Genomic DNA, 288358 nt, shown 5'->3' on the forward strand with positions numbered 1-288358 from the left:
CGAAGAATTGTTAAATATGTTATGTTATGTTATGTTATATTTAATTTGTAAAGCGCATGGCTACTTGGAAGTGTCCCGGCGCTCGCTTTCGAAAGAAAGACATGCCCGCTCAGCTGATTAAAAAAAGCAACGTTTTGAGTTTCTTCTTGAACAGCAATGAGTCTTGAATGCTCCGCAGGGCTAAGGGCAACAGATTCCAGGCCAAACCGGCCCTGCGCACAATGGAATTGCCACCCAGACGCTGGCGCTTGAACTTCGAGGTCTGCATCAGCAATTGAGCAGAGGACCAAAGCTGTCTCCCTGGCACATAGAAGGCGAATCTCTTTTGCAGATAGATAGGGCCGATGCCATACATGGCCCGATGAGCAATTGTCAGCATTTTAAATTTTAGGCGGGATTCAACCGGGAGCTAGTGCAGGGCACGCAAATATGTCCGTACACTGTCCCTGGGAGACAAACCCACGAGAAGTCTAGCCACAGAGTTTTGCACCACTTGCAATTTTTTTTACAAGGAACCCTGGATAGCCGACCAAGAGGGCATTGGCGTAGTCCAAGCGAGACAGAATTAACGCACGGACCACTGTCTCTCTAGAAGTACTAGGCAAAAAGGGGAGAAGCTTCCTCAAGGTCTTAAGCATGCCAAAGCAGGTGCCGGACAATTTCTTCACTTGCGTCACAAAGTTCAGATTTTCATCGAACCAGACGCCAAGGTTTTTTACGGCTCCAATTCTTTCAGAGGGACGGGGGAAACCCGGAGGCCAAAACCTCTCTCTAAAATCAGATGGAAAGGAGCCAAACAGCAGCACCTCCGACTTCCCTTCATTAAATTTCAGCTGAGCATTGGCCAACCCGTGGAAGACTGAGTATAAGCAGTGTTGGGCTATCCCAACGGAGTCTTCCACCTTGGGCCATGTAAACAACAGCTGGGTATCAACTGCGTATGCCATAGCATTAGTCCCCAGTGTCTCCGCAAGATACACCAGCGGAGTCACATAGATGTTAAACAGAAGGGGGAGTGATGATCCCTGTGGTACCCCTGTAGTCACAGACATGGACGCAGAGGCACTCAGGGGGAGCCAGACCTGCTGCTGCCGGTCCTCCAGGAAGGAGCTAATCCATTGAAGAGCCTTGTCAGAGATGCCTTTATCAGATAGGCGATTGAGGAGCAAGGCATGAGGGACGGTGTTGAATGCCCCCGAGAGATCAAGCATAACCAATGCTGCTCTCCCGCAGGCATCCAAACACTCCCGAATTGCCTCAGTGACCTCCAGCAATTCGGATTCCGTGCTAATATTAAATATTAGACCTCTGTCGGGCTGGACAAGTTCAACCAATATAGTACTGATTGGGTCTATATTCATGTATGTACCTGTATCCCTATTTCTCCAGGGACTACTGTAGTTTAAAATCATTTCAATTTCAGCACAACAATATTTTGCATAACACAGAATCTCATTGACAGACTTGTTCTGCCATCAGATTAAATGCTGCTGTATCATCATTCTAATCTCAGGTCTCATTTCAGTCACAAATCTAGATACAAATTGCCAATGTCTTTGGGATCAAGGGTATCCATCCCCATTTATATTGTTTAAAAGCCTACAGCAATCTCTTGTAAATGGCATGAATCGTCTCTTTAGGCTCTTGGGCCGTTCTATCAATTTTCATCCAATTTATATCCTGTGGTGGCACTTTAGATTTCAACCAAGTAATCACCTGTTCGTATTTTTTCATTACTATAGGTGACGGACCATGTGTCACTGGGTCTCTATCATGTTCACCTTCAGGCCTTTCCGTAGCTATTTTACATGCTGAACGCAAATCATTCGGGACCACAATTTCAAACTGCGTGTTTAGGTCTGTCCACAACACCAGCAAAATCTTCACAAACTGATCAACCTGTTTGTACCACTCTACAGGCTTCTTTTTCAATCTCAGGAAATAATTTTTAAATGCAGCAAGAGCACCTCTGCTCTGAGGTACATACACTTAGCCTCTATTCGGTACTTGTAAAAGGAAAACAATGACACCCATTCCCTTTTCCCCTGAAGGGGGAGGTTCTCCTGCTGCTCTTTCATAACACTTCTTTTTTTCCCATCTTTCTTCTTATTTGACCAAAGTTCCCCAAATTCAAATGCTCAAAATGAATTCTCAAATGTGTGTTTTCAATCCTGCCAAACTCAAATTCTCTTTGTCTTGCTTTCTAAAGGCAAGCCTGTGGTTCTTCTGTAAAGCCTTGATTCTCTGTATGTCTGCGTCATATCTCTTATGTGCTTGTCACACTCTCCTAGTGACATCTTGGCTCATAAATGGTAGTTCACTTTGTTGATAAGTGTGCATCCTATTAAGTTCTAGACTTCCACCTATCATTTCATCCCATTCAGTCTTTAATTTGACTACATTAGTCAAGTCCACTTTTATTGCAGGTTTCATAGTGCCATGACTCGTTTCGGTATTCTGGGTTTCATTCAAATTGTTACTGTGCTCTTTCAGCCATTGTTCCAAATCTTGGCCGTCTAACAAGTGTTGGCCTTCAGTAGCTTTTTTCTGCGTATCAGCTTTTTTGCGGGGTACTATTTCTTGCATTTGGGAGAGTTTCCGTTACAGGAGAATCTATTCCTGCCAATCCTTAAAACGGCCTTATGAGTCTAAATCCATTCTGTACCGCTGAAGGGTCTGCACTTGTGACACATGGTGAGCTCACATTCTTTGAAAGTAATGGATCAAATGATTCCCTCTGACTTTCCGCAACCCTTATTTATGTAGAAGCAGGCATTCCCTGACCTCCATTTTCAAGAGAGCTAGGAACGTACATAGGGACTATTGAGTCAATAGTTACCAGCAGTGTAAGAACATCTGGAAGTTAGGAAGTCAAATTAGTATTACAATTTCCAGTCAAACCTGGAGCATCTGTATCCTTTTCCTCTCCTGCTGTATTCTAAATCGTGCCAGTCGATATGGCCTCCACAACACCGGAGTTAGAGGAAATCGGTGCGGAAGCAATCCCAGAGCTATCAGTCCCACTCATATTTCCCTCACCTCCAAGGTGCGCTGGGGGGCGCTCTAGGATAGGGAATAAGTATAATTTACTATCCAACACCTTCCCTAGGGTCCACGGGGACTGAAGTTAGAATAGTAAATTATACTTACCACTATCCAGCACCTCAAAGCGCTATGCGTTGTAATGGTATGCGTTGTAATGGTCGCGTTGTAACGGTAGGTAGTTGTAATAGTATGCGTTGTAACATGGTACATCCGTCTGATTGTATAGTGATTGATGTTCAGCTAACAATCCATCCCAAAGGCAATCACTTGCATCAATATCACTGTTCTCCAACTCATTTCCCCTATCTTTATTATCATTTCTCCTTTTCTCAGTATCCTTTCCGTCGCTCGTTATAGCGGGGTATAAACTTGCTCACTCAGCACTGTCTATTCTCCATCTCCTTTGTTGATCATCCCATCTTGCATCTGTGTAGGTACGTATCCTTTTCTTCAACTTCTCTTGGTACCTGTCTCTTTGTTTTATATGCGCTGCGCGTTCCCTTGCATTGAGCGCCTCAAACTGTGTGGTTCTAGGTAATGGCTTCATCGCAAATAAAATTCCTCTCAGATTATCAATTATTCTCAAATTAAAAATACCATAGTGTGGGAATGTCAATGCATCCTCTTTTTCTGTGATCTTGTGCAATTTTTAAGCTAGGCAATGGTTTGGAGTCCTACATTTGTTGCCATATAATGAGCTGGCATATCTTCCAGTGCTGCCTCTTTGTCCACTCTAGTAAGAACATCTACATTTCCTCGTATCAAATCTCTTATTGCTCTAAAGCGTCTCATTTTTTAATTCTTTTCATGTAGTCAATTACAATCAATTCTAAAGTCAATAAATTCCAAATGCTGTCACAAAACAACTGACAATACCCTTTCAATACCAAATGACAATTCCAACCAATCCCAGCACGGCGTCACACCAACCAACCTATTGCAGTTTGCAAACTCTGACGTCACTCTTAGTCTTTATAGCAGTTCACCCTTCTTCACAATGTTGTCTCTATTCTCTCTTGCTCATTCACTTTGATTTCTTAAACAACAATAAGTATCTGCTCCACTAAAAAGATCAATAGAATTCATTCACTCAAAGAACACATGCATACACAATGAATCCTTGGCCAGCGGGGAAATAATTCACATCAGTACAGTTTTCCTTCTGTGCAAAGGTCCACTACACCAATTACAATTGTCTCTTTCACACAAAGGTTCCCTTTCTCAATTGGGCCATCGATGATGTCTCACGACAAACCCCACAAAACTTAGCAGACAAATACAACTCAGTGTCTTCTGCCCCAGGATCTTAGGCCTTGTCAGATCCGATACCAACTTCAACAACTTCGACAACTCAACATCACATTCACACAACACTCACAACATCTCCACCCGACACAGCACAATCAATTCTTCACTGCAATCTAAACCTGATCCTCACACAGCCTTTTAATACTCACGCCTCTGCTGTGTCAATATACGCGACTGGAACTCCGTCTATCCTCCGCATCTCAATTCCGTCCTCTGAATTTCTTTGGGACATTAGGGTTTGGTGTAGACTATTTTGGGGTAGGATTGTTCTCCCTCTACTTCATGAACTAACCATCCAACAATGCTACCAGCTGCTGTGGGTGTTGGAGCTCTGTTACCAGTTGTGAAAGCTCCGGCACATTTACCCACTTACCCAGAAGCGGTGGTCTTTTCTTAATAGCATGAAAGGTAAAAGGAGAATACTATCAATCTTCAGATTTTCCCAAATGCAGTGTAACCAATAGGGTCACACAATAATCAAGACCACAACTGAAAATGGGATTAGTGAGGGTTTACACATAAGTTCAAAAACTAGTTTATATAGACCGATCCCAGCATGCAAAACAAACAAAACATGGCCCTTTACAGAAGGAAGAATACTACCAATTCAATATTCGTCAGATAAAAAATAAGGAAAAAGAATTGGGAATTAAATTGCATCAATCGTTTTTCAAAAGAAAGCATTAGTCTTGTCTTTCCCTATACTACTCTAACGGGCACCAACTATTCTAATAAGCATTTGATTTAAGCATGTGAATAAAAGGAGAAAAGGTGTCAGCTGCCAATGTGTTCATTAGAAGCACTCTAAGCATTTGGCAGAAGTAGCATAAAGCCACAAATGCAGAGGCATAGACCTGCAACCTATGTAATCTCCAAAGGTCTCTCCTAAGAGGAGAAAAGTTGGAAGGAATGCTTTCGCTCACTAAGCAAAACATAATATTAGTTGCTTTCACTGTAAACGATCCCACATGACTCTTTCTTCCCAGTGTTTTTCCAGGTTCTCAGCGCATATTGGACACTATCACCTCCTTTCCCACATTGATCAGTTACAGTTTTGTTCATCCTTGGCCATTCTTCTCCTCCTCCATGAGAAGCCCTCTCCTCGCTTGTCACCGCAATTATCCCTGCAGACTCTGCTTTGTCCACAACTGCAGTGTAAACAAAAATCAACAAAACATTCCACAGTGAAGGTTAAACTCAATCAGAACGTGAAACTGCAATGTGAGCTTACACTGAAACATAACATTGGGCTAAAATGAAATGACATATGAAGCTAAACCAGAAAACACTTTAGGACTAAAATTAATGGCTAACTTTAGCAAGTGCATTAGGTTGCCAATACATGCACAAAATGCAAATGCATCATGAAATAAAATTGTATTACACATGAATAATGTCAAAGCTATTAAGAATAATTGATAAAACTTTACGCAAGTGAACATGGTATTGTGTTACACCTGAATCTCCTGAACATTAGTGTGCACATATTACTTCCTTAGTTTCATGATAAAACACCTTATGACTGTATATTTATCTTAATCAGCAGTAAATCAATACATTAGATTTCTCTATTTATCACAATTTTAAAAACATATTTATACGCTGCATCTGTTATAGATGAAGCACTTTATATATATGCAGTATTCCATCTTCACATATAAAAGTACATTATTCATGCAGAGCATATTTTTAGTGCTGGCTAATCATAGATATGGCGCACTCCTAGTTTATCACAAGGTGAGATCAAAAGTATGCGTCTACACTTACATACTCTGTGGCTTTACTATGCTATGGAACTCTCAGCCCTTCGGGTTGCTAGGTCCATGTGTGATATGCTTCTCCAATCCAGTTTTGTTCTTGAACTCTAGGATTTATAGTCCTGTTTATTTCAGGATTAAAGGGGACTACTAGTCTCCAATTTTAAAGGAAACAAACCTGGAGTGGAGCAGCACATCGCACATGTACCTAGGAACTTGACAGCCAGCGGCGCACTGTGTAATTATTGCACTCCGTAAATGTTAAAGTTTAATTGAGGTTGTGTCTGCGCAGAACACTCTACCTTAAATCCCATTCACAGGGGGCACTAACAACTAGGACCGGGAGTGGTGCAGTACAGATGCAGCCTTTGGTGCTCCTCGACTGGAGCTGCCACTCCTTTAAGATTAGTAGCTGGGGACAAACATTCTTATAAGTATGACAGATAAGGGCTATAGTTTCAAAGTTTTATATAAAGAATTATGTGCAGATTATAAACCATTAGTGAATTTATCTGCAAAGCATATAAATCATAGGTATAAAAAACTCAGTCCAGTTTTAAGTGAAATACGGCATAGTTTCACCTTTTAAGAGTGGGGCTGTATTGCTTTCCCACTTGCATAATCTGAACGTACGCACACCACTTACTCACACAGAAACTCCAACACTCCTCTAGAGGTAAAAATGAGATTTATTGATATTGTAGGCAAAGGTAATAAGTCACTGAAGCTAATAAATTCTTAGGCACCGAGTGAAAGGTAATAAACAATGAATACACCACACTATATATCTATAAATATGAAACTGTGAATACAGGTATATAAACAGTTAATGTACAAAGCACCTCACCAGATGTGTCCGCATCGGAGACCTCAACATCCCTGGCCAAGCACTGAACACCAAGTCGGGAACCCGTAGAGACCGGGGCTCAGGAAGTAATCTCTCCGGGCACCAAAGTTGTCCCGCGAGTGCGACAATTCCAAGACTGAGTTCCTGAGCTCCACCCCACAGACACCGCTTTTTATAGTTTAAATCAACATGTTCGAGAAGCCTCTAGCAGGCGCTCTCGCCCATCTATTCACAGGTGCTGGCCCCATCTCTGCATCAGACCCACCCAGACAGATCTGGCCAGATTCTGTTTGGGCTGTGCCAAGGCAAAAGACATTCCTTTCCCTATCTCCGGCCTTGGAGCTTTGCATGGCCATCCTCCCTCTGTCCTAGAGATAAACATAGAATGCACAAAAACCTCACGAGGCATCCTCACGAGATGCCTCGCACCAGCTTGTACTGGTTTAAGTGAAAAACATGTTTATGTTACTGCTGAAGTGTAACTACAGGGCAAGGCAGCACAAAATGGAAGTGCGATGCAACAAAATGGAAGATCCGAGCATTGCATGGAATTGAGGTCAACATGTAATTTAGCACGTGTAAAATGGCAAATGCAGTACAGGAGATATGAACCTGTTCCCCATAGGATTCTACGGCACCTTTTATAGGACTTTAGAAAAATACAGATATATATTCTACATGGGTACGCGTTTCTCAGGATATGCACCAATTGGAAACAAGCAATAAGAAACATTTTACTACAGAATACATGAGAGGATTCTCTCATGATAGCACAACATTGAATGTGCAGACATTCTTACTGTTAGTTCAGCAGTCCAATGTATACATTGAATGCCCATAGCTTGAGAGTTGAAGTGTCCCTGGTACACAGCAAAGAGGTCTCTTGGAACAGTTTTCAGTTTATTAGTGTATCTTACAGTTCTTTATTGGAATGAAAGAAACAAAACAAAAACGCATGATCTTAGTGACTTTAGTACAAGATGGAAGATATTGTAGCAGACCTGCGAAGTACCTTGCATCAGGCATTAGACTAACGCATTTTTGTGTGGTGGTGCGCATCACCTCACCAAAATGCGAAGTCATGCATTTATAGCACCTCATGAAGGTGCTGGCAAATGGAAGGGGGCACCGCTATTAGAGCTCATTGAGCAATGCACAGACGGTGCGCTGCTTCGGCAGCCCGCAGTGTGCGAAAGACTGCACTACACTGTGCAGAGCAACTGCACTGTTCTGCTGTGGCAGTGTTTAATTGTTTGTTTGAAATACATCTCATCTGTTAGGAGATGGTTCCGGTCGCTCCAGCCAGGCTGGGTTGAGATGTGCTCTCACTGACTTCAACACAGGGTACATTTAGCCCCAAGACAGAACGTAATTCATTAAGTGGGCGGCGCGAGCGGGCGGAAGTTATGTTTGTACATTTAGTTTTGAAGTCGCCACTGCTCGCACCGCCGCCTGAGCATCTGCCCTGCTGTGACTGGACAAAGCTCAGTTTGAGGAGTCATCAGTCCCAGTCACATTTGGATTTTTCTCTAGTGCTCTGCAGACAGAAAAAATTATAACAACCTTTAAATAACTTACAGCCACCTTGAATGAAAGAAAAAAGATGCATTGTGATTCTCTGGCTCAATGTAGTCACAAAGAATCAATGCTTTTTCTTGCAGCATTCTGCCCTCCTCTTGGCTATAAAGAGATGCAGCCTCCCAGGCATGTTCATGCAGCGTAGCTGCTAGCGCTGGCCTTCTAGCTGCTGTGTATCTCGGAGAAAATGGTGAGGAGAAGGTGACAGGCAATACTTCCATATCACCAGGGGCACCTGCAAAATCAGCTCTGAAACAGCCAGTCAGCATGCCTGTTTTAACACACTGCACACGTAAATCTGCAAACCCCATTCTAGCACACTGCACAGATAAAACCAGCAGATCCTCCTAACCGGCTGCTGATAGATCCAGCAAACTAGGCTTTAGCACACTGCATAGTCCAACCAGCAGTGAAATTAAATGAAAAGGGTTCTTGTAAAGCGCATGGCTACGTGGGAGTGTCCCAGTGCTGATCAATCACAAACAAAGAAACAAAAGATTAAGGGAAGAGCCAAGTCTTCAGATGCTTTCGGAAAATAAGATGGTTGGGTTTTCCATGAAGGTACAATGGAAGGGAATTCCAAAGCTTGGGAGCATTGTACGAGAAAAGCCTGCCCCCACTACTAGCTTTTCTAATTCTGGGGAATACAGCTAGGTGAAGTGAATCTGAACGAAGGTTTCTGGAGGCTTTATGCAGACAAATCAGAGCTTTAATGATGGGAGGACTATTCCCTTCTGGGGATTTATAGCAATATAGAAAGCCTTGAAGTGGACTCTTTCTTGAACCGGGAGCCTGTACAAGGCGCTAATAGCAGGTTTTGCAGAGCAGCGGTGACTGGTGCCAGTCAGCAGTTTTGCCGCCGCATTCTGGACAATCTGAAGCCTCTTAATCACCGCATTAGATGACCCCAGATAAAGAGCATTGCCAAAATCAATCCTAGAAAGGATCAAGGCCTTGACCAGTATCTTTTTTGCTGGAAACGGGAGCAGAGGAAGTACTTTCCGAATCATTTTCAGCAAACCATAACAGGAAGCCACAGTTTTTCTGGCTTGAGTTTTGAAAGAAAGGTCTTGATCTAACCATATTCCTAGACATTTTATTTCTGGTTTAGGGACTGGAGAAGGCCCCATGCAAGCTGGCCAAAGCGAGTTAATGTTAGAACTGCGATGATTACCCAGCAACATCAACTTAGTTTTGTCGCCGTTGAGCTTCAGATGGGAAAGGCTCATCCATTTGGCCACTTTCTCTAAATAGGAGTGGAGATCAGTTGGCGACTGTTAAGGTTGATTCAGTGCTACAACCAATTGCGTATTGTCGGCATATGACACAATATGAATCCCGAAAGGGGCAACAATGTCCGCTAGGGGAGACATATAAACATTGAAAAGAGTGGGGTCCGAGATGACATCATCTTCGAACACTTGATAGGATCTTCCTTCCAGAAAAGATTGCAGCCAGTTAAGTGCGCGGCCTGACATACCAACGTTCCTAAGATGTTGGATCAAGATTTGATGGTTCACCGTGTCAAAGGCCACGCTGAGGTCAAGGAGAATGATGGCAGATGTGCCTCCTTGGTCAAGGATGTTTCTTGATTCCTCCACTAACGCCATTAGAGCGGTTTCGGTTCATTGTCTAGGACGGAAACCAGTTTGAGATGGATGGAGCAGATTATGGCATTCAAGAAATGTAGAGAGGGTGCTATGAACATGTTTTTCTGCAATTTTACTTACTCCAGGAAGGAGCAAGATGGGCCGTTAATTAGTTAAATCCGTGGGATCCAAATGAGGTTTTTTAACAAGTGCTCTGACCATCGCTTTTTTCCATTCAGGGGGGACCAGACCAGAGAAGAGAGAGGCATTGATTATGGTGAGGATACCATTTTCAAAATATTAAATGGGGCCAGATCGAGAGGCGATCCACTTTTTACAGAGGCTAGGATAGGTAAGAGTGAATTCAATGTACGGGGCATACAAAACTCCAGGCGGGGGCATTCTCGGCTATGCACATCTTTTCCACCGAGGAGACGGAGGTCTTTCACAGGAAAGAGATTGAGGATATCCTGGACTTTGGAAGATAAGAATTGTGCCAGAATATTGCATCGACGTCTGGAAGAATCAGGAATCTTGGGTGGATCTGGGACTTTTAGTATTTGTTTGGCAATCTTAAAGATTTCCCTAGGGGCATTGGCTGCCCGGGAGATCTTTCTCTCAAATAATGAGGCCTGAGTTTTTTTCTTTCCGCCTTATATATGCGTAAAGAGGCTCTATATTCCATTTTTTTGGTATGAGAGAAGCATTTCCTCCATTGTCTTTCCAACTTTTTACATTTTCTTTTAAGTTGGTGAAGTTCTGGGGAAAACCATGTTGATTTATTGTATCCGTTTTTTTTCTGAGTGAGTTGTTTTGGTAACACTGAGTTGAGAGAATCTTCAATCCAGGAATTAAAGTGATCGTACGCTATCACCGGGTTGGAGTCCGAAATGGGTACAGACCTGCCAAGTTCCAGGGACCACTCCTGTAGTGGGAGTTTCAACCAGGGACAGCAGAGAGTACGTGAAATGTGAGAAGGTGGGACTCTAGAAAAAGGGGACCAAGTAAAAGGGACTAGAAAATGGTCCAACCATGGAAAGGGAATGGGAGGATCTCCAACCAATTCGTCCAGGCTTGAAAAATAGGGTCTAGAATGTGGCCTTTAATATGCATAGAGTGAAGGACCTTCTGTTGTAGATGGTAGGATAGCAGGTCTTGGTAAGCTCAGTTGCAGCCATCGCAGACGGATCGTCAAAGTGAAGATTAAGGTCGCCAAGAAGAGTAAAATTGGTGTTTGTGTTAGCTAGGTCAATAACTGATTCCAACAGTGAAGTGCAGATTTGACCTGGGGCCCCAGGAGGACGGTAGATGAGGATCCCTGAAAGTGTGAGTATCGGGGTGAATTCTATGGAGAAACGTATGTTCTCACAGTCTGAAATTGTGCTCCCAAGTAGACGGCACGTCTTATCATTTTTATAAATAATAGCCATCTGGATGGAATAGCCCGTGGGCAGGGCTCTGACTATATCGGGATCAGAGTTAGGGGTAAGCCAAGTCTCTGTCAAGAAGAGTACCTCAGGGTCAAATTCCGTTAGCAACAGAGAGATTTCAGTCGAGTGTTTTGGGAGTGATCTGCAGTTAAGTAATAGTAACTTGAAATGAGAACGCTTCTCTGCGAAAATTGGAATGGATGTGTTTATGGATGGTTTGTATTGACAGTGTACGGTCTTGTCTGAACTATCGTCTGGCGTAATAGGTTGAGTGCATTGAGGGTTTTGAATTTTATTCATTAATTCTAGTTGGATGGTAGTGTAGTTAAGAGGCACTGGGGAAAAAGATGTAGGGGCCATGGCCCCTGTGCCTGCTCGGGTGCGGACGGGCACAGACGGGCTAGCCTTAGGCGTGCCAGCGGCGCGTCCGCTGCACATTTGCGCCATCTCTCCCTTTTAATTCTCTCGCCTCGTGGAGCTGCAAAAGGACTAGACCGCTCTGTTTACAAAATGGCGGTTCTTAGTGTCCCTAGTGTAGCATCTTGCTACCCCAAAGATGACGCTAGACTACTTTATAGATTGGAGTACTTTATTATACGCCCATACTGGTCCTTGTCCCTATTCTAACTGCCCCTGGACCGTCCCTCAGCTCCTCCCATTCCTGTTCCTCCCCTGGCTCCACCCCCCAAACACTAGACTGCATCACACAATCTTACATCTCCCCCCTTGTTAACAAAGTAAGCTTAGTGTCCAACAACTTTATAGTTCCTCAGTCAGCCACACGGGTCCGCGGGCCGCCCGTTCAAACTATGGAGACGCATCTCCATTTTCGTTGTGTGGCTTTCTGTCGTCTTGACGAGAGCATCCTTTATTACAGGAGTGCATCTTTGAAATTGCGAGACTTCTCGTGTGGTCTTCTTGTGCTCAGGTTCGTGGTGGTTTCCAATCAGCTTCTGGGTGATCCACTCATCTTCAGTTTCTGAGGTGATTGTGAAAGGCTCAGCTTGATGTCGGCAGTCTGTCTTCCTTTGTGGTGTCTTCCTTTGTGGCTCCTGTTCGATTGACGCTCGATCTCCTTCATGAGGGGATTATTATTATTATTATTAATTTAATTTTATACAGCGCAACAGCTACCCGAAGGTTTACCGGCACTAAGAACGCTAAAGATATATGAAAGGGAACAGATATAAAGTGGGGCATAGTCTATTGGTTAAAAAGCCATGTTTTAAAGTCCTTACGAAACTTCTGGTATTGTGGTTCGATACGCAGCGAGAAGGGCATTGAGTTCCAGAGTACTGGGGCCAAATAGGAAAAAGAACGTCCCCCCATTCTTGTTCTTTTAATCCTCGGAATTTGATAGTTGTGTTGATTAGCAGAACGAAGTGATCTCGAGGGGTGATATTGATGCACTAGCGCCTGAAGATAATGCGGTGCCACTCCTGCATTAATCCTATGCATGTAGCAAAGAGTTTTAAACTTAATGCGGTTCTCAATCTTCAACCAATGCAAATCACGTAGTGCAGCTGAGGCAGATGTTCTAGCTGGGAGATTACAAAGCAGTCTGGCGGCAGCATTTTGGGTTACATGTAACCTGTGTAATACTTCCTTTCCCACTCCTAAATATAGAACGTTACCGTAATCGAGCCTGGATGTAATGAGGGCTTGGACTACCGTTCTTTGAGTGGGCAAAGGGAGCATCCACAGGATTTTTTTCAGCCACTTCAATATGACAAAGCAGACAGAGGCTACCCTGCCAGCTTGTTGTCTCATAGTTAGTTGGTCATCAACTATGAAGCCAAGATTCCGGGCTGATTGTACAGGAGTCGGAGGTGGTCCCATTTGGGTGGGCCAATGTTGGGGGCCCCATAAGGTTTTATTTTTACCAAAGAGCAGGAGCTCGGTTTTATCACCATTTAATTTGAGTTTGTTATTGTGCATCCAGTCTGCAATGTTTAACAACCCAGATCTCAATGAAGAGGTGTTACTGTTTGAGTTGGTTGAGAGAGAATAAATAAGCTGGGTGTCATCGGCGTAGTAGTACACCGTGAGCCCTGCTTGTTCCGCAATGACAGCTAGAGGGCTGACATAAATATTAAAAAGCAGAGGGCTCAATATTGAGCCCTGAGGAACTCCACATTGAAACCCTCGAACCTCAGATTTAGAAGAGGCAGAGAACACCTGGAAGGTCCTATTGGTTAGAAAACTAGATAGCCATTTTAGGGCTAAGCCAGTGACACCACATGATTGAAGGGTTTTCAAGAGGATAGGGTGGGGAAAAGTGTCAAAAGGGGATGTTGTTCTGGTTCTCTTCCGAGCACCCGCATATGATTTTGCTTCTTTTTGGCTTGTCCGGTCGAGGGCAACACTGCCCTCCTGTTCAAAGTCATGTATACCAGACGGTAAGGTGCTATCTGAAGAGATCATCTTAGTTTGGTTCGGGGACTCATTCGCTGCCTCTGGTTGTCTCACCCACTCCCACTCGCGCTTGGGACTGGTGAACCCTTTGACTGTCTGGGCATGTGCATGTTTCTCTCTCATCTGATGATGATCTGTCTCTGTTAACACGTCTGGCTTTCCTTGCAGAGTGACTGGCGAAAATTGGAATAGATGTGTTTATGGATGGTTTGTATTGACAGTGTACGCACTTGTCTGAACTATCGTCTGGCGTAATAGGTTGAGTGCATTGAGGGTTTTGAATTGTATTCATTAATTTTAGTTGGATGCTAGTGTAGTTGAGAGGCACTGGGGAAAAAGATATAGGGGTCATGGCCCATGTGGCTGGTCGGGTGCGGACGGGCGCAGATGGGCTTGCCTTAGGCGCGCCAGCGGCGCGTCCTCTGCACATTTGCGCCATCTCTCCCTTTTTATTCTCTCGCCTCGTTGTGGAGCGCAAAAGGACTAGACCGCTCTGTTTACAAAATGGTGGTTCTTAGTGTCCCTAGTGTAGCATCTTGCTACCCCAAAGATGACGCTAGACTACTTTATAGATTGGAGTACTTTATTATACGTCCATACTGGTCCTTGTCCCTATTCTAACTGCCCCTGGACCGTCCCTCAGCTCCTCCCGTTCCTGTTCCTCCCCTGGCTCCACCCCCCAAACACTAGACTGCATCACACAATCTTACATTTCCCCCCTTGTTAATAAAGTAAGCTTAGTGTCCAACAAGTTTATAGTTCCTCAGTCAGCCACATGGGTCCACGGGCCACCCGTTCAAACTATGGAGACGCATCTCCATTTCCGTTGTGTGGCTTTCTGTCGCCTTGACAAGAGCATCCTTTATTACACGAGTGCATCTTTGAAATTGCAAGATGTCTCGTGTGGTCTTCTTGTGCTCAGGTTCGTGGTGGTTTCCAATCAGCTTCTGGGTGATCCACTCATCTTCAGTTTCTGAGGTGACTGTGAAAGGCTCAGCTTGATGTTGGCAGTCTGTCTTCCTTTGTGGTGTCTTCCTTTGTGGCTCCTGTTCGATTGACGCTCGATCTCCTACATGAGGGGATGTTGTTCTGGTTCTCTTCCGAGCACCCGTATATGATTTTGCTTCTTTTTGGCTTGTCCGGTTGAGGGCAACACTGCCCTCCTGTTCAAAGTCATGTATACCAGACGGTAAGGTGCTATCTGAAGAGATCATCTTAGTTTGGTTCGGGGACTCATTCGCTGCCTCTGGTTGTCTCACCCACTCCCACTCACGCTTGGGACTGGTGAACCCTTTCACTGTCTGGGCATGTGCATGTTTCTCTCTCATCTGATGATGATCTGTCTCTGTTAACACGTCTGGCTTTCCTTGCAGAGTGACTGGATAGTCCTTTCCTATCCGGTGGGTAATGTCCACTATATCTGTTTTCCTTCTGTAGGCCCATTGGGTCAGCCTTGCTGACCCCATCAGGGGTGAAGGTATATTATTTATGTCTTGATGTACCTGCGACTAACATGACAGGTTGTCTTGTGGAGTGATTGAGTATTCAGAGACATTGGTGTGAGATACGTTACTCTTGATTGGAAGAATGTCCTTTGGTTCTGGGGTGTGTTCAGGTGGTTGACGCCATGGCCGTCGTCGGGACCATGACTCAGTTGACTCGAGGGATTGAACAGACGTGCTTTCTAAATCGGAGGAGTCTTTTGTCGATTTCCTTTGATAACGTTCCTTTGAGTGTGTCTTGAATGAAGGATTTCTGAAACAGGTAGGCCGTGACGAGCTGCTCCTAGAGTCAGAGTTCTCTTTGGGATATTTCTCCAGGTACCTTTCTCGAAGTGAGTACAGTGTCATCTTACCGGAGAGGTTGTTTGATAACCACATATTTATTTCTTGTGTTCGATCCCTGGGTATTTTGTCTCTGCCTCTCTCGTGTGATGATAATGGCCTCCTCTCAGTTTCTTCATTGTCTCGGATGTCGTGGATGCGTTTGTCTTCCTCTTTCCGGTTTCTGAGTGGATCAGTCCGTCTTATGCGGTTTGCTTCTTCTTCCCGCTTGTTTTGTGCACTGACATCTGTGTTACGGATGTGATCGTGTACCGATTTCCAGTGCTGACGTGACTGGTCCAGTTTTCTATAGTTGGCCTTTCTTGCACATTTGTTGGGCAGGCTGTCATCAGGTCCATTGGTGCGATCTGTCCCACTTGACACGTCATCTGCTTCAGAATCGTTTGCAACATATGTTGAATGACTCCTTGAGGTTGAATAACTCCTTGAGGTTGTATTGGTCGCTAAAAGATATCATCAGGAAGGCCGAAGTTGGAGAGCGGTCAAAGCAAGGAAAATATTAAATAAACTGCACCCGAGTGCAAGACGCAAAGACACTAATAAAGCTCAAGAAACAAACAATACCAGAAATGGGGAGGGTGAAGGCAGACCAGAGTCAAGACAACGGGAGAGACAAAGTGACATGAAATATTCTGAGTCAACAACACAAAAGACCGAGATGATCCAGGATTGCGACAGCTTCACCATATGTAAAACTTCTTCCAGGTGGAGTATTACATCCTGGAGCGACCGCGTACCAGAGACGCCAGACCAGGAGAGGAACACGACCGTTGAAAGTAAACGGATGGTGATATAAAGACAAAACAGAACCTAACATCAACTATTGACAGTGTGATACGGTCATCAACTTCAGAAGAAATGATGCTGTAATACTCCACCTGGAAGAAGGTTTACATATGGTGCCTGGTAAAAAGGACTGATTTTTTTCCACCACGCCTAAAGAAACAAGGACTGATCCCCCATGGTCCTGAAGAGAACCCCCGGAGTAGAGGGGGTTCGAAACGCGTCGACCCTTTGTTGTTAATGGCCAATCTTTATTGTTCTGTTTTTTTACGAAAATTGCAATATTGTTACAATTTGGTGGATGGCCTGTGTTTTGAAGACTAATTGTACAATTGTGCGAAATAATTTTTCAATTAACAATACCCCAATTCTTACCAGCATCCCAGCCCCCGCATCTAGGTGGGATACCCCAATCATTCTTTTCACTCTCTTCATCTTTTTGTTTTTCACTTCATGTGTGGATGTATGATTGAATACTACATAAGTATGGTATGAAAGACTCACAGAGCGAATGTTGTAAGACGACTATGTGCTGAACACTTGACACACACCGCTGCAATTCTTTTTGGCTTTCTTTAGTCCAATATCCCTTCTTCCGAGTCCCTTGGGAAGGTTGCAAAATAAACTATGTAATCGTGCCCTCTCCTTAATTCCCCCATATATTTATTGCTCTCTAAATAGTTCAAAGTAACTTTTGAGTACGAAATTAAAATATAAAAAAATTAAAAGATTTATTCAGTCAAAATTTGGTTTTGTTGTGCCACAATTGTTTCATTTCATTGTGCACGTAAATTTGTGAAAGTTTGACGCAGAATTGGCAGTCTTGTTTGTTGATACTACGTATGGCGTGGCCTTGCTGTGCTTTTGCCAAACCCCTTTGTTCCCTGAGCTGTGACGGAGGGCGGGGAAGGACAGGGTAAGGGATAGTAAACTCTGGATTATGGCCTAACGGAGGTAAGTATACAAATAAATACATAAAACGAATTTCATTGCGCTCGCTGCATCACATTTGGCGATGCAGTGCTCGCAAGAAATGTGTTTTATTTATTTATTTGTATATTTACCTCCGTTCTGCCATAATCCAGAGTTTACTACCCCTACCCTGCTCCTCCCCTGCCCTGCGTCATCGCCCAGCAGCACTCCCTCAAGGAGCCGCTACTGGATCGAGCAAACTCCGGCTCTTACACACTGCAAAGCTCTGTTGCTCAAATGTGTGTAATTGCTCATATTTATGTGTTTCCCTCCTCTTCATTGCTTGATTTTGCTCGCAAGAAAGTGTCACTCAAAGTCGTTGAAATGTCACTCATAATTACACAAAAATGTTGAAAATGTCACACATAGCAATCTGAAACCCTGGCAGCTATGTTGTAAACACAACTCGAGTTAGCATTAGCCCAAATTGCGATGCATTTTTGGTAAAAGCTCCCACAGTTGTACAGATCAGTTAGTAGCCACGTGAGCCACCTCTTCTGCATGGTTGGCATTCTTGAGCACTTTCAAATCATGTTTAAACTTCTCAGTCTCAGAATGTTGCCTCTTGGGGAAAAAAGGCAGCGCTGACTCAATGATGCCTCTAATGTCATGCTTGACGAGCAAGGCTTTGATATGTGATGCAGGAAAGGAAAGTGGAGGCCAGTGAGTGAGTTCAGGATTCTTCTAAACAACATCTCTCACAATGTAATCTAATATTTTTGCTTCGTATGTTTCTGCCTTATCACTGTTACTCTGATACACCTACTTGAGGCATTATAAGGTAGTATAAACGAAGTATAAATTAGTACCCGAAGATCTAGGTCTTCACTTATTTTCTTGCAACCAGTAAGTAACATAGATCTTTATGGGTCCGGTAGGTGTCTGATTTTCCCTGTCGCTGGAGCAAACGTTTGACAACGGTTTCTGCACCATTTCAATATGGCCGCCTCTTTTGCGTTGTCTCTAAGCTTCTATGCTTGCCAGAGAGAGACTTAGCGTGGGACCGCGGCAGCTGTCCGTGTTGCACGCTCAGAGTTTGCACTGTACGTGTGTTGTCACGTGAGTAGAATGAAGCAGGAAGCGGGGCGGGGAAATTAGGCAGCTGTTACTTGGGTATGGCAGGGATGCTGCAGCTATTGGAAAAGCTTCCGGCCAGCCAGAGCCCACAGGTGAAATTGCCTTGGGAGGGAGGGAGAAAGGGAAAGGACAACTGAATCCTGTGTGTAGTGTTCTGTTTGCCACTCTGGCAAACTAACTGTTCTATGAAATTGCATGACTTTTTCAGCTTGAGAAAGATAACTTCGTGCCATTTAAAAAAAAAAAATCAATTACTCTCCCTCTTAAATCGTAAGAATCTCATGGCAGTTGTTAGTATTGGATGCATGTGCAATCGGCAGAGAGTTCGCTGCCACTCTATTAGATTAAATTGTGTAAATTGCATTTATATAGCGCTTACTACCCCCTAGGTCAGTGGGGGAAATACAACATCTCGATTTTTTTTTAATATCCCGCTTTTTAAAATGCTGGCATGTATGCTCTAATTTCTTTGTGGTACATTATTGACATAGATGTGATGAATCGAGTGGACTATGTGAGAAGTAATTGCTTGCTTGAATTGATAGATATTGTTTTGGTTCCCAAAAATCCTATTTAATGTAGGCAGTTTTTTTGAGCGACAGCTTATCACCTGTGCGGGTATCCAGGCGCTGATTAGGTGTGGCCAGGGCTTTAAATGGGATGAAAAAAATTGGGGGTCTCTCAAAGGGGCGCGGCTAATGTAAATAGGGGCGTGGCTTACAAACTTACACTAACAATCTGTGCTTAGCATAGTATGCCGCCTGACTTGTACTTTGCTGTTTTCAGGGATCGAGTCGGGGGACCACGCGGGTGGACGGCGTCCCCCCACTTATTTTACAGGGGGTACGCTGTCCCCCTGCTCAAAAGCTGGACCATTTCACTCCTTAGAGCCCCTGCATCTGCATACCTAGCAACTCTTTGAAGCTCCGTTTTGAGGAAAGAATGGAACCGGAAAAACCCAAACAGCGATGTAGACGACTTTCTCTGATCGCACAGATGCACAAGGTGACGCTTAAATAAACAGGTGATAAACTGCCAGCGCGTGCAGGAAATCTATCATTTCCCGGAGCAGTCACCTTGGGGGAACTGAAAAAGGGTGCTTTCTGTTTGCTCTGCAGACCCTCGGCACCACAATAAAACCTTTGAAAGTATTCCGATTTCATATGAAGAGATTTAGGCCTGAAGTAGAGGGTGTGATCCTGGGTAGAGCCACCACAGAGGGAGCTGATGAATAGAAAGCAAGGAATCTGTGGCAGGAGCGGGGCTGGGGGGAGAAATACAACGGCGAGGGAAATAAAAAGAGGAGGGAAATAAAGAGGAGGAAAATTAATCGAGAAGGTAGGTGTAGTCATGAGATTTATGGAGCGAGAAATAAAAAACTGTGGGGCAGATTTACAAGCCCTTGCGCCACTTTTGCGTCACTTTTAACATAGGCAAAGTGATGCAAAACTGGCGCAAAAACCTTGTAAATCTGCCCCTGAGACTAGAAATAATGCGGCTAGTGAAGTGTAGAGAGGCGAGGGAGAAAAACTGAAGAGAAATAATACAAGGTGTTGCAATTTCCCATGCTGTTCTGCTGCTGGCCTATAATTCATGAAAGACAGCACAGAGAGTCACTTAAAAGTGGGACATTTTTCCTTATTTATCTACTTTTAAAAATAAATGCAGTCTGTATTTATCTGTAAAAAATCTGTGAAAATGGGGAGCCTTAGACATAAGCATCCTGAAAACTTGGCATGCCATGTTTTAGTATGCCTCTCTTGCAGCACTTAATGGCTTAACTAATGTAGTTGTACGCCAAACTTCATCCAAATTTGGCCTCTAAATTCCCCCATACAGGGACCTTAAGTCACAGGCCTAAATACTGAGCAGCTTCAATTGTTAAATCTTGCAATACATGCAAATGATAGATCTGCTGCACATGTGATGTCACTTCCTGCTGTGATGTCACTTCCTGCTGTGATGTCACTTCCTGTGACACCACCTAACTTGGAGTGTCCCCCCCACTTCATTTTTATAGGACTTGAGCCCTGGCTGTTTCTGTCATTGCATCCAGATAACTGATATGTAACATCATACCAACAACAAGCCAGGACTATTGGCTTTGTCAATGGTTGTTAGTTACATAAGATAAATATGCAGCAACTATGGCTTGTTATATATATAGAATAGAAACAGCTTCCCCTTAAAGCCCTGGTGACAGAAGGACAATGTTGCTGCTCCTGAGTTTCAGAAAGACAAGGGAATGCAAGAGAGAAAATTACTCTCTTTAAAGGATTTCCCATCCCCTACAAAGCTCATGTAGTGCCCTAACTTCTCCACTAGTGAGAAGTGAGCAGTGTGAGCGTGCGCACATTGATGTGCATGCTGTCACTGCAGTTCGGAAAAAACAATGACCGCCTGTGCCAGGGCACAACATAGAGCCGGTTAGAGACCCGTTTCGAGGCCTCCTTAAAAAAACTGCCGGTGCTCAGACCCGGTGCGACCCGGCCCACTTAAAGCCCTGGGTGTGGCGATCCTGGGAATAACTCTAAATAGCCAAGAGATTAAGACAGATAGGTGTGCGATTTAGAGTAGTTTATGTACAGTAGGACCCCCGTAGAAGGGAATCGGAGATGCATTAAAAAAATATAAGGATTGAAAGTAAGTAAAAGTTTCATTAAAGGTCGTTTTTTCATGCAAGATTTTAAGGAATATATCTAGGTTAAGATTTTTGGCATTGAATTTTTGTCTGTAAACCTGCTGAAAGAAAGTTTCAAATTCTGCTCCTAAGGAATGTAGCGTACATAATGCTTCTAGTGGCTCTTAAGAGGTGACATAGCTACTTCCATTGGTAAAGCAAGCCCTGTGCTTGTTGAGAACCCTTTACTTCAAGCAGTGTGACAAATAAACACATATTGTTACCCACAATCAAATTTTGAGTACAACCCAGAGAGACCACTTTTATATACCTACTACAGCAGTATATTTGATTCTACGAAGTATCATTACATGTTATGCAAATGATATGCACCATACATAAACTGCACATATAATATAAAGCTGCACATATAATATAAAGCATGTAAACGCCCATCGATTTAAAAATATAGCAAGGCAATTGATAAAAACATTGCAGCAATCCGTATATTCAGTGTTTGTTTGTGACCCATTCAATACCAGGCCCGGAAGGTGCTGTTCCCTGCGTCCATTTAAAGAGCACCCCCACGGAACAGACACTGAGTCGAGTAGAATAGATGTGTTTAAGGTCACCTTCACCTTCCCTCATCCACTTATGCCTCTCTATGGGTAATCTCCTTCCTTCACATGTACAGGACACTATTACAGCTCAAGTTTCCAAGCTGTATGCGTGAGTTGTTCTTGCAGGGGAGGCCCGTGCAGGTAGGGGTGGTGAGGCGGGGTGGTGGGGGCGCAACATATATTATTTCATTTTGCCTCTTTGTCATCTGATAAGTCACCCCCCTCCCCACCCACCACCCCTCTTACCTGCACTGGCCACTATTCTAGTGCTTGAAATTCTGACTCAAAGAAAAATGGAGCTACAAATCAATGAATGTATTGCAAAAACCTAGACTGGTTTATGAACTCTCACATCGACCAGGGAAAACTGAGGTCCCTACAGCCCCCTTCTAGTCACAAAATAGGGTTTGACTACCTAAATGCGTTCTGAGAATTGTATTATTGCTTTGCTTTTATTTTGCCTAATGAACAGTGCACCTGATAATATTGAATTGTACCACAAAATCTCACGGCAGGGAACATGATATAGAGCTACCATGAAGCAAACTGGCACACTTTTACCATAGATGTGTACGGATTACCTGCATGCATCAGAGACTAATAAAGGATGTAGGCTTATGTGTATGTATAGCTCGGTTACTTACCTGTAATCTTCATTACTTAAGTCCAAATCTTCCTCAGTACACTCATAATTAATTGAGCAATAGCTCCTATAGACAGAACCTTTCAAGCAGGAATAAACACTCTAGTTGTGTCCATCCCTCCCTAAGAAGACTCGTTACATTATTTCCTCTATACTAATACCAAAAGAAGCCCCACTCTTTCATTCTCCTGTCCCTTAACATGCCTCAAAACAAATGAAGTTGAAAAAGAATGGACAGTGAGGGATGGGAAAGTTTGACATGGTGAGGAAAACTTGAGTCTGAAGTAATGGAGATTACTGGTAAGTAACCAGGGCATTACCTTTTCGTCCGTTTTCCTCTCTGCAGGCATAACTAATTAAGCTGATACCAAACCAAAAATTGGCTTTATGGCCATATACATATTTTACACAAGATTGTGAGTTGTAAATGCCATGCAACTAAAGCCTTTAATCATTAACAGACTGTGCTATCTAAGCAGTTCATTTGTTAAACTCACATAGTACTGGTTAATACTTGCGTTCAACACAGTAGAAGCATATTCAATATATGTATTGCCCCCCCAACACCAGAACTCTTCTTGAACTTGGCCACCCAACTAGGCCCCTGACGCTTCATTAGCTTCAAGAATAGTTTCCTGATCCATCTACTCAAAGTCAAATTGAATGGTTGTAGGCCATTACCTATGGAACTATATGTGACAAATATACTTTCAACCTTCCTGAAATCCTCACTTCTTTCTAGTTAAGGCATAACAGCCCTCTTTACACCTAACAAGTGTAAGGATGATTCTTCCTCAGACTGGGCATTCGGAAAACAATTGGAAGAATTACCTTTCTCGATCTACACGAGGCACAAGGGATCTTAGGTAAGAACCTCCGGTTCAGTTTCATCCCAGTTTTGTCCTGAAAGACCTTTAGAAAAGGGTCTGACTTCAAAAATACCCCAAATGTCTCTATTGTTTTAGCTAAGGGAGTGGCCACCAGTGACCCACCCATTAGTGTCAAAAACTTGATAGCCACCTTCCCCAAAGGTTCAAAATGTGGGAGCTGGAGAGGTCTCAATACTACAAGTAGATCTCAAGATGGAGAAGGATAGAACCACATCGGTCTGTTTAGAAAACACCTTTCAAAAGTCTAGATCCAGATGATGCAACTGAGGATTTATGAAAGCTCTTACTGCTGTCCACTGGGCATGAAAAAGTAACCGGGGCAAGGCCCAACGTGAAACCGTCTGGCTAAAAATCTAATATCTTTACAAGCTGTACAGCTACTCTTCCGTAACCTCTATCCTTGCTCCATTTCACAAAGGATTTCCATTGCCTGGAATAAGCCTTAAATGTAGATGGGCATCTGGAGTTCTGGAGTCATTCTACCACCTTGGAAGAACATCCCATACCTGATAGATTTATCCTGTCAAGAGCCAAGCCTGAAGTTGTAACTTCTGTAACATCGAGAGAGAGGGGAGTACCCACTAGAGGGTACTGCTGAACCAGATTCACCCAATGGGGTTTACCCCCATCTCCAACAATCGGGGATACCAAGGACATCCCTCCTACCCTGGGACTATTACAAGGACTAAAGCTCTGTCCTCCCTGAACTTTTATAGTACCCTGGGAACATCGGAATGGGAATGAATAGACCACATTCAATGGCCACTTGAATGACACAGAGTCTAACTTCTACGCCTCTACACATGGGTAATTGTGCAGATGCATGGCATGGCCAGCAACATGGCCGACTGAGACGTGTCTCTGCAGAGCTCCAGCCGGAGCAATAAATCCATCCCAAATCCTGCATTAACACGACGAGGACAACGCTGGAGTTGAAAACATACCCCCGGCTCGACCCAGGACGGAGAGAAACCGAAGACTGGGGTAGGGCCCAAGAGACGGCAGATCCCTGTGGTCTGAATGAGGAGCGACGTGGCTGGAGGAAATCATCACCAACTCTCTGCCCAATGTAAGGAGGAAAGAAAAAATTTACTAGCGGTACATGTTACTCCGAGCGCGGTACCTGGAGGGACGAGCGACTCCTCGCCATTGTACGACGGTGAGTGAGGGGCACTGCGCAGAGATGTAGAGGAAGCCGCAATCGCAGAGGCCACGTTGGGCCTCAGCGGCGAAGACAAAGGGTCTGGGCTAGCATTGCCCGAGTGTACAGGAGGAACGAGTGACCACACCAGTGTAGGGGACAGTGAGTCGAGGACTGCGCACCGGTGCAAGGGGGAGAGTATGATTACGGGGCCCCCGCCAGGCCTCGAGGGTGCACACAAAAAGACTGGGCCTGCACATCCCGCCCTTGTCAGTGAGACAGCGGGAAGGTAGTCTAACGCAACTGGCAGACAGACCAGTCTCTCCCTGCCCGCGCTCCCACCCCCTCACATATAACAACGAGAAAATAATAACTCTGGGCTACCAGGGAGGGGCAGTAACGAGCCTCACTTGTGTAAATATGGGGACTGGGCCTGAGTATACAGGTCACTACACGAGGGCGGCACAGAAGGGGCCCTGGGGCCTGGGGGGCCTGGATACCCTGAACCCCCCCCCCCCCCCCCAACCCCCTCCCAGGTTAGCAAGGGACATAAACATCAAAAGCAACCTGGGCCCAGTGGGGGTGGGAGCAGGAAAAAAGCAACAAAAGGCGCACGCAAGGCCCCAGCACAGCCTGGTGACATCCCTCACCTCCCCCCTCCACGGTCGGCTGTGGGCCTAGGAAATAGCAGAGATCAAGCCACACACCACTGAGGTAGCAGAAGGAGGGAAGACAAGATACAGAAGTGCACCCAAAGGAGGAAGACCTTGTTGAACGTGGACTCGAAGGAGGACAAAAGGACAAGAAGAAAGTGGCAAAATAAACACGATGTCTGGGTATAGGCCGGTTTCAGATCACCACGAGCCTCCAAAGCTCCCCAAAACACACACCACCAAAGCAGAGTGGAGAGAAAGCTAGTATACCACAGCACCATCCAAGGGGGCACCATCCCCACTCCCCACGCATGCAACCAGAGATGGGGAGAATAAAGAACCCAAACCCACGCGACAGGGAAAAATGGATCGCTATACAAAGCCTGTCACCCCCCCTGAAATGGAGCAACCCCCGCTGTCAGACATGGCCATGCTTCTCCAGGCCATACAAGCCTCCAGAGAGATATTGGAAACTAAAATAGGGGAGTTGGGCTCCGAAGTATCGCTATTGTGCCAAGACCTGAGAAATGTATCTAAAAAAGTAGGCACAGCCTTAAAACGCATTTCGGAAACTGAAGTGGTGCTGAAGGAGATGCGAACAGGAACGGCAGAACTCCGGGAGGCCAGCACAAACGCACTCTGGCACATCGATGATGCAGAAAATAGGGCCCGGAGGAACAATCTTATATTTGTGGGCTTTCCTAAAGGGATCGAACAGGCAAGTGCGGCAAACTTCCTGTCCACATGGCTGAAAAGTATTATTACATTAAAAGAATTCTCCACCTGTTTTGTGATGGAAAGGGCTCCCAGGTTACTGAGCGCACAACCCCCACCTGGTGCACCCCTAAGACCAATAATAGCGAGGTTTTTAAACCTCCGAGATAGAGATAGGATCCTAAGGGAAGCAGAAGACTGGGAGGATCCTGAGGGAAGCAGAAGACTAGGAGAAGTACGCCATGACAATTCAAAAATAATGATTTCCCGGACTATAGTCGAGAAATACATCAAAGGCGGACCTTCGACGCAGTAAAGGCCAAACTTAGAACCCACAACATAGAATATATGTTAATGTTTCCTACAAAACCTAGTTCTCTTTATGGGCAAGACGTACTTTTTCCTATCTCCGGAAGAGGCATGGAAGTGGGTGGAGGAAAGGACAGTCTTCGACCCACAGAGTGAAAAACAAACGGAGTCACGTCCACCAAATGCAACGCATGCCAAAACACCTATGAAAGATGCCACGCAAAGAAGTCAGGCCAAAGGGGGCACCCCATATCCGTCAGGAAGAGTAACAAGAACTGGCAGCGATCCCCTAAAAAGAGAGACACCTCACACATTAAAAGCAACCAAAGAGACAGATAACTCCGGCATAAGCGAATCCATGTCTGAATTTGAACACCAAGACGTATCCTCAGACAATGAAACCACACACTCCTTGGTTGCTGAGATCAGAAATATGGAACAAAACTTGGATCTGGAAGAATCAGGGATACGGGAAAGAAATACGGACCCGCTAAAGTCAGGAGAATGAGCGACACGTTTGCTCCGGCAGAAAAAGCTGAAGAAGTACATTATGAGACACTGTGTCTACAGGCCCCCATAGGACACAGACGCCTCAAATCCCAAGAGGCAACGAACAGACATTTAACAAAAGATTTTGTTTCAGTTCTAGGCTGTGAGAGTTTGAACTGGAAGCAAACAAGTTAATATTCGGGAGAGGGTGACAGACCTCTTCTTCCGCTCTTACATAGAAGTACTTGATGGTTGGGGGGGTCAAGCAATGTGAGAGGGTCGTGGGGTGAGGACGGGGTTTAGTTGGAAGGGATAAAGACCGAATGTCCCACAAGTTTGTAAGAAGTTTTCTGCACAGTCCTAGTGAGACACTGGTACAGATATCAAAAGAAACGTTCTCAGTACATGACACATATACGAATAGGGAAAACAAAAGATAAACAACACCTATGTCGGCCGCCATAGATAGCCCAACCCTCACATGCCTGACATGGAATGTGAAGGTCTTGGGGACAGAATCAAAAGGGGACTGGTGCTAATACAAACTAAACGCCTCCATCCAAATTTGGTGATGCTCCAGGAGACTCGCCTACAAGACACCAGATGCAGATTCCTAGGGAGAGGAGCATGCAGAGTTTTGGCACCCGCAGGCTACACCATAGGATCACTGGGGGTGGTGATAGCGATAATAAAGATACAAATTTTTGACACAATCGCGTATGGACAGACTCTGGCGGAACATATGCCGGGGTGACGGGTACTTGGGGCAGGCAGAGAAGAACCATGATCTGTGTTTATGCCCCTCCGCGATTACAGACACGCACACTGCACAAAATTATAGAAATCCCTGTGGAAGCCCCAGCCTCATTACATATAACAGGAGGGGAGTGATGTGATGGATATGTCCCTAGACCACACCAGAGACAGACCGCAGCAGACTCTACCTACAGCACTAGCATAATTCACAAGCACACTGGGGTTGGTAGATGTATGGCGGATGTAAAACCGCTGACCAAAACATACTCATTTTTTTCCGGGGCCCGCGAGGTGTACTCGAAGTTAGACTAAATTCGTATCCCAAAAGCGGAAATAGGGGAGGTTCAAGAAGCAGAATACCTAGCCAGAGGGCTGTCTGACCACTCACCACAGGGGAGGCTCACTACTTGGGACCTTAAAAACAAGTCCATTATTCACGGTCTAAGGGCCAACACTGTGCTCTTCTTTAAAGGAAACTAAGGAACCGTTGAATCGGGGGCACACTTTGGGAAGCATACAAAACGGTGCTAAGAGATAGGGTGCAAAACAGCATAGCATGGGAACGAAGAAAAGAAGTGGAACGGATAGAGGACATAGAACACCAACTCCTAATGCTAGAAGAGCAGATAATCACAAGACAATACCCATAGTTTACCCGTCAACTGGAGTCACTTAGGAGAATAGAATGTGGTATACTTCATACCTGTGCCCTGATATAGGTCCAGGAAACATTGTACACTTTCCCTACATCATCTCCCCATCATTTCATATGAATGAGCCTTATAAGGGCATTACTCCAAATAAGGACAGACTGCTTTGTATGGACATAACGCCTTATAAGGACTGTAGCCTTTTATGGACTAACCTTTCACCTACTTCCATGCCGACGGTGTGTTTTTCCCAATCAATATTGCTTAAACATCATCCTTTGCACATATGAATAATTTATGAATACACTCTGCAGGAGGTCCACTTCACCCATCTTCTCCCATCGATGCACAAGGTTTAATCCCCAGTGTCATCCTCATACTAAACAATGGGTAACATACGCACATAGACTGTATAAATACAGCACCTCTTGCTATCAGTAAGCAGGTGGGAACCGAGACTTCAAGGACGACACACTGACCAGAGACGCTGCAGCTCCGACATGCTATCGCTCCAACTGACAGTGGTCTGACGATCCCTTGTGGGGTGACCAGCTCAAGTCCAGGACAAACACTATTCAGGTTTGGGGGTTCGACTAAATCCTTGTACGATTCTTAGGCTTAGGCACTTAGACTTAAGCTCTTTCGCACCTACGCACATGCTAGGTACACTTAGGTACATCTAGACAGGCATCTTAGGAGTACGCACTTTATTTTATAAATGCATTTCATATTCATGAATGTGCTCATGACTATTGCAAAATGGTAGAGCAATACTATTTCTATCTATTCACTGTACTGCTGGTTCTATATCTCTGCTACTGTATTGCAGTTGTAGCAGCACACTTATTTTACATGAGAACAACGGTACAATAATTTCTTATTGTAAACACTCTCAACTGTTTCTTCTGTGTATCTCTCTGAGAGCACAACAAGCAAGCAGGAGTGACTGGGTGAAAAGTAGTATATTGTTTCCACGAGTCTGAGGTTATTATGTTCTGAAGTTGCACAAACTAATCTCTCTGATAACAGGAGATTGTAGTCGCACTGCGAGCTAGCTAATGCGAAAACAGAGGCGGACATATTCAGTGGGGGTGTACCGACTCAGTTTGCCACCAAGCCCACAGTATATGTGATCCGTACACAGCGTAGGTCCTGCATGAAAGGGTACTATCGGAACTACACTACATGGCACCCAACGTGGTCTAATGGCACCCAACATGTCAAACATGGTTTGCCCAATGAGGTAAAATACCTGCGCACTTACTCAACAGTAGAATCTGAGTAGCTCAGTCCTGCTTATTCTCAGAGACCCTACTTACAAAACCCAGAGACGTCTGGAGTAGGTGGGAAAAACTCTGCTACAGCTGAGTAGGCGAAAAAACCTATTTATTGGCTGTTGGTTAATCAAGCTTGAAGGAATATTCCCAAAATTGTGCATAAAACCTTGACAGTTTTTCCGTGTCCTGAACACGATGTCTGTCGAGAACGGAGAGCTAAACCCACTAGAGCAACCACTTCCAGATGATGAGGGAGATACAGATGCAATACATATTGCACCCAAATTAAGATGAACTTGATGTAAAGAAGACGCGTGAGGTAGCAGGTAAGGAAAGTGCGACTTTATTGTCAGTCATCCACTCTCTGTATAAGTTGCTTACAGGCAAAATTCTAAAGCAAACTCCAGGAACCTTCTCACTGGGAGGGGAGGAGGGAATGTACCAAGGGGTAGAAGGAAAGAAGGAGAAACTACAACACATCTCCCTACACAGGAAAGGGGTAAGGAAAGGCAAGAGCACTGGAAAGAAGGAGAGAGAGAGAAAGAGAGAGAGAAAGAAGGAAGGCAAGGAATGAGGCTAAAAGGGAAAGGAAAGGAAGGGAAGGTACCAAAGCTGTGAACTGTACTTGTGTAGGCATACATGTATTAATTGATATCAGCTTTTACAATACTATCCCCACTCCAGACTTAACCGTTATCAAGTTGGACCACATTTTTCTTAAACTTAGTCAATTGGTGTGTGGGGTAGAACTTGCTGTGGTTTATCTTTTCTCTAGTCGGTATCTTAACTCTTACAAAATCGCCAACCTTCCAATCCTGTTCCTTGACACCATGTTTAGAGTCATACCAACATTTATACTTGAGCTGGTGTTTATTTCTTCTTTCACTGATGAGGGGTGCATTTGTGTGAACTTGCCTCCCTCCACCCAACCATATGGGGTTCATCTTGGTGCAAGGCTCTCTACCCCTGAGGGATACAAAAGGGGAGATTTCAGTTACTAGGTTGGGGAAGGTGTGGTAAGACCACATGCACTCACGTAAGGACTTGTCAACATCATGATCATTAACCATGGGTAATTGGATGTTGTCTTTAATCATGCTGTTCGTCCTTTCTACAAGGCCATTAGCCTTGGGGCAAAATAATGCAGTTTTTTCATGTGTGATTCCCAATTTGCTTAGGAATTCTTTCATCTCCCCTGACACAAATTGTACCCCATTGTCTGTGACTAAAGATTGGGGAATTCCTTCGCAGCTGAATAAGTCACTCAAAAAATCAACGAGGATTTTCGTAGTAGTGTGTTTTTACAAACTTATATCTTATCTAATGGGAGGTGTAGTCGATGAGTACCATCATGAATCTCTTCTGCTGCTCTAGATTCTCCATAGGACCAATTATGTCCATTGCCAATTTGCTCCATGGCACACAAGGTACTTCGACCGGGGACAATGGTACTTTATACACAATCTTTGTCATCAATTTTTGCACAGCTCGTGCACTCTTTTACTTTTTTGCTTTACCCAAGAGTCCATGTTCGGGAACCAAAAACTGTTCCTCACTCTGTTCTTTGTTATACTCCTGCCCAAACGCCCTTCATGAGCTAAGTCTATGATTTTTCCTCTCAATTTGGTAGGCAGTATAGCCTTGTCATTTCTGTATATCCTCCCATCAAACATGGATAGTTCATGTCTGACCTCCCAGAAGTTTTGCAGCTCTTCACTCACATATTTGCACTTCTCAGGCCAGCTTTTGATTAGTAATTCTTTGAACAAACCTAATGTTTTGTCATTACCCATCTCTTCATTCCATTCACGTTCTGTTATGGCTTGTAATTGTGTGGCAAAGACCGGCATGTGCAGGGGTTCAACCTGCTCTTCCCCTTCTAGCGGTGATCTAGAGAGGTACTCTGCTATTACGTTGTCACCTCCAGGTAAGTAATCGATCCTGAAACAATAACCTTCGAAGCCTAATCTCCATTTTGATATGCGGGGGAGATCCGCAAATTGGTTTTCTTGGCTGAAAACTTAAATGTGAGCGGTTTGTGGTCGGTTAGGATGGGGAATTTTATGCCCCAAAGATAGAATTGGAAATGTAATGCCGCCCATGAGACTGCGAGGGCATCCCTTTCTACCACTGAGTAATTGCGTTCTGCAGAGGTTAGGCATCGGGAAGCATACGCAATAATGGTCTCACCCTGTTCTCCTTTTTGTTATAAAGTGGCTCCCAATCCCTTCTTTGATGCATCAGTTGCTAAGTATGTTATTCTTATGGGGTCGAATGACCCCAAAGCAAGTGACCTTGTTATCTCATCTTTTATATGGTCTTTTGTGGTGCTGTGTTTTGTTTCCCAAATAAAATCATTGTCTTTCCAGACTGGTATCGTAGCGCTGCGCTGGACTAGTACATTGATTGCTTTCAAATTTTGCCAGATTTATATCGTAGCACTGCACTGGACTGCTTCATTCATGGGCTGCATTTTAATTGTGCCACATCGTAGCGCTATATGATAGTGCTATACCGCATTGCCTGATTGTGATTGATTCGCCTGGTTTCGCTTTTGTTTCTGCCATTTTGTTGTTGTTTGCCTCCCAGCCCGTCCCTCCACTCCGGCCTCCCAGCTGCTCCTCCCTCGCCCCACCCCCCTCCACTGTCCACTTATGACAGATGCTTTTACGCGCAGCATTCACGCGCAACGGTCGCGCCCTATGCGCGCCGAAGGTGCGCCAAAGGTAGGCCAGTCTACGCCCGTCCGCGCCTGGATCGCGCCCAGCGCTAGACCCGCTGGCCCTCGCAAAACCGACTCCACCCGCATAACATACGACGCCACAACCCTCTCAGCACTCAATCCCGGCCGACTCCCGGACTGCAACCAAGCCGCCCCAGGTCAAACCCATGGACCCTTCACTTGCCACTCCTGCAAGTTCGACTGCACCAGGACCCACACCAAATCCACAAACTCCAAACAGAGCTCCAACACTAACCACCTGGAGTGCATCCTGCTCAACACCGGCTCGGTCCACAGACACGCCATTGAACTGTGGAACCTACTCGACACCATATTGCCGGACGTCGCCTTTCTTACTGAAACATGGATGAACGCCTCATCATCGCCCGACATCGCCATAGCCATCCCGGAAGGCTACAAGATCATCCGAAAGGACCGCATCAACCAAACAGGAGGAGGCTTAGCCATCGTCCACTAGAACACTATCCGCATCACGACCAGTTCCGATGACAACCTCACATCCGCCGAACACCTTCACTTCCAGATCCACACCGACCTCAAGACCACACTCAGAGGCACCCTCATCTACAGGCCACCAGGACCCCGTACACAATTCAGCGAAGACATCACTGACTTCATCAGCTCACACGCCCTCCCCTCCGAGGACTACATTCTACTGGGAGACTTCAACTTCCACCTGGAAAAGAAAAACAACAGCAACACCACCATCCTTCTAGACAACCTCGCCAATCTCGGACTCAAACAACTCGTTGACACTCCCACCCACTATGCCGGGCACACGCTCAACCCAATCTTCACCTCCAGCAAGCACATCTCCTTCAATCACACCACAGCTCTCCATTGGACGGACCACAGCTGCGTTCACTTGAACTACAAAAAGACCACGAACCACAACCTCCCACAACCAATTCCCCGAAGAAACTGGAACAAAATTACCACCGACCAGCTCTTCACATCGCTTCACCACAACCCTCCCGCCAAATCATCGGACCCAAACCAAGCAGCCACCAACCTCACACAATGGATCACCCACAGCGCTGACGAACTTGCACCCTCGAAAAAACATCAAATCAAGCAAGGTAGCAAAAAAGCCCCCTGGTTCAACGATGACCTTAAGAAATCCAAGAAGCTCTGTCGCACCCTTGAGAAAGCCTGGAGAAAAAAGCCAACCACTAACAACCTGGCCACCTTCAAGAACGCCACTCGCAAACACCACCAACTGATCCGATCCACCAAGAAATCAGAATTCAAGGATCGACTTGACAACAACGACCACAACAGCAAGGAACTTTTCAACATCGTCAAAGAATTTACCAACCCCACCGCCGGCACCAACGACCTCACTCCCTCTCAAGACCTCTGCGACTCCCTAGCCTCATTCTTCCACAACAAAATCGCCGACATACATAACCGCTTTGAAAACCAGTCCGGAGACCAGTCCACTCCACCCACCTCCGAACCAAAACCCCCTTCTAACAACCTTTGTGCCTGGAACCCAATCACCACCGAAGACACCATCCACCTGATGAACTCCATCCACTCAGGGTCGCCAACCGACCCATGTCCCCACCACATTTTCAACAAAGCAGACTCCATTATCGCACCCCATCTCCGAGACGTCATCAACTGTTCCCTCAACTCCGCCACCTTCCCGGAAAGCTGGAAACATGCCAAACTCAGCGCCCTCCTGAAGAAACCTACAGCAGACCCCACTGAACTTAAGAACTACCGCCCCATCTCGCTCCTCCCATTCCCTGCCAAAGTCATTGAGAAAGCCGTCAACAATCAGCTTGCCGCCTTCCTCGAATCCAACAAATCCCTCGACCCCTCACAATCCGGCTTCCGAGCCAAACACAGCACCGAAACCGCCCTCATTGCAGCAACAGACGACATTCGAACACTACTGGACAATGGAGAAACAGTTGCCCTCATCCTACTTGACCTCTCCGCAGCCTTCGACACAGTCTGTCATAACACCCTCATACAACGCCTCAGCAACGTCGAAATACAAGGAAAAGCATTGGACGGGATCATCTCGTTCCTCGCCGGAAGAACCCAGAGAGTTCGCCTCCCCCCTTTTAGATCAGAGGCCACCGATGTCATCTGCGGCGTACCACAAGGATCTTCACTCAGTCCCACCCTCTTCAACGTATACATGAGTCCCCTCGCATCCATCGCTCGTCAACACAACCTCAACATCATCTCCTACGCAGACGACACCCAGCTGATCCTCTCCCTCTCCAAAGACCCAAACACCGTAAAAACCAACCTACACGAAGGGATGAAAGAAGTAGCCGAATGGATGAAGAACAGCCGTTTAAAACTGAACTCTGACAAAACGGAAGTCCTCATCTTAGGATCATCCCCCTCTGCCTGGGACGACGCTTCGTGGCCATCAGCCCTGGGAACCGCTCCCATACCCAAGGACCACGCACGTAACCTTGGCTTCATCCTGGACTCCTCCCTCTCGATGAGACAGCGTTGACTTGTCTGGTCATCATCATGCTTCAACATCCTACGCATGCTCAAGAAAATCTTCCGTTGGATCCCCACCGAAACAAGAAAGACGGTAACCCACGCACTGGTCACAAGCCGACTGGACTACGGAAACACCCTGTACGCCGGAACCACAGCCAAACTACAGAAAAAACTCCAACGCATCCAAAACGCCTCAGCCAGACTCATGCTAGACATCCCCCGCCAAGCTCACATTTCCGATCACCAGAAAGACCTCCACTGGCTCCCCGTTAACAAGAGAACTACGTTCCGTCTCCTCACCCACGCACACGTCCTTCTACACCCCCACCCGCCAACTACGATTGTCCAATCAAGCCCTCGCCTTAATTCCGCGCTTCCATAGGTCCACCATGGGGGGAAGATCCTTCTCCTACTGAGCGGCCAAAACCTGGAACTCTCTCCCCACCCACCTCCGCCTTACACAGAACCACCTCTCCTTCAGAAAGCAACTAAAAACTTGGATATTCGATAAGTAAAGTACCCCCTCCCTCAAGCGCCTTGAGACCCTCTGGGTGAGTAGTGCGCTATACAAATTTTTGAACTTGAACTATATTTGTTTAACCCTAGGAAGGATTTGAGTTCTTATTTGTTTTTTTTTCATAGGGGGCATCCTTAACTGATTGAACAAGGCTGTACTTAGGTATGAACCCTTCTTGCAATATGGTGTGACCCAGGTGGTCTACGGAACTGACTTTGATTTTACACTTGTTCTGTTTCACTGTCAACCCAGCTTCAATCAATTTCCTGAACACAGTTCGCAAGGTTCGATCATGCTCTTCTACAGAGGTACCATATACTAAGATGTCATCTTGCAAGCAGAATGTTTTTTCTATGCCACTTAAGATTCTGTGCATTATTTTTTGAAAAACTGCAGCGGCTGATGCTAAGCCAAACCGCATTATCTTGAACATGTAAGCCCCAAAAAGAGTGGTGAATGCAGTGAGGGGTCTAGACTGTGGGTGTAACTCCACTTGATGGTATGCCATGGAAAAGTCAATCACTGAAAATATATTGGCATCACCCATGGTGCTTAGCATATCGAACGTCTGGAAGGGGAAACCTCTCAACCCATATGTTGTTAAGCCTGTGCAGAAGCACACACAAACGGATCGCTATCACCACTGGCTTTGGTCGCTAGGACAATGGGAGCCAACCATTCTGAAGCTTCTGTAGTTTTGATTACTCCAAATTCACATAGTTTGTCCAACTCCTTTTTTTTAGTGGCTCTCTCAGCATAAAGGGAACTGGACAGGGTTTATGCACCACTGCCCTAGCACCTTGTTTCACCTTTATCTTGTGCTGGAAATCCTTTGGTAACCTCAGTTTGTCTGAAAATAAACTCTGGAAACCCTTGCAGATCTCATTAGCTCCTTACTCCCTCTCACCAAGGAGAACTTGTTCCTTATTGTTGGGATCCAGAATGATTAGATCTTTCTGATGGCGCCATCCTAACAGGTTGGATCCTTCTTTTGCCACATACACTTTTCCGTAGGTGGACCTGCCTTTGAAATCTATAGGCATTTTTACCATTCCTACCAAAGGTATGGGTTCCTTAGCGTACCTTCCTGGTGATATGTCTGGTTCTGAGATGTCTAGTTTGAGTACGAAGAAAGGACTTGTTGAAAAGGGATTGTTAGCCAGATGGTTGTTACAGCCACATCTGAAACATTACAGTACTTCGGTTACCCTGTTTTGTCTGGTTATCGTCTGTTCCTTTGTTTTAACTTTCATTAACTTTCATTACTTCACTCACCTTATCATTACTTTGAGGATCACCATGATTCTGGATACTAGCAACAACTTCACTTGGGGCTCTCATCTCTATTACGCACTTAGATGTATGCTCTATGGACTGGACTATACTAATTACCTCCTTTAGAGTAGGATTTTTAGCCAACAGTTTTTCTTATATGTGACTTTTATTTGTGAACCTTACTAATTGGTCCCTGATGAAAGAATCATTGTTACACATTGGGGGGGGGGAGGGGGGATCATTATATTTACCACTCTTTTAAAAATACCTTGGATTGCTTCGATCACGCCCCGGTCCGCCGCAGCTGTGTGCTGTCTGTGCGGAGGGCACATTGATCGTGTAGACAGTTTCCGACGGCCAGAGCCGGGTTAGGAATTCCTACTTCCGGTGGTGTGCGGTCTAGGTTCTCCGCCACCACCATACTTAAACGCACATGGAAAGGACGCGCAGCGGACGCGCGCCAAAGGCAAGCCCGTCTGCGCCTGGAGCGAGCCTAGGGCCATACCTCTTGGCCCCTTAGGTACCAATGCTGTGCAATACTCTAGTATAGAGATGCACACTTTCAATAAGTTTGACCGAAACCAAGGCTGCACCAGATGTATATTGAACAAGGGACCTAGGCCGCACCAGTTCACTTTTCCTTGTGGTTTTTTAGGTCGAGCTAGAGTGCGCATGCAAAGCATGCCTCTAGCTCTACAACTATTGTTGTCAGTCTCCTGGGAATCTGAGACAGGGTTCGGGCACGCGCCGATTGCACCACGTGGGCGCACTCGCCCAGGCTGGCGCCGTGCACATATCCTATCTCAGATTCCCAGGAAGTCATCCACGCCTCCATGCCTCTCTGTCGCGCACACATACACACAGCCACACACACACTCACACACACACGCACTGCATACTCACACACGCGCACCCCCCCTCTTTACCTCACCAGGCTCTTGTCGCTGCGCTGGTGTTATCTCTGCACTCCAGCTTCTCTGCCAGCACGACGCGGGGCTCTCCCCTTAGGCATGGGAGCCTGCTGTGCTATCTGCTGGTCTTCACCCGGGCCCCCTCCTGGGACCCGGGACTTCGGCTCCCGCACTTCGCTTTGGCTCCTGACGCGCATGCGCGGGCAGCCCACGCCCCCCCAGGTTTCCTCGAATGTCTTGTTAACTTCATGTCGGCCGTGTCAATATTAACCGACACAGATAAAGGACTATCAGAAGCACCAGACTGTTACAGAGGGACAGCATCCTGCAAAAACGTGCGACAGACCAGGCAGGTTGAGAGTACCAGGGAAGGATTTGGTTCCGTGGGGAGGGCTGCAACCGACCCGGAGTGCGTGGCCTGTTGACAGTACATGCATGATGCAGACGAGTCACATTGGACAATAGCTAACGAGGCTTGAATCAATGACTGAGTTGTTTAAGGATGGGTTCTGTTTAGCAGCTGGTGGTTTTCACGCCTCGTGTCAGCACAGTCAGTGCAGGGATAAACCAAGGCTTAGGAAACATGAGACCGGATCCCTGTTAGTCCTGCTCGGACGGCGAACAAAAGCACAGCACTGCACACCCTGCGCACTTCCCATGCAGGGGTGCAGAGCAGCCTGCCCACTGCCGAGGTTCACACGGGTCTTAGAAGGCGCACATCTGTCCACTGCCAGGCGCTAAGAGTTCCCGCGAGGTGCTTTAGGTATCCTGGTGCCACACTAGTATTGTGCACCATTTAGGCATCTCGGGCCCTTGTTCAAAACTCATTAAAGTGACAACTAAGGGGGGCGCCCTCCACAACCCCCAGGCACACGTGGCACTTTCTGCGTGTACCAGAAAACAGTGAGTCGCCGAGAGGTGACGACAGATGAGCCCCACACAACAGCCAAAGACTAAAGGGGGCATCATTTTCACGAGCCTGGCAAGGGCACGCTTATTCTTGCCCACCAACACAAAAAAACACACAAGGAGGAAACCTAACAGGTGATCCGAACTGTTTACACTCCAAGAGACTTTTCAATTGTGCAAAAGACTGAACGCATGAGATACATATAGAGGAAAAACTCCCAAAAAAAAAACTTGCCACTTCTCTTACGGTTGACTTCGCTGTCAACCGTAAAAGAATGCGAACTGAGTTCGAATCCCGGCTTCTTATTGCTTCAAGTCATGTGACCTTAGACAATTTGAGTTATCTTTCTATGCCTCATTTCCCTAAAACCAGGAAGAACGAAGAAAAAATAAATAACACCAATAGGAAGTGTTATTTGATATGGTCATTTTAAATTCATCCAACAGGAGGTACAGAACAATCTTCCACTTCTGCATAGGAATGTATGACCCCAGTAAATGCAGGGTTTCTGGCTTCTCTGCATTAGGAGCCCTGTCTCTCTCCCACATTGGCACCAGCAGTAACAGGCTCAACCCACCCGAGCGGCAGGTGCCTAGTGCTCCTGGGCACAGGGTGGAGATGCGCGAGTGCGCACACCGGGCACCTACCTGTAGCTGGCTGCAGCATCCGTACTTGATAAGGGGCGTGAAGGTGGTGAGCTGCAGCTCGGCGTCCGTATGGAGCTCGTGCCCCACCAGGTTGGGCATCTTGGTCACGTTGTAGTCCAGGTGGGAATGTACACTTCCCTGGCAAAAAAAAGAAACAATCACACCCCCTCGCCACTGATACCGATGGCCTCACAGGAAATGGCAACTTTGACACCTAGTGGTATGTAATTTTACTTTTTTAAACTATCTTTATTGAGAAATGCACCCAACATCATGTTCGGAGTGGTTTATAGTAGGCCCGGGCAAGCAGCGACTTAAGCCAGGTAGAGTTACACCTTCTTGTAAAGATCAGAGGTCAGGTCACCTCAACTGCTCGAGCCTTCCTCTGGCTGTTTCCACCGCAGGCGGGGCAGTGTCATGTTACTAAAAGGATATACGTTAAAAAAAGAGCCCCCCACTCTGTGCATGGAGCATACACTCCAAACAATACCACTCAGTGCCACATAATTACACACCACACAAATACACTCTCCTGAATACAACATACACTCCACACAATACCACTCAGTGCCACATAATTATATGCTACATAATTACACTGCGCTTAACGCAACATACACTCCAAATACCACTCTGTGCCACATAGTTACACACCACATAATTACACTCTACTGAATGCAACACACACTCCACACAATACCACTCAGTGCCACATAATTACATGCTACATAATTACACTTCACTCAATGCAACATACACTCCAAATACCACTCAGTGGCACATTATTATATGCTACATATTTACACTGCGCTCAGCGCAACATACACTCCAAATACCACTCAGTGCCACAGAATTACAGGCCACATAATTACTCTATCTATCTATCGCCCACATACTATCTATCGCCCTCACTCTATCCATCGCCATCACTCTATCTATCTATCTATCGCCCTCACTCTATCAATCTATCTATCTATCGCCCTCACTCTATCTATTGCCCTCACTCTATCTATCGCCGCAAAAGTTTAAGCTATTGCCATTATAAATTACAATAACTTTTATTTAAGTATTAATTATTAAAAAAATTAAAAGTAATTGTTATTTGTAATATCAATACATCTAAGTCACGTAAATACAACACATATTGCATTACAAATGCTATTTTTTTTTTTTTTTGTATTTTGAAAGTTTTATATAGCGCGAACAAGATCTTTGCAGATAACAGAGCGCTTTACAAAGGCAGGGGGTAAGTGATAGGTAGGGTGGTTAAAAGAGGGAGCATGGTTAGGGAGGTAGGTCATCAATGCAAGTAGTACAAATAAGAGGGGGCATGAATCAATCAGGTAGGTCGATAGTACAGGTAAAACACATGTGCAAAGGGATCAAACAGGTAGTACAAATCGACGCAGAGTCTTAAAAGAAGATAAAAAGTATCAGTTCAAGTGTATTTAGCCATGAGGATAGCTTTAACTTCTTTCTTAAAGAGAAGAGTGGAGGAGATGAGCCTGGTTTCAGGAGGGAGTGAGTTCCAGATCCTAGGCGCCATTCCTGAGAAGGAGCGTTTGTAAGTTTTTTCCTTCCGGAATCTTCGAGGCTTCAGCAGAAGATTGTTTGTGCTTCTTGTGGTTCTGGAGCCGCCGTAAATTGTCAGCTTCTGAGTGAGGTAGCCGGGTGAGTTCAGGTGTTTAGCCTTGTGCGTCATGCAGGCAATTTCCAAATGTATTCTGGCTTCAAAAGGCAGCCAGTTCAGGGATTTAAAGTCAGGGGAGATATGAGAGTGTTTTTTAGATCCAGTGATGAGTCTCGCTGCTGCGTTTAGTGAAGCTCTTAGGGGTGCAGTTGTAGTTAGGGGGAGACCGCAGAGGGCGATGCTGCCGTAGTCTATGCAAGGGATGACTAGTGCTTGTACTGCATTTTGGAAGTCTTTGGCTGGGAGGAAGGTTTTAATTTTCCTCAAGGTATTTATTTGGAAGTTCGCTCCCTTAGTTGCCTTACTGATATGCTGCTGCATGTTGAGATTGGTGTCAAGTGTTATGCCTAAGGATTTTGCTGAATCCACGATGGTCGGTTGGACATTGAGTGCAGTTAGGTGTTTAAGCCAGGTTTGAGTGTTAGAGATTTTCGCGGGGGTGAGATCAGAAGGAACTTAGTTTTCATAGCATTGAGTTTGAGGTGGTTATCGGCCAGCCAGGATTGGGTTTTTCTGATCGTTGAGTTCAGACGCATAATGTCATTGGGGGATTGTAGTTTGAGATATAGCTGAGTGTCATCGGCATACATGTGAAAGTTTATATTGGATGCTTGTAGCAAGGTGGTGAGAGGTTCCATAACTAGGTTGAACAAAGTTGTGGGTAGGCAGAATCCTTGGGGGACACCTAACGATACAGGTACTGGAGAGGACATCAAGTTGTTGCTCTTGAATTTCTGAGATCTGTTGTGTAGAAAGGAGGTGAACCACTGAAGGACAGTCCCAGAAAGACCCATTCTTGTCTTTAAGAGTTCGAGTAGGTTCTCATGTTTCACAGTTTCGAATGCTGAAGAGAGATCAAGAAGGATGAGGAGGCAGGTATCATTTTGATCTAAAATTTGGAGGGCATCGTCAGTTATGTGAATCATAGCTGTTTCGGTACTGTGCCTTACTCGGAAGCCTGATTGATGAGGGTTGAGGAGATCAAACTGTTCTATGTGCTTTGTCAATTGCAGTTGTACGCATTTTTCCAACAGTTTGGAGAGAGTGGGAATGTTGGTAATAGGACGGTAGTTGTTTAGATCAGTGGGGTTGGCTGTTGGTTTCTTTAGTAAAGGAGTAACTTGTCCAACTTTGAGGGAGTCAGGGATGGTTCCTTGTTGAAATGAGCTATTGATAATTTTAGTCCAGAGTGGGAGGAGCAAAGTGGTGAAGTCTTTTACAGCGTTAGCAGGAAGAGGGTCAGTATGGTGATTGGATGGTTTCAGGGTGCTGAGTAGTCTGTCAATTTCTTCTTCAGAGTAAGTGCCAAAGGATGACCATGTTGCATTGTTTTTTGGCTCATTGGGCGTTATGTAGTGGGGTTTGGAGTAAAGGTTTGCATCTATGAGGAGATCGTTTCTTATGTTGTCAGTTTTTTGGATAAAGAAAGCGGAGAAGTCTTCACAGGAAGGTGCATTGTCCATAATGTCGACTGCTTGGGGTTGTTCCTTGGATTGTGATCGGATTAGCTCGAACAGTTTTCTTGGACGGTTTTTTGCTTGGTCGAGCTGGAGTCTGAGGAAACCTGATTTTGAGCGTTTTATTTTCCTGAAGTATGCGTTTCTCTTTTTCTTCAGAATTTTTAGGTGCAGTGCAGAGGGAACAGATCTCCAGGTGCGCTCTGCCATTCGCATGGCCCGTCTGTCTTCATTGAGACTCCTGTCGTACCAAGGGTTGGAGGTCTTGGTGGAGACTCTTTTCAGTTGCATCGGTGCAGCCTCATTGATTATTGAGGTCATAGCGTTGAGATAGTGGTCAGTTAAGTACTGAACGTCAGTAACGCCGGTAGGGGGGAGTAGGAGATTGCAGCTGTTAGGGGGTAAAGAGTTTGGATTGAGATTCTTCAGGTTTCTTTTCCAGACTTTGGGCTTGGAGGATTGGACCGGGTTGCGTTTAACTTTTTCATTGATGAAGAATGTGACAATATGGTGATCTGACCAGTCACAGGGTTGGATAGAATCAAGTTGAATAGTGCCTTCTTTGGAGATGATAAGGTGGAGGATGGAGCCTTTGTCATGGGTCGGGCTGTTGCAGATTTGGGTGAGGTCAGAAGCGTTAAGGAAATTTTTGAGGCTATTAACCACTGCGTCACTGCAATCATTCCAGTGAAGATTGTAATCGCCAAGGTAAATTTGTGTATTTTGCCGTCCTGAGTTGATTGAGATTGTGTCCATTAGTTGTTGAGAGAAGGTGAGGTTGTCCCTAGGTGGGTGGTAGAGGATGTGTAGTGAACATACAGGTTTGTTTTCACTGATGACATCAAGGCAGATGTATTCGCAGGAGGTAAGAGAGGGGGCGGTAACTTTATTAATTGATAGGTTGCTCTTGTAAATGCATGCGATTCCACCGCCTGTCTTGCTGGGCCTGTCAAGTCTAATGATGCAGTAGTTGGGGGTGGGGGGGACTAGGATATCCATGATAGGAGTAGAGGATTCAGTTAACCATGTTTCAGTTAGGATGGCTAGGTCAAGGTTCAGAGAGATGATGAGATCAGCGACCTCCGAGGAGTGTCTTTGGGCCGATCTACAGTTGAGAAGTGTGCATTTGAGTCTGGGGGTGAAGAGGGAGGAAGAGGGATCTAGGGTGAGGGGGACTTTTGTGAGGTTGTTGGGGACAGAGCCTCTGTTATGCGTGGGGTGTCTGAGAGGGTTGGAGAGAATCGTAGGAATGGACAGGTGAGTGGTGGCTAAGAGGTTTTGGCGATCCGGGACATATGTGCGGAGTAGGGTGTATAAGTCGATGTCAGAAAGAGTCTTGATAGTGCGTCGGGGGCGGTTGGAGGTATTGCGAGAGGGGATAGAGGTCCAATGTAGGGGGTGAGTAGGATGTGAGGGGGATATGTTGTAAGGTTGAGAAGTGGTGGTGGGGGGTGTCTGGGGTGTGTGAGGAGTAACTCTTTGAGGGTGTGGAGTTCTTCTCTCATTTGGAGGAGGGTGGACATGATCATGTCCAACGTGGTGTTGGGTAAGGGGTTAGGGGTGGGTACTGAAGGAGAGCATGTGTCTAGGTTACTGGAGTGGGGGAGGAGAGGGGTGGGGGTGTTAGTGAAGTGGTTGGCGTTGGAGTTGGCGGTGTTAGTGCTTGTGTTGATGTTCGGGTAGGCAGGGATGTTGGGGGGAGTGAAAGGATTAGTGGTGGTGTTGGTGTTATTGGACAGGGAGTCACTGATAGGGTGGGTGAGGCAGTTGCGGGACATGCGGAGGCGTGGCGTTGCGGGGGTGGCAGTGTGGTAGAAGGGAGTGAGAGTGGGGGGGAGAGGTTGAAGGAGGAGTGAGGACTAGGAGTGGCGGGAGTGCAAAGAGTGGGGGGGGAGATGTTGAGGGGAGAGTGAGGGCTAGGAGTGGCTGGTGTGCAACCAGTGGTGGGGGAGATGTGTTGGGAGAGAGTCATGTTGTGTGGGGTGCAGTCAGGTGAGGTGGGTTGTTCTGAGAAGCTAGTCGGAAGAGTGGGGTTCTCGTTAAGTGGGGGTGGGGGTGTAGGTGGCGGAGGGGAGATCCGCATCTGGGATAGAGGATTGTGAGGTGTTTGTAGCCGGGGGGTGATAGAGTAGAGTACTGGGGGAAGGGAGGAGGTGCGTGTTAGTGGTAGGGGGTGCTGTGAGGTCGAGGATGTTGGGATTAGAGGCCGGAAGTTGTGGGAACTGAGCGTTGGAGATGTATTCTTTGAAAGTGGGGAACAGGTTGTCAAATACGTCAAGGTTTCTGTCTGTGGATTGAATTAAGATAGTACCGTTATTGTAGATAGTAATGGATGCTCTAGCTGGGTAGAGTTGGGATGGTGTGGTGGAAAGTGTTATTCCATGGGCACCTTTCCTGGTGGTCGAGATGGTGGGTAGGGTGAGGAATGCTTTTCTCCATTGTGCTCTGCGTATAGTGTAAAGAATGATGTCGGTGCTCTTGGCTCCATTGGAGAGGGAGAAGTAGGTGTCTAAAAAGGGGGTTTCAGGGTGGGACTTTAAAAAGTTGTGTTTAAAAAGTTTAGCGTTTTTTTTTGGAGAGCTCTGGGTGTAATTAATTTTATATGTGTGTTTGCCCGCGGGTTCCATGTTGGACGAAGGGGAAGAGGGTGCTGTGAGGGTCGCTGTATGAAAAGAGCTATGGCTTTTGCGAGGGAGGTGAGGGAGAAAAGTTAAGTTGTGTGTATGGAGGGGTAGAAAAATTGACTAGCTTAAGATGGCCGCTTCGTTAGGTATGATGAAGAGATGAGGATTGACTAGTCTAAGATGGCCGCCAAGGAAGAGAGGTAGCAAAGAGTATAGTAGTCCTATGTTTGTTATTCTGTCCTGAGATCCGGGATGCAGACTAATTTCGAGGAAGTCCTTTTTCTATCTTACTGGGAGGGTAGAGGTGAGTCCTTTTTAGATTAGCTTTGTGGGGTCTCATTTTGGGTGAAAGATCTGTTTTCTGGGGAAGTCGGGGAAATGGAGTTGAGTAAATACTACAATTTTATGGCCCCAGCCATTTTGGGCAGAAGGATCAGAAGAGTAAAGTCATGTAAATCCGCTTGAAAAGTGGTGTAAAAATAAAAACTGAGAAAGAGGCACGATACCTTGTCATAATCCTGGGATCGTTTTTAGTACGAGATGCTTGATCTGCTGGCTTCAACACGCCCTTTTTCACGTTTTCGGTGTGTATATTCCTCTTTACCAGTTGAAGGTTCCATAGAAATAAAGAAGTCCAATAACAAATGATAGCCGCTGGTAGTGCTGTCAGCGTTGTTTTGTTTTATTTAGTGCAATTCCTGGGGGGGCGGGGCTATGAGGCGTCTTCTCTCCGTGTGCGTGTGTAGTCGCAGCGCGGTCCTCCCGGGGGCCGCCAAGCCGCGACCCAGCCGACCTGCCGCCCAGCTCCCCCGAGCAGCACCGCAGCCTAGCCGCCACTGACCAGGGGCTCCTCCGCCACAGCTCCCGGCAAGAGGGGAGGGGCCAGAGGCACCTCCGCCGCGAGCCGTGCGATCCAGGGTCTGGCGATCCAGCAGCAGGGAACAAACCTCCAGGGCCTTCGCAGCGCTTGCCGTCTCCACGTGGGTACTCCGTAGGGGAGGGTCGGTCTCGCCGATTCACCCAGCCCAGCGTGTTCAAAGTGACGACTGGTGACCGCAGCAGTCTGGGGTGTGTATCCATCCACGGCAGGCAGTCATGGCAGGCTCCAACCCACCGTCAAGGGCACCGACGAAGATCTGATGCTCCGCGGGCTAGAAGTGACCACCCGTGACCGGCGATCGCTGCAGCCACGGCAGGCAGGTTCCAGCCAGCCCACCTTCAGGGGTAACGCCGAATATCCGATGAGGGTGTCGGGGCCCCAGACGACAATGCTTCTCTGCCGCCTCCCGGTCGACCACGGATCACTGACCGCGACCAGCCTCCTCGGCGACCGCAACAGCCACAGCAAGTTCTCACCTTCTGTCTTGTGCTCCGCCGATGATCCGGTGAAAGTGGCAGGGGTCCCAGCCGTCAGTGCCCAGGTATGTGTGTTACACCATTCAATCCAGTTACTTTCAGGTTGCAATCCAGTTACTTGTGTTCCTCGCTTAAGATGAGTGCTACAGGGATAATTCCAAGAAAGGGATCCCAAGCACTAGGAGCTCCGGACTAGAGCTCCTACCAGGCGGCCATCTTGTGCTATAGGTGTCACGTTTGCAAAAGTTATAACTATTGGCATTGTAAATGACAAAGCTATTAATTTCGCTATTTTCAAAACCAACACATAAATAAAAAAATGTGTCATTTACAATACCAATAGCTCAAACTTTCCTAATGCGAGATCTATTGCATTGCAAATACTTGTCTTTTCCTGATTTCTATCAGACTGAGCTCGGTTTGATAGCTGCCCCAAAACTAAAGCCTATACAGACACTTAGACAGATAGAGTCACTGTGGTCTGATTTAACGTAAGGTCACTCGTGAAACACAAAGAAGAAATTGCAGACACCATCTTGCAATATAACTTGGATATGCTATTTCTCACAGAAACATGGACCGATCCATTATCCGACCCCGATTTTTTGGTCCCTGTGCCTGAGGGCTTTGTTTTATCAAGATTTGACAGACCCTTAAAAAGAGGGGCCGGTCTTGCCGTCATTTACCGCAAACATTTTAGAGCTACTTTATCTCCAGTGTTTAACCTTCTTTATGAAAGACTGAAGTTCTCGATAGAATTAAATTAAAAAAATACCTTTAGGGGAATTCTGGTGTACCGCCCCCCGGGGTCAAGGTCTAATTTTGTTACTAATCTAGACTCACTGCTGGAACCCCATTTTACGACAAAAAGGTTTACTATCCTGGGGGATTTTAATATAACACTTGATTTGTAGTCAGATAAGGACACATCAATGCTCCCTGAATCCATGGATACGATGGGGCTCACTCAGCTGGTTCATAAACCCACACACCAGGCAGGGCACACTCTGGATGGTATTTTTACCTCAGTTACTGGTGTGATAGTAAAAAATACACTTCCTATGGCCTGGTCAGATCATTCTTTGGTCTAATTTGACTACCCCGCCCAAACATACCAGAAGCCTGTTCTATTAAGGATCAGGGAAATATTTTCAAAGCATGGACTAAAATAGATATTAATCTGCTTGAACTCCAACTTAATCAGACTTGTCTGAGACTGAGTCAACAGGTAGATCAAGCAGTGGAGAATTACAACGACTGGCTGAACAATGCCTTTGCGTTGTCAGTGCCAAATGGCAAAAGCACTGGGAATCGCGGCCAACCCTCGGCTCCCTGGTTCACGGAGGCTCTGCGTCTAGAGAAACAAAGATGTCGTAGATTGGAAAGGCGCTGGAGAGTGAACTATGAAGCCGAGAAAAAAGAGAGGTATAAACATGCTTTAGCTAATTATAAAAATCTTTTAGCTACGGAGAAAAAGACTTACTTCACTAAACAGATAGTCTGCTAAAAGTTCAGTAAAACAACTGTTTCAGGTTGCGAAGAAGCTTACAACTCCTCTTAATAGCCCACTATCAAAGAGCAGTCAATCCTTATGTGATAATATAGCTAGTGCTTTCAGGAATAAAGTCAACAATATATACAGTACCTTTACCACCACCTCCAATAAGGCAACTAAGTAGTACTCCTCTGTTGTGTCCCACAGAAAAAATGAGCTGCTGACTTTCTCACAGGTATCCACTGAGCTTGTGGAAAAACTTATTCAGGACACCAAACCGGGATCCCCTTCAGATCCATGCCCCCTTACAGTTCTTAAAAGCATCGCAGGGGAGGTAAGCCCAATTTTAACCAACACTTTTAATAACATGTTTTTGTCAGGCACTTTTCCTGCAGTCTGGAAAGATGCAATAATTCTCCCTCTGCTAAAGAAAGCTAATCTAGACCCTTCCACAACTACCGCCCGATTGCAAGGCTCCCTTTCCCCGCTAAGATGGTTGAGAAAATTATGAACAGCCAACTCACTCAATTCATCCAGGAGAATGAATTACTCGACCCTTCCCAGTTCGGTTTCCGTTCTGGGTATAGCACGGAGACAGCTCTCATCAAGGCCTCTGAGGAGATCAGAGCAGTAATGGTTAAGGTTGGTGCCGCTGTTCTGATTCTCCTCGATTTATCAGTGGCCTTCGATACTTTGCACCACGACACACTCCTCTTACGCCTTGAACATTTAGGTATTAGGGACCTCCCCCTTGCACTACTATCATCCTTTCTGAAGAATAGAAGGCAGATAGTTTCCCTTGATTAGTATCGGGCAACCCCCTATGTACTACCATGTGGGGTCCCTCAGGGCTCGTCATTAAGCCCCACATTGTTCAATGTTTATGTCTCTGAACTTGCACCTTTAATACAGCTTCAATTTGACATCTTATGCCGACGATACACAGATCGTCGTTGCAGCGTATAAAAACACCTTATCCCCAGCATTGTAGTTTCAACACTGCATGAGGGAAATCAGTCTCTGGATGGGAAGACACTGTTTAAAACTCAACCCCGATAAAACCGAAGTGGTTACCTTCGGCAATCTACAGCCAAAATGGGATGGGCTATGGTGGCCGGCTGAATTAGGACAGACTCCTGAACCAGTGAAGACAGCAAAAAAACCTCGGAGTTCTGATAGATAACAGTCTCACTTATGCGTATCAAATTAATGCTATAGTTTCAGCCTCTTTCTATCTGCTGAAGAAGCTCAAAAAGGTCCTACCATTTATTCCTCAGGATCTTAGAAAAACAGTGGTCACCACCTTGGTGCTGCCTAAGCTGGACTACTGTAACGGCTTATACCTTGGGTTACAGAAACAACATCTAAAGAAGCTCCAGATGGTACAGAACGCTGCAGCCAGGCTTCTACTGAAAATACCTAAGTACCAATTTATTAATGAAGAGATACGGAAGCTCCACTGGTTGCCTGTGATGCAACGTTCTAAGTTTAAGGCACTTTGCCTTGCCCATAAAACTTTAAATGGGGCAGGACAGGTACCTTTGAAACATCTCTTCTCATGGTACCACCCAGGCAGGCAGTTAAGATCGACAAATGCCAGATTAATGCTGGTTCCTAAGATCCGAACTGCTAGCTGGGGAGGTCGGAGCACAGCCTACTGTGCAGCAACACTATGGAATGCTCTTCCTGTTACCTTGAGAGAGCTGAATTCCCTCTCTTGCTTCAGAAAACAATAAAAAACTTCGCTATTTTCAAACTAGTCGCTTTGTTTCCTTCCTCGTCATCAGGTCCTACTCTAATTCAGCGCCAAGACACCCCAGGGTATACGTGCACTTTAAAAGTTCCATTAACATTAACATTTAGTTCACCAAACTCGCACAACATAGTAAGTCCCCTTAGAGCTGCCACAAAGTTTGTGACTGATTCTTGCTTCCCTTGTATGCGATTGAAAAGTTTGTGTCTCTCTTGTACTACATTCACTTTGTCCCCAAAATGTAATTGTAATTTTAACAATGTGACATTGAATACATCTTTCTCATCATCCTCTTCTCCCTCAAGTTCCGGTAATGTCTTGTAGATTTTCCTGCCGTGGACACCTGTGTTGTGCAATAGTATGTGTTGTTTCGTACAGCTGAAAAACGCTCACCCCCCATGGCAATAAGATAGGACTCAAATTGCTTTACCAAGTCCTTCCATTGGATTTCGGGTTCACCAATTTCATTGAGGAAAGTGAGTGGCTGGCTTAATGCTGGTACTACCATGGTTTGTGCAAGCAGGAGGTACCTCTGTAAGATTAACCACCGGAAACAAATTGAGGAGTGCTTTAGATGATGGCAGCGTTCTCCAAGCATCCACTTATTTACTTGCTGAAGTGCTGATAACTTGGAGGTGTGCGTGTCACCGTGTAGGGCATGTACCAGCACAGTATCTAGAAAGGCGCAGACAACCTGGGCAGGCTTCACTGTGTGGAAAAGAATTCAAAGGTGTCATTGCATGTAACATGCACACCCAATATTGACTCCAATAAACTACTTGTGGGGTCCCTGATTGTTATTCTGCAAAGTGTTATCCCACCAGGCGTAGCAGGGCAGCCTCCACCTGATGAGGTTAAAGAATTTCAATACCTGGCAGTGGCTCCTTGTCAGTTCCGAGGCATGGCAGAGCCAGCTGACTGGACACTAACTTGCGGTTCCTCTTCTTAGAGGAAAGAAGTGAGGAGGCGGAAGTTCTTCGGCATGCGCATGCTCCAAAGACACCCGCTGCTCCAGTGAGGAAGTGCTCCTCTGACGGGAATCTCAGGTGTCTTCACATAAAGGATCAAAACACAGCGAGCTCCTCTCTCCTTATCCACCTAACGACAGCAGAGAAGGGGAGTTCCACCTCTGGTGACCTTCACTCGATGAATTCCTGCATATCGTGCTCACTACTGGGCTTTGGAGCAGCACAACCAGAAGTCTGGGAGGGAAACGTTCACGTTTCCAGTTCCACCCCTTGCAGCTGCTGCTGGGGTCCGGGCTTCACTTTTCTTGTCATGTGTACACCGCACACCAAAGCTCACCCTCAGACTGTGATACAGCATCAGCTCTTGGCAACACTCCCACTTCCTATGGACAACACTTATACCGTTTTAAAATTGCAGCAGTGTCGCCTGTCCCTTTATGCTGAGGGTCAATACTCCTTTTCTTTGCCATAGGTATCACCGCGTTTCGCTGATACCTCTCTCCTATGTTGTCAAGTTTTTAAACAGGATCCTCTAATTTTTTATCGTAATCTTAATTCTCCCCAAAATTAATCCGGACACAGGACAGCCGTTCCCTTCTCCGACCTTGATGATGCAAAATTCACTCCTCTTGAGAGCAATGAAAGGGGAGATGACTCTTAGGCCCCCTTCACCTGTTCGCCGCCAGAGGACTAGGATTGGATAAGATAACAGTAGGTCAAGAAGAGTGGTAAACTATCTAGAACTATGTGCTGATTATAGGGTACAGTCACGAAGTCCATATGAAAATGATACGTGGTGACAATCAATGATTCCCATCAGATACCCATCCTGTGCCGCCCTACATCATTTGGGATCCTTCACCCGAAGGAAGTGATGTACAACCACCATGGATTAGGTGAACTGTAACCTAATCAAGTGGAAAAGAACTCAAATGTGGTAGCTTAGTTTGTGTGGCATAAGGAGGGTAAAACTGACTAGCAGTGCAAAAAGTAACCGTGCTTAATCTAAAAAGTGAGTGGTTTAAGATTGGGTTGTGGAAGTGGAAAAAAATGTTTTAATAGTATCCTATCCACACCCAACAATAAAAACAGTGCAAGGTAGTGTTATACAAATAACTACTCAGATGGATTAAAGGTCGACATGTTTCTGCGGTGGACACGGAGTCTCGAGATCTCCTCCTGCTTCATCAGGACCTTATAGTAATGCTACTGCGTAATGTGAACAAATAAGACAAAGTGAAAATGGTATCACCTGAAATTCGCCTGTTCGGAAGATCCCAAGGGTCACAACGTGACAGGGGACGAACAAACAAAAAAGAAACAAGGAAACACATAGTTATTGTCAACAGTTTACAAAGCACATATTGTAGGTGTTAGTTACATTTAGCCAATCGTATTATTGGTCAGGGGGTCCCATTTAGTAGACCATATATGTACTTGTCATCTTATTTGAGACCAGTTTAAAGGATATATTGATATCCACTCACCCAATTTGCGGGGAATATACGCCCCACCTCACCTGGCTACAGCGCAGGTAGAAACGGAGCACCGCTCTGAGGGAGGAAAGGAAGAAGGAAATAATAAAGGAGGGATACAATAACCGTACTGATAGCATCTACAATGGTAACAGTGTGGCCACGAGATTGTTCATACATGGCCAAAAGATCATGTGTATATAAAATGTATAGTACGTGATCACATGGTCGCCTGGCTTTACCTCGATCAAATACAGCCATATTAGATTAGGTATCGCTCTATATGTATTTATGGTTTCTATACGCTTCGACAGTTTGTAGTATTAAACGTTAGATCAAGCTGCCCAGTAGTGTCTCATTCTCAGCGAGCACACGTCTTGTGGGGAGCGTAAGAAACACTTGAGGTAAGCAAAGTCCGCTGGCATTCATAACCAGCCAGCCCCGCCACTTCAAGCCGTAGGATAAAACGTACATACAGAATACTCGTTTGTAAACATTGTTTATAAATTACACACATGATCTGGTCGGTGTGCAGAAAATACCATGGTCATGCAGTTAAAGATACCATCTCCCCCAGACTTCTATTTTAATACATAATACAGGCGCTCATGTGACAATCCACGTAAGCTCTTTTTAAGCGCAAGGAGTCTTTTTTTCTGACACGTACCGCAATCATATGCGGGAACTACATTTCCCAGCATACCTAGACGTCATCACGCATCACCACGTGACGCCGTCATCATAGCGTGACTTTGCATCACGTAAACAGGATGATTAAGTACTCGCTTCCTGTCCATCCTGGTACCTCCCTCCATGACAGCCTAGACGGATGTCCGGAGTACCGACGGACAGGTAAGCGGGCCGGGAAGCAAGGCTTTGCTTTTCTACAATCCTTCTTACATGCACTCCTAGGGGTAGACGCATGACAGCGTGCTACGTTTTATCCTATGGCTTGAAGTGGCGGGGCTGGCTGGATATGAATGCCAGCGGACTTTGCTTACCTCAAGTGTTTCTTACGCTCCCCACAAGACGTGTGCTCGCTGAGAATGAGACACCACTGGGCAGCTAGATCTAACGTTTAATACTACAAACTGTCGAAGCGTATAGAAACCATAAATACATATAGAGCGATACCTAATCTAATATGGCTGTATTTGATCGAGGTAATGCCAGGCGACCATGTGATCACGTACTATACATTTTATATACACATGATCATTTGGCCATGTATGAACAATCTCGTGGCCACACTGTTACCATTGTAGATGCTATCAGTACGGTTATTGTATCCCTCCTTTATTATTTCCTTCTTCCTTTCCTCCCTCAGAGCGGTGCTCCGTTTCTACCTGCGCTGTAGCCAGGTGAGGTGGGGTGTATATTCCCCGCAAATTGGGTGAGTGGATATCAATATATCCTTTAAACTGGTCTCAAATAAGATGACAATTACATATATGGTCTACTAAATGGGACCCCCTGACCAATAATACGATTGGCTAAATGTAACTAACACATACAATATGTGCTTTGTAAACTGTCGACAATAACTGTGTTTCCTTGTTTCTTTTTTGTTTGTTCGTCCCCTGTCACGTTGTGACCCTTGGGATCTTCCGAACAGGCGAATTTCAGGTGATACCATTTTCACTTTGTCTTATTTGTTCACATTACGCAGTAGCATTACTATAAGGTCTTGATGAAGCAGGAGGAGATCTCGAGACTCCGTGTCCACCGCAGAAACATGTCGACCTTTAATCCATCTGAGTAGTTATTTGTATAACACTACCTTGCACTGTTTTTATTGTTGGGTGTGGATAGGATACTATTAAAACATTTTTTCCACTTCCACAAACCAATCTTAAACCACTCACTTTTTAGATTAAGCACTGTTACTTTATCGCACTTTTTGCACTGCTAGTCAGTTTTACCCTCCTTATGCCACACAAACTAAGCTACCACATTTGAGTTCTTTTCCACTTGATTAGGTTACAGTTCACCTAATCCATGGTGGTTGTACATCACTTCCTTCGGGTGAAGGATCCCAAATGATGCAGGGCGGCACAGGATGGGTATCTGATGGGAATCATTGATTGTCACCACGTATCATTTTCATATGGACTTCGTGACTGTACCCTATAATCAACACATAGTTCTAGATAGTTTACCACTCTTCTTGACCTACTGTTATCTTTGTTAGTATTACGTAATAGGGGACGATATCATTGTATGGTCAATAAATATTCCCCTCTGACCCTCCTCATTGTTATTTGTCTAGGATTGGATAACCCATTTAAAGTCGTCAGAAGAAAGGAAAGGTTTGAGTTTTTTAAGATGCCGGAGAGTACAGAGAGCTCCTTTTGCCGCATTCTTAATGTAGCAAAACCAAAGGGGATGATGGACGGAGTGTTGAACATTTCAAGCACTCACCCCCCAGTCAACTGATCTGGGTTTAATTCATCATCATTATTTAGCTCACTCCGCCACCCCAGTTAAGACATGGCCATATGCAAATCAGTCTCACCCTGTGCCTCATGGGTACAGTCCAGCCTGAACTGTCAAGCCATGTCATCCCTGGACCAGAAACAAGCATCCTGGGACCGGTTTCTGGCTAATCAGCAGTCATCAGCCAGGCTAGCTTGAATCCAGTGGCAAAGTGAGCAAGGTACCCACGTCTTGCAATACCCTGCCAAATTAGGGCGAACAAAGCAAAACCAAAGGGGATTTTCTCCTTTTGCTGCATTCTTAATGTGGTTGCTAAGAGTGAGTTTATTGTCGATATTGAAGCCAGGTGATTTTGCTGAGTTAGATAAGGAGAGCGAGCAGTTCAGGGCATTGAGGTCAGAGAGCCAGCCTTGGATGAGGAGTTTGTTGTTTTTGGGTGAGAAGAGAATGATTTCGGTTTTATTAGGGTTAAGTTTGAGGTGATTGTAGAAGAACCAGGATTCGATCATACTCTGGGCATTAAGGTGGAAAATATTGGAGTGGGATTTGATTTTGTAGTACAGTTGGATGTTATCCGTGTAGAGATGGTAGTTAATTCCTGATTGTTTCTGAATGAGGGTAAGGGGTTCCATAAAGCGGTTGAAGAGGGAGGGAGAGAGGCTGGAGCCCTGGGGTACGCCTAGGGAGACCGGCGTGGGGTTGGAGAGGCAGTCCTTGATTTTGATTTGTTGTGTTCTCTGTTGTAGAAAGGAGGAGAACCATTTGAGGGCTAGACCGTTGATGCCAAAACGGGTTTTGAGTGAGTTAAGTAGCAAGGCTTTGTTAACTGTATCCAAGGCAGCGGAGAGGTCAAGGAGAATGAGAAGGCAGGACTCCCCATTGTCAAGGAACCGGTGGAGGTTGTCGACAATCTTGATATCTCAAATGGATTTTCTGCCAAAATATAGCTCCTGAAAGCAGGTATCTGACTGCATTCAACGCATTGGGGTCTTACCGACAATTCTGTCGTGTAGCACAAGGGTATAAAAACAGCCCGGGTGTATTTTCAGCAAGAGTAACAGAGTGACTTCTAAAATTTGATGAAGAAGCGTTGTCCTATGTGGATATTTATGTGACAGATGCCTTAGAAAGGCACTTGCCAGTGGAAGCACCATTATTATGGGATTTGCACAAGGGTATAAAAACAGCCCGGGTGTATTTTCAGCAAGAGTAACAGAGTGACTTCTAAAATTTGATGAAGAAGCGTTGTCCTATGTGGATATTTATGTGACAGATGCCTTAGAAAGGCACTTGCCAGTGGAAGCACCATTATTATGGGATTTGCCGGAAAGGGCAATGAATTCAACTTTAAAAAATCAAAAATAGCCCACCTTAATGTCCTATTTTTGGGATAGGAGCAGTCAAGTAAAGGCAAAAGTCTGGCAGCTAACTTTTTGGAAAAGTGTGTGAAGCTCCAGCCTTCAAAATCTTTAAAAATGTTACAATCAATACTAGGATTCCTAAATGTTGGCAGGACATACTTTTTAGATTACACACAAAGGGCAAAACCTTCTATGACTTCATAAAACCTGACTTTTCAGCCAAAGATTGGACACAAGAACATACTAATATTCTTTGTTCACTCCATTGCTTCTAAACACTTCTACACACGCGTAAACGTACGCCACTTAGTGATAAAATAATCGCGGGTCAATGCAGGTACACTTATTTGACCTTCAATGAAGGAGAAACTGTACCAATCGCTTACAAATCACACCTGTACGCAAATGCAGAAATGCATTTCACTTCAACAGAAAAAATCCTGACGGCAGTTCAGACCGCTGTAGCAAGAGAAAGAGCTTTGGCTCGAGGGAAACGCATTATTGTAGTAACTCCGGTACCGGCTTTAGAAGCTGTTACAAAGGTCAGCATCCCAAATGCGAAAGCGTTACATCCAAGATGGATACAATGAGCTAATTCTCTTACTTCCACAGATGTTGAATACAGATTTGATCCAAGTTTAAAAACTCAGGCATTCCTGCAATATGAACAAGAATATCCTCTACCAAATGAAATCTTGCCTCTAGATCAGTATGAATATATTATTTATACTGACGGATCTGTGCAACCGGCTCTAGGAAGTAAGCAACAATATTTTTCCGCTTGTGCTATTGTTAAAGGTCACATGCGTAATGGCAAGTTCCATCCTGGCTGCACAAAAACGCAATCTCTAGGAGACTGCACTGCTCAGTTGGCAGAATTAAAAGCACTTATACTGGCACTGATAAATACAGATCGAGAATTTCCCACACTAATCGTGTGTGATGCTTTTTACTGTGTCAAGTCATACAATGAATACTTACAGCTTTGGGAAGAAAATGGGTTTAAAGACGCAAAAGGTGGTACAATTAAACACAAAATGTTATGGTAACAGGTAGTGGAATTGAAATCCAAACTACCGAGGACTCAAGTGATCCATACACTGAGTCATCAACGTGATGGCGTTCATGTTGAAGGAGTTCATTGGCTGATGAAGTCGCAAAGGGGGCTGTTCGCACTGCTTCCGTAGCTGCGCTGACTCATTCAAAAACGAGGATAGTCAGAGAAATAATGGTAGCTGTCATCGCATCACACAAAGGCAGCACAGCAGTACCTAAATAAATTCCACTCAAATACTCCTACAAATTAGATGCACAAAACATGCCATATGCTCAGATTCCTGGAGTGGGGGATTTATACCAAATATGGATCGTAGGCAAGGTTTTTAATATTAGCTGCACACGAGGGTTTGGGCTCTGCTCACGCAGGCGTTACAGCAACTATTTACTTACTAAAACAGCGCTATTGGTGGGCAGGGTTAACTAGGCAAACTAAAGACTGTCTTGAAATGCGACATCTGCCAGCAGATGAAAGGCTTCACCATTGCACGCCCAGCACAGACGCCGTTACTGAAGTCAGACAAACCACTTGCATGTGTGTACCTGGACCACTGCAGCCCCTTACAAACGGATGGACCTTATAGGTATATCATGGTAGCGGTGGATTCATGCTCAAGATTCCTATGGGTATGACCTCTGCGTTCTGCTGACGCTCGAACCGTTATAAAAGATTTGCGAATCTTTATCGGTACATACACAGTTAGCACGTTACACTCTGACAGCGACCCTGCATTTAGCTCTCGGGCTTACAAAGAGGCGTAGCATTGCACAGCATTGCGGTTCTCATCTCTCTACCATCCCGACGGTAATTCGATTGTGGAGAGAAAAAAACAGGACTTAAAGTAATCTTTAACAGCTAGGGTATTAGGCAAGGGGGTCACACACCTTTTATGGGGTACAACAGGCATTAAACAACCAGCCAAGAAGCTCCCTAGGGGGTGTCACTCCATATGAGGTCCTCTTTGGGACACTAATGTGAGTACCTGATCTTGATTGTGAAGGCGCAGTGGCGGATGAAACACCATTTGATATCCATGATCGTTTGGCTGTTTTACAGGATCTAAATGAATCCAGGACAAAACAAAGCTATATCCATCTGAAACAGACCACCACTGAGGAAGTCAAGGTAGTCACGGCAAGACCTGTCTGGATCCCAAAAGTCTGGGATCTGGTCAGAGAGAAAATTGCAGATAAAAAGGAATTTGAACCTTCTTGCAGAAAACCTGTACCAGTCCTTGCAGTACACGGAACAAGAACTGTGCTGCTCTTGCCGGAAAAAAGGAGAGAAGATTTGTCTCGATCGACTTAATCAAACCACACTATGTGGCCGATACTAAACAGTAGACCTAGTAGACTCCGCTGAGTACAAACAAAAAGACTCATCACGTTTGAAGAGCCACCTGTAAGGAATGAAGGACTAAGCAACCAGCTATGGAACTTGTAACACTTGAAACAGACATTCAAATCCAAAATGAAAATCAGAATATTTCACAAGTTGCAATCAGACCAAATTCAGACGTCTACATCAACATGCCTCGTCGAGAAGAAAATAACATTTAATTAACTTTGAAATCCAGTTGGATCCAAGCGAGCCGGAAACGACGCCAGCCAAAACACCATTCAAGCAAGAATTAAGAAACCTTTTTCTCTTTCTTCAAAAGACATACCTGGATTGAATTCTGGGTAATTTCAGGGGTATTGTTTTTTCTTTTCTGGCTAAGAATAGTATTGAATTTTAGTATGCTTATCAATGGACACTTTCTTCATCAAGGTTACACAGCGCAAAAGGTCAACATCCTACTGAAGCTACATCCATCATCACATCGTGAACAAAGAGACTTGTCATCAGTGTACATTACAGCTGTTCCTATATCCGATGGTATAGTATGGGACAAGGTTGATTTCACCATATTCGGACCGACCGAACATTTAAAAATCAATCCTATATTTAAAATTTAATTAAGTGATTTCATTGCCTCCAGTATATTTTCTGATGATTGGGACACTGAAACATTAAATACCATGTTGTCTGACTTAGACAAAACTGCTGCATTTTCTAATAATGAAATGTTAGAGGGTTCTTCAGACTATGACAAATTGTAGTGTTATCAACATTTTGGTCATCGTTTCCTGTACAAATCCATTTCACCTAGGAGTGTATTTGTGTACAATCAGTGGGAACATTGCTCAACACCACCAAAAGGTAGTTCATAAATGTTTGCACATAAATTTGCATACTTTTTGAGGGTTTAACACCACAGACCCAACCTCATTTTATTATAAGGTTGTACCAAAATCAGCTCTGAAAATTATGCTGAAAAACACCAAACAGATTTACTCTGCTTCCTTTATCGCCCAAATGTCTGAACAGGGTTTCAACCTATGGAAAAACGAAATTAACTCAAAATCGATTTGGGGTTCCAGAAGCTGGCAAGACCAGGGTAGAGAGGCACTATTTAGAGCATGCCTTATTCCATAGCAGATGATTTTTTAAACGATACTGTGCAACAGACATCCTGTCTTGGAATAGCCAAGATTAAGGACCTGAACACTCAAAAATGTCCAATACCATCTCAGGGGTAGCAACATTCTTCTTCAAAGGAAAGGACAACCGTTGATGACCTACTAAAGCACAATAGATCAGACCCAAATTGCAGAGAGTGGGTGGTTTGCCCTTAGACACAAACACATGCCATAAACAGTTTCTACACATCACCAAGGGACTCCAGTATGCATAGGCCAGATCCACGTTATGTACAGAGAGAACATCCAGGGGTAGTGACGTCCTATAGTGTTGGGAAGTTGTGCCTAGAATGGCTAGAAACCTCAACACTTGCAGAAGTGTAACCACACTTATCTTTACTTTCACAAGACATGGATCTAAGGAACTTATTACTGGGACCTAAGAAACAGCGTCAAAAACATTTCATATATGCAGGCATTTCTGCTGCCTATAATGAAATCAGGAAGATTTCCAAACAAGAAGCCGCAGAGAGAATATGGGAAATAGACCGTATAAATTCGGGAAAAGCTTTAGCTGTTTTGAATAATGGGTTAACAACTTTGAACTCCAGAGTATATTCATTGGGCAACATGGTATCCTCTGCTATTGACATACTGGAACAGGATTTAGCCATTTTACAACACTGCCAATCACAGTTACGTTCTATTATGTTATTGAGCTGGACGCTGCAATCTTTGCGTGCAGGCTTTGTGCCTTGGCGTTTTATAAACAGGACTTCTCTGTTTTCAGAATACAATCTAACTGATACACAGATAGAAATGGCACAAAGGGGAGCAAAGTCAGGATTCCTTAACACCTTTCAGACCATCCTCTGAGTAGTTCCTAACTTTTTTAAAACTCCGTATTCGGAAGCATTTTTGGGGTCTACCTCTGATCCTGCTTGCTATTTCTGGAATCCTGATTGTCGTGTACATGCTTCACAATGGACGGACCATCCGCCAGTGAGATTGCAAAAGCTCTCCTGGAAAGATATTACCGTGAGCGCATAGTACAACATCCGGGTGGTTCTTACCTTCGAGAACTAAGTGCTTCTTGGTTCCTGTCATTCAGACAAGTCTACGAAGACTACATTGTACCTGTTTTCCGATGCCTGTTCTGCGGAGGAGAATGCAAGTTAGACATCTGTCTGACACCTCTAACGTAGACGCTAGCGGACTTGGACTCCAGGCTGGAACCACTGTGGTCCCATGCTCGACTCTGTCCCCTGCGTATTTCCATCTTAACGCATGCATTCCTCGAGGATCCGCAGGTGCCCTAGACCGAGTTGGATTTCAGCTCCTCCCTTGGAACCGAGGTATCAAATACAGCAACGGCTGCCCCACCAGCAACTGTTGGCAGCACTGAGGAGTTTCATCTATGCACACTTGAGGTGCTGTACGAGGTACTACAATGTTTGTCCCCTACGATAGCAGGCAACAACAATATTATGTCTCCCAGCCGTGACATGTAATCAGAATCTGGCTCACTGTGTGCTGGGAACAAACTCCGTTTTTTCTTTCCCCTTCTTTTTCTCAAAAGAACTTTTTTAAGAATTAACACTTACTATACCAAAGCATGGCCTTCTAAGTACCCTTACAGTAGGTCAGCTTGTTTGATCGAACTCATTTAGAACTGTGATTTGCGGAACTTTACTACAAGTGTCATACTGTTACAGACCACATTTCTTTCCACGTTTTAACCCTTTCCCTGCTGCCGTTGGCCGTCGCGAGCACTCCTCCCCCAGTGCTGCGCACGACCAATGCCTGACGCAGCCCCGCCCACCCTTTAGAACGCCCGCACAGCAGCGGAAAAACCGCCGCAGTTAAGGCGTTAAATAGTTTTTAAATGGAATTTAAAAAAATTTGGAAACATTTTAAATGACTGCTTTCATAATTTTATGCACTGACACCGTTGTAAATGTGTATCTCAAATATATATTATCATTGTTAAGTAAAAGTTGGAGTGGGTGTTATAGTTCATATTGGTACTCCTATATAGGTCCAGGAAAAATCATACACTTTCCCTACATCTTCTCCCCATCATTTCATATGACCGAGCCTTATAAGGACAGACTACCCTGTGTGGACATAACGCCTTATAAGGACTGTAGCCTTTTATGGACTAAACCTTTCACCTAGTTCCATGCAGAGGGTGGGTTTTTCCCAATCAGTGTTGTTTAGACATCATCTTTGCACATATGAATAATATATGAATACACTCTGCAGGAGGTCCACTTCACTTCTCCCATCGATACACCAGGTTTAATGCCCAACGTCATCCAGATACGGAACTACTTAATTTCCTATCTTATGAATGACCCCCACCAAAAGTTCTAACACCTTAGTAAATAGTCTTGATGTCGAAGGAAGCTCAAATGGAAGTTCCTGGCACTGGTAATGCTGATCGTCCCCACAGAATCTGCGATAGACAGGAACGTGTAGATATGCATCCAACAGGTCCAGGGACACCAGAACATCCTGCTGGCTCAAGAACTGTAGAATCTCCGATAGTAAATACAATAAATGAATAAAACATCATTCTGAATCTTACATGGGGAATGTAAGAGTTGACATCTTTGAGGTAGATCATTGGCTTGAACTTCCCTGAGGCTTTTTTCTTTTCTTCAAAAACAATATTGAATGTATTCTAATCTCTAGTGCAGCCAACATGCACTGCTCACGGACTCTGCCATGGGCAGCAGAGGTTGAGTGAATGGTCTCTCCTGAGGCTGAGCTCTGCTCCCAAACCATCACGCAGCCAATCCACACTGCATACCAGTCCATCTACAATGAACAATCTAGAGCTACCACCTCAGCTGTGTGCAGTAGGTTGACATGCAGTAGATGTTGGCTGCTTGATAGATAGGGCAGCCCTACCTGAAACTGCCTGGAGACATTTGTGTTTTTTATAGAGCAACTTTATACAGGCTATCCATTCATATATAAATGCGTGCATTGGCCTTAATTGAGCGACCAGGGAGGCTTTCTTCATCTGTAGTAGAGAAGTCAATAATGATCGTAAAAATAGACAATAGAGATTGAAAACACTGAGAGCGCAATTATATCATTTGGTTCTTGCAACCGCAGTACTCTTCCTTCATTCATATCTGGAACATGCAAATGAAAACATTTGAAAACATATCTGTTTCCTAAGCTTTGGGATTCCTTTAGTTGAGCCATAGTGCTGAGAGGCTGACACTTCGAAGTGGGTTGCATTCATAGAGGATTCAGCATCTTCTGCTAGACTACATGTATTCTTACAGGGGCAATATTCCAATAGTGCTACACGCCTCATTGGTGTAGCTATTCTACCACTATCAATAGTGTTCTTAAGAGGGATGGAAGGCTACTGGTGTCTTAGTGCACCAAGGTAACCAATTCACAATGAAATCACCATTAGCAAAACATATAGATCTGTTTTTAACCCCTTCCGTGCGGCCGCGATTTTCCCCGTGTGCGGCCGCCGGCAGAACACGGGCGGGCCATGACGAACCCCAGCCGTCATCAGCACACGAGCACTGTAGTGCTTGACGGCTGGGGTTCGTCACCAGCATGGAAGGGGTTAATATGCTAGTGGATGTAAACAGCCGTGCACAACTGCTGTTTACATGTGTAAGCATGTTAAAAGAAGACTTGCTGTCTTTGCCTAAGTGTGTTCCTACCGTTAATATTACAAATGTTGCCAGAAGCCAGTTGCCAGAACCCACCATTGTCTGTTGTCTCAGAACATGTATTCAAGAAAATGCACAGCACCCAGGTCTTTTTTAACCTTCATGGTTTACTAACCTAACTGGCCAAACGGCTTTAAAAAACACAAGTTATTCCCAAAGCATTTTTGCAGGTCATCACCATATTTTGCTATTGTTCATGCCCCATTGTGCCTAAAAATGTACCATTCAGCTCCATTCGTCCTGAAAAATTCCATTAGGTGAACTTCAAAAGCAAAGTAAAAAGTGATTTTAATTCTTACCTGCGCAGTGTAATTAAGTCTTTCAAAATCGGCTACTTTTGGTTAAGAACAAAAAAATGTAATTAGCACAGATGGTTATTTTTGTGCAGGGACTCGAACAATGTTGGACAGTGACCAGCCAAAAACATGCTCCCAGTCAAACGCCAAATTGTACGTTTTGACTTCTGTAAAATGTTTGTGAGCACCTGTCATAAAACATTTTTTGTATATGAGTTTATTGCATCATATCTACAATCCAGTAGTTAATCTTTAGTGAAGTGTTTGCCTGCTAGTTTCCCAGGCATATTGCTGTAACTGGTGTGAGACCCGAAGATCAATAGTTTTTTACATATTGCAGTTACCCCTTGTAGAATAATCATCAAAAGTGTAAGTGACTTGGTTAATTTTATTGACATGGTTAGATGCATTCGTTCAGCAAATTCAGTTGAGCAGGTGCATAAACGCTAACAATAAACCTATGAAGCAGATTTTCTTGTGAATTGCTGTCGCTCCTATTTTGCTGAGTTTAAATTCCTCTTTCAACAGTTGGCAAGTACATATGCCAACATTGGACTGAGATGTCCTATTTTAGGCCCATTCCACAGCCTTGTCTGCGTTTTTCCAGACTCTGCTAGTTGACACTTTACATTCTGTCTGGTCTGTGCTGTGTTAAGTGTATTTGTGTAGCACATACCCATTAATTGTATGAGTTTTTCCGAATCTGACCCCATTGCATGTCTTGGGCTCTTGTTGACGAAGAGTCAAAGGTTCACGCCCACTGCGCAACATTGAGAGAGACCATATCATAGGCACTACTAGTAGTTACTACATTGCATGTACGTTTTTAATAACCGTTACAGTGCACCACTTGTCACTGTATTGAATGAGTCATTACATCTCAGGCAAGTATATGACTGTATCAAATTGAAAATATATTTTCATGTACGTACCTTTATCACTTTTTGTATGTGCATGTATGTCATATGTGTATTCCTGTTACACTGTTGGAGATATCGATTTTATAGTTACGGTTAGGCGAGCTAAAAAGGTAATTGTTATAATACTTATAACTTTCAAAAAATATCTTCTTTCAACCTTTACATCTGAGTTGTGCAAATATGTCCAGGGCCGAGGGGTAAAAAATAGCTCCAGTATGAAACCTTACTCTCTGATACTGCAAAAAAACTAATGAATGGAATTGCATCAATCTTAACGTGGACGGTAAACTTTCGTCGCATGAGTGCCATTGTTTGAAATCCATTTAGTCGTTTTTGAGAAATAAAGCACTTGAAAAAGGTGTCAGGCGGGCTTCAAAGTCTTAAATTGTAGCGAGATCTGGGCACTATTTTTTCAGTTCCCAGTATTTTTAGTACTGTTTGTCGAATTTGCACAGAATTTGGCAGATGTTTAGCATGTTTGCCTTATTCTTAGATTTTTTTAAAATATTTAGATTGGTTGACAGGTGGGCACTGATAAAGTCTGAAAAAAGTGCTAAATTGCTAATATCTGTTGCATCTTTTAATTAATTCACATGGAGTAGGGCAGACATTTTATCATGTGCACATGCTAAATTTCACGCAGATTTATGTTGGGGGGAGATATATGGGGTCGATGCAAAGTTAAATGTGGGTTACTAAAACTCAATAGTTAACCTGTATGAAATTTTGCACGCTATTACCAAGTTAAGTTGTAGGAGATAAACCAAGCCCCCCTGAACTATAATGGTTCAATTCCTAGGACAGGGAAAAACAATTATGTGTAATAAACAATTCCTAGGCAATCATAGAGGAATACATATATACATGTGCGGAGGGTATAGCAAAAATCAAAGACAATAGGGTTTCTATAAAAATATATAGTGTATTTAGTCTTCATTTATAAAAATTCAAGACAAATTAAAAACATCAAAAAAATCATTTCATAATAAATCAATATCAACAATATTTCTTACAATAAACATACGAGGTTACATCTACAGAAGGTTTCAGCCGATATGTAACTATCATTAATATAATAATAGTCAAGTTGTTATCCACGTAGTAATTTTTCGACGCGCGTTTCGGCGTATCAAACTCCTTCTTCAGGAAATGACCACAAACCTAGAAGAGTTTATTTATAAAAATATTAAAACATCTTGCCTAGCTACAGTTTCTTTTTTTTTTTTTTTTTAATTTTTTTAAAACCTTTATTTATGAATGCACAATACACAGCGTCTGCCTACAACCCCGCAGGGCCGGCCGCTATGACATATACGGATGATTAAAAGGTAAATTTGAAGACTACATTGTCGGACGGAACATAGCGCCATATCTAATAGGATAAGAAAGGTTTAATTTTATAATTTTGTCGATAAGAACAACAACACACAAACACATGGTATCATAATGGCAAGGGTCGCTAGAGGGGGGGAGAGGGGGGGAGGGCGGTAGTAAATAAGGAAACCTATATGACGAGGGGGGGCGAGCACGGGGGAGAAAGCAGAGACTATACTGGGAATTAGGAACGGAACGTCAATCATGGGGAGGAGGGGAGAGGAACCTCATAGTCAAGTGGAGGGGCGCAAATGTCTCCTCGGTACGAATTCCACTGCGCCCAGACCCTGGACCATTTCTTGGGACGCCCCCGTGCCTCATAAACAGTTTTTTCTCGGAACATGCACCAGTCCATGTTCTCTTTCCAGGCACTGAGCGATGGTAGTCTAGGAGAGCCCCAGAGCTGCGCTATATCTCTCTTTGCAACCATGTTGCCCAGAGTGACCCATAGTGTCTGGGCAGCATTACAATCGGACGGTTCCCATACATTCAGCAAGCAACGTCGTGCTTCGGGAAGGAGAGGGATCCCGGTGACACGACCCATAACATCATGCACTCTAGACCAAAAGGCTGCAATCATCGGGCATTCCCATAGAACATGAAGGAAAGTACCATCCATACCACACCCATGCCTGCACCGTCCATCCGAAGCCAAACCCATCCGCACCAGACGCATACCAGTCAGATATACTCGGTGGAGGATCTTCAACTGGACAAAGCGAAGCCGAGCCGGGATAGCCACCTCCTTCGGGGAGGATACAGCTGACTGCCAGTCCTCGTCGTCGAGCTCGAGCCCGTCAGCCGTCCAGGTAGCACGAAGTTTCTCAAGTTGGTCGGCTCTGTTGTTGACAAGCTTCTTATATATTAAGGAAATCGTGCTATCGGGGACATGGCCATCTAAAACACGATCCTCCAAGGGGGAGGACTGCGGGATATCGGCACCAGATGGAAAGACGGAGGTCAAGGCATGTCGAACCTGCATGTACCGGAAGTGCTCCCTATCGTCGAGCCGATATTCCAGTTTCAATACCTCGAAGGATTTAACAGCGCCTCGAGCCCATAGATCCTCCACCTTACTGATCCCAATCATGTCCCACTTCTCGAATCCCTTCGTCTTCCACAGATTGCCCAACCGATCCGCGTCGTACAAGGGCGTCATACGTGTCAGTTTACCACCCCAACCCGTGGCCACAGTAGCATCTCTCCATGCCCGCACAGCACATTTCGTCGGGCCTGTAAGGAGTCGAAAGGGTGCCTTTGAGTACAGGGCCCTATTGAAGTTGCCACCGGACAAAAGTAATTTGTCCAAAGCAAAGGCGGGAGCGGGTTCCGAGGCGTACGTCGCATGGTTGATAGCGCTCAGGTGTGAGGCCCAGTAATAGCGTCTAATATCCGGCAACGCAATACCACCATCATACCATGAGAGGGTGAGTTTGGACAACGCGATACGGGCACGACCATCCCAAATCAGCTGTCGCTGTAAACTCTCAACCTCTCGGAAGTAGCGAGCAGGAACAGGATCGAAAAAATTCTGCAGAGCGTAAAGAAACCGGGGGAGCGACATCATTTTAAAGAGTGCCGCTCGGCCCAATGGGGATAGAGGCAACTCACGCCACCGTCGCACGTCCTGCTTGAGTCTGCGGAGCGGAGCATACAAGTTCCGCTCATAGCGGACCGAAGAGACCATAGAGACATAGATCCCCAGATACTTGAAGCCATCAGTCGCTACCAATATGGGAAACCTGCGAGGCAGAGGCGGGAGCGCCCCGGCTATAGCGTAAACACAGGACTTGGTCCAATTGATGACTAATCCCGAATTCTTACCAAAGGATGTGAGAACGTCGAAGAGGACGTTAAGCGACTTTTGAGGGGAAGTAAGATAAAGGAGGATATCATCCGCGTACAAGGAGACACGATCCTCGAGATCCGGGGACCATCTGATCCCCTTAATGGAGGGCTCCCACCGTAGCCACGCAGTAAGGGGCTCAAGCGCCAATGCGAATAGAAGCGGGGAGAGCGGACAGCCCTGACGGGTGCCGCGGCCTAAGGGGAAAGGGTCAGAGCATCTACCATTCACCACGACCTGAGCCAATGGTCGTTCATAAAGGAGCCTGACCCATGCGATGAAATTAGGACCGAAGCCAAACTTAGCCAGAGCTGCCCAGAGATAGGGCCATTCAATAGTGTCGAAAGCCATAGTGGCGTCTAAGGAGGCCACCACTGCCGGCTCGGCGAGAATTGGAGCCCTCGCGAGAACACCGTGCAGCCTACGCAGGTTAAGGGCCGTGTTCCTATGCGGGATGAAACCGGATTGATCCGGATGGATCAAGTCGCAAATCACCTTAAGCAACCGATTGGCCAGAATCTTGGCCGGGATTTTGGGTTCCGCGTTAAGGAGAGAGATGGGGCGGTAGGAAGTGCAGCGGTCACGGGGCTTACCGTCTTTATAAATAACCACTATGGTAGCAAGGCGCTGCTCGAGGGGGAGGCTTCCAGCCTCAACCGCCTCGAGAAACATGTTGCGCAGGTGGGCAGCCATTTTGTCCGGACAAAGTTTGTAAAGTTCAATGGGCAGTCCATTCGGGCCCATCGCCTTCCCCGAGCGCAGAGATCGGATAGCAAGAGCGATCTCATCAACAGTGAAAGGGGCTTCCAAGGCTAGACCATCTTCGTCTGAAACAGTAGGCAAGGCAATATCTCGCAATAACAGCCTGGAATCAGCCTCATCCCGATCACTAACAGGCGTGTAGACCTTCCGGAAGTGGTCAACAAAGCAATCAACAATTTCACCAGGATCGGAGACACTCTCACCGGACTCACGAACAATGACAGGCACAACACGACTCGCTCTTTCAGCCTTATCCAGCCATGCCAAGAGCTTGCTAGCTTTGTCACCCACATCATACAGTCGGCCCAGTTGCTTCGCTCGCATCAATTTAGCAGCATCAGTGACACAGGCTCTATAGTCGGCTTGCTTTAGTTCCAAAGTGTGCAACAGTGCAGGCGTGTCATCTCCACCCAACTCACTTTCAAGCGCAGTGATCTCAGTTTCAAGAGCAAGAACAGGCTCCCTCTTCACCCTACGTTCAGCAGCAATGAGTGATAGAGCAGCACCTCTGATAACCGTCTTGAAGGCTTCCCAAAGAACAGTAGGGGAGGTGACTGAGCCCACATTCTCGTCAAAATAACAATCAATTGCCTTCACCAAATCTGAGCGGAGCCGGGGGCTACGAAAATGCCAGGGAGGGACAGGGGGAATTCTGTTACCAAGTAAACCACCCACAGAAATCTTAATCATCAAGGGGGAATGGTCCGAGATACCCCGGGGAAGATGTCGTACCTCCCGGACAGTGGACAGAGTGGAAGCTAACATAAAGAAATAATCGATACGCGAGAGGCTGCCATGCGCACCAGAGTGGAAAGTGTATTGCTGGAGTGCGGGGTGCAGTGAGCGCCAAACATCCACCAGGCCAAAAGTATCAGCCATCTCATTGAGCCACATTTGGGACGGCAGCAGGACTCTAGGGGGAAGTCGATCACATTCACCAGACATAACAGAATTAAAGTCCCCGCCCAAAATTAACAGTCCATCAGGAAGGCCAAGAAGAGTCCTGCCAAGATCAGCGTAGGTGGTAGCCTGCAGTCCCGGGGGAACATAGACAACAACCAGCACAATCTGTTTACCCTCCCACCTCCCAGAGACAGCAGCATACCGCCCACGGTCGTCAAGGATAACCTCGTCAATAGCCAAGGCGAGGGAGGACTTCACCATGATACCCACTCCCCGGGACCCAGAGGTGAAACCAGCATGGGCGATCAGGCGATAACCCCGGCGGTCGAGGGCCTTGCAAGCATTTCCAATTAAGTGGGTCTCCTGAAGGAACACAACATCTGGGGCATGTCGTCTCAAAAATTGCAACACAATACCCCGCTTGATCCTGTCGCCCAACCTGTTGACGTTCCAAGAAAGAACCCGCATTTCACCCCCCCCCATTGCGGCATAGGCAATCCACCCCAACCCCCCTCCACAACCCAAAGTTCGGAATATTTGCAATCAATAAAATACCATGAAAAAAGAGACCTAACAAACGAAACGAAACACCATCAAATCCCCAGAAACCAACCCCCCAACAGAAACCCAGTTCAACACCCCCCTCCCTGCACCCCTGCTGACTAAAAAGCCACCCCCAACTGCAGTGTGCCTGTCGCCCCATCTTATCTACACAAAGAACCCCCCGAGGAGGAAGGGAGAAATCACCCGTTCCCGCACCGCCACGGGCATAACCATAGAGCACACAGTTAATTTACTCTGTACAGTACGTAGTCTCAATCTGGACCTCCGGGGGCCCATGTTACTCCTGGGCCGTTGCACCACCTTCCGCACCACCAGGGCCTCCGCTCTCAGAGTCCTCCGTCGGCAACGAGTCCAACCAGTCGGCAACACGCTCCGGCTGATCAAAAAAATAGGCACGTTCTCTAAACTCTATCCGCAGTCGGGCTGGAAACAACATGGCGTACTTCAGTCCCCGGTCTCACAGGCGACGCTTCACACGAGGAACCCAGATCGTTGTCGCTGCACTTGGGGAGTGAAGTCAGAATAGATGGAGATCGAGTTATTGTCATATTTCAACGGGCCGTGTTTACGGGCGGCCTGGAGGATAGCATCCCTATCTCGATAGTGAAATAGCCTTGCGATGATAGGCCTCGGCGGGCCTCCTGGTTTCACCCGTCCTCCTGGAAAACGATAGGCGCGCTCTACGGCAAAGAACTTACTTAGTCCAACCGGAGCAAGTTTAGCAACGATTAGTTCCTCGACCAGTAAATCGATCGAGGCAGCACCATCACTTTCCGGTACTCCAACCAGGTGTATGTTGTTCCGCCTGGCCCTGTTGTCGTATTCCTCCATACGTTTAAGCAGCAGATCTTGCGAGGCACGCAGATTCCCAATCTCAGACTGCGCCTCCGCCATGTCCGTTACCAGGCTCGACGCCTTCAGGTCTAGTGCCTTCACCCTTTCGTTAGTTTTGGCAAGATCGGCCCGAATAAGAGTAACGTCCACAGCCACCGTGTCTATCTTGGACACGATGGCTTCGTACTGCTGACTCATGTCGGCCTTAAGTCCAGAGATGGCCGCCAACAGGTCTTGGAGCGATACTTCAGATGAAGACGACATGTCTGTCTGAGGTCCTTCAGCGCCCACGCTTGTGACACCGGGGGATCCTCTCGGCTGGGTGTAGCGTTTGATCATATTAGACTGGACCGAACCCCCCCCCGGGTTACAGTGTTTCTGCGTTTTCCGGCCTCAGGTTTTGTCGCCATGTTGCAGTCGATGGCGGTCAAGAACCCAAGATTGGCAGTGGAACGGGAAAAAGTTCAGAAATTCCGCAGCGCAGGTCGAGGAGGGAATATGGCAGGCCTCCTTGCCAGTCCAATAATGGAAAGCGCTCACTGTGAGGGCAGCAGGCGAAGACAAAGTAGGAGGAGACAGGGACGATGAGGCCGGAAACCGAAAGTGAAAGTGGTACACCACCGGTGGGCCAGATGCCAGGCAGCCGTTGTTGTTGCGTTACAGCTCGGCCATAATAGGCAGCCGAGTCCCCGGCCACGTCCGTGGGCAGGCCAAAAAGTTGGAGACGACAGAAAAATGGTCCCCGAGGTTCGAATTTCGACCAAAAAAGGATCGTCAGCATCAGTAAGAGTAGCACTTCAAAAGCCCGTCGAATTGATCAGGATAGATGCAGGATAGACAAAGAAGGGCGGCGCGGGTCTCGGGAGCTCTCTGCTCACGCGACCATCTTGGATGCCCGCGTAGCTCCTCCCCGAGCTACAGTTTCTTAAGAATAGTTTTAAACCAAGATTATCTTAGTCTATGATAATCCACTGGGTGACTCCTTGTACCTATATACATTATTTTAAATGCCAAGTACAAGTAATTCTTGTATACACATCACCCTATGAAGTATTTTGTACATATACCACTCCATTAATTATAAACGAGACACTGTCTATGTTGCTTTTCTTGGCCATATCCATTTTTAGAACACTCATTCTATAAAGTGGAACAAACAAAGGATAATTTACTCTAAACAATGAAATATGAGGCTCAAGTCAGGAGTAAGGAGAGATAATTACGGACCTATACATAATTAATATAGGTTTTGTAAATCTACTTACTTCATGTATTACAGGACATGAACAAAGACTTTAAATGTTGTCATTTGATTCCTTGTTAATGTTAGTTCTTTGGATAATAGTTTCTGCAATATAGAAATAGATGGACATATGTACTATGATAATTAAATTTCCGATGCCAGATTTATTTTTACTAAAGATAAAGTGTATGGCACTTACTTAAAAAATCCCACTGTGAAGATATGAGGATTATAGAGTCATATGTGACGTTTAAAAATTGTCCAGTTTTCCATCCAGAAACTTCCTTTTATCTAAAGATAGGAGATTTAATTATAAAGGTGATAAACCTATCTGTCTTTTTTGCTATACCTTCCGCACATTTATATATGTATTCATCTATGATTGCCTCTGAATTTTTTATTACACATAATTACCAAGTTAAGCCCAGTGCTGGAATTTCTTGTATTCGTGAGATCTGATTGGGAGGGGGGGGTTGGCGGGGGGGGTTGGGGTAGAGGGTCTAAAAGTAAGGGACGAGAAAAAGCTTTCATTTGCTTATAACATTGGTGCAGTTTCAAAGATGTGCATGAAAGGTGACAGACTTTGACATGTTCAACATCTTATATTTTGATTTTCATGCAGATTCAACAAGGAGCCCGTGGTTGGGGAGGCATAAAGTGTTGTGTCTAACAACTTTGGTGCCCTTTGATAAAACCACATAAAGTTAATCAGGAATTGTTATTTAGAAAAGTGTGAGAAAGCTGGGTGGTAGGAATGGCTTGTTTTTGTAAAGTTATAAGGGCTTTGTGGGTAAGAAAAAGAAGGGGCTTCCACGCAAGGTTTACTATCCAGAACTTCCTTGTGTGTCTAGGTTTCAGAAATGTCTGTGTTTGTGGGTTATCCTGGGTGGTGGTTGTGTTAGGGCCTGAATTCTGCAGCTAACCACATTGTAAAAAAAAAAAAACTGTGTGGCTTGTGCTCTGCGAAATGTGATGGCTCCAGGTCACGTTTTGGAAAACTTTGTGTCACAGGCGTTAGGCCCAGTCATGAGGTATTTTGTCAAGAGACATATGGGAACACAGAAGTAGTTGAACGTTTGTTATTACCAATTTGATTTCTCTGCATTTTTGGCTGCAAAATGTAAGCTAGTGTCCAAGAAAGAAGATATTTGACAAACCCCCTGTGAATCACATGATGGTATGGGTAACCCCAAATTCAGAGGTGTACAAATTACCACTGTTTCTAAATTCAGTATCTTGTGCACATTTGAAAAATGCATAGATTTCCTTCATACCCATTTTTCTTTCATTTACTCTTTTAATTGCTGAACCAATGGAAACAAATCATTGTAAGCTTTAGCTCAGATGCTGGCTCTAGTATTATGGTATTGAATGATTTTAGAACTTACAAACCCCATATATCCCTGCAACCAGAGGGGTCTATCAGATCTATCAGTTTATTGATTTTGTAAACTGGCAATTGTGACAGATCTTTTACGGATGAAAACCTCACCCAATTTTTCTACTAATTTCCATTATTTTTTATATCGACCATTAGTTATTGGGCCAGACCTTGTGGGGTTCACATACATGATTTCTTGTTGAATACAGAATGTTGCCAAATTTAAGTATAGCTTTCTGGTATCGCCTATGGGTTTCACACCTGTTTCCACCACAAACTGCAAGTAGGCTGAAGCCATAGAAATTAGGAAAAATGACTACCACATAGAAAAATGCAAAACTGTGATAAAAAACTACTTTTAGAAACAACTCTGCTTGTTCCCTAAAGTTGGGATGATGGCGATCCTAACACAGTAAAACTTTTGCTGCTGTCATTTTTAGAAAAAAAAATCTGCTTCATGCATTGCCCTTTTTCCCATTTTTTTTGCAAAAATGGGTCATGTTTTGGCTAGTTTCTCTGTTGCCTCTAGGGGAATTTTTAAACCATGGGGCCTTTAGTATCCACAAAATGTCTGAAAAAAGGTTGCAAATTTGACTAGGATACCTTTTGTGGAAAAGAGTTATAAAAGCCTGAGCAGGGATGTATCAAAGATCAAAAGAGGCTCAGCAGTGGAGTGGTGAAGTCCCAGGAGCCAAGGGGTTAATCCTGTGTGGGGAGGAGCGAGGGGGGGGTGGCTAAACATCATGGCTGTATAAATCCGTGATTCTATAAATATCTGATACAAAGAAACAGTTTTAATTTTGTGTTTCCACAATTATTGTGTTTCTCTAACCAAATCTAGTGTTTGCAAGCTTTATGACGATATTTTTACATTCAATATGTTTTTTCAGTTTTTTCACAAGATTATTGATGGTATATGTGGTCGTGCACATCCCAGATTCCAGGATTATGGCACTGTTTGGACATTGGCAGAATGGCTTGGGGTTCTAGAAGAAACAACCCGTTTCTTGGAGTCTGCTGTTGGTAAAAATGTTTCTGAAGAAGAGGTAAGCCTTTGTGTATTTATTTACCAGGTGTATTGTTTCTGGACCTGATTAGGAAGGATAAACTGCTGCCTCTAACTAAAATCTGCATTACAAAGCTGAATGACTTTGAGACAAACACAGTGCACTTTTGAGATATACATGTATATACACATATATATTTGTTATGATATCCACTGAAAATAAATGTCAACAATATATATTATTTTTTTCCAGTGAACTAACTTAGCCTTAATTCAAATTTTTGTTACTGTAGTGCAGACCTCTGATACTATGGTATTGCCACAGCATAGCTTTACTAACTGCTGCCTCTCAAAATGCATTTTTCAATGATTTTATAAAGGAAATCCACCTCAATGATGCTCACATAGCCTAGTCACTGTGATTTTATTTCTTTGTGCAAGGGTTTAACCTTGAGGTAGTCAAAAACAGGCCCAAACGAAGCCTTGTACTTTGCACCTGCAAGATTTGGTGGACTTTCAGTCAGCCATTTTGGAGTGATGAGAACATGGCGATTGGGAAAAATTATAGGATTCGAAATCCCCCTTATAATTTTTGATCACTTCCACCAATGTACCCCTCATGAAGCTATCTTTTAGACATACCTTTGTAAGCCACTTACCCACAGTGTAGTGCAAATTAGTCCTGAGGGGCAACAGTTCATAAAAGTGTCAAGCTTTAATACAGTGGCCCGATAGTGCCTTTATAATGTGCGTACATATATTATTTATTCAGTCATATGGCTGTTTTATATAGCATGACCAGACCTTAATTTCAAGTAGAGGGGGTTACTGAGTGAAAGTAGCATTTATAATATGTCTCTCAGAACATGATTAAACGGAGAATAGACGATTACTAGTTTCTGCTTGAAGAGTAAAATATGATTCCGCAGTGAAAAAGAAATACATAGTCAAAAGGAAATCGGTAATATATCTTCACTTGCACACTTTGTGAGTTTTTTTCGGGTTCAGGTCTGCATCTTCAGCCCTTGAAAATGATTTCATAGCAGGTCAAAGTTTAATGTGCTGTCTAAAAAGCAGGCATCTAAGTTATTTTATAAAACAAAAAAGGGGGTTGTCTCCATAACAGGAAGGATGAACTCCAAATTTGAGGCGCTATGTCTGAGAATGACTAGTTTAAAGTTTTACATTTTCTAAATAACACGGTTTCCTTTTCAAGAATATAAGCACTTCTCAGATGAGTGAGCTAACACATTAACAGGAAACTCATGCAATGGCAAGCCTTTAAAATTTCAGAGATGTGAGTCATTAAACAGGTTTTATAATTAGGATATAAAAACCTGTCTTCAGAATTTTAAGAAAGTGTATTTAACAAGCTAAAACATTTCATCTTGGTATATCATAATATATCTTTGCACTGAGAGGTATTTATAAAAAAAAGTGATCCTTTGTGAACATGAATTTGGAAACATTCCTGCCCCTGCCCACATGACAGTGTGTTAGACCTGACATCCTTGGTGTGGTCTTCCCCAAGCATTTTGCTCTTTCTTCTCTTCTGAATTTTCTTTTGTTGGCATTAGGACTCTGTGCACTTTACCACTGCAGACCAGTGCTAAAGTGCTTGTGCTCACACCCATTTAAATATGGTAAAATTGGCCTACACCTGATTGACTCATTTGCTTTACTTATAAGTCCCTAATGTATGATACTGTCAATTGTCAATTCAATCTTTATTTCGTTGCATTGCAACATAAAAGATACAATAAAATATACAATACATTATAAGACATACAACTGTAAAATCTTCATCATAAGGGCACCCTAGTATTACATTCATTCTACAATTCAACAATCTAGCACATTAGCAAGTATTTCATCAATAGAGCACATAATATATAACTCAGTTTGGCACAGTATCAATAAATATTAAAATAATTTAAAAAGAGTAGAAAAGTTAAAAAAACATTAAATTGAGTTTGCACCAAAATTTAAAATGCTATACATTGGCATTATTCATGATTCCGAGGAGACTAGTTTAAAATGGAAGAGATAGTTTCCTTCTAACAAAGTAGGTGGACAATAGGAATTTACTAATGCCGAACACAATTACTTGGCTGGTGTCCATAGTTAGGATTCTACCCGCTTCCCTATGGGAGGATGTACCAAGATTACGGCACAGGGGGACTATCCATTTTTTCCTAGCTTTGTCATAACTAGGGCAAAAAAACAATATGTGGAAGATGTCCTCCCTTTGGTTATCGGTGCACAAAGTACAATGCTCTTTGTCAGACTTCCCCCATCTTTTCTCAGTTACTTTTAACCTCAATGTTCCATACCTGAATTTTAGATATAGGGTTTTTGCCAATGGGGGTTGAATTTCATCTAGAAATTGTTCGAATAGAACCTCATTTTTTGCCAGTAGAAATTTATCAGTAAGGGGGCCATGGGTTCTCGAATACACAGAATTATAGTGCACATATGACCAGAAGCTTAGTTTAACAGTTTTCTTGGAGTTTGGATTTAGCGTTTCCGGCTCGTTCCAAAAATGTGCTAATCCGAGCTTGGTAAGCCAGTTTTTCACGTGCTTAAACCAAAAGATCTTATTGTCTCTATCCAGCTCTAAAACTTCCTTCAGGCCATTTCTGTAGTCAGATAGTTCTACAGTTGACCATAATCTGATCCACATCAGCAATGGTCTCAATATAGCATGCTGATCTGTGTGTTTGATGTCAAGATCTAGATATAGGGGTATCAGGGGGGTGTTAGTTGGAATTTTTAGTAGTCCCCTGACGAATTTGTTTTCCAATACTTCAAAGGATTTTTTACATATTGGACCCCAGATTTCTGCCCCATACAAGGAGGCGGATTGTACCTTGTATCTAAAAAGCTCTATCGCAGGAGTAACTGCTTTGTTTACACTTTTGTTATATCTCTGTGTGATTGGGAAGCAATTTTGTCTGAATACCAATTTAGATTTTTCCAATTGTGGGCCCCAGCCCATTGCGGAGTCCATCAGTACCCCCAGGTAGATAAAACTGTGCTCGTAGTCCAGTCTTTGCCCATTCAACATTAGATTCTTTTTAAAGGTTTTGTGCGGGTTCAAAGCCATATATTTTGTTTTTTTATGTTAATTTCTAATCCTTTATTGATACAGTACTGTTGGAACCTGTCTAAAAGGGTCTGTAGGCCATGAGGCGTTTGCGATATTAGGATTGTATCGTCCGCGAAGAGGAGGGACGCGACGCGTTCCCCTCCCAGTCGAGGAGAATCATTATCGCAATCTTGCATATAGGTTGCAATGTCATTTACATAGAGGGAGAATAGGGTAGGCGCCAGGACGCAGCCCTGCCGCACTCCCCTTTTTATTGAAATTGGGTGTGTGAGCTCCCCATTTGGGCCCCATCTAACCTTAGCGTAATTCTCCCGGTGCAATCCTATTACTAGTTTTAAAAGGTCGCCAGGCAGCCCTTGCCTATTCAGGGTTTCCCAAAGTAGATCTCGTGGGATGAGATCAAATGCTGCTCGTAGGTCAACAAAGGTCACATACAAGTGACCTTTGCGCATGATGACATACTTCCAATACAATTTACAAAAGGGGGTGGTGATGAACAGAGTGTCTGAGTTGAGCAGACCACTCTTACCCAGTCCAAAGATCAGGGCTTGATCCATCACCGTTATTTATCTCACTGCCCCATCCCAGCTCAGAACCTGGCTATATGCAAATCAGTCTGTCCCTGGCCCAGTGCATCATGGGAACAGGGCAGACTAAACTACCAAGCCCCTTGCTCATTGCACCATCAGGATTCAAGCAAACCGGGCCGAAGACGGCTGTAATGCCAGAAACCGGTCCCCGGGAGCTTGTTTCCTTCCCAGTGTAAGAATTGGCTTCTGTAGTTTGGTTTGTCCTGTTCCCATCATGCACTGGGACAGGAACAGACTAATTTGCATACAGTCAGGTTCTGAAACTGGGATGGTGCAGTGAGCTAAAAAACGGTGTTGGATCTAGCCCTGATCTTTTGACTGGGTGAGAGCTTTCTGTTTAATTCAGAGACTCTGTCCCTCACCACCCCTTTTTGTAAATATTTTTGTCCACCCTAAGCGTGGAAGGGTATTCTCAGATGTGAGACCCTTGCTCATTGCACCATCAGGATTCAAGCAAACCGGGCCGAAGACGGCTGTAATGCCAGAAACCGGTCCCCGGGAGCTTGTTTCCTTCCCAGTGTAAGAATTGGCTTCTGTAGTTTGGTTTGTCCTGTTCCCATCATGCACTGGGACAGGAACAGACTAATTTGCATACAGTCAGGTTCTGAAACTGGGATGGTGCAGTGAGCTAAAAAACGGTGTTGGATCTAGCCCTGATCTTTTGACTGGGTGAGAGCTTTCTGTTTAATTCAGAGACTCTGTCCCTCACCACCCCTTTTTGTAAATATTTTTGTCCACCCTAAGCGTGGAAGGGTATTCTCAGATGTGAGACCCTTGCTCATTGCACCATCAGGATTCAAGCAAACCGGGCCGAAGACGGCTGTAATGCCAGAAACCGGTCCCCGGGAGCTTGTTTCCTTCCCAGTGTAAGAATTGGCTTCTGTAGTTTGGTTTGTCCTGTTCCCATCATGCACTGGGACAGGAACAGACTAATTTGCATACAGTCAGGTTCTGAAACTGGGATGGTGCAGTGAGCTAAAAAACGGTGTTGGATCTAGCCCTGATCTTTTGACTGGGTGAGAGCTTTCTGTTTAATTCAGAGACTCTGTCCCTCACCACCCCTTTTTGTAAATATACTTCCAATACAAGCAGCATAGCCTGAATACTTGGTCTATAGTACTAGTTTTGCTTCGGATTCCCGCCTGATATTTTGATAAAAATGACTCCTCTTCCAACCATGAATTTATTCTATTAAGAATATGCCTAGCATATCTTTTTTGCGTGATATCTAAAAGACTAATGGGGCGGTAATTTGCTGGATCACCACGATCCCCTTTTTTAAAAATGGTGATGATTTCTGCGCCATTCTAAGTATCTGGGATGTGCTCACTGGCTGTAATCATGTTAAATAAATGATTTAGATAGGGTGCCCAGACTTCGATGCTATAAAGGTACAGGTCACCAGGGATTCTATCGAGCCCTGGCGCCTTCCCTTTCTTGATTGAAATGATTGCTGCCTCTGTTTCTTGTAAGGTGAACACTACCTGCTGAGTGTTAGCTGGTATTTTAGGGGGGGGTACATCGTTAGCTGCCTCGGTCGAGGTTTTGGCTGCATATAATGCCGAAAAGTGCTTAACCCAAGTGTCTTCATCTAAGAAGACCTCCCTGGAACCTTTCTCTCGTTTATTTTCTTTAGCTGCCAATTCCCAAAATTGTTTCTGATCCTTTGTTTTAGCGGCTATTAACATATTGAGCCACACTTCCTCATCCCATGTGGATTTAGCTTTCAATATTATTTTGTTATAGACCTTTCTTTGCTCTCTAACTATAGATGGGCTTTCCCCTTTAACAGCATTAATCAGTGCAGTTTTGGCAAGGCGGCATTCCTTGTTGTACCAAGGTTTGCCTAAGGGTTTTGCACTGGTCCTACCTGCACCTCTTTTTGGTTTCTTAGTAAGCATTTCTAATAGTTTGCTGAAAAGGGATTTGTGCAGATCAATAAATTCTTTAGGGGAGCAGCTAAAGGGGCAATATTGGTCCAGGGTATCTACAAAAGCACTATAAATGTTAGTCAGTAGGTCCTCTTTTTCTAACACAAATGCCCATTTAACCGCCCTGCGATTGTTGCTAAGGACAATATTGTCGGTAGTGGTTAAGGTTGCTATACTCTGATCTCCCTCCCTGTTATCAGGCTCCATAACCAAGCTTAGTAGAAAACTCATTTCTAAGGGGTAGTGATCACTTTCGTATCTTTCTTTGACTTTTAGATCCACTGTAAAAGGCCAGAGGTCAAAGGAGACAATAACATAGTCTATTTTACTCCCATAATTACCTCTCTTAAATGTAGTGGCTTTTGGGCTATCTGAAGGCATACGTCCATTACATGCTCTCAGACCATGTGAGGTCAGGAAGCGTGTAATCTGTAAGGCCAGTGCTGTACCAGCAACCATACAACTCTCGCTCAGGGCAGGTATTGCATTGGCAATGTCCTCCTCCTTAAACAGTTCGGCTATCCCTGTGATAGGTTCAAAGTTGCAGTTCAAGTCTCCACATAAAATAACACCAGACTCTGATTTTAGTAAATCCACAAGCGATTCCAACTTCCCTATGCATGTGGATTCCTTGTGGGAAGATTGGGGACTGTTGTAAACATTAAATAAATGAAATGTCCTATTATCCGCTGTTCTTATTTCCAGACAGAGAATGTCTGGAGAGTCGGTGTTAATCATATTGATAGTTAGCTTTATGGAAACATTAACCCACACTAAGAGGCCTCCAGAAGCACGACCTCTCGGGGAAGGGACAGCCTCTATTTGGTAGGTTTTATAGCCAACCCTGTGCAGTTGTGTTGTAGCCCACGTTTCCTGCAACACACATATGTCGAAAGTATTTATATATGCATTCCAATCTGGATCGTTCAATTTTGCACGCACCCCCGCAATGTTCCATGACACCAGTGAGAACAGGGGAATTCCCCTATTCGTGTCATGGAGCACTGCAGGAGCAACTGGTATTGAACTCCTATTCACTTTATCTGGGGCTGTAACAACAGCAGAACATGTGACCTCCATAATACTACTATCACCTTCTATACGGTGGTCATGACCCAAGGTACACAGTGCATTTACAACCCCTCCAGCGTCTCTTCTTTCTAAGCACAAAGCAGACAGAAATGGGCCCTCATTTGTCTCTGGAGACACTATAGGTAATGCAACAGTCGATCTTTTTTTGTTTATATCATCACAAATACCAGTAATGTTTGGGCCAGACTTCAAGCAACCTAATCCTTTTTCCACTGTACACCCCCGGGTACATAGGATACTTTCAATACCACTATTATCTTCCTTGCTCTTTAAACATCAATCGCACTCTTCCAAACCACTGAATGCCTCAAACCTATTTGTCAATTCCAAGGGAGTAAATGGGATAAGATTGGACATATTACCATTTCCTCCTATGTTGTGGTTAGTTGGTACAGTGTTCCACCCATGGAACACGGGGGGTGGGACAAACTGTTGGAAGTGAACAGGGTTCCTAGATGTTTCTGCATTCAAATATTGCATGTTAAATGGAATGAGTCTAGATGTGTGTTGAGGAGGGAATACAGTTGCTCTAGGGTAGAAGTAGGTTAATGGGCGTGGCACTACACAGTTGTTTTCATTGCCATATGGCCAATTCAGTATATATTGGACCGCCTTCCTGTCCCTAAAATTCACCACTACAATGTCGCCCCCAATATCCTTTGTTCTGCTACCCAGCCAGGACAAACGGCGTACATGAACAATTTCGCCATTTACATGGTTAACTTTCGGTCTGTACAATGATAACCAATGCATGATCTTGTTTTTTAACTGAAAGTAACCTTCCCGCTTGCCACTTGTCAGCTCGGGAACCCCAGTAAGCACCACTACATATGGTAGTGCTTCCGGTGGGAGTTCCGTAGGTGGTATCCTTCCCTGACCCCCTCTTACATGACCAACCTCTTTCTCTTCAACACTAGGTAACCAGTTAGAAAAACTGGTTGAATCCCTAGGTTGAGTATTGGCCAGGGTATCCGTAATACTTGGTATTGTGGTAGGTTTACTCTTAACAGGTTGTTGAATTTTTAGGTCAGTTTTTTTAGGAGGTTGACTGACAAGGTGAGTACCTTTAGTTGGATGGTTAGGGGCAGCTGCATTAACTACTACCATGTTGTTATCGTTTGTTAAATTAGTAGCTTTTACAGCTTCTCTTACGGTAGAGGGGGTGCAGGGTGTGCAGACTGTGTGTGTGGCTTTTTGGGTCTGTATTACATTCTGTGGTCTTAGTGGCCTTTCCAATTGCCCAAGAGCTGTCAGATCCAGCTCAATCCTCCCCAACCTTGTTTCCACACCCTTTAATCTGTCCGATAGAGCTAGCATATAGGTCCGTACAATCAGTTCAATGTTGTCCAGTAGATCCTTCGGAAAGATTGTCTGGGGACCTTCTTCCATCGGGGTGGGAGTAGTATCTGGCAATGTGGTTAGTGGTGGGGGTGGTGTTATGGAATTTGACGGGGTTAAGGCAGTTGCCGTTGTTTGCTTGCCAACTGACTTCCCCACTGTCATAGTAGATGCAATGCTGGTCTTCTTGCCAAACTCGGAATGGCTTAGCTTGGACTTACTTGTGTCCATTTTTGTTCGTCTCCTTTTAGGGGGTGGGGGCCCATGTGCTTTATTAGCCAGTGACCTCTGTTGTTTCCCTCTTACTACTTTTCCCGGCCTAATAGTAGGGGAAATCAGAGTTGCTGCAGGGTTGGGTGTACTGGGGAGATCTTGGCCCTCAATTTGTGAAACAATCCCAGTTTGCGTTGGAGAAATAGCAGGTGCCAAACATTCCTTGAGCAATAAAGGCACACTAGCAGTTGGGGATGGGTTGTCTGTCGAAGTGTTATAAGTGTCATTATCAAGGGTTACAGAATAAATGGGCTCGGACAGAGTCCTATTTTTAATACGTTCAATTGAGCGACGTCTGTCTGCCCGCTTTTCTGCAAGAGATAATTCTTTGCTACCCTCTGGAGCAGCCTTGGAAAAATAGTCATCCAGTGTTCTGTTTAGTGCACTCCCGGATTTATCCAGCCCAGTATTGGCAGCGCTTACAGTGGCAGTAGCCATATAGCAATTTAATGACAATCGTGGGTATGTATTTACTTACTCGGGATTTTGTCCAGGGCCTCGGGCCCAGCCCAGCCTCCTTCAGCCTCTGAGGGCCTAAGAGGGCCCGCCCTTTGCCCGGGCTTAGCCCCGTGCGAGCCCCGCGCGCGTCCCGCTGCGCGTTGCACCGGTGCCGATTTTGAAGGTCCCAGGGGGCGGGGCTTCCGGCCGTCACCTCACGCGAGACCGCACAGCCTGCTGGATGTTGTAGGCAGGCAGCGCGCGGTCCGCGGGGGTCTCCAGGCACGGGTGATCTTTGGCAGCAACAATCCCCCAGCAGGGTGCAGGCAGCAGCCGCGTTTCTATTCTCACGGCGCGGCCCGCAAGCAACAACACTCACCCAGCTCTCCCCTAGCAGGGAACAGGCAGCGGCGTTTCTCCTCCTCTCGAAGCGGCTTGTAAACGGGTTAGTAGCGCGTCCCGCTGCGCGTTGCACCGGTGCCGATTTTCAAGGTCCCAGGGGGCGGGGCTTCCGGCCGTCACCTCACGCGAGACCGCACAGCCTGCTGGATGTTGTAGGCAGGCAGCGCGCGGTCCGCGGGGGTCTCCAGGCACGGGTGATCTTTGGCAGCAACAATCCCCCAGCAGGGTGCAGGCAGCAGCCGCGTTTCTATTCTCACGGCGCGGCCCGCAAGCAACAACACTCCCCCAGCTCTCCCCTAGCAGGGAACAGGCAGCGGCGTTTCTCCTCCTCTCGAAGCGGCTTGTAAACGGGTTAGTAGCGCGTCCCTCAGTACTCAGTAAGACGGCATGGTGCTTCTCAGCTCGGCTGCGTCGCTTTTAAATTGAACGAAGCCAGAAATGATGAAGGTGGGCGCTTTCGGGTAATGCAATGTATGATACTGCATTTTCCCTGGACTGGTTAATTAATGTTACTAGTAGGCCTGCATCACTCATTGTGACGCCCACTAAAGAAGTCCTTTAAAACATATCTCAGGCCGGCCATTCCTGCCTGTAGTGCAGTTTAAAACTGCCATTTTGACCTCACAAAATAAACTTTTAGCCTGGCCTACATCCTCCTTTTCAATACTTAAAGTCACCCCTAAAGTACGTGCTAAACAGCCAATAGGGCAGGGTGCCTTGTATTTAAAAAGTAGGACATGTGGGTTTAAGTTTTACTTGTCCTATTAATGAAAAACTCGTAAATTCTTTGTTGACTACTCTATGGCCTATCTCTCCCATCGGATTTCCGCATGACATTAATAAGTGTTAACTTTTGATTGGGGAGAGGTAGAAAGGTAGAAACGGCATGTTTGGACTCAAATTAATTGTAATTTAAAATCTTCTTTAATGGTAAAGTCTGATTTTATATAACCATTTAGAAAATGCCAGTTTTAGAAAATTATTTACAAAAGGGGGTGGTGATGAACAGAGTGTCTGAGTTAAACAGACCACTCTTACCCAGTCCAAAGATCAGGGCTTGATCCATCACCGTTATTTATCTCACTGCCCCATCCCAGCTAAGAACCTGGCTATATGCAAATCAGTCTGTCCCTGGCCCAGTGCATCATGGGAACAGGGCAGACTAAACTACCAAGCCAATTCTTCACCAGAAAGGAGACAAGCTACCGGGGACCGGTTTCTGGCATTTCAGCCTTCTTCGGCCCGGCTTGCTTGAATCCTGATGGAGCAGTGAGAAAGGGACTCATGTCTGAGTATACCCTGCCACACCTATAGTGGCCAAAAACGATTTACAAAAGGGGTGGTGATGAACAGAGTGTCTGAGTTAAACAGACCACTCTTACCCAGTCCAAAGATCAGGGCTTGATCCATCACCGTTATTTATCTCACTGCCCCATCCCAGCTAAGAACCTGGCTATATGCAAATCAGTCTGTCCCTGGCCCAGTGCATCATGGGAACAGGGCAGACTAAACTACCAAGCCAATTCTTCACCAGAAAGGAGACAAGCTACCGGGGACCGGTTTCTGGCATTTCAGCCTTCTTCGGCCCGGCTTGCTTGAATCCTGATGGAGCAGTGAGAAAGGGACTCATGTCTGAGTATACCCTGCCACACCTATAGTGGCCAAAAACGATTTACAAAAGGGGGTGGTGATGAACAGAGTGTCTGAGTTAAACAGACCACTCTTACCCAGTCCAAAGATCAGGGCTTGATCCATCACCGTTATTTATCTCACTGCCCCATCCCAGCTAAGAACCTGGCTATATGCAAATCAGTCTGTCCCTGGCCCAGTGCATCATGGGAACAGGGCAGACTAAACTACCAAGCCAATTCTTCACCAGAAAGGAGACAAGCTACCGGGGACCGGTTTCTGGCATTTCAGCCTTCTTCGGCCCGGCTTGCTTGAATCCTGATGGAGCAGTGAGAAAGGGACTCATGTCTGAGTATACCCTGCCACACCTATAGTGGCCAAAAACGATTTACAAAAGGGGGGTGGTGATGAACAGAGTGTCTGAGTTAAACAGACCACTCTTACCCAGTCCAAAGATCAGGGCTTGATCCATCACCGTTATTTATCTCACTGCCCCATCCCAGCTAAGAACCTGGCTATATGCAAATCAGTCTGTCCCTGGCCCAGTGCATCATGGGAACAGGGCAGACTAAACTACCAAGCCAATTCTTCACCAGAAAGGAGACAAGCTACCGGGGACCGGTTTCTGGCATTTCAGCCTTCTTCGGCCCGGCTTGCTTGAATCCTGATGGAGCAGTGAGAAAGGGACTCATGTCTGAGTATACCCTGCCACACCTATAGTGGCCAAAAACGATTTACAAAAGGGGGTGGTGATGAACAGAGTGTCTGAGTTAAACAGACCACTCTTACCCAGTCCAAAGATCAGGGCTTGATCCATCACCGTTATTTATCTCACTGCCCCATCCCAGCTAAGAACCTGGCTATATGCAAATCAGTCTGTCCCTGGCCCAGTGCATCATGGGAACAGGGCAGACTAAACTACCAAGCCAATTCTTCACCAGAAAGGAGACAAGCTACCGGGGACCGGTTTCTGGCATTTCAGCCTTCTTCGGCCCGGCTTGCTTGAATCCTGATGGAGCAGTGAGAAAGGGACTCATGTCTGAGTATACCCTGCCACACCTATAGTGGCCAAAAACGATTTACAGAGACTCTGTTCCTCACCACCCCTTGTTGTAAATATTTTTGTCCACCCTAAGCGTGGAAGGGTATTCTCAGATGTGAGACCCTTGCTCATTGCACCATCAGGATTCAAGCAAACCGGGCCGAAGACGGCTGTAATGCCAGAAACCGGCCCCCGGGAGCTTGTTTCCTTCCCAGTGTAAGAATTGGCTTTTGTAGTTTGGTTTGCCCTGTTCCCATCATGCACTGGGACAGGAACAGACTAATTTGCATACAGCCAGGTTCTGAAACTGGGATGGTGCAGTGAGCTAAAAAACGGTGTTGGATCTAGCCCTGATCTCTTGACTGGGTGAGAGCTTTCTGCTTAATTCAGAGACTCTGTTCCTCACCACCCCTTGTTGTAAATATTTTTGTCCACCCTAAGCGTGGAAGGGTATTCTCAGATGTGAGACCCTTGCTCATTGCACCATCAGGATTCAAGCAAACCGGGCCGAAGACGGCTGTAATGCCAGAAACCGGTCCCCGGGAGCTTGTTTCCTTCCCAGTGTAAGAATTGGCTTTTGTAGTTTGGTTTGCCCTGTTCCCATCATGCACTGGGACAGGAACAGACTAATTTGCATACAGCCAGGTTCTGAAACTGGGATGGTGCAGTGAGCTAAAAAACGGTGTTGGATCTAGCCCTGATCTCTTGACTGGGTGAGAGCTTTCTGCTTAATTCAGAGACTCTGTTCCTCACCACCCCTTGTTGTAAATAGTTTTAGAAAATTGGCATTGTCCGGCCCCAAAACGTCTAAGGCCTTCTTGAAGTTCCCATCTGCCTGGCCTGTTAATGGCTCCACCATTTAGAATGTGTATTGGGTTCCAGCACACACAAAGAAGCATAACACTAGTCTTTTGTGGCCTAGGCTACTTTGAACCTCGGCAGGGGAGGGAAGAACTTTCCAGAACCAGATGTGGGGGTAGTCTAGAAAATGTCCCCATTTCGAAGGATGGCACCAGGTATAAATATTTGACTTCCTGAGCCACTCTTCACTAAACTCCTGGACCCGTGGACTGTTGTGTTCGCTAGAGAACTGCGCTACTGCTTAAGGCCCTGCTTGCTCCCCAGAGGACTGCCCAGCTGCTTGAAGCCTGCCTTGTTCCCCTGAGGACTGTCCTGCTGCTTGTGGCCTGCCTTGTTCCTCAGATGACTTTCCTGATGTCTTAAGCTCAGCTCTGCTCTCTGCCAAGGAAGACTGGGCCTGCTTTCTTCATCCCAGGCTATAGGAGTTTCTCAAAGGGTCAGTTGTCCAACCTCCTGCTCAGAGTTAAAGGGACACAACAAGCTCCTGAGGCCTCCATGTAACTGCCCAGCTGACCTGCTGTAACGGGAACTGCCTAAGCCTTGCTGGTCTCTGGTAGAGTGAGTCCCTTATCCCCAAGAGTTGCCTCCCCAGGCCATGGACCCTTGGCTACCATCAGAGTGTACTCCTCTACAAAAAAAGGAGAAACCCTGAAGTTCTGGACTCTTCGTAATGGACTTTGTGGAGGTGACTTTTTCTGAGGGCCTAACCTGGCCCCTGTATCTGGCCTGCACTCCATCGCGCTCAGCCTAAACTTGTGACTTTCACCTGATCTAGCATGACCAGATGACTGTGATTGACACTTTGTGCTTTTAGGTGCTATACCTATCTGTAACTTTACAACTACATATCTTGAGTTCTACTGATTATAATTGTGTTTTAGTCTCATTCTGTTTATTACATTTATCACAATTGTTCTAAATGTATTTGGGATTTTTCTTGTGTTGTATTCTCACTTTATTACTGTTTGCGTGCTGCGTAAATACTTAGCACAGTTCCTTTAACCGCATGCGCGCTAGCGGTTTTCCCGCTGAGTGCTGCGATTTTAAAAATCCCGCGTTACGTGACAAGGTCAACTCGTCACATGCACAGCGCAGGTAACGCCCATGGCGAGCTGACCTTGTCACACGCATCGAAGGGGTTAAGTTAAGCCTGACTGCTTTTGTTCCAAGCTGCCAGATGGTTAAGCACAGGTTAACTTGGTGACTTTTGTGGTTCACCTTGACAAGTATTGTGGTTGTTTTCTGAGTGGGGCTTCCACCCCCCATAACCAGTAAACCCTCTTAACCAATAACCCATTTCTTCCACAGTGCTATCAGTAAACTAATAGGCAAGTCAGTTGCCATGTGCACGCTATGTGTGTCCTAGATTCTTATTCTAGATGGAACATTATAGGGTAGCAGATTAAACACGTACTCCCTGCACTCACATATTTGAAGGTGCTCTCATATGTAATAATGACCAAAAAAGAGGGTTGGTGAAATAAAGTATTTCCCTAGGATTACACAAGCCAGAATTGATCTTGGGCTTTCTGTTTTTGCTCTGTGCAATTCAGCCACTAGATTAGTATCTGTTTCTCACATCAAAAGTTATTGCTTTGTTTTTAATTGTTGGAAGATGAGATTATATCGTCGGTGACAGGCAGAATCAAGATTACATTTTTGCCCGTTTTACATAGTGCAAACTTTGCCTAAGGACGTAAACATCACAACAGATAGCCTATACTACAACTTTTTTGGGGCACAGGGGGATTTACCTAGATTCACAGGATGCTGAGCTGAAGCAGACTCAAACCTGGTTCCCCATGTTGCATGGTTGACAGCTGTGGCTGCTAGTCCACTAGTACACATCACTTTGTGTGATAGCTTAGCTCTCTGTCGGCTCTAGGCTTGCAAGAATAACTCAAGCTGACCCAGAACCAGACTTCTGACTCAAGCTTTCAGTGGCTTGCCCACCTCAACTAGATAGTTTGTAGCACCAACGTGGATAATTTTATGTACTACATAGGCTGTTTTGATTAGACTCCTAGTTTCAGTAGAAATCAGTCTGAAAGTGAACAGGGCTGCTGTAATGTGTTTGGATCTTAGGGTTCCTGATCGTAGCCGGGCAGCGACATGGAGTGCTGAAGAGTAGGTTCAGTTTCGGCTAAGCCAATAAATAGGGAATTGCACCGATCAAGATTCGATAGCAATGAAGATTGACCCACTTATTTGAAGTACTCTATTGAATTTAGGTATTTTACTCCAACATGCCTGATTTGAGATTGCACTTCTCTAGCTAAAATGTTTGTTTAAATATTTGTGATGTGATGCTCACCTATTTTATCGCAATTGTGTACATATTGAGCTGGTCTGTGTGAAACTGACTTGTTTCAACCACTGTGCATATTCTGGGTTTTACACACCCTGTGGTCTAGTATTTGAAGCATTCATATTAAGCTTGAATACTAACTGCTTTATCTGTACAGTACATTTTGCATTTCAGCTTTAATTTTTATAAATTTCATCATTACAATTTTTGAAAGTACTTGGGGCCTGATTATGACTTTGTCGGCGCGGGAGCAAGGCAAAACGACAATGCCTCGCTCCTGCACTGCCAAAGTTGACCGTCGGCTACCCGCCGATTTACAAATTGTAATCTGGGTGGGCGTCCTGCGACCGCTGGCCCTTGGTGCTACCTTTCCAAAGGCTCAAAGGAGATCCTTAGAAAGGCAGTTCCGTGGGTCACCCACAGCACGTTCCAGCATGGCATGGAGTGTAAAGTCTATTCCGTATTGTAACAGGGGGGTGCATGCAAACATAGGGCACACCATGTGCCCCCCTGCATGCATCCCAAAGGCAACGGACTATCCACCACCCTTTTCACTGGGGTCTTACTGCCATGAAAAGGGTGGCTGACAGCCAACTCTTAATATGCTTGGCAGTGCAGCAGAGGCACCACCAAGCATATGTCGGCTTCAGACCACCGCACCAGGGATTGCGGACACTTGGCGGTTGCGGAAGTCCTAATGCAGTCTGACCACCGTAGTAGTAAAACGGCGGACGGACCACTTGTGCGGCGGTCCCCAACGGCCACTTCACCTCCACCGCAAGTTTGTCGGTCCTATGGTCCTCCAAACTTATCATTTGGTCATTATACCTCTTATGTCATGGATTTTTCTAGATCATCATATGTTAGCTGTAATTCATCTGAAAAAAATGTCAATAGGAATTTTCCCAGATTCATGGTAGCTGTAGTGGATCTTTTTAGGATGCCAATGATGTACATGTGGTTACCAGGAAAGCTCAAGTGATTTCTAATATCTTCCGGTTTGTGTCTCCATTTTTTACTCTCTTTCCCTCTCCGTTAGCTTTTGCCTCAATTTTCATGTGAACCCCTCTTCCTGTCCCTGTCACTAAGTTTAATACTTTCATTTTGTTATTCCATGGTTCACCAGGCAATCACCTCTCCCTCCTGGTAAATTCACAAAATAATGTTAAATATTGATATTCACGTGTTCACCTGCCTGAATTCTTCACTATGCCCAATGTTGACCATCTGTACATTGGAGCAATGCTTAAGTATCAATTGTTTTTATCAATAATGCTCATCCTCCACTTTTGCACAACACTTCACTCATCATGTATTGTACTCCACACAAGAACACATACACTGAACTCATGCTTTCATTACGAACATACTGCACAGGACTACATCTCTCATGTAAGTTATTCCTTCCACTCATACATACTCCCAGTACACCACTCACTCGAATGACCCATTGACCAAGGAACACCTCCATTTCCAGATCCAGACCACCCCAACACCACTTTCAGTAGCACCCTCATCTACATACCTCCCGGGCCCGCCCGCCCTTCATCGACGCCATTGTGGACTTCATTGTACCCCAGGCTTTTGCATCCACTGATTACATCCTATTCAGCGACCTCCACTTCCACCTGGACAACCCCAGTGACCAGAACACCGCCCCCCTTCTGAAGAACCTCGCCAACATCAAACTTCAGCAGTTAGTCATCTCCCTGACCCACACAGTCAGACACGCGCTCAAACCGTTTTTTTGCGCCAGCGGGAACATCACCTACAGCCATACAACGGAACTCCTCTGGAGCGACCACCACTTCATACACTTCGCCACCTCCACGGTTCACCACTGCCCTCACCTTCCCCCTCATGGTAGCTGGAACAAGGCCACTGAAGAACATCTTGTTGCCTTTCTCAGGACCACCACACCGCTAACCGGAACAGAGGCCAACAACTCAGCATGCAACCTCCACCAATGGATCGACAACTGCGCTGACACTCTGACACCCCTCAAGAAGACACCAGACAAGCAAGCCAGTTGGATCACTCCCGCCCTCGACGAGTCCAGATGCACCTGCAGGCGATTTGAGAAGAGATGGAAGAACAATAAAACCCCAGAAAACCACACGACCCTCAATGCATACCACCTTCTCCTCAAAACAAAAAAAAAGGCCCTCCAAGACCTTGCCACAACGTCTGTCACCGCCACACGCAACCCTGCCGTACCCTAACAGACTCTGCACAACTGGACTCCGCTTACCACAGGCGACAAACTCAAGACCATGAAGAGCATTCACTCTGGAGCCTCACCTGACCCATTCCCGTATCACATCTTCCACCTCCATTGCCCCAGAGCTGCGCTGCACCATCAACTGCTCCATCGAAGCCGCAGGACAACTGGAAGCATGCCAAGAACAACCCCCTGCTGAAGAAGCCACCCGCCGACCCAACAGACCTCAAGAACTTCAGACCCATTTCCCTCCTCCCATCCCAGCCAAGGTCATCGAGAAGGCCAGAAATGTCCAACTCTTGAGTTAATCAAAGAGAACCACGTCCTGGACATCTTTCAATCTGGCTTTCGAAGTAACCACAGCACTGAGACCACACTTCTCGCCGCCACCGACAACAACCGCTCCCTCCTCGACCAGGGTGAAACTGCAGCCCTCATCCTACTCGAGCTCTCAGCCGCCTTCGGTACCGTTTCCTTCTGCGCCCTAATCACCAAACTCTGACGCGGGCATCTGCAACAAGGCCCTGAACTGGATCCACTCCTTCCTTACAGGCTGAACACAGAAAGTCAGACTACCTCTATTCCTCTCAGAACCAACAGAGATCAGCTGCGGAGTGCCCCAGGGCTCCTCCCTGAGCCCCACCCTCTTCAATGTATACATGGAACCCCTCGCAGCCATCAACTGTAACCATAGACTCAACATTGTATCCTATGCCGATGACACCCAGCTGATCCTCTCCCTCACCAACAAACTTACAGCCGCCAGAATCCACGTTCACAGCGGGATGAAGGACATGCCACCTGGATGGAAGATAGCTGCCTCAAGCTCAACTGGGACATTCAGATTAATCCCCACAGAAACCAAAAAGACAGTCACCCGTACACTCATCACCATCAGCTTCGACTATGGCAGCGCACTCTAGGCCGTCGTCACCCGGAAACAGTTCAGGAAACTACAGAACGGTCAGAACGCTGAAGCCAGACTGGTTCTCGACATCCCCTGTCTCAGCCATATAACTCAACACCTCTGACAACTCCACTGGCTCCCAGTCAACAAAAGAATCACCTTCAAGCTCCTCACTACAAATCTCTCCACGACGCAGGACCAGCATAAAAGAACCTCCACCTCTCATTCCTCACACCTGCCAGACAACTCCGCTCTGCCCAACTTGCCCTGGCTACCGTCCCACAGATTCACAAGACCAGAACTGAAAGCCGCCAAGTAATAAAGATGGCGTTCCAGAGGACCCAGTTCTCCTCCAAGTTCATAAGTTAATTTTCTAAATCTTCATTTTAATTCTGGGATGTTTATTGTCCCAAATAAAACTAGAGAAAAGTCCTTCAACTCTAGAAAACAAGTACTAGATAAAAAACAGGGATTGGAATGAAAAAAGAAATAATGGGCGTAACGTAACCTCCATTACGAATTATTGACCTATAATTGAAAGCAGCAATTTAAAAAACATATTTATTGTCTTACTAACTAAGAAAAAGTAGTTCAGGTAGAATAGAGCTTTGGAGTCTTCATTGTATTTAGCCCCAAATAGTGTTTGGTTGTGTATTGCAGTGAGAGCACTGACTTGGTTGTATTATTTCTTTAAAAACATTAAAAAGTAAGAATTTAGTTTTACTTGATGACCTCCCAAACTCAAGTCTTACCTGGTTTCATGGCGGAAGTTACAGTATTTAACCATGCTTAAGATATAAGGCAGTGTCATCAGCATTAAGCTTGATTACTGGGACAACCTGAAGTAGGGCTGAAGCTGAAGTCTAGAGATCGGATAAATGCTACCAGGGGTTCATTTAAAAAAATTAATGAATGGGAGATGGAGGGCAGCCTTGACCGTTTCCTTTTTTTGTATGTGTCCACCCCACATTGAAATTATTTAAGTAGAGAAAATCTTTTATAAGGATACAATCAACCTTGTGATACAGGATCGAAAATATTAAACCCTGTAAATCAAAAAACAGAAATTCTCAGCTTACGAGGTACATGCTGTTTTAAATTATCATTAAGTAAAATTACTACAGCTGGACCTTTTTGTTATTTTGTCCTGCCAAAAAGTGGGTATTGGCTGATAATTTTCTACCAAGTAGTAATCCATGCTGATCATTGTGAATTGGTGGATTCTACAGAAAATAGATTATTATTTAAAATGTAGGCAGAAACGTATAATTGGTATTTAACAGTGTACTAAGCTGGTATGAACTGATTCTCATGGGGTATTTCTGTTTCAAAAAGCTCATTCAAACTTCTTTACCAGAGGAAGGTAGATTGATGTTGTTTTTTTACTAAATGTGAATTATACAATTTTGGAAAGCGGTGAAGTTATATTATTGATAGAAAAGTTTATAATATCTCAGCCAAATCAGTCTTACTCTTCAGTATATGAACATTGGATTAATAGTTGGGCTCAAGAGGCTGGCAAAAGAGAAGGCTATTGTAAATTAGTTTAAAGAGTTCATCATTAACTTAAGGAGGGTTGCCTTCATATAGAATTGCATTAATATTTTGGTATTTTCATTAGTAATTTGAGTGATTGAGATCTCTAATAGATGTCATAAGGTAGCATTTGGCCCATTCTCTTGCCAGCCATGCTAAGAATTGGTCAATCTTTTCTGCTTTCTCATAAACTTGTTTTCATCTGTCCTGACATTAGTGCTTTCTTTTTTAACATAAAACTTCCTATTAGCTAATTTGGATTGTTCCATGCTTCAAATGGGGTCTATAAATACTCCTGTAGGTGCCTAAATTTAGCTTACTGTAGTGTTACTGTTCGTAATATTTTATTGAATTTTTAGTTCACAGATAAACAATACAAAAAATAATACAATAAAGTACCTAATATGAATATTATACAATTATCAGCACCAATAAGATATAATAGGTACAATATAATATAATATCCTATTATATTAATACAGAAAACTATAAAGAGAGGGAGAAAGAACAATTATACATATGATATTAATAATCATTAAAATAGAACTACTAATAAATAGAATCTATGCAAAAATATTGATGAATATGTAACTTATAGAAAAAATGCATTTTAAGAAGATAAATGGATAGCAATAGCTTTCCAGAAGTGAAAAGAATTATAATTATGAATAACACCTTTCAAGGATAAATGGGCTCCTCTTCTAGTAAAAATAACCCATGATCACAACCCATGGACAGATAATAATGAAACCTCTTTCCAACAGGAGGTGATGGATTTTAACGCTGCTGATTACAGGAAATTAAAACGTTTAACTTCTAAGTCAATTAATTTATGAGAAAGAACGACTGATTTACAAATTAGCAAATTAAATTATACATCATCTTGAAGATTAAGTATCTTTTTTATAACATCACAAACTTTAGTCCAAAATTAAAAAATAAAAGGACATTCAAAAAGCATATGTTTTAACGAACCAGTATGTAAATGACAGTGCCAACATTTTGAAGTCAGGAGGAGTTTAGGTTAAAACAATTCGCAGTGGAGACCATAGGCAATTATATAACATATAGAGTTTGTTTGATAAAGTGAAAAAGGTAACCATCCTGAAATTCTATTCAGCCAAATAGTTTTCCATTTTTCATAAGATAAAGATAAAGAAAGTTCAATATTCCAAAATATCAAAAGCATATTAATACTGTCACCCTTAAATGTAGTCATCTTTTTATACAATACTAGCAGCCCGTCCCGACCTTGTCCTGGAGCATTCAGGCTTCTCCTACCCCCGCCTGCCCCGACATTGCCCAGCAGCCCGTGCCCCCGCCCGCCCCCCGCCTGCCCCGACCCCCGGCTGTCCCCGGAGGCTTACCTGATCCGCCGCTCCTCAGTTTACCACTCCTCGCCTCTCTGCTCCTCACCGCGGCCCGACACCCGCCTGCCCCGACATTGTCCCCGGAGGCTTACCTGATCCGCCGCTCCTCAGTTTACCGCTCCTCGCCTCTCTGCTCCTCACCGCCTGTCCGCCGCCGCTCCCCCCGCGCCATGTCCGCCTCTCCGCTGCGCCCACCGCCGCTGGCCTCACGTCACCGCTCCTCCCTCACGCCATGTCCGCCTCTCCTCGGACGCCTCTCCTCCCCGTGGTGACGTGAGCACGCACGTCGCGGCCGGCGCTACTTTGGGGGGACTACTTTTAAAAAATATATAAATATTGTAAATAACATTTTATTTTGACATTTATATAGCCTATAACCATCTACACACCCTGACGATTTCAACGGTGTATTGGGTGTGTAGATTGGCGCAGTGGTTCCCGAGTTCATCTGCCGCAAAGCCTGAAAGTTCTTACTTTATTATAGTAGTATAGATTGAAACACCATGAGGCAAAGTAGAAAGAGTTCGACTATAAAATGATAAATCTGACTAAGCATTAGGAGGTATAAAATGAGGAAATTCATCTAAAATAGAATTGCATAAAGTTTCTCCTTTAGATCATCAAGAGATAAAAACATTATTATGATACATATCTTTAAGGCAAAAAATACAGATATATTGGACATAGTTAACAAAGAAGGTAAAGGAAATGGTTCAATTAAACTTTTTTCTATAGATAGCCATGTAGGAGGATTATTCAAATGAGAATGATTAAACCACATAGAACTTTGTTTTAATATAAAAGCTTTGTGATAACACAAAATATCCATTACCTTTAGGTAATTCTAATTTTTTATAACTAATAAGAAGTGCCTTATTGCTCCAAAGAAATTTAGTAAGAAGCCGATCTATATCTTTGTAAAACTTAATAAGAAATTGGAGCTTGATGTAGTGTTGAATGCAATCTCTGCAATGAAGAAACCTGAAATTCGAAAGCCTCAATTTGGAGCTTTCTAGACCGGTAAGAGATTGAATGGAAAGAATATCTATCACGGCATATATAGTTATAGTATTAGACTGTGAAGTAAACTGTGTTTTATCTCATTTCCTTCTATATGGGTTCGGGCTAGTCTGACTTTCTGACTGCAATCACAGAGCCACCAAAGATTGGTTCGAGAAGCATGTAAAATGCTAACGATATATAGGCTGCAAACGTTGCTGGGGAAAAAAAATCAGTCCTGGAAGCAAAGTTAAATCTATTTAAAATAAAGCACTATTATTTTGCATTAGGATAGTCTTGTTGCCAAAGGTCAGTTAAGCTTAGAATTATACAGATATTGTGAAAGACTATTATACTGTTTTTTATTATTCTTAAATCATCTAGGGTTAGAGGAATCAAACAGATGACTTACAAAAGTAAAATGGGCCTGATCATAAGCCTGACATAAGCTTAACTGCTAAGTAAGCTCTTGCAGGGAAGTAGCATAGTTATGAATAGGGCCAAAGAAAGAGGACACATTAATTAATAATGTTCTGCTGTGCATAGGAACTATTATCCATTGGCTGTGGGCATCGGTCACCAGAGAACCTGAGTTTATCCAATATTGTCTATTTATCAGCATTACAACCCTTCTATGAGCTGTGAATAAAAAGGGCAAAACTTCTTGTTCAATCAAGTACATATTATTTTGCATTGAGTGCCTTTGACTATTTGAGTTTTCTATATAGAAATCACTGAGGTGTTCTTAGACTTGTGACATTCCTGAGCCGCCTCCCTTTTTCATTTGTTGTGTGGTAAATATAAATTACCTATACTTAATTTATGCGGTAAAGTTCAATAAGAATAACTCAGTCAAAAATAAGAGGCAGAATCCGTGGTATTTGAGGTTTTAAAAGGGGGTTTTATTCCTTAAAAAGGAATTGGTTATATGGTTCGAACCATGGCAAATCGCATTCCATCGCCACGAAGGCTCAGGAAGGGATAGACAATACTTTATTGACAGGTTATCATATATATAGTCAATGCATTACAGTAAAGGCAGATGCAGGAGGCGTAACAGCTGAGAGGAGAGATAAGAATACACGTACGTAATGAAAGAGGCGTTACAATAGGCGTGCATGAGGGCAAGTACTAGAAACGTACTAGAAACGTCATTATGAGATGTCACAGGTGGGTGGATCCATAAGAGAATCCTGCAGTGTCAGCAGAAATATATGGCAGAGATGCGCGCGCAGCAGTATGACGTGTAATTGACGTGTAACTGGAGGGTGAAGGGGACTTGACATTTAGCCTTACATGAGGAGACAGAAGTCTGGGGTGTCAGAACAACCTAATCCCAAATCGTATCTAATATCTTGTGCTTAAGGAACTGTATTATCTGGAAGGAAAGGTCTCTCGGGCAAAAGGCTATTCTATACTGACTGCTAGTGCGTGCATATGTGTCTACGTGTCTACATGAGATGCGAAGGGGCATGGGCCTACCATGGTAACAGGAGCTATGAATTACTTGCATGGAGACAGTGAGGCCGGGCCCTTTGCTCTGCAGCTGGAAGGATGTTTTCCTAAACTACTAGACAGGAATGTATTTTCGAGGAGCAAAGCAGATAACTTGAAGGCAAAATACAGTCTTGGCAGGCAACAGGCTGAGCCAGGCACCGTTAGCCGCGCCGGGAGTAAGACAAAGGTCATGGATACAGATGCTCATCCAGGCTGGAGCATTCAGAGGCAGAAAGCAGGAAAGGACTCGATGACAGAAATCAGGTCCTAACTCGCCTGAGCCAGGGAAAACGTGAAAAGTGCACCATGGAAAGACGTTGGCAAGGCACACTTAGGAACGGAATATCCGACCCATTCATGGTGGATCAGAAAGAGGACATATTAACGTTGGACGCAAATGTATTTGCGTCTTCATAGCTGGCACAGAAGGGAAGTTACATGCACTTTAAGCTCGTACATGGAGAAGGTGGGGTACACGTTAGGGAACATTTCTGACCATAAAAATTTATATTTCCTCATTCCCTCCTTGTTCCCTACGGACTCTTCATGAAATATCGATACTCATAAATCTATCAATCTGTTCACGTAGTATCATTTGCTCTTCTTTCTTCTTATGTCGTTTTGAATGAGAACTCGAATGAGGAATACATGATGTGGCGCACAAGCCGCAAATCGCTGGCCCACATTGTAGACATAGGCAACAACTGAATACTATGAGAAGGGCAATACCTAGGAAGGATAGGACCTTCCATCCCCAGACTAACAACGTGGTCCAGAACCAACTGGACCAAGTCCAGGTGCCTGGATTCTGGTGTATCGAACTTGCAATTTTGTGAAGGCGAGTAATGGCTCTATATACTGATGGCGCGTTTTCTGGAATGAAAACACAGCAACTCGATCCGATGACTCTACAGGCTCCGCCCCTATCGGCCAGGATGACGTCAAGGACGAGACGATTTTGAAGAACAACAATCCGCATCGCAGACTGCTCCTCTGTTAAGTTGCCTAGGGCAGAAGTAGTCTCATTCACTACTGCTTCGAGGGTTCTAGTTAACTTGCGTATCAGTTTACTATTAAAGATAGCACCTAAGTAGGGAAAGAAACCTTTATTGAAATCAGTGTATTGCTCCCATGCCGTTTCAGTATAGTCGACAATCGGGAGATCTCTCTGGGGTCTATTGTGCACTAGATGGGTATTCCTATGATAATCAGGAGGGGCTAGGAAAACAGGTGGCAGAAGGAATGCAATGTAACAGGTACCATCCCAATCTAGAGGTAAACGTATATATGCGGTATGACCACAAATGAAGTAGGAATGTCGTGAAGCTTTAAACGCAGACTTGCCCTTATCACTGAATTCGATCACAGTAGTACATTTACTATGACCCAGGTGTACTGAACCATTCTTTCTAACACATAATTCACCTTTGACTGGTAATACTGACATAGCAGGCAAGACTGACTCGGATTCGGATTCAACATTCAAAATCATGAGATTAAGTGTAAAGTTACCTAATCCATATACTTCATTTTCTAGATCAGTCCCTGTCCTTTTAGGGAGTCCCTCCTTGTCAGGGAAACATACTTTATGCAGAACTGTGTTCAGGTTTCCCCAAACCCAGTTGCCCTGGTAAACTACTGTATTTGAATCCAAAGAATTAATCAAACTAAACCATGCGCCACAGGAACCATTATGTGTGAACGGGTACGGGAAGAGGGGCAGAACTCCCTTGTATTTCTGGTAGGGAGGGAGTCGGCCACATATCCAACAATTTGTAGCGTTGCTGGTCTGATGAGAGTGATGTAACATACTAATGAAGGTGTTGTTGCGCAGCGCAAGTCTGTAGGACAACTCATGCGGGGGTAATTCACTAAAAGAATGTTCGGAAGTGACGTTGAAAGTAGAATGTGCACTCTTGAAAATAGGGTAATAGATGTGCAATAGTATACTTGCAGCAATAATCAAAAGACTTAATCAATAGTGTCACTATACAGTGACTACGAAGTGATTTACAATATTCATGTTTCTTGAGCTGTTTCTGTCTATCTCTCTCTCTATTTCGGTCTAGGGGATACATGTCAGAGACTAATTTAACCGATTCACCTAGGGGAGGACTTAAACAATTAAACTGTCTGACTTGCTAGACCTTAGTTTTAGCTTATATTCTTGGAAAGCGGTTTTCTCAACCAGGGGGAGTTTTGAGTCAGTCTGTGGAGGAGGGCAGGGCTGAGAATTCAAATCAGAAGGCAGTCCGTGAAATTTCTTGATGTGGCTCGAGTGCAGCCACCCCTTCCGGCCCTCAATCTTCACTGCTGTCCTCGTTGTCAAAAGTACCAATTTCGGCGTTTGCCAGCGGGGCTCCAGCGGGCTCCGTCGGTCGAAGTTTCTTATAAACACATAATTCCCAGGAACCACTTCATGAGGCTTCACGTCGGTGTTGTCGGGAAAGGCTGCAGCTACCTGTGAACGACAAGATTGTAGTGCAGACATCAAGGAGGCAAGGTAATCTGTCAGCATATTACAATCAACATCAGTTATTTTACGAGGTATAGGCGTCCCCCACATATTTGGTGGCCTACCGAAGACCACCTCATACGGGGATAGCCCTGATCGAGAATGCGCTATCATTCTCATGTAGAAGAGCGCAACTGGCAAAGCTACTATCCAGTCAACGCCTTTCTCTCTGCAGATTTTAGCAAGTCGAATTTTCAGAGTCTGATTATGGCGCTCCACGAGACCTGCTGCCTCGGGATGCCGGACACAGTGGAATCTCCACTGATAGCCTAACAGGAGTGTAACTTGTTTTACAAGCTCGGATGAGAATGGCTGGCCGTTATCTGAGTATACGATACGAGGCAAACCATAACGTGGGAAGAATTCACGAACCAGCTGCTTGGCAGTGGTCGGAGCAGTGTAATCTGGGACTGGATATGCTTCTGTCCATCGGGAGAGTGCACATACAACTACGAGGACATATTTGAATCCTCGACAACGTTCCATCTGGATATAATCCATCTGGAGGACTTCAAAAGGGTGATCGGGAGGATGAAATCCACCTTGCTCTACAGGAATGCTTTGACCTGGGTTGAACTGACAACAAATCATGCAAGTACGCACTTTCTGTTTGGCTGCTGCTCGTAAGTGTTTGTTGAACCAGATGTTTTGAATACTGTCTAGCATAGCTTTTTCTCCTAGATGTGCAGGACTGTGTACTGTGTTGATGATGACTTGAACCATAGAGTCGGGGAGAAACCATGTGGAATTTCCCTTCGTCATCCATCCCTGATCTGTTTGGATCCCTCCTAGTTCAGTCCATTTCTTTATTTCTTCTGGTGTAGCATGTGTCTGTATGTCAATTACATCATGGGCGGGATCCCTAACTGTCATGCAGTGTGTCGGTGTCGGAACTATTGTCTTTGTCAAGTCAGTTGCGTGAGTCTGAGCTGTGTGCTTGGCTGTTCGGTCTGCCAGGTCGTTACCCTGGGAAACGATATCAGTGATTTTTGTATGTGCCTTGCACTTCATGATGGATATAGCAGTAGGCAGATGTATTGCATCTAACAGAGCTTGAATGAGGGGACCGTGTTGAATGTTGGCACCGTGAGAAGTTAAGTAACCTCTCTCTCGCCATAATACGCCGAAGTCGTGCACAACTCCGAAAGCATAACGGGAATCTGTGTATATGTTAACTCTCTTGTTCTTGGCTTGGATACAGGCTTGTGTCAGAGCGATAAGCTCTGCTGCTTGAGCTGACAGGGTGTCAATACAATTTGTTTCTATGACTTCAGTGTCTGTCGTGACTGCGTAGGCGGCCACTAACTCTCCTGTACTTGTTCTCATGCATGAACCATCCACATAAAGTGTCAGATCTGGATCTGGTAATGGAGTGTCTGTCAAGTCTTGTCTAGGCTTCGTCGTAATAGTAATGACTTCAATACAATCATGTGTCAATGGGTCTGTTCCACTTAACGGCAAAAGTGTGGCGGGGTTTAATGTACTACAGCGTCTGATCTCTGTGTGGCTGAAACAATGTCAATTCATAACCTGTCAGTCGTGCTATAGTCAAGTGCTGGGTTTGTGTTCGATTCAAAAGAACTTCCACGGAGTGTGGAACTTGTACTGTCAACTGATGTCCTAACACTATAGAATCACTTTGTCTGATTGCTAGAGCTGTCGCTGCTACTGATTTCAAGCACGCAGGCAGAGCCTGGGCTACTGGATCTAATGTGCTAGAAAAGTAAGCACACGGTTTGTGTGAACCTGCTTGTTCCTGGGTGAGTACTGACAAAGCAGTACCTTCGCGTTCTGTAACAAAAAGTGTAAAAGGCTTATTGTAACATGGTGTTGCTAAAACAGGTGCTTGACATAAGGCTTTCTTTAAGTCTTCAAAAGCTTGTGTATGTTCCTGAGTCCAAGGGAGGACAGTCGAAGACGCTGCCTCCTGGGTTGTCAACTGGATGAGTGGCTTTGCTAGAAATGCATATTGAGGAATCCATTGTCTGCAGTAAGAAGTGAGGCCTATGAAGGCCCGTACCTCCTTTTGTGTCTTGGGTCGTGACATATTTACAATTAACTGGATGCGATCAGGTGTGAGCTGTCTCCCCCCCTTTGGACAGCAAGTGCCCAAGGTAAACAACTTGCTGAACACAGAATTGCAGCTTCGAAGGGGACACCTTGTGCCCCTTGTCGGCCAGAAAATGTAAAACCGTCAGTGATGCTTTTTCACATTCAGGTTCGCTTCGGGCGGTGATCAGCAGATCATCGACATACTGAAGCAAAGCAGTGTTATCAGGCATATGAATACTGTCAAGTTGTCTTTTCAGTGCTTGGCTATAGATGCTGGGGCTTTCTGTGAATCCTTGAGGTGCGCGTGCAAATTTGAAGCTTCGTCCATTTAAACCGAATCCGAACAAGTATTGGCTTTCTGGGTCAATTGGAACACTAAAGAAAGCGTTCTTCAGGTCAATTACAGTAAAGAACGTTGCTTCTGGATCAATGGCCGTCAATAATGAAGAGATATCTGGGACCACGGGGTACTGTGGTACAATACATTTATTCAATTCGCGCAGATCAATAACTAATCGATAAACTGGTGGTGCATTGGGATCGGTGCGTTTAAGAATTGGAATGATAGGGGAATTACATACATTGGAGTCAGTTTCCACAACCACTCCTTGTGCAATGAGCTCGTCAATGATTTGCAGTAAAGCCACTACAGCATCTGGGGGTAACTTGTATTGTCGCATTCGTGGTAATACCACTCCTTGCTTGAGTGTAACTCGATATGGCGTGATGTGCATACAACCTACATCAGTGGGGCCTTGCGCCCATAAATGTGCAGGGACATTCTGTAACCTGGGATCAATATCTCTCAATACATAGTGACCTTTAAAGTCGCGCAAAAATAGTCGTACTCCTTCCGGAGAACAACATATTACAGCTCCTAGAGCTTTCAGTGTCTTTATACCTAGCAAGTTTTCTGGGCATGATTTTGTAAGTAGTAAGTCTGTAGTACGTGTCAAAGGACCAACTGCAAGGGGAAGTGGTTGCGATACTTCATTAATAATGGGCTTTCCTGAAAATCCAAGGGAAACATTCTGTGAGCCTGAGAGGGGTGCCCCTGGAACCTCGTCGTGACTGATAGTTGTCCTGCTTGCCCCTGTATCAATTAAAAACTTTCTGTCTTTCCCTAATACTTGACTATGTACATAAGGACCCTCTTGATCTACAGGAACCTCAATAAGAGGCAAGCCAACCTCCCTCTCTAGGCTGTTTCATGTGTATCGCTGATAGTCGGGATAATCATTCTGCGCATACTGGTACATCTGTTGTGTCGTGTTTTGTGTTGCGGTGATGGGCTGTGACTGTGGCACCGCTACGGTCTGTACTGTCTGTTGTGAGGCTTGCATAGGCTGGATGTTCTGTGGTACTTGTTGTTGGACCTGGTCTTGTCTGGGTGGACGTGGTCTCTCTTTGGTTTTACCCGTAGAGATATTATGTTTCAAAACTGCACAATCATTTATATAGTGACCTGGCTGCTTACAATAGTTACATGTCCCTTTAACAGGACCTGCTGAATTATTGGACTGTGTTGTACCCTTTTTCTGACCATCAGCTGGAACTGACTGAGTGACTAGCATTTTCATTTTCGTGTCTTTCATACGTCTTTGCTCATGTTCATGTTCTTCTCTAATTCTATTCTGGTGGTACTGTAACATTTGTAACATTTGTGAAGGGGTATTAGCTTGCCAGGTGCTTTCGACTTTCAATACTCGGTTCTTAACCTGGGGCAGAGAATTCTCGACTAATTTGGATACAAAAAGATGTGGATATGACTCGCTACTTGCTTTCAGGCCACTATTAATACCAAAACATTTCTCAAATCGGGAATAAAAATCACTAGTGTCTTCATCAGGTTTCTGTTTACAGGCTGAGATTGCATCCCAGTCTTCCTTTTTCGTCGACAATAAACGTGGTAATACTTGTACTAATAATCCTGGTAATGCTTTAGTTTTGTCCCCAAGCCCTAGGCCTGGAGTACGAGTGTTTTCTTCGTTTTCCAATGCAGCCCACTCAATCTTTTGCTCTCCCACCTCCCATTCTTTTTCCTTGAGTTTCTCGTAAATACCGGCAGGCAATAATACTTTCAATATTTTCATGATATCTGGATAGGTGTAATCACCCATGAGTAACATGTCTTTTATTTCGCGGTGGAACCCTGCTGGATCTTTGTCATGACTAGGCACTAGTTTCTTCATTTCTAACAATTCCAATTTTGTTAAGGGCGTGTACACAAACACACGTCTAAGGGTATTATCATCATTCATAACTGGGTGCACTTCTCGCAAGGGATTCTGTCTGTCTATGTAATACGTTTTTCTTTCCATGAAGGGAGCTGGATCAAGCCGTGGACACAGGAAGGCACTGTACCTGTGCCGATGTTCTAGAATTACTTTAATTAAATCAGTAACTAGACCTCTCCATTTCCTCATGAGTAGTTCTATCAATATATCGGGTAGGGGACCTGGATCAGAATGTTGGCTTTTATACAATATAAGAAGATGTTGTATCATGTACATACCAGCTAAACGCTGTTCGTCTGGTGAAAGATTCAAAAACGTGTGTGCTAGCGCATCATCACTATATTTATCAGAACTGTCAGCCCATTGTACTGCTGACCGGGCTAATTCTTGTTCATCCATAGAATCGAGTACATGGTACCCCATTCGTTCTCGAAGTATTTTATCAGTAGCCTGAAATAAGTGTTCAGGCGTCTTTGGATTTAACATGGCAGCTTGAAAAAGTCTCTTACTTTCTGGACGTACTGGACGCATTGAATTATTTAAGGGTCTTCCCTTACCTACATAAGCTATCATTTCTTTATCTGATTGTTGTGAAGTTTCTGCTGAATCCTCCGTTTCCTCTTCCCCTTGGGAGGAAGTCGGACCATCTAAGTCAAGATCTTCGTCGGGTGCTCGCTGAGCATGTATTTCTATTATTTCCTTACGGAGCTTTCTAACCATATGATGTACTTGCTTTTCTTTATCGTGTCTGCCCTCCGACATATTCTGGCTCCATCTAATCAATCTATCCATCTCACTTTGCGGAAAACCTGCCTGATCGTGTTCTCTTATTAGGCAATTAACCAAAAATCGCATTATCAAACCTTTAGTCTCAACCTTCTGACGTGACATGGCTTCAGCGACAGACTCCGGTCCTTCTCCTGTTCTAATAAAATCATACAGGTTGTCTAGATGTTCTGGCATTCCTGGTAGTAACATTAAATAGTCTGTAACACGTCTCAAACGTAGGGACGCTAGTAACATGGGGCCTGACGTACCAGGCACTGGGTCCTATCTGCAGTCTGTGAGCTCTCGTCTAAGTATTTCGGCCGGAACGCCTTTCGGTGTCCGCGCCTTTGCTAGATCTCTCATCGTAATTCGGTGTATCTGTGGGGGTGTTCGATAACCTCCCGTGGCACCTCCTGAACCTCCTGAACCGGAGGCCTGGGCATAACCTGACTGTGCTTGTTGTATCGGGGTTGGGTCCTGGGCCACGCCAGTCCCAAAAGGATTTAATGGATGTAGCTGTTGAATACCGGGGGTAACAAGGGGAGCAGGTGCAGGCAGTGAACCTGGGGGAATCTGCAGTTGCGGACCTGGGGGCTGATGTTGTAGCTGTTGGGAGATGTCAGCTGGAGCAGGTGGTACGGGTACATGAGCAGGTGCAGAAGTATATGAGGGAGCTACATCGTCTAGATAGGAAGAAAGGAATATATCCTTTGCTGTCTTGTGGTGTAATTTAGTCGGAAGCAATGGAGGTGGCAGATCTTTTGGTACTTCCGGGGTGGCCTTAGGTAAACCCTCGGCCATAAGAGGATACATACCATTCATAAGAGTGTTTCGTTGTCTGTCTACTTGTTCTGCTTTTACTCGTATACCTTCCCCAACTAATACGTTTTCTCGGGTTTTGTCAGACTCCTCTCTACTCTTTTCTTCTTTTCTGAGCGCTCTCTCTGTACGTCTATGCGATTCTTTACGCCATAATTCGATGGCATCTTTCTGTGACTGTCTGGCTTTCTTTTTCCATAATGCTTCCTCTACTCTCATGATGCAATCAGCATCCCATGTCCCAGCAGCGGGCCATCTCTGATTCTCTGTTAAATCTTTAGTATAATCTACCCACAAATCGAGATATAATACAGCATCTAGGCCATGTTTATGGTACATAAAGTACCCTGGAGTGTCCCTAGGTGGAATAGGAACAGCTTCCTCGAGTGCCCCTTTTCTGGTTTTTATCTGTCTTAATTTGGAGAACAGCGGCATGTTTCAGCCGTGCTGCTTGATACTTGATACTTACTCGAACTTGAACACAGTTAATACAATAAACACAGTAATGAAAATCGAACAATCACTCATACCACGACATTTAAAACTACATTAAAACATTTTCAAAACGAACAATAATAATCAGAATAAAACTAGCTAACTGCATGATACAGGATGTACTGCTAAACAGTACAGATACACCGCTAAAACAGTGCAGACCGGATATACTGCTAAACAGTACAGATACACCGCTGAAAACAGTGCATACCGGGTCTGTGTACCCAAACCCGTCTTGACCGGCACAAATTAATGCGCACGTCTAGATGCGTCCCCAGCAACGGTACTCACCGGGAAGCACTGAACAGAAGGCCTCGGAAACTCGACACTGGACTGGACTGGACTCGACTCGTGACGTGGATACTTCGGAACTTCGGAACCTGGTGGGCCTCCGTATACCTCGGATCTTGCTCTCTCAGCTATGCTCTGGTCGGGATCCTCCGCACTCCTCACCGCCTCGTCTGGGTGTTGATCGCAGCCTCAGTCACCTCCGTTGGCCTGAGGGAGATACAGGAAATCCTGCGGGTACGCGTAGTTGTCCGTCCGGCTGTGGCAGGGGACCGTGCCTGCAACGCACCTCCGGCGCGTAAGGTGGGGGAGGGGTCCCTGTTCGGGCGCCAATTATGTGGTAAATATAAATTACCTATACTTAATTTATGCGGTAAAGTTCAATAAGAATAACTCAGTCAAAAATAAGAGGCAGAATCCGTGGTATTTGAGGTTTTAAAAGGGGGTTTTATTCCTTAAAAAGGAATTGGTTATATGGTTCGAACCATGGCAAATCGCATTCCATCGCCACGAAGGCTCAGGAAGGGATAGACAATACTTTGACAGGTTATCATATATATAGTCAATGCATTACAGTAAAGGCAGATGCAGGAGGCGTAACAGCTGAGAGGAGAGATAAGAATACACATACGTAATGAAAGAGGCGTTACAATAGGCGTGCATGAGGGCAAGTACTAGAAACGTACTAGAAACGTCATTATGAGATGTCACAGGTGGGTGGATCCATAAGAGAATCCTGCAGTGTCAGCAGAAATATATGGCAGAGATGCGCGCGCAGCAGTATGACGTGTAATTGACGTGTAACTGGAGGGTGAAGGGGACTTGACATTTAGCCTTACATGAGGAGACAGAAGTCTGGGGTGTCAGAACAACCTAATCCCAAATCGTATCTAATATCTTGTGTTTAAGGAACTGTATTATCTGGAAGGAAAGGTCTCTCGGGCAAAAGGCTATTCTATACTGACTGCTAGTGCGTGCATATGTGTCTACGTGTCTACATGAGATGCGAAGGGGCATGGGCCTACCATGGTAACAGGAGCTATGAATTACTTGCATGGAGACAGTGAGGCCGGGCCCTTTGCTCTGCAGCTGGAAGGATGTTTTCCTAAACTACTAGACAGGAATGTATTTTCGAGGAGCAAAGCAGATAACTTGAAGGCAAAATACAGTCTTGGCAGGCAACAGGCTGAGCCAGGCACCGTTAGCCGCGCCGGGAGTAAGACAAAGGTCATGGATACAGATGCTCATCCAGGCTGGAGCATTCAGAGGCAGAAAGCAGGAAAGGACTCGATGACAGAAATCAGGGCCTAACTCGCCTGAGCCAGGGAAAACGTGAAAAGTGCACCATGGAAAGACGTTGGCAAGGCACACTTAGGAACGGAATATCCGACCCATTCATGGTGGATCAGAAAGAGGACATATTAACGTTGGACGCAAATGTATTTGCGTCTTCATAGCCGGCACAGAAGGGAAGTTACATGCACTTTAAGCTCGTACATGGAGAAGGCAGGGTACACGTTAGGGAACATTTCTGACCATAAAAATTTATATTTCCTCATTTGTTTAGCCCATTTGTAAAGATTTGGAATAAACCTTGTAAAGACCATTGGAATCTGTTTAAGTGCCCATGTTAGCCACACCTGCAGGTGGAATCGAGTATAGCAGATTGTGACAGCAGAACCAGTTGTATATCTATTTTCGCCTTGCCGTTTGTATGCCAGAATAGCCACCCACCTCCCCGGTTACCTCCTAACCAGGTGAACCCCAGCACCACAGTTACATGGTCCCAGGACCAATCTTGCAAATGGTACATGCCATTAGCCATATAAAAACCCAAGGGTGCCATGTTAATATACCGGAGGTCCACAGTAGTGAGCAGTGACCATATCATCAAAAGTGAGCTACCGGCTGCCTCGGAGGGGCGGGCCTTCGACCAGTAATCGACTCAAGTAAATCGATCAGAGGAGCTAAGAATGACTTAGTTGATCAAATTAGGTAGTACTCTTATTTGAGCAAGGGTAATCCTGAGCATCAGTGATTTGGCCTAATAAGAGCTGAGCAGATAGGATTGGCTGGCTCATAACACTTTGTTTTGCTGGTTATGTGATCCGAGTCTGTGCGTCAGCTTGCAGAAACTTTTCTTCTGATTGTCAGACTTTCCAAAGGGAAAGGCTGCAGTGGGTGCATGCATTTCCTTCCTGACCTGCCACTTGCCTGGAAGGTAGGACAGGACCTACATAATGCATCTGAGACCCTCTTCATTTTAGGCCAATAAAAGTGGGTAACCAGCCTGGTAGATATGTCTCAAAGCAGCATGTGTTTCCTCAAAAGATAGTGTGTACAAATATAAGGACACCAGACAGTTTAACGTTAAGAAAACAATTTGTATATATCCCATAACTATATAGTAAAAAAGAAAAAAATATGAGCACAACAAATCAGGACTAGTTTCAAGTTTTATCTGTTTGATAATTATGTTATGTTAAAAGTGCTTTTAAAGCGCACGTGTGCACCAGGCGGTTTCATGGCGCTGAGGTCAATGGAAGTAACTGCATCTTCAGCACATTAGACTTACTGATATGAGTGAGAAAATAAAAAGGTCTTTAGCAATTTCCTGAAATACTCAAAAGGGGTTTCCAGCCTCACTTCCATAGGAAGCGAGTTCCAAAATTGCGGGTCAAGGACCGCAAATCTGAGCCCTCCATGTTTTTTACTTTTAAACGAGGGGTGATCAGGAAATTTGAGTTGGAGCAGCATAAATTAAAGGAAGGAATATAGTGCTGGATCCTTAAGGAAATTAAGTCTGGGCCATTCCCGGCTTTAAAATGATACATCCTAGCTTGGAAGCACAGCGTTTGGCCACCGGGAGCCAATGTAGACTCTTGATAAGGGGTTTGACATGTTGCATAGGCTGACGGGCAATCAGCCTCGCAGACTGAATTTGCACTAACTGTAAGCGATGCAGTTGGTGAGCCGGAATACCGGCATATAGTGAGTTAACTTAGTCAATGCTTGAGATTACCAGTGCTAACACGACCAGAGTCAAGGCCTCAGTGATCAAGAATTTACTGATCTTGCGGCTTCGAAGATGATAAAAACAAGGGGAGACCACTGCTCTGATTTGGGTCTTCATGGATAAGTCGCTGCTGATCAGAACCCCCAGGCTCTTGACAGAGCTTCCGGGGAGTGGAGGACTGCCCAGCATAGAAGGCCAAAAGTTGGAATTTCATGGGTTGCAGTTCCACCTGTAAGAATAAGCTCAGTTTTATCAGGGTTTAATTTCAGGTGATTATCATTCATCCAATCACTGATAAAACTCATGATAGATTGGAAATTAAACACGGAGGAGGCGGAAGAGTCACTGTCAAACACGAACTGTAGGTAGTCAGCGTAATTAAACGTTTCAACCATTTTTCCACGCAAGGACGGAATCAGAGGTAAAAGGTACAAGTTAAACAGAAGGGGCGAAAGGGAAGACCCTTGGGGAACCCCACAAGTCAATTTCTTTTTGTGAGAAGAGAAATGAGTGAGGCGAACTGCTTGGAATCGGTCACTGAGGCAGGAAGAGATCCACTTTAGTGCCAGGCCCTGGATCCCGGCATTACTGACACGGTCGATCAGGAGACCATGATGGACTGTGTCAGACGCAGCCGATAGATCCAGGAGTACCAGAGCCTGGGTGAGGCCCTTGTCGACTCCCCCTCTGAGCTCATCCATGACTGCAAGGATGACTGACTCAGTTGAGTGAGCAGGTCTAAATCTGCCTGGCGAGAGTCAAGAAAGTGAGATTGTTCGATAAAGGAGCAGTCTGTCAAGTGGCCTTCTAAGATTTTACCTAAGTAAGGCAACAGAGAAATGGGACGATAATTGCTGAGGACCAAAGGATCCAAATTGGGTTTCTTCAAGATGGAAACAATTTCAGCAGTTTTAAGGGTGCCGGGAACAATAACCAATTTGAGGGAGGTGTTGAGAAATAATGGGGGAGGATCCGGGAAAGTAAGAAAAGCTTCACGTAGGATATGAGGCGGGCAGCAGTCAGTAGGGGAGCCAGAACTGACTCTTTTAAGTAGAGTGAAGACTCTTTCCTTAGAGATTAAGGGAATTTGATCTAGGAGAAGTTGGCTTTTGCATAGATCAGGAGATGGCAGTGTGGACATAGGAGGAGAGATGCTAGCCTTGATAGAGCAATTTTCTCAGCAGTTTTAAGGGTGCCGGGGAGAATAACCAATTTGAGGGAGGTGTTGAGAAATAATGGGGGAGGATCCGGGAAAGTAAGAAAAGCTTCACGTAGGATATGAGGCAGGCAGCAGTGAGTAGGGGAGCCAGAACTGACTCTTTTAAGTAGAGTGAAGACTCTTTCCTTCGAGATTAAGGGAATTTGGTCTAGGAGAAGTGGGCTTTTGCATAGATCAGGAGATGGCAGTGTGGACATGGGAGGAGAGATGCTAGCCTTGATAGAGGCAAGTTTCTCAATGAAATAAGAATTGAGAGAGTTACATAAGGCCTGCCTGGAACAAGTATCATAGTGACTCTATCTGGATTGGTGAGTTCGTCCACTATAGAGAAGATATCTTTGGACTTATTGGCCATATTAGTGATTTTTAAGGAGAAATAGTCTACTTTAGTCTGGAGAATGGCTTTTTTATATTCTTTTAGTTGTTATATGATGTGCTTTTTTTATCCAGAGAATAATCCTGCCTCCACCGGCGTTCGGCTTGCCGTAGTGCCAGTTTTTTTTATTTCAAATCCTTGGAAAACCAACGTTGGGCAACATGAGGTCGCTTTATTCTGATTTTCTTAAGGGGGCGAGTTGATCGCTGGCGGATTCGAGCCACATATCGATATTTTTATGAGTGTCGAGGGATTCCTGAGCCGTGGAGGCAGTGGCAGTTAATAGTGAACAGAAGTCGCTAATGTTGACGCGGTTCCAGTTTCTGAGTGATTTTTCCTGTAGATTTTTAAGAGGGAAAATACTAGATATCGTGAATGAGATAATATGGTGGTCCGACCAGGTGCACAGGGAAATTGTAGGCTTGGAAATTTCTAGGTTAGAGGACCAGGCTTCATCTAAAATATGGCCCTTTATGTGGGTGGCTACATTTGTGTTGGATGCAGTTCATTCCAGAAAGGTCAGTGAATTCTAGGGAATCAGTGCTTTCCTCTGCATCGCTGGGCCAATAATTAAAATCTCCAATTATGAGGAGTCTGGCATGGTTTATGGCTAAGTGTGAGATCATTTCATCCAACAGTTGAGGGAATGTGGGCATATGATGGGGAGGTCTATAAAATAAGCAGCAGATAAAAGTAGACTGGGATGATTCAAATGTCAGTATTAAACTATCAACTGAAGGGATTCCTGCAATCCCCAGTACAGTAAACTGAAGTTTCTGATGTATAATAGCTGCAACCCCTCCCCCAGCTTTACCCGAGGGCTTGTTTGACTGAAGAATGTAATAATTATCAGGAACTGCTGCCAAGATGTCAGGGGCAAATTCATCAGCGAGCCACGTTTCTGAGAGTAGGAGGATGTCAGGTTTGTCAGAGTTGATAAACTGAAATAATTCGAGCTGATGTTTTGCTTTGGAGGAGTTGAAGGAGGAGTGTTCAAAGGAGTGTTGAAATTGAAGGAGTGTTCAAATAGCTAATTGTGATATCCTTCGCCTCAGGAATAATAGTAACTGAAGTGGGCTTGTAGTTAGTATAAGTTTCCCCACCATAACATTGTATTTCCATGTGCTGAGATCCCGAACTCGTTAAGAGTAATCAGAGTCTTACGATCTAAAGTCCAAGTCCCCTGTAATTCTCAGTTCAGCTGCCTAGTAAGTAGTGAAACTGGCATAATGGCTGGCCCCTAGCCCCAGACGGCCGCGGACGGGCGCAGAAGGGCTTAGCTCTGGCGCGCCGGTGGCGCGTGTATGCTGCGCATCGAATAAGGCATGTAACTTATGTAGGCAGTCCCACTCCGCCCCCAGCAGCCCCCCAGCGAACAGGAAACCAGGATTTCAAAGCGCCAGCAATCTCCAGAACAAGCAGGAAAACCCTGTGGTGGACCGGAGTGCGGCGGGAAAACAACTGACCAGCTGAGGTACAAGTGCACATAGGGGAGCCACAGCACACAATTTTAAAAGCAAAAGAAACCCTAAAAGCAAGACAGAAAGCAAGGATTGTTCAAGTAGTTTTAAAAACACTCCAGAGGTAGTCAGTGTCACTGTCTGACTGGTAAATGCGCGTATCTGCTGCACTTCGACTAAGGCATGTGACTTATGTTGGCAGCCCCGCACCGCACCCAGCGAACAGGGAGCCAAGATTTCAAAGCTTCGGCACTCTCCACAACAAGCGGGCAAAACCTGTGGTGGACCGGAGTGCAGGGTGGAAACAACTGACCAGCTGAGGTACAAGTCCAAGTAGGGTAGCCACAGCACACAATTTTAAAAGCAAAAAAAAACTTAAAAGCAAGACAGAAAGCGAGAATTGTGCAAGTAGTTTTAAAAATACTCCAGAGGTAGAGTCCATGTCACTGCCTGACTGGTAAATGCGCGAGTCCACTGAATTTGTCAAAATAAATTTATATTATCACAGTCCTATAAATCCTATAAAATTACCATATTTTTATACAAAGTAATTATAAAACTTGATGATTATCTTTCACATCTTTCATATAACAAGTAAACATTAAAAACAGCATCACTAAGAATTAAATTCTAAACATTTTGAATACATTCTGATTTACTATTTAATTTAAAAGCAGCTAAAAAGACTACTTATAAAAACATTTAAGATTCACAAGTATGAGAATATTGCAAACGTCACTGATCCTGCTTTCCTCTTACTATTACACATTAAGAGCAGTCCTTTGTTTAAATCTAGCAGCTAAAAACAACCACATATAAAACACATTTAAGATCCTATATACTGAGCTGCAGATCTGAGAATATTGCCAACATCTCTGATCCTACTTTCCTCCACCTTTTGCACAATCAGCAGATTTGATGTATAAAGCTGAGACTACAGCTTACTAAAGTGCAAAGAGAGCTCGTAAGCTAAACCATATTTCAGGATCATTCGATTATCGCAAGCTGGACACCATTTAATTTACATGTATAGTGTAATGTGCAATGACATGTGCAGATGCTGTTGCAATAAGAAATACAATATAAAATGACATTATACAGACCCCCCCCCCCCAGGATATTGCAGCATATATTAGCACATTTTTCAGCATGAAATTTTGCGGCATTATCGCAGCACTTTATTTTACTCGTAATCATTCCTTTTCAGTCTTAAATCAATGCAAACTGGTTTTAGCAGAGTATTCCACTTTCAAATAGGCATATTTAAAGTGTCTGAGAGTATTGGTTTGCTATGCTAAGTCCCAGAGTCCTGTAATTGCTGGCAGCAACATTTTTCTCATGTTTCTGGCAGCTAATCAAAGCTCTTGAGGGACTCAGACTTCTACAGGAGCAAGATGGCTCAAGGGAAATAAAGATCCCAGGACCAATGATAACTCTCTACTTTTAAATTGGCACACCTGTGAGAGTCTAAAACACTCTTGCAAGCCTCAATGCACCACTGCTCGGACCCGAAACAAGAAAGGAAGGAATGCGCGATGCCCAACGCTGTTCCTCACTTCTCTTTACTCTCACACCGGAACTTGGTGCAGACACCCCTACCCTGACCAGTGGCATCAATCAACCCTTCCACTCTCCCACCACCTACCCTGCTTACAAGCCTACACCATGGTTTGCTGTAATTCATTTCTTTCCCGGGTACTGACGGCAATAGCATCATTAGACAGCCAGGTTCCGGCACTAAATAGCATGCCCAAACTTAAATCAATGAGAAAATTAGCAATTTCAAAAGTATTACAAATGGCCTGAGAGTAAATCTGCATAGTTAGCATAAGGCTCTGAAATGTATTTTAACAGAACTGTGGTCTGCACTTGCCTCTGTGCTCTGCCTTCAAGGAAGCTAAGTAAAGCATTCTAAATTCTGAGAAACCTGTGTGCTGGGAAGCACACAGGTGGCATACAACACCTTCCTTACAGAGCACTCCAGTCATTGTTCTCATTTAGCGTTGCCCTTAGAAAAATGAGGGGGTTGGAGTTGTTGCATCTCTGCAGAAAAGATGTTTGGCACAGTTGTGCTACCTGGACAAGACTGCAGAGGTGAAGAGTAAAGGCAGACTACCTTCCATCAGAAAACCGCTCCAGATTATCCAGCACCCACTCACCTAACTCTAAACAGTCCTACTCACTGACTGCTTGGTTGGCGCATGAAGCTTGTGTTGCTATGTACATGCATGTTACACAACCACTAGGTATATATGCGTGTGGGAAAATGTTTGAACCACACTCTGCTTAAAATAAAATTATTTAAAACAAACAACGGTTCCTGCCTCCAAAATAACCTAATCTTCCTTATTTTCAGTAGAGTGCCTTGACAAGTACTTGCTGGGTCATGTAAATCCAAGAGAAACTCAAAACTACAAGCCCCAGCCTGCTTAATGTTGCTGGCTGAATTCCAGATCTTTTTGCATAGATGGGCTGGAGCAGCAGAAGGTAGGTAGCTCCTCTAATTCCTGGGATCTCCATGCCTATGATAGAGCTAGCACGCCAGCAGCAGGTGCGTACAAAGATGAGCTGCTACATGTCATTGCTGAACATATGACAGAACTGCGATAACAGCGCCCTGCTCGCAACAGCTGCCCGCGTACATGGATGACTACCGCCCATTCCTTTTCCAGCTTTGGTAGGGATTTTTAACACTGCATTGCACACATGCAGTATTTGTCTTCGAATATATAAAAATGCCAGTCTCCAGGGCTCAGTGACTCTTCGTACCAGTCAAACTACTGAGTGTCAAAGGAGGGTAACATCAGGCGCCTTTGACGTGTGGGGTCGTGGATGTCAACAGAAGGCAACGATTTTTGGAGGTTGAGCAAGATTTGTAGAGCGGTAAGCCCATTAGATTTTGTGGGAAGCATTTATCATGTTGGGAGGGTAGACATAATTTCAAGGCCTGTGCCATCTTTAAAAGAGGATTAATGAATAGTCTGTAATAGAACTGTGTACCTGAGAGGCAGGAGACAGGACTGCTGCAGCTTTCTGCCGCCCAAGCCTTGATTTTGCGGGCACTTTTGTAAAAATAAACGCTGCCTTTTTACAAAAGTGCAGATTTTGTGATTATTTTGCAAATCACGAACTCCTGGAGGGTCTGATCATACAATTAACTATTAGAAATTCAATCCCTCGTAACCCAAAATTGGAAAAATAGCTTGGGCAGTTAAACAGTTAATACATAATGTGCAGCATGAAAGTAATTTATGTTAATGCCTGATATGTTTTGACATTAATCCAGAAATTTCCCAAGTTTAACACATATTCTTATAGTGTCACATTTCATTACACCTAATAGCAGTTCATCAACTTTCGTGATTTTTAACTGTCTAAAGTCAGGAGGTTAAAGTCTCCTTTCTACTAAAAAAGATGTACAAAAGACAATTCAGTCTCTAAGTAGCCTAATCAGTTTTCCAAGGGGGCAAATAGAATATTTCACCGAGCTAATTTCAACCTTTTTAGTAAGTTTGCAGTAAATATATAAAGGCACTTCAACATCAGCCTCTTAACAGTTCTGTCATTTATATCTTTTAAGTATGGTATGACAAAAATGAAATGCATTGGATAGAAATGTAATTTTGTCGCTCATGTGAACATGAGGAAAGATTGAATATGATCAGAATGTTTACAAAAAACACGTAAAATAAAAGTGGAATAATAAGAAAAATAAATATATACACAGAAACAAAGGAATAAAGTGTGTGGAATCCTCTTTTTCCTATGGAGGAGAATTAGGTGTGCCCAAAGGGATGTCTTTAATGCCCCATTAAAGACACAAATGTGGATCCATTAATCAGGCGCCCAGGGACGTTGGCCGCCACCCACGGAGCACCCAAAACGGATAAAAACAATTGTAGAAATAAAGCTGTGCACTTATCCCTTTCTTCAAATGACAAAAATGATAACATCTGAATCGGGAGAACCGAAGACATGGATGAGTTTAAATGCTAAAAAACACCAAGAAATAGCATAGCACCAATGTTAGTCATTGCATGGCCAGAACCTTTACAGAGCACAGTTTGGCTACAGCCCAGTGATTTGCTATACTCAAATGTTTTACCTTATTCAGTTTTTAGGTTGAGCCTCGACCTGTTGTATCTTATCTGTGGCCTTTGGCACACCCACCAATTGCCATTGGTTGTTATCTGTGGCATTCAGAAATGCTGGTTTATTATTGGTGCATGTGTGTAAATGTTCCTCCTTTGTGTGCTCAGCTCCCTCCTAGGCGAATTCACTAAGTGACCATTTTGGTTGGCCTTCATACTGTAGAGCGTGTGATAGCCCCTCCTCCTTTCTCCTTGCTCTCCCACTGGGCGTCTTCCGTGTCACATGACATTGTAAAAACCTATCAGCGCTGGAGGACTGTTGAGGTATGTTGTTTTATTAATATATTTTTATAATATATAATTATTAAGACAGGCTTTGCAGTGCTTGTTGCAGTATCAAACTATTGGTGTGTATGTGCTTGATTCCTCTTACCTTTCAACTGGCACTGGCAGCATAGAGGACGGACCGAGCCGAGACCCGCTATAAACGCCAGGCTTTAATTTACTGCCCGGTTGAAAAAACACTGAGCTAAAATCATTCGCTCTGAAGTGTTTATCACCTACCATTGTGTGAAAGACAGCTCATATTTTGTCTGTTGATATACCAAAGATGCACGTGCAGACTCCACAGCCAATGAACACTTCAGAATTTTGTGCAGCGCTTTAGTATTAGCAGGGGTGCCGCATTACTAGCTCCCCTAACCCCCACGGATTATTTACTGTATATGTTCAGTTATGGGAACATTAGGTTGCGTAATTAATCATCGATTGGTTACCTTATATGGCGAACCCCTCCACATGCAGATAATTACGCAAATCAATGCAGTTTTATTCCTTAGGGGAAATAGAAGTAGGAACGCATCCTTTCCATGTTGTTTAATAGCGGACCTTCTTAGGTTGTTTGAATGCAATTTAAATATAACCGTTAACTTCTATATGCGTTTAATGGGCACAATATTGTGATTTCTAATGTTCGAAAATGGAAGCTCGTTCAGTGGTTGCCTAGCTGCTCCATGGACAGATCTGATGTTGTCAAGTGATTTTGACCATTCTGTCTCTTGTAATTTCACATTGTATAGTTGTTGGTTGGCTTTGCTCAGTGCTGCCCAGGCGGTGCCGACATCTGTGTTAATACTTGTGATTATTCTACTGAAGTATATCCACGTTTTGCTGTCCATGTAGTGATCCATAGACAACGTATTAGAACCGAAACTCCTAAATGTGGTAGCATTGTTGTATTTTACTGGTAAAGGCCATATTAGCCAAATTAGAAGTGTGATCGTGTTCTCGGAACCCCTTTTAGCAAGAATATATGAGAAAAACTGTACACATCAGCAGCAATGATCTAGGGTTCTGTGAATAATTTTACAGTTTTACTGTAGCTCATATGTTTTTGTATTTTGATTTGCAGTGTTTGTGTAGCACGGATCTAGCCAAGTAAGACAGGGGAGTGTATTACACAGCACAGTGAATGTGCAATATCATGGCGGGCACAATACAAAATATCGATTGAATGTTTTTATTTGAACACTTTGTTTTTAACATTTTGATTTGCCACCATCCTGTTTAGAAGTGTTTTGTCAGCACCGCTGTCTACTAGCAGTGTAAGAGCAGTGTGTGTTTACGAGGTTGCCTTAGTTGCAACCCCACGTAACTCACGTGGCCACGTGAACGATGCAAGATGGACTTCTTTGTATTCTTCAGCTTTCTACATCTTTCTCCATTTCTTTTTATACCTGTCTGTAAAAGTCTAATTGTTTCTGCCCTTGTCTCTCCTTTCACTTGTTTTTTTATTCTGTGCGTATCTCTGTGCGTATCTCAGTCTCTCCTTTTATCTCAGTCTCTCTTAATCTCAGTGCCAGTCTCTTTCTCTCCCTCTCTTCCATTGTTTTTTCATGTTTATCTTTAGTCCTCTTGTCTTTCCCTTTCTGAGCTGTTGTCTTTTCCTTTCTTTGCCGGTCTTTTTGCCATTTTTCTCCTTCTTTGTACATTTAAGTCTCGATGCACTTTTCGGTCTACCTATTTCTCACTCTCCCTTTGTCTGCCTGTTACTACTCCCCCTCTCTTCTTACTTGCTTCTCTGCCCTAACCCTCTAATGAGCTAGCAGAATAAAGGAAATGCTTTCTAGTGACTAACAACCCCAGCAGTTTTGTCCAAGCTTTAGTTTTGGACTGGTGCCAGAGAAACGTTGCCAATAAGTAATCTATATTGTCTGAAATGCCATCGCTCAAAACATGACTCATTCACCTGCATGGCTTAATGTACGGCATGGAACTTGATTGATAGCACCTCAGGCGCTGTGCAGTTTGTTTTTTTGTGCTACCACACATGAACCAAAGGGAGTGGGAATTGGATACAATTTAAGCCTTTTCTATTATGATGATACTGTGCATTGGCTGCTTTCATTGATCTGTGAGGGGGGATTTCTTAGACATTAGAAACATATATTGGCAATCAACGCCTTTCTGCTTCATTTTACCCACATTGCTGTTTTCTGTTTCGCTTTGCTTTCATTTATTGTTTTCTTCTCCTGTTTCTATTTGTTTGTCTCTATTTCCTGCTTTTTTCAATTTGTTAATCTTTTGACATTTTTGCTTTCTTTACTTCTTTTTTTGATCATTCTATCTTTATTGTGCTTTTTCCCCTATATTTTCTTTTCTCCAGAGTTTTTCCATTTCCTCAGATTCGGTCTATCTCCGTTTTCTCCTTTTTCTAGCATCCTTTCTGTTTCCATTTTCTTTCATCTTTCACTGCTTTGGTAGATACAATACATTGTTATTTACAACACCAATAACTCTTAACTCTCACAAATGCGAGACCGATTTGCATTGCAGATACTTGTTATTTTAGTGATTTGCAAAGCTTGCATTTGCCCTTGTGGTAGGAATGTAGTATAGAATCAGATGCAATTTAATGAAAAGAAAAAAGTCCTGTTTTGAAAAGTTCCAGAAATGTGACACGATGAACCAATTTGGCATGAAGGTGAAAGACCGGTAGAGTTTCAGCACTTAGCAGTAATATGGGAAATCTTTCGGCCTTGCTACAGTTTACTGAGTTTCATGAGGGACAGTAGATTTTACTTTTCTGGTGGGAGCATCATTATATGTTCTGAAGGAATTTGAACCCTAGTCTGTTAATAGCGAGAATGACAAATTATCTAATCTTGATGATTACATGTTTCCCTGCCAGCAACCAGTGAATCTTCACCCAATGTCTTAAAACATGACACCTGCATGGAAAGTCAAGGAGAAGCTTGCAGAATTTTCGAAAAGAGAATGAAAAATGTCCTAGCTAGCGTACCAGAAAGTTTCAATTCTATTAAGGACTCGGAGGCGAGGATTATGCTTTTCTTTCTTCAACTTTATTAACTGCAGCCACTTTAAAGTCAACAGCTACTATTCCCATGAATCAAAGGGAATAAGCAACAAAAACAATAGTGTCCACATATAGAACGTCCCATCCAGAGCACCAATCAGGAGACCCCAGGGTGCTGATAGTCCTCTGTCCATGTCCATGCTTCCTCTTTCGTCGCTCAGTCAGCCAATAATTCCACATCACGAGTCCTGTTTAGTCGAATCTCCTGAAAATTAAGAGAAGGCGTAAGCGACTGGAGTGGCTAAGGATTAAGCCGAAGAAAAGAAATCGCCAAGCATGAACATGATCACAATGCTCACATGAACATTGTATTTCATTGAAATTGAACTCCTTACTTATCCCATTACGAGGGAGGGAAGTCGACAACCAAGTTGTACCCTGGGTGGGTTAACCCTTGCTTCAGAGTCCTTAATAGAATTGAAACTTTTTGTTACGCTAGCTAGGACATTTTTCATTCTATGTTAGGACCGGAGGCGAGGATTATGCTTGTTTAAAGCTGGCTCACAACAGTTGAGCCATGTCAATAATCGGTTTGAAGTAAAACCGCTTAAAGGTAGAGTCTGAAGACCAATCCGCTGCATTCAGGATGTCTTCAAGACGAACTCCCAGGGTAAAAGCTTTGGAGGCCATAGCCCCTCTGGTAGAATGAGTCCCAAAGGCTCGTAAGTCAATGCCTGCTTCCTGCATAACCCAACAAACCCAACGGGCAATAGTGGGGGAAGACACTGCCTTATGAGGTTTCTTGAGTGCTATGAGCAACTGGTGTTCCCCAGGGGGTCTCAATTCCTTGGTCATTTCTTCATAAGCTTTAAGGCAGGACACTACACACAACTTCGGAGAGTCCAGGAAAGCAGGATAAGAGACAGATGTCGTCCCACACTTGGTGCGTCGGAGTATAGTAAAAGTGACACCCTTGGGGGAAAAAATTCTTCCAGACACGTCCAGGCCCCTAACATCGGAGATCCGTCTGCAGGAGATAAGACACAGCAGCATGGCTAGTTTTGCTGATAACTCCTTTCTGGAAAGGAACCTATTTGGTTGCCAGGATTGAAAAATGTTTAAAACCCTATTGGCATCCCACAGCTGAGAGTAACGAGGTTTTGGGGGAAGTGAGAGCTGTATACCTCGAAGGAGGCGGCAAACCAAAGGATGTTCCTCAATAGGGGTACCATCGATCAAAACGTGCCCAGCAGAAATGGCAGACTTGAATGTATTGACTGTCCTATAGGCGAGACCGTCCTCAGCCAGCGAGTACCAAAAATTCAAAATGTTGGTCACATCTGTTGCCATGGGATTGAAACCCCGTCGCAGACACCAATGACACTCCCGTCTCCAAGAGGATTCATACCGTTTGAGGGTGCTGTCGGTCCATGCTTTGGACAAGAAAGTCTCAGCCGCTCCCGAAAGGCCCGGGACTGCCCATCGTGTCCTGTAATCCGCCACGCCATAGGAGCCAGGGAACCCTGCTCTATCAATGGGCGAGGATGCCTTCCGGACTGAGAAGAAGAGTCGGAAAGAGGGAGAGTGGGATTGGAAAAATCCCAAGGAAGTTCCAGAAGAACTGGAAACCAAACTTGAGACCTCCAAACCGGCGAGATGACCATCACGGTCGCTGCCTGACGACGAACCTGGTCCGACACTTATCATTGCAAACTGGGGAAAAGCGTAACCCGCTTCCATCTGCCAATTCTGGAGGAATGCATCCGTCTGCTCCGCCAGAGGGTGGCCTCCAACTGTAAAACCTGGGAAGCTGGTGATTCAGGCGAGAGGCAAAGTGGTCCACAGAAAATGGACCCCAGAGACTCCGGAGGTCCGCAAAGACTCCCGGGTGCAGCTACCAGAGGCTCAGGTCGTGAAAATGACGGGAGTGGAAATCCGCAACTTGGTTGTCTTGGCCGGGAAGATACTCCGCCGTGACAGAGATTTGATGGTCCAGGCAGTACTGCCAAAAATTTGCCGCTAGATCCGAGAGAGACCTCGATAGCGTGCCTCCCAAATGATTGATATATACCGGCTCACGGAGACATTGTCCATTTTGAGAAGAACACATGACTGCACTGAGTCCTTGGTCCAGCATTTGATCGCAAACGAACCCGCCAAAAGTTCTAAACAGTTGATGTGTAACTGTTGTTCTGAGGGAGACCACACACCCCTTAGGGGAAGGCGCCACAAGTTGCGCCCCATCCATATCTGCTTGCGTCGGATTCAATAACTATATCTGGTGCAGAACCGAAGATGGCGCGGCTATTTCACGCTTCCATGTTAGAGAGCCACCACTGAATCTCCTCCCTGGTCTCCTCTGTCTGACTCACCTTGTAGGAATGAGGGCGGCCCTTGCGAAGATGCGCCGCTTTGAGGCGCTGCAGTGCCCTGTAGTGGAGCAGGCGGGAAAAATTGCCTGAATAGAGGCCGACAGGAGGCCCACCATCCGCACCAACGGTCTGAGATAAATCTGAGCCATGGATAACGCTCTCCGGATCTCGTGGCGAATTTTCGTTGTCTTGCGTGAGGGAAGACTGAGAGTAGACTCCACGGAGTCTATTAAGAAACCCAAGAAAACTATTTTCTGGGAGGGAGTGGACTTGGACTCGTTTATCATGAACCCCAGGTTCTGAAGTAGGTCCACCGCTGTCAGTAACTGTCGCGAGAGTGTTCTGCAGATGTCGTCGAGATAAACGATAAGCTGCATGCCTGACGCTCGAAGGCGCTCCACTACTGGCCTCAAAACACTGGTGAAACACCAGGGAGTGGAGGAAAAACTGAATGGTAGAGTGGTGAACTCGTAGAGCTTTTCTCGCCAATTAAACTGAAGGAACCGGCGATGGGGAGGAAAAATCAGTATGGACAGGTAAGCGTCCTTGAGGTCGAGGCGTGCCATCCAGTCGCCCAGCCTGATAATGTCCCGTAGGAGGTGAATCACCTCCATCTTGAAGTGGCGGTACACCAGCCAGTCGTTGAACTCCCTCAAGTTTATTACGGGACGCTGGCCACCGTCCACCTTGTCCACCAGGAAGAGGTTGCTGAGGAAACCCCTGGGATGGGGCCGTGTTTCCACAATCGCCCCATGAGGAGAAGGGCCTGGACCTCCTGATCGATCAAAAAAGCCTCTGCCTTCGAAAAACAAAGTGGCCGGGGAGGAGCTACCTGCAAAGGAGAACCCAGAAACTCTATATGAAAGCCCTGTACCATCTGTAGAACCCAACGTCTCTCGTGATAGAAGTCCACATTGGGAAAAAACGCGCCAGAAGGCCCCCCACTTTTAGAAGGGAGAACACTCACCGGAGGATTCAGAACCGCATCCTCCTCTGCTACCACGGTTCTTGCCACGTCGTACACAGGTGGGATAGAAATGTCCAAAACGGGCTTGATCTTGGTATTGTCCATGATTTGGAGCCTTGCCTCTGTTCTAATTTGGCAGGACGGACGAACGGCCCCTACCTCGTCCTGCACCTTGGAATACCCGAGCCGAAACACTTTCCGAATGGAGTTCTGCGCCCTGTCCAGGGAGATAAGTGTTAACAAACCTCCCGAGCTCCTTGATAAAGGGCTCGCCAAAGAGGCCTCCTTGAGTAACCGGTACCCGCTTCGGTGTCAGCTAGATCCCCAAGCTTAGGGTCAACCTTAATGAGGAGGGATCGGCGCCTCTCAGTAGAGAGCGCACAGTTGGCGTTCCCCAGGAATATTACCACCATTTGGCCCATGAGGAGAGATGTTCAGGAGAAATCTGGGAACCCGAAACCTTCACTTTTTCCACCATATCCAAAATTTTGGTGGCAGGCCCCAAGACGTCTAACAATTTATCTTGACAGGCACGCCAGGACCTGTCAATACCCTTCTTGGGGTCCTTAACAAACTTTTGTAAAAAGGTAGCCTTCTTGGGATCAATTTCAGGGGTGGCGGCAACTTTACCTTCTACGGAGGGGCGGGGACATTCTGCCATAAGGCAATTCCGAGTGGCAGCTTCAAGAGGGCGGTGGATTCTGCTGGCCACATTGGGCGACCTTTTCGGAGGGGGCCCAGACTGAGGAGCACGGGTGGAGGACATTGTCCGGGTCCAGCATGTCCGCACATAAATTAGTGTCCCCAGCAGGTGCTGGTTTTGAAGGCAACCGTGGACGGGACTGTTCAGGAGAGACGTCCGCGTCCCCTGGATCTCTGGGGTCCCCGCCCGCAGAGGTGGAGGGCAAAGGCGATGGCGCCGGAGGGGGGGTGGACGGCGGAGCACAACTGGCCAGGAACGCCCGTTTAAGGCAAGAGAAGGTGTCTGTAGTCTTGCCAGTGTCTGTAGCCCGCTTGGGCGGAGGAGGTTGTTGGTCAGTGACTGAAGCACCGGTAGAGGTACCTGCAGAAGAATTCTGTGTGGCCCTGGCCAAGCGTTTGCACGCTTTATCTATTTTGCATGACAACAGCTTCTCAAGAGGAGTCATGGCCTGCTACGGCCTTGTGGATAGACTCATCTACAGCGTCATAGAAGTCATCCCCCAATGGAAGGGCCGCTATGGGGTCCTCATCCCATTGCGCTTCTTGATAAGTTTCATCATATGAGGCCTCCATGCTGAATCTATAGGGAAACAAGGCCCCAGAGATAGGTCACAATACAAAAGGCTGGGTGTCAGCCGGGATGTGGGTGAGCAGTGCTCACAATTAAGGCTCGAGGCATGGGACCCAACAGCCCTGGTGCTTATAAAATATAAAGGGCAACCTGCTCTGAAATGGTCCCTTAAATAAATGCCTACTGACTCTTTCCCCAGAGCGTTATTGGCCTAAGTACTACAGACCCCACAGCAGTAAATATCTGCAGCACTGCCAGACAACAGGTACAGACCATTAACTGGGCATTCAAGGGGGCATGATGGCAGTCACAAAGAACCTGCCTGGAAATGCGCGCAGACCCGATGTGGGTGTAAAAGCAGGCAAGAAAGGCTCCCGTGGCGATGCAACGCTGGGTTCCGTCTGAATCCTTGAGGCGTGGAAACCCAGATGCGCTCTCTGCGTCGGGACATAGCAGACTCCCTCTAGAGGTGTCAAGAGAACACCGCGAGCCAGCACCGAGACGGCCGCTAGGGAGTTAGAGGCTCCCACGGCACAAGCAGGTTGCTGTGTAGCGGAGCCCCGCTAATGAAAACCAAACAAAGGATTTAAAACCATCAGCCGCAATTACATGTAACATCAAAGCGAACTTCAACAAACGAAGTCGGGCGACTCGCGTCAAGAACTGGCGCGCGCGCCCGTAAGAACCGCACTGAGGAGACGGCAGTGCCGATTGTTACCTCAGCAAACTGGCGAATAAAGAATCACATTATGACATCCAGATTAAGCAAATAAACAGTAAATCACCAAATATTACCAGAAACACGTTTAGAGAGCATACTAAGTAAATAAACGGTAAATTAACATAGTTTAGAAGAGAAAAAAGGAGGTGACTTATATTAGCTGCAAGCAGCGAAGAAAGAGGAAGCATGGACGTGGACAGAGGACTAGCACCACCCTGGGGTCTCCTGATTGGTGCTCTAGATGGGACGTTCTATATGTGGACACTCTAAATTTTTTGTTGCTTATTCCCTTTGATTCATGGGAATAGTAGTTGTTGACTTTAAAGTGGTTGCTGTTAAAGTGAAGAAAGAAAAGCATAATCCTCGCCTCCGGTCCGGACATAGAATTAAGCAAGCCAGGGTATAAAGAATTATAATTGTCTATGTGGGAGCCGTTCATCGGCTACATTATAGTAAAGCGGCAGTCTAGTCCAGCATCCTTAGCTAAAACAAATATTTGGTAGTAACTTTGTTGATCTGTGAAAAACAAGTAAGGAAGCTGTCAGAGGAATGCGAGAAGATGGATGGTAATGACTGGTTGGAGAGGGACTGTTGTAGAAAATCCAGGTTCTCAGTATGAAGTTCCAGAAGTAGGTTTATTACCAAAGTAAATAAGACAGCTTAACAACCACCTGGACTGGCTACAAGCGCAGTCCAGCTTCAACTGATTCCCCATAGAAACCTCCCCCAGAGAACTGTAACTACATTCTAAGTTCTACAACTCAATTCTACAGCTTACATATGTGAATAGGAATAACACACACCTCCTTCCTTTGAAAAAAAACAAAAAAAAACCAACAAAAAACGAACAACTAACATAATCTTTCATTTTTACAGGTGGATGTATAATACGTGAACTTTTCCTTACAACATTCTCAAACAACCCTTTGTTCAGAATCACTCCTTCTGTCTTGATCATTATTAACATTTTCTACAACACAAGAATCATTTATCTCATCAGTATTGACTCTAGCGTTAACCACAACATTCTGAGTTTCCTGCAAAGCATCAAAATTATCCATAAAATGTTGAACCTCCTCCTCATCACACGCACGAGAAATCAATTTTTTAGAATTAAAAAATGACTCACAACAGAAACTTGTCTAAAATTCCAAATTTTACCTCCTTCAACTCACAGCTTTACTAAAAACCTCTGTTACTCTAATAGAATCTGACCACTTTGCCCATCTCTTAGAAGAAGAACCTCCAAATTTAACACAAACCAAATCACCAATTCTAACTTTGTGATCAGTTACCTTCCTGTTGGAATTCTTACACATTTTCTCTTGGTACCTTTTAACACGTTCCCTCACCTTGTTAATATCGAAACTAGATATGCTAGATTTCTTGGTCCAAAAGAGTTCTAAAGTTCTGGGGTCGGGCCCCAATATTTCTACCCAAAATCATTTGTTCTCTCATTTGTCTGTGCTTAGTCCAAACCAGTTTGGTCCTCTCTGCCCAACTTCCCAGCAGGAGGCAGAGACCGATTTGTCCAAGGCAGACAGGACCTATTCAGGTGCAAGGGAAATCTCCTCCCACCACTCTAAATGCAGACCAGACCTATTCAGGTGCCAGTGACAACTCCTCTCTCTACTGTGAATGCAGACCTGGTCTATTCAGCCAATCCCTGCCCATCTAGACTCTCTGGAGCCACTGCTCCTCCCCAGCCCCTGTCACTCCAAAGCCAGACAGTCAACACACATCCTAGCAGAGGCACACAGGATGGCTAAGCAAGAAAATACCTACTTTCTAAAAGTAGTATTTTTAAACCCAGAATGTAAAAATCCCCTTTACTAGAAGATGCATCTTTAGATTCGGAGTTCAGGCATACTCCACTTTATTTTCCTATCTGGTCCCCATGGGAAGTTCTATTTCAAAGATGTTATAAATAAACTCCCATGCTTTCCTACGGGCCAGATAGCCTTTCAATAGTGAAAAACAAATTCACTATCAGGACATGCCACACACACACACACCAGGGCATGTCCTACCTTTCGCATACATTGCACCCTGCCCACAGGGGTACATTTGGCCTACTGTAGGAGAGTAGGGTCTGCTTCCTATGGTCACCCCCACGTTTTGCTTTGCTTTACTGGTTTTTCAACTTTAGTGTGGCTGTGGGCCTGCTGATCAGACCCACAGCTCAGCTGTTCTCTCTCTAAATTCATACGATGTACTTTAGGTACATATCCAATTGAGAATTGGGTCACCTTTGTGAGCCCCTGTATAGTGTGCCTTAGGTACCCAGGGCATAGGTGCATTCAAGGCCTACCAGGGGCTGCAGCATGTATTATACCACCCCTAGCTGGCCATCCACATTGACACAACTGGCTGATCACTCAGCTGGGGCAAGGTTGTGTAATCACCCCTTGCTTAGGTATAGTATCCCTATACCTACCATTACATATAGACACATATATACCTATAAGTCACTCCTTTGGCAGGCCTTAACAATCCTGAAGGCAGAGTGCTTGGTTTTATGTGAGATGAGGCTCTAGCATGAGCTGAGCCTGTCTGCCGCTTTCGGAACCATGCCCTTATAGCTGTTCTATGATATAGCCATACCATATACTCTTAAATGCATTATAATCCTCGCGGTTGAATGCTAACTTTGGTTTGGCTTTATAAAAACCTGTTGTGTGAGGTGTCATACGGTTTGGAATACTACCCCCTCGCCAGTTCTGGCGGCCGGGGTAGCATTCCACCCTTCTAGAGGGAGAAGACCTGTTGTTCCTGTTGATCCCGGTTAAAGTTAACCAGAGCCTCAGCATCACAAAATGGATGCTGCTGCCACAGACACAAGTCTGTCCTCCTGCTGCTGGGAGTCCTTCCAGCGAGAGAGGCTTGGACAATAGGTTTCCTGTCTTGGGAGGTGCTAGCACCACCCCAGACAGGCCATAGTGTATTGGGGCAGGGAGGGCTGAATGAAATGAGACACTGCCTGGGGCACACAAGGTGCTCCATGCATAGTCCTGTTGAAACCAGTTGCTGGGGCACTCCAGCCCCAGCTCTGGCACGAAACTGGACAAAGGGAAAGGGGTGTAACCAACCCCTTCCCTGGTCCCACCCATAGGAGGGACCTAGCAGGTAATCCGGCCCCTTTAATCAGTATAAAGCTAGGAGCTGAGTCTAGAGACTTTAGATTATCCTGAACTGAAACTTGAAACGAAACTCTGGACCTTCGACATTCTACTGCAACTAGAAGACTGAAGAATCTCCCTTGTGGTCAAGGAGTGACCACCCTGTGCAAACAGGCACCAACAGCGACTTGCCGGTTTGCTTGTCGACTGTCCCGCCGGAGCCTGAGCACAGAGCCAGACAGGAACTGGACTTCCAGACTTCTCTGACCCGACCCACATCTCCAGCAGAGCTGAGACCTGTGGAGGCGACGAGAGACGTGGGACAGGGCATCTTGAAAAACCTGCTTATTGCCAATTGCGCAGCTTTTGATGCACCCTCGAAGTTGTGCATTGGGGATTGAGAAGCCCCAGCCCGAGCCACATTTGCACCGACGCACAGCCCTCCACACTCCATTAGTGCCGCGTGGGGCCTGCTGTTGCTTTTGAGCTCGACGCGCCTTTCCGGTCACTTGCCCGTTGGCTAGTGGCCTCTGTGAAGGCGAACCTTTGAATCTTCACCACTGACCTGGTTGCTCCAGGCCTGCTCCTGCTACCCTGAAAAAAAAGAAACGCCCCATACCTTGCTGGTCTGACTCGAAGCGAATATTCGATTCCTGTGTGGGTTGCATTTGCCAAGGCTCGTTGGGTCCAATCCGGGTCCCGACACGGCAGACATCTAGATCCATCGTGGGACAGCTCGATTCCAGCACCTGGTCGTCGTCGACGCCTCTTGGACCTCGTGGCTGTAGAGGCAAGCTTCACGACATCACCTGATTGCTTCACGACATCGCCTGGTTCCTTCCTGGTCACTGGCTAGTGTCCCCTCTGCTTTCAGGTACTCTTCATCCTCGATCCACCCTTGGATCCAACCGGACACTTTTCTCCTGGTCGCATGCAGCATCTTTTTACAGATCTCCATAGGATTCAGCGACGAAACCTGACACAACTTGACACCTATGCACCCGGCTCCTGTGGGTATTGACTACCCAAGTATCCTAGTTTTCAGTAGCTTTCTCCTAGTCCATCCGGAAGTGTCCTAAATCAACTAGTTTCTGACTCTTACGTTCCTATTGTATCCCTATGGTAACTCGCGTGTGTGTTAAGACACTGCACACGCTTCCCTTGGGCATCCTGCTTCCTAACCTTTGGTAGTTCAGTGTAGCCCCAGCGATTCCCCAGTCCTACTCCCTGTTCGTGACGTTGTTCTTTTTTTTTTTTTTTTTTTTTTTTAAATTTCTTTAACAGGAGACATGAAATTACGATAGACAGTGCAGAATATTGTCGGTACACAGTTCACATATTCATATCTGACGATCGCACTGGCAGGAGGTATACATTTTCATTTTTCGTTAGATCACTATAACACCCAAACCGAACTCCCCCCTCCCTTGCCCTCCCCCCTCAGGCACGGTCCTACTCATATTTATATCCGTTCGTGGTGCCGGACAGACTTGCACATGTACATGTTGTGTGCTACAGTATCCCTGCAACATCCGTACTAGGGGTATATGGGGTGAGACACTTTCGTGTCAATACCGTCTGTGTCTGTGTCTGTGCACCTGTAGTTGCGTGTAACGGGGTTTCCCTATTGGTGGATGCCGCATAATGGTCGGCCCATGCTTTGGAGCTGTCCCTATTCCTGGTGACCCATGGCTATGGAGTGTTCAGTGTCCGTATCATTCCCAGATTCAAAGGACCCCAGCAATGCATTCCAGTCTAGAGAGATGGGGTGTTTCCTGAGCCCTCAGCGTTCCTCACGCTGTAATGTCGCACCTTCAGCCTTTCCCCACCTCACCAACTCCGCCCTCCACATCTCAGGGTCTGGTGGCCTGGGCGACTTCCACCTCATGGTAATCGCACGCTTTGCTAAGATCATAGCTAAGTCCGTGAATCGTGTACCTACGCTCTTTTTCCGTTCCACAGGGCCCAATCCCAAGAGGGTATATTCCAGTGTGTTGTATGGTTTGGAAGGGACTAGTCTAGCCAGATCAGACTGTACTGTGGTCCAGTAGTACCCTAGGTTAGGGCAAGCCCGTAGCATGTGTACCAGTCGGGCATCCTCCCCCCCGCACCTTGGGCATGTGTTGGGAGTGTCAGGGAACATCGTGTGTAGGCGGTGTGGAGTCAGATATGCTCTGTGGAGGAGCATGAGCTGTATGAATTTGAACTGGTTCCTCAATACCTTTTTAGGATATTTCAAGACCCGGTCCCATTCCTTATCTCTGAGCGGTCTCCCAATGTCATGTTCCCACTTATCGCGCAGTGGTTGCAATGAAATGGCCCTGCCCCCTCTTATACCATGTGTTATCCACCTGGTCAGGTGGCTGCCAGCCACCATCAGGTACTGCATCGTGATTAGCGGGTTAGTGGGTGGCTCTGTCCCATCAGGGGCCCATGTCCGCGCTATGTAACTCTTCACAGCTGCGTGTAGTAAGAACGACCTTCTAGGCGTGAGGTGTGTAGTGCAAAAGACATCAGCTTGCTATCATTAAAGAAATCCCCCACCTGTGTCACTCCCAAGTCGTGCCAGTCTGTAAGCATGTGGTTCGAGAGTATTCTCAGCCCAGCTGGTATCCCTAGGAGTGGTATTGTGGGAGCGTAAGTTGATGTGGGAGATGTGTATTTCACAGCTCGCCTCCAGTGTTCAATCGCAATGCAGAGTAGGGGGGGTGCGGACCGCGGGAACCCCGCCTTCGGGAGCAATAGGGCGTGGACATTCCCCTTGTTCCATTCAGAGTCAGACAAGTTAATTTCGTGCAAATTGCGTCCTGACAGCCAGTAGGCGAGCCATTGCAGGTGGCATGCAAAGTTATACACCCGGAGGTCTGGGACCCCCATACCACCCGCAGTCGTGGGAAGCTGCAATTTCTTTAGGCTAATACGTCGCCTCCCGGAGCCCCAAACCAATTCAGTCAACAGAGTATCTAGTGTTGTGAACACCGTGGCGGGAATTCTCAGCGGCAGACCGGTAAAGTAGTACAACAGGCGGGGCAGGACCACCATCTTGGTAATAGTCACCCTGCCCGCTACAGCTAGCGGGAGCGTGGTCCAGAATCGCACCTGTGCTCTCAGCTTCGTAATTGCCCTTCCTATGTTGCCTTCTAGCAGGTCCCCATGGTCTCTATAAACTTGTATCCCTAGGTAACGGAAGGTGTGTTCTTCCACCTGGAAAGAATAGGGCGTAAAGGGAAGGTGGGTTTCCACTCTGGTTGCAGAGAAGAAAAACCCATACGATTTGGGTTCACTAATCGTAAGGCCTGACAGGGCGCTGAAGGTATTAAATATTCGTGACGTGGTTCTTATACCACTTTTTTAGTATATGGTTTGCTACGCCCCTAGGGCTCGACTGTATTTTGTGCAACTTATTGTATGCTAATTAAGTATCTTGTTATGTGCTTGTGTCTCTGACCTCATAAAGAGTTCAGAGGGGTTGTGTTAATAATAAATACATATATATTTTCTATATAACCTGTGTGGTGTCCTTTCATTTGGTATTCAAGGGGTTACATATGGTAAAACAGCTGGCTTCATATGCTCTCTGAAGTTTTAGCCTAAGACTGCTTTGTCAATGCTACCACTAGGATAGCTGATCTATAAGGTTGACTTTACAACCATCACCATAAGGGTTGTTTGGACTTATACAGGGTGCCCACTAGAATAGTGGACATCACAAATCAGGCCAACTTCTCACACCTACCTTAGGGGTGACTCACATGTAAGAACAGGGAAGGTTGGGGCCTGGCAAGTGGTTGTACTTGCCAAGTCGACATGGCAGTCCCAGACTGCACACAGGCTCTGCAATGGCAGGCCAGAGTTACATCTGTGGGTGGCACAACCAGTGCTGCAAGCCTACTAGTAGCATTTGATTTACAGGCCCTGGCACACTAATTGCACTTTACTAGGGACTGACAAGTAAATCAAATAAGCCAATCATGGAAACACCAGTCCCTAACACAATTTACACAGAGAGCATATGCACTTTAGCCCTGATCAGCAGTGGTAAACTGCCAAGAGTCCTAAAACCAACACAGACAGGTCAGGAAAAAATCGGAGGAAGAAGCTAAAAGTTTGGGTTTAACCCTGCAAAAAGGGCCATTTTCAACAGAATGACACAATTTCTACTGAAAAGATCTAGATTGTTGTACTTTATACTTCCATGGTAAAAACTTCCAAATTGGTAATATCAAAAATGTGCAGAACACACAATTGCCATTGCCCCTGACTTGCTCCATGTTTGGTGTAAGTCCGTAGAAAAGAGCAACATTTGAAGTTGGGCAGCGCTTGAAAAATAGTGTATTGAGTCACATATTTAAAGAGTCAAGATTTTCCTTACAAACAAAATAAAGGTGTAAACCTGGAAATTGTTGCAGATCATTACCTCCTACATACAAAATGATGACACCGGTTGACAAAAACTGTTCATACTTTCTAATATTGGAACTAGTGTTCTCCATCTGTTAACACATATTCTAACCAAATATTCCATCCTGCTCAGCGCAAATCTGTGGCCAGGTTATGTTGTAAAGCTATCTATTTTCTGTTGCCAGTACACCTCGGAATGTCCTGAAAGCAGTGATAACAAATGTTTTGCTGGAACCATGAATATGGTTTATTAGATTACGCCCAAAATGGTTAATCACCCAAAGGCACATATGGAAACAGTGAAAAGACAATTATGTCACCAATTAAACATATAAAAGTACTGGACATGGGGACACCCCAGATCCGAGCTATAGACTTGGGGGGGCACCGGTAGCCTGGTGCACCGATCCCTTTCGTTACCTAGGAGTCCAGGTCTACCGCGCCATGGCTGATCTTTTCGACAGCAATGCTGTCCACGCTACCAGGGCGATTCGATCTCAGATGGCGTTCTGGAAAACCCTCCCCTTTGCAATATCTGGTAGAATAGCCCTGGTTAAGATGCGGTCCTCCCCCGTCTCTTATATTATTTTCCCACTCTACCCCTCATCATCTCACCTCCTTTCTTTAAACAATGGGAAGAAATTGTGCGAGATTTTATATGGGGAGCCTCACGCCATAGAGTATCCATGGGAAAGCTTTTTCTGCCCACTGAGATGGGTGGCTTTGCGGTACCCAATTTCGAACATTATTACCTCTCCTCCCAACTGCAGTGGGTCACCAGATGGATATCCTCCCGCTATTTGCAAGACACGGCCCCTATGCAACCTTCCTTACCGTTGGCAATCCTCCTTCAGATTTTCCACCCTTGCTTTACCCTTAGGGCCCCAGATGTTTTTCTCCTCAATGTCGCACGCACATGATTCCGTAAGTGTCTTTTCCTCACTGGGTCCACCATCCCGTACGCGCCCGCCAAACCGCTCTTGGGGACTCTGCGGGGTGACACCTATAGGACGGCGGCGGAGTTACATCACTGGTCCTCGAAGGGGATACAGGATGTCGGAGACCTCTTCCAGGAGGGCGTTCTCATCCCATTCCAGGAACTCATAACCGGGGAGAATGTGCATCCTGGACAATTTCAACTACACAGAGCACTTATGGCTACAATAACAGATAGATGGGGAACGCTTGCCCAGGAACCACCCTTACATCACACACTGCAGTATCTACACGTAATGGGGAGAGGGAAACACCTCACGCGCTGGTTCGCATCTTCACTTCGACAACACACTGAAACAGATCTCACCGACTCCGAATTCGTTGGGACGGAGCGCTGGGTAGAGAGTTCACAGATAGGGAATGGTTGGCTGCCCGTGGCGGCCCGACTCTCATCCCCCGGAATCATCGATTACGACAGATACAATTTTTCATACTCCACCAGGCCTACCTCACCCCAGCCCACATTAACAGATACTTCCTCCAGGTAGATGCAGCTTGTCCCAGGTGCCGACAACTAGATGCCGACCTAATACACATGCTTTGGGAGTGTCCAGTCCTGATTGACTATTGGAACACAGTGACCATTACCCTTGTGAGCTGCACCTCCCGCACCATTCCCCAGACCTGGGAAGCCCATGTTTTTCCACCTCTTTAGTAGAAACAAGAAATACAGAGCCACCACGCGGTTTATAGATCTCCGTCTCATAACAGCCAAACGCTTGCTTACCAAGCTGTGGAAGTCTCCTCTGTCGCAGCATCCCCTTGCCTGGCGCAGTTCCTTACTCAGTTGGGTGAGGGCGGAGGGAGGACCTACTTGACATACGCATGTTCCCCCCTGGCACCCCAATGGGATGAGATGGTTTCTAGACTCTCTGGGGTTGGCACAGACACGGGATTTCCGATAACATTGCAAAGGCTCACCACTCAGGGAACCCCTCCCCCTATCATTGGTGATGTAAATGTGGAAAACCGCCGACATTCAGACAACCACCACCCCAGCGCCATACACCCCTACCACCATTGAGACTCGAAGGTCTCTGAGGCCCTATAGTGAATTTAGATATGGCGGCAGGTCTCACATGACTCTACCCTACCCTTCCTTCACTTTTGTTGTCCTCATTTTGTTGCATCCTATGCCCTTAGTTATTTTTCAACTGCACTGTTCCTAAAACTACTCGCATTCTATCTGGTGTATAGATCTAGCAGCATTCTGTTTTCCTCCTTGAGATGTTGTTACAAGATTGGTTAGGATTAACATAACCCTGTCTCTGCAAAGATTTGTTGTACTCAGTCAGTGTACCTATTCTTTTTCCGTCTGTTACATGAATGCTGCTCTGATTGTACGGTTTTACAGAATGATGTGCAAAGCAAACAAAAAACAAAAAATGGTTAGTAAAAATGATTTAAACAAAAAAAGTACTGGACATATGGCTTATCTTTTAAGGAAACTTTTTCCATTGATTACTTTCAGTTTGTTGTTTTGTGACCTAATTTAAATGTTTACGAACAGACATTGATATACAATGTTTATTATTTAAAACGTGTGCTTCATATCCTTTGCTATTGTTTGTGAACATTAAATATAAATAACAAATACAAACATAAAATAACCGGACTATAAAAAACGTTTGTTCATTTTAAGACGATCATACCAGATCTAGGTAAACGAAAGCATACAATTGTAAGTGTAAAAAAAAAAAAACGACCTCTAAAAATGTTTTCAAATTGTGCATAAACAGATTTTTACGTTAAGAAATTTTTTAAACAAAAAAGTAAAAGAAATGTCCTTAAAAACGAAAGTTAAGGGATTTAAGGATGACTAATGTGAACTTTACAAGTTAATGTGCTACTTTCAACTCGTGTCCCAACCTCACCAAACAGTCACCCTTAAATCCCACCCACATACATTCTTCTTTTTTTGCAACATAATGCATATTTTCAAACTAAAATAAACACATTACACGCCCCATAATCGTTTAAACAGTCACACCAACCACACAATATATCTCATACATCAAGAAATACGCCATAAGATTCGAAGACATTAGACTTCATATATGCATTGACACACCATCAAATCCCAGCAGAGCAGCCATCTAATTTAGCCATCTATTCATTTGCTATGTATTTGGTATTTATGTATTGCTATACTAGCCGAAACGCAGCAGAGTGCTGTACAGGGTTAATGCAAAGACAAAATCAGCATGAGATTAAAGATGTGCAACAAAAAATACTCCAATATGGCGGTGCATTGTTTAATTAAGGGGAGAGGGTGTGCGGCCCCCCCTCCTCGGGCCTTCAAAGGCCCCTGGGACCCATACTCTGGCCCAAATCCCTTTTTTAGGTCGAAGCCTGCATTGCAGGGCATGCCCTGATGCAGGCAAAGAGATATTGTGAGCAGGGTATTTCAGTATGGCGTGAAGCCACGCCCCTTTTTTCCATTGGCAGGCCTCTGGAAACGGAGGGCTGCCATTGGAAAAAGCTCCTGTTTAGCAGATTTGTCTGCTCTGGATCCCGCCTCTCGAGGACTCCATGACCTGCCTTACAGTAGCACGACAATATTTTTAGAAATATTGCCTTGGCAACCATGAGGCAGGTCAGGGAGTCCTGGAGGGGCGGGATTCCGTAGCTGTTCCCGCCCCTTTGGTTTTTTTTTTGGTCCATGCGGTTTTTCTCTCATTGTTGCCTCCTTCTCCTTGCTGGAAGGAGGCATTTGATGGACCCTCCTTGTTTAGGATCAGCCGCCCAAGGTGACGTTCAGGAAGAAGCCGCCGCCATTGCTCGCAGGAGTACAGGAGAAAAGAAGAGGAACCGTGCTTGGATATTTACGGAACTCCGCAGAGGGAAAGTACTGACCCCATTACTCGGATACCGGAAGGACTCACTTGTTTGTTCCCGCAACCCCTGTAGGACTGACAGCATTCGACCCGCTTAATACGGACGCCCGGCTCCCCAGAATGACTGAGGGTCTGAGCCCGGCTTCTCATAAAGACTCGGTACCGGCACGACCCGGAAGGGGGGTTGAAACCAGGAGGGGATCATCGCATTCCGCAAGAAACTAATATACCGAGCGACACCCAGGTTACGTTTCCAGTAAGGACCTGAGGTGCTTTGCTAGGGAGCGAGGCCCCCAAGTGGCTAACCGGCTGCCGTGAGGGCGGCAGACACCGGACTCTGACCGCGGACTTCTCAGCCCCTCTGGTGCTCGGCTTGTGTCTTTATTCCTCTCTTATTGCCTTGTGCCGGGCTCCTCCTCTAATACACGCTGTGCAGTCAGTATATTGTTTTCCGTGGTGTCCTTCGGGGGGAGTCTGCGCCCTGCTAGGCGGGCCCGGGTCCCTGTATGTGTGTGGATGGTGGGAGGTGGAGTGTGATTGTTGAAGCGGAGGAGTTGGGGTCCCGTATCTCTGGGGTGGGGGGATCAAAAAGTCTTTAACATGTCGTGTGTGCATTATAAGTTTTCCTCCAAATTGAACTATGACACGGTGACCTTCGACGGGATGCGCATCTCTTTGTACGACCTGAAGAAGCAGATCCTGGGACGGGAGAAGCTGAAGGCTGCTGACTGTGACCTCCAGATCACCAACGCGCAGACTAAGGAAGGTAAGAGCCCAGAACCGTCGAAACATTACGCCCGTTTGTGCTTTTTTTGTGTGGTAGGGTGGGGGGAATGGGGCAGTAGTACTGGAACATCTTACAAAGTTTATCTTTTGAAAACCATGGTTTGAACTGCAGAACGTAAACATCCATTTCTGTACGCGAAGATTTTTATTTTTATCGGATAGAACCACGATTTCCAAACTGCACTGTACATGGCCTACGCGTCTGTCACGTCTTGTGTACTAAAATATAATTTTCTTTGTATGTAGCGGTGATGTTTCTTTAGTGTGTGTATAATCAGAGATTCCCAAACGTTATGTGCGCGTGCATAACGGTCTAAGCATTTCGTTGTATCAGAATAGTGCTGTTTTGCTTCTTTTTCAAGTGGTTTAGTTTTCTTTTGCATCTGAATAAGTACACATTACTTGTGGCACAGTAGAGGTGCTTTTCTTTTTACATGGCTCTTGGCGTATTGAAGTAGATGGTTGGACATAACGATTTTCATTTACAGCAGCCAGTGAAGTTTTGGGGGAGGGAGCAAACTACAATTCTTGCTTTCTCGATTTGATAAAGTTTGTCCCCGTTAATCTTACAAGAATCTAATCCATTCGAGTTGAAAGGTATGTATGCTCCGGCAATCTGCTCTGGACAGTCTGTACAATTTAAGTAATGAAATGAATGAAATGAAATGAAAAAGTAACTTATATTGTGCAACTAAAACCCGAAGGCATCAAGGCGCCTATCAAAAAAAGTTCCAAAGAGGCAAAACAAAACTACAGGTAGGCTTAAGCAAATAGCCGAGTCTTCAGGGCCTTTCTGAAGGACTGCATGGTGGGAAGGGACTTAATTTCCACAGGTAGAGCGTTCCACATTTTCGGGGCTAGGCTAGAGAAAGCTCTGCCACCCCATTTGGCTCTGCGGACGCGGGGTACAGATAGCAGAGACTTATTGGTGGAACGCAGATTTCTGGAGGGGGTATAAGGAACCAAAAGGTCTCTTATCCCACCTGACCTATTTCTTGCTAAGGCCCCATAGGTCAACACATTATTTTAAAGGAAATCCTATCCTCAATCGGGAGCCAGTGTAAAGATTTCCTTGCAGAGGTGGCTGACGCACGTTTGGGTAGGTCTAACACAAACATGGCCTCCGCATTCTGGACCATTTGTAAGCGCTGAAGCAGCCCCTTGTTGAGTCCTGCATACAGAGCATTACAATAATCAAGTCGGGAGCCTATAAGTGCGACCACGACTTGCTTTCTCGCCTGCTGAGATATAGTGCTTAATCTTCCTCAAGATGTAGATTAAGCCCCAGCATGTGGAGACTGTTCTATTCACCTGCTGATGCATACTGAGGGTAGGATCGATCAAGACTCCCAGATTTTTAGCTAAGGCAGCAGGTACCGGGCATGCTCCCAATGATGCGGGCCACCAATTCGCCGACCAAATGTCCTCCTTTCCTCCAAACACCAGGATCTCCGTCTTCTCACCATTTAGCTTCAATGAATTGCAGATCATCCATTGAGCGACTGCCTCCATACAGAGTCTAAAATTGGAGGCAGCCGAGCTGACAGGCTGGGAGAGAGAGACCAAGATCTGGGTGTCGTCGGCATAAGAGACTACCTCCATCCCAAAAGATCTAATAAGTCTGGCAAGTGGGGTCACATAGATGTTAAAAAGGGTTGGACTTAGTGCCGACCCCAGCTGGACCCCACAATGCACAGGCAGGGATGGAGATAGAAACTCCCCCAGCTTTACTCTCCGTTCCCTCTGGTCAAGAAAGGAGGTCAGCAAACTAAGTGCGGACCCCTCCACCCCAATCTCCCTCAGACAAGATGTTAACACCAAGGGAGAGAGAGTATCAAATGCAGGCGTAAGATCTAGCAGGATGAGGAGGGTAGTCTGGCCCCTATCAACTCGGGTGCGGATGTTGTCCAACACTATGGTAAGGGCCGACTCGGTGCTGTGCCCCCTCCTAAATCCGTGCTGCGAATGATCCAAATGACCAGAGTTAAGTCCGCTGTGAACGCTTCCAGAAAGCTGTCTTTCAAATAGATTATGATTCAGTGGTAACTGTGTTGTCGAGTGACCAGGCCTAATGCTTTAGTGGTATAAAAGAATAATTAAGAAATTGTCAGTTCACCAAAATGGCAGTGTCAGAAGGGACTTCAACAACCCAAAAATTAGTGGATGACATCAGATGGTGCTCTCTTGATACTTGGTGCCAAGTTTACTCAGTACCCCCTTTTAGAGTAAAACCATATTTTCATTGTTGTACAACACTAGCTTTTTTTTTTGTAAGACGTTTATTATTTCTTTCAGCCATACACAGCGTCACACCCACAACACTGAGGCTGGCCGCCATTTATCGTATGTACATATCCCATTATTAATGCAGTTTTAACGACCATCTTCATCCAGCCTTAAATCTTTGACATATTGGCTTATTACAGTCTTACAGTATTATCCTCGGTCGCAGTTCGTCTTACTTTTATATTTTATAAACATAACTTGTCTCTATCAAAATTATGACCAAACCAGTCGTTATCCACATTCCGTAGGGTTATATGTTACAAGCATTTTTGATACGGGTCGTATGTGTCGCTATATTACTATTTAAACATTTCTCATCACATGCTATACAACGAGTCCTGTTTGCCATAAGTTGCGTCAACTATCATGAAATACCTATTTCTGTAATTTCATACCCCCCTGGGTGCATTCCATGATATGTATGATATACCTCCGTTCCTTTAGCATACATATTCCGAATACATTTCCTTCTGTGTTCTCAAATACAGTAAAAGTCAGTATCAAAACAAAGTTATAGTCACACCCCCACTACGGGCTAGCTTCAGGTTCCGGCAGTTCCTCCGGAGGTTCACATAAGTTACCTCGGTATTCGTTCCACTTACTCCAAATTCTCGACCATTTCTTGGGACACCCTCTATGCACATATACTGCCCTTTCTGCTACCATAGCTGAGTCCATATCATTACACCATCGTGTACATGAGGGTTTCAGTCCAGAGCCCTATCTCCTAGCAATGTTACGTTTTGCAATGGCCAGACCCAGCGTCGCCCAGGTCTGCAATCCCCTGTTCATGTCGGTAGGTGACCAAATATTCAATATACAACACTTAGGTTCGTTCTGCAATTCAATCCCCGTTGCTTCCGAAATTTCAAACAAAACCTCCTCCCAATATGATTGTATTTTGGGACAAGCCCACAGTATATGGAAGAAAGTTCCCGGGGACCCACACCCTCTCGGGCAAGTAGGTTCTGTGGTGCGCCCTAGCTTGTGCAGGAGAGTACGTGAATAGTATATTCTATGTAGTATTTTTAATTGTACAAGTTTCAGTCGTGAAGGTATGGAGGTCTCTCTTGGCGATGCCAGTGCGTGTAGCCAGTCCTCATCCGCTATATCTCCCAGATCCACCTCCCATCGACTACGTAAAACTACTGTGGGGTCAGGGAGATTGTTGATGAGCTTCCGATATGTAAGGGAGATCGCTTTCTTATCCAAATGGTCAGTGAGGAGTCTATCCTCCAGGGGGGAGGAATCGGCAAGAGTTGTACCTGTTGGGATGGCCCCCTGTAAGGCATGTTTGATTTGTGCATAGCGATAACGTTCAGTGTCTCCCATGCCATACTTCTCCTGTAGGGCTGGGAATGAAATAATCTCCCCCCTTATCCACAGGTCACCAATTGTAGAGATGCCAATTAGGTCCCATTGCCTGAAACCTTTTGAATTTGCCAGTGTGCCGAGTTTGCGTGTATCCCAGAGCGGTGTGGCTAGCGTAAGGACTCCCTCCCACCCTAGAGCCCTCTGTGCAGTGTGCCAGATCTTAATTGTATGAGCTGTAGGGCCTGTGATAGTGTGCCGACGTTTGTCAGAGTAGAGCGCCTTCATAAGTTTGTCTGGGGGAGAACGGTTCTGTCTAGGATGTAGGCTGGATCTTGTTGCGGGGCATGTATCCATTGATTCACCACCAAAAGCTGTGCGGCCCAGTAGTATAGTTTGACGTTTGGCAAGGCGATCCCCCCATCGTACCAGCTACGGGTCAATTTAGAATGTGCTATACGGGCTGGTTTACCGTCCCATAAGAGTGCAGCGCTCTCCGCATCAATCGACTTTAGGTATGTGAGAGGGACCGGGAATGGGGTGTTTTGCAATGCGTAAAGGAATCTACGAAGTGAGAGCATTTTAAAGAGCGCCGCTCTGCCCAGTAGAGTCAAAGGAAGGGAGCGCCAGTTTTTTACGTCCAATTTCAGCCTCTGTAGAGGTTTCAGGAGATTTTCTTCCATAAAGATCATGTCCTGTGGGGTGGCGTATATTCCTAGATATTTAAACACTCCGGTCACAGTTTGTAGGGTGCAATCTTGGGGTAGCGTGGGCGCTGAACCGCGTAAGACATATAAGAGCGATTTGGTCCAGTTAATTGTATACCCCGATACTTCTCTATAGGTCTTAAGTATGGCCATTAGTGCTGTTATGGATGCAGCAGGGGACATTAAATACAACAGCACGTCATCAGCGTAAAGGGAGATGCGGTCCTCCCAACCTGCTCCCCACGAGATTCCTCGGTTCTGTGGATCCATACGGATTTTCATCGCCAGTGGCTCAAGTATAAGGGCGAATAGCAGTGGGGACAGGGGGCACCCCTGCCGGGTGCCTCGACCTAATGTGATCGTACGTGACGTGTGTCCATTCGCGATGATCTGTGCCAGGGGTGCTGTATAGAGGAGTCTAACCCAACCACAGAACTTAGGGCCAAAGCCCATTTTCCTGAGTACCGCGAAAAGGAACGGCCACTCCACAAGATCGAACGCCATTGTCGCGTCTAATGAGAGAATGGCGGCATCTTCCCGCAGTGAGGGAATGCGGTGTAGTATTCCGTTAAGTCGCCTCAAATTAAGGGAGGTGTTTCGTCCAGGCATAAAGCCCGATTGGTCCGGGTGTACCAGTGTTGTGAGGTGGGGCTGTAAACGCAGAGCCAGGAGTTTCACTAACACTTTAGCATCTGCATTCATTAATGAGATCGGCCGGTATGAGGTCGTCTGGTCAGGCGGTTTACCCGGCTTATGTATAGTGACAATAGTGGCTAACCGTTGATCCGGTGAGAGAGAGCCCCGTTCCAAGCAGTCATTATACATGGGAAGCATATGTCGGGTAATTTGTTGAGTCATTGTTTTATATAGCTCGACTGCTAGGCCGTTGGGTCCCATTGCCTTGCCAGTGTTTAGGGCTGCTAGGGCCTTTCCCAATTCCTCCCCCGTTAAGTCGTTCTCTAGTATCTGTGCATCTTCCTGCGAGAGTGTGGTGAGAGGGATGTCATGTAGGAACTGTGCGCACTCCTCTTCCGTCACTCCAGCACGTGCTGTATACACAGATTCATAGTAAGAAGCCAGTTCCTCTACTATTTTAGGGGGAGAGGTTGTGCATGTACCGTCTGAGAGTGTTAAAGTGGCTATCCATCTACTCGCCCTTTCCTTTCTTTCAATCCATGCAAGCATTTTCCCAGTCTTATCTCCTAATTCATAGACCCTGTGCAACGTGTCAGTTAACCTTGTCTTTGTCATGCCTTCTGCGTATGCCCTGAATTCTTGAGATGTCAACATAAGTGTATGTGCTGTGTCCTCCGTAGGGTCAGAGGCGTGTGCCAACTCTGCGGTATGGACTGCTGTTTCGAGCGACTCTATGGTTGCCCTTTGTGCTTGTTTATGCCTAGTTATAGTGGAGATGGCTTGTCCCCTTATCACTGTTTTGTATGCCTCCCAAAGGATCGACGGTGAGTCGACCGAGTCTAAATTTTCCTCGAAGTAGTGCGTGGTAGCAGTTTTTAGTGCTTTGGCAATGGCATGATTCTTTAAGTATCCAGGATAGACCGGATAGATCCTTTGCCGTCTGGTGGGGTGTACTGTGTAGGTGAGTTGCACTGGGGAGTGGTCTGATATTCCCCGTGGTAGGTGTTCTAAGGATGTAATCTTTTCTAGGGGAACGGCTAGTGTCAGGAAGTAGTCTATCCGGGAGAGACTATGATGGACTCCCGAATGAAATGTGTAGTGGCGATCCTGTGGATGTTTTAGTCTCCACACATCCACCAGCCCCATTGCATCCATGAATTCTTTGAACAGGTGGTTGGACCTGGTAGCTTCTCGAGGAGGCTGTCGATCCATGGTTACATCCAATACTGCATTGAAGTCGCCTCCAATAATTAATTCCCCTTCCGGGAATTCAAGCAGTAATTTACCCAGGTCTTGGAAGGCCCCGTGATGCAACGCCGGGGGGATGTATACCGTTAGTATATTGTAGGGCCGGCCCTCCCATTGGCAACTGATCGCCGCAAAACGACCCTGGTCGTCAGTCCATGTGTGTTTAATAAGTAGGGGTGCATTTTTGGATACCAGGATACCTACCCCACGGGATCCTGAGGAGAATTCAGCGTGTATGACCATTTTGAACCCCCAACGGTTAAGGGCCTTACAGCAATACTATTGTCGTTGCCTTTCTTTTAAGAAATTGGAGGACCAATCCCCGTTTAATTTTATGGCCCAGCCCATTCACATTCCATGAGATGATAGTAAGTGGGGGAGACACCAGTGATTGTGAGTGGGGGTGAGGCATTAAAAGCTCTTGGTCAGCCATGTCTGCCGGCGCTCCGGTGTGTTAGTGTCTCCGAATATGGTATTCGGACCGGAGTCCGACATCATCGATTGTAGGAAGCCTCGTCCATGCCGATGCAGAGTGCCTAACCTTGTGTATAGGTACCACAGAAAGTGTCTTGTGCTCGTGTGTATATCTAACCCATTTAGGAACCTGAGACTGATACAATAGCTGAACCTAACTGATGAACAGCCATGGCTTACTGAGTGCCGGTGTGTTAGCGTCTCCGAATATGAAATTCGGACCAGGGTCCGACACCAGCGACTGTATTGAGTACCTCCCAGGGTGTTTACCAAGCCGTCCCCAGATTGAGTGGAGTGTTCTACAGAAGATGATAGGCTTACTATGAAGCCTTGTCTGTGTCGGTGTAAAATATCTATCAGTTTGCATGGGTACTCGAGATAGTGTCCTGTGCTTGTGAGTACATTTAACCCAGTAAGAACATGAGACTAAAATAATAACAATAGAACTTGGGAAACGAACCCCCCTTCCCTCCCCCCCTCCCTGCCTCCCTGCTATACGGACATAGAACCGCCCGCTTCCCCAACTTAGCAGAGTGCCTGCTTCCATTCCCTCCCAATGTACTTGCTTGCGGGGTAAGTGGGTCCGTGGTACTATCGACCCCATCGGTTTCAGTCTGCTCTCCCCCTTTTGAGGCCAGCGGCAGCATTTCCATATTTCTTGGCAACCTGTGGGTCTTGCTATGCCATCCAGGAAATCATGATTCAGGTCATTGTTCGTCGGTATCCAGTTCCGCTTCTAGCTCCTTGTCCTGATTTTCCCTGGCCGATGCTGGTGAAGCTTCAGTACTCTCGATTCGTTGGTTTCTCTGGCCTCTGCCTGTGCGTCTAGTCGCCTCCACCTGTCGCCAACCGTCCAGACATTCCCACGCCGCCTCCGGAGAGTCAAAAAATCAAGCTTTATGATTATCCACGACCCTCAGTTTCGCTGGGAACAGCATCGAGTAGGGCAGTTCCTTGGCTCGCAAGGCCTTTTTCACATCCATGAAAGTTTTGCGGCGTCGGGCTACCTCAGCCGTATAGTCGGGAAAGAAGGCCAACGCTGAGTTTTGTATTTTGATGGGCGGGGCATTCCGAGCTGTTTGAAGTATGGCATCCCTGTCCCGGAAATTAAATAGTCTGGCTAGTACTGGTCTTGGTGATGCACCCGGTTTCGGTACTCCAACTGGGACCCTATGTGCTCTCTCCACGGAGAAGAAATGCGATAGACCTTTTGGTTGCAATTTGGTCTTGATAAGGTCTTCTATATAAAGGTCCATCGCCCGCTTGCCTTCCGATTCTGGTATTCCTAGGATTCGGACGTTGTTACGTCTAGCCCGTCCTTCCTGGTCGTCCAGCCTGTCCTGCAGTTTCTTAGTGACTGCCTCCATCCGTTCCATAGCCAACTGCAGTTCAGAGGTGTCCTCAACCAGGGATTTCGCGACCACTTCTACCTGTGCCACTCTCTGTCATCTTGTGAAGGTCCGCCCTCAAGAGTCCCACATCCGAGGAGATGGTCCCCACTGTAGTCTGGACATTGGAGAGTGTCCTCATTAAGTCCTCAAGTGTCACCTTTTTGCCTCCGTCACCCTCGGGGCCTTTGCCCGTGGATGTGCGCCCTTCCGAGTTTTGCGATGAGGTCTTTTTGAACGCTTATTTTTCAAGCCTTGACTGAGCAGCGTTGTTCCTGGCTCCCTTCCCCGCCATACTCCCTCCCTTCAGGGGGGACGTTAGATGTCTCAACTCCGGCTGCAGCCGTGATAGAGTCCTGGCCCCTTGAGACTTGGGCGTGTGCTTTTGTTGATCCGTCGTGCAGGGAGGGCCCGTTCAAGCGCCAGGGGTAGGCTCTTGATATGTCACACGGTGGGGGACCCTCCTATCCCGAGGCCAGCTAAATTAGTGTCCGGATATGCCCTTCGTCGTCAAAGATGTTCAAGGGTGTTATGAGGCTAATGTCAGGTGCGCCCCTCAGCGTAGATCGTTTCGTGGCTCTCTGGCCTCTGCGCCACATCAATCTCAATGCCACCCTGATTGGTTTATGTCTTAGGGAGACTAGGGTGCCCACAGTGATTCTGTAACTTTAGTGCGCTATCCACGCTGTGGGGGAGCACCCAAGTATCTTTGGTACCCCTCCAAGCTTTAGTACAACAGCGGTGGGGGAGGGTGATTGTTCTATAGGGCCCGAAGTGTTGGAGGCCCTTGTTTAGGGTTTCTACACTCTTGTGTGCCCCCAGTTGAAGACTCGCTAGCCTGCTGCCAAAGCCTCAATGCAGTCCCTGGATGTACACTGATCAGGCGAGCACGGTGCTGCAGGAGTGGAGACAGGCCGCTGCCGGGTATTTACCATGTACGAAGTTTTGGAAGTCCCGGGTCTGCCTCGGCTCTGTGACGGATGGCGCCCCCCGCCCGCCGGTAGCACAGGGGACGGGAGGAATGGTGAGGGGCGGATCGGGTGTAGGCGCTATGCCTCCGCGGCAGTCTCACATGTCTCCGATGATGTCTGCGACGCTCCTGCCTCCGGGGCCCCACCACCGGCCCCTCCGATCTCAAACAGGCCTAGGGAGGGGGAGAGCCCCCGACCCACAACAGGAGTGTACCGTGACAGGTGCTCTAGTCCCTTCGGTGCAGGAGCGTTCCCTCGGGCGAGGGTCCAAGTCGCGATGCAGTGTATTCCGGCCAGTGTTCCCGGCAGACGTTCACTTCCGGCTGGCTAGGTCCCGAGGCCAGTCCGGTGCGGCCACGATGGCAGTAGGCCGCAGTCGGGCACTTCACCTAGAAGCTGTTGCCGGTGTTGGATCCACACCGGGGTTTTGGCGGAGGATGCCGCTTGGTCTCTTATCGCTGAGCCTATCTCCTTGGGAGCATATATGACGGATCAATAGAAGGATATGCCGATGGAGTCGCGGTGACCACGGAGCTCCTCTGCTAGGCAGCCATTTCGGTCGGCTGCTAGCCACGCCCCCAACACTAGCTTAAGTATTAAAATCGATAAGAGTTGTGGGTTATATACTTGTTCTCTGCTAGATGTAAGTTTTCTCTGGCATCTGCTCTTAAGTTACGGCTGTCAGTCGCCTTTACAGAGAGTCCCTTTGGAATCAACACTGGTTTCTAGGGAACGTTGCTTACTTGTCTTAAACTAGGAAGGTTTTTGCTTCCAGTTGTGGGTGAAAATGCACTTGGTGGTTAACGTGGCAACACAAATATTAGCAATGTATTAGGGAAGTAACACTGGCAACTCTTTGTAGTTCTTTTCTACAAAGTTGTATGCTCGAGTAAGTGAACTAAAGAAACAGCACTTTCAAAAGTATCAATGTTTGTGTAGTTCACTTAGAAGTTATATCTTTCTAAGCATGCTATTAGGCTTCTAAACGTAGCTCTAATTCAGGTGTTGCCATTGGCACCGAGCCAACATTATCGTGCTTTGTCTGCTGCTGATCAGTGTTGACTCCAGAACAACATTTACTGTAATCTCAGCATGCCAATGGCAAACTGTTGGTGAGACAAATAGATGCCCAATATATTTTGGGAAAATGAGGTTCGTTATTGTTGGGTTGCATGGATATGGCGTGAAAGAAGGGGTGGTTGTGTATGAAATGAGTTGAACGCGATTTTCAGAAAAAACATAATAAAGGAGTGAGGAATGGAACTTGGAATAGTCTGTACTTCGAGGGAAGGAATTTGGTGGACATTTGTATGGAGAGGCAGGGTAATTCAAAAGGATAAGAGGGAATAATCGAGTTTTAATTACGGCCAGAATTACAGGTGTGATTTTAGGAAACCTTTTGGTGTAGCATGTAATTCGAGAATGTAAAACTGTAAAGCAACTAAAGGTATTTTAATAGCCACTAGAATCATACAGTCTGTCCACCCCTAGGATTATTTGTTCTGACAATATGTCCTCTGCATGATTTGCGGGCTTGTATGCCTGCCTGACGTGTATGTGGTATCGTGACTTTTGTTTTGGCCCTGGTGTCTTACTAATCTAGCATGTGCGCAGAAGCCTATTCCAGTCTGACAATGCAAGGTTGAAGACCTTCCCTATGACCTGAGAGGTACACCATGCATACTCTCCTACAGTGAATTGTGGTAGCGCTCTAGTTGTTCCGTTGCCGGAACAGGAAGGGGAGCGGGAGGAAGCGGAAGGCGGCCATCTTGGTTAGAGGCGCCGACCGCGTAAAGAGAGGTCGCAATTCCCGGCGCTCCGGCAATAAAGAAGTTACTTAACAAATTACGAAGTCTTGGTGTATAACTTTTAATACCACAATGGCGACGAGGAGAAGTCAATGAACCCCGCGCTCCACCTGCTTCCTAGTGCAGCGCCACCTACAGGGGAAAACGCCGGAGCGTGGCAGAGGTCCCGACCTGACCCAGCAAAAGGGCGCGAATCGGCGCCAGCCCTCCAGACAGGCACCACAAGGCCAACAAGTAAGCGGTATCGTGCTCTGCCTACTAGGGAAAGGTCTCGGAAGAGTAATAAATGTTTTGGTGCACAAAAACACGGGGACACACCACTGAGCCCTGAGAATTGGAGCACCCCACCCTGGCATACAGCAAAGGCAGTGAGGCAGCAAGCTTAGACGGGGCAGCATAGAGGAGCGTTAAGGGGACGCCTAACCCTGTCTACAGGAGAGTCCCATCCCAGGCTACGCAGAGTTACACCCGGCAAGCTGGCGGAGCAGCAATCAGGCACGGAAGCACCTGGCTTTTCAGACCCAGACAAGAGGGGCAGTGTACAAGCCTCACTTAGCTCCACTGAAAGGGAAAGTGGGGAAGATAGCGACGGCGATCGCAGCGAGAGGGACGCAGCTGAGCAAACTACGCCAGGGAGTCCACCCAGTCGGGCGATCCCTGCTACTGCAGTCCAGAGAGGTGTTCCCAAAATGGCGGTCCAGTCCTCCTCCCTCACCCAGCTGGTGCCATTCCTAACGAACAGCGGGGAACCAGAAAGACAATGGGAAGACTGGAAAAGGTACTTCTTGAACTACCTTGACGCTCTCGAGGAAGAAGGCGGTGCCCAGTTTTCTAGCAAAAGGAGGAAGAAAATTCTGCTACACAACTTGGGCCCGGAAGGAATTAGAGTATACGACACCATAGTAAAAGAAGCGAGGGACGCCAACGACACAGACGTATTCAGCCACGCCATTGCCGACCTCGACGCACATTACCGGCCGGTAGTGTGTGTCGCCATAGACAGATACAACTTCTTTTAAAGGAAACAAAAGAGCGGTGAGTCAGTGGACGAGTATGTGGTGGCCCTCCAAAAGTTAGCCCTATCGTGTAAATTTGGCACGCTACATGACGAACTAATCGGGGACCAAATCATCATGCACACATCAAGCACTCATGTCCAAGAGAAACTGTGGGTAAATGGGGATGCACCCCTCAAAGAAATCTGGGCGATGGTGAAGAAGGCCGAATTATCCAAACGATGTGCACAAGCAGCCAAGAAAGAAACTGGAGGATCGCCAACCGTGTGCAAGATAATGACACCGGGGAAGAGTGAGCGGCCAAAGCCGAGAGATCAACAGAAGAATCCAGATGGACGTCGCCCAGCCCCAACCAATCAAGCGGACCAGAGAATGAATAAAGGAGGGCGACCAAGCTGCTATAGGTGTGGGAGCACAGCACATCTAGGGAACGACAAAGCGTGTCCGGCATTCAGAGCAAGATGCTCCTTCTGCAACGTGTTCGGACACTACGAGAAAGTGTGCCGCCGGAAGCCAAAGGGAGCAATGGTCAGGTACGTCGACAAAGAGCAACAAGAGAATGTGGACAACCAAGACGAAGAAGATGACCTAGAAGAGGTTCTCTACATTGACGTGCAAGTGTTGGAGATGGATGGCTCAGAGTCGGACAAACCCCGGCTGGACATGCACATAGGAGGGATTCCCATAGAAATTATTGCAGACAGCGGTGCTCCCATCTCCATCATACAGAGGCGAGTGTGGGAAGAAAAATTTGTCTCCAACATTGAGGAGGATCTGCACCCGATGGACCTGAGACCGGTCACATACACGGGACAGAAGATCCCCATGTTGGGATACTGCCCCCTCCTGTTCGAGTTCAGGGGTCGTCACGCACAGTGCAAGCTATACATCGCAGAGAAGGTACCCTCAGTATTAAGCTGGAAGGACCAGGGTGCGTTGGGGATACAGCTCAACCCAGGAGGCATCGAGAAAATCCTGCTAATGGATTGGGAAGAGAAAGATGATGCGGAATCATGGCACAGAGCTTACCCCAAAGTCTTCAATGGACAAATCGGAGAACTATCAAAGTACAAACACCTAATAAAACTCAAGGAAGGGGCCAAACCCGTAGTTCACAAGGTGAGGAACATCCCGTTCCGTTGTAGGGAAGCAGTACAGTTGGAACTGGACAGGCTAGAAAAAGAAGGGGTGATCAGAGCCATAGAGAACGCAGAATGGCTTTCACCACTGGTGGTAGCCCAGAAACCCAACGGTAAAGTGCGGCTATGTGTCGACCTCAGGGAATTGAACAAGAACATTGTGATCGACAAATTCCCTCTGCCCCGCATAAACGAGATGCTGGCGAAGACAAAGAACATCAAGTGGTTTTCCATAGTAGATCTATCGTCAGCCTACCACCAAGTGAAACTGCACCCATCATGTTGTCACCTCACGTCCTTCATCACGCCCTTCGGCTGCTACGAGTTTGTGAGAATGCCCTTTGGCCTGGCCTTAGCAGCGGCTGTATTTCAGAAGATGATGCACAGGATCCTAAGAAACGTTGATGATGTACAGTTCTTTCAAGACGACATCTTAGTCAGAACCAAACAGGACCACAACGAGAAGCTTCACAAAGTGCTGCGCACATTACAGGACAATGGACTTACAGCGGAATGGACCAAATGCAAGTTCGGAGTGAAATCCGTCACCTACCTGGGTCACGAGGTGAGCGAAAAAGGGATTGAGCCGAAGAAAGCCAACATGGACGCCATCCTACACGCCCCCACCCCGAGCAAGAAGGAGGATGTTCGGTCATTCCTGGGAATGGCCGAATACTACAGCAAGTTCATTCCTCACTTTGCAACGAAAACTCATCTCCTGCGCCAACTACTGAAAGAAAAGAACAAGTTTGTATGGAGTCAGGAGGAACAGACAGAATTTGGCTCCCTCAAAAGAGAAATGGGAGCCGCCATTCCACTAAAAGGTTTTAACCCAACTGCAGCGTCTATCCTCGCGACAGACGCCAGTGACCGAGGTTTGGGAGCGGTGCTGATGCAGAAATTTGATAATGGAGACATGTCTACAGTCAGCTTTGCCTCAAGATCGCTTGCGCCCAACGAAGAAAAGTTCAGCGTGGTGGAAAAAGAAATGCTGGCCGTTGTTTGGGCCATGGAAAGATTCAGGCAGTACTTGTGGGGCGTAAAATTCCTGGTGAGGACGGATCACAAACCCTTGGTCAAAGTGCTGACCTCCAGTGGCCATGCCCATGCGACACCTAGAATCGCGAAAATGACACTCAGACTTTTGGACTATGTGTATGAAGTGGAGCACATCCCAGGGCCACAAAATAAAGTGGCAGATTTCCTTAGTAGAGCGGCAGCCATGGAAGAGGCGAAGAACCCGGAGCAACATAGGTGGGAAGGATTTGTGGTGGCCACCATCCAGGAGACAGAGAACGTAATCAGTGCTCAGGAATGGGAAGAAGCCTACAAAGAGGACGACGACTTGGAAGCCATCAAGGGATATGTAATCCATGGGTGGCCGGAAAAGAGGCACCTCAGGAGATTCTGGGAAGTAAGGGAGGAACTGTCGTTGGCAGAGAACCCGATATTTCTATTGCGAGGTGACAAAGTGGTTCCACCACGAGGCATTCTGAATCATCTGATGGCCTTACTGCATGAAGGACACCAGGGCATCACAAAGACTAAGGCCCTTGCTAGACAAGCGTACTGGTGGCCGGCCATCGATGCTCAATTAGAACGATATGTGCGGCAGTGCGAATCTTGTGCCAAGGCGGACAAATCACAGAGCATGCTGCGGCCACCCTTGGGTAGGTTCCCAGTCCCGGATGGTCCTTTGGAAATGTTATCGGTGGACATTATGGGCCCGATCCTCAATATTGCAGGTACACAGAAGTACGTCATGGTTCTCATTGATAGATTTTCCAAGTGGCCAGAGGTGGAGGTGACGGAGAACGTAGACAAGGAAGCAGTAGTGAATTTCCTGCGCTCCACGTTTGTCAGGGAAGGAATTCCGAAGGTAATCACGAGCGATAATGGACCGCAATTCACCTCAGCCAAATGGGAAGCCTTCACCGCCAGGAATGGGATAGAGGTCAAACACACACCCATCTACCACCCGGCAGGTAACGGCCAGGTAGAGCGTTTCAATCGAGTGATCATGGGCACCATCCAAGCGGCGATCAATGATGGATTGGACTGGGAGAAAGAACTGGAGAAAATGATCTGGGCCTATCGAATCACCCCAGGGAGCACGGGCTACAGCCCGTTTAAAGTTCTAAGAGGAAGAGAAGCATTCACTAGAGACAACTTAGCATGGAGAAAACTAGTGGTGCAGAGCAAATGGTCACCTGCAGTGGTCAGAAGAAATCTGGAAAAGGCTCAAGAAACGTACACTACACACTTCAACAAAAAACGCAACGTACAAAGTGCAGTACTGGAGAAGGGCGATTGGGTAAGGGTAAAACTAGCCGTTCTCAAGAAGAAGGGAGAGAGCAAATTCTCACCGCCCTTGCAGGTACTGGAACCCTACGCACGTTCGGCCTTGCTCAGTGATGGGAAAGTGTGGTCACAGGACAGAATGGCAAGGTGTAGCAAGATCATCAAATGGAGTAACGAGGAAGAAGAAGGCGCAGAGTACGTAGGAGAAGAGGGCGAAGAAGGATGTGACAGAAGGCGAAATGAGGAGGTTGAAGGAATGCAGCAAGTGAAAGATAGTGAAGGTGAAGGAGGAACGAACGAGGGAACGAGGAGCTGGTGCAATGTAGAAAGCAGTGAGGAAGTGATGGAAAGAGAGGGTGAAAGTGATGGAGGAAGTCTGAACCGGAAGGAACTGGGAGAAGGTGGTATTGAAGGGGTGAGAACCAGAGCGGGAAGAACTGTAAAGGTACCGGAGAAGTTCAAGGACTTTGATATGAACTGGAAGTAAGGACATTATGTTACATTGTTTGTATTGGTTAAAAGGGGGGAGATATGTGGTAGCGCTCTAGTTGTTCCGTCGCCGGAACAGGAAGGGGAGCGGGGGGAAGCGGAAGGCGGCCATCTTGGTTAGAGACGCCGACCGCGTAAAGAGGTCGCAATTCCCGGCGCTCCGGCAATAAAGAAGTTACTTAACAAATTACGAAGTCTTGGTGTATAACTTTTAATACCACATGAATGATTAGAGGGTATGTTTTTCCTCGATACTAAATTATTGTTTTACTAGTATTTGGTAGTGTTGAGTTCCCCCTTGTTGGATGTCCCATGTCTTCTCTAACCCCAGAAGGCAATTAATGAAAGCATTGAAAGGATGCATGCTAACGCAAATCTGTTTGGTTTGGTCTGCCTAGAACTGTCAAGATAAAACCAAGTGAATTCAGATGCGTAATTTATAATTTAAATAATACAGGTGTACATAAATACATGATCTGAATTTACAAGCCAGTTGAATGCTTTTGCCGAAACGTGTAGTTTTTTTTTGATGCACGAGCACTTTGCAAAATGAGGACAAATGTGAAAAAAACAAATACGATCATGGATGAATCAATCTAAATGCCTGGGTGTATGCCATCTTGTGTGTGTGTATATAATCATTATCTTAGGATAAAAACACCCATTACAGAGGTGAGCACATGCAATAAATTAACAGTCCTAAATTTGTTAATAACACACATAATTCTCAATCACAGTGCGGACTGTAAAGTACAATTGAAGTGTTATTTGAGATGCGGACTCTAACTGCTATTTTCAGAAGGGTGTCCACACAAATTATCAGTTAAGCGTTCAGTGCGAGGAGGGTTTTGTAGGCATCTCTATAATCCAATCCTTTTTAAAAAAAATTTAAAACGAGCAGTAATGATTTAGTATATGGTTCATAGAACTTAGAGAAATTTAAATGGGTTTGGCCCGAGTGCCCATTACATGGGCAAGGAATAAAATTAAGATTTGCTTGAAAGACTAGGTGGAAGCATAGTAGATACTTGCCAGCTCCGAAGCAGAACAGGAGGGTATGCTCCCATCGCCCCATAGGTTTAGTCAGATAGCTGGGCAAATATCTACCTTTCTCAATATTCAGGTACACAGCTATGCTAGATGTACTGGACTCCGTGGCAGGTATGCAACTATGCTAGATTTACTTAGCTCCGTGGCCAGCCTGTCCTCATTGTAGCACCTATGCAGGGCTGGCTGCATCTTTTATTTTTATTTACAGTAAAAAAATAAGGAAGGTCAAATTTGGGGTTATCTAAGACGTTTCCATAACTATTCCTGTATAAACTGGATCTCACCTCCGCTAGCCATGGAATTTCCATACCTCACATCTAAGACAGTCAACTATGATATCTCTAAACTGATGTAAAAAACTTAGTCCTGGAATGTGCGGTATGGTCTATCCACAGACAATTCAGCAAAAAACAAACCCAGATAGGAACAAGCATTTACAATGCAATAGGACTCGCAACTGCGAGTTTTGGAGCTATTGGCATTGTAAATGGCAATGCCTTTTACCATTGTTATTTACAATACCAAAAGCAACACCTATTGCTTTGCATAGCGTGGTGTCTGTGAAGATGGCCCGTGCTCATTACAGTAAAAAAAAAAAGCATTGTCATAGCCAATAGGTCTTGCCTTTGGTACCTTCTAAGTGTTTAGCCACCAAGGATATTGTGCTGCATAACTAAATACTTCTAAGGTCCCAAAAGCGAGACCTATTGGCTATGCCAATGCTTGTTAAAAGAAAGTGGGCCGCAATGCTCTCACTGAACCTTTAGTGCTCCGGACACCCTATCCCCCTGGGCTGGCTCACATACTGTGTCCCAGGGATCCCACCCCCGGGACACAATTGTTTCCCTGCCCACACTACCACGGACAGGGAAACTTGTGTTTGCTACTACCTGAACAGGGCATTTTTAAATTTCCCACCAACCAAGAGCAAACACGCAAAGTCAGCTCCAAGCGGGCAGGAGATTTAAAAATGCTCTGCCAGCTGAGAGAAGACTTGTGATCTGTTTCCTTGCCTGCACTGAAGGCAGGGAAACAGATCAACAGGTTGCTCCCTCTGGGTGGTATCAATGCCGGCTCTTGCAGTATGCAGGAGGGCGACTAGTGCCACACAGGCCCTGGGGCTCCCCCCGCAGCCCCAATGTGTGTACGGTGGGTGCCATGGGTGTTAATGGAGACGTCGTCAGTGATGTGCTAAATCATGTCATAGAACATCTCATGAGTGGTGTAATATGTGAGGTCATAGGCAGTGCATGGTTGGGGGTGCAAGTTATAGTTAGCGCGGTAACTATAACAATGGATTAAACCCAGATCTTTGTGACTGGGGGTGAATGTTTTCATTGTTCAGCAGTCTGTCCATCATTTGTCCTTTTGGGAAACATCACTTACAACGCAACTTTTACAACGACATACCATTACAACGCAACTTTTACATCGCAAAAACTTTTACAACGCATGTATTTACAACAAATGTTTTTACAACGCAGGTACCTTTACAACGTAAGTATTGGTAAGTATATAATTATATTTTAAATGTTATATGTTTGGGGTAAAGGGGTATTTTTAGGGTTCAGGGTCAGTTTGGGGTTTTTGGGTAAAGGGGTATTTTTGGGGTTCAGGGTCAGTTTTTAGTTTTTGGGTAAAGGGGTATTTTTGGGGTTCAGGGTCAGTTTTTAGTTTTTGGGTAAAGGGGTATTTTTAGGGTTCAGGGTCAGTTTTTAGTTTTTGGGTAAAGGGGTATTTTTGGGGTTCAAGGTCAGTTTTTAGTTTTTGGGTAAAGGGGTATTTTTGGGGTTCAGGGTCAGTTTTTAGTTTTTGGGTAAAGGGGTATTTTTGGGGTTCAGGGTCAGTTTTTAGTTTTTGGGTAAAGGGGTATTTTTGGGGTTCAGGGTCAAGGGGTATTTTTGGGGTTCAGGGTCAGTTTGGGTAAAGGGGTATTTTTGGGGTTCAGGGTCAGTTTTTAGTTTTTGGGTAAAGGGGTATTTTTGGGGTTCAGGGTCAGTTTTGGGTTTTGGGGGTACAGGGGTACAGGGTAAAAATAAATTAAAATTAAATTTAAATTAAATTACATTAAATTATATTTTTTAAATTAATTTACGATTATAAAATTAATATATATTTACCAATACTTACGTTGTAATGGTATGCGTTGTAAAGGTACCTGCGTTGTAAAAACATTTGTTGTAAATACATGCGTTGTAAAAGTTTTTGCGTTGTAAAAAATGCGTTGTAAAAGCATGCGTTGTAATAACATGCGTTGCATCAACATAGATCCGTTCTTTTTGCTTCTAAAGTTACTTTACGGCACAAGGTATAGTTTCTTCAGATAAGTATAACTATAAGTGCTCACATAAGTATTACAATAACTGTTTAATTTCTATGATGTTGTCTGTGTAGAACGTGAACCTAACTATAACATCCCTGTAACCTTTAGTTTTGTCAGTGAATTTCTATGTTTAAAAAAATATATAAAGTAATATTGAATTAACATTCATTAATCCAACCGCCGGCGTGCGAGGCCTTTGGCTGTGCGTGGCACGGGGTGGCGGCAGGACCTGGCCTGAGGCCAACCCCCTGCATGCAGCTAACCCCTGGTTGCACACAAACTATGGACGTGCGCAGCAGTAGTTTGGTGTGCGAGTGGGTGGTTTTGGTTTGGTCTGCGGATCCTTGCAGAGTTGCGCTTGGAGTAGCACTGAATGTTGCGCTACACCCGGAGAGCCCGGAGGTGCAGCGAGGGGGGGCAGAGTCCGTAGATGCAGTTTTCGAGTCCAGCGCTGCAAGGCGAAATCGCTGGTTCACGAACGGCAGCCCCACCTGGGAGATCGTCGCGGCTCTGGAGACGGTCCTAGAGCGATGGGTGCCGCATTTGCACACCAGGAGCCCCGTGAGTGGCAAACGACATCAACATCACTGAGCGGACTGGGAGAAGCCTAGGAGAAGCTGGGGCCTGATAGTGGACGCGGGCCGGGGCCTGATAGTGGACGCGGGCCTGGAGCATTACCCAGCCATCTTGTTTGGCTGTGACGCACTGTCGCGGACCGGGGATCGCAGGTGAGAGAAAGGAGGAGTGGGCCTGGGCAGCCGCCGGAACTTTGCACCTGCGACGATGAGGCCGCACCCTTGCTACAGTGGCAGCGGGGAGTGGGTGTGTGCATAGGGACATGGCCTACCCAGCACACGACCTGAGGGGCGGGCTAGGCCCAGCTATTGGCCTTACCAGGCGTACCACGAGTCAGGCCTCACACAAGGAGGCAGCATAGACTTGACTGCAGACCATGGTGGGCACATGATGGCCTGACGCTTGGCCGTAAGCAACAGATTGGCCTGTACACAGCTGTGGGGGTGCTGGGTCGCAGACTGGAACTCCCCGGCACACGGTCTAGACCTGCGAAGACCCAGCACACATCAGGGGGCAATACGCTTGAGTCTCGAGCATGGCTGCTGCTAGAGGCGGTCACCGAGGGTGAGACCCGGTGCCTTGCGGAGGCGGCCTGGCTAGGTCCGGGTGCTGCTTGTGGGTGTGCCGTGCGGTCCCCTGCTTGACCCCCTGCGCAGCACACCACTCCGAGATGATCAACGTCCTCCCCCCTTAAGTCGGGCACCCGTGATGGACTAGCCCGGGTCACTGGACGAAAGTTGGCAGCATGCAGCATTTACATGCCAGGTGGGGGCAGCGAGGAGACCCTGGACTGCGACGGGGGTAACCCCGGAGGTGGAGGTTATATGGGGCGCTACAGCTTCCAGCAGGTTGATATACCTGTGCAGCACACAGTCAGAGCTTTGAGGTCAGACGGTGTGTCCTTACTCAGCCGCGGAGCCGTCGGCCACGGCAAAGACTCTAAACCCATAAGGGAGACCACAGATGGAAGTATCTGAATGAGACAGGCTAGGCTCTCTGCCAACCCTGTCCCACTGCCCCTCGTAGTGCTGTGGCTTCCACTGACTAGGCTGGACCTCTGGGTACCTCGAAAGGACGAGCACAGGGGGCGAACCAGGAGACAGAGAGGCCTTTTTGTGCACACCTGGACTGTCCTTTGGGTGCACTGGAGAGTTCGACGGCTTTGACTCACGCGCTAACTAACACAACTAGACATAGGCAATGACCTCCACCCGGGAAAAGAAGGACAAGACACTGAAGGAGCTCTTTGCGTGTCCCCAGGGGGAACTGCCATGGACCACCCGCCCCGGGTGACTCCTCCACGTCTCAGACGGAGGGCGCAAAGGAGGAACCGGTGACGTGGGCCTTCCTTGAATCACTGTTCATGATGCTTCATGAGGACCTACAAACGGTCAAGCAGGACCTCCCCTCTGAAACTAAGGACATCCAAAGAGATACGGACGATATTGGCGAGCGGGTAGCCTCTCTAGAAGACAAGGGCGATAACAGGAACACGGAATTGTCGTCCCTACAGCAGGACGTCATCCGCATTCATGAGCAACAGGTGGATCTACAAACACACCTTAAGTGCTTAGAGAACCGTCCTTGCAGGCACAAAATCAGGATCAGAGGGGTGCGAGCCAATGAAGAAGCCGGCGACGTATTCAACTACGCAAGGGAGCTCATTAATCACATCCTGGGCAACCCACCTAACACAGCCCTTAAAATAGACAGAATGCACAGGGTGGCCTCCCCCAGTCCGATAAAGCTCCGCCTTCTGACATCCTGGTCTCTGTCCAGGACTTCCGCACAAAAGAGGACATACTCCGCAAGGCTGGATCCATGCACGTGATCACCTTCCGAGACCAGACCCCAATGTTGCATCAGGACCTTGCTGCGCTCACCCTGCAAAAACGCAAGGTCTTTCGCCCCATCACGGCTCACCTACGCCAACGTGACATCTTATGTTCGTGGGGACACCCGTTCCATCTTATTTTTGGCAAACTGTATGAGCTCTGCTTACTCACAGAAGCCAGCCAACTGCTGGGTGTCGACATTTCCGAGGAAGAGGATGGAGGCTGCAGCCCTGGCCCAGGCACAGGAGATGTGCAGCCGAAATGGCGACAGCAGAACGCCTGCGCCGCACCAAATGCCCAGACACAGCAGAGATCACAAAAGGGTAGCAGGTGGTGTTGGAGGTCCTCCCCGAAGCCTTGGCAAAGACGCAAACCTCGTGAACACCGCAGGGGTCATCTGTTGTCTTTCTTACATCTGAGGTGGGTGGTGGGGGGGGGGGGCAGGGGAGATGCACTTGACCACATTACGGACCCATGAAGACTCCCTGCCGATCGTCCTTGGATGACGGATTGAACTTTAAACACTTAACCTTTTCCCTCAAGTTTGTTAGGTATGTTAATGCAGGGTTTTATGTTATTTGGGTCCCCCGTCCACTGCTCCCCGGCCCATTTTGATCTGGGGTTAATATATGGGCTACCCTCCACATGTACACATTAGCTCACACGGGTGTGCCTAGCTCTTGGCCTCACACAGCATGCTATGCTCCCAGACTCCTAGATGCCTCTTAACACTCTCAAAGTCCTCAAGCTTAATGTGAGAGGACTTAATAACCCCATCAAGCGCAGGGAGATCCTTTCATTTCTGGAGAGCATTGGGGCAGACCTGTGTCTCCTGCAGGAGACGCACCTGCTTTCAAAAGATTGCCACGAACTTTAGTTTTGCAAGTTTCTCACCCAATTCTTCTTGTCTGGCCCTTCCAAGACAGCAGGGGTCGCGATACTCTTGCCCAAAATCTTGTACCTTTTTTCAGACACTTCCTCTATGGCCATCTGACGGCTGGCTTAATCGGGTGCAGTCGGAGCTTTCCTTTTTTATCTGGCATGGGGCAGATACGGCACAGTCAGTTATTTCAAGACCGGGCGGTAGCGGGTACATCTCTGAGGAATATTCCCTTCCTCAAGCGGCCGCATAGACCCCCAACCTCTGATTCTCACATTACACGTACCACACTAACAACATGGGAACAGACCAACAGGAGACACGGGTTGACAACCTTTCCCTCCCCTCTCACCCCACTTATTGACAACCCAGACTTAGCCCAGGGATGGGTGAGACTTCCTTCACACATTGGCGGGCCACAGAATGCCGAGCACTGGGTCATTTCTTTGAAATGCAGGGGGTGATCCCTTTTCCTCAGGTCATGTCTGACTATGGACTTCCTGAGTCCGAACGGCTCCATTATCTGCAGCTCCGACACTCTGCGCTTCACCCTGATAATAGGTCCCACGTGCAGATACACCTTACCCCATATGAGCGATGGGTAATCACACAAGCATCTGATAGAAAACTGATCTCAGACCTTTACAAGATGCTATTTGCCCAATACTAACACACCTACAACACCAACTGTTCAAGGTGGGAGAGGGATCTGGGACGCATACTTAGCAGTAAAGAATGGGAGGGTGTATACTACAGGGCTCGGCACACAGTAAGAAATATGGGTCTCACAGAAACATTAACCAAATTAGTCACCTACTGGTATTACACCCCAGAACGCTTCCATCGCGCTGACACCACTCAAAGCGGGGATTGTTGGAGGGCTTGTTGGAAAACTGGAATGTTGGTCCACCTCCTGTGGGAATGCGAACACCTGCAATAGTACTAGTCCCAGATTCTGGACGAAATAGATAAGCATCTAGACACGGAGCTCCCCAGATTCCCTGCCTACACCCTCTTGGGAGTACCGAACTCCCTAACATACCCGCTCAAGTCGAAAAGATGCCGTTGGATAGTGATTGCGCTGGGTATGGCCACTCCAAATATTCTTCTTCACTGGAAGACCTCCTGGATTCCTACTCACACAGGCTGGCTCCAGCGCCTTTGGCATATACTGGGGTTGGGTAAAATATCCCTTACACTAGCTGGGAAGGGTTCAACATTTTGAGAGCTCTGGCAACCACTCTTGGCCATGCTAATTCAGGAGTTTCGGGAACGCACCTGCCCGGGATATCTACGCCTCCTGTGCCTCCCCACACCTGGCACTAAGTCAAGTCAAGTCAAGTCAGATAATTTATATAGCGCGCTACATACCCAGAGGCAAGGCGCTTGGAGAAGGGTGGGGAATTACTGGTCGAATATCCAAGTTTTAAGTTGCTTTCTGAATGCTAGGTGGTTCTGAGTGAGGCGAAGGTGAGTGGGAAGTGAGTTTCCAGGTTTTAGCTGCCAGGTAGGAGAAGGATCTTCCTCCCATGGTGGTTTTGTTGATGCGAGGTAAAGCAGCAAGGGCTTGGTTGGAGGAGCGTAGCTGGCGGGAGGGGGTGTAGAAGGAAAGTCGTGTGTTGAGGCATTCGGGTCCAAGTTCGTAGAGTGCTTTGTGTGCGTGGGTTAGGAGGCGGAATGTTATCCTCTTATTAACGGGGAGCCAGTGGAGGTTTTTCAGGTGACTAGAAATGTGGTCTTTACGCGGGATGTCTAGTATGAGTCTGGCTGATGCGTTCTGGATGCGTTGGAGTTTATTCTGAAGTTTTGCAGTGGTACCGGCGTAAAGGGTGTTTCCGTAGTCCAGGCGGCTCGTGACCAGTGCGTGGGTGACTGTTTTTCTAGTTTCTGTGGGAATCCAGCGAAATGTTTTTTGAGCATGCGAAAAATGTTGAAGCAAGATGATGAGACGGCGTTGACTTGTCTGTTCATCGAGAGTGAGGAGTCCAGGATGACGCCCAGGTTCCTTGCGTGGTCCGTCGAGATGGGTGCCTTTCCAAGGGCCTCTGGCCACCAAGAGTCATCCCAGGCGGAGGGGGAGGTACCTAAGATAAGTGGGTGAATAAGGGAGGCGGGGGGAGTTGTTATCTTCCGTTATCCTTTAGTTTTAGGTTTTAATTTGCTCAAATGCCAAGCCATATGCCAGGGCTCTACTTAGCCCGTGATATGCTGCTTTGCCTGCTGCGCTTTGATATTTTCACTGTCTACCCAATAAAAAGAGTTAAGCCATAAAACATAACCACATACCAATAACCACTTATCCATCAGCCCATACCCGTTTGCTTATATCTCACCCCTTTACCTTTACATCCTTATCCCATCACAACCATACACTTACCTCTAACCCGTAAACTCTTACCCTTCTATTTAACCCCTCAACCATAGTTACTGAAAATGTATCCATTTTACAGTTAATCCATTGGTAAACTGGCAAACAATGTGATCGTTTAAGATACAGTTGTAATCCATAAGGAAATAACATTACATTGAGATGGATAGAAACAAATGCATGTTTCCCTTACAAGGAAATCCCACTCACCCCTAACCAGGAAAACCAGCGTATCTAACAAGAACTAAGACACGTACCCTTCCTCCCACTTTAAAATATTGTAGCGCGGCAAAGTATGGCTGAAAAAATCCAAAAGCAGTTTGCGAACTCCCACAGATACATTCACCTGTAGTACACGCTGAATGCATATAAATTATTTCTGTATCACCCCTCCCATCAGTCTGCATTCAACTTTATTTATATCTCTTGTTTTCATTTTGTTTTTCTAACCATATCAATGCTCCTTGTACGTTCCACAGTGACCTTTCAAAACTAAGCTTCCTCTTACCTTTAACTGTTGTTATTGTGAGAAAACAGTAGGCGTTTTGGTAACTTTGTAGGTGTCTAGATGTGGTTTCTTCTGTTTTCTTTACCCATGCAAGTCCAAGCTTGTAAAACTGGGTGCAGGTCAAATATAATGTTTAAATGTACACAATCTAAAAATTGTCTATTCATGAAAGCAATTTGGGTAAATAATAGTATATTTCGTACTTATTGTATTGTAGATAATCCAACAGTTGGAGAAAGTGAACAAAAAGCATCAAGATACAATCATAAGATGTATAAAAGGTCGCAAGGAAGAAATCAGACAGGCACTAGTGGAAAGAATAACTGCAATGTCCTCTGCACAGTTGCAAGATTTTGACTGGCAGTTAAAGGTAAGTGTGTCTGTGGAACATGGGAAATGTTTTTTTATTGTAATGCAGCAAAAATGTGTTCTATATTTTCTATTTATGGAGACAACCTTTAAAGTTTCACTCACTGTTCCATAACTTACATCAGCTATTGAAGGAGCAAGGTTTCAGTTTGGTATCTTGCATTTTAAAAAGGACACCCCTAATACAGACCTTTGACCCTCCCTGTCCTCCCTGCACTGTTTATTGGCGAGAAGCCACAGTCATCATAGACAACTAATTGGACATGACCGCCCAAATCAATGCAGTGGTCTAGACATGCTTTAACACTTTTTAAGTAGGCTGAACAACATTTTCAAGTGACTACCAGATAAAACCAGGAAAATGATCACCCAAGCCCTCATCACCAGCAGAGTTGACTATGGAATCCCCGTGTACACAGGATTACCATCCAGCTCACAAGAAGAATGCAGATCGTCCACAACGCAACAGCCAGACTAGTCCTCAGCCTCCAATGCCGAGACCACATCACACCACACCTTAGGGAACTCCACGGACTCCCAAAAGACAAGTGTGCATACTTCAAACTCCTCACCCACACCTACAAAGCTCTCCACAAAACGGGCCCTGCCTACTTGAACAGCCTGAAAACCAACCTTCTAGACATCTCTGATCTGCTGGTTTCATATACACAAAAGCAGAGCTGAGAGCCACTCATTCTCGCACTTGGCCCCTAAAGCCTGACACGACCTCCCACAGCACAATTGAAGAGGAAGATCTGGCTTTTCGAGTTTGCACCCCAGGCGGGCCTCCCACACTTGCAACAGAGCACCCCAATCACTCATTGGTGATTGGGGTGCTTTACAAAACACATAATATAACGCTTCGCAATCTGCTGTCCAAGACTTTTATTAAGGAGTTCAGGCTAATTGGGTATTTGTCTATATTCTTGGAAATTAAAAAAGCTCTTAGTTTTGCTCTGTTAAAAGCAGAGCTTTGACTTTTTCTAAATGAAGCACCTAATAGAGATACCAATTCTACTTCATGAACTTTCAGGTATTAATGTTTGTATCATCCATAGTCTTCACCTCCCAAGTAGTCACAGCACATTTTTCAAAGGTCTTGCCTTATGGGCAAAGTTCTTGAGTTTACCAACAATTTAATTTGCTGCAAAATACCAATAAAGTGTCATTGCTTAACCTGTAGTTTCCAATTTGAATATTTATCTTTATATGATTTATCAAACGGGCCCCAGGCAAACCTTAAGTACAGCATAACTCCTCAACAACAGGCATGTGTCTATGGCCCATAATTGTTTGGAATCCTCTACCACCAGAAAGGAGGGAATACTAAATCAGAGGGACAGGACTAAAGGAGATCAGGGCTCAGGGTAATTACCAAAGAAGCAGTTAGAACAAGAAGTCCTCGCAGGTCGGAAGGCGAGGACGTAGAACTGCTACATCTACAAAGTTCAAACATACCAAGGGAAAATTAATTAAACAAAATATTGGTACTTCCAAACTATATTTCAAGAGGTAACTTTGACACCTTAAACAGAGGTACAATCATAAAACTGGTTAAGGAAGTACGGGTAATAGCCAATATTAATTCTTCCAACTTACTATCGATTGAATTTAAACCACATCCATCCATGGATAAGAGAGGTAACTGTAACAACTTGGTCTTCACCGGAAATTGCAGAGCATATAATGACTCAACAACAAAGGTTTAAGTCTTGGGGCATTGAACTACAAAGGATAGAGGCCCCATGCTACCCAGGTCCGCTTCTCCCCAAAAAGAAAAGTGAGGGATCTCTACTGAGAGGTGCCATAGGAGCAGTAATAAAGCACAAATCCTTCGGACCTTAATAATTACCAGGCCTCTGGCAACAGCCCAACTTGAAAGGAGTATAGATGAATTTAACACAATCAAACAAGTGATTACAGACAATAGGATGGGGGGGTCAAGAACTTCGTCTTTACTCGCAATCCTGACGAATCAAAGTACCACAAGAAAATCAAAAAGTTACCAACATTTGCTCTTGGAATACCCAACATCTAGAAAATCTTATAGGAAACCCCGGTGCAGTGGAATTCCTGCAAGCACACAATATCATCTTAGCCCAAGAAACGTGGAGCACAACTCCGAACAATATCATAGGCTTTGCCGGCCGTCATGAGCCAGCAATAAAGTCAGCAAAATTTGGACACCCAAAGGGTGGTTTGTCCTCTTATTGAATTGGGTTCTTGTATCCAAACGAACAGCACAAAAGCAATGGGTCTGTAACAACATTAATACTACTTAATGTTTACATCCATCCAAGTGAGGAGACAAAAGACGAGCACATGAATATGTTGTTAGCAATAATAAAATCACTACAGCGCTGTATTGCCAGGTACTGTTCATTATTTCCGGTGACTTTAATACTAACTTATGTATTTCCCCAGGGAATATGATAAAAAGGGAAACCACTTCAGACGACAACTTGAATCATTAGGACTGATTCACCTCAATGGAAATGCAAAAGAAGATTCACCGGCGGCAATAACCTTTTTAAGTGGGTCTAAAAGCTCAACCATCGATCATACCTTAGTGAGTGAATCTGTAGCATGCCAAACACGAAAAGTTCTAATTGTACCATGCATAGAGAGCGATCATATGCCACAATTATTGCAATTGGAACAATTCACAGCCAGGCTGACAGCAGCAAAAAATCTTTTCTCCACGACACCAGCCTACAATTTAAAAAGACTGGAATGTCGTGGAATAGGGATTGAATAGGTGATGGCAGAAGTGTACTGCCAAACGGGTACTAGTGAAGAAACTTAAGTGGAATCCGCAAGTCCAGATCCACCGCAAATCAAAGGGGGTGAAAGAGTAAGAGCCTGGGACACCCTAACAGGATCCTTAATGGAATGCTTTTCGGATAACAAGAGTCAACATTCAGCTAGGCACCAGAGGAAGCACACACAGACAAGCAGTCACCATCCCTGGTACAACCATGGACTTCGCAAGCAAAAAAGCCTAATAGTGCGCAGAATAAGAGCAATCTCAAACCAGTTAAAAACAGGGGCAAAACCTGACAGAAGCGTGCTTAAAAATATAAGAACACAGTATAAGAAACTGTTGAGTAGCTACATCTAGTTATCAGGTCACAATAATGACAAACTCCTGTTGGCTAGTAAACAACTGAATGGAAAACACTTCTGGTCCCAGATAAATTCACTGACACTTGGAAAAAACAGACATCAAAATGCAGGGATAAACGAGGAAGCATGTTCAGCTCACATAATGAGTTTGTACAAAGAACCAAAGTTTAAATTAACCCCAGGTAGTCCATCATCAAAAAAGGACAGTAGGAGGCACATAGAACAAAATACACAGAGTCTCCCTGGGGGCATAAATGTGAATAACAAACCAATCTCCCCGAAATGTAAAAGCTCCGACAAATTAACAGAAGTAAGCAAACTAATAAAATTAATCAAAAAGCTAAACTCGAAGGACGCACCAGGACCAAATGGCATCCCAAATGCCCTTTACAAGGGAGAAGCTTCATATTGGGCCCATTATTTTTGCCCACTCTTTAATGAATTGTTTGAAACAAACGGAATCCCTGAATCCTGGAGGGGGGAAGTATCATCCAGCCAATTTTTAATGGGGGAAATTCATCAATGCCGACCAACTACAGATTAATTGCTTTAATTGATGTTGAAGCAAAGTTATACGCAAGTTGCTTACTAATCCAACTTAAAAAATGGTCCGATAAAAACAACTGCATCCCAAGATCTCAAACAGGGTTTCGGGTGGGAGCAGGAACTTTAACAAACCTAATGGCATTAACATTGTTAGCCGAAAAAGCTAAATTTAAGAACATCTGCCTGTTCGCCTGTTTTGTGGACCTTAAGCAAGCTTTCGACAGTGTGCCCCGTGAAAGTCTATGGGAAAAACAGGCTAGCTGGAGCATCCCCATAAATCTGTTAAAGGCCATCACAGAATTATATTCACGTACATGGAGCCGGGTAAAGTTAGGAGATGGCCGGTGGGTAACAAAGAAAATAAACACCCAAAATGGTCTGAAACGGGGGTGCGTGCTAGCTCCCACTCTTTTTAACCTGTACATATCTGATCTTGAAGATGCCCTTGTGGAAATCAATAGTAACCCCCCATCGATAGTTAATGAGGAAATTAGGTGCCTTCAGTACGTTGACGATTTAGTATTCCTAAGTCAAACGCAAATTGGCTTACAAAGAGGAATGAGTGCCTTAGCCAAATATTTGACAGCACAAGGGCTAGAATTGAATTTATCAAAAACAAAGGTCTTACGGCTAGTAGATGCCAAAAACAAAAACAAGAAATATACATGACATATAGAGGGGAAAAAAGTTGAAACAGTTGCTTCCTACAAATATCTTGGATTTATGGTAGAACGAAAATTAACCCATAAATTACAGCTCATTTCAATTAAGGTAAAATCTCAAAACCTGATATATGGCTTCAATGTATTAAAAAAGAAATTAAGCTCTCCATCATATGGCAACCTATTAACAGTTATGCAGGCACAGTTAATGCCAGCAGTAACCTATGGCACCGAAATAATGAAAGGATGTTAAATCCTGGCCTTGAACAAAATACAAACATAAGTATATAAAAAAGTCTTCCATATCCAGCAAAGCGCATCGCCTGCTCAGGTGCGGCTAGAGTTTGGCTTATTAAACCAGGAATTTTGCAGCAAAGGAGCATTCATAAAACTGTGCTGGAGGTTGCATGCTTCTGCAATCGGAACCATAGATCACCTATGCTGAAAAGAAATAGAAAGACAAAAAGAAAAGAAAATGCAAGGATCCTGGGGTAGTTACTTAAACCAGGTGATAAAGGACCTCTCTGCCCTAGATATTTGGAAGCTTAGCATAGGAAAAAAAGCATTCAACAAACTAATCAACATCACAATCAAATGTTTGTCTCACTCAATGGATGAAAACATCCTTCTGCAAAGACGGCATGCCTGGACGGTTATTAATTCATATTGGGAAAGGCAGCCTCAGGAATATTTATCAGCCTATTTCTCACTTACTCTAAAACATCAATTTATGAGGTTGCGTCTGGGCATGTGGGAAACAAAAGACTTACTCCCAGCATGCAAGGATAACAGGGAAAATCGAGACTGCAGACTATGCGGATATAAAGACGAATCTATTCAACACATTTTTTTTGTGTATGCCCTATGATACTAAATGAATGGAAGGCACTATTGAAATCACTACTGAATAGTTTGAATATACGCTCATGCAGAGAAGCTGTAACCACCTGGTTCAGCGGGACCTCAATCTCATTAGTATGTAGAGAGGTGAGACTTTTAAATGTGTATTTAAAGGAAATCGGTTGAAACTCTATAGAGAGCAAAAAAGATTCTCTATACAAAACTAACGGTCAACCAGAAAAATTAAGAAGATTTAAAGGCTGTTTTTAATAATAATGATGTTAGAAAGACATAATTTTTTTAAACTGTTGTTTAAAAATGACATTTTAAATATTTGGTGTATAAAAGTATCTTATAGATTAATTTTGTAATATTCTACAAACGATTTTATGTGTTTATATGTAGTAGTACTATTTAAAAATTGTTATTTGGTGTAATGGTTTTTGTTTTTAAAAAATCAATCACCCAAAACAAAAAAATCTTGAAATCTTGAAAACAGGCATGTTTCAAATAATGCTGTAGCTCATCAACTAATTACAGCAGTTGTCAGTCATTAATATCTTAAGTGTTAATTACACCCTTCCTGAAATCTGCGGTTTTAAATGTCCAAAAAATTATAATTGTAAATCCTTGAATGAGTCTGGGCCGCTGTGAAGTCTCTGGGATCATTCTGTTCTATAATTTTGTAGTAATTCTTTGCTATTACAATCAAGCACCTGTCATGTGCAAAGTAGTGTTGACCCTCCCTAAAAGGACCAGTCCAGCCTGCACTAGTCGTTCACACTTATTCAAGAATTCCTATCCATCACTTTTTTCTGCTTTTATGAGTTTCCTAAACTGACTGGGGTATACCCAGACTAAAGACCGTTCGCTTATTGTGCCTTAGGACTCAAGTAGTCTATTCACATCAGGGAGCTATTTGTGATCTTCGGGTAGTTTTGTTTCTCTACAGCTCTGCATGTGATTTCTATGTTAGTCATATGTGTGAAATACAACAGTTAAAACAATAAATGATACAAAAAAGTGCATTGCTTAGACACATATTTTAGGGTTGACCGGAATAAACTGAACATACTGTGATGAATATTCCTTCTTGTATTCTTAATGAAAGCTAATGTATACCTGTATAGCTAGCCAATCTAGTCTTGACTCCCTCTCCAGAAGTTTATGGTAATTCGTTATTACAGTGTTTTAAAATTGATATACACAATTGTACTTTTTTTTAGCCTGCGGGACAGGGCAAAACTGTCTACATTTTCCATCTTGCATTTAACACCTTGGCTGCTAGGCGTTTTCCCCCTCCTGTGCTGTAAATCACTAAATCTCCTTTATTCATGACGAGCTCAGCTCGTCATCAGCACAGCTCAACTGTGCATCATGACGAGCTGAGCTCGTCATCAGCATCGAAAGGGTTAATAAAACTGTATCTGAAATACTGAAAAATCAACAAAGTTCATGAAGTCATTAAAGGAAGTAAAATATCATATGCAAACATAGACAATTTCTGCTCTAAAACATACATTTAAAAACTTTAATTTGACTGATGCAGCACATTTTTGCATGCTGGTTCTGCGAGGAGTAGAAAATAACAGCTAGGCCCTGTGCCCTCTCTTCAATAAAACAAAATCTGAAAGTGGCTCATTCATTGTATGGTGTCCTTTAGCACATGAAAGGCATAGAGAGCAAAAACAAATATCTTTTGACTCAAATTCCATAACCTTCAATAGGTTGATGCAATTCAAAGTCAAATTACAGAAACACAGCAGGTGATGTATATCTTCGGTATGTTCATTTCCTGTTCTTCAGAGGGAGAGGAAAAAAGACGAAATCTTCTGCATGTCACAGAGAGTGCTCACTCCAAGTTGTTAGTGGTATTGGGAGGATGAGTAGTAAGCCTGACATTTCCTACTTGTAACTTCAGTTTTGGATAAGGAAGTGTGTTCATCACTATATAACTACGTGTATCTGTTTGTCTAATCTTAAGAAATCAAAGCATTTGTTATTCTCATTGCTGTTTATTAATATTGCTGAGAGAAATACTATATGTATGTATATGTATATGTATATGTATATATATATATATATATATATATATATATGTATATATATATATATGTATATATATATGTATATGTATATATATCTTTATCTTGCCATCAAGGTCTGTGTTGTTAGCCGAGCTCCTTTGTATTTAATAAAGTCCCAGGCCTAAGAATTGATTGATAAATAGATGTTAGATTTTGTCTTTTTTTCCAAGTGCATTCTAGTCATTTTTCCTATTTCTTGTTTAATATGAGTAAGCACATTAAGCTTTATCCAATATTATTATGCTCATGCTGGCTTGTGACTAGCAAAATGCAAGCCTATTATCAAATCAAATCAATTTAGTCTTTATTCGATTTTGTGAAATCAGATAATCAAAGATAGGTAACAAAAGTTCAATAATACTTTACGGATAAAAATAGATAAAACACTAGTAGAAACCTCAAATTCAATCTGTGCACATCAATTCTAAAAAGAGATGTCACAATAAAAACTGCAAGGTCCATAAAGGTAATGTCCATTAGGTCAAACACTTACGCAAATAAACTGCATTCTTTAAGAAGGAACCAACTGCCATGCAAATAGAGGGTCCTCCTAGTTGTTAAAGAAAAATCAACGCAACTCTGCAACTGTTTAACATCTGCTTGTGTAGTTGTGCAAAAAACACAGTTGATGGACAGAATGCTGAACAATGTCTTACATTCACCCCAGTACAAAGATCTGGGCCTAAGTCCATCGTTTTTTTGCACTCCACACCACCCTAGGTCAGACAATTGCTATATGCAAATCAGCCTTGACCCTGTGCCTCATGGGAACAGTCAAGCCCGAACTACCAAGCCATGTCTTTCCTAGACCGGAATCAAGCATCCAAGGACAGGTTTCTGGCTATCAGCCTTCTTCAGGCTGGATAGCTTGACTCCAGTGATGTGGAGAGCCTGGGACTCACGTCTGAGCATACCCAGCCCACTCGGGGTGAAAATTGCAAAAAACACAGTTGATGGACAGAATTCAGAACAATGTCTGACATTCACCCCAGTACAAAGATCTGGGCCTAAGTCCATCGTTTTTTTGCACTCCACACCACCCTAGGTCAGACAAAGGCTATATGCAAATCAGCCTTGACCCTGTGCCTCATGGGAACAGTCCAGCCCGAACTACCAAGCCACGTCTTTCCTGGACCGGAATCAAGCATCCAAGGACCGGTTGGGCTGAAAATTGCAAAAAACACAGTTGATGGACAGAATGCAGAACAAAGTCTTACATTCACCCCAATACAAAGATCTGGGCCTAAATCCATCGTTTTTTTGCACTCCACACCACCCTAGGTCAGACAATGGCTATATACAAATGAGCCTTGACCCTGTGCCTCATGGGAACAGTCCAGCCCGAACTACCAAGCCATGTCTTTCCTAGACCGGAATCAAGCATCCAAGGACCGGTTTCTGGCTATCAGCCTTCTTCAGCCTGGATAGCTTGACTCCAGTGATGTGGAGAGCCTGGGACTCACGTCTGAGCATACCCAGCCCACTTAGGGTGAAAATTGCACAAAACTCAGTTGATGGACAGAATGCAGAACAATGTCTTACATTCACCCCAGTACAAAGATCTGGGCCTAAATCCATCGTTTTTTTGCACTCCACACCACCATAGGTCAGACAATGGCTATATGCAAATCAGCCTTGACCCTGTGGAGGACCAGGGAGGACCTGGCTTGGCAGTTCGGGCTGGACTGTTCCCATGGGGCACAGGGCCAAGACTGATTTTCATATGGCTGGGTTCAAACTGGAATGGCATGGTGAGCAAAAAACGATGGATTTAGGCCCAGATCTCTGTACTGGGGTGAATGTATGACATTGTTCTGCATTCTGTCCATCACCTGTTGTTTTTTGCATTTGTCACCCTGAGTGAGACGGATATGCTCAGACGTGAGTCCCGTACTCTCCATGCCACTGGAATCAAGCTATCCAGGCTGATGAGGGCTGAAATCCCGAAACCGGGAGGACCTGGCTTGGCAGTTCTGGCTGGACTGTTCCCATGGGGCACATGGTCAAGACTGATTTGCATATGGCTGGGTTCAAACTGGAACGGCATGGTGAGCAAAAAAACGAAGGATTTAGGCCCAGATCTCTGTACTGGGGTGAATGTATGACTTGTTCTGCATTCTGTCCATCACCTGTTGTTTTTTGCGTAGTAGTGGAAGCAAAAAACGTTTGGTGAGAGGGGCATATAGAACTTACTAAAAAATAGAAAGTTTCATTGGGTCTGTGGTGAGGACTCTTCGCAGGGGCAAATTACTATATCTGTAGAGAAAAGTTGTCCCTAGGGAAAGCACAAAAGCTGTCTGATATAGCCTGTTCTGAAGAGTGTTAGTAGCATCTGCTCCCATATGTTCTGTTCAACAGTTAAATAGGGGGCTAACGCTTCAGTAGTTTGAAAGAGACAGTAATTTCCAACTATTGGTTTCATTAGCCCCTCCTGCTGAGCCATTGTATGGTATAGAAAGCTTTCTTTAATCCACCATTTGACCTTCGCTGTAATACTTAATGCGTTTTCAAAAATATACAGCCTACCTATAGCAAGGGTTGTCTACATGATGTACCTGAGCCAGGGGATTTTAGGACAGTAATGGCACGCAAGGCAATCCGATATAATTGCACAGTTTGCATCAGCCTCATCATTTGATCAAATACAGCACCATAGTAATAATTTGGCAAGATTTACATGTTCCTCCACTTATTCCAGGCCGAGCTCCTGGTGGGCAATAAGTTGAGGGAGGAACACCCACTCTCCTCCTTCAGACTCTGTTCTCTTCCGCTTGTACCCTGCTGGTTTCCCTGTAACCCCACAGCCCTAAACCATAAGTCAAAGAAGAGAGACACTTCCTTCTATACATTGCCAAAATTGGAGTAATTGATTTGGCCCCCAGGGCAGTGGCTAATGAAAAGATTGAACTAATAGCTCACAGTTGGCGATTTATTATGCTTGCAACACATGGGGTCCAGGAGTGTGCCTCATCAGACAACAGTCCCAGATAACAAAACTGTCTCACTCTCTCAATTAGTTTACCTCCTGTGCATATTTTGCGTCTTTTTGTGGCCATATACCATTATAAAGGATATGGAGAAGTTGGTCCTCAGGTCTAGTTTATCCATGAAGCTAACAAAGCTCAGTATCAGTAACTTGAGGCCTATTGTAGTTCTATCTAACAGCCCAGTGTTGTCCGCATAGAAAGGTGCCAACATGGGCGTATTGCTAACTACGGGCACATCAACCCCACATTCACAAAAACTGATTCATGGTCGTTTATGTATGGAAAGAATAGAATTGGGGCAAGGACGCACCCCTGGCACACTCCTTGGTTGACCAAGAAGTTGGGGAAGCTCTCCCCATTTTTGCCATACTTACAGATGCCTTTAAGTCCAGTGGAGATGGCGCAATAAAGCGACAAGGCCTGCCTCCAAGCCCCTAGAAGTTAATATGCCCCACAATTTGGATAGATTAACGCAATCAAATGCGCTTGATAGGTCCATGAACGCCAGCTGGAAGGAGCTGCCCTTGGCATCCTAATACAGAGAAACTAATGGATGGAGACTTAAGCACTGTTCACAGTTATCAAGGCCTTTCCTAAAGCCAGCCTAGACCCAGGAAATGGTGTTTCTCGCTGAGTTACACTCTTAACAGGTGATCCAGTATCGTACAGCCAATTATATTTGTGTCAGAATCAAGGATAGAAAGGGGTCTGTAGCACTTGGGATCATGCATATTTCCTTTCTTGAAGACTGGGACAATAATAGATTTGCGCTAGGATGAGGGACACCAGCCTTGCACACTGATTTAAAAACCTTCACAAGCATACGTGCGGGTCCCGAATGTGCTCTAGATACCTGCCTTACCTGTGGCTTTTCTCCTCAACCATTCCCCCCCCCCCACGTTTAAATCGTAACGATACGATCACTAACATCAGGGCGGGTCTGATAAATGCCAGGTCGGCGGTGAAGCACACAGCTGAGATTTTTGAGCTTTTGGTGGACGGTCAGTTGGAGTTGCTGTTCCTCACGGAAACGTGGATGACCAGCTCCTCTGCTCCTGCTGTGGAATTGGCTGTCCCCAGGGGGTTCAAGATCGCCAGAGTTGACCGTCCCCTAGGAAGAGGAGGCGGACTTGCAGTTGTTTTTAAGGAAGGGTGGAGTCTTACCTCGGAGCCCCCGGTTGAGGGTGCAGGAGGTGAGGTCTTTCACTTCTCTATTGTGACTTCCCCCCATTTTACCCTGGGCGGTTCTTTAATTTACAGACCTCCAGGCCAGGCCACTCACTTCTTGGACTCCTTGGAAGAATACATTGTGCCGCGAGTCCTGGGTTTTCCTAAGTTTCTTTTGGTCGGCGACCTTAATATTCATATGGATACCCCTGACTCTCCTGACGCTCGCAGGCTAGGTGAAATCCTTGAGCTCGCCCAGCTAAAGCAATGGGTGTCCGCCCCGACGCATTCGGGCGGCCATCTGCTTGATCTGGTGTGTTCCAATTTCCCTATGCAATCTGTGGCCATTGAAAAAACAACCTGGTCCGACCATTCACTGGTTCGATTTATGTGGGAGATGGAAGAGCTTAGTCCTCCACCTCTTTCCTGTTATTCCCAAAAAATTAATCTATCTCTGTTTAGACAGGTATTGGAAAAAACCTGTCCAAACTCGGGGATAATTATGGACGATGTGGTTGACGGGTTTAATGAGTGGATACGGCAGGCGGCTGCTGCATCCACTAAGCAAACTTCGCTAGCCAGAGCTAGACGCGCTCCCTCTCAACCCTGGTTTTCCCCTGACCTGAGGGAAATGAAACTGGGGTGCAAAAAACTCGAACGCGTGTGGAGATGTGCATATAGCCCTGAGGCCAAATCTGCCTTACGATTTGCCCAAAAAGATTACTATGCTGCAATCAAGGTGGCTAAAGGGAACTATTATGCGGGTCGAATTGCCAAGGCAGATAACAATGGCAGGGAGATCTTTGCCATTGTTAAAAGCTTTGTTGCACCTGTCGCTGAGGCTGCTTCTCTCGTACCCTCGGCGCACTGGTGTGAAGAGCTGTCAACCTTTTTTTCTACCAAAATAGCAAGGATCCAGCAGGACCTGCTAGCTGCTCTCCCCAGCGACAGCTCCGCAATCGCCCCACTACCTTCCTATTGCCCATATTCGGGTCAGCAACTCACTAATTTCGCGCAGATTGAGGAAGATGTGGTCCTGCCCCTCCTTCAGTCCCTAAAATCTGGCTCTCCATCTGACCCATGTCCGGCCCGGGTGCTGTCGGAGGTGGCAGATTTGGTCTGTGATGAGACCACGCAGATAGTGAATCTCTCCCTGGCTTCGGGCGTTGTTCCTTCTGTTTGGAAACGGGCCAAACTTCTGCCGCTCCTAAAGAAGCCCGGACTGGATGTGGCGACTCCGGGGAATTATCGCCCGATTTCCTTGCTACCGGCACTTACCAAAATTTGTGAAAAGGTAGTATTCCAACAACTGGAGAGCTTTGTGGAAACCTCTAAAGCTCTCCATCCCGCTCAATCGGGCTTCAGGGCTGCTTACAGCACCGAGACGGCCTTGGTGGAAATGACTGAGGCTATTCGGGACTGTTTAGACGGGGGTGGCAGAGCGGTCCTAATTTTATTGGACCTCTCTGCTGCCTTCGATACTGTCCCTCATGACCTCCTCCTCTGCCGACTGTCGGCTATAGGCATTGGGGGTGTAGTCCTGGACTGGCTGTCCTCTTTTCTATCTAACAGGACCCAGCAGGTCTGGCTGCCTCCCCATGCCTCGCAGCCTAAACCTCTGTGCACAGGTGTCCCGCAGGGGTCAACTCTTAGCCCCTTACTGTTCAATATTTATATCACTCCCTTGGTTTATCTAGCGGAACAGTTTGGGGCTAAGATCATAGGGTATGCAGACGATACCCAATTGCTGTTTACCTGGCCCGATGCCGATCTGGATACATCCACGGTCCACCTGTGTCTGTCCTCTGTTTTTCGCTGGTTAACGGAGGCCCAGCTGAAGTGCAACGAGGACAAGTCAGAGGTGCTCTTTTATGGTACCTTCCCCCCTTCGTTCAGGAGCTCACTGTGGCCGTCTAACACTCCTGGCCCTAGTGAGATGGGGAGACCTGCCAAAAATCTTGGCATTTGGTTTGCGGAGGACCTGAAATTTGAGCATCACGTTAAGAAGCTGACAGGCACCTGCTTTGCCACCTTGAGAATGCTACGCAAATTCTTCCCCCTACTTCCTAGGGAGGCGAGGGAGTCGGTTGCTAGGGCGCTCATCTTGGCTAGGATGGACTATGCCAATGCACTGTTTAGTGGCATACCCGCCTACTTAGTGCAGCGTCTGCAAATTATTCAGAATGCTGCCGTCCGTCTACTTTTTAACATACCTAGATGGAAGAGCGTTCGCGTGGAGATGCGCACGCTTCATTGGCTCCCGGTCAAGCAGCGCATTATGTTTAAATCTTTGGTGCTGGCTTTCCGGGCAACCCATGATCAAGGCCCCAGCTACTTGAGAAAGAGATTTGTCAGATATGTTCCTACACGTACCCTGAGATCCTCTACTCTATTTAAATTGACTCTTCCACGTTTTAATCGGTTCAGACTTGGTGGTCAGTCGATTTCTGTGATTGTGGCCCGGGCCTGGAACGCTCTCCCTTTCCATCTGCGTTCCATGCCAACAGTGGCTGCATTCAAAAAACATCTGAAAACCCACCTCTTTAAGAGTACAAGCTGACATGCTTTTTTCACTCCCTAAAGTCTTGATGTCTGTTTCTTTTTCCCTCGTTTCGCGCCAGGATACTCCCCAGTAATTGAGCGCGTTATAAAATGGTTTAAAGTAAAGTAAAGTAAAGTTATAAAATGGTTTAAAGTAAAGCAGTGACCAGCCACTGGGTTAGCCTTAAATCTGTCCGTAGGCACCCATCCAGACCAGGAGCTCTTTTTTTGGGGGTGTTTTGCATAGCCTTGGAGAAGTACTCAACAGTAAAGTTAACACACTTGAGGTCCATATGAGAGAACCTTTGACACAATTTGAAAGTTTTGTAAGACCATATTTTGTCAGGTTAAATTATGCAGTCTAAACGAGTTGACTTCAAAGTGAATTTTTATGAAAGACAAGGTAGTAATTATTTTTAATCTTCATTCCCAAATAACTCTGCAGTGACCGAAAATAGTCATCAGTAATCTTTACATATATTTTATATAAAAGAAAAAGGATATGTTGGTTTAGTAATAAAATAGCTATCTATCCCCATTTATCCACATATGACTCTCTTTAGTTAATTGTTCAGCCTCTGCTTTGGATCTATAAGTTCCTTCTGTATGTCCCATTGAAATGCATAGATGGCACACAAACCTTGATAATTAGACTAGTCTATATTTCTGTATCATATTGTGCAATTAGAAATATTTTGATTCAATCAGCACTACTCACCCGTGAGGGTCTCAAGGCTGTGGGGTGGGGGGACGGCTCTGGAGTCAGTTGAGGAGCCAGGTCTTGAGGTCCTTCGTGAACGTGTGTTGGGGAGCGTCTGATGTTCACAGGGAGCTTGTTCCAAGTCTTGACCGCGATGTAGGAGAAAGCTCTCCTGCCGGTTCTGTGCCTGCGGATCGGGGGACCCCTGCCATGGCGAAGTCAGCGGAGCGGAGGTTCCTCTTGGCTACGTGGCAGGATATTCTCTTGTTGAAGTACTTGGGTCCGATGTTGTGTAGGGATTTGTAGGCGTGGTTGAGGAGTTTGAAGGTGACCCTCTTTTCGACGGGGAACCAGTGGAGGACTCATAGGTGTTGGGTCATGTGCTCATGGCGCAATGTCCCGAGGACGAGTCTGACTGCAACGTTCTGGATGGTCTGGAGTCTATGCAGGAGGGTTTTGTTGATTCCTGCGTAGAGGTCGTTGCCGTAGTCTAGTCTGCTGGTGATGAGTGCGTAGGTGAGGGTCCTTCTGCTGTCGGAGGGGATCCACTTGAAGTTCTTCCACAGGATGCGAAGGCAGTTGAAACTGGTGAAGGTGACGGCGTTGATCTGGCGGTTCATGGAGAGGGAGGTGTCGAGGATGATGCAGAGGTTCCGAGCGTGGTCTGTAGGGGTGGGCGGACTCCCGAAGGCGGAGGGCCACCACGTGTTGTCCCAGGCAGAGGTGCAGGGACCGAGGATGAGGACCTCCGTCTTCTCTGAGTTTAGCTTCAGGCAGCTGTCCTCCATCCAGGCTGCCACGTTCTTCGTGCCTTCTTGGAAACAGAGTCCAGTGTCTTCGGTATTCTTTGTGAGCGAGAGGATGAGCTGGGTGTCGTCCGCATAGGATACGATGTTATGCAAACGCTGTCTGACGATGGTGGCAAGTGGGGCTATTTAGATGTTGAAGAGCATGGGACTGAGTGAAGATCCCGGGGATCCTCTGCAGTTGATTTCTGTTGGTTTGTTGAGGAAGGGAGGGAGTTGGATCCTCTGGGTTCTGCTGGAGAGGAAGGATCGGATCCAGCCGAGGGCGGCTCCTTGAATTCCTGCGACAAGTAGTCTGGATGCTAGAGTGCGATGTGAAACGGTGTCGAAGGCTTTGGAGAAGTCTAGAAGGATTTGGGCTGCAGTGTGCCCCTGGTCGAGTAGCATGCGAATGTCGTCGGTGGCAGCAAGGAGAGCGTTCTCGATCCTGTGGTTGCTGCAGAATCCCGACTGGGAAGCATCCAGGATGAAGTTCTTCTATGAAGGTGGTCATCTGGGTGTTTACGAGTCTCTGTGACTTTGGCCGCAAAGGGGAGGAGAGAGATGGGCCGGTATATTTTCAGGTCCGTAGGGTCGTGTGATAGTTTCTTGAGGAGGGGTTTTACTTCAGCCAGTTTCCAGTCGTCTGGGCAGATGCCGGATCTGAGGGAGGCGTTGATGGTGTGTCCCAGTTGGGGTGCGATGGCGGCCCTGTGGAAGATGTGGGCTGGGCAGGGGTCTGTAGGGTACCAAGGACGTGATGGTCGACTTATCGGTGGTGTTCAGTAGGGTGGTGGTGTTCATTGTTGGTTCATTGAAGTTGTTGTAGAGGGCCTTTATCTTCAGGTGGAAGTAGGAGCTGAGCTTGTCGCAGAGTTCCTGGGAAGGAGTGACATCAGTGGCTTCGCAGGTGGGTTTTGCGAGCTGCTGGGTGACACTGAACAATTCTTTGGTGTTGGTCTGGACTTTGTCTTTTATGAAGGTCTGTTTGGTGTCTCTTATGCCCTGGTGGTAATCCTTCAGGGCGCTCTTGTGGTTGTTCCATGCTTCCGTAGTTTGCAGTTTTTGCCAGGTTTTCTCCAGGCTTCTGCAGGAGTGTCTGGCTTCTTGAAGTTATGTTGTGAAGTAGGCGGCTTTCGGCGGGCGTTGTTTGGCGGGGAGGTGTGAGCTTGTCGGCGCAGCAGGCGTTCCAGCGGTGGAGTTCCTTGGCTCCGGAGTTGGTGTCAGTTTTGGCACTGGTGGGGTCTTGGAGGAGGGTGGTGTTTAGGAGTTCCTTTCTGACTTTACTCCAGTTCCTTTGTGGCGGGCGTAGGGCGGGCTTGGGTGCGGTGGTGTTGAAGGTGAAGTGGACGCAGTGGTCGTCAGTCCAGGGGGGCTGGGTGGTGTGGCGGAAGCGGATGTTAGTTCCTCCTGCGAAGATGGGGTCCAAGGGTGTGGCCCGCTCTCTGGGTGGGTGTGTTGACGAGCTGTTTCAATGCTAGGTTGGCAAGCTTGTCGAGGAGAGCAGTGGAGTCGGGTTGTTGCCATCGTCGAGGTGGAAGTTCAGGTCACCGTGTAGGATGTAGTCCTTGGAGGTGATGGCGTGGGGTGCCGAGAGCTCGACAATGGTAATCGCGTGGTGGGGACGAGGTCCTGGTGGTCTGTAGATGAGGGTGCCACGTAGCGTGGTCCTGGGGCTCGTCTGGATCTGGAAGTGGAGGTGTTCAGTGTTGGAGTGGGGGGTCACTCGTGCTGGATGTGGAGAGGCAGAGGGGTGTCTTGTGTGCGATGGCGAGTCCTCCTCCTTGTCGGTGTGGCGGTCCTTTCTCTGGATCTTGTAGCCGTCCACGATGGCGAGGTCAGAACCGGATGAGTCGTTGGTCCAGGTTTCCGCGAGGAAGGCGAAGTCGGGCGAGAGGGTGTTGAGTAGTTCCTAGATCTCAATGGCGTGTCGGTGCAGGGATCGCATGTTGAGCAGGAGGCAGGTCAGGGTATTGGTGGTGTGTGCATCGGGCGTTTCTGCGGTGGTCACGTTGGCTCTGTCGATGGTGAAGGATTTGCGGCAGGGTCTGCACGAGAACTGCCCCTGTGTGGTGTTCGGTGAAGATATTGCGCAGTCGGCGTGCCTTCCGGGGTTGTGTGCGGGCTTGGAGGGTGGTAGGGTTGTAGCAGTGAGGCCTCTGCGAACCAGGGGTCCTGGTGCTGAGCGTGGTCGGGTCACGGACTGGCGCAGACAAGCTTGCCATAGGCGCAACCGCGCAGCGTCCTCTATTATGTAGGGGGAAGGGATGAGTAGCTGGGAGGCGGGAGTGGGGCGGTCAGGGGAGGGGTTAAGGGTGAACGCAGCAGCTGGAAGGGCAAAAAAACGCAAGGAAGAGGGGGAAAAGGGCAAACAGAGGCGGATCAATGTAAGTGTATCACGGGGTAAAATAGTGCCAAAATGAAGAAATGAACACATCAGGCAAAATAATGTGGTAAAAATGAAACGCAGTGAGGCAGGTTAAGCTGGGAAAAAAAAGAACACAGTGAGGCAGGTAGAGCGGGGAAAAAAATAAAACCGAGTGAGGCATAGTAAAGAGGTAAAACAGTGTTGATTAACGCAACAGGCAACAAAAGCAGTATAACTGAGACCAGAATCAGGGTGGAATCGAACCCTGCACGTAGAGGCTGGCAGGCGACACACGACACACGGCACAGAGGAACTGCCGGGGAGAGTGTGATCCTGGGACCGAGGTCGGAAGTGATTGTTAGAAATTGTGTGCATATTTAAGAGGGTGTTGTGTCTTGTTGAAAACAATGTCAGTAAGAACGAAGCCTGACTGTATACAGTGTTTTTTTTAGTAACCTAGACACTTGTTACATCAGAATGGCTAAAAATTGTAATCTAAATTCTCATTGGCTCTTTAACACAGCTTGCACTTTCCAGCGATAAAATCTCTACTCTGCAGATGCCGTTAGTGAACCTTGATTTGGATGTGCGAGAAAACAATGAAATTAAGTCTGTCTCAATTGAAATGAATAAAGAAGAGCTGCAGAGTCTAATAAGCTCACTAGAAGCAGCAAATAAGGTATGTATTTTTTGTTTTGTTTTAGTGTATAACCTTCATTCTTTTGTATAACCAAAATGCACAACATCTTAATTTAGCAGTCAGCAAATGTAAAGGTATACATAGTATGAATGCTGCTGTGACTGAGTATGTATTGACTCTGCATGATGCCAGAAAATGGTCTGTTGATTGATCGCAAAGGTTGGGACATCACATTGCTGTCTATAAGAAAGTTACAGATTAAAAGAAAGTGCAAAATCAACAGTTTTACAGACATGAAAAATTGTAACTTTTATTTTCGTTAGCTTCCAGTAAAACACATCTCTTTCTCGTGTAGGTGACTCATTTTATCTGTTAACTCCCCTCCCAATACAATGTCACCAAAACTGTAAATCCAGTGTTTTTACCATAGTTGGATTTTGGCTTCTTTAAAAAAATAATAGGATTTGTCGGCATCTTGATACTGGTGGTGTTGAATTTGCATTCCCACCTTAGAACCTAATAGATATTTAAAGTTTGCTGTTTTTCACAATCTTGGTAGTTTGGTAGTCAATGACACTGACATTGCTTTAGTGGATGTAGGCAGGTAGTTTTTAATTTTCATCCCTATTTTTTCACTCCACAGATGCCAAGGGCTTGTAATCTTATTTCTGTGGTTCAGTGTTTCCTCAAGCTGCTTTTTGTCTTGTAGCCTGAGGTTAATGTATCTTTGAACAACATTTGACATCGCAAATGTCTTATATATTTTATTGATGACACGTCAAAGGTTTTAACTACAAGTCTCCTTTCAAACTTATTGGTAGTTCTAATTTCTTTTCTTGTAATACTCGACTCTACCTTTGTTGTTTTAACCATGACCTCAACCCCCAAATCTCAACTAGGCAGCATGTTGTAGTTTGCGGTCACTTTAGTTTAAATGCTTTCAGTGGAGCACCCATGAAACTCTACCTAGTGTTGTCCTGGCTCAGAGAGATCCTCCGGGAGAAACCTTTGAAGGTCTCCTGTTTCTGTAAATCACAGAAGGGTGTTCAATATGTGTCAAGGTGTCTAAACCTTTGAACTCTTTTCCTGCATCCTTTATGACATTTATCTGTGCCATGAGGGTTTAAACAAAAGGTTAAATCTCTGTGTTGGGATAATGGTACATTCTTGAGGGTTTGCCAACTTTGGCCATTTCACTGGCATAGATTTGTGCCGATCCCTAAACTAAACTCTGGAAAGCCAAATTATATCAGAAGAAGCTTAACAAAGGGCCCCTTCAGGGTGTAGAAAAGGAAGGATGATGACCTCATTGCTATCCATTTCTTTTACGGATTGCTTACCCATCTAGTGGAGTTCCTTATTGAAAAGCTACTGTCTATGCTACATTGACTGAGCTCCTGTAGTGAATGTGCCTCCATATCTTTGTTTACCTTTCCAGGATTTTGGCTACAGTGATGAACTGTTGGGTTCTTTAGGTGTGGCAAGACCGTTTACTACTTTCTAAAAAGAAATAAGCTACTTAAATCCCTTCAAAAATAAAGGGTTCAACCTAAATGTTCCCCTGGGAGGAGATATCGTAACCCTTACAACTTTTAGTGAAAGCAGCAGCATGCTTGTTGCTGTAGAGGATTGGTATTCTAACAGTCCTTCAACCATTCTGACACATCTTTCAAGGACATGGCCCGGCACGACCACAAGCATCTGTCCTTTACTCGGGTCGTGCAAGTCAAAGTAATTGACTCCTGTTCAAGCAGAGGGAGGTTTTCTCAGCTGTGAACTTGGAAGCAATTCATTCATGCTTGTTTCTGGGGTGACTTGAGCATAGATCATAGGTGCACATTATATATATATTTTGAGTTTATTTTAATTTATTAACATAGATGGCTTAAAAAATTGTACCTTGACAGTAAAGCACTCCGTGCACTGTTTATTCTTAAACTATCAATGAATACTTAATTTTTGTATCAAATCATAATGTTACATGTTTGATAAAAGGGAGATATGTTCTCTCTTGACCACAGCCTAAAATATTATTGCACCGCAATTTGATATATCAACATCCATTATTCACAGATCCTGTGAATCTAATATTGCCTGTTATAAAATTATTCCTACAGTACCGAAATGCAACCAACTTACTTATTGAATTCTAACTTAAGATGTGTATGCACTCCTTGGAAAAAGTAACAAAACCAAGGTCCCTTTCGGGCTCAATGAAAAAAAAAATTAACCTTTTGTCATAAAGAAGAGTGGATCGGCACAAAGCAAAATTACATTTTCCTGCTTAATATACTATGGATTGTGTATACTTATTAGAATACTTTTGAGAATTCCAAACCAAATTGTGTGCATTATTCCGTGCCCTATTTGATACGCAGGCTCCCAACCACTGCAAACTGATCCCTGCAGTGGCTAATGAGTTATTTAGGTTCCAAGTAAAAATATGCTTTTGTATGAGATCAGTTGCCATAGTAATTTCGGCAGAAATCATAATATACCAGCAAATCCTTACTAAGTATGTTTATTGCTAACCAACATTGCCTGAAATTGTCTTTCTTAGTAAGATTTCTTCTCTAGTGTAGGGGAATTGGAATGTTAGGCTTTGGGAAAATATGACAGTCTGGATGCAACCTTTGAAGCAGATCCGAGCTGACTTAAACAGTCTGATAAAGCTAAACCTGATCTCTTTAGGGAATCTGTGGCTCAGCCTTGGTATCATGGTTGAAGAAGCAAGGTATTCCTCAGAGAAAATATATGTAGGTGTGCTCAAAAGGGCAGGCAATAATGCAGATTAAATATAAAGAAATCAAAGGCCCTTACCATTTAGATAGAAGATACAAATGTAATAAAACACATGTAATCCTACACTTGGAAAAATGGATAACCATTATTCCAATTAATATTGTAAACACAAACAAAACGCCTAGAGTAAAAATCTTCCAAAAACATTGCGAATTAATGTAGCATTTGAATTCAGATTAGTAGGTCAAATCACACTGTCTCACTTGGTGGAGCCAGTGTCGTGTTCACACTAATATGACTACAGGATGCAGGGTATACAACTAGGGCTTAAGTTGACAGAAATGGAACAGTTCGTTCAAAAGTGGTGAGTCGCTGTAATTCTGAAGAAACTGGAACCCCTTGAATTTGTAGTGCTTTTGATATGTTGCATGCATTTTGAGTGGCTCCTCATGCCCAGATTAATACTGAAGACAAGCTTCTCAAAATCGCAGGTTTGTGTGCACAGTATGAGCCCATGTGCAGGTGCCTCTTGCACTATCTCTTTAGTGATGACTCGACATGTAGCAATCTTCTTGGATGACAGTTCATCTGCAGCAGATCTTGTTTGATTAATGGTACAGATATTCCTAGGACAGATGCTCATTCTCCATGGCTAATTGAACTGGATCTGTGACTAGTTGGCTCAAAACTCAAGATCCCCTGTGCAGTGTCTTCCTATTTTGGACAACAAACTCTAGCAGGCAGGTTTTCATCATCTCTTCGACTCTGAGTTTTTTTGGACCAAGTTCCTCCAACATACAGGCTTTTCGTAGGAATTGGGTTCTATTTTACTGTCGGTCTTAAAGTAGGAAAACTGTGCTTCTAGTTTTGGGGAAGATCGCTGTGTGCAGAAGGTAAAAAAAGAGCTAGGGTCTACTCTAATACTAAGGAAAGCATTTGGAAATCTTGTGTACAGCAAACAGTTGTGCCTTATTTTCTTCTTTAGTTTCAGGTAGGATATTTTAATGGTTAAACCAGCCATTCAGTGGTGCTGAGGCCATAGCCAATCCAACTATATTTCTCAAGTTTCCCACTCCCAGTTTTGCAGCAAACTGAAACTATATCCTTTCTCGGTCATGCTCTGTGGTAAGAAGCTACTGCAGAGCTCCATGCACTCAAAACCCAAAATGGCAATTAACTGTCTCAGGAGTGTTGAGCTCCCCACTGTCACCCAGGTGCAACGTTGGTCCGGCCATTTCGCTACACTAGAAAGAAAACCTGTCCTTAAGCATCTCTGACCTTCTGAAGTGCCACTTTTCCGTTCAGTATAATGCCACCAATAATAGGTTTCTGTTTGTGTTGTTCACTGGGACTGATCTCAGTTTTTTTGCTTATGCTTGGAGCCTTGGGGTTGACCAAGCCTGCTCCTGCCCACAGTTCATTCCCTTTGTTCTTCATTGTAGCCATGTGCCTCATTGTGTATTACGTACTGCCACTCCTGTGAAATTGGTAGAGGTGTGCCAATTGGCTCTCCCCTGGCCAGTTAACCCAGTGCTGTCAGAAATCGCTCTGTCTAAAGGTGATGTTCAGGCTGCCTGTCGCGAAGATGGCTGTGTCTTCTATCCTACCTGTTCTCTGATGGGGTCTTGACCCTTGGTTTGAAAGTCCGGAGCTTCCATGAGCATATCTTCCCTCAGCACTCTCCTAAATTAATCTCTGTTCCTGTGCGATAGGGCAGCCATGACTCTGAAACCTCTCACCAACATTGCTCTCAGCATTGCCCCTCTATTCTCTAACTGCAGCCGAATTCCTTCTATATTGTTTCAGAGCACATCCCTGCATTAGCGGCCACTGCTGTGTCTTGGATAGAGCCAGTGCGGTCTCTGTGCCTGCTAGATCCTGAAGCCTCATTTGTGCACCTCAGCCCTTCTATGTTAACTTCGCAGACCTTAATATTGTTCTAGTGGGCGGGGAGACTGGGAAGCGGAAAAGCAAGCCTCTTGATTGCCACTTAATGCCATTTTTGACTTGGTGCAGCTCCACTAACCCTTTCCAATGTATCTTATTGTTGTAGATTCAGCATGGCTGTTGCAGTCTTTTTAAGATTCAATGTCTCTATTTGTTCAGGGCCTCATGCTTCACGTCAGCCAATGCAGCAATCTTGCTAGATGTTTGGCCACTCCCCCAAGTTTCATTTTTTTAGGCTGTGAAATCTCTTGTATTAAATATATCTTAAAAGGGGGCTCTTATCAGTTGCCACAGCCTAATTACAGTTTTCATTGACTTTTGAATGGAGCTTTTTTTTTTTAACTTCCCCTGGGTGCACACATTTACGATACTTCTAAATTTGTTCACCCTGCTTAAGCCCCTTTCACTGTCAAGATAAAATCTCTTCCTGCGGAAAAGGCAGACAGTTTTTAATAACATGCTGGAATGCTTGCTTTTTATTACTTAGTTTTGTAAGGCATATGCTTTAGCCTTAGCACAATTGTGGCATTTCCTATTTACGCATTAGTACTTTTCTTTGCTCTTTGTAGGCATTATTTGTACATATATGATTGATTTTTTCTGATCAAATTCTAAATGTTGTAATAAACATTGCGTGTTAAAAATATAGTTAATATACAAGAGCTATGCTATATTTTGCTACTAAACAGGCAGCACATGTGGAGTTACCTTGCAGACAACAGTGTCATATTTTGAATGGTGTGGAAGGTGTAGCACCAGGCCCAAAAGTTGTCAGAACTCCTCTAAACAAATAATATTGCTATATTTGACTAGTAAGCAGGCTGTTAGAATTGCAGTTGCCTTGCAGTTAAAAGGGACTTGATTAGAATGGTGCAGTAGCTTTTGGGCCAAAAGCTGTAGAGACCCCACTAAAGCCAGATCATTGCTAAACTATACTACTAAACAAGACAGTCACAAGTGCATTTATCTAGCAGGCAATAAGGTAGGGATTTAAATGGTGCAATATCCCCCTTGCAATCAATAATTTAGATATCTAATGTAGTTATTAAAATTGATTTTTTTGGGGCTACGCCATATTCAACAACAGCAGCCTTTTCTCGTGGCGGTTCCATCATTATAAATCAAGAATTTAAAGAAAGTTTTGCAATATTTGGCACCAAAAAGTTGAAGACTGAAACATTGGTCTTTAAAGAACATACTTCTAAGAAGCTGCAGTGACTCATAGAAGATACCCCACAAAAGCGAATGATATTGAGTTAAGGCTTTGACCTGACGCTAAGCCCCGAAATCCTATTTGACTGCAGACATACGTATTTTTATTCCTGTTTACGTTTTTCTTGTTTTCATCTACACCTTGTCGCCATCAGTTCTCAGTATCCAGGTTAGAAAAACATAAATCTTTTGTGCAATAGTCGGTCTCCTGATGAAGGCAGTTTTGCCGAAACACGCGTAGCTTCCATCTACCGCATTGCTACTATAAATTATTCATTGACCGTATTGTTATTTTTTTTATTGTATTTTTTAAATTTTGTTTTTCATTCACAGAATGCATAATGTACAGAGTCACTCGCCTACATCCCTTCACAGGCCGGCTTTACACACGAACATGTATGTTCCATACATCGCTGTAAAGTACATATTCCTATTTCACTTTATCTGGTTAAACATTTGTGCAAGCAGCCTCTTCTGCACAGTTTCATATCTTATGCATTGTCTCATTTTAATGTTTTCACCCCACAACTCCCCCCCTCGAACAATCTGAAATCAGACCACTAGTCTTAAGAATAGAACATAGAACAGGACAAATATAGTGTCCCTCTGTTGTTAAAGTGTAATACAGTAACCTAAATGTGTGCTGACCCTGCCCCCCCCACCCCCACCTGCCTCCCTCCCCTCTGCAACTGCCCTATCTCCGGTATGTGTGACGCACTCTACTCTAAACCTCCCATAGTGTCTAATGTCAAAGGAAGTGTGTTGCCACCTCCCGCCCTCTACTGTCTATTGCTGTGTGACAGCGCCAGGCATCCTTTGTCTCTCCTGCGAAAGCACCTGCGTATCTGATTCTGCCTTCTTTGCAACTAAGTAGGTCTGGTATAATCCCCAGAAATTCTTAGGACGGCTCCTGGGTGGGAGTAGCTCCCCATACGCTTCTGATTGCGTGTTGCAATAGAGCATATCTCGGGACCATCTTTTCAGTGTTCGCAAGGGACCCCTCATCCAGCACGCTGCCACCACTTTTCTTGCGACAAGAAGCCCCATGTCCACTAGCCTTCGTATCGCCACTGGCACTTTCTTCGAGTATCCCAGCAGGGCTAGGGCCGGATCGGCAGGTAGGTCCACCTCGACCACACCACTCAGTTCAGTAAAAACCGCATGACAAAATTTTTGTATTCTCGGGCATTCCCACGCCATGTGCATAAAGTCTGCGATTAGGGTGTGACATCTCTCACACTCTGGGGTCTGTCGTAGACCATATCTGTGGAGTCTTTCTGGAGTGTAATATACTTGTTGCAAATATTTGAAATATACCAGGCGATGTCGCCCGTTTAAGGAGATTCTCCTGGTACTCGCACAGCAGTAGGCCCACATGCCATCGTCAATTTGTATACCCAGATCGTTTTGCCACGCCAATCGTGCCCTGGTGTAATGTTGTTCGCTATGCTGATTGCTTATTTTGTACAGATTAGTGATAAGCTTTTGCTGTGAGGTGGTTTTTATCACATAAGTGAGTTCCGGGATCTCAGGGGGCTCTGCCAGATCCGGTCCCAGCAGTTCCAAGAATGCGCTGCGTACCCCGTGAAACTGAAAGCGTTCCAGCAGTGTGGGTTGTTCCCTCCCCCTCATGACTTGCTCCCAGGACTTCACGCTCCCTGCCTCAAATAAATCGCCCATGCAGCTTATGCCCAGCTTATGTAAGGCTCTTGTGACTCCCAGCTCCACCAGAGTGGGAAGCCAGCGCGCCCATTCTATTGGCATCTGTGGGGAGTAGAACAGTACGCAATCCTGTGCCCGCAGCAGAGAGTGCCAGGCGTGATTGGTGGCCATAATGGAGTCAAGGATTCCCACACTGTGGTCCATTGGGTTGCACACCGTAGCCGGTAGAAGAGTGGGGTCCGCAAACAGACGCTCCATGATCACATGTGGGATATCCGGTTTCCCCTGTATCCAGGTGTGTAAGTGAGTGGCTTGCGCAATTCGGTAATACCTCTCCAACTTTGGCGCTCCCAGGCCTCCCTGCTCATAAGGCAGCATCAATACCTCCCATTTCGTTAGTGTATTAAAAAACGATTTAGGCATCACGATAGGTATATTGTTAAAGAGGAACAAAAAGCGTGGGAGCACTACCATTTTTATTATGGCAATTCGCCTCATAAGAGATAGCGGGAGTTTGCACCATGCCTCCACATCATCAGCCAGTTTATTGTAAGCTACTCCATAGTTTTCCCTGGCAAGAATTTCTGGATCCGTGTGTAGCATGATGCCTAGATATCGTATCGGCTCTGTAGTCCATTGTAGTGGATATTCCATTTCAAAGCGCCCCGTGACCGGGGTCAAAGGGAATGCAACCGATTTTGACCAGTTCACCCTGAGCCCAGACAGTGCACCAAAGTGCACTACTTCCCTTAGGACTGAAGCGAGGTTGTTTATCGGATCTCTGACATACAGCAGTGTGTCGTCTGCGTAAGTGGATATCCCGATCTTATACGTCGGGTAGCTAATGGCTTCGTGCCTGTGATATTCTCTGAATGCGCAAGCCAATGGTTCCGCTATCAACGCATATAGGAGGGGCGAGAGTGGACAGCCCTGCCTGGTGCCTCTGCTAATGGTGAAGGAGTCCGACACTCTATCTCCCATTCTTACCCGAGCCGTGGGTCTGTGGTATAGTGCTCCTAGCATTTGCAAGTAAGGCTCCCCCACTCCCAACTTTCTCAGAACCCTCAGCATGAATGGCCATTCTACTGAATCGAACGCTTTCTCCATGTCCAGGAAGACCGCTATTGCCTGTGTGTCCTGCCGTGTATGCTGTATTGTTCCTAACACCGTGTGAATGTTATAGGTAAGGTTGCGTTCAGGGATGAATCCCGCCTGCTCTGGGGCTACCAATTCAGGGGCTACCAGTGCCAATCGCGTGGCTAGAACCTTTGCGTATATTTGGCATCTACGTTTAACAGCGCCAGAGGTCTATATGACCCGCATTTATTGGAGGGCTTACCAGGTTTAAGTATAGTGACTATTATTGCCTCCCGCATGGAGAGTGGCATAGATCCTGCCTCGCAAATGTCGTCAAATAGGGTAGAAAGGTGCGGTAGAAGATTGTCTTTAAAGGCTTTATAAAATCCAACGGTCAGGCCGTCCGCCCCAGGAGCGCTCTCTGATCTCATATTCTCTAGCGCCTCCGCTATCTCCTCCTTCTGTATGGGCTCCATCAGGAATTCCCTTTGCCAATTCTCCAGGAAAGGCATTTTTATGAAGCTCAGGTAGCTATCTATCTGCTCCTCTACGTTCGCTAGTTTTGAAGAGTACAGGCCCGAGTAAAAGTTTTTGAATTCTGCCATAATTTCCTCTTCCTCAGCTAGGAGCTCACCTGCGTCAGACTCCAGTTCGGTAAGAGGGCTGACTCGTCTACTGCCTTTCAGTATCTTGGTCAGAAGGGAGCTTGGACGCTCCCCCTCACCGTAAACGCGCGCTGTGGTATATTTGCCCATATGACATACTTCTCTGTCTGCCTCTTCATTAAATTCTCGGAGTAGTTCTTGCAGCTCTGTGGGGTCCCCCACACTTGAGCTTTCCTGTTGTTTCCTCTCTAGTTCTGAGATCCGTTGCTCTAAAAGTTTCAGTCGCTGTCTTATGGATTTTAACACACTGGAATGTTTGGCCATCGCTAGTCCCCTGATGTACACCTTGAATGCCTCCCATACTGTTTGGAAGCTGTCCACTGTCCCAATGTTGGTTAAGAAAAACATGTCTATCTCTTCCGCCATCTCCCCTCTAAATGCTTCGTCTAATAGTGAATACGGAGGGAAGCGCCACGTGAAGGGAGGAATTCGCCGCACTGGGGTGTCCAGCACCAGCAGTATCGGGGAGTGATCCGAAAGTGTGCGCGGCAAAACCGTGCAGGTCCTTACATGTCTCAATAGTGTTCGTGTTACCAACCAGTAGTCTATCCTGGTATGTATGTCGTGGAAGGCAGAGTAGTGTGTGAAACCCCCACTGCCCAGGTGGCTGTCCCTCCACGCGTCCACCAAGTCTAGGGATGCCATTTCAGCTTGCAATTGTGAGGCTGCCGCTGCCGGGGGACGGGGAGGCCCTGTCGATCTGTCCAATTCCGGATTGAACACCAGGTTAAAATCCCCCCCCCAACAACATACGAGTGCTACCAAAGGGGGGCACACAATCCAGCCAATGCAGCATAGAAGCTAGGGGAGTCATAATTTGGACCGTACACATTTACAACAATGAACTCGTGACCTTTCCCAGTGCACTTTGAGATAACATATCGCCCCTCAGGGTCCGCACACAGCTGCGAAAGCTGCAGACTGGATCTAGGATTTACCCACGTAAGTACACCCCTTGAGTGTGTAGTAAATCCTGCCTGCGTGATGTTGCCCGCCAGTCCCCTAGCAGAGAGCATTTTACTCGTGGGTGGTAGATGCGTTTCCTGAATGAGTGCCAAATCTATGTATTGTCTCTGCAGGTAATTAACTACTTTTCTAAGCTTGCGGTAGTCATTAAGACCCCTAACATTCCACGTCAGGGCCCTAAGAGACTCAACCTCCCCCCCTGTATTTCCACCCTGTGCTTCAGCCATAATCACAGGATACCAATATTATGTTGCATATAGGACCGTCTTGAGGCACGTTGCCAGCGAGCAGAATTAACACAGATGGCAGGCAGTTTCCCCTAGTGCATTTGTAGATCCTAACTTGAGTAGAAGCAGGCAAAGGTTTACACAGGGCTAGTTGGCATTTCAACATAGGGAAGCAGTGCCTCTCATAGGAAGCAGGTGCCAGTAAAGCAGTGGTCAGCATACACATGAACCCCCCCCCCCCACCAAATCTCCGACCTCCCACCGCAGACCTCCCCCAACTTGGCCCGACAGTGCCCAATTACCCCCCCCCCATCCCTCCTGAGCAACAAACTCAATCAACAATCCCCTAACTGGCCCTAGTCAGGGCCTTTAAAGCCGAAGGCTCAGGGGCAGAAGTTGCCAGTAACAAGCAGATAAACTCTAGTCCGTAGCTGCAATACTGATTCACCCCTGTACCTTGCCCCCTTAATAACATTCGGCGCGAACCTTAGACCTTTTCTGAATTTTAACACAGGTGTACTTCCCCTTACATATGCCTAGATCCAGTTCATTCCAGCGCGCGACCTTCCACACTGCCCATGTATTCCTCTGCCAAGGGCATGTCCACCCACAGTACACTGTGCGGCAAAGCACCCCAGGCCAAGCTCGGATAAACAAACCCCAAAAGGGGGAGCTTCCCCTCATCAAAATTACACATTCAACATTTGTATCATTTCCAAAAACCTATGAGCCCTTGTCCCCATCTGTGCAGCACCCCCCGAAAAGGCCAGGCATCCAGTCACTGTTTGAAATGAAAGAAAACAGAAAGTTCTCACCCAGCCGTGGCTTCTCAGAGTTCTTACGCAGCTTTTCTGGTCGCGGGCGTCCGCAGTGTCAGTCTTATACTGCGCAGCGCCCAGCCAACGGTTCCACCCACCCTCTTATGCATGCCCAGGCAGTTGGAACATATTGTGGTGCAGAGCCTCTGCAAATAACTTAGCCTTGGTCCTCCAGGTGTGAGGAGTCATTGAGCTCCTCAGTTTGGTCCTCGGGCTGTTCCTGCGCTCCTTTGACCATTCCTTCAGCGACTTCTGCAGCTCCCTCGGGTCAGTAAAGAAATGCGAGTGCCCCTGCCTGTTTATCCGGAGTTTCGCCAGATACAGCATCGCATAGTCCAGGCCGAGGTCACGTAGTTGTTTCTTGTATGGTGCGAAATGTTTCCTCTCCTCCTGTACCTTTGCCGTGAAGTCTGGGTAAAGTGAGATGTCCATCCCCTCAAATTGCAGCTTCCCTTTTTCTCTGGCTACACGCAACGCCGTATCCCTGTCCCGGTAGTTCAGTAATTTCGCTATTATTGGCCTGCAGGAGCACCCGGTTTAGGTCGTGGACCCAGCGAGCGATGAGCTCTCTCCACAATGAACATAGGGGAGAAGATGTCGTCCCCCAGGAGTATTATCAAAAGTTTCTCCAAAAAGAGCTCCATCCTGCCAGTCTGCGTTGTCTCTGCGACCCCAGTGATGCGTATGTTCGAGCGCCTCGAGCGAGCCTCCAAGTCCTCCGACTTATCCTGAATGACCTGGAGAAGTCTGCCAAATTGTTTGCTGTCTTTATCCCATTCTGTCTGTGCTTCCTCCGCTTCTGTAAGTCGTCTTTCCGCCATGTCTAGTCGCTCCGCGTGTTTGTCCACACGCTCCGACATGCGGTCCATACGGTACGTCAGAGCATCGAGCTTAGTACCTATTGTTGCCATGCTGTCTTGTAGCCCTTTCTCCATCGATACCAGCATTTCACAAATGTCTGCGCACATGGAGTTTTCTGGGGTAGCACAAAGGGGGGATGCCTCCGGTGCCGGTGCGTCGGGCCCCTTAGCCCTACTGTGTTCAAATGTTAGCTTGGATTGCGTCTTGTCCCCTTTACCCTTGGCGCTCCTGCTGGTCAGCAATGTCTTCCAATCCACCGGATCAAGGCTCGGGCAGGGTTGAGCCAGTGACTCTTAGTATTCAGGCGTGTCTCTCGAGTTCCCAGTAGTGGCCCAGGGGCCCGCTTGCCCCCGAGATTGAACGTAAGGTCCTCGGTGGCGCAATCTCCCTGTGGGTACCGGCTCCCCTGCACCGGGCCGTCTTCCTTCGTACCACACGTGATTGTATACACTTGCTTTGCACCTCTTCAGGGTGCTGCTGTTGTAGACTCTCCAGGCCACCACCAGTGTGTGCAGCCAACTACTCACTCAGTTCAAGTAGCGCAGGCCTCTCTCCGACCTCCGCAGTCCAGGCTGTCGCACACAACGGGCGCCGCGGCAGCCCTCCAATCGGGTGATGGTCTGCCCCGTCATGTCTGGGGCCGGAGTTCCTTCAGGACCGGCGCATTCGCCACTGGGCTCCCGTCCCCCTCACTCTGTAGATCTAGGGCAGCTCGGAGGAGACTCTGTCCTTAGTTTATACACTGCTTGCCCAGGTCCCGCCGCTAATGTATGGGCTAAAGTGCACACAGGTGCCCGACGTGCAGGTTCTTGTGTGGCCGGGGACACCTCCAGGCCGGTCCCCGCGTGTCCCGGTAGTTGCGCCAGCTGTCGTCTCCAAGCGGCGGCCGCTGCAGCAGTAGGCGCACCACGCTGTGAATATTGTTCAAAAAGGCGTCCTCGGGCGGAGCCGACCCTCGCTTACAAACCCCATCCAAAGAATCCACTGCAGCTCTGCTTCGATGGCGCCTCCGCTCCACTTCCCACTTGGATGGGCACTTTCTTGGCAAAGTTAGCTGGCACAGCCAACACCCCCTGTCCGCTTCGCAGGCCTGTGCCCGCCAGTTCCCCTCTGTGTCAAGTCTCGGCACTTCACTCTGCGCACTTTCTGCCTGCGCCTCTATTGTATGGTCCGGCCTTTCGAGGAGTGACCGGGTCCGTGCCACCTCCAACGCCCAATTCCGCAGTCACTGGGGCTGATTACTGTGTGCCCGGATATCGGGGGAGCTCAAGTCAGGCTCTCCGATCTAGTTTTATCTCCCGCAGCTCTAATGCAGGCTCAGGTCCGCTGTGGAGGGTGTCCGAGTATTTGACCTTGTCCCGCTCCACTCCGGGCCCCAGAGAAGTCAGCACTTACTCGGGAGGGTGGGAGTGCCAGTGCGGGGTCCCGTCCCATTTCCCGAGTCAGGCCCGTTGGGCCGGCCCGACTCCAGGCACCTCCGCCGCACGCAGAGCGACGCAGTTCAGGCAGGGCTACAGGCCAGCCCGGGGATGTCGGCCTAGTCGCCGAGAGCGCTCAGCAGATCCTTTTTCCGGAGCGAAAAGCACCTCTGTCTGCACCGGAGTGTAGTAGGGGAATTCACACCAACTTACAGCGTGGTTACATCACCTTTAAGGATATTTTGCCGGATTTTATCGGGGCCTAGGCGAGGAGCTCAGCTCTCGCACGTCTTACATGGACGCCGGCAAGCTCCGCCCCCCGACCGTATTGTTATCTGTTGTTTCAAACCCGAAATTATTAATTATATTTGAATTTGTCATATGTCCTGTCATGATGGTTAAGGTTGCATAGGGCACCTTTTTCTGTTTATATTTATTGACATTATATATTCAACTGCCTTATATGAAATAAGTTAAAACATAACAAAAATGAAACCTTTGTATACATATTTATAAAAATTAGTTATAATTATCATTAAAATCATAAATATATTTTCTCAAATATGACAGTTTGGGTTTATTTGTGGAACATTATGTGTGAGTATGTGTATTGAATTTTCACCTAGAATATTTTGGCATTTACAATAGATGCTTGCTATATATTTTCCCTCCTTTTGCAACATTGTTATTAACATTGATATTCAGTATTTTGTAGAGTTTAAGAGAATATTTAGGTGGTCCATAATTGGTATTTTTGAGTTCTGAATACACACATAATTGCAGAAATGTTGTGATTACGCCAAGTAGAAGGAATGTTGGTATTTTTATTCTAGTTGTAATCTTCCTTGTGATAGCTAATCGTTTTCAATGCCTCTATTTTTGCAATAGCAAAATCAAAAAAGTAACTTTTAAATATTTGCAGTTGGCAGCTTTTCTTTAAATTCCATAACTAAAGGTCTTAATGTAATGCTATTTGTATTTGTGTTCAATCGTGATTTTGAGGCTCAATTTGAGTATACCGTTTTATTGAAGTTTTCGTCTCATTTTTTCTAAATCATGCAGGTTGTCTTGCAGCTGAAATAACTCAAAGTTCACATTTTTTATCTCTACATGTCACGGTCCACAAGACACAGCGAAAGGAATGAAGTTGTGCAAAGAAGGAAGGATTTAAATCCAATACATAGGTGAAGCAGCTAGACGATGGAGTCACTACCTAATGAGTGTCTGCTAGTGACTGTATTGAAACTTTCGACTTATTACTGGTGCGCGTTCTGTATTGAATAGACTAAACACTTTTCCAATTTTTTTATACTTTCTTTTTATGTGGCTGTCAAATTGTTATTTTTATTGCAAACACTAGCTACTACCGTCAACACATTATTTCTGCATTTTAACTTGTAGATTTGTTAAATGCATTGTATGTGCACCAGATATGTTTGGAATTGCTTGTGAAAACAAATAAGCTCCCTTGTTTTGTCTAGGAAGTTTAATGCCATTTTATTCCATCAACAACAACATAAGAAAACTTTGTAACTAATTTTTGGCTGATTATCTCTAGTCGATTAGTTTACCCATCTTTAGTATATTGTTTTATCTGTAAGCAGGAGGTGGGTTAAAAAAATATCTGTTTGACTCGTCAGGGTTGTGTTCTAAAGTAACTGATCCAGAAAATAACTGTTGCTATGATTCAATAGCTCTCTTTATTAAAAGACACACATTTGTACAGCAGTATTCCTTTATTATTTGTTTTCAAATAACATGATTATTGAGATTTTGTAGAACATTCAGCAAGAAATCAAAGAAAAAAAGAACATCATGCGTTCACTTGATACATCACCACTCACGCTCGCAGACGTAAACCCCATTACTCAATAGTCAGCATAAGTCATTTATACAGTTCTCTCCCGGTATCGTTGCGAGATGCCCCACACTTGCTCCTGTTTTTGGGGACAACCCAAGTCTCAAACACTCATAGACCAGTTTCTCCAGTATGCAACATAAGTCTATTTTGGCACGCCACCTCCCACTATGGGGAGAAGATGAGTACTGCCACTGGCAGGCTATGTCTCTTTTACCCATCACAAAAGCTAACCTCAGTATTGTCTGCTCGGCGTGTGTGAATCCCTCATTCTCTGGAATATTGATAGGGCCATCCTCGGTTTGAGAGTGAATGAGCGATTGGGGACTGCTCCAAGTGTTACCTTGATAGAGGTCCAATGAGGACGGAGGACCCCACAGCCCGATAGTGTGGAAAACATCTCAATTTCCTCCACACATTGTAGACAAGCAGGGTCATCTCTTTTTTTCATTTGCATCTGCCGTTAATGAGTCAAATATATACAATGTAGATATTTAAATTGTATGAGGTGGAGCCTCGCAGTTATTGCTGTCTTTCTAGGGCTCATGAGAGCAGTCAACCACTCGCCCTCATCAAACTCACCCAGGTCGCTTTCCTATTTTCCCCTCAGTGTCACGAAGGAGCGTGGGGTATTAATCACCAAGGACTTGTAAGATACGAGAATCTTGGCCTTTTTCGGAAGGAGACCCATTGTTAGTTTTGCCTCAAGGGGACTGAACTCTGGGAGGTCGTCCTCACTTGCAGGTACAATTCCAAGGCGTGGTGAAGCTTGAAATATCTGTAGAATTGAGAGTTCTAGCCCAAATTCTTCTTGAAGCTTGGTAAATGACTTTATATGTGAACCAATCGGAATATGACCAAATGTAAGAATACAGAGGGAGTCCGAACTATGGAAATCCTCCAGAAGCAGAACATCGGGCATTGGGGAATGGGGTTCTGCACCACAGGGGTGTCTCTCACATCAACCTGTCCTCCAGCAGAGGTTCCTAAGTGAGGATGCCTATATTTGTAGCACTGCCTGGGTAAAAGGGGGTGTGCTGAGGTAGCTTTCCTCTGTATATGTAATGTAGCGGGGAGTGACTGCCCATGAACCACCTCTCCACCGGAGACGAAGCAGTAAGGGTTGAGGTGAATATTGTTGAGATAGAATTTGGTATGTAGTATAGATAACCCAAGTATGGATAAAGACCATGAGCTCCAGTGCTGCAGGTTCATACAAGTAAGGAGATGAGGTATTGCACCACTTGACCCACAGCCCAAGTGTTCCTCAAAAGTATCAATTTCTGTGGTTACAGGCCAGGTAGCCTGCAGAGGATTGAGATACACCAATAATCTACATAAAGGGATTCCCGATCCTCGCAAGTCTCATTTAAAGGCCTACGCGTGAGGCAGCCAGGAGAAGATGCCAGAGGGGTTCAGCACAAAATTTGAGATGATAGGGAACATCTGTCACATGTCCCTTTATAAAGAAAATGGTGTTGACAGAGCTCTCCCTAGTCCAGCCCAAGCTTGTGGTTCGCCATATAGCAATTGAACATATGACGGGTAGTGGGGGCCGAAACTTTGCTACTCGAGCAGTGTGAACATGTAGGCCTACGACACACTGATAAACGCCTTTTTAAACTCTTATCAGCAGCACAGCGAACTGCTGTCGCAGATGGTCGGCGGCCACTAGTGTGTTGTATTGCTGATGGATATTGCGTCGCCTTGACCTATGTGGCATAAAGCCACTTTGATCTTTACATATTAAGTTGGTAATAACAGTACTGATCCATGCTGCAAGAATATTGGCCAAGATTTTAGTTGCAAAATGAATTAACGAAAAATTACCTTGAGTCTTAGAGGAAACAATAGCGTGTATTGTAGCCACATACTTAATCTTTTGTTTTACTGAGTCATATGACGTCCGTTGCTTGTAGGTTTCTTTGATGTAATTTGGACAATTCATGATAGGCTGGGAGTCCTACTGAGCGGCTCCTTTCAGTCTGAGCTTGTGGAGAACAAGGTCCTGATCTTGATAATTTAGAAATCATGCAATTATGGGTCCTTGGGAGGCCTTGACTGCAGGGTATGATGAGCTTGCTTAAGCAAAGAACAAGGGGACCTTTCCTGTGCAGGGACAAAGGTATTCAAGCTAGGTGAACAGAAAGCGATCCCTCCACCACCTCCTGGAAGCTCACAAACCTCAAGTTGCTTGACTGACCTTCTGTGTCTTCCACCCACAGATAAAGTGCGCTGGACTCTGCTGCCAATCAAATCACCATGCTCTGTAGTTCCTGCACAGTGTCTTCAAGTTCGGATACTCACCCCTCCACCTCCGTGGCTCTCTCAAACGCATTACAGAGATCCTGTCGGAGCAGCGATACAGCATTGCGACTTCCCCAATTTTTGCCTCCAGCTTCGAATTGGAGTCCTGGAGGAGGATGGCAGGTGAGGTCATGTAATCTCTGGGTGCAGCCAAAGAATACGAATCCACGAATACTGGTAAATCCACTTGGGTCTGAGTCGCATGTTTGTCTGTCTTTTGCGTGGACTAGGCAGGGATCGTTGTCTCCCTTCCACACGGTTTTATGGCTAAAATATAGAAGGTCAGCGGGGTTATGCTGAAGTACGACCAATGCAGCAGTCACTGGATGTGTAGAGCCTCAGCCACTCAGCCAATCAAGTGCAGTTTCTACGTTTATTTGTCATGGTCGGCAGTGTCGCGTGTTGCTGGACGCAGCTGGAGTGAGAGGGGGAATATGCTTGCAGGAGGTTGCAGATGGCTATGAGCAGCTGTCATGCCAGCGCGCCTTCTTGAGCAGCTGCTTGATTGTCGAAAGAGCAACCAAGGCCCAACAGGTCTGCAGGTGGCAACGAGGCATGGGCCCCAAAAGGCCTTGAGGGAGAATGTCTTCCGATCTTCTAAAGCCTGGCCCAATATATCCGGGCCAGATTTCAACTCTTTCCGCTGTTTCTTGGCCTGCTTACCACTATGATGAAATAAGATGCCAGATGTCACGCGGGAGCACAAGTGGCAGGGGATGCAGGCCAGTTACCACAGTCCAGGAGGGCCACAAAGGTCACAGGAGCACACCCATGTCTCAGCACCAGTTCCCAATCCTGTTGCTTCTGAAGTCTCAAGGTGCCAGATCAATAATCTTCACTGTGGGGTAGGCAATACTGGGGACTACGACCCCCCCGAGAGACCCAAAGGGTGCTCACCGCAACTCGATACAGAGGGCACTCCTCATTCAAGGGTCTACGGCGATTGCTTACCGCTAGGGGACACTGAGTGAGAGCTCGACGGGCAGGGGTGTGTGCTGTCAATCCGTCATCGCCTAAGCCAAGTACCACCATGTCTCCGGAGGGTTCTCAGAGCCCATGGTGGAGCATGCCCAAGTCTCTGAGCCTGCCTCTTTCTCCTACCATGCCGGGTGAAATAATGCACAAGAGTTTTTCCACTGCATTACTGGTTTGGCACCGTCAAATTGGATCTTGCAGCTGATAGGAGGGGGGGGTGTCTGGGGGATGTCGCCAGGCTGCCTCAGGGCACAATGCATTATGTTGTAAGCTATCGCTGCCAGTGATTGGTGCTTTATTAGAATGCGTCCACCATGTTCGCTGCCTAATCAAGCCCCTCCATTCCTTTATTATTAATGGTGTCTGAAGTTTAGTGGGTTCATGAAGAATGAGTTTGATTCTTCCTACACCTTCAAAGGCATGAGTATACATTTTGTCAGTGTTATGATGCTATGCTGTCAACTAATTGAAACATATTTGGCAGATCAGAAATTCCTGCTATGCCTCTCATTTTACTTAATTTGCTCAAAGATCCATCTACTGATGGGTTGTGACCCTTATGGTCATTCTCCTGCTATGTACTTTTCAGGACTTCTTAAATGCTTGGCCTTACTTTGGCCTAAGGAGTAGCTATAGGGAATTGTTGGAGGGTAACTTGCCTCCCAAGTCACAGAAGTCTAGGACATTTAACCATTTGAGGATAGGATCTTTGAGTGGTTTAAGGACCCCATACCCCTCCCTCCAAGTGGTGTCTAATGACCTATTGCTGGTATCTGAAGTCTGATTTACATTGAAGACCAGCTTGTTGCATCAGGAGATAAACTTTAAGACCCAGTTGGGGGGGATGGGGGGCTCTGAAGGTCAATTCAGGGCCTGCTTCCGGCATCAGGGCATTGCTGGCTGGGTAAGTGTTAAGACATGCTAGGCCTGACTGATAGCAGGAGATGACCTCTTCAGTGCATGCTACAGATATCTGAGGGGATACCAGTGTCTCTAGGGGCCAGTGAGAAGTGTTTGAATGAATCACAATTTTCTCTAAAGCGCAACAGCTGCCTGTAGGTGTCCAGCTGCCATAGAAAACACTGACGTTTTTGAAAGTTCAATAGATAGACCTGGAGAAGAGAAATTTTAGGCTTGTTCTGAAAAGTCTAACAATTGATGAGGCAATGGATATCAAAAAGAAACTGGTGTGTGTTGGCAACACCAAGGAAGAAAAAGAGCTGTTGCCTAAGCTGGGCAAAATGATCTCGGGAACAGATGGGATCACTGGGGATGATGACCTTGAAGTGATTATGGAAGCATAAAGTTTAAGCCTACATCTAAGATAGTCAGGCCCAATGTCAAATTCAACCTTAAAAACAATTTAGTCTTGAAAAGAATGTGTGTTTAAATGGAAAGCCAGTGGAGTTTGTCTAAGTATGATATGACAAAAATGCACAAAAGAGGATCAGTAGGTGGCACGCAGCATTAGTTTAGACAAATTGGAGGTCCTCAAGGAGGCCCTAAACTGTATATATGGAAACCAAAAAGAAGCATTACCATAATCCAAATGCAAATTACTATGTTCTCGTAGCACATCTTTGTGGATCATTAGTGGTTTAGTTACTTTGTAATGACATTAGTGAATTAATCTATGGCTGGCCACGATTCTAGCCCCCTGCCCCCAATCTGGAATCTTCATTCTGTAATAATTCATATTCATGAGGGAGACTTCTAACCACAGATTTCTCACCTTTAGAATATTCCAAAGGTGGCAGACTTGGTCCAGATGCTTTTTATTAGCAGTGCTCCCATGCAGAGCTGAATATAAGAGCCACCTCTACCCACTAGCATCAGTTCCTTTCTTTTTGCACCTTCAAACGAAGATCTGCAGCTCCTTCCCAACTTTCGTTGATCTATCAATAACTCCCAAAATGAAATCCAGGGTGCAAAAGGAACGATGTCTCCTCCTAAGACTTTCGGCTTCAAACTATTTCGTGACTTCAGAAAACATATGTCGGTCATGAAGCTGCACAGGTGTTTCTTCTGATGCTTGGGTTCAGGGCACAACTCATCATTTTTCTAATCTGGGTGGATCTTTTGTCAAAGAAGCTGGGCAGAGTTTTGCTCCCAAACCTGCACAGTGTACTGACCTTTTACAAGCCAATCGGTTGGATGTGTTATTGCTTGTATTGTCTTTGGCCCTTTTGGCCTTTTTGTGTTTGCAGAACAAACCATCCTTGTTTAAATCACCAGAGGTAATACAGTTTATTAAAGGTTTAACACACATGTTCCTTCCCAATCTGTTTGTGATGCCAAAATGGGACTTTAAAGACTGTTTTCATTATTGTGATCACTTCAGCTCACTGCATAAGTTAACCCCAAGCCCTATTGGTGCAGCCGGACAGCACCATCTTTTTTCCAGGCGAAATGGTGCTGAGGACTTGGACGACCTTGTTGCCGATAGTCATGAATCCTTTCCAAGTTGAGCAATTCATCACACTCCCTGCTTTTTTTGGGCTCCGCACCCCTCTAAAGATGAGGAGAAGCTTCATTGGTTGGACCTCAAAAGAGCTTCGAGCTTTTTCAGTGATTGTGCTATAAGCAATAATTTTCTGTTCATAAAATCACATGCTATATTTGAGCTATTGGTAATACTGAACTGTGTTTATTTAATATGGATTAGATGTCATCCTATGTCATGTGATATCGTTGATTCGGCTTCTAAAATAAACTTCTAGTTTCGCACAAGTTAACAGAATGAGTTCTCAGAAATTGCTTCCTGAATTTGCTAAGTCAAGGACAAATCTTGCTCAACTAGTTCTGTTAACAGTGTAGCAGTTAAAATGTACAACTAAGACTGTGAGATTGATCGAACTATAATGTATTGGTGGCAAAATCACTGAATGTTTTCTGTGTATAAATGTTTCATTTAGACTTTCATATTTGTTTAAACTTTATGAATTATGTATTCCCACAGAATGTATGAAACCCTTGTCCAATACTCTATATGAGGGTGCATTTCTCCCACAATTGTCAAAGACCCCTACTCCCATTCTTAGAATTAGAATATATGCCATATTTCATCCTTAACTGTACTGAGTTTGTTACATATGATTTATATGACATGCTGCTAATTTACTGATGGCATATTTTGTATTTTGACTTAAGAAATTACGTAAAGCATTCAAAAAGAGCTCTTGTCAATCATTCTTATGAGAGTGGTTCAGAAGTGTTATGTGGGCCCAATTCAACTCTAAAGAGACGGTTCCAATCGCGGAGCACCAAAGTCCGGGCTGCTCGGACTATAATGCTCTGAAGATTGAACTGCTGAGCTGAATTTGTATGGCATTAGTTAGGATTCTTGCAAGGATTCCACACGCCGACATATCTTGGTAGAAGAGGATGTTTCCGATTGAAATTGACTTATGTCTCGATATTAATTGGCTGTAGAATTAGGTACGGTAAGCTCATGGTCCAGACGGTTTGCCCCAAAACTTTGATTGACCCTACAAACCTAATCCTGGTTCCTGAGAGATAAGATGTGGCTGACATAAGAACAATGACGTGAGCATCAATAGGAATTGCATGAAGCAAACAGTGCATTGCATGTTGGGAGTAGTAGTAAGCATTGTGAAAGAGGAATAATTGAGGATAAATATTGGAAGGCTTTGATTTTCGGTCTAATTGGAGTTTTTGTTCTTGTGGTTTTGATGTGTTCAAATTTTAAGACGAGAGGTACCTCAAGTTGGTAATCTTGCCTTTCAGGAGAGGCGACCTGTGAAGAGCTATCAGACACACCAAGTTAGAATTTATGTTGTGACACAGTTGTGACTTTCTCTGGATGAGAGCTGTTAGAAATGGGGGTCTCTAGTTTGCAATGGTTTGCCTTCTTTGTCCAAGTAGGGACCCTTCTTCGTTGTCAGGGTAAGGGGGATACACTTCTAAAATAACCCCTGCTCACCCCCTTGGTAGCTAGGCATGAGCAGACGACTTATCTCAGAGGCAGTGTGTAACACATTTGTGCACATATACAGTAATACAGTGAAAATACTACAAATGGACACCACACCAGCATAGAAAAATAAGAAATCTTTATCTAACCCAAACCAGTCTAAAATGACAAAAATCCTCAATACAGTAATTAAAATGTAATCCTTAGAAGGCAACAACAGTTCTGTCCATAGAAAACTATAGCTGCAACCTCTTAACACAAAGTACCTTCGATATGTCTCAATCATAAACAAAAACAGCCGCGGGGAAGGTGATGCGTCGGTTCCTTAAGCTCGCCTCTTTTCCTTGGCAGAGGTTCCTCTTGAGTCCAGAAGTATTCTGAAGTTCTAGGCCCCAATATTTATATAGCATTTTCCTTTGTTCTCTGGTGGCAGAGAACCCCTGTGCTCAGTCCAAACCAGTTCTGTCCTCTTTGGTCCAACTTCCCGGCAGGAGGTGGAGTTAGCATTGTGTAAGGCCGTCTAGGACTATTCAGGTGCAAGGAAATCTCTCCCTACTCTAAATGTAACCCAGTTCTATTCAGCCCACCCCTGACTCACATAGGAAAGGCAGGGCACACCTCAACCCCCAGTGGCTGTATGGCCATGTACAGGAGGCCAGTAACCCACTCCTTCCCCTCCCAACCCTCCCCCATCCAGGCGTCAGTCAGTCAAAGTAACTTTATTCGACTACAGAGACCATAAAAGTTTGGGAACAAACATTACAATTTAAAATTTCCATGACATATTTACACAACAGCATAGATAAAACTATTTTTTTTAAAGATTCATAAGATTCAAACATTTAAAAAAGGCTATAGTCCACAGTATAAAGTACTTAACGCAACAGGATATATCACCCATCATACTCATGACATCATGACTCTTAACGTTTCATAATAGCCATTGCCACTTTAATGTAATTAGAAACCGTGGTCCATAGAGCAGAGGCATGTCATATGTAGCAATTATCGGTCCTCTCTTGCGGAGTGTTACATGCACTGAACCCACTGGACATAGTATTGCGCTCTATCTCTCATGTTTTTGTGTGCGGGTGAGGGGGTTCCCCGTCTTCACCCTTTTCAGCTCATCTCTTTCCTTAATGGTTTATAGACTACCGTTCCTGTGCTTCTCCCTGCGGCATTCCCTTTGCTTTAGCCTCTGGATTCTTTAGCAGTTCCACCAGAACTGCCCACGCTCTAGCTCAGTCTAGTGATTTCTCACTGCCGGTTTTCTTGGCTATCCATAGCCTTACTGCTCCCTCACAGTCCACCGACTTTATAAACTCCTTCTTGCCCCTTTTACACTGGAGCTCCTCATGCTTTCCAGTGGCTTGTGATATCTCTCTTTGCCAGTAAAAGGTCCAAGTCCTGAAACTTACTTGTCGCCTTGTTTTTAGCAGTGTGGGGGAACCAATGCAATAGACAGTATCCCGTTGTTGTGGCTACTTCCCTTTCTATCACTGCAGTCAGCACTGTAGTCACCGCGGCCCAGAAGTCCCCATATTTGGACAACTCCAGAACATATGAAGAAATTCCGCACCCTCCTCATTACAGCAGGGGCATAGGAATTCTCCCTGAGGTACATCCTCTCTCTGCCTGAAGTCATTAAAGGGTAGCAAGGTTCCCTCTTCGTACAACATCCCTACAGTGGTCACTTCTGCTTCCATCCAGTTACTTAGGCTCGCCAATCTCCCCCATGTAGGAGTGCCTCACAAATAGACAGAATGATATCTGGGGCATATGGGCGCCTAGTCTTGGATATCTAAAGGCTTCTATTCCAACATTTGCGATTTACTTTGAATTCAGTAGTGATATCTCTTTCCTGGAGTTGTAGCCACAACACCACTCACAAAAGGAGACTGGCTTGGTGCAGCATCCGCTTGTTGCACCCTCCCTCTTACTCGGCAAGCCATCCTTTTTGTGAGCCTTTGCAGCTGGGCTATATAATAATATTCAAAGTCTGGCACTGCCAGTCCTCCAGCTGCTTTTGGTCTCATTAGTGTTGTGAGTGCTACTCTGCGTCTACCAGTTCCTCATAATAATGCCGTCATTAATGCTTGGAGATGCCGAAACATCCCTGCCAGGATCCAGACCGGGAGCATCCCGAAAAAATATAATAGTCTTGGCAAGGTCACAATCTTCAGCAAGGCTACCTTGCCTGCTACTGATAAGGGGAAGAGTCCCCCACTAATCAAACCATGCTTTCACTCCCCCTAATGCCCTCCCCAAATTTCCCTCTAGCAAGTTTGGCTGGTCATGATAAATCTGGACCCCCAGGTATGGCAGGCATCGATTCTCCCATAGGATTCCCTCAACAGCCAGTGGTAGTTCTCTACCTGCTGTGGTGGGGAAGAGGCACAACTTCGTTCAATTTACCCTAAATACTGCCACTCTTACCAGTGCCGCTAGCAGTTCCCTGGCTCCCTTATAGTCCTCCCGCGTGTTGCTAAGGAATGATAATAAGTCATCCGCGTACAGTGCTATGTAGTGCATTTGGCCTGATGCTTCCAGCCCATGGTAGAAGTGTCCTTTCCTAGCTCTAGCCACCAGGGGTTCCATGGGCAAGGCCAACAGCAAGGGCCAAAATGGGCACTCCTGCATGTTGCTCGTTCACCCTGTAGTGGTCCGATATGAGCTTACCCATGTTGACGCTGGCCGTAGACTCCGGGTAAAGTAAGGCAGTCCCTGCCACAAATTCAGACCCCAACCCGAACCTTTGCATCACCTGGAACAGTTATGCCCATTTGAGGCTATTGAAGGCCTTCTTTATGTCTGCTGCAAAGATGACTCCCTCTTCCTTACAGTAAGGGTCAGCTTCAAGTCAGTGCAACAGTCTCTGGACATTCATCATGGTATTCCAGAATGATATAAATCCTGCTTGGTCTTGGTGTATGAGGCCCCCCATATGCGGTATGAGACAAATGGCCCGCTTATGATTTTATAATCCAATTTGAGCATTGAGAGTGGTCTGTACGCTGTTTATCAGATGCTGGTTTCAACAGCGGGATAACCATTGCCTCCCTTGTAGAGTCTGGTAGCTTCCCAATCTTCTTTGTCTGGTAATACATCTCCACTAACTGGGGACCCGAGAGTTCAACATACACAGAGTAAAACTCAACTGTGAGCTCGTCCGTCCTAGGCATTTTGTTTTTGGCCATGGCCTTTGATGGCACTCCTCATCTCCCTCAGCTCTATGTCCCCCCCGCCTCCTAGTGCTTCCCACTCTTCCTCTAGTATTGCTGGCAATTCAATATCTCCCATGAAATCATCTATCTCAGCAGCTGTGGGGATACCCTAATTTCATGTAAACTGGCATAATACCCCAGGAATAAGTTGTTGATGTCATGTTGTCCCTGCTGATCCCTCATCTCTAGGATAAGCGATCCTCTCCTAGCCGGGCTAGCCATCCAGGCCAGCAGTACCCCTGGCCTATCCCTTTCTGTGTGAGCACGCGCCATATAGTTTGTATAGTCGAAACGGCACAACCGCTCTACATGTTCTGCTACTATTTCTTCAGCTGCTTACAATTACTCTTGCTTTCCTCTCCTTTCCGGCCTCTCCTTCTCAAGCTCCCGGTGGCGTTGCTCCGCGGATAGTGTGTCCCTCAGAAGTACCTTCCTCACCCCCAACTTCTCAGAGATGCATCTGCCCCGAATCACAACCTTGAAGGCCTCCCATTCCACCAAAGGGTTCTCGGATGACCCTGCATTCTCATAGAAGTATTGCCCAAACGCTTTGCGTATTGTTGCTTGATACACCTGGTCCTCTAGTGCCTCTGGTCTGAGGCGCCATGTCTGAATGCTCGGCCTACTCCTCGTCTAGACCAGCCCCACTAGCAGAGAATTGTGGTCCAAGATCGTCTTCACCCGATATTCACTCATCTGGACACATTTGTGTACATCTGCGGAACACAGCATGGAAACTAGCCTAACATGTAGCTCGTGTAGGTGCGAGAAAAAGGAGTAATCTCTGTCCCCGGGCGCTGTGTCTATCAGCCCCCGTTGCTGCTGCCAGTTCCTCTGTGCTTCCGCCGTTCTATGAATAGGTGAGTCTGGGAGGGGTGGGTGACATCGGTTGAGCTCCACATCCTCAATACAATTATAGTCCCCCCTGCCCCCCACCACCAATATCACTTATCCGGTCAGTATCTGCACCAGTGTTCTAGAGAGGTTTGCTAGGAACGATATTTGATCAGTGTTAGGTCCTTATATGCTATCTATCGCCACATCCTTCCAATTACCTAGGAGGACCACACATCACCCTTTAGGGTCGAGTATTTGCTTTGTGCACTGGACTGGGACACCCACTCTTACTCATATCAGGACTCCCCTAGAAAACGCAGTCGTTCGTATAGTACACCTGTCCCCGCCATCTGTGTTGTAGCACGGCCCCTTCCATATGATTCTCCTGCAGCATTGCAATTTGGGCCACCCTCGCTACTAAGTAAACGAGAAGACGGGGAAATGTCTTGTATGGGTGACTTTCCACTGGAAGGTGAGGACTCCTGGTAGAACCTGCCAAGTGGCGTTGAGTACTGCAGTAAGATGAAGAAGAGAGCACTGCGACCCTGAGGGCTGGCCAAGGGACAGTGACAACAGCTCCTAAGTACCCAATGGTTCTGTAGGTGGAGAGAAGCTAGTCCTATGGACTGAGACCAAACCCAGCCCCCAGCTGGAGACTAAAGGACATCTTATGCACGTAATTGAGTAGGGTTCAGCCATATAACATTGAATAGGAAGTACTGAGCCACTTAAGTGGTGTGGGTATGCCTGTGATGTCATCAGGCACCATCTTGGCCTGGGGTAGCCGAGGCGTTGAATAGAATTGGGATGGACCGCTCGTTAGGGTTGCCAGATTGGTCTAGTTCTCGCACAATTGGGCGATATTTTGCCCAGTTTCACGAGTTTCATGAGGGAAAAGGAAGTTGGGCAGGTAACCAAAATTTGGGATAGAATCTAACCAGAGTGAAGTGGAAGCACCGAATTCTGTGGGAAAGCTGTGCTCCAGTCCATGCCCCGCTCTTCTCCTGATTTAGGTCTGTGCCCCTGCCCACAGTAACACCAGCAGGGCCATAAATCTTTTGATGTGTTGGAAATTCCTTCCTATGAGGGTCCTGCATAACCTCGGACCTGTCCCATAACCCTACTGACCTGCCTCTTAGTTCCTTTGACCCAGTCGTGGTCATATCCATGTTCACTGCATGGGTGTCTCAACACTTCTCCTGCCCACCTAACCGTTTTGCCCTTTATTTTTGGGGGCTAACCCCATACTTCCTTCTTTTTACCTCACTGTGACCACCACCACCGGACCACCTTGATTGTCGATTCCTGTTGCGATGTGTACTCTTGGCCCCTTGACTTGCCGCCTGTCCAGCAGTCAGCTGTTCGTCACTGGTCCAGCCCCTTTCCATTCAACAGCATTTAATTGCCCCCGGGGCTCCAGCTCTCGAGTGAGCTCTATGCCAGTCCCCAGCCAGTTCAAATGTAGGTGAAAAAGGGAGAATGTACTTGTGTTTGACTTTCTGGACCACTATGGCCCATTTAAGATGAGTTGCTCTTATCTCACTTCATCAGGTGTTGCATGTTAAGGGGCAATAGTGGTCGGTGTCAGAGGAGGAGGGGGTGGGGGGTGATGAACAACGAAAAGAGGATTTAAAAAAAAGAACTTACCTGCTGCTTGCAGCCCGCTGCTTCGCCGTCTTCTGCTCCTCTCATGGTTCCACTGCAGGCAGAGACTCCGAGACTCCCAGACTCCCCTGCAGCTAATCTTGAAGCTGCTATCACGCATGGGAGCAGCTTCAGGATTAGCCTGAGCGCAGATAATCTGCACTCCCAGGAGATTGGGAGCCTGTGCTTCAGTCTCCAACCCAGCAATGGAGTTGGGTTGGCGAGAGCATCAATTTGCATGATGGTGTGGCCGGCCTGAAACGTCCAGCCAACCAGTCATGCACAGGGCCGGACTGGCCGTTGCGGGCACCGGGCAATCCCCTGGTGCGCCGCAAGGGTGAGGGCCGGTTTTGGGCCCCTGGGGGCCGTTTTTGTTACAGGGCCGTTTTTGCAGCATAGCTGCAAAATCGGATCGGCTGAAAACCAGCCCGGCAAAGAACTCGGTCGCACCCCTAACCTCCCCCAAGTGGGGGGGCTGCCGAGTACTTTGCTAGGGCCGGTTTTGGTTCTCGGTGCATACCACTCCCTGTGGATGCCCTTTATCTCCCTGGCCCAGACCCCGAGACTTCCGTAAACGAAATAAAACGATAATAATAGAGGGGTTATTATTGCTTTATTTTTATTTATTTGTTTGCCTTGTTAGCAGGGGGGCCATGCTCCTCCGCCATAGCAGAGGAATCATCCCTGTTAAGGGAGCAGGGGATGCTGTAAGTAGCACGAGTACTGTCCTTGTGCAATGTACCTGCTGCTCATGTAAACTGCTCCAATACCTTCAGGTCAAGTTTCCTCTGTATATAAAAAAATGCTCTCGAAAAGCAGAACACTCCATTTGTCCCTTCAAGTTGTTACTGATTTAATAAAGAGCTTTGTATCGCTGAGAAGTGATTTGTTCTTCACAATGGCATCTGTACTATCTTTTAAGCTGGATATCTTGGCAGCTGTCTCAGAATTGGGAGTGTTTGCTCATGAGTGAACTGTTGTCGTTCCCGTTTTCCTTTGCCACCTGGCCAGATGGAGCCTCTCTTAGCTTCCAGTTATTGCGTTCAGATATTGGAGGTGGGGTCAACTAAAAACTCGGGTCTGATGCCTGGATCAGCTTGAAGTCTTGTTGGAACCTCATAAGGGACTTCTGCTTGCCACTCCCCCTCTTCCCATGGTGTGGTGTTATGGGCGGCCAGTGCATTCCAACTTTTGGAACTGGGGAACCAGGCTCGAGTCTCTGCATCGGCTCACCATCCTATGATTCTGGGAAGATCACTTAATTTCCTGGTGCTTGTGAAAATTAATGTGCCCTTGAGTAACCAAACTGGTTCTCATGTACAACGCTTCACATGGCGTAGGAATGCATCACTCGGAGCAGCCATGTTTCTAACACCGTAATTAAGGAGACATGAACTGGTGTGCGTCTGTGCTTGCATCATGCTTGCGTGTTGGGGGCACAAAATGTGCAGGCATTATTTTTGTCCTTTGTTTGCGTTCTGGCTTCCACTGCACCTGTGACTGGCACCTGGGATGGGTGGTAGAATGGGTAAGACGTAGCCCCACCTCTTTCTGACTAAAGGCATGCATCTGTAACTGCAGGGATGCTCAGACCATGCGACTGGCCCGCACTCGGCAGTCTGCACTAGTCTGTAGACTTCCTCCAGTGTGTGCATCTTGGTTAAACTTTACGTTTTTTATAACTATTTGGCATTCATTGAAACAGTTTGATGAACCATACATTTCTATAGCTGACAAGGTTGTACTGTGCAAAGTGGTTCATGCAGTCAGTTCCAAAATGCATCCTGTTAAAGTTCATCATATTTTAATACCACCCCACCTCCCCGAAATAGCATAAAAGGCAAGAATAATAAGGTGGTTATATTACTTTGTAGGTATTCCACACTCTCAAGGACCAGTGTATCGATAAAAGGCAGTTTTCCTTTTTCAATTAGCTTCCAGAGTGTTTATCGCCCCTGCCAAGCAATTCCACATCCGTGCTCTGCTGGCCTACGTTTCATGTATCAACAGGGGGGGTCTCAGCCCAAGTAAGACACATTCTATCTTCATCAGGAGTGGGTTTCCTAATATTGTTTTCATGGCAGTTTGTGTTTTGGCCCAAGTTTGATATGTGGACAAATGCATCAAATGTGCTTGAATTCAGCAAGCACTCGACATCCTCTCCGACTGACGTCAGAGGTCTGGAGGTGAGATTCGCATGATTTAGATGGCTGTAGATACCTATTGTCCATTACTTTATAATATGCTTCTTTCCCTACTATATTATGAGTATCTTTACTATCTCATCAGAGTTTTCCATCAAGTGTTGTCTAATGTTTATCCTAGTAAAGTGGACCAGTGGTTCTGAAATGGATGGGGGGTCATTTTAGCAGCGCATAGAAGTATGTTATAGAGTGTTCCTGGTGCCTGTAAAATTGAATGTGACCTTGTGTAATTAAACTAGTGCTCATGTAAAGCGCTTCAAGTCCTTTGGTGCGGGTTGCGCTATACAAAACCAGCAAAAAATGCAGAATGTGGTAAAACAAAGCCTTAACTTAAAAAGGAAAGCACAAATAGACACCCACTTGTACAAAGTGGAACCAGAATGCCCGGATAAATCGCAGCTTTCTGCTTAAATTATGTGATCTTAGGCAAATATTTTACCAAAACGTCTTCAATGTTGCGTATGCAGGTACTTTCAAATATAATTTCGGAATATCACTTGTATAAAAACCTATTGTGTTTAATTTAATAGACTATAATGTTGTTCTATAATAATCTGGGCCATGTACTTGCCTCTCAGTTCACTAAAGACACTTTTTTCATATTTTGCATGATGTTTGTTGTGTGATTTACATAGCAAATATTTTCGGGGCTAGGCTCTGTAGTACTCTTAACACCCTACAACCTCAACTGCTGTGTAACTTAAGAATGTTTAATCTGGAAAAATGAGAGGTTGGACATGTAGCTGTATTTTTCTTTTTACCTGTGTGGGGGGAAACATACTCTTAAGGAACAGTTATTTCTATGAGTTGAGTTGCATGCTAAACTGTGTGGAAATCTGTTAATAACCTTAAAGATCAAGGGCCCTCTTCTTTAGTATCTCAGACCAGCAGCATGGCCTCCATCACATAACAGAAGACACCTACTGAACTGTTAAACCCTTTGTTTCTGTTAATATTTCAGCAGCTTTGTAACACCATCACACACTTTCAGATATAATCACAATTGGCACTTGCCACCATTGTTCTATGCACTCTGCACAGAGACCAAGTAGTCTAAACACCGTAATGACCCACAGATAGGCACTGTGAGAACTATTCCCTGCCTTCGTCCTCAACCTCAAATCTCTCAATGATATCCCTTTATGAAACACCAGCCTGAACTCGGAGATACCTACGAGCAACAATACCACATCACAAGTTGATAGTCTGGGAAAAAACTGTAGGCAAACAATATGCTGGTAAAAAAGAGAAACGCTGTTAGATAAGCAAATTAAGTCAAATGTGAGCATGAGCTTTCTCACAGACTTTGATCACTTCCTTATTAATAATACTTTTGACCTTTGGCCCTAGCTTTCCTAGGCTGCTTCGGATACAGCTAGGCACTATAGCCTGCAAACCCTCTACAGAATGCCCCGCAGTTTGAGAAAGAATTGCTAAATGTAGTAAGATAAATCCTAATGATGATCACAAGTAGCCAGAAGGTAGTTTCCATGTAAGAGGTTTATTGGTAATTTGTTACAGGTTCCATAGAAGTCTTAAGTAATTATTGTAGAGGTCCCACCAGGAGCTGCATGGTTGCTGCTCAGCCCACACTCAACTGTCATTCTCCACACACAAGCAAGCACACTCACATTCCACTCTCTGTCATCAAACATTCCAACATTCCACACAGACATTACACTCATTCTAGCTGAGCAGCTAAGGAGGAGATGAATCAAGGTACAACATATCCCCTTCCCTTCGACAACAATAAACCACAAAAAATTGCAACATTGCAACTTAAAAATAAAAATGATGATACTTGCAACTTTGCAGACAGTTCATAATAGAGAAAGAATAAAAGTACAGTGATAAGAGAAATGAATAGGTAGTAAAAAGTGACTAGAATGGAGGAAGGAAGAAACAGTGCAAACATTCACAGGATAGCACATCCCCTTCCCTTGGAAATAAAAAAACAGTTAATGGCACTAATAGAAACATTGCATTCAAAACATTGCTTGTAACACATTCTAGCATATCATCAAGAGTGAAGGAAAAAGAAAAATAGAACATTTTATGTAAGTAAAAAGATGCAAGGCAGTAGCGTGACTAAAGGCTGAGCTGGTACAACACCCAACTATGAGGGTCATTAGGATGGCAGATGGAAACGGGTCCCGTCCGCCATGGTCGCGGCAAAAATACTCCCGACCGCACCGCGGATAATTCGCGGTTGCGATTAGGATATTTCTGTCATCACACACCGACCGCGGCGGACGGATCACATCAAAGACCACTGCAAGCGGACTGTACCACAGAAACACCGTCCGCCGCGGACGCATTGACCGCTGAAACAGGCCCATCCGTCGCCAGACCTGCGGAGGGTACGGCCGCACGAGTAGGATAACCCCGCCATCCCAACAGAACTCACCACTTTCCTCGACCGCCACGGAAAAAAAGCTCCGACAAACGGAGCTCGACTGTGGAAGGACCAAACTAACATCACCCCTGCCGTCAAACCGATTAAAAAATGGCGGACGGAAGTAAATCTAATACACAAAAACAGGACACACACCCACCTGAAACACCCACCCCCAACAACTACACGCCCCAATGACACCCCCCCCACCACAAACAAGAGCACCCAAGTCACCCACCCACAGAACACTTGACTGGCAACAACCATTGGGACACAACCACCACACAGAGTATAAAATTAATCCCTCCTATTACCACAATCCTTTGCATCACAGCACAGCTGGAAGAAAAAGGCAGAATAGCACAAACAGCAGACACACACAAACACACATACAACCTGCACACCAACACACCCACCACACAAACTCCCACAGCACAATCCCTACATACCACACACCTGCATACCCCACCACACCAACACCAACACCTTGCACATCACATATGGCACCCAAGAAAAACCCCAAGTTCACAGAGAGTGAGTTGAAGGTCATGGATGAAATCATCCATGTCTAACCACATCTGTTCGGTACCCTAGTCCAGCAGACAACCTTGGCAACCAAAACCACCATGTGGGACAGGATAGTGACCAGAGTCAATGCTTCAGGGACCGTGTCGCGCACCAAACACGAGATCCAGAGGCGGTGGCACAATCTCAAGGAAAGGAGGAAAGGCATCAGGGCCAAGACCACCAGGGGGCACACCACACTGGGGGCGGCACTCCCCCGAGCCTATACCATTTACCGAATGGGAGGAGAAGGTGCTGGACATACTGCACCCTGAGAGCCTGGAAGGAATAGAAGAGGGACTAGACGCTGGTAAGTGCAAACCAATGACCCCTATCACACTGTCATGGTCTGCCTTGCACAACTGCCAGGACACATCTCCCAGGTTCCAATCCATGCATGTGGACTACACAGTCACCCAAATGTGAAATCCAGGGCTCAAATGCACCCACCAGGTTCAACCACAAATGTTGACTCCTACGTTCCCAGGCATGCATGTTCACAAAGCAGCTAACACCACAACTCCCAACAGGCCCCCATGTCCACAGGGAGGGCGGTGGTGGTGGGGTGAGAGTCCAGCACTCCAACTCCCAACAGGCCCCCATGTCCACAGGGAGTGTAGGGGTGGGTGGGTGTGTGTGGGGGTCCAGCACTACAACTCCTAACAGGCCCCCATGTCCACAGGGAGGGTGGTGGTGGGGTGAGAGTCCAGCACTACAACTCCCAACAGTCCCTCATGTCCACAGGGAGGGTGGTGGGGGTTGGGTGAGAGTCCAGCACTCCAACTCCCAACAGGCCCCCATGTCCACAGGGAGGGTGGTGGGGTGAGAGTCCAGCACTCCAACTCCCAACAGGCCCCCATGTCCACAGGGAGGGTGGGGTGGGTGGGTGTGTGTGTGTGTGTGGGGGGGGGTCCAGCACTACAACTCCCAACAGGCCCCCATGTCCACAGGTAGGGTGGGGGTGGGTGGGTGTATGTGGGGGTCCAGCACTACATCTCCCAACAGGCCCCCATGTCCACAGGGAGGGTGGTGGGGTGAGAGTCCAGCACTCCAACTCCCAACAGGCCCCCATGTCCACAGGGAGGGTGGGTGTGTGTGTGTGGGGGTCCAGCACTACAACTCCCAACAGGCCCCCATGTCCACAGGTAGGGTGGTGGGGTGAGAGTCCAGCACTACAACTCCCAACAGGCCCCCATGTCCACAGGGAGGGTGGGGGTGTGTGGGGAGTCCAGCACTACAACTCCCAACAGGCCCCCATGTCCCATCACAGAGCAAGATGGAGTCCGCCCACCAATTGCTGACCAGTGCAACCCCCCGTCAAACTTACAGGTAGTTAGCCATCTTCACAGGGGCACCATCCAATAGCAGGACCGGAACACACAAAAACAAGTATTGTCTCCCCCACTTCCACACCACCATAATGCCCAGTACTGTCTATCACACCAACATGATGACACCAACAACCATGTCCGGATTCCCTAGAAATTTGTAATGTAACAACAAACCTGTCCTGTCCATAGCATTGATTATTAAATTCTTGTCCCTCAGGTGATTGCAACTTGACAGGCGAAACCAGCAGCCGCCAGCACCAGTCGCCCCCCTCACAGCCAGGACTCTCCGGTGAAGATTCCATGGACACCTCGGGTGCAGAGGATGATGCTGGCCCAAGCACACTCCCAGGGCCATCAGGCTCCCAGGACATCCCTGCCTCCACCACCTTGGCTAGTGTCACAACACCAACACCTGCCATTGTGAGCTGTGCAGCTACCACCACCACCACCACCACTACTCCTGCCAGTGCCACCCTGCCTGACCCATCGTCCGATGATGGTCCATCAGCATCTCAGGCTAGCAGGAAGAGTGGACGGGGAGTACACAGGTGAGGCCACAGCTCACAAACAGGAGTGCAGGTGCAAGGCGAGGTCGGGAACAACACCCAGCCCTTCCTGGGACCGAGACCCTGGATGCCATTGCCAGAGTGGAAGCCTCCTACGAGCGGTCGCAGGCACAGGCGGATCGGGCACACCAAGACTCGCTACAGACCTGCCAGCTGTTGCGGTCCATGGACACCCGAATGGGACAAATTGTTGACCTCATGGGGCAGCAAACAGCTCTTTTTATTTATTTATTTATACCATTTTTAGAGCGCGCTGTTACCAAACGGTGTCCTGGCGCTGTAGTGATAGCTCCCTTGGCCTCAAACCTCCTGCCTAATTAGTGAATAGCTACGTTTTCAGACTGTTCCGAAAAGCCAGCAGATCCGTGATCTGTCTCAATGCTGTTGGTAGGGCATTCCAGGCAGTAGCGGCACCTCGGGCAAAACCTCTGCCCCCCCAGCGTGCTTTCTTAATGCGTGGGTCCTAATCAACCCCAGACTGAATGACCTAAGCTGTCTACCCGGCTTGTACCACTGGACATGCTGTTGTAGAAACGAAGGGCCAAGTCCATGGACCGCCTTGAAGATTTTACACAATGATTTGAAAGTTATCCGTTTACGCACTGGAAGTCAATGTAGCTTCACCAGTTCCCGGGAAACGGAGGCAAACTTTGGTAGGCCCGTAATGAGCCGGGCTGCGGCATTGTGCAGAACCTGTAGTTTGTTAAGCAGCCCCTGTTGGGCCGCTAGGAATAAACTGTTACAGTAGTCGAGGCGGGAGAGCACGAGGGCCGTCGCCACCATTTTTTTGTACTCATCCGGTAGGAAGGGGAGGATCTTCTGGATGATTTTCAGCGACCAGTGAATGGAGGAGGTCCGAGCATTTACTTGGGGTTTGAAGGAGAGCTTATTATCAATCAAAACTCCCAAGTTCTTGACCTTAGTTACCGGAATGGGGGGGGTCCCCATCTCTTCGGGCCACCACTTGGGACTCCAAAAGTTGACATTGGACCCAAAGAGTAAGACCTCAGGTTTGGACTGTTGCCATACATTCCTGAAACTTGGAGGCCACGCCATCCTCTCTCCCTGGAAGCAGTGATACCACAATCTGAGTATCATCTGCATAAGATGTTAATTCAAACCCGTATGAGCAGATAAACGGGGCGAGAGAGGAGACATATATATTAAAAAGGGTGGGGCTTAAAGAGGATCCCTGGAGAACCCCCCCGGGGAGTTCGAAATGTCTTGACTCAAACTCTCCCAGGGCTATCACCTGAACCCTGTTAGTAAGAAAGGCTTTCAGGATGCTCAGGGGCCCTCCCCTGGATCCCGCAGTCCTCCAAACGGTCCACCAGAATGCTGTGGTGGACCGTATCGAAGGCCGCGGACAGATCGAGGAGGACCAATGCCGCTCGGCCCCCTGCATCCATCACCTTCCTAATCTCCTCAGTCGATTTGATCAGTGCAGACTCCGTGCTATGACCTTCCCTGAACCAATGTTGCTCTATGTCCAGGCCCTGTGTGGCTCCCAGGAATGCGCAGAGCTGAGAGTTCATAGCTTTTTCTATGAGTTTAGCTGGCAATGGTAGTCTAGCAATGGGCCGATAACTGTTGGGATCAGCGATGTCCAGTGTGGGTTTCTTTAGCAGAGGGACAATTGAGGCCCGTTTCCAGCATGCTGGAAAGTCCCTTCTTCAAACATTTGATTGAAAAGATTAGCTAGGGTGGCGGCTATCGGGGCTGCCGCCAGCTGTGCAACTGACGCTGGACAGGGGTCATGGGGAGAACCCGATTTTGTGGCATGCAGCAGTTTTTTAATTTCTTCGGAGCTTACCGGGCCATATGCTAAAAATTTGGCCTCCTGTGAATTGGTTATGCGATTCCTATGAGTGCTTTATAGCAGGCTCTGCCTGACCTGAGGCTCAAGTGAGGTTAAGATGTGTTCCACCTTGCTTAAAAAGAACTTAGCTAAATTCTCGCAGAGTTCCTCGCTAGGTGGAGTGGTCACTGGCTTAGGGATGGCCAGGCTCGAGACCGTTTGGAAGAGTTCCTTAGGTGAGTTCTTGGCCCCATTGATACGGTCGGTAAAGTATGTTCGTTTGGCCTTCTGGATCATGTCTTTATATACCATCTGGCTAGATTTGAGTTTTCGTTTGTCTGTCTCATAATAGTTTATTAGTTTAACCACTCCCTCTCTGGAGGGAGTGGTTATCCCGCGCCACACCACCTCCCCCTCCCCCAAGTGGCCAGCGGGACAGGGCACCAACACCACCTCCCCCTCCCCCAAGTGGCCAGCGGGACAGGGCACCAACACCACCGCCACCATCACCTGAGGCCACTGACAGGGAGGTGGTCCCAGAACAACCTGCCCCCACAGCTGTCTCCGCTCCGTCTCCAAGACGGAGGTGGCGTCCGAGGCTGGATCCAGCACAGAGCAGTGGCAATGCACCATCCACCCGCTCGAAGAGGGGCCGCCACTGACTTCACCCTTCCTTGAGCCTGGCATTCACTCTGCGAACTATCTTGCCCCACAATGCCAAGTATTGGCACACGTCTGTTGGACTAGGTGTACATCACCAATGTGGTGTCCCCACGGTGTTGTCATCTGACATGACCTTCAACTCACACTTCCCCCCCAAACACCTATTTGTAAATATGCACTAACAGTAATCCACACCCTGTAAATAAAAATCACGGAAACACTGAAGGCTGTGTGATCTCCATGTTGAAACACAGGTTTGTCACAGTTGTTGTCATCACCAGGTGCAGGGATTAATGTTGTTTGGAATCATGCCTCTGTGTGAGTGACCTATGGACAATCCGAGAACAACAAGCACAGGTCAGGAAACTGAATCACACCCATCACACAACAACGTACTGCAACATCCCACATCCCACAAGCATCTCAAAGTAAGCGGATCACGGGACACACATCAGGGAGCATTACTCGTACACCATGTCCCACACACATGTGCAAACAGAACATAACAGGCAGCGTTCACACGCCCCATCCACCCATCCACCCATCACCAGCAGACATATGTCACGCATTGAACAGCAGCACAAGAGGTAGTTACTCTCAGTCAAGGAAAGTAGCGATCAATGAGCTGACGCCTCTGGTCCACACCTTCTTCCTCCCCACTAAAGGCTAACACATATACTTGAATGTATAAGTGGAAATGGCAGTTGGTATCCCCCCTTTCAGTCACATAGCGGCACCCACCGTAGGCGGTCGCCCACCGCCGGGTGCGGGGGGTGGGTGACCGCCCTGTGTATTGATGTCACCCTGGCATGGATGGCCGCGGTCGGTCGCCCACCGCCGGGTGCGGGCGGTGGGTGACCGCCCTGTGTATTGATGTCACCCTGGCATGGATGGCCATGGCCGGTTACCCACCGCCGGATGCGGGCGGTGGGTGACCGCCCTGTGTATTGATGTCACCCTGGCATGGATGTCTATGGCCGGTCACCCACCGCCGGGTGCGGGCAGTGGGTGACCGCCCTGTGTATTGATGTCACCCTGGCATGTATGGCCATGGCCGGTCACCCACCGCCGGGTGCGGGCAGTGGGTGACCGCCCTGTGTATTGATGTCAACCTGGCATGGATGGTCATGGCCGGTCACCCACCGCCGGGTGCGGGCGGTGGGTGACCGCCCTTTGTATTGATGTCACCCTGGCATGGATGGCAATGGCCGGTCACCCACCGCCCGGCGGTGGGTGACCGGCCGCACCCGGCGGTGGGTGACTGGCCGCACCCGGCGGTGGGTGACTGGCCGCACCCGGTGGTGGGTGACCGGCCGCACCCGGTGGTGGGTGACCGGCCGCACCCGTCGGTGGGTAACCGCCCGCACCCGGCGGTGGGTGACCGGCTGCACCCAGCGTTGGGTGACCGGCCGCGCCCATCCATGCCAGGGTGACATCAATACACAGGGCGGTCACCCACCGCCCGCACCCGGCGGTCTGCGGTGGGTGCTGCTATGCGACTGAAAGGGGGGATACCAACTGCCATTTCCACTTGCACATTCAAGTGTATGTGTTAGCCTCCCCCGCCCCGCGGAATGCGTGCTCCGTCATTGCAATGCCAGTGAGTGATGATTTTCAAAAGATGCACCACCGCGGTAGCGCGCACATGCGGTTGGCGGAATGTGCCCGCGATGGTCCTTGCACATGTAGCCAATGGAAACAGGTAATGCGGGAGGCGTAAGCGATTTTGAAAATAGTGGAAGCCGTGCACTGCCACAGCAGGGCCAGTCATTGGCTCATTTTGAATGAGGCAGCCCGGGAAAACCAATTGCTGCAGACGTGTGCCACTGATATGAGAACGTGAAAGTAGGAGGCGTTGACCAATGAGAAGCAAGGAAATCAGAGTGACATGGAAGCCAACAAATGGTACGTAATGGTCGAGTTATAAGCTTTTAAAATTTTTTATTTTTGTCATATAATTTTTATATTTTATAGAGGCTCGCAGTGACCACACATGCGCCATCTCGTGCAAGACCTAAAAAGGACTTCCTAATCTTGCCTAAATGGGTCACTTGGAGCTCTGCATTTGGGGAGAAAATAGAATCCAAGCTTCACTTTCTTCCCCAACCACCCGAATTACGAGGGAGGAGGAATTGAGTGCGGAAATTCTGGGCTGATAGAATCTCAGCATTTAATTACTCCAATTACAAATAAAACCATTCAAAATGGGAACTAACTATGGGGTTGCCGAATTTTGCACAGAATCTATGAGCAGGTGGTAAATGTTTGTGAAGTGCCAGTGCGCATAAGGAAAATTAGAGAGGGAAGAGGAGCATGCTTAACCTATCTCTCAACATTCCTTGATCGCAATTTCTAGAATCGATTTTACCCGCCGGTATGTCACGTCCAACACCACTTATAAATGTGCACATGGGTGTTTCACTTGAGCATTTCGGTGCGCAGAAAAAAAAATCAATTTGTGTGGCCGACCAGTAGAGTAGCCTGTGTGTCATGGGCCCTAAACCAAGGGCAGAAATGGACCCCTGACAGTTGTTTGGATTACAAAATACAGCAATATTCAGGGTCCACTGAGCCCCGAAGGTATCTCTGCTCCGGTGCTGCTGACCTATGGTAGCGATGGCACCTATGGTAGCGAGGACCCAGGTTTGAGGCTGCTGCAACAAGAAAATAAGAAACGTCTGGTTCCCTTTGAATTCCACCACTGACACGGATACCTGCAGTTGCACGGTGAATCACTACTACAACCCAAACCCCCCCACCCCCAACCCCCCCCTTACACACACTACGCTCGGAGTGCTCTCTGACCCTGGGTCTATCTTGGAGATTGTAAAATCCTCCAAAACCCTAATAACTCCCCCCCCCCCCGCACCCCCACCAGAGTTCTGCTAAGAAAAGCCAAGATTAGTTCCAGGAACGCCCCGCGCTCCCTCCTGCGGCAAATAGCCTGCATGTACCGTTAGCATCCGAGGTCCCGTTAGCATCCGAGGTACCATTAGCATCCGAGGTACCCTTAGCATCCGAGTCGGTCTAAGAGAAAGCGCTCTCCGCGGGGATCTCATTGAGCTCCCATGATGCAAGGCCCGAGGGTTCCTTCTCGTCCTGCATTTGTTGCTGCAGACAGGGAACTTTTCACGGCTCGCAAGGAGAAAAGGAGTCTCCACTCCAACTCCAGGGCTAAACTCTCTTTTCTGGCACGTCTTCCTCTCGTATTTGCGCTCTTCCAAACTAGTCACACTGTTCCCAATATTTCCACTCAGCCTAAGATTTCGCTTCATCTTCACTTTCCCCTGTGCTTCCCCATCTCCTCCCTTCCTCTTTTCCCGTCCCCTAGGCTCAGGAACACGCACAGCTGATGATAACAGGGCGTCCTCGGCCAGGGACGGAGACTCGCCCTTCTATGTGAATTCTCCGGGCCCCGAGGTCTGTACTGCTGAGCTGGGGGACGCTGGGTAAGCAAATATTTTCAAAGTCAAGGCCGGTCTGAGCTTGCTGCAGCATCAAAGAGGAAGGCCCTTCGGAGCCGGTTTCAGTTCCCCAGGACGACGAAGGACGCTATAGGCCCACTGAGAGCGCTTTCTACATGTTTCTTCCCGCCGTCGCCTGCCGCCCTTTGGACCCTGCGCGGGAGAGGCGCAGGCAGAATGTCGATGGTCAGTTTTGGCACAAAGTTTCTGAGCCGTTGGAGTCAACGAATAACAGTGCAGAACAAGCATTTACAAGTGGGGCCTTAGACACGGACAGCGGGAGGGGGCGGGAACGGGCACAGGGACAGCGAGAGGGGGCGGCGGGAACGGGAACACGGACAGCGGGAGGGGGGGCAGGTACGGGCACACGGACAGCGGGAGGAGGGGCGGGAACGGGCACACGAACAGCGGGAGGGGAGCACTCACCTGGACTTCTTCCGGCGGCGGTCGGCCTGGGGGAATGACCCAAAAAAACATAAAAAATAAATAAATAAACCACCGCCCACCACCGCAATGACGATCGCAAAGGGGCGGAGAGTGAAAAAAACAGCGGAACGCCCACAAATCTGCTCCCGCGAAGATTGACACACCTCTCTTCCAATGGCTAGCCTCCATTTATGGAGCTAGCCAATGGAAGAGAGAGGCGGGACAAAGCCACATACTGTTCCAACATAAGATTTCACCTGCGCGAACGCTGCTGCGCAGCGGACGCCAGGCGAAACCTAAAAGGAGGAGCTCTTCAAAACGCACTCAGAAAAGAAGAGCTCCAAGACGGAAGAGAGCTACGAAGAGAATCGGCACTAAAGTAAATATTTTTTAAAGCATCGTAAACTAAACCATGGCCTTCGTACATTGCGCATCTAGTGAGTGCGCCAAATCTGAGTTAGACTTGTTCACTCTAAAACCAATGCAGATAAGCATCAAAAACAGCTTCTTCATGGAGGTATCGCCTTTAGCCGCATTGACGCCTCTGGCCCCTGTAGAGTTTTATGTGTCAGGGTCCACGGATATGTATTTGGATCTCAACAACATGTTGCTGCATCATGTGTGTAAAATCATGAAAGCGGATGGGTCCGCCACAGCAGCAGGCGCTAAAGTGGCGACGATCGTTTCTCCCATAGATACAATGTTTAATCAGGTGGACATCACACTGGGTGATCGGCTATCACACAGAACGACAACATGTACATCTACAGAGCCTACCTCGAGAGTATTCTAAATTACAGCAGCAACGCCCAGCTTTCAACGAGTCTCTTCTACAAGGATACATATGCCCAGTTTAAAGTCACGGCTCTGGACGGTGCCAATAAGGGTTTTGTAAAAAGAGCGGAGCTGGCAGCAGGCAGTCGCAACTTTGACCTCCTGGGACGCTAACATTCAGACCTCTTCTTCCAAGATAAACTGCTCATCAACGGAATTGATCTTAAGATCAAACTCACTCGTAACAAGGACTCATTCTGCCTCAGCAGGGATGCGGAACAGTACCAACTGGACATACTGTGCGCAAGTCTGTTTGTAAAGAGAATGAAAGTGTCCCCGAGCGTCAGGTTACCACACGCCGACGCTTTACAAATATCAAACATCAAGTACGCTGTGGAAAGAGTAGCTCTGAAGGTATTCAGTTTCCCAGCAGGTACCCGCTTAACACAACAGCAGAATTTATTTCTGGGGCAACTACTCAAACTCTTCATCATTGGTTTTGTGGACAATACAGATATGCTTTAAACCCCTTCAACCCCTTCAATTTTAAACACTACGGCTTCAGCTACGCTGCGTTGGTCCTCGAGGGCAATGTGATTCCTGCAAAACCCTACACCCCCAGTTTTATAACCTCCAACTACATCTGGGAATATCAGGGGCTGGTTTCGATAACCGGAAAGCACCTAAGGGACTGCTGTGTAGCCGTGTCACGAGAAGGCTATGAGGCCGGATACACGCTGCTCGCATTCGACCTGACACCCGACATGGAAGACGGGGATCACTACAACCTGGTCGAAAACGGAAATCTAAAAGCTGAAATACGATTCAGTAATCCGCTGCCTATGAATGTGAACGTGGTCGTATTCTCGGTATTCGACACCGTCATTCAGATCAACCACGCCAGACAGATTTTGTTTGAATATCTTTAAAGCATTTGTGAAATGGACACTATGCGGATACATGACTTCTTAAGCAGGCATAAATACGCTAGGAAATACTTTTTAGGTGTTTCCCTGGCGATGGGCTACCGGCTGATATAGGGGCAGAAAGACCATGCACCCTAGTCTTTAACACCGATCTGCATTACAAGGGTGGAACACACTGGGCGGCCATGTTTATAGATAATAATAAGGTTACAGTGTTTGACAGTACAGCAGAGTTCCCTGAATACCGTCTATACACCCAGCCCATATTCAATTTTGTGAAAAAAGTTTCAGAGCCAGTGGTGTATAATAAGGTGCGGGTACAGGATTCTGTAGCCATGACATGCAGGGAACACTGTATTTATTTTATCAGTAAAATGTCACAGGGTGTTTTGTTTAGAAATTTCTTACATTTATATTCGAGGGACCTTGTTAACAACAACTGTATAGTTGTGAAATATGTAAAAGAAAACACAAGGGCATCGGTCAGGCCTGTGAAAACAGAAAATGTAGCTTTTCAAAATTGTAAGGGCTTATAACGTGTGTGTATTTAATGATGAACGTTTAAAATAAAGAAATTTGTTTTTAAAAACAGGCATTCAGACTCTGTATTTTATTGCTTATAATTGCACCATAATTACAAAATGTTTTAAAAAGACGCGTGAGACAGGTTTAAAAGTTACAAAAGTGTTTATTACAAACATGGATGTAGGTTGCACATTACATTGACAAACGTGGCTGAAAAAATATATGAAGAAAAAGCAGGCACACATACAAATAATGGGTAAAAAAAAATGTTTTAAACATTATGGATGAATCCATGTATGGGCTTTGGACAACAGTCTTTTTTGCCCTACAGATGGCGCCAGAGGGGTACTCCAAGAGGTGGATAACAGTGAAGCGTCAGAGCCTGCACGTGATGGTGGGAGGGGTGTCTTTAAATTTTCAAGCAGACGCCTGTGATTGTTATTATCCACGAGCGTGGAAGGGATGTTGAGTTCAGCAGCGGCTCGCAGAAACTGATCCCAGCCTCGAGGTGCATTTTGAGGCATTAGGATTTTGGGTTGTGTGAGACCTTTGACTAGATTGTACTTGTGCGACCCGGCAACCGGCTGTCCCTTGTAGAGAAATTCTCCTCGCTCATTTCAGGATGTTAGGTCTTTAGAAGCTGATAGTTTACTCATCAACATTTGCGCGGCCCCTCTATGCCTTTGACTTATATTTTTTAAGAGGTCGTCAACAAAGGCATCTGAGGGTGTCACAAGGTCCGGCGGTGTTTGCAGGGGTTGAGGGCCATTCGTAGGGGCTGCTGGTTGTTCAGAGTCCGGGGTATATAGAGTCAGCTTGTTTTTCTCCGTATTCCACTGGTTGTAGTAACTTAAAACTTTTTAAGGGTGCTGGTGTAAAGGTTAGCCTTGTCGTAGGGGTTTAGATCAGTACGTTTCAAAATGTCTTTCATTTCAGCATCCAGTCGTAGAGTCTCATTTCTGCGTATATCCCTGGGGTTGTCCACGGAAGAGCCCAGCTGCTCCATTTGCTGTTTAGGAACCAAATACATTTTTGTGGCATGCTCCATCACCGTCCCGAGATAAGGCTTGTAATTACAGGTATAGCTATACCCAGCAAAGCGCCTATAAACTCCCAGACTGTTTCACCAGTTTCTTCTTGGTAATGAGTGAGGCCCCTTTTTTGCTGAGCTTCTTGATAAGACCCCTTGTCTTCTTCAGCACCTGTAACTGACTCGTTGATATAGGGACGTTGCCTTTTAGGGTGTTTAGGGCTATTTCTGCAACTGCAGCCACTAAGTCATCATAAGCAGCGCACAGGATGGCCTTTCTGTGTTGGGGACCAACTGTAACAAGCATTTTAAGGCGAGCTAAATTACGTCATAGACGGGCCGACATAGTCAAGACCTTGTATTATAAGGGCTGGTCTCTAAAAGTCATCAAAGCTGCTTTTTATAGGACCGGGGCTTGGTCTTTGGGGTGTAAACGACTGGTAGCTCGAGGGGAAAAATATCAGCCCTCAGTCTATAGTCTTCTAGAGTTTCATTTTTTAAGTCGACCAGTAGGTAACCGTGGGGTTTTGCTATAGCGTCGTTAAAGGCTTCCATGAAGATGTGGGTGTTTCCGGGGCACATTTGTTTAGCTATGACAGATATTTGTTGTTTGTCACTGGGATTTTTAAATAAAACAAGGTATGAAGCGTTGAGAGCGTATGAGCGTTGAAGCTATAGATCTGCTGTTCTTACCCTTGTAAAACAAGTTCTGCACAAAATAGCATATGCTTAGTGTTAGAACTGGCTATTTCTGGTAGGCTAAGGCTGACGCCAAAGCCAGGCAGAAACCACCATTCTAGTCAGGGCAAGGCAGTCACACACCAAGATAACCTCTGCTCACCCCCTTGGTAGCTTGGCTCAAGCAGTAAGGCTAAACTCGGAGGCAATGTGTAAAGCATTTGCGCCAGCACACAACAGCAACAACATACTAGGCACACCACAAAATAGACTCCACACAAGGTTATTATAAAAATAACTTTTGTATTGTAAAAACACATCAGATAAAATCACACATATACATTGTGCCAACTGGCACGGGCAATATTCACAGGGATTATGTACACAAGACAGGGCCACAAGGGCCACTGTCATATTCAGATATAGCACTTCTAGATAAAATGTAGAATATAAAATAATAATCAAAGATAACAACCAGTAACCACTGGTAACAGGAACCAGGACCTTACTAGGACCACCTGTACTAAAAAAAGAAGAACCACCTAAGTATCACACAGCATTTAGGGGTCTAAGAAAGAATACATTACTCATGATGCAATAAACCTACATTCAGAGGAGTAGAAAAGACAACCACCTAAGTATCACTCAGCATTTAGGGGTCTAAGAAAGAATACATTACTCATGATGCAATAAACCTACATTCAGAGGAGTAGAAAAGACAACCACCTAAGAATAAACACATTTAGGGGTATCAACCAGAACACCTTACCCATGATGCATGAACACATTCAGAGGAGTAATAAAGAGAAACACATGATGCCTAAAGCATTCAGAGGTGTTAAGAATAAAGCACATGATGCAATAAAATACATTCAGGGGTGCAGCGCAAGAAGACACATGATGACTAAACATTCAGAGGTGCAGCGCATGGAAAGAAAGACACATAATGCATAAACCTACACATTCAGAGGTGCCAGAACAGAAGTCAATAGCGCAAACAAAACACACAGTAGGCAATTACTATTAAAACCATAGAAATCACATTGCGCATGACTTACATAAGCCACCACCTGTGGCAGTCCCTAGGCCAAGTGGCCTTGTGGGGCAAAGATGCCCTGAGTCCAATGTCAGGGCGCGCTGCCATGCAGCGCCAGTCACAGAGTACAAAAAAGCCTAAACGTGGCAGCTGCCCACAAAGTGCTGGGCAACTGGAGAATCAACAAAACTGCGCCAGCTGAGCCATACAGGCTCTGTCACCAACACTGTGGCCAAACGTTGGAGCCCTCAGGCTCTGCAGACAATGCCCCCTCGAGCCTTCTCATGGCCCTGGACAACGTTGGGGCGACCCCCTGCCAACCGGGGCCGCCCTGACTCTGTGCCTTTTCGACAAAAGGGCCCTCGAGCCTCGCGGGGCTCGTAAATCAAAAGAAATGCCCCCCTAGAGCCTCTCTGGGCTCATACACGTTGGGGCGACCCACTGCCAAGCGGGGCCGCCCAAAGCGTCCTCGCTCCGTTGGAGTCCCTCACGGGGGACTCTGCACAAATATCGCCCCCGGGTTGTGGGAGCCTCCACAGGCTCTCAATCACGTTGGGGCGGCCCACTGCCAACCGGGGCCGCCCTTGAAGCCCTCGTGGCTTCCCACATCGAGCGCGAGCTCGCGCTACTGCGGGGGGGGCGGACACCGACAATGTGTCCCGGCGCCCCTCCCCTGCCCTGCCCCACTCCGCCCGGCCCCAGCCCAGACTCACCGGGCCTCAGGGGCGGCTCCTCCGGGCGGCAGCTCTTCTCTGCTGGCGGTGGGGGCAGGCACCGACAATGTGCCTCGCGCCCCCGCCGCTCCTCTCCTCACTCGGGCCCGGCGGTGATTACTCTGCAGCTTCACTCCTCTCGGGCTGCGGGGGCGGGACTTCCGGGTCACCGCGGGCAGCGCGGCGGCCCGTTTTCAGTCAGGCAGGCTGGCAGGCAATAAAGATATCGGCGTGGGCAGCCGAAAATAAATAAAAGCACAAATAAGCGAGGTGGGCACTCGCAATGTAAATAAAGCGCTCCCAGCGCTAAATGACGACCCACAGCGCTATAATCCAATAAAAGCGCTCTACATCGCTAGAAATCAGGCAGAGCGCTCCCAGGCGCTCACGGGGAAGCAAAGCGCTTCCTGTAGGCAAATGCAGCTTCTCCATGCTGCAACACGGTCCCAGAGATTCCAAGGGGGCAAGCAAAGTCCCCCCCACAGCCCAGCAAGGCAGAGGGGTCCCCCAGGAGTCCAGGAATGTCCATCAGAGGTCCAGGAGCTGGGCAGGGCCCAGGGATTCCCCTGAGCCCCAGCAGCAGCATGCCCCTGGCAGATTCAAGTCAGAAACAAGAACATTTTGGATGGGGACACAGCCCCTTCTTATACAGTGAAAAAGTCTTTGAAGCCTTTGAAGTCTCAGTGTGAGAACCAGCTGGACTGGTTTAGAGGGAAGTCCCCTTCAGTATCAGGGACAGAGGTGTCAGTCGCCCAGCGGGAGGTGGAGCCAGCTTTGTAGTTAGGCAGGCACAGCCCTTCACTATCAGGTGCCATCTCCTCCCACTTCCCTGGCAGCAGATGCTGCCTTTCATCCATGGGCTGACTTCAGACAACCTCCTGGGCTCTCAAGCCCCTGTCATATTCAAACCAGACAGTCAATCCACAAGCAGGCCCAGGCACTCTGGGCCAGGCTCACCAGCCAATCACACGCTAGACACCAATTACACAAATATGCCAACTTCTAAAAGTGGCGCTTCTAGACTAGACAGTCATGCCGCATACATCATTTTGCAGCATTCACTCTCACGAGTTCATACATACCAAACTCGCCCCTGCACTCCCCACACATCAGGAACTACCATGGGCATACATACTCCCCATTCATTCCTATGGGAGGGCAGGTCACTCACCACTCATTCACAGAGAGCTCAAGCACTTTACACTGTACCATAGTGAAAAAGTGCGCAGAGGCCTAAAATCACCAACACCAGGTTCCATAAACAGGCTAGGAAAAAGCAAAAAAAGTCTAGGGGTGAACCTGCCCAACGGGCCGGGTCCAACACTTAGATTGTGATGATGTGAATATTGAGTAAAAGCTCTCTCTAACTCCAGATGATCGCCCCCTTCACGCATAAGGTCATCGATAATTATCATGTTTACACGGGATGTTGGCAGTAACTCATCATCGTTGAGATTATCTGGTATATCATCTATAAATCGGATATGGGGGAAACTACGGGCCATGGTTGTATAAAGAGGCTGCCAGCATGAATAAAGCCACACAATGTTATTAGGGGTCTGGGATAAAACAGAGGCAGCGCTTTCTAAGAGCTTTACCGCAGTTTGAGGGCCCTGCTAACATGCAGGAGAAAGGATGCTGTAATCTGGTGTCATGGTGTGGGGTTTGTCTCTCTAATGGGTCTACTAACCATACGGCAGTGTTTTATAGTCGGTGGTCATGGTCAGGACCCTTTTATCAAAAAGAACGCGTAAGGTTTTTTGTAAGGGCTGTGTTGTAATTTCCCACTTCATTTTGGATCTGACTATGCACGGCTGGTTCACAACTATGGGTTTAGCATTTTCACAATCGCCTGATGCCGCATATTCGTGCCCCAGATTCTTTAGACTGTCAAAATTGATTTTTAGGGTGTTGGCTGACATTTAGGGTTATGCCTTTGACCTTCATGCACACTTTGTTCTTGTTTGTGCAGTAGGAGTATGTCTTAGGTCCGGATGAGGTATATTCTATTAGATGCTCATCCTTATCGAGTTCGCTTGTCAAATTACCCAGATAATCCCCAAGAGGAGGGTCTTCATCCCTTGGTTTACTCAGAAAAATCACAGAATCGGTATTGTGATACAAGCAGCGGTCCTGGAGTTTATACATAACCCTGTAAAGTGCTAGACAAGCGTGGGCGGTCGTGAAGCATGTTATGAAGATGATTGTGTTACACGTTGTGTGGTATGCTTTTGTGTATTTCCAACACAATGCCGCGGTCTCGTCATCGATAAACTCGCAGCTGGAGACCTCGTAACAAGGGGCAAATAAGTTACTTAAACAGCTCGTCAGGATCTGTTATTAAGGTCGTATTTGACAGATTTGTATGCTATGCGAATTTTCCCCCTAAGGAGTTGAGGCAGAGTTTGACTAACTGTCGACATGCTGGGTTGACCTCTATCAAATGGGGTCGTAAATGGATACCCTCGTGAACGTAGTAGTCATCGATGTATTTCTGCTTTGCACCGTGACTAGTACACCATACGGGATACCCCGAGGCCTTCTGCTTGTCACTGAGAAACAGATTAATGTACGGGGCATAGAGTTGTTTAGTAGTCCTCTTAAAATGCCATACCTCGTGTATCCTCCAGAGCCTGTAACCTTTCTCGAGGGCAGCTTCTACCCTCTGCTCGTCGGTGTGTCTACAACAGACAACCGCTTTAAACATAGCACATGTTCGACAGAGTGGGAACATCAGTTTACCATTGACTCTGTATAGGAACACAGGAAAGTAAAGCTGCCTTGGCGGGTAGATTTCGCATTTGACTAGCCCAAAGTATTTGGATATGGGCTTAAAATCTCTTTAGATGATGGTGGGGTGCCCTAAGGGGTATACCTTCATTTTGTTCACAAATGGGTACAGACTGGTGAAATCATAGTAGTGTATTTGCTCACCTGCACCCGTGGCCCTGTACAGTCGTATGGCATTTGTACGACCCCCGAAAAAGGCGTCACGAGGTTCCAGGGGTTCTGGTAAATCACAACTCTGAAGGAAAGAGCAGAGCTCAGTGTCGTTTGTTAACATCTCTAACCACTCGTTATCCCAAATAACCCTCATAGCAAAGCCACATTGTTCAACATACTGGGCCTTCAACAGAGTATATGTCTGTGTAAGTGTTCAAATTTGGCACCCAGCATTCTGTTAAACTCGTGAGGCTTGTAACATTGAGGGCAGCCGTGGTAAAAACAGCCATTGTATTCAAAGGCCGTCGGTATTCCGTTAATTAAAGCATACCTGTCCAGGTAATAGGGACCCACGCGGTGTTCGCCACCCTGTAAGGCGTGCCGAATCTGAATGTCTTCCTTCTCAGAGGTGTACATGAGCCACCGGATAGAGGGGTTTGAATAACGTTTGTGTTTGCCGTTATAGAGGTCTGGAGGGACTAGAGCGATACTTTGTGTTCTTAAAAACATGTGTTTGTAGATGGACATACACATGGAGGCCAAAGTGATGTTTTGAAAAGGTCGATGTATTCGACCTCCTTTGGCATTTGAGGCTCCTTGGGTTTCAAAGCCCTGACTTTCTTTGTCCTTTGAGGCTTCTTGAGTTTCAACATCCTGACTTTCTTTGTCAACTCCACCACTGAAGAGGTTGCACGCTTGTCATAGGATCATTACATCAGCCTGACAATAAGCTTTCAACTCTGTTTGAAAATGAAACTCCTTTTCACGGTTTTCAGAGTACCATTGTAGAAAGTTCTCTTTCTTGGCTGGCATCATGTGTTCAACCCCGTAACTATCAGGAGGTGGTATGGGGCCCACATAATTCTGGTTAGCCCAGGTATTAAAAAAGTGTGGAAAATAACCTTTACAACCGGGGAATCCAAAAGCTTTGGAAGCTTGCTCAATTTCATGGGTAGAAAATTCAGGGTGTCTATAAACCTTATTTGTAACTGACCGGCTGAAACCCGGAGTGATTTTGTAAAATAAAGAATGAGTCATAGGCTTTTGAGTTGTGGGCCAACAAGGTGTACCCTTTGAATTCGGTTTGAATGAAAGTGTTAAGGAAATCACCAACGCATGTTCTACCTTCAAACTCCCAGCTGGCGTCGGAATTTCGATGGTGTGCGTAAATATAGTTAGGTTGGTGTACTCCCATCTCTTGTGTGCACTCTATATCAAACACAATGTAGGCTTCAGTCTTGGTCTGGGGTCTGCCTTTAACCATGTATCACCGATGGTTGGTAGCCGCCTCAAAAAACGTCTGGCACGGGGGCATTTCATGCCCTTGCTTTTGTGATCATCAGCCACATACCGACCACACTCAAAGCAATCCATTTTAGGGCTGCATCTAACAGCTTTCCTATGGATGCTCAAACAGTCTTCGAGAGCGACAAAACATCTTACAGGTGCGACATTTCACCTTCAGGGCTGCGTCTACAATGCACCCATCCCTCTGGCTCATCTTACAATGCATTTCACTCTGATGGCGTTCCTTACTACTGTATATGTGGTCACAATGTGTGCACACGTACTTGACTCCCAGAAAACCTTTAAGGTTCAAGATACCGTAAAAGTGATTTTCGGGATGAAGCACATATATGGTCTCGTTGTGATAAAGAACTTTCACAGTCACAGCGAAATAGTTCTCAAAAAGACCTATATCACCAAAGCCGACCATGCGGTCTGGAGGTATTTCAAGAACCTCATGGGCTTCAGCCGCTCTAGACAGGATGGACCCGTCGGTGGTGTTGCGCCCCATCAACAACCCTACTATGCTGGCCGCCAGACATGTGTTGGATGTGTCGTTGTTAAAGTCGAGCAGCCAACGTTGTTTCTTACCAATTATCTTGCTGTGTAGCACGCTCTTTGAAGGTCGGGAAACACCCCCCTCACGGCCCCGTACAATGAGGGCTATGACTCGGAAAGTGCCATAGGAGACTAATTCAGCCTTGCTCTGTAAAAGCCTCAAAAGGTTTTTTAAAAATTCCACGGCATCAAACACATCTCAGGACATTAAATGTCACTACATCCCTCCTATAGCTTCTAATGCTCTCTAAATATACGGCCTCTGAATCCTCATCTTGAGGCCTTTGACTTGATGGGGAGCTTGCTGCTGTATCATTTTGGGGATTCTGGTTTAGTAAGGGTTCTGCGGGTAGCGCATATTCTGGCTTTCTTTAGTTTACTTCTTAAAAGCCGCCGGTGCTTAGCGCTATTAGCACACTTTTGTTTTTTACGGGCCCATGTTTTTCTAGGTAACAGACCCCCTCCTATCTGAACAGTATGGGCTGTACCTCTGTGTGGCGTACTCATGGATGCCTCTGCTACAGACCCACACCGAGACTCCTCTAGGGGTTCCGGATGGGGTAGTGTTGGTACTCTAACACCAAAACCCTTCAACTGGCCGCCCCTGGTCTGTTCTCTCCCAAACTTATGTACTTGTGTGTGGTTGGTACTGCTGTATATGGTTCGGATGTAGCTTGTGAAACGCTGTTTGCGGTGCTCTATGTACGCGTAAGGTTAAGAAATGCAGGGATTTTGTCAGTACTGTTTGGACCTTACGGGTATATTTTGATGGGCATGTTGTTTTATTACCCTGTGGGCCAGCCGCTTCTTTAGGGGCTGGGCTGTCCTAGTCACGTTTCTATAGACCATATGTCAAAACCTGCTTCCTGACACATTTGGAGGATCACTCTTTTACACAGGTTAACCCTATGCAGTATCTTCTGCTGTGCCTCAACCATGGACCTGTCACCTCTACCCCCAGCCCCCATTACAAGGTTGCTATGATCGCTTGGCGTTTTAGCTTTTTAACCGCCAATTGTATATCCTTTACATGTGCATCTAGTACCAGTTTTGGTTTTACAGAGTCATATTGTGGGGGGTGGGGATGAATACGTGGCTTGGCTGTATAACAACCTCTAACACCCCAGGGACCTCTCTTTGACCTTCAACCCCAGCACCATTATGAAACTGAGAGCCTGGGGGGATCATAGAAACAGGATCCCAATGCGAACACCCCGGGGCGTTTGGGGAACAGACCTTACTAAATAACACCTCCATACTATGATTTGACCAGTCGTCCCAGCCCGTACCGTTATGTGTGTATATTGCAGGGGTTGTTGTTGGGTTTACACTGATCACAGGAGTGGTGGGGTCGTTCACTCCCGAAGGGGTGATAGTGGCGATAAGACCCGGTGAGTGTAAATGACTGTCGCATTATTCGAGGGTCCTAGCGGCTAAGGTATTGTCAGGGAAGTGGGTAGGTGAATGTGTAACAGACGTCTGCAAAACCCCATTGTATGTGCTAGAAGGTCCCCCATACACTGCTTCTGAGGGTCCATCATGGCTGTCTACCGACCCTGTCACCGTCTTGAGACACCTTCGGCTGTCCTTATAAGTTCCTCCTAAGGGACACCCATTTCCAGAAATTTCCCTAAATCCGGCAGGAACGACTATAGAAGTATTTGGGAGATGGTCTATGGGGCATTCCTCTGCAGGCTTTGGTAGTTTGTTTGAAGCTTTCGAAGGCTTCAGAGGATGACAAGGGGTCTGCGGTGTAACAGGTTTGTTTAAGGACCCTTCCGGTATTTCTACTTCTAACACCTCTAACTTATGCTTATTCCTAAGATATTTTCTTGAAAGCCTGTTGACTTTAGGGCTTTGGGGTTGTAAAGACCTGGCTTTACGAACAATAACCATCTCAAACAGTTACCCCCTTTCTGTCCTTATTTCTAGCTGTGTCTAGGCGCCGGGAAACCCTTTTTGGGTAGCTGTTGCGCCCTATAAATTGATTAAATAAATAAATATAAATAAACAGAGCTTCCGCAACCGGCATCGCCGCCGGCGGGTCCTTAGAAAGCACTGGGGTAGAGGGGGCCATTCCCTTGCTTAGCAACCTTTTTTAATGATAGGTCTAAAGGGGTCATCAGGGGTTCACAAACCACCGGTTTCTTGCTGACGTCTAAAGGGTCTGCTTGGGCCACGGGGGCCACCTTCTTCTTTTATTATTTTATTTTAATTTTATTTCTTGGATTATTCTCAGCCAAAGACGCTTCGTTTATTGACTAACAATACGGATGATAGACTTTAGGCAGCCTTAATCGGAGCACATATACACCTTTCTAAGATGGGGCGGCTTTAGAAGGCCGATACGAGCGAGTCCTTTCTCGCTTTCCAACTATTTATCTGCGTCCCGGAAATGTAGGCGCATTAAGGGACTCTGCGCACAGGGAACCACTGTTTAAATATTATCGTGCAGTGCGACGGGACTCATTTTGGTAAGTTTACGTTTAGCATTCATGGTAATCGGGGTATTACTTTAGACTAACTTGGGACAATGGGTGCACAAATAACATACCGTTCTTCTGTATCGGTGCACTGTGGCTAATTTTGTGCACAGCGTGGATGTATCCATGCCTAAAGTTGGGCAGTGAATGTTTAAATAAACATACCCTTCCCCGAGTAGAATTGAGTTGATGTTCCGCTTTTTCACTAATTGGGGTTTTGGGTATTCCTAATCAAAGTATAAATAAATATATCGCCCCCAAGTAGCAGTGAGTGGGGTTTTATAGGGACTATATATATTTTTTGTCCTTTCTAGACCGCACACATGAAACAAGTATAAGGGAGGAAGGGTTTCCTACCACGTGACTGATTTCGCCGTTTATCTCTAAGTAGCTACGGAGATACTAATCTATTGAAGCTGCACATATACTGTTTCCAGCCAATCGCTTTTTGCTAAATCTGTAATTAATGTGGCTCCCAACTGCAATTTTCTCTTGTTTGTCAACTTACTATAATTGAGTAGGAGATTTTCTTATGCTTTCTTTTTTAGATTCTCTTATCCATTGATTGTTGGTACGCTCGCCGTTCCATTATTTAATTGGAAGTAAGTGCTGCTTATATCTGTAGCACTTGCATGCACTTTGAGCTTTGGAGAGTAACTGGCTGATTTTTTCTGATTTCTTCTTTTTTCTGATTTCTCATATTTTTGTTTTGGTGGCACATTCACTGGTTTCTCTTGGTTATGATTTAAATATCTATTAATTTTTGTCATCACAATTGGGTGTGGTGAGGCAGTTCTTTTCTTCTTTCTTTTCTTTTTGTCTTTGTAGTTTTGAGAGAAGCACACTTTTTGATAGGATTTATTTTTGGCCCATTTTTAAGACTAATGAGATAATTATAGATGTCAATGTTTGTACTTTATAGATTGTTTGTTGGGATGCTCAGTAAATTTTATGTCCTGAAGACAAAGGTCGAAACGACTTCGACGCAATTGTGGCCCCAATTTATGGAGGACACATTTTTTTGTTTGTTGTAGTTTCAGTGTTGCTCTGTAACTCCTTCCTTTATGTAACATCTTTTTGTATGCTCATGTCTGGTCGTGTATGTCTATTAATCGTTATATGTACCAGCTTATATATCTGAGCTTCGTGAAATATTGTATATGGAATACATTTCGTATGTTTTTCTAAAAAATGTTTTTTTTGTGGGCCTAATTTTGTATTTTCTTTCTTCTTGGTGTGCACTTGATTACTTATCGTTAAAATATGTTTGTAAGTTTTGGCACATTCTGAACCGTTGTTAGGATAAAATACTTATTGCCCCTGGTTCAGGTGCTTAGGGCTGCCCCTGTGGTGGTTTATCATGTTTGTAATAAGAGCAGAGCTTATCCTGGCGAACACGCCTACTCATACCTTTTGCTGCAGGCCCGGTGTTCAGGACAGTCTTTGTTATATCCCTCAGCAGCTTCGTAGCTCTCTTAGCCTTATGAGTATCTTCACCGATGTTCTTTTGAGCGGCTCCCAGAAACGTAACATAAAAAATATATATTAGAAACAAAAAGGAACCTTGTATAAGATGCATACACCGTCGGTACTACAGGGCTGCGACCCTGTTGATTAAGAGAATAAAACCCCAAGAGTTCTTTTTTCACACCCTTTTGTAAAAACACACCTTTTAGATGACTTTTGCCAGATCCTTTCTTTGTCACAGCTCCGTCTTTAGATGCTGTAGATTTCCTTTTCACAGGTCTTTCTTTTGGTCGTTGCGGCGTCTCTTGCACAATTACGATGTCCTGGCGTGACTCCGTGTGCCCTGTAAAGAAAAAAATAATCACATTTGTAGTATAAACCAGCCCTTAGCAGACCCCTCTGAGGAGCGTTCCTATAGTTCGCAGAGGGCTGTTTTTTGGGGTGTATAGACACTTCCAAGTCTTAGACCGTTTAAAGAAACACAGCTTTTTTGATTTACCTGTAAGAACCGGGTTATCCTGTGCGCTCAGCGACGCGTCTTGAGCCCCCGTGCGGCGTTGTAGATCATCAACAATCCTTTGTATTTCGGAATCCAGAGCTATAAAATCACACATATAGGAGAACCTATTAGAAAAGCAGAGCTTCTAATATACAGGTGTATGAAACTACTCAGAACTATACGTCTCTAAATGCATATACCTGTCTCTAGAGTTTGCATTTCAGAGTCTGCGAGTATTAATTCCGGCAGGTCCTGAGTCTGGGTTAAATAAAAGAAAAAAACACTTTTGTGCACCTCAACTTGCCACTGCCAGATTCAGAAACATGCTGCTACTCTTCACAGTGCCACTGCCAGACTCTGAATGATGCTGGTACTCTTCACAGTACCACTGCCAGACTATGAGGATGCTGCTACATTTTGCACTGCCAGAACACATTTTCACTTCTTAACCTGCCACTGCCAGACTCTGAAGGATGTTGCTCCTCTTTGCAGTGCCAGACCAAAAGAATACTTGTGCACACCTCAACTTGTTACTTCCAGACTGAAAGATGCTCCTACTTTTGGCAGTCTGAAACCAATTTTGCATTTCCTTACCTGCCACTGCTAGACCCTGAAGGATGCTGCTACGTTTGGCAGTATCTGGTGCAGAATTACACTTTTCTGCACCCCAACTTGCCCCTGCCAGACTCTGAAAGATGCTGCTACTCTTTGCAGTACCACTGCCAGGCATTGAGGGAAGCCCCCACTTTTGGCAGTACCAGAAAAATTTAGTATACGTTACTCTACAGCTGCCAGACCCTGAAGGATGCTGCTGTTCGAGGCAGTGCCAGACCCAGAAGAACACTTTTATGCATCTCAACCTACCACAGCCAGACTCTGAAGGATGCTACTGTTTACAGTGCGACTGCCTTACTCTGAAGGATGCTCCTACGCTTTTGGCAGTGCCACTGCCAAAATATGAATGATGCTCCTACTCTTGGCAGTGCCAGAACAATTTTGCATACCTTAAAGTGCCACTGCCAGACCCTGAAGGATGCTGCTGCTCATGGCAATGCCAGAATCTGAAGAACACTTGTATGCACATAAACTTACCAATGCCAGGCTATGAAGGATGCTGCTACTTTTCACAGCACCACTGCCAGACCCTGATGGATGCTGCTATTCTTGGCAGTGCCACCGCCAAACCCTGAAGGATGCTGCTAGTCTTTACAGTGCAACTGTCCAGACTCTGAAAAATGCTGCTACTCTGCACAGTGCCATGTCCAGAATGCTTTGGCACAATTGAACTTCCCATTGCCTGAACAAGGATCCACCCTACTGTTGCCTGGCAAAGAATAGTGGCTGGAGATGTCTGTGATGCTGCAAAATGCACCTTCACTTTATTAGGTAGTAGCTCACAAGAACATCAAGCAGCAAGTTGTGCACCCTTGCAATGGACTGCTCTCTTCTGTTGAGTACCAAAAGTATGAAACATACATAACTTGTATATGTAAAGTGATGCTCAGCAGTCACCCTTGAATTGCTCTTGGAGCATTGACAAAAGTGTGAGCAAACGTGAAGGGTTGGCCTATATTGCTGTTACACTGGGGGGCCTGGTGTGAGTATTCAAAATGTATTTGATGCTGAAGAGCACTCTTCCCCGGAAGAAACTTTTTACAGTTGCAGTGCCCAACATCGGACCCAGAACACTTTTCAGCAGCTTGCTCCACATCATGAGATATCAATGTGGGTGATAAACATATAATCCTTGAAATAGAAGTATGTTTTTGAATGCTGCGCTCAGGCTACACATAAGCGAATAGAGTGGTAACATTGGGTTAGTTTGGGCAAGTATTTGGTTGCTTTTGGGCTTCAAAGTTGTGAAGTAATCTGTCAACAGTGCTGCTCATGGTCAGTTCCAGAGCCATTCACAGAGTATGCGTGGGTTTTCATTCAGCAGGGGTGCGCTGGGGCCCATTCAGGGTCTGTAGGGCATCTGGGGCCTAATAGGCACCAGCATACTTCCCCAGCACAAGAGGCAGCATTCAGCACATGTTTTGATCTCAAGGGGCCAGAGTTCATTGCTCAGTGGATTCTGGAGTAGGAGCTAGCTCCTACCAGGTGGTTGTGAGCAGCCATCTCATGCGCGGTGGGCATGGCTCCCTGCTCTGAACATGTGTAGGCATGGGTAGCATTAGTAAACGTGAGATGAGCATTGCGGTCCGTGTGTCTTTCGTGCTGGAGGAGACATGTGAACCCTGAAACACATTGCATCATATGCAGGGCAACTGGTTCCTCCTCAGTATGGTTATCACATGCAAAATGGAAGGCTGTTGATGACTCTTGTGCCTCTGCAGTGATTAACTGAGAAGTGCTCGGGAAAGAAGGGGTCAGCAAATCTTGATAAAGTTCTTTATAGAGATGCTATCATTTGACTCCCTGGACTGGTGACGGGGAGTGGAGTGGAGAAAAGGGGATGAGGGCAGACCTAGGATGTACCACAAATAGAATGCACAGATGAAGCTACATGGGTGCACAGCATACTGTGCTAGTGTGCCATCTTCTGCTGCAGAAAAATGGAAAACAAATGTGTATCATACCGAGTAGTTAAGGGTAAGAGACTGAGATGCAGAGAAGAACTAGAGCAGCCTTGAGAAAGACCAAACAGCTGACATGCAGAGAAAAGGGCTCTGTCTATGTTGGATCTAGAAGCTGCAACATAATTTTTAAAGATAAGGCATCCAAGATGACACAAATCAACAAGATGGACATCTACACCAACTAGCCCCTGAAATAGGGTCTTCACAGTAGTGCAATCTCTCTTGTGGTGCCGCTAGGAGAGGCAGACATGAAGGTACACCTGCAGGAGGATGTATTGAAGAGAGCCAACACATTCAGATGGTCATTGTAACAGCACATTTGTGCACTGGCAATTGATGTTATTCTGATGAGGACAGACCTGTGAAAGAGGGCTGAGAACATAAAACTTGTAGAGGCTACAGCAGAGGAAACATTAAGTGTGGTGGTCCAATTGAATAAAGATGTTAAGGAGCTGTAGGAAGGGACCAGAAGACTACAAATCAAAGTGGCGGACACAGAAGACGTTTTAGAGACAATATTTGGATTATAGGCCTCCCACATGTGTAGAGGGGCAACGTGTAGAACTCCTCATCGAAGCCTGGATTAAAACACTAAGACATAGAGCACTCTCAGTGCTCTGTCAGGTGGAGAGATGCCACAGAGCACTGGTGTGTGCTGTCTTCCACCCCCCCCTGCATTGAGTCGTCTGATTCCGCATCTTAATATACTGAGAGAGAGGTGAGATACAGCATTGATGTTATACACTTTTCAGATTATATGCAACCAGAACAGCAGCAAAGTTGAGACCGAGAAGAGACAATATTGTGAAATGAACTTGAAACGCATGATGCTCTTCACTGTGGATATTGCTACAATTAGGTCGAATCCTGCCAGTTAGGTCAGCTGTCAGTTTTGCTAAAGACATTCTAGGGTCATTCAAAAAGCTTCTGTGGGAATGCATTCCGCTCATTGGTTACCATTGGCTTTGTAGTTTGTAACCTACATTTCCTGCCTTTTCATTTGCTGGCTTTATCGGTTTTAGGCTGTCCAGCGAGAGTTCATCCCTCCCAATGAGAAAAGCCTTTTCACACCACTTCTCCTTGTATTCTGCCACAAGTGCTCCTTCCTCTAAACAGACCTGTAAATCTTGTTCTTATCTAATCACATTTGCTGTGCATTCAAAGACAGAGGTCAGATGTCAGGTTTTGTCTTCCAATGGAGCTTGGTATTTACTTTTCTTTCTCTGAGTTCAAAGTGAGAACATTTATGTGACAATCGTGCTGGATACTAGGAGTAGGAAAGTTTTTTTTTCCTAGCACACAACATTTAGATGAACTGCAAGTATGTCAGAATATATCGGAATTAGAAAAGCACAAATAAAGCATTTTTTTGTTAATTCTGAAATGTGCTGTAAACAAATACTTTAATATAATCAAAACAAATCTAAACACTACGTGATACCATTTCCACACATTATTGTTTGTGAGCTGTATAGTTTATAGTTTTATTATTAAAACTGTATGTCCGTGCAAATGTAATAGTAATGTAATTGTCATTTCAATTGAAAATTAGTTTTCTGTAATGGCAGTATGCTACCACACCATGAACACACCACTCGATGCCACAGCACTCTTCTCTACTCTGCACCACTCCACTTTACGCCACAGCACTCTACGCCACTTCACTCTATGCCTCTATGCTCGACTCTGCACCACTCTACTCTATGCCAATGAAATTTATACACCTCTACTCTGCACCACTCTACTCTACACCATTGCACACTTCATCACTACACTCTACCCCACTCCAGTCTAGACCACTCCACTCTACTCTGAACAACTCAACTTTACGCCACTATGCAACACTGCACTCTACACCAATACACTCTATGCCAATGCACTGTACTCTGTACCACTCCACTTCATGACCCGACACTCCACGCCAACCCACTATATGCCACTCTACTCTGCACCACTGTACTTTGTGCAACTGCACTCTACACCACTTTACTCTGTGCCACTGTACTCTATGCCACTGCACTCAACCCTGCACCACTCCACTCTATGCCAATTTACTCTACTCTGAAACGATCTACTGTATGCCTCTGCATTCAACGCCACTCTGCTCCACACTGGGCCACTCCATGCCACACTACTTCACTCTTTACCACTCCACTCTGTGCCACCCTGCATTGTACTACTGCACTCTAAGCCACTCTATTCTGCGTCACTGCACTCTAAACCACTGTGCCCTACATAGCTGTATTCTACACCATTGCACTGTATGCCATTCTACTCTGCACCACTCCTCTCTGTACCACTGCACTCTACGCAACTGCACTCTAAATTACTCCACTGCATTCTATGATGCTGCATTGTACAGTGCTGAATTCCATGCTGCTTCACTGTATTCCACTGCACTATAAGCCAGTAACATCGCAACACTCTACACCAATGTACTCTACACCAGTTCACTGTACTCTACGCCACTCCGTGCCACTGCACTCTACTCTGCAACACTCTATGCCACTGCACTCTACTCTACACCACTGTACTCAACGCCCCTGCACTCAATGCCACTCTACTCAACACCACTGCACTCTACGCCACTCTACACCATTGTACTCGTCAAAATTCTACTCTTCAACAATGCACTCTACGCTACTCTACACCAATGGCCTCTTTGACATTCTACTTTCCAACAAGGCACTCTACGCCACTCTACTTTGCACTGCTGATTTGTGTGCCTGTGCACTCTACATCATTCCACTCTATGCCACTGCACATTGCAGCTCGCTACTCTATGCCACTGTACTTTATTCCTTAGCACTCTATGGTAGTATACTCTACTCTGCACCAATCTATACCTCTCTACTCTGCACCACTCTATGCCACTGTGCTCTATGCCACTCTACTCTGCCCCACTGCACTCTATGCTACTATACTCTGCCCCATTGCACTCTATGCTACTGTACTCTGCACCACTCCGACCCACTCCACTATGCACCACTCCACTCTATTAAGCAACACTGTCATCTAAACCACTGTATTCTATGATGCTGCATTGTACGCAGCCGAATTTGATGCAGCTGCACTCTATACCCCTAAACTCTGGAACACTCTACGCCAATGCACTCTACACCGGTCTACTCTATTTTATGCCACTCCACTGTATGCTACTCTATGTGAATCCACTCTGTCCCATTCCAATACACGACACTCTGTGCCGCCCCACTCTACGATACTGTACTCCACTCTTTGCCATTCCACTCTGTGACACTCGATGGCATTCTATCCGATACTATTAAGTTTCAGCCATGCCGAGTGTGAGAAGTTGGCCTGGCATATGCTGTCCACTAATCTAGTGGTCCCCTTGCACCAGTCCAAACAACCCTTATTGATGATAGGTTTAAGACAACCATTATTGAAAGCTATCCTAGTGGTAGTTGTGGAGAGCAGCCTTCAGGCTAAGTTTCGAACGAGTGTAAAGCAGCTTGGTATACCAGATTATAACCTCTTGAATGCCTAAATGAAAAGAGAACCACACAAAATATATGTATAAAATATATGTATTTATTTCTAAACACTCTCTAGTAATCTCTTTATGAGATTACAGAGCAAAGTACATACTTTAAATGCAATAGAACTTCAGTAAGTAGCACAATATACACTGGGCCCCAGGGGGGGACCAAACCATATTTTAAGAAAGTGGTATAAGAACCATGACTTGACTAGACACAAGGCCTAGAGCCTGTAAAATCGCTGGGACCACCCAAGGTAGTGACCAACGGGGGACGCGTGCAGTGTGAGAACACAGCCGCGAATCGCCATTAACTTCTATGGGGAAAGTCGGGGTTGGAAACTTAAAGATTAAGGACACTTAGGAGAGGACTTTGAGCAAACCACTTTAGACTTAAGGGTTTCAAGGGCCGCCACCCACTGGACCACTGGAGTACTCGAGTTACCTCACCCAGGGAAGCCGGGTGGATAGGTGTCTTTTGGTGTCGGGAATCGCAGTTGATTTCAATGGCGATCTGCTGCAAAGTGCTGCTGCCGTGGACAAGAAAAGTGTCCGGTGTGATTCAAGCCTAGATCGAAGATGTGAGGAACCTGAAAGCAGAGAGGACAGAGTCTGGGTCACTTGCCAGTGACCAGGGGCACGATAGACGAATGCCCACCGATGTCGGGTGATTCAGGTGTGAAGACATGAAGCTTGACTCTGCAGCCATGGACTAGGAGGCGTCGATGATGACCAGGAACTGGATTCGAGCTGTCCCACAAAGACTGTTGAGTGCTGTGGCGTTGGTGCCCGGATTGGACCCAACAAGCCTTGGCAACAGCAACCCATGCAGAAAGAGAAAAGATGCTTTGGTTTGGACCAGCAAGGTCCAGTGGACTCCCCAAGTGGTGGAGAGTCAGGGCACATCTGGACTAACCAGGGAAGCTCAAGGAAAGTCAAAGTTGCCTTCTGAGGGACCCAGTCAGTCAGTCAGTCAGTCAAAATATCTTTATTCGGCTTATTTAAAAACCATACAAAGAGGGGATAATAAAATACATTTCATACAGCATTTTCCATGATACACACAATATTATATACAAACAACAATATTTTAAGATTGTGACAAATGGTTAAAAAAGATTAAAAAAAGGTTATTTGGCATAAATAGCTAATTCTGACAGAGGGATTTCGCCCTTGAAGCCGCTACCAGAAATTTAGCAACACAAAAAGTAATGTGGGGATTAGGTAGTAATTGTAAGAAGAGCAGGGCCGGTCTCACCTGTGTGAAGCCAGCTTCTTTAAGGATTGGCAGCAAGAATTTTTTCCTTGGCTCTAGATACAACCCGCAAAACATAACAAAATGCATTGTATCTTGTACAGAAAACTGGTCACAGCTACAGGGCGGCGCTAATTCAGGCCTCTGCCAGTTATTAAAAGAACCTAGATAAAAATGCAACAAATTGAATCTAAATTTAATTAGGAGGAACCTATGGAAGGGGATAGTGACATAACCAGGGTAAGGTGCTAGTGATGGCGAGCTGGTCAACAAACAATGATCTCTTACTGTCGTTTTTGATAATTCACATTCTTCACGGCATGCATCTTTCCTTCCCATGAAAGCCTTTTTTACAAGGTCAAGATCTTGGAGCCTAATGTTCTCTGGTGTGTTAAAAAGCTCCGGACGGCCTAGTTCTGAAAAAGCCCTGGCCAAATAGGCCAACCAAGGAATCTTATTGGATTTGTCAAGGGATATAACATCAGACATGATCTTATGATTAAGTGGGAGTTCTTCATTCATCCACATTTTTAACCAAAGAATCAAAGGGGCCATACTCAGCTTATCAGCAAGAAACTGTAAACCAACCTCTTTGTGAATAGAATACGTTGGGGTCGACTGGGGAACAGAGAGTAGGGTTCTAATAAATCTGTTCTCAGCTCTCTGGATTGGTTCCACATTTGCATATCCCCACAATGCGGAACCATATAACGCAATAGCCACAGGTTTACTAATGTAGATTTTTAGTATGGCTTCCATAGGCCTGGCCCCAAGCCTACCAGCAAAGCTCAGAAGTGCTGATGATGATCGAATAACGGCCAACCTCTTAGCTCTGACCTGTGGACCCCAAGTCCCTTTCTGGTCAAACAGAATACCTAAATATGGAAATGTGGATACCCTAGAGACCATGTCCCCCCTGCATGTAAATGTTTTGCTTCTCTTCCTACGGCACTCTAGTCCTACCACCATTGTGTGTGACTTGGCTACATTTATTTTAAGATCTAGCTGTTCCATAAACGAACCAAAGGCGTTCAATAGGCGCTGTAGACCAACTCCCGTGCGGGCGATCAGCACAGCGTCATCCGCATATAGGAGCGCTGGAATTTTTGTAGCTCCTACACGCGGGACATCGGCTTCCTGCCCCCCTAGGTACGCGCCCAGGACATTGATATAAATGGAAAAAAGCAAGGGAGCTAAAATACAGCCCTGCCGCACACCCCTTAGTGATCTAAAGCGGTCAGTGCTCCTACCCTCATTAGTCACTCGTATACTTGAGAAAAGTTCTTGATGCAGGGAAGCCATGAAGGCGACCAATGCCTCGTCAATACCCATCTCCCGCAGAGTAGACCATAGCTTCGTCCTATTAACTAGGTCGAACGCCGAGGAGAGGTCCATGAATGCAAGATACATGGACCCCTCCTTGGCTACAGTGTATTTGGAGATGAGCAGATGTAAATTGACACACTGTTCTATAGTCCCCTTTCTTTCCCTAAATCCATATTGGATTTCAGACAATCCACCACAGCCCTCAACATTTTCCCTCAACCTGGATAAAAGAACTCTACCTAAAATTTTTACCGACGAATCCAGGAGGGATATAGGCCTGTAACAACCTGGATCATCCCGCTGGCCTTTTTTAAAAATAGGAACTATAGTGGAAGTATTCCAGGATGCAGGTACAGGGTTCCCATTAACTGCGTTGAACACATTCGTCAAGACCTCAGCCCAGGGTCGACCCACCAGTCGACAGACCAGGGATCGTGAAGGTACCTCGAGCGAAAACACAAAGGGCCGCTCACGAACACTCGTGGAGTATAGGCCAGCAATCTTCAGTGAATACGGTGCTCGGGGTCTGGGTTACAAGTAACCCAATGCACAGCCACAAGGAATGTCGAGAAGCTGATGCACTTACAAATGGGCATGGAGTCCAGAGGTTCTGGTTCCACTTTACCCACGAAGGCTGCAGGTCTCAGCTTTGCTAGGGACTGAGGTCAGCTTTGGGGAAGTCTGGAAATCCACCTCCTGTGTTGCAAATACTTCAGGGTCTGCCGGGAGCTTCGGAGATGCAGGTCAGATGCGTCTTTGGTGCCTGCCAAACAGGGGAGTAACTCCTTTACTCCAAGGGAGATTCTTCAGTCATCAAGCGTTGTGCAGATTGTCGAAGTTCCAGGATTCAGTATCAGAGTTTTTTCCAGGTGTAATCTAATGTCCTGTTGCCAGAGATTCCTATCTTATACCCAAGGAAGGGGTGGGACAAACTCTGGGGACCCACCTATGGGAGGGTTTGGAACGAGGGGTGTCTGCACTCATTTCCTTTGTCCAGTTTCATGCCAGAGCAAGGGCTGGTAGCACCTGCAACCGGTTTGAACTGGGCTATGCACAGGGGCACTAAATGTGCCCCCAGTGCTGACTTCAGAGCACTCCCAGAGTGCACCCACCCATCCCCAATACACTAAAGCCTGTCTGGGAGGTGGTGACACCTCCTTTTGACAAGAAACCTATTGTCCAGGCCTCCCCTGCTGGAGTATCGTCCAGCAGCAGGAGGTCCGACTCTTGTCTGTGGCATCCATTTTGTGATGCCAGGGTTCTTTTAAACTAGTACCGGGTGTAACGGTGTGTACATGTCTCTCCCTCTAGAAGGCTGGAATCATACCCCTGCCACCAGGACTGGCGGGGAAGGGGGGTATGATTCTAAAGTGTTTGACACCAAACACAACATGTTTCCTTGCAGCCATTCCAAAGTTAGCATTTACCATGAGGTTATAATGCACTTAAGAGTATATGGTCTGGCTGCATCACAGAACAACCCCTGGGAATATATTCTGAAGGATGCAGAGGGGCCCTGTTCATGCATGAGCCCTCTCTCTCACAAAACCCATCACCCTGCCTTAAGGATTGATAAGGCCTGCCATAGGGGTGACTGATAAGTTTATATGTGTAGTGATTTAAAGTAGATATAGGGAACATATATCTAAGTAAGGGGTACATACACATTCTTAGACAGGCTGCATTAGCAGACCTGTGGTGTCATTTTGGAAGGCTTTCCAGGGGTGGCATAATACATGCTTCAGCCCCTGGTAGGCCTCTGGGGTACCGATGCCCTGGGTGTATAGGATACCATATACTAGGGACTTATAAGGGTACCCCAGTAACCAAACTGGAGTGTACCTAAAGTACTTGGAATCATTTTAGAGAGGAAGCAGCTAGGCTGGGGTCCAGGATAGCAGGGCCCCAGCCAGACTAAAGTCGAAAAACAGTGCAACACCAGCAAAAAGTGGGGGTAAACATAAGAAGCAGATCCTGCTCTCCAACACTGAGCAGCAGCCACGCTTGTGTACAACATGGCTAAAACATACTGGCAAAGCCATTAGCTATTGCATAGTTGTGACCTATTGGCTTTGCCGATGCTTGTTTTTCCCCAGATACTGGGTAGGCAAACGGATGGCTGGATAAGATTGCTGTAGAAGGAGGAAGAGTAAGGGGCCGATTTCTGGTGGAGGGGATTGCCGTGGGTGGTTTAGAGACTCGTATACAGTGTACTCGTTTCCTTTCAAGAGAAAAGCCCGAGGCATTCCAGCCACAGAGTGAAGAGGGTGAAAGAGGAGGCCCTCCTGCAGTGACTGCTATAGGAGCCGACAGAGAGGATTACCCACAAAGGGCCTGAGAGCTGAAAGTGTGGAGTGCATGATTTGACCTGCTGAGCTGCATGATGGAAATGTTCGCAGCACCCATGGCTAGACCATTTACTGAGCCAATGCACGGTGTGCTTGAATCAAAGCGGTGTCGTTCCGGGTGCAGTGTGTAATGAGTGGCTCGGAGAAGGTTGTTGTACATAAATTAAGTAGGCAGCAGGACACGTCTTCCAGTAGTTAAGTTGGATTTATTAAGTTACAAAGAATAAGATAAGACAGCAGAGAACAAAACCTCACAGCTGACCAGACCAACTGCCAGGGCTAGAATCCCAACACACCAGATAGAACACAGCTAGGTAAGAAGATAGAAACACAAAGAAAGGACTAAAGACACGAAGAAGCCATATAGAGCTAAGTATGAATTTACAACACATCTTCCCCCCCTTACAAACAAAACACATATGAAAACCTCAAACACATAAGAAGCCAAAGCATGGAAAACACGAAGAAGAAAACGTATAACACTTAGGAGGTCGAAGACCTCATGAACTTCCAGAACAGGGAGAAAAGAATCAGGATCAAGAAGTGAAATAAGATGAAGATCACTATGACCACCTTCTCCCCTTGATAAGCGTGGCTCAAATCCACCCGAGTGACTTACCGCACTCACCTATAGTCACTATATAGGAAGTCAGCCGGACAGTGGAGAAGAATAAACAAAAGTCTTTATTAGGCCAAACAACACTCATATGAGAGGGCCCTGTCCGACCTCACTCCAAGGAGTGCGAACGAGAGGACTGACTCTCTGTATCACAGCAATACATTATAATGCAATACAGTAAAAAGGGTACGCCCCTTGTGGAAAGTTACCGAGCCTCAGACCAGTTGGACAATGCTCTCATACAGCAGGCATCTGCACCTGCAAGGGATACATCATTATCTCTACTCAAGGCCATGGAGCTAGGCTTCGGCGTCTCTGGGCCTGAGAACATTACTGATAAAGAGACTTGTTAGTTTCGGCCACAGTAAGCCGAGAAACGAAAACTGCTGTCTTAGTGAATTTCTGTATTCCTGCGGGAGGGGCATATGAGCGAGCAGGGCCCGCAGGCACAGAGGGGTACACAAAATGGTGGCACACAGGCTAAGCTAAGGAGCTATAAAGTCACACATGCATTTGAATATTTGTAAAGGAGCAAGTAAAATAATTCAGCATAGGTGCATATACGAACTTCATCAGTTAGCCATATGATGCTAACTCACACATCATCAATGGGTAATCGGGTATTGAAAAGTGAGTTCTATCAGACCCTCCTTTTAGCATCATTGGCTAACTATGGCCTCATTTATTTGCCAAAAGGTAGTGTCGACATACATTCTAGGGGCAAGACATTTCTACACCTTCATTTTCATGTCTTTAGTCTAGAACATCCTCTGCAATAAACATCAACCAACTTGCATCAGCAGGAATTTCAGTAATCATAGAAGTGGTGTATTGACCAGGTAATTTCCTTTTCGGGCGTAAATTCGTAGCACACATAGAGCAACAGGGAGGGAGGCAATATACACAAAGGCAGCAAGTCAGTATTACACTCGCCACACCAACCAAACCCATCAATATTTTCCAACCCCAGGAAGAAAAGGCACCCCAGAGCCACCCCTGTAAGGACCATGTTCCATTATCCTGATGAAGTTCATTCGCTAATCTATGTAATTTCTGTACCGCTAAGTTAACAGTCGGTGCTGAGTCAGGAATGTAAACGCAACAAGACGTCCCGATGACGCGGCAAGCCCTGCCCCTATCTGCCAGGATGACGTCAAGCACCATCCTGTTCTGGATCGTAAATAATCTCATGGCCTGAACCTCAACAGATATGTTTGTCGTAATGTCTATTTCTGTCAGAACTACCTTTTCCATCACCCTGGACAGTCGCCGAATAGCCCTGCTGTTAAATATCGGACCCCAGAAAGGTAGCAAACCCTTAGAAAAATCAGTCCATTGTTGGTATGAGGTGTCCGTCTGATCAACGTCATCTACCTGAAGCTCCCTCCTTTTACGCTGTTCTTGTGGACTGGGGAATCGACGATGAGTTTTGTGGTAATCAGAAGGAGCCACATATACAGGAGGAATCATGTAGGCTAAATAACACACCCCACCCCAACCCTCGGGCAACCATAAGTATCCATTATCTCCACACACAAAATAGATACTAGGTGGGGCAATGAAAGAGGGGCTAAGAGGCAAACGTATCGATGCAGTCACATTACAGGAGCTATTGCCAACTTTGATGGGACCCCTTCCCTCTATACAGAAAAATGGAGATGTCCTACCACAGCCAGGGGTATCAGCGACTTGGCACTGTCATTACCTTTTGGGGGGTGTCTATAAGACAAGGATGAATTTAATTTCAGGAAGCTGTCCCTAACTTTGTCAGTATCATTTGGTATCAAGAACCGGCCCAACAACTTCTCACACGTCTCTATAAATGTCTGGTCAAAACGTCCGTCAGTGTATATTCGTCCAAGTGAGGATGGAGGCAGAGGGCGTACTCGCATTGTCATTGTCCACCCCCTATTTTGCAGTCGAGGAGTCAGGGAATCTGGCTGCTGGAAATATTTAACAAGACCAATGAGAGTATACCACCCCACACAGCTATTCACAGGAGTTAAAGGAAGTGCAGAAGGCAAAAGCCCACAAACCCAGCAGTCAGTTAAATTGGTGGTGGCATGTGCATGGTGCAAAGTCTTAATAAAAACATTTTCTTTGTAACCTTTTCTCAACATTCTTTCACCATAATCCACAGTAATCATGTTATGTTCAGGTACGGCAGTGGGTGTGGGTGCAAACACATGAACAGGGTAGGCTTTATCCAAGAAAAACAATATACCAAGAGTCACTATAAAGGCAATTAGGATGATGATGATAACTACAATTTTTCCCTTTCGAGGAAGGGCCAGCCAGGGGGAATCAGGCACAGGTCTCAGAGGAGCCGCAAAGGGCTGCTCCTCATCAGGGATGGGCCGGCCAAAGGGATACATTCTCAAAACGTCCAAAAAATATATCAAAAGAAAAGGAAAACACACCAGAAGAAAAATACTATCACTAAAAAAATAGTCCCAGACAATCCTCAACCGGCCGGAGGGGTTCTTCAACCCTTAAAAGGGATCTTCTCCCTGTGTCCTTCAAAGCCTCACAGGCAGGCTTTTACCGTCCATACCTTATTCCAACGTCGCTTTCAACAAATGGAAACAGGGGAGCTCTTAATCCAGGCCCCGCACCACTCTATAGTCTCATAGAACGCAATCTTCGGCTAAACACCAGGGCTCTTACAAGTCTATCCCTACCACTAAATCTTCGTATTCTGAAAATGCACTAAGCCCTTCTTCCAGTGTTTAGTCCATTTATTTTTGCACTGTTACTTATTTTTTTCGGGGCCGTAGATTGTAGCGAGTGCTCCCTGGCACTTCGGGGTCAGTGAACAAAGCAGGTGTATCTGTGGCAGATGCTGAACTCTCTGGTGTTTCTTCACTAGTAGCAACAGGAGTAGTAGAGCTTACTGAATTCTCTATTCCTCTTCGCTCTTCTCCAATCAGTGAAGCATCCGAGAAAGGAGCATACCTTGGGATATTCTCATGCTCTTCGTCAGCGATGCCGTCCTTTACCCACTGGTCATAAGGCAACGGGAGCGGGACCCTCTTCACATGTGAGGCGTGGGTCCAAGCTTTCCTTCCGTCCACCCGAAGTGCAGTACGCGTGGTGAGGAGCACCTGGCGCGGCTCCGACCACCTTGGCTCCAGACAGGACTTCCGCTGATATCTTCTTACCACGACCCAGTCCCCTGGGTTGATGGAGTGTCCAGGCCCCTCCGGCAACGGCTTCAGAGTGTCTGCTACCTGCTGATGAATAGAACGAAGATCTTTAGTCAAAGCATACAGATAATCTATCAGCAAAGGATATGGTACTTCTGAGAAACATTTAGGCCTGGGCACTCCCCAGATATTGGCCGGGCGGCCGAATACCACTTCGTGGGGGGAGACGCCCGTTTTCGAGTTCACAGTTACTCTCGTGGAGAGCAAGGCTAAGGGAAGGGCATCTGGCCAACGGAGACCTGTACTCTCACATATTTTGGCCATTTTTAATTTGAGCGTGCCGTTAAACCGCTCGACAAGCCCTGCTGCCTGAGGGTGCAAGGCCGAATGAAACTTCTGGGAAATCTGTAGTCCTTTACATATTTGCTTGACTAACTCTGCATTAAAGGACGTGCCATTATCACTCCAGATCACCCTAGGTAATCCGAAGCGAGAAAAATACTCCTTTATCAACATTTTCGCAGTAGAAATGGCCGTGCAATCTTTCGTTGCATACGCCTCCACCCACCTACTAAAAGCGCATACGACTACAAGGACATACTTCAAGTTGTTGACCCTTTCCATTTCGATGTAATCCATCTGAATCACCTCAAAAGGGAAAGAAGGAGGTGCAAAGTTTCCAGTTGGGACAGGGGTACCCTTTCCAGGATTATGTCTCAAACACACCATGCACTGTCGAACCAAGTGAGTGGCCACTTTAGAGATATTCTTATTGCTCCACACTTTGTCTAACAATTTACAAATCCCCTTTGCACTGACATGGGCAGGTCCATGCGCCATCGTCACTACTGGAAGAACATATGCATTCGGGAGTAACCATCGTCTCTTATCGGTCACATCCGTCCAACATTCATCCGCATCCAGTCGTCCCTGCCCATCCTTCCATGCCCTTAATTCATCTTCCGTTGCTTTTCCCTGTATGTTCTTTACACTCTGTACAGTATCTGAGAACATATGAACATCTGGGACCCATCTAGCTGGTCCTGCCACAAACATTCGTGGTAATTTTTCCCGAGCAGTCTCTTTTGCTGTCTCATCAGCGAAGGCATTGCCTCGCCCTACATCTTCCACTATGGTCTTGTGTGCGCTACACTTTATTACAGCCAATCTTTTGGGTAACGTCAGTGCCGCTAACAGTCGTAATATCAGTGGGCCATGTTGTATGCGTTGTCCGTGAGAAGTCAGAAATCCCCGTTCTGCCCAAAGTCGCCCATAATTATGAGCCACGCCAAAGGCGTATTGGCTGTCAGTATAGATGTTGACGTCTAGCCCCTCACTCAATTCACATGCTCTCAGTAAGGCTATAATCTCAGCAGCTTGGGCCTAATTGTAAGGTATCCTAGAGGTCTCCACTACCGTCTGTAATGTTGTTATTGCATATGCTGCTGTCGATGTACCATCTGGCAGTTTAAAACAGGACCCATCTACATACAACTCTCCGTCTGGTTCGTCCAAAGGCCTGTCTGTCAGATCCACCCTCCCCTTTGTCTCCTCTTCTGTTCTAAACAGACAGTCGTGTATGTCATCGTCCTTTGTATCTGTGGGGATAGGTAACAATGTGGCAGGATTCAATGTAGCACACCTTTTGATCGTGACATGGGGTGCAAAAAGAGTCATCTCATACCCCGTAAGACGAGCACTAGTTAAGTGCTGCGTCTGTGTTCTGTTCAACAGAATGTCCACAGCATGCGGTACCATGACTGTGAGATCTGATCCCAATACGAGCCCGGCCGATTGTCTTAGGGAGACCACAGCAGCCGCCGTGGCTCTCAAACAACTCGGCAGCGCTCTTGCCACATTGTCAAGCATTGCGGAGAAATAAGCGCAAGGTCTCTGTTTCCCCCCGTAACACTGAGTTAAAACAGACAACGCGCAACCTTCCGCCTCATGTACGTAAAGAACAAAAGGCTTCTGGTAATCAGGTGTTCCAAGAACAGGCGCAGAACATAAATCCGTTTTTAGTGACTCAAACGCTTCTTGACATGCGGGGGTCCAGGGTAGGGGTTCGCGCACTTCCTTGGTGGTCAGATACAATAGGGGTTTTGTTAGTAACGCATAGTTAGGTATCCACTGGCGACAGTACGATGTTATGCCCAGAAATGCGCGCACCTCTCGCTGCGTATTAGGTACTTTCATATTAGTTATGGCTTTTATGCGCTCTGGCGTCAATCTCCTCCCCACTTTCGAAAGGAGGTGACCAAGGTATGTTACCTCCGTTCGACAATATTGGAACTTTGGAAGGGACACCTTATGCCCCCTTTTAGCCAAATGGTGCAGTAATTTCACAGTAGCCTCCCGACAACCCTTTTCGTCGTCCGACGCTATCAGGATATCATCCACATACTGCAACATGACGTTGCCTGGTGGAAGTTCCAGTTCATCCAATTGTGCCTTTAGAGCCTGACTATATATGCTCGGACTCTCAGTGTACCCCTGGGGAATTCTCTTAAAGCGGAAGCTTCGGCCAGCCAATGAGAATCCGAAGAGATAACGGCTTTCTTCATGTACTGGAATACTAAAGAAAGCATTTTTCAAATCCAGGACAGAGAAATATTTAGCAGAAGGGGGAATCATGGTCAATATTGTAGTGATGTCCGAGACCACCGGATACTGTGGCTCCACTACTCTATTTACGTGCCGCAAATCAATCACAAACCTATAGACATCAGGAGTATTATCAGTAGCTTCAGGTGACCGTCTTTTAAGGATAGGTAAAATAGGGCTGTTACATATGTTCGAATCAGTCTCTTCCACTACACCAGACCGTATTAAATCTTGTATTATTTGTAAAAGGGCCTTCTCTCCCTCTCTAGGAATCCTGTACTGTGGAACCCTGGGTAATTTCGCCCCCACCTTCACTCTTATGGTCACCGGGGCAATATCCATTTTACCTACATCCGTATCATTGACAGCCCACAAGCTGTCGGGTATGCCTTGAAATTCAGGTGGTAATTGTTCATCTTTTGAAAAACACTGTAATGGGCGGGCGACATTCGGGCCCAAAGTAAGGTACACGCCATCTGGGAAACAATAGATAGTGGCGTGCAATCTTTTCAATAAATCCAGGCCTAACAAATTTTCCCCACAATTCGATGTTAACAGAAACGGTGAGTCAACAGTGAAAGGACCAATCGTCAACGTGAGAGGTTTAGAAATGGGGCTAACCACCGGGGTACCTGCGAAACCCACAGAAATATTATTTTTGCCAGACAGAGCCGCCCCTGGGACCCGAGAACGAGCCACTGAACTTTTCATTGCACCCGTATCCACTAGAAATTTTTGTTGAGACCCCAATAAATCTGCCTCGACATAGGGTCCCTTTTGATCAACTTCCACAAGTACTGGTCCCATGCTCTGTCCTACGCTGTCCTAGTTGTGGGAAAACCCAGTCAAATCGTCCACTGAGTAATCATCATTATAGTACTGACCGCCACCCCTCTGTAACTGTTGTCTGTTTGTATTATTGTCAAAGTAATTTCCTCCCGGCCTCCCGCCTCCTTCTGACCGTGCAACCTGTCTCCCAGAATCACCACTACCTCTTCCTCGTCCACGCCCTGCACCAGCACTCGACTGAAACAGCGGGCAATCCCTCCACCAATGCCCCTCCTGCTTGCACTTCGCCCACTGATTCGGTCCCAGCCTTTCTCTACTCTCGCCTCTCCCAAAGCCGCCTCCGCGACTCGGCGCCGCACCCCTGCCTCTGCCTCTGGCCACCTGCTGCAACAAAACTCTTGTCTTTAAATCCTTTGCCTTCTTTTCCTGCTTGTCCTTGCTCTCATTTTCCCTGTGCTCATAATACTGTGCCATACTGAGAATACCCGAAGGAGAGGACGTTGTCCACGTGCTCTCCGATGCTTGCAATCTCGCTGAAATTTCAGGCAACAAATTCGTGACAAATCTATTAACAAAAAGCCGTAACCCTCCATCCTGTGACACATCCTGCCCACTAAAATCTATGAACGTTTCCTCAAACCTCGTAAAGAAGTCCGAGACTGCCTCATCCTTCTTCTGCTTACAAGCCGTCAACTTGTCCCAATCTACTTTTTTCGGGGGAATAAGAGAATGCATGTATTTTATTATACGCCCCGGTAAAGCTAAAATCTCAGCCTTCGGCTTCTCCCCTGGCTTACGTTCCTTATCCCAGTCCTGCAACTCCTGCCACATACCTCCTAACTCATCCGCATGGTCAGTACCTTTCACTTGCCGCCACACATCAACCGGGACCAAAAGCCCGAAGAACAATTCAACATCAGCTAAAGTCATCACAGTGGAAGACGCAGCTTCTGTTAGCTCTTTGTAGTAGGCAGTCGGGTTCTTTCTAGAATCCGGTAGCTGAGCCTTCAATGATAATACCTCACTTCTCTTCCATGGTGTATACACCCATTGCTCCTGGAAATGTGCATCTATCCTGTTCCTGGTAACAGCCTTCGTTATTGGATCCAAAAACTCGGGGACCTCGGGTGAAAAATAGGGTGCACCTCACACATTGGATGGAGACCTGGGAAATGGGGTGAGCCTGCGGAGGGTAATTCGTTCCTGTATTGTAATAGAGCACGTAAACTACTCATCCCCTCTTTCACCCCTGTGTTCGTTCTATAGGCTCCGGCCTGTATGTCTCGCAAAACCGCTGGAACCACACCTCCATACCCCTGCTCCCATAGCGGTATCAATACATTTGACATATGCCACAAAGCGTGCTGCTGCATCAGAGGCTCAAAATCTTTCATCGTGGACCAAATATCCTCAAACGAATAAATATTATTCCTGGCCCACTGACATGCCTGATTAGCCACCATACTCTTTTCATCTAAACCAACTGTAGAACGCGTAAGCAACTTCCGTACCTGCGAGAATAATCCGCTACCTGCGCCTCGAAGCGGCGTTAGCATCTCCTGACTGGGGGTGGTACTAGCTGAGACAGTAGGGAGTGCTAAAGAAAATTGTGAGGGTGCAGGTGAAGTGGTCTGGAGTAAGGAGACGAGGGGTGTCGAGGGCGAGGATTGTTGGGGGGCGCTTGCTGAAAGACCTGGAACTTCACTACTGGGGACCGCAACTGGCAAGGAGGGGTACAAGGGCTGTGGGGCATAAGGGGGAGGGGGTCGGGTATTCAAAATGTCTTCCATCTCATCTGGGTCGTCCTCACGTACTACATAACTTTTATTCTCTTTCAACCTACAAAGTCTATCTGAGCGTTCCATGCGCAGCGCATTCTCATTTCCAACCTGCTCTCTCGCCTTCTGTGCCATAGTCTGGGTGGACTTTTTATAAGCCTCTTTCTCGTCTCTCAACTTGCGTTTCCTGGCCTCTTTCTGCCACACTCGCAAAGAATCAAACATACTTTGACGGCTACGCTTAGCAAACAATTTGTCCTGTAAGTAATCCAATTTAGCTTCATCGAAAGAACCCGTCAAAGGCCATTGTAAATCCACATTATCAGCAGTGTACCGGTGCCACAAAGTACCAAACAAGAGTGGGACCAGTCCATGTTTGACATACATATCAAAACTTGGAGTGCCCTCAGGGGGGGCAGGTTGGCTCTCGGCCAGTCTAGTATCTGAGGGTCTACAACAACATCCAAAACATCGTAACTTACTAAAACACGGCATCTCTACTTCGGTGTGGAAGAAATACTTCTCCACAGACCACGTTACCTTGAATCGCTAGCTCGAGCTCGTTCACACACACATATAGACATACATCAGGGAACCACACACGCACGTATACAATACCTTCAAACACGTGTTACCAAATGGGACAAGGCCCGTCGACCGAGTCCTGGGGAACCTGGACTCTACCACAGACCGAACAGTACACGGACTGTTCTGAGGATGGGGAACAGATCCGCGACCCGCGCGGCACTACAGCTCACTGCGCACTTTACCACGGGAGACCCAGATCTCACCTCCACTGAACCACCACTCTAGGAGTTCAGGGTAAGTACCAGAGTCTGCCCGCAATGAGCCACGCCTTCACCACAGTATCACCCGGTCGGATCGCTACGAACAATTCATCCAGATATTTCCCCAACCTCGTCAAGTCTGTCAGAGCACCTACTCGTACTCTGAGTTCCCCGGAGCACACTAGCCCCAGAAGCACACCGGCTCCTCAAACCACTGGAGACACCCTAGTCTCCCGGAACACTCCTGTTCCTGAAACAATCACAGGCGGACCACTCACCTTCCGTAGGCGGCACCGACCTCTACCGTTCTCCACCTCCGGCTGCCAGGACCAACACGGTCAGCTTCGAGTTCCGCCTTCTGGACCCCGGCGTAAGATCCGAACCGGGACCTCTCCCGATCAGCAGGGTGGGGCAGCGCTGCGAGAACCAAGCTCGGCATCAGATGGGTACCCGGGCCCACCGTGCCGACCAGCGGGTCCCCGGTCTTCTGCTACCCACTTACGGGTGAGAAAGATCCTTATCGCGGGGTCCCTATTCGGGCGCCATCTGATAAGCGTGGCTCAAATCCACCCGAGTGACTTACCGCACTCACCTATAGTCACTATATAGGAAGTCAGCCGGACAGTGGAGAAGAATAAACAAAAGTCTTTATTAGGCCAAACAACACTCATATGAGAGGGCCCTGTCCGACCTCACTCCAAGGAGTGCGAACGAGAGGACTGACTCTCTGCATCACAGCAATACATTATAATGCAATACAGTAAAAAGGGTACGCCCCTTGTGGAAAGTTACCAAGCCTCAGACCAGTTGGACAATGCTCTCATACAGCAGGCATCTGCACCTGCAAGGGATACATCATTATCTCTACTCAAGGCCATGGAGCTAGGCTTCGGCGTCTCTGGGCCTGAGAACATTACTGATAAAGAGACTTGTTAGTTTCGGCCACAGTAAGCCGAGAAACGAAAACTGCTGTCTTAGTGAATTTCTGTATTCCTGCGGGAGGGGCATATGAGCGAGCAGGGCCTGCAGGCACAGAGGGGTACACAAAATGGTGGCACACAGGCTAAGCTAAGGAGCTATAAAGTCACACATGCATTTGAATATATGTAATGGAACAAGTAAAATAATTCAGCATAGGTGCATATACGAACTTCATCAGTTAGCCATATGATGCTAACTCACACATCATCAATGGGTAATCGGGTACTGAAAAGTGAGTTCTATCACCCTTCAATTGACAAAAATGAAGAGACAGTCCACACTCTATGCTCCATCATTGTGGCCACCAAAAACAGAAATAGAGAGTTCACTTTCTCCAATAATAATTGTCCATCGCAGATATTCGCTATTTTGAAGGTAGAACAGTTCGGGAAGAATACTCCAGAAGAAAATTTGGATCTAGACTCCTTTCAGTCCAAAAGTTAGTTGTGAACCAGGTGTCCAGGTTCTGGGTCTTTCCTTCGGGTTAAGAGCCTCAGATTGTTTTTAGGCTTCTGAAATCTCTCAAATTTTATTTCTCAAATCTCTTAAATTTCATTTCTCAAGCTCTAGTCCTTCACGAACCACCGTCATGAACCCTGCCGGACTTGGGACTCTCTTCATTCTCTCCTGGTACAGGTTGTGGGAGTTTTGTCCTCCACCGGTCCTGGGACGTCATCTGTGCACTCCCGGTACTCCTCCTCCGGTCCTGGGACATCCTTTGTCCTCTCCCGGTCCTAAATCTGGAACTTTTGTCCCCTTCTATTCCAGAGACATTCTTCTGTCATCACCCGTCTCTTGGTTTAGCGGGTCCTGGAATTTACTTTGTTCCCTTCCAGTCCAGGGGCATTTTTCTGTCCCCACCCATCTCTTGGTTCAGCGGGTCCTGGAATTTACATTGTTCCCTACCAGTCCAGGGACATTTATCAGTCTTCACCCATTCCTTGGTTCTGAGGGTCCTGGAATCTGCTTTGTCGTCTCTCTTTTTTTAAAAACATATGTCCCCTTAAACCACAGGAGTCTCCATCCAGATTTACTGTTGCACTGGAGCGTTAATCCACTTCCACATGAGACCACTTCCGGGACCATTGCCCCCTCCTGGTTATGGGACCTTTGTCCCGCTCCGGTCGTGGGACTTCCTTGACCTCTCCCAATTAGATGATAGTTCTGACAGACCTCGATTTAAATATTGCAGTTAGTAATTCATCACTTTGAATATACAGTCTTAACTCTTGCACAGAAACATCTCTTCTTCTCAAATTAGGACTGATTTTCTTCTGCCTCATTTGTCTTGAAGCTTGCTTTTACGCACTACCTTGACTTGCTTCAATGCCACTTCAAATTCTTCAATTGCACACCTCTGAACAGTGAGATTCCTTTTAACAAAATATGTTTTTCCGTTTTGACTGCCACATTTGCCTGCAAATTATTCCCTATCAAAACTGGCATAATATGAAACTTTCACTCAAAAAGGTGATACTGCCAAATATGGCACAAATTTGCCATATATGCCACAAGATGGCACTGTTGTGTAGATTAATAGAATATGATCCTCTTCACAAACAACTTAAAACGAGATCGTGTCAGCCTCGTGCTTTCCATTTACTCTTCTTTTGCGTACCATACAAACACATTGAAATCCTTTGGAGCTCTGAATTAATCTCAGAATAGAAATTAAAATGAAGATACAACAGTCAGATAGCATTTACTTACAATGCCGATCCACACACAATAAACTGCATGTGGCAACCGCCGACTCTATCCACCTGTCTTCCTTCAGTTTTGCTCCATGGCATTGTGATCCTGTAGCCTTGGAAACCCAACAAACAAAATGACCGCTTGTTCTGACGTGACGTTTTTTGCGCATCATTACGGAATGACGCACCAAGACTGGCAACACAGAGGATCCTCTTCCACAAGTAGAAATCACGCTGCACTTACAACGTCACTTAGAGCATGCTACCTCTCCACTGAGACCCACGGAGATTCTAAAGACGTCATCAGTATTCTATCTGCCGTGGTGAAGTACAGAACAACACGGAGGCATTGACATGCAAACCGCAATTTCACTGCGCCGCAGACCAACTGTAGAAAAACATGAATGTAGTTTCTTCTATTACTGCTTCCGTTAGTGTCTGTAATACAATCTTTTGTGACAGCATACATCCATTTGTATTTACCAAGAAAATCACTTGTTTTTCAACTAGCTTTCCTTAGAGACAACAGAATTTCCTTGTAATGACTCGTTCATTTAGCCTTCCCCACAACCGTATTTAGCTTGAAAGTCACTTGTATTTCCCTTTTTTTTAACAAGTAAGGCAAGAGTCTTTAACAATACTTTTCATTTTCTCACGCTTCCCGTAAGAGTTTCTTGATAGCTATTGCAAAGCTTGTGGCAAATGGGGAATACTTCTGGCATTTTAAAAAGAGTCACTATTTCCCACTCTTAAGGATATCTTCTAGAATCGTCAAAATTATTTTTAAATAATTGCTTCAGGTGTACGATCTCTTATTGTATTTTCCTATTACTCACAGTTACATCACGCGTATCACTAACTGACGGCTGGTATGACCCACACTTCCTTACTTGACTTACTTATTTGCAGCTAATATCTTCAATTTTCTGTAGTTTTGAAGATTTTATAATTACTTCCATGTGGTTTCTTGGCGCAGTTAGGTGAGTACTTTTTGGTGAGGTTTTGCTCGTGCTGCGCTGGTCTTCTCCTTTGGTCTGCCTCTGGTCTGGTCAGCTTCAGATGTCGCCAAAATGTTGTACATAAATTAAGTAGGCAGCAGGACACGTCTTCCAGTAGTTAAGTTGGATTTATTAGTTACAAAGAATAAGATAAGACAGCAGAGAACAAAACCTCACAGCTGACCAGACCAACTGCCAGGGCTAGAATCCCAACACACCAGATAGAACACAGCTAGGTAAGAAGATAGAAACACAAAGAAAGGACTAAAGACACCAAGAAGCCATATAGAGCTAAGTATGAATTTAAAACAGGCGGACAAAGGGACTGAGGTTTCTTTATAAGTACGTTTGAATAGTTCTCGCTTAGATGATGTCAAAGGTCACGGCCCATGAATACCTGCTGGCCTGAGGGTCGGTTGGGGCCTCTTTCTACTGTGGCTGGTAACTCTTGGTTGGGTGGCGCTGAGTTTGGCACAGACGCACACCTGCAAGTTTTTTTTTCTCGTTTTTTTGATTTTATAGGTAGTTGCACGGGGCTTGTTTTCCTGTCTAAAATTAAGGCTGTGATTAGTTGGGACTCTGTGGGAAATGCATGGTTGCAGCAAGAGCACCATTCTGCAACTAACCCCCAGGTCCTGTTGGATCACCCCTGAGCTAAGGCGTTACAGTATGGCTGAACAAGCAATTAAATGTATCGGATTGATGGATATTCTATGTATTATATAGCTAAGCTATATTGTTCCTCCTGTATATACTCTCACCGTAATGTAATATTCAATTTTGCTGCAATTACTGTGTTCTCCCCCATTACATACTGTACCTGATCGTTTTTTTCTGTTCATTGTCTTATTTAGTTTTTTTCTTTTATTTTGAAAGATTCTTGAAGCAAGGTTTGCTTCTGGAATTTGTTGCGCAATGTACATAGAATAACTACAAACGAGGGGGCTGGCCGGAGCATTGGCTGCTCTCTCTGTGCTCTGATTGCTGGATCAGGAGGCGAAAGTACTCTTTTGGGTTGTCCATAGCAGAGGTGGGAGCGTTCCTTTGGAAGTAGTGATGATTGAAAAATGCTGGAGCCTCGCACTGCGAATCATCCACTGGACTGATGAGGCTAGTGTCTCGAGGATTCCTGCGGTGTAGTTGGGTGAGGTAGCATTCTGGTTTGCGTGGGAGCTTCTTGAGGCATTTAGAGATTACCACCTTAATTGAGGCTCCTCAATGGCAGCTGCTGCGGTACAGAAGTGGTGGTCCGGGGGGGGGGCGACGATGCAAAAAGAAAGAAAAGATGACTTTCCTGCTGGCTGCCGCCTCTCCTCCGTCCTCTTCTGACTCCCGGCAGCAAACAGGCTCCCACACTCCCCTAAGCCAATCGCAATGCTGCTTTCATGCTGGTAGTACTATTAGCAGCATGACAGCAGTGTCGTGATCAGTTGAGGCCGGTGCAGATAAGAGCGGTGTGGTGGTGGGGGAGTTGACATAAGACGACGAGGGAAAATAAACTGTTTAAAAAAGAAAACCACTTACCTTGCGCTCGCTGCATCGCCGACTGAACAGAGGCTCTAGTGCTGGATGCTAAGCAAACTCTTCTAGGTCACTGGGGGACGTCTCCTACTTGCCCTTAGTAGCCTTATACCCCTTCCCTCACCAATACTGGTTCACTGTTTCTGACGCCGGTCAGATATGGGGATCATCTCCTAAGTGATTGTTACAGATTGGTTTGGGTGAGCACCCTGTTTGTATTGTATTTCTTGTTCTTATTTTCATTGTTATACTTTTTCATTTCTGTTCATGCATGCTATTTAACCCACCTGCTCCCACCCGAGCCACCATCGACACATCACCATTACCCACACACTCGCTTAACCCCACTACTCATGGCTTAGCTCTCCCTCACATGCACTAGCAATTATGACACCCAATAAAGTGTTAATCTGGAACGTCCACGGCATTCACCCCCCAGCATGCAGTTATGCCATCTACTCTTACCTTAAACACCACACTGTTCATGTGGCTCTGTTGCAGGAATCTCATTTGGCACACCCTGAAGCAAATAAGCTGCAGTGGCGCTGGCGTGGGTAAATATTTGCCACTGATTTCTACTCCTATGCCTGTGGAACATTGATCTGGGTGTGGCCGAGGACACCTTTCAAGCCAGATGAGGTGGTCATGGACCCAGAGAACAGATATGTCTTTGCGAAAGGTACATTGGATGGCCGCCACGTCTTGCTGGGTAGCATGTACTCCCCCAGCTCCGACCAGACTACAGTCTTGCACTCGCTGTCTCGGGTTCTGACCCACAGTATTTGGGTCCCATGGTTGTTGGAGGAGCAATTTTAATAGCATGCTGGACACCGCTCTAGATCATTCATTCCCTCTGCGACCTTGCACGGCTGCCTCCTCAAATGCTCACGCGCTTAAGAAATGGTTGCGGAACTAGAGCCTGGTCAACCTCTGGCACAGCCACAATAAGACAGACAGATTGTACTAATTTTACTCTGCACCTCACTCTCTACAGGTACGCCGGACCTTGCCCTCCATGTCACTCACATCAACCACCTGTGCCGCACCCACTCCGACCATAACTGCCAATATTACAGCTTGAGTGGGACACAGGTGCCACTCCAATCTCCATGTGGCGCCTACAGCCAGTGACGCTGGAGGACTAGCCTTTCCGCTCCTCTGTTGTTGCAGCCATTGAAGGCTATTTTGACCTGAATGCCGACTCTACTACGGAAAGATCCTCCACAGTATTATGATGCAACCCACATGATGCAGTCGCAAACTCCCATTTCTCTATGGGAGCTTGTGCTGCAAGCGGTTTCCGCCCACAGCACAAGATCCCATAGAGAAATGAGAGTTTGTGTAAATCCCTGCACTGTGTGGCAGGCACCTAACGGAGCCTGCCACGCAGTCACGGATTTACAGCCACCAACCGGAGGCTGCAGAGGCATGGGGCACTGCTAGGGGCCCTCAAAGTTGCTTTCCTAAAGTCTGAAAGCCCAACATGAAATCCTGTCAGAAACCAACTTGATTTCGAATGCGGAACCGCCGTCTGTAGTGGATTATGTGCGTCATCCTACTGGTCGCAGGCTCCCTGACCTGCCGGTTTAAACTCCGACCACCTACATTGTAAATAGATGGTTGGACTTTAAACCATGGATATCAGTCGGAAAGCCTCCAACCTGTGGTTGGAGGCTTTCCGATCGACATCCTAATGAGCCCCTATATTGTTAATCTTTCTAAGGTCCAGCGCTATTCTGTACTTCACATTGTTTTTCTGTAAACCCTTGATCAGAGAGTTACATGGACTTCCTAACGATTCCCTCAAAATTCCATTGCTCAGCATATCTTCAATAACAGGTGTGATTCCTGCAACGGAGTCTAGTGTCAAATTGTATGGTGATGTTCCTGGATATACTGTACCTGGTTTTAATGTAATTCATCTGATATTTTTCCCTGTGAAGTCCCATACTTCTGGGCTCACTGTTTCTTTTAAATCAGAGGCTAATTCTTCATTTGTCATTACTGCAAGCAATCTTACAGCTGTCTCTTGTTGGGCCATTTTAAACTCTTCATCCACACCATGAGTCTGAAATTCAATACCATCCAGTGTACAGTAAATTGTGCAGTTTAACTTGCACAACAAATCTCTTCATAACAGGTTTACAGGGCTTGAGTCACAAACAACAAATTGGTGACTTTTGACAAATAAACCTATTTTTAATGGAGCCTTCTCTGAAACTGGATTTGTAATCTGTATGTTTGAAACTCCTACAGCTTGGATCTTCTTTCCTGAGAGGGGTAGGTCTGGGACTTCCGCTGTTTTCACAGTGGATTTGGTAATGTCGGAAATGTCGGAGCGAAAACTGTCATTATCAAATACAGGAAACTGTTGAAACAGGTTCTGAAAATAGTCCAAATTTGCTTTGAGCAACTGATTTAAATTAAATCTAGCATTTCCCATATATTGTGGGACAATCTAGGCTCGTGGAACGTGCAGCATTTGGACCTGTTTCTGTATTGGGACGTGCATTTGCTGAACTGCCACATTTTGCATCTACATTCCTCTCTGCATTTGAACATTTCCTTTACTGCATCAGAATTAAGCCTATACTACTTTTCCAGTGCTCAATTCTGTTACAAAAATGACAATGGGTCATTTTTTTCAGTGTTACAACATCCATAACTGAAGTTGATTCAACTGGGACACCTCTACGCCTATCCTGTGAAACACCAAGTCCTCCTTGAGCTTATTGTACTTCTGCTTCTGGAACAATGCCACCTTGATTCCTTCCAAACTACTGATTCTGAAATCTGCTCTGAGCATTCTTCGTCTGAGCCAACGTAAGTTTCTTGTAAGCTTTTTCTGCCTAATTTCTTGTTCATCACTACAGTATCTTACATACCTCAGGATCCCATCTAATGACTTTGTCAGCCAACATGTCATACTTTGCTGTATATTTTCACTGACCTCTAGTCTTGACCCAATATCAGACTGAGACACAAATAATCCCATATCCCTGGCATCAGGATATTCTCTCCCGCTGTGTTGTTGATACTCCTCAAGCATTCACTCATAGTAATTATGCTCTGTTTCTTTTGGTTATAATGAAGTTCTTTTACCCAATCAAGATTTTTGGGGGACTTTACCCTACAGTAAAATAATCACTGCTTCATATTTCCCCATAACTACAGGAGATGGTGCGTTAGTGCGAGCAGCTCTTGTAACTTCCTCATGTGGCCATTACACAACAACCTTGCATTCAGCCCACAAATCAGTTTGCACTGCATTGTCAAAGATAGCATTCAAATCAATCCACAACACCTTCCTTTTAAATTTTAACAAATCTTTCAACTTGATCCGTCGGGCTCTTCATTCTGCGATATTCAATCCATTCTGCCACAGCTTCTGGTCAAAAAAACATGTTCTTCCCTCCGCCTCGACCCGGAGATGTACCGGAAACAGCATTGAGTATTTCAGACTCCTCTCTCTAAGGTCACGCTTCACAGAAAGGAATGACCTCCTTTGCCTCTGCACTCTCTGTGTGAAGTCCGGAAAAAAGGCGATGTCAGCATTTTCGTAACTTAGGGGTACCCCTGCTCTGGAGTTCTGGAGAATAACATCTCTGTCACGAAAGTTCAAGACCCGAGCCAGCATGGGCTGGGTGGGAGCACCCGGTTTGGGACGGCCGCCCGGGACCCTGTGAGCACGTTCGATAACAAAAGATTTACTAAGGCCTTTGGGTTGCAAGTGTTTAAGAATAAGGTCTTCAACAAACAGATCAGGGGATTGTTCCTTTGATTTCTCCGGAACACCTAGAATGCGGAGATTATTGCGCCGAAGACAGCCTTCATAGTCATCCAACTTGAGGTCCGTGAGATTGCGAGAGTCCTGGTGCTCGCTGATGCAGTTGCGTGACATCACCAACGAGACTGGAGGTCGTTATTTCTACTTGTTTAACTTTTTCATTGAGCTTCCCCAGATCAGCCCTAATAAGGTTGATGTCAATCGCCATAGTGTCCATTTTGTGCTCCAACGAGGTTTTGACTCCAGTAATAGCCTCCTAACATCATTAAGGGAAAGTTCATGTTCCTCTTCCCCCAGGCTCCCTTGGGTGGCATCTCTAGACAGCCGGTTCTGCTGTGTGTCCTTGGAAACCGTGTATCGATCTAGTTTGTTGGCCTGCGCCAGTTTTGCTCCACAGGTACAGGAGCCTTTGGTACGCTCCAATGTAGTGTCCAGATTATGCTCCCAGCTGGCCTGGGTACGCGTGTAGGCTGGAGCACCGCCTCTCACAGCGCACAACAGCAGAGCCAACCGGCCTGGACACCAATTTCAATGCTCGGGCACCAGGAGATCCAGCACCAATTCCGGCACCCACCAGGGAGATGGGATTGGTCCTTCACAGCAGCGATAACGCCGGGGACCAGCCGTCCCGGTAGACATGGGCACCAAGGGTGTTATAAGCCAATGTGCCCAGCAGCGCGTCCTCCGCTGACCATCTGGGAAATTTACCACAACTTCACTGGCATTAAGCTGTCTTGGTCCCAGGATGAAGTACAGAGGGCCACCAACCCTCTTACAGCCCTCCCTGGACCTCTGGGGGGTCATTCCAAGCCACTGGTGAGCCGGAAATGGGCACCGCAAGGCTGCTGCTGACCCGGGTGTGTGGAATAAGTCGGTACCAATGAAGCAGGAACAGCCAGCAGGCCGCAACTCTCCGGGGATGATATCTCTCCCGTCTGACTTGCGAGGCGGACCGGGGTGGGCAGGTTGGAACTGCTGCTTCTCTGACACACGGGCCGTCGTGAAATGGAGCGGATATTTCTTCAGGTTAGACGTGGGGAAGGGACGATTGGCCACGTCCCCGCAATTGAGGAGTCTTGGAGTCCTGGAAAAATTGCTAGTTACTAACATTGTGTGAAAACAATTTGCATATGCTAGTACAAGCAGCAATTAAGGATGATTGCAAAATAACAAAAGATTTAAAAGGGCTTTCGGTGGTGGCAGAATAAGACAATAAAAAGGTTTGGTAGTGTGGGAGGAGCATCTAGACCCTCAGTAATAATACCCGAAGGGGGAACAAAGCCATTAAAGCATGTGACACCTGCTGCTCAACACCATATCACAATGAGACTTGTTTGGATGATTCAAAGCTGCATGAAATGAAAATGAAATTAAAGGAAATTTAGATTTGTTACGCGCACTAACACCCGGAGGTGTCTAGGCGCGGTGGCTCATCATGATATGTAAGCCAGCGCGGGGAGCTAAGAAGGTGAGGACGAGCTAGTTGTTAAAAAGCTGGGTTTTTAACGTTTGCGAAATGTCAGGAGATTGTTTTCTGTCTTAATTGCTAGTGGGAGTGAATTCCCCAGTCTGGCTGTGCCTGCTACAAAACTTCTCCCCCCACACCTATAAAGCCATTTTGGCCCTGGAGATGACCAGATTTGCAGATGTCGCTGAGCGAAGTACCTTTCTGAAATTAACCCGTTCCATGTGTCGGACGGACCCCGGCCATCCAACGTCACAGTGGGCATGTGTGGAGGAAGGCCGGGGACTGTTTGAACCTCGCCCACTCATTAATTCTTAAGCACTGCGGTGGAATTCGCGCCGCGGACAAGGAGTTAAAGGTGATGCAGAGGGCCTTGAATTTGATCCTTCTCTTTACAGGCAGCCAATGCAATGTTGGGAGGGGGTGAGCCACTGATTGGTGTTTTGGGATTTCAAGCAGCAAACGAGCAGCTGCATTTTGGAGGACATGTATTTTGTTGAGGAAGCGTGCTTGTATGTTAAGAAACAGCCCACTGCAATAGTCTAACCTGGACAATATAAGTGCTGTTACCACTGCTTTCTGGACTTCAAGCGGGATAAAGGGAAGGATCTTCCTAATGATTTTGATCATGAGGAAACAGGAAGAGGTGATTGCGTTGATTTGCCCTTCGAATGACAGTTTTGTATCAAAGTAGACTCTGAGGTTTTTCACCTTGGAGACAGGGGTAGGGATTTCTCCCATTTCCTGTGGTACCAGCTTTGTTGCCAGAAAGAGGTGTCGTGTCCGAAAAGAAGCACCTCGGTTTTCCCAGTATTTAGCTTCAGGCAGTTTTGGGACACTCAGAGTCCGATTTCGTACATGCAGTCATGGAATTTCAGTGCAGTGTCCATTGGGTCCCCTGAAAAAGATGCCACAATTTGCGTGTCATCGGCGTAAGACACTGTTTTGAATCCGAAGGACTTAATAAGCAAACAGAGTGGAATGACATACAAGTTGAAGAATGTCAGGCTCATTGCGGAGCCCTGCTGTACCCCACATGGCAAGGTGAACCAGGCTGAACTGTAGCCGTCAAGCTCTACCCATTGCTCTCTGTCACTGAGAAAGGACTTCAAAAGAGCCAGTGCTTTACCCCTGATCCCTACCAAAGAGAGTCGGCGTGTAAGCAGATCATGGTCAACCTTGTCGAAAGCTGCTGAGAGGTCCAGAAGGATCAGGGCTGACTTCCTGCCTTTGTCCAGAGCCTCCCTTATGTCTTCCGACACATTGATCAGGGCCAGCTTAGTCCTGTGCTGACTTCTAAAGCCATGTTGTGCCAGTCCAGCAGCTTGTTATCATCGATTAACTTGGTAAGTTTTGTGTTCATGACCTTCTCAACGATCTTGGTAACAAGAGGAAGACGAAAGATGGGCCTGCAGCTGTTTGCATCTGTACTATCCAAGCTAGGTTTTTACAGCAGCAGGAGGATGGAAGGCTTCTTCCACCCTTTCGGGAAATATCCATCAGACAACATCCGGTTTAAAATGTCTGTGGTAGAGGGCTGTGGCCTCCGGAGCCAAGTGGAGAATTTTAGGGGGGCCGGGGTCCCTGGGGGAGCCTGATCTCATCTGACTATGCATAGTTAAAATTTCCATTACTGAGATGTTGTTAAAGTTATAGAGGCAAGGGGTGGAGTCTGCTGGGGAAACCTTCACCACTTGAAATCTCCATCATGGTAGAGGAGGGATGTTTGGGTTGCCCTCCCCCCACTCGAAGGGTGGGAAGGAAGGAGTCCATCACCGCCTTGACCTTAGCCTGGAATGAGTCTGCTAGCTGATTACAAAAATCTTGATTTACTCCAGATTTTTCTGGGTGGGGAGTTTACTCAGTTTCTGAAATGTGGAAAAGAGGTCTTTGGAGGAGCTAAGGGAAGCACTTATTTTGGAGGCAAAATCTCGATTTTTAGTGTTTAAGATTTTAGTTTTGAAATCTGCAATGGCATTTTCGTACACGATCTTGTCCAAGATGTCATAATGCGTGCATCACTTCCTTTCCACCATTTGACAGGCTTCCTTCTGGAGTCTCAGACTGTCGTCAAACCAAGACTCGGAGGGGGAAGGCCTTTTAATAGTAATAATTTTTAGGGGCGCTATGGCATCCAGATTATTGGTGACCCAGTTATGGTAAGATATTGTGGCCTTGTCCAAGTCCACAGGGAGACCTGGTCTAGAGTGGTCCAGGTGTTGTGTAAAGATTTTTTTGGGGGATTTGCTGCTTCAGGACAGATGGTAAACATCATGGCTGAATGGTCAGACCAAGTTAAAGGGACATTAGAGGAGAATTCAAGAGAAGGATTATCGGAGAAAATACCGTCTGGTGCATGGCCAGCCTCAAGGAGGAGGTTAAAATCCCCTAAGATGGAAAAGTCAGGAAAAAGGACTTTAATGTCTAACAGGTGGCTGCTTTTGTGTAAAAAGGTTGCATTGGGACCTGGGGGTCTGTAAAGTAGTACTCCGTTAAAAGAATAGCGGCTGGTCAAGGTGATTTTAAAGACCAAGGCTTCGCAGTTGGAGGCTGCTTGAAGGGGCCTAAGGAGACTTTCAGATGTCCCTCCCTGAGAAATAATTGGTAGGCCTCCGCCCCTTTTTTGGGCTTGCTCTAGTCTGGAGATGGCAAAACCTGGGGGTATGGCCATGATCATATCTGTGTCCAAACCTGCGCCTGAGCCTGCCCATGTTTCTGTGATGAACATTAGGTTCAGATCCTGGGATTCTATAAACTCAGCGAAGGCCACTGCGTTTTTAATCAGTGACCATGCGTTGATAAGTGCTGCTTTAAATAGTCTATCACCCTTCTCTGAGCGTTTGGGTTTTGGGATTGTTGGTTTGGGTCGGGCTTAATACCAGAAGTCATGGAGGGGTGTAACCCCTTGTTTTTAAGATTAGTCAGAGTAAAATGACAGAGAGGGCGGAATCTCAGAGACAGAGAATGCAGGAGTTTTAACGTTGAGCCAGTGCAGTAAATGCTTGTGTCTCTTATCTGAGTCAGCTTATCGCACTAATATTGCTGGTGATTCAAGTTAAACTTGGCAGAGTGGCTGACACCGAACGTGGACCGAGCGCATACAGGCGTGCAGACGGGCTTGCATTTGGTGCGGCACACCAGCTGTGCGCTTCTGCTGCGTGTCAGCGGTGCCATTGAAGTTAAATGGATAGAGGAGCCTGAACCACTAGACCGTCACCCTGTGGTGCGACCGGAAGTGGTCAGGCCTCTCTTCCCCTCCCAACACTCTCTCCACAAAAATCGGGAAGAAATACCGTGGTGGACCAAAGAGTGGGAGAAAGGAGAGCTCAGGAGGTAATAGAGGTAAGCCCCAGCTAAAAGGAATAAAACTAAGTAGTAGAAGGTGCTTTTAAAATATCAACAGCATGAGGTGTGAGCGTTACCGCATTCGTAGCTCCCCCGGTGTGTCTCGCTTAGCGTAGAAGTCCGCTGCGCATCAGCGGTGCTATCGAAGCTAAATAGAAAGAGGAGCCAGATATATAATAGAAAGTTAGACACTAGGAGGTGGGTGTAAGTTGTTGATAACAAGATGGAATGGAAAGTATTATGACCACTGTAGCCCAATAACCACAAATGCAATCCTCCCTGTAATAAAGCCTATAAGACTTTGTAGGAAAGCACTTTAAAGGGAAGAAAAGTGAGGCGATTGAGGCAATCATAGTTACATGATCAAATGCTGTATTATTGGACGCACACACAGATCACCTAATGTTACTAGGCGGGGTCTACGCACAACTTTTAGGAGGTATATGCAGGAAATTAGGTGTGTTAAAAACGCCCATAGATCCTATAATCCTATTTTAATAATGGAAGGTCACATTAGGTGATCTGGGTGTGGGTGGGTCCAATAATGAAGCAAGTCACAGGTTGCATCTGTGGATGAGGTCTCTAGTTGGCAGAGGTAGGTACCACTGTCCAAATAGTGACCCTTGCTTCTAGTCAGGCTAAGGAGGAAACCCTCTGAGATAACCCCTGCTCACCACCTTGGTAGCTTGGCACGAGCAGTCAAGGCTTATCTAAGGCAATGTGTAAAGTATTTGTACCAAAACCCACAGTAACACAGTGAAAACACCACAAACTGACTCCACAACAGTTAAGAAAAATAAAGGTATTTAATGTAAACTACACAAGACCAAAACGAAAAAAATCCAACATACACAGTTCAAGAATATGGTTGCAAAAGAGTTCTTAATGTTAGCGTTGAAATAATCCACAGTTGCGTGAAAAGTTCACAGTTGCATCACGTTTAGCCACAGTACCTTTGTTAGCGATAAAAAGTTCCAAGCACCGAAGCTGTAGCAGTGGAAAACAAGCGATGCGTTGCTCCTGACACCCAGGGGAGTCGTTAGCGAAAGCCCCGCTGCAGCAGCAGACGTGTTGCGATGAATCCGGTCTGTAGGGGGAGGAAGGCGACGACTTGTATGGATTCCGGTGTGTAGGTTCTGTAGGAGGTTTTCACCCGCAACGCACGATGCGATGATTCGCGGGGGCTGCGACGATCTCCAGGGCGCCGATGCGCGGTCGAGCAGCGATTTTCTTCTCGCAGCTACTCAATGCGATGACTCTGTGATGATTCTCGCAGCGACGTGATCTCACCCAGCGGCGACTGGCTCTGCGACGAGGTTCGCGGCGGCGGAAATCTTCCCGCCAACGAAGGGTGCGATGTCTTAAGGCAGCGGCTACAGGTGCTGCGACGATCTCGGTCTTCGTAGCGGCAGGAATTTTCTTGCTCTGCCGGGTTTGCGACAAAACTTGCAGAAAGTTCTTTAAAAGCGTGATTTCCAGCTCCCCAACACAGGTACAACTTCCAGAGGCACCACAACTGGTCCAAGCACTCTAGGAAGGACAGAGCTCTCTCAGCAGAGCTCAGGGAAGTTGGGGGTGAAGTCCTTTTGTTCATGGGACTTCAAAACAGGGAGCCAGCTCTTCTCAGGCCCTTGGAGATTCCTTCAAGCAAGGGGACACAGCACAAAGGAAGTCCTTCCTCTCTCCTTTGTAGCAAAGCAACTGCAGGTCAGTCCAGCATCACACAGCAGGACAGTCTTCCTTCTTCAGTCTTCCAGATTTCTTCTTGGCAGAGGTTCCTTCTTGGTTCCAGGATGATCCAATTTGCTGTAGTCAGGGGTCCTGTACTTATACCCCTAAACGTCTTTGTTCCCTTTGTGCTGGAGGGCTCTGAGCCCAGTCTGAACCAGTTCTGGGTGTTCCTTGAGCACTTTGTTTTCCTGGCTTCTCCTTTCCTTTCAGAGTGAGGGGCAAGGTCATCAGCCGCCCAGCAGGAGGCGGAGCCAGGATTGTGGAAGGCAGGCACAGCCCTATTCAGACCCAGGTGCTATCCCCTCCCACCACTCAAGATGCAGATGCAGTCATTCTGCCTAGGGCTGACTCAGCCTGCCTCCTGGGGTCTCCCCAGCCCCTGTCACACTCAAACCAGACAGTTAATTCACAAACAGGCCAAGGCACACAGAAAGGTTTGACAAGAGAACAGGATTTAAAAACAACCTTTCCTAAAAGATGTGTTATTAAATTCTGAGTTCAGGGATACCAGACTTTTATGTCCTATCTTTCTCCTATGGGAAGATATGCTGGTAGTCGCTGTAGCCAGCATCCCCCATGATAGCCTATGGGGCAAGATAGCCTTACAATAGTGAAAAACGAAAATGGCTGTAATTCACTACCAGAGCATGTCACCTGCACAAGTACATGCTCTACCTTTCACATACACTGCACCCTGCCCAAGGGGGTACTTTGGGTCTTCCATAGGGGTGACCAATGTGCACAGAAAGGGAAGGGTTAGGCCTGGTCAGTGGGGACACTGACCAGGAGGACATGGCAGTTCACAGACTGCACACAGGCACTGCGGTGGCAGGCCTGAGACACCATTTTAGGGCTACTCATATGGGTGGCACAATCAGTGCTGCAGGCCCACTAGTAGCATTTAAATCACCAGACCTGGCACACCTAGTGCACTTTACTAGGAACTTCTTGGTGATACATATATGCCAATCATGTATATCCAATCACAATAACAGTTTACACAGGGAGCACTTGCACTCTGACACTGATCAGCAGTGACAGAGTTTCCAAAGCATCTAAACCAGCAAAAACGAAATCCAGCACAGCATCAAAAATACAGGAGGTAGAGGCAAAAAGATAGGGGGAAACCACGCCAAGGATGCCAGGTCTAACACGTGTCCCCAAGCAAAAAATACGAAATACCTCTATAAGGACCTATATTACTTTAACATTGAATAAATCCAAGCTATTTTTATAACAGGATGCCAAAGAGGAAAGTGAAAACTTCAAAGTATTATCAAAACATATACATTTTATTTTTCTTTTTTCCTTTTTTCATATAAATATATTTTGAGACATTTGTGCAGCTGTACATATCATTTCATCATATATCATGCTCAACAAATTCATGATTGTTACACAAGTATTTTCAAAAAAATCTATAAAGTGCAAATGCAAAACAGTAAAGCGTAAGAACAAATGTGCCCTCTAATGACATGTAATCCTAACATTCATACATACATGCTCGCATACCAATCATACCTTTTCTTTTCTTAAAAAACATACCTAACAACATAAACACATAGACTAGATCTCACAAGACATAGAAAAATGACAACCCGAAGGTGTACTTGATGGAATACAGTAAGAACTAAGATGGAACAGTTCTGTCAATTAACTTTTTGGTCTAGATGGGGTTGACCAGTTCATATCCAAACAGTAGATGTTGGCCCCTTTACTGTTTTGCATTTGCACTTTATAGATTTTTTTGAAAATACTTGTGTAACAATCATGAATTTGTTGAGCATGATATATGATGAAATGATATGTACAGCTGCACAAATGTCTCAAAATATATTTATCTGAAAAAAGGAAAAAATAAAAATAAAATGTATATGTTTTGATAATACTTTGAAGTTTCCACTTTCCTCTTTGGCATCCTGTTATAAAAATAGCTTGGATTTATTCAATGTTAAAGTAATATAGGTCCTTATAGAGGTATTTCGTATTTTTTGCTTGTCTTTGTCTCCCCCCTCTGGACCTATAATTAACTGGGAGAACTCTCTCTTTCTGTCTAACACGTGTCCCCTCCAGCTGAAAGTGGGGAGAACTACCCACCCTCTTGGGAGTTCTCTTCACTAAGGCGGAAAAACCTGGACAGACCATCAGCATTGGCGTGTTCTGTACCAGGGCGGTGCTCCACCGTAAAGTCCATTCCCTGTAGGGAGATGGACCACCTCAACAGTTTTGGGTTCTCACCCCTCATCTGCATTAACCATCTAAGGGGCCGGTGGTCTGTCTGAACACGGAAGTGAGACCCAAACAGGTAGGGCCTCAGCTTCTTCAGAGCCCAAACCACAACAAAAGCTTCCCTTTCAATTGCACTCCACCTCTGTTCCCTGGGGAGTAGCCTCCTACTGATGAAAGCTACAGGCTGGCCCTAGCCCTCGTCGTTGATCTCACCATCCTCTGAAGCGTCTGTCTGCACTATGAACTCACTGGAGAAGTCGGGTGCCTTGAGCACCGGTGCTGTGCATATGGCAGTCTTCAGGGCATCAAAAGCAGTCTGGCAGGCTTCGGTCCAACTCACTTTCTTGGGCTGCCTCTTGGAAGTCAGCTCTGTCAAGGGGGCAACGATGGTGCCATATCCCTTGACAAACCGTCTGTAATACCCGGTGAGTCCTAAGAAGGCTCTCACCTCTGTCTGGGTCTTGGGGGCTCCCAAGCCAGAATGGTATCAATCTTTGCCTGTAGGGGTGCCACCTGGCCACTCCCTACCTGGTATCCCAAGTACACCACAGATCCATGCCCTATCTGGCACTTGCTGGCCTTGATAGTAAGGCCTGCCCTTTGCAGAGTCTTCAACAATTCACAGAGGTGTTGCAAATGTTCCTCCCACGTGGAGCTGAACACAGCAATGTCATCCAGGTATGCGGCGCTGAATTCCTCTAGCCCTATCAGTACCTGGTTAATCAGTCTCTGAAATGTGGCAGGGGCATTCTTCCACCCAAAGGGCATGACTCAGAACTGGAAGTGCCCCTCTAGCATTGAGAATGCAGACCTCTCTTTGGCCCCATCAGTTAAGGCAATCTGCCAGTACCCAGAAGTTAAATCCAACGTACTGAGGTACTGGGCAGCTCCCAACCGATCCACAAGCTCATCAGCTCTGGGGATGGGGTGTGCGTCAGTCTTGGTGACCGCATTGAGCCCATGGTAGTCCACACAAAACCGGAGTTCTGGAGTGGCACCGGGCGCAGCAGCTTTTGGGACTAAGACCACTGGGCTAGCCCAGGGGCTGCTGGAGGGCTCAATTACCCCTAGTGCCAACATCTTGGAAACTTCTTCCTTGATGCTAGCCCTGACCTTGTGAGCTACCCTGTAAAATTTCTGTTTCACAGGCAGACTATCTCCAGTGTCCACATCATGGACGCACCAATTGGTGACACCTGGGGTCAGGGAGAACAGGGAGGCAAACTGAACTGACCCAACACCTGGCGACAGTCCCTCTGCTGTTCTGGGGTCAGGGTGGGCAAGAGGACCACACCGTCCACTGACCCGTGTTGCTACTTGGCAGCCATGAGGTCAGGGAGAGTATCACTGTCCTCTTCCCCTCCAGCATCTGTAGCCATTAGCATTGTCACTTCAGACCTTTCAAAGTGGGGTTTGAGGCGGTTCACATGCAAGACTCTCAGGGGCTGCCAGGAGTCTTAAAGTTAACCAGGTGGGTTACTTTGCTCTTGCGCTCCACCATCTCATATGGCCCAGTCCACTTGTCTTGGAGCGCCAAGGCTCCACTGGCGCCATCCCCCACACTTTCTGCCCAGGTTGAAATTCGACCAGATTGGTATTCTGGTCGTACCATCTTTTCATTTCTTCATGGCTAGCTTCCAGGTTCTCCTGAGCGAGCTTCCTGAAGCTTTGTGTCTGGTTGCGGATGGCCAGCACATAGCTGAACAAATCCTGGGGGGTATTCCCACGAGATTTCTCCCACCACTTCTTCACCAGTGTGAGAGGTCCTCTAACAGGTTGGCCATACAGGAGTTCAAAGGGACTGAACCATACGGACTTCAGAGGCACTTCCCTGTAGGCAAACAACAGGTATGGTAGAATGACGTCCCACTTCCGTCTCATGGGCTCCGCTAGGCCCATAATCATAGCTTTTAGGGTGCGGTTGAACCTTTCAACCAACCCATTTCCTTGAGGGTGGTAAGGAGTGGTGAACTTATAAGTTACCCCACACTCCTCCCACAGAGACTTCATGTACCTAGAGGTGAAGTTTGTACCCCGGTCGGAGACCACCTCTCTGGGGAACCCCACACGGGAAAAGATCCCAATCAATGCACGGCCCACCACAGGTGCTGTGATTGTTCTGAGAGGGACTGCTTCCGGGTACCGGGTGGCATGGTCCACCAAGACCAGGATGAACCTGTTGCCTAAGGCTGTCTTGGGGTCCAGGGGCCCCACAATGTCGATGCCCACCCGCTCGAAAGGGGTGCTCACCACAGGAAAGGGTTGGAGGGGTGCCTTGCACTTCACTCTATTTACTGCTATTATCGCCTGAGGCTTGAGCCGGGCGGTTATTCTTCTCTCTTGCTACTTTTTTAAAACATTTTGCTTACTGTTTTCACTTGCCCTTTGTGTCCTCTCCCCCCTGCACCAGCGCGCGGATTTAGCGCGACGCTGTGGTGTCTCTGCCGATTTCGGGTAGAGACATAATTTTAAATTCACTGACCTTTTTAAATTGATTGCTTACACTCCTCCTGCATAGCGCTGCCCCCCCCCAGACGGTACAGCCGATTTCAGGGCTGTTTGACCTGCTGTCAAGGGTGGAACTATTGCGGCGGCCATCTTGAGTAGGGCGATCCTTCCTTAGGGGCGAGAGTCACCGCTATAAAAATAGACGGCCATGACTCCGCGCAGCGGACACGATCAGCGGACGCGCCGGACTCGCGCCGGAGTCAAGCCAGAGTCCTGCCCGTCTGCGCCCGTCCGCGCACGGGCCGGGCATAGGGCTAAGGACTCTGCTGAGACCAATAAAATAAATTACAGCAGGCAACAACTACTAGCATTAAAACCAGTCCATGATTGTGAGCGCCACAACTTAAACCCTTCAGACTGGACAGGTCCGGTGAGCTGCCATAAATGCCACAACGCATTTTCATGGTCTCAGGTATCCGCCCTTACAACACCTACCGCCCCCACCCATTCTTTTAAAGCGGGCTTAATTAACGCTAGATCTCTACCAAAACATGCTCAGCACATACATGACCTCCTTATAGATGACAAACTGGATTGTCTCTTTATTACAGAGACTTGGCTCAAACCCTGGTGCACTCCGGATCTGGTACATGCCCTACCATTAGGGTATGGTATCCAGAGGGTTGACAGAGGTAATGAGCAACGGGGGGGGGAGTGGCCATTATACACAGAGATATTTTTGGGTGTGTAATGACAGAACTCCATGATATAAAGGATGCGGAAGGGATGGGCTTTAGTCTTAAAATCCATGACAACTTCTCTTTCTCTGTGGCCTTAATTTATCGCCCTCCCGGCACTAGTACTGATTTTTTAGGAAGTGTGGGAGAAGCGCTAAGCCCATTGATACTCAGATACTCAAACTTTACCTTGTTGGGGGATGTGAACATTCATCTTGAGTCTATAACTGAGGCATCCACTGCCTCCTTTAGAGAAACCATGGAAGTACTGGGTCTCAAAATGTGTGACACCCCAGCCACCCACGAGGCGGGACACATGATCGATTGTATTGTTACCAACTTAGATACTTTAACAATAGACCAGCTGAAACCCCAAATATGGACAGACCATGTACTGATACCTTTCTCAATCATACCAGAAACCAATGCCAATAATAAGCATACCTGCACAAATAACCAGGCCAGACAAGATGACTGGAAAGCCGCTATGAAGCACCCCGAATTAATACCAATAGCTAGAGAGTGTAGACCCAAGTCAGCAGGATCCCCAAACCTAAACACCTTTAGGGAATGGATGACGGAACTAAAAAGCATGACCGGACAGGGAAGACACAAACGTAAACCCGGGAATAAAAAGAGATCCGCCCCTTGGTTTGACTTAGAGCTCAAAAACAAACAGGGGGAACTTAGACGGGCTGAACGTAGCTGGCGGAAAAACTACCTCAGCACAGAACGCAGTAAATATAAAAAGACCAAGAAAGCGTACCACGCACTAATCAAACAAGCCAAAACAAAGTACTACACGTCAGCCATAGCAACAGCCAATAGTAAACAGAAGGTGATCTTTAATATCGTAAAGGACTTTAGTAAACCCAAATGTCTAATGCAGGACATCCCTCCCTCACAAATGCTTTGCGATTCTATCGCAGACTTCTTTGAGGGAAAGGTTCGGGGTCTGACGAAAGACTTTGAGGCTCCCACTCTCGATCAAATATATGAGGACGAAAATACTAGGCAGGAAGTCCCTCAGCTTACAGCTTTCCGTACAATCAGCCTTGAGGAGTCAAAACGGGCTATCTTGGCAACCAAGTCAAGATCACCATTCGATCCATGTCCTATAGGACTCCTACATCTCATTGCTGATATTGTTAACTCTGACATAAATGCTATCGTTAACAACTCTCTGTCCACTGCCTACGTCCCCCCTGAGTGGAAACTGGCAGCTGTAAAACCCTTACAAAAAAAAACAACTCCCCGACCCCACCACACTCTCTAATCTACGTCCGATTTCATTACTTTCAGCATTGTACAAAATCACTGAGTCCACAATGAATAAACAGCTGACACGCTTCTTGGAAGAGAATGAGGCATGGCACCCTAACCAAGCTGGCTTCAGGACTCAGCATTCCACCGAATCGGCTCTCCTGTTCACTACTGAAACCATCCGCTCAGCTCTAGACCAAGGCAAGAAGGCCGTCCTGATATTATTAGACCTGTCGGCGGCCTTCGACGCGGTCTCACATGCTATCTTAATAGACCGGCTAATAACATCTGGCATCAAAGGCATTGCCTTAGAGTGGATAAAAAACTTTCTTAGTGACAGGCGACAAGTGGTGACCTTGGGGGAATTCCGTTCCAGTGAGAAGCCACTGTCAACGGGAGTACCGCAAGGTTCTAGTCTGAGTCCGACATTGTTTAATGTCTATACCGCACCCCTGATACAGCTGATATCGTCCTACGGCATAGATGTAATAGCATATGCCGACGATACTCAACTGATCCTGGTCATGGACAAAGATAACCAGGTCTGGGAGGAAAAACTTAAGTGCTGCTTAACGGCCACCTTTGAGTGGATGCGGAAAAAACCACTTAAAATATAACACAGGCAAGACCGAGATCATGCCCATAGGCCCAAATAATGTGTTCATCCCCAAACTGTGGTGGCCCGAGAAGGCTGAAATACCACCCCACACTACCTCCTCGGCCCGTAACCTTGGGGTACAGTTTGACGCCGACTTATCTTTTAAACATCAGGCGTCAAAAGTGGCAGGCACCTGCTTCGGGGTAATAAAAATGCTCAGAAGGTTTTTTGACTTGCTGCCCCTCGAAGCTAGGAAAACAGTCACGATTGCATTAGTTACTTCTCGTATTGACTATTGCAATAGCCTGTATGCTGGTACCAATAAGGTGGTTACCCATAAACTCCAGATGGTACAGCATGCGGCGGCAAGGCTGGTTCTGAAATGGCCAAGAAAATCCTCAGCAACCAAAGCCCTCAATGTATTACATTGGCTGCCGATAACCAAAAGGGTCCTTCACAAAGTATTGACAATCACCTTTCGCGCTGTACATAATTCAGGCCCCATGTACCTAAGGAGAAAATTTGTAAAATACTGTCCAAATCGCGCACTACGGTCCTCAAATGCCAATCTTTTGACCATTCCAGGTTTCAGACTCAAAACCCGCGGGGGCAAATCCCTAGCGGTATTGGGTGCCAAAGCATGGAATGCGCTACCCCCTCCATTAAGAGCACTGGACAAGGAATCTGATTTCCGTAAACAATTGAAAACCTGGATTTACAATCTTCCAGACTCAATGGCCAGAGCACTAGTGTAACTCCGGTTTTGGTCTCCTTAAGCAGTAAGGCAACCTTTTGATCTGGTTGTCCCTTTATTGGCGCCGAGATGCTCCTTGGAGCGATTGTTAGCGCGATATAAATGGACTTTACATTTACATTTACATTTACTCCAGTCTTGCCACTGGCCTGACATGTTTGCCAAGATCTACAAAAGGTACCGACGTGCTTCTTCATCTGGGGCCAGTAGAAGTGAGTGACAAGCCTGTGGTAGGTCATGTCTTGCCCCAGATGTCGTGTGAGCGGCACGTCATGAGCCAGACCCATTAGGAAGTTCCTGAAGTGCACGGATACCACCAGCACACGGGCTGTACCGGGCTCAGCAAACTTTGGCTCACTATACAACAACTCATCTTCCCAGTAGATTAAGTGATCTCTGGACGCTCCACCTGCTGCCTGGTCTGCAGCCTGTTGCTGCATACCAACGAGAGAAGGCACTCTTTCCGCTCCTTGCAGAATTCTTCCCTGGAGGGCCCACCTTCTTGCTGCCAATGGGTCAGCTCAGATAGGGCGCCCAGTTCGGCCACCTATTCCCCTGTAGGTTCCAGGGCATCCCCCTGAGGTTCTGCTCCTTCCTGGACCGTGTGAATGGCTGGGGCTGGTTTCCCACGCCCCCTGCCTCTTCCTCTCCTGGCAGGTCTCTGGGCCAATGTTTCAGGCTCCAGTTCTGCTGAATCACCCCTACTGGCTGCCATAGCACGCGTGGTCACACAGATCCACACAGGCAAACCCAACATCTCCAAATGAGTTTGGTGTTCCACATCCTTCATTGGAGAACTCTCCAGGTCATTACCAAGCAGACTGTCTACAGGCAAGGCATCACTGACAACAACTTCCAAAAGACCAGAGACTCCCTCTCATTCAAAGGGAACACGCGCCACTTTGCAGAGGTGCACTGAGCTGTCAGCTGCAACTACGGGGCGGAGTACATTGGGAATGACCTGCTCTTCAGATACCCACTGACACCTCACGGATGTCACGCTGGCTCCTGGTCTCTCAGAGCCTCTATCTCCCTCCCATTGATTGTAACCTTCTGCTCGTATTTCTTAGTGTTAGGGGGCAGTAAGGTTTCCTTGACCATCTCTTCGTCTCCTAGAGAGACAAGGGTCATAACTGCTAGTCCCTCCTCCCCACTAGAAATCAAATCCCTCCCAAAGTTACACTTGCTAAACCTGGGGCTGGAGCACCAGTGGGTTCTGGAAGTTTCTTCGGATATTTAGGGGCAAAGTGGCCCACCTCATTGCAGTGATAGTAGGCAGGGGGTCCTCCTGTTGTCCCCCTGCACCGGCTGTCTAGGTCTGGGGGGTTGGGATTCTTTTCCCTGGAAACTATTTTGTGGCCCTTGAGAGAACTCCTTTTGGTTACCCTTGTCCCCCCCCACTCTTCTGCTGTGAACCCTGCCCACCTTTGGCTGCAGTACCCACAATTCCTCTGTGGACCCAGGTAATGGTCCAGCGGTCCGCCTCCTTAGCATGCTCAATGGAGTCTGTCAGATGCGGTCTAAAAGATGCTGGCGCAGCTCTGGAACACAAAGACTACTCAAGTGCTCCCAACTGATTAAATGCAACAACCCCTTAAAATCAGATACGTTACTGCCCTTCATCCAACCTTCCAGTGCACGTGAGTACAAATTCACACATTCCATTCAAGTCTCAGACGATCTCTTCCTGGAGTTTGTAAACTGCAGGCTATACTGCTCTGGAGTAAGTCCATACCTGAGACATAAGGCCTCCTTCATATTGGGGTAGGTCATGGCACCTGCCAACTCTAAGGGCTCTAGAGCACTCCTCCCAGAAGCCTCAAAATGTTTCCACAGGCCTGCCCCCCAATGCTGCTCAGGCACACCATTCATTCTCAATGCAATTTCATACGAAGTAAACCAGGCATAAATATCCTCATTCTATAATTCTGCACCAGATCCTTGGGAATATATACTTTACCCCCCTGCACTGGCTGTGCGCTACCACCATTTGAACTGGAATCCACCTCCTTGGCTTTCAGATCCAGTTCTCTCATGCTCAACTCGTGAGGCAGAAGTAATTTATTTTCCTCCAGGGCACAGGCATTTCTGCTCTCCGCTGCCGCCTTTTCTACTTCCAATTTCTTAATTTTCATCCTCATGACTTCCAAGTCATATTCTCTCATTCTCTGATTTTCTTGTAACTCTTCTTGGGTGAAGCCCCTACTGGAATGGTTGCTGCCAGGCCTTGAGCCTGTTCTGCTCACAGGCAGATCTGTGGTTTGAAAACCATTCCCGGGACTTGCATCATTTCTCTCTTGTGCCTCCCAATGGGCCTTCAAGATTCTCTGCAGCTCATCCTTCCTGTAGCAGCTCTTTATGGGGCACTCAAACTCATGGCAGAATTTCCTAAGCTGCTCAACTTTGTAGGAATACAAATCCTCAATTCAAAACTCTAATTCTGCCTCCACACTGGGTGCCTTCCCACTCACAGACATGATGCTTTGAAGAGTTACTCGAAAATAGAACCAACCAAAAAAAACAGTAGTATGCAGTGGCGTAGTGGTCTGCACTCACAAGTGATGTACACCAATCACTGTGGGTCTAGTACAAATACAAGTTCAAATCCCACCGCTGACCAACAATGTTAGAACTGGGGGTCTCTAGTTGGCAGAGGTAGGTACCACTGACCAAATAGGGAACCTTGCTTCTAGTTAGGGTAAGGAGGAAACCCTCTGACATAACCCCTGCTCACCCCCTTGGTAGCTTGGCACGAGCAGTCAAGGCTTATCTAAGGCAATGTGTAAAGTATTTGTACCAAAACTCACAGTAACACAGTGAAAACACCACAAACTGACTCCACAACAGTTTAGAGAAATAAAGGTATTTAATCTAAACTACACAAGACCAAAACGACAAAAATCAAACATACACAGTTCAAGTATATGGTTGCAAAAGAGTTCTTAATGTTAGCGTTGAAATAATCCACAGTTGCTTGAAAAGTTCACAGTTGTGTCACATTTAGCCACAGTACCTTTGTTAGCGATAAAAAGTTTGAAGCACAGAAGCTGTAGCGGTGGAAAACAAGCGATGCGTTGCTCCTGAGACCCTGGGGAGACGTTAGCGACAGCCCCGCTGCAGCAGCAGACGTGTTGCGACGAATCTGGTCTGTAAGGGGAGGAAGGCGATAACGTGTATGGATTCCGGTGCGTAGGTTCCGTAGGAAGTTTTCTCCCGCAAAGGCACGATGCAATGATTCTCGGGGGCTGCAACGATCTCCGGGGCGACCCACTCTGACACTGATCAGCAGTGGCAGAGTGCCCAAAGCATCTAAACCAGCAAAAACGAAATCCAGCACAGCATCAAAAATACAGGAGGTAGAGGTAAAAAGATAGGGGGAAACCACGCCAAGGATGCCAGGTCTAACTAATAGGTGCTATAGAGGACCGATTGGGTGCACACTCCCTTTTGTGAGTTAGAATTTATAGTTTGGGAAGTTGAAGGCCCACCAGTACAAGAAGCCTTCCCACTCCTACTAGTTTTTTGACAGTTTCAAGAGACAACAAATAGGACACAATAAAAGTCTCAAGCAAGTTAAAGTTTGTTAGTTACAAAAAGTAATCTCTTTAGCAATTCAGTTACCAATATCATAGTTTTAATTAAAGCACCCAGCATGAGGGCAAGAATGGTTTGAAAATCCACTTACAAAGTTACAAAGTCCTGCTATCCGTGAGGTAAATGGATGGTTCTCCAAACTAACATAATTGATCCTTTCAGACAAGGGGGAAGTAAAATTTAAGAGTCTATAACAGTGGGTCAATTTAGCACAAAGCTTAATCAAAGAGAGGAAAGTTCTAGTTTGACAATAAATTTCTCAGTGCATCTTCTACCGAATGTAGCATTGACAGATAGTCAAAAAACCAAAGATGTTTTGATACCTCAAAACCAGTCAGAGCAGAGAGCTGTCTGCATCACACAAAGTGCGTGCATGAAAGTTCCTGAAAATTCAAATCGTTGTCAAAAAAGTGGAAATGAAATCAAAGCAAGTGCACTCAAAAAGCAAAATTATTTGAGTGCAGTGCACAGCAAAAAAGAATTGATTGCCCTTACTTTGGGGTTTCTTCTTTTATAAGTTCATGATACAATGTCCAAGTGATGTGTCATCACCCCGCGATGATCATGTGTTCAGCATGTGCATTATGTCACCTAGATAGTCGCAACATCAACATGTTTTCCCATGCTTGTCATGAGAACCAGCATGCTCATAGGCCCACACCATTTATTGATAGGAGAAAAGAAACATAATAGCAATTCACAGAACAGTAGAAATCGTGGTTCTCAGTCTTGCTATTCCCATAGGAATAGTTTTCAGAAAAGTAAAAGAATGCACAATTGAGGTACAGGGAATACAACAATATACTGAAATGCAACGATATACTAATTCATGAAGCCATTGTTGAAATTTGGGAAAAGGTCCATACTAAAAAGTGTCTCAACAAGAAGCCCTTAAATTATCTTCACATTTTCTTTGCTTTATCCCTTCTAACACATTGCTAAATGAAATAAAAATCATAGTAACCATGACAAATTACATTTATTATTCCCTTTTTTAAAAAGAAATGTTTTTATTATATAAGCTTGAAATAGACATCAACATATAAACAAGCAAAGTAAATCATGACTACACAGTGTACCTTAACTGGATTTAAAAAACCTAAAGTTTAGACCAGTAATAAGATAAGAGAGGGGGAGAAGGAAAAGCAAACAAGCAAGACCAAAGCATAACAGAAACAGAAAATACATAAGCGTAAAATTCATTGGAGCAGAGCACTCAGTTTGCTAGTCACCAAGCCACTCAACCAATGGAGCCCAGATCTTCTGACCCAGCTCACGCTGCCTTCTTCCCCACCTCTGGAAGACGGCAGATTCTAAATTATAGTGAGCCAAAATCCTTGCTCTCGAGTTTACAAAAGTGGGGGCATCGTGGCTAATCCAATCTGAAGTTATACACAGCCGCACGAGTGACATTGCAATAAACAAAAGAGCAGGTGCATGTCTTGATCTATCACACAGACCATCACTATCACAGCCAAATATGGCTAGCTCTGGTGACAGAGCTGCTGAGATGTTGAGGCTAGAGTTAATAAACACTTCTATATCCTGAGGAAATAAAACAAGTTTGGGGCAGGAAAAAAAACATATGTACATTGTTGGCCTCTATTAGGCCACATCTCGGACAGCAGTGACCCCCTTCTGCCTCCCCATTTAGAGATTTTGGCCGGGGTGTAATAAAGATCAAATAATGCCATGTAGCATTGTGATCTTAAACTACCTGAGATTAATACACTACTTGACATTTCTAAGGCCTGAGAGATATCCAACCCGGTCTTGCCCAGCTTTAACTCCAATTTAGCATTTTGGAAAGCAAGATCGTCTGGTAGACCGGAGCAAATACTGATAGACTGCCCCTATTTTTGACTGTTTCAAGATCAGTTCCATTAACATGTTCCTACTAAACAAAGTTGTGGCTTGGCCCTTGGATTTTTCTACATAGCTTCGGATCTGCAGGTATTTAAAAAACTCATGTGTATTAAGAGAAAACTTATCCTTTAGAAATAAGAAAGAAGCAATTGAAACTTCAGACCCTAAATCACCCAAAGACTTAATCCCTTGAGCCATCCCCCTAAATGTAACCTAGTCCTATCTCAAAAATAGATGGTCTGCAAAATGGTG

The 288358-nt window shown here is 46.0% G+C and overlaps 1 protein-coding gene across 2 annotated transcripts; it reads left to right on the forward strand.

Moving 5' to 3' along the window:
- Positions 1–18611: 18611 nt before the first annotated feature.
- On the forward strand, positions 18612–196978 carry COMMD8 (COMM domain containing 8). 2 transcript variants are annotated; one of them, XM_086962687.1, is made up of 5 exons: positions 18612–18737; positions 73746–73901; positions 163060–163212; positions 181544–181699; positions 196318–196978. In XM_086962687.1, the coding sequence occupies exons 1-5, from the start codon at positions 18684–18686 to the stop codon at positions 196336–196338; spliced, it is 540 nt and encodes a 179-aa protein (XP_086818813.1). In that variant the 5' UTR covers positions 18612–18683; the 3' UTR covers positions 196339–196978. The 2 variants fall into 2 exon arrangements, with proteins under 2 accessions (XP_086818813.1, XP_086818812.1); XM_086962686.1 differs by lacking the exon at positions 18612–18737 and adding an exon at positions 19429–19650.
- The last annotated feature ends 91380 nt before the right edge of the window (positions 196979–288358 follow it).

Source organism: Lissotriton vulgaris, chromosome 3_1 (genome assembly GCF_964263255.1).
Source record: "Lissotriton vulgaris chromosome 3_1, aLisVul1.2, whole genome shotgun sequence".
In the NCBI taxonomy this organism is placed as follows: domain Eukaryota; kingdom Metazoa; phylum Chordata; class Amphibia; order Caudata; family Salamandridae; genus Lissotriton; species Lissotriton vulgaris.

Coding starts and splice junctions, on each gene's coding strand:
- COMMD8 (XM_086962686.1), top strand. CDS start 19,588: ATGGAACCGGAAAAACCCAAACAGCGATGTAGACGACTTTCTCTGATC. Junction 73,902..163,059: donor AAAATGTTTCTGAAGAAGAG/GTAAGCCTTTGT, acceptor ATTGTATTGTAG/ATAATCCAACAGTTGGAGAA. Junction 181,700..196,317: donor CACTAGAAGCAGCAAATAAG/GTATGTATTTTT, acceptor TAAATCATGCAG/GTTGTCTTGCAGCTGAAATA.